This window comes from Patagioenas fasciata, chromosome 3 (assembly GCF_037038585.1).
Source record: "Patagioenas fasciata isolate bPatFas1 chromosome 3, bPatFas1.hap1, whole genome shotgun sequence".
Taxonomy (NCBI): Eukaryota; Metazoa; Chordata; class Aves; order Columbiformes; family Columbidae; genus Patagioenas; species Patagioenas fasciata.
In genome coordinates, this window is record NC_092522.1 from 21,585,356 (window position 1) to 21,850,737 (window position 265,382).

The 265,382-nt window shown below is 42.0% G+C and overlaps 3 protein-coding genes, 2 long non-coding RNA genes and 2 pseudogenes across 8 annotated transcripts; 4 read left to right on the forward strand and 3 right to left on the reverse strand.

The window, feature by feature from the left end:
- Positions 1-68,704: 68,704 nt before the first annotated feature.
- LOC136100221 (ALK tyrosine kinase receptor-like) lies at positions 68,705-142,929 on the forward strand. 4 transcript variants are annotated; one of them, XM_071805926.1, is made up of 24 exons: positions 68,705-68,774; positions 70,028-70,128; positions 80,239-80,408; positions 92,303-92,397; positions 93,782-93,925; positions 105,112-105,274; positions 109,828-109,978; positions 112,437-112,568; positions 113,517-113,661; positions 114,492-114,674; positions 116,258-116,356; positions 117,339-117,491; positions 118,693-118,791; positions 120,518-120,704; positions 122,954-123,044; positions 124,220-124,284; positions 125,191-125,320; positions 131,185-131,282; positions 132,361-132,453; positions 134,166-134,267; positions 135,651-135,785; positions 136,364-136,454; positions 137,557-139,612; positions 142,020-142,929. In XM_071805926.1, exons 2-23 carry the CDS (start codon positions 70,081-70,083, stop codon positions 138,259-138,261), a joined length of 3,279 nt encoding a protein of 1,092 aa, XP_071662027.1. In that variant the 5' UTR covers positions 68,705-68,774; positions 70,028-70,080; the 3' UTR covers positions 138,262-139,612; positions 142,020-142,929. The 4 variants fall into 4 exon arrangements, with proteins under 4 accessions (XP_071662027.1, XP_071662028.1, XP_071662029.1 ...); XM_071805927.1 differs by lacking the exon at positions 132,361-132,453; XM_071805928.1 differs by lacking the exon at positions 118,693-118,791.
- Positions 142,930-145,473: 2,544 nt separating this feature from the next.
- Positions 145,474-177,931, reverse strand: LOC136099479 (CAP-Gly domain-containing linker protein 4-like; annotated as a pseudogene).
- Positions 177,932-178,031: 100 nt separating this feature from the next.
- On the forward strand, positions 178,032-180,114 carry LOC139827523 (uncharacterized). The gene is made up of 3 exons (XR_011738171.1): positions 178,032-178,110; positions 178,662-178,815; positions 180,057-180,114. It is a non-coding gene; the product is annotated as an uncharacterized lncRNA (long non-coding RNA).
- LOC139827522 (uncharacterized) lies at positions 179,011-196,268 on the reverse strand. Its single transcript, XR_011738170.1, has 3 exons — positions 196,125-196,268; positions 181,529-181,717; positions 179,011-179,610 (listed from the first exon to the last, which is right to left on the reverse strand). It is a non-coding gene; the product is annotated as an uncharacterized lncRNA (long non-coding RNA).
- Positions 187,052-196,060, forward strand: LOC136099963 (photoreceptor cilium actin regulator-like; annotated as a pseudogene).
- A 15,755-nt stretch (positions 196,269-212,023) lies between the features above and the next one.
- LOC136100229 (TOG array regulator of axonemal microtubules protein 2-like) lies at positions 212,024-241,669 on the forward strand. The gene is made up of 19 exons (XM_071807275.1): positions 212,024-212,051; positions 214,248-214,382; positions 215,308-215,543; positions 217,066-217,226; positions 218,492-218,538; positions 220,384-220,574; positions 221,524-221,662; positions 222,599-222,754; positions 224,855-224,996; positions 226,614-226,719; positions 228,495-228,730; positions 229,904-230,062; positions 231,121-231,238; positions 232,168-232,206; positions 232,387-232,443; positions 233,882-234,067; positions 235,259-235,475; positions 238,962-239,048; positions 241,299-241,669. The coding sequence occupies exons 1-19, from the start codon at positions 212,024-212,026 to the stop codon at positions 241,544-241,546; spliced, it is 2,688 nt and encodes an 895-aa protein (XP_071663376.1). The 3' UTR covers positions 241,547-241,669.
- Positions 241,670-251,118: 9,449 nt separating this feature from the next.
- LOC136100104 (photoreceptor cilium actin regulator-like) lies at positions 251,119-262,048 on the reverse strand. The gene is made up of 2 exons (XM_065834903.2): positions 258,058-262,048; positions 251,119-253,918 (listed from the first exon to the last, which is right to left on the reverse strand). Exons 1-2 carry the CDS (start codon positions 261,822-261,824, stop codon positions 253,789-253,791), a joined length of 3,897 nt encoding a protein of 1,298 aa, XP_065690975.1. The 5' UTR covers positions 261,825-262,048; the 3' UTR covers positions 251,119-253,788.
- Between the last annotated feature and the right edge of the window lie 3,334 nt (positions 262,049-265,382).

Consider the following 265,382-nt stretch of genomic DNA (forward strand, 5'->3'; position numbering starts at 1 on the left):
ATCATGGAAAAAGTCAGACTGGATGGGAATCTACCCCCAAGATTCCCCCAAATTGAAATTCACATTTATCAGAGGTGTTGGAAAATATTAATATGTCATTATGGTATCTCATAATTATTGTAAACTTTTTATTAATAGTTTCTGGTGAATACAGGCATTATAAAAGTGCAGTGTATTCTTTTCCTCAGCTCTTATCCAATGTCTTTGTCATTTCACTGTTTCATTTTACGGTGTCTTATTTTTGTATGGGGAGAAGGTGGTTTCTCATACAGAAAAGATTCTTCTGGAATCTAAAAAGTTTACCAGCTGAACAATGTGTTCATAGGAGAAGCTCTCCCATAAACAGAACAGCATTTCTTGAAAATGAATTAATTATTAAAAATATCTTTGCTGACTGTATTGTGGAGTTTATTTGATCAACAGCTCATTAGATGGGGCTTGAGGAACGACCAGTGACACCTCTTATGCCTCTATCTTTTTCCTTTTATTTTTTAATTGACTGATTGAAATTGCATCCATGAACCATTCCAGTATAATTCTGGCATTGTAACTCATGTTTGATTTCTTGAAAATCATTACTTACCTTTTCATTCACATAAAATGGCTGCATGTTGAGTAGTTAATTTTTTGTCCTTATTAGCATGAAAAATGCTTTGGCCTGATTGTGATCATTTTGCTTTAAACAAAAGTATGAAAGTCAGTAAATATCTGGAACTAAAGGATATTCAGAAGTAGATGAGATTTTTCTCTGAGGTGATATTGGTTTTCCCTAGAGCTGTGCGGAATGAGTTTCTGTTTCTGGTACAGGCTAAATGCTGCAGTTTCCGCATAGACAAAACACCCACCTAAGCTGCTTGGGATCACTTCTGGCATAAGCCAGAGTTTTGCTTGAAAAACAGAATGAAGTTTGTCTTGTATGATCTTAGCTTAGCTTTCTCACTTAAATGAGGGGAAAAAAATTCTCTCTCTTCAAATGACAGGGAGAACTGGGTAAAGAACTGTCTGGATGGCTGGGCCCAAAGAGTTGTAGTGAATGGAATCAGATCAGCTGGCAGCCGATCACGAGTTGTGTTCCCCAGGGCTCAGTGTTGGGGCCAGTTCTGTTTAATCTCTTTATCAATGATCTGGACGATGGGATTGAGTGCACCCTCAGTCAGTTCGCAGACAACACCACATTGAGTGGGAGTGTTGATCTACTGGAGGGTAGGAAGGCCATACAGAGGGATCTGGACTGGCTGGATCACTGGGCTGAGGCCAATTGTGTGAGGTTCAACAAGGCCAAGCCCTGGGTCCTGCCCTTGGATCACAACAACCCCAGGCAGCGCTACAGGCTCGGGGAAGAGTGGCTGGAAAGCTGCCTGGTGGAAAAGGATCTGGGGGTGTTGATTGACAGCAGCTGAACATGAGCCAGCAGTGTGCCCAGGTGGCCAAAAAGGCCTACAGCAGCTTTACAGATTTCTGGCATGCTCTGCAAGACCAGACAATTTCTATCGGTAGGAGAGACCAGTATCAGAGACAGTATAGTCCACCTCAGTGAGACCCTCGACATGTACAACTGGGTATAAATAGGTCTTGTTTGTGCAAAAGAGCAGAAATTTATGAAGGCGTAACCTGTGGCAGCGGACAGACTACTTTGACGTATAACTACAGCAGTCCTCTGTCCTACTTGTTGTATTCTTCTGCTTTTTGTTATACTTGTGTTACCAGTTGGTGATGTTTGGTTTTTATTGGCCACTTAAAATGATATCAAAGAATCCCAGGGTTTTAAGGTAAAACACTGCACATTGGAGAATCTACCAGTTTAGATTTTGCTCCCGTGTTCAAGAGGAAAGTCAGGTGCTGGTATAAATTGCATTGGTTTAGGCACTCACTGGACTTTTTTAGTGTTTAGGTCAGTTTCTGAATTTCCCTGTGCTGCCTGTGGAAACTATTCTTCCTCAGTACTCAAGTTTGTCATTTAAAAGGAGCTTAATTTTAATATCCTAAGAGGGACCCATCTATACCTTCTGTCAGCCAGTGACTCCTAGACAACATGGCACAATTGACAAAGCAGCTGAGACACTTTGCTTCTGTTTAGGCTAGATAAAGAATCATTTTCTCAGGAGTTGAAAAGTTCAGAAGGAGAATGAAATAAGATCATTTTTCCCTCTGTACTTTACAAAATCCTACAAAGTAGACTAGACCTTTTTGCTCTTTCATCATCATGTACAAAGAAAGGTTAGGCTTTCATTGCAGAATTGCTCAAGGCACATTATGTGAACTCCAGAAGAATGTATGCTTGAAATTGTCCAGCATGATTTTCAGGAGAAAACAGCAAGAGCAACAATAAAGTCATATAGACTTGAGCAAATGCTGAAGTAATGGATGTCATTCTGTGTTTAAAAACCCTGAAGCAGATTGAAGTCATCAATCTCTGCTTCACAGCTCCCATCCAGTGTCTCCTCGTTTTACCTGCACAGTGATCTGCAGTACTTGAGGAAAGGACATTAGAAGATAACAGAGAACTCTGACAAAATATGTGGAGTGTGCTGTCAAAGTGCAGTGTGAAGACAAGCTGAGGCTCTCCCGAGAGTTGCTCTTCCTTCCCAGAGCCTCCTTGTCCTTGCCTAGGGCTTGTGTTGCTGACGGAGCCTCCCCTCCACCAGCCGGTTTGGTATCGGCCCTTCTTGTCACTGCTGGGCTGGCAGCGACTCCCTCCTGGTCCCATCAGCCTCCTCTGCCTCCATTGCATGTCGCCGCAGCAGGACCTGGGGATCATGGTGGACATCGAAGTAGCTCAGCGATTTAAAGGTGGTGAGTGCAGAAAACATGTTTCTTATGTTCACTGCTTTTAAAGGGAATTTCAGTCTCCCACCCTTCCCTCTTGACACTTTCTAAAGGAAGGGATAGGATTGTATTTCTGAGGCAAGAGAAAAGCAAAACCAAATCTTTATTTCTTTATCTTTTGGTCTGGAACCTCCTTATCACAGTTGCCACAGCTGCAGCTTCTTCAGCCTTCAGATGAGTGGCAAGACAGCTTTGCAAAGTGTTTTTTTTTCCTAAACCTTGTTTCTCAAGAGTACAAAATAAACCTCCTGTCTTCCTGACTTAGTATTCCCTTGGGGGTGCTTGTAAAGCAAGGTTATAACTTTTGTGGAGTCATAACCTACCACCTAACGAGCCTCTCAGCACAAGGGGAGGCCTGATCTTCTTGTAATGAAAGACAGGCAGGAGAGAAGAAAGAAACAAAACAAAATCCCTGAATAAAAAACTTCTGTAGTTTCTCTGTTCCTCAGAGAGACATGAGTCAGTGACCAAACTTTTCTTTTGCTTTCAACCTTTTGGCTGCTGTAAAAAGAGCATGACAAAGACAATGTCATGATTATCTTTTAATAAAAAATAAAAAAGTTGGAAGACAATTTTATTGTCTGATCCTACTGAAGTGTTGATTGTCTTCTCCCTTACACCATCAACACTGGGGAGAGAGAGGGGAGGAAGGAAGAGAAAGAAAATGCTGAAGAGGAGAAAGACAGAAATAAAACAAAGAAGTGCTTTCGACAACCAGGAGCATTTTTGTAAGTTACGATCTGTGTAGTTTGATGGGGCAAAACTTGGCTTTTATTTTAGAGAAGGTCTCACAGCCAGTGCTGGTGTGTGTTGGCTCTGCAGCTCTGATCTCTCCTGGTAGCAGTACCAGTCTGAATAACCAATATGGAACACTCGCAGAACTGGGGATTAGTGACTTCCAGGCGAATATCCCAATCAGCAGAGCCTTTCTCACCCTCTTGCTTGCTTTCTCCTTGCACGTATTTAGTACGTTACGTAAAATGAAGCGGGTGTCACAGGGGGGTGCTTTTTGGAATGTCCTTGTGCTGATGATTGAGGTGGGATTTTGATTTGACCTTCTAAACTGACAAAGGGATTTTCAATTGAAGTCCTCTTTAGCCAGACTGTCCTTAGCATTAGCTAGCAGTGTTTCAAAGTTTTGGGCAAGGAAATTTTTGGAGAAATACTGTTAGCACCTTTGAGACCTCAAGCAGTCTTAGTGTATTTGCATGGAACAATGTGCACTACAAATTAGAGTAGCTTAATTCTGTGTCTGTGTTGAAAGGGACACGGACAACATAGTTCCCACCTTCCCCTGCATCAGTAGGAGCACTGATTCACTTTTAAAGTTACTCAAAAAGTGGAATGATGAGCTATCTGTAATTATTGTTAATTTTGCTTTTCTTCTTACTTCCTGTTTTTCCTAAGACTGAGCTATTCAGTTCTCAAACAATAAGTAGAAACGCATCTGTTAACATTATTAGTCTAAGCATTTACTTGCAAACTATGACCTTTTATTCTAAGGTAACCTCCCTAAGGTAATTAATTTGTACAGCACATTATTTTCCAGCCTTTACCTGATAGAACAGAAAATACCAGTTGAGCATTTAGCTTTATGGTTTCTGGCAGACTTGGGAAAAGATGGTAAACATGTACTCCCATCCTCTCACTCCCAAAATCTAAAAATCCAATAATAACCAGTGTTATTTTGATGTTTTATGTTCTTGCTGTACTGTGGGAGATTTTGCCTTTAAAACCACAATACACCTTATACATTGAATTTCTCAGTATTTTCTTTTTGCTGTTTTAAAATGAAGCTAGACATAACAGTGCATGTTTACTAGAGGGAAAACTGTTTCCTTAGAGGGAAAAATGAGGTTTTTTATAGAATTCTTCAACATATGCCGTTTATTCTGAGGGAAGAAAAGATATAAAAATTTCATGAGGTAATCAAAACTTTAAAAGAGCAGAGAAGGCTTGGCCGATCAATGGCTTCGAGAGCTGTGTTTGCCAGCACATTCACTCACTAACTGAGTTTGACACTGACAGCATCAAATTTCTGTTTTTAGGACACTGCCCTGAGGATTTAAGCAACACATGTTACAGAAAGACATGTTCTAATGCTTTGTAAAGCGACAAAATTTGCTTTCATTCTGTCACATTGTAGTGTTGTGAGCATTAACTAACTGTGGTGGCGCTGGAGTGGACCCACGTGAATCAGAAACCGGGATTATGGTCATGCCCTTTAGTGAAACTTTGTATGTCTCCCAGAGCTGTGGTTTGCAGCCTGATACACCAATTACCACCAAAGAGATTGGTAATCAGTGCTGATTAACAACAGCAGGCTCTTTTGAACACAGAATTGTACAGAGAGAAACATGCCCAGCAGGTGCCCTCTCTGATATTTAATTATAAGAGAATCTGATGGAGAGAGGTGTTTACAGGACTGGCTCTGGATTACTTACGAGGGGGCTTCTCACAGGAAAGGTTTAAAAGAAAGCACACACTAGTGTCAGAGAAAGGTTAGGGCATTAGCTCAATTAGAGTTAATCAACGTCCTGCAAGAGCTTTGTTTTTTCAGCCACGCTATGTAACATCACGTGTGGTGCCGCACTGCACAAGAACTTTTTGCTGTGGGCTGTAAGAGTCATCCTAAGTGCCTTAAATCAAAGAGCTCCAATATTGTGCTACTGTAAGTCATAGTTTGCAAATGATCTTTGAGGGATTTAGAAGGTGTCAAGGCTATGACTAATGTTGGTTTTCAGGTGTGTGGGTGGACGCTTAAGTACCTTATAGATGTATGAGGTACTGCAGTTAGTGGATTGATTTGGTTGATCATGGGTGTTCTGGTGAAGTTCAGGATCAGGTGGTGTGTAGTTCCCTGATGAACTGGGTTAGAGTCACTGGAAGTTAAATAAAAAATTGAAATATTATATTCTTTACGTGAAGAAAATCAAAAGATTTTGAACACTTGATCATCTGCTGCATGGATCAAAAAATATTTTTGTTCAAAGGCTCTTCAGTTTGTTTTGAAATGAGCTGGTGAACTTGGCATAACTCTTAATGAACCCAGGTGGGATTTTCAAAAGTATGAACATTTGTCTGACTCTTGTTCATCCCTGGCTTCGTCTGGGGTAAAGTTCAACCACATCTCAGTGCCTGTTTTTGAGAAGCTTATGTTTAGTGCCCAGATGGCAGCGGTCTCCCTTACACCTGACGTTGCTTGGGCACCCTTGTTTGCAGTGCAAGCAGGTAGGTCAAGGCATAAAGAGGACCTAGACGCCGACCTTGCTTTCTGCTTTTTAATAAAAAGCTGCTGTTAAGGGGTCAAGCTGGGGGGCAATGCACAAATACTTGTAGTGCTGCCTCTAGTCCCTAATTGCTCTGAAGGTAACAGCCAGGCTTGTCAGGTCAACACAACCAAGATGAAAATGGTGGGTCCAGGCTGAGTGTATTGTGCCAGAGCTTACACATAAAGCTTTCTTCAAGTGCAATTTTGCAGATTATTTGCTCCTTTCAAAGAAAAGCTGGGGAAATAGGAGCATCGGTTTGAACACATTTGCAAATTGAAACAGGATGACTGATGGAAACATGAGCAGTAGCAATGCCGTTACGTGCTTCTGACACTACTGGACTGTGAGAGAAAGGAGACCCGCAGCCCTTCCTCAGCACCTGCAAATAGTTCAGGTACTTTGGGGCAGGTGTATCATTACAGTTTCCCACACAGAGGTGCCTCAGACTTGGTCAGATCATCCAGGTATTACCACACTCTTAATGGAAATTAATTCTTCCCACCTTTTCTTTCTGTCTCCTTATTTTGAAGACCATTTAAGATATCTTTTGAGGTAGCTGAAAAATCAGTGTCTTTTGCTTGTTCCATGTATTTGACTGAAGCCAGACAACGCACTTACTTCATCTTCCAGATGGTACATTGATAAATACTTGTGTTTTTTTCCTTTTTTTTTTTTCTGTCAATTTCTGAAAGCTTGAACAATCTAAACCTCATTGCTATTATTCCCTGAGTTAGACACCCAGAAGGATAGGACACAAACACTTAGGCTTGAATTACTGAAATATGTGTGTCTATGCAATGGTGTCAAGACTTGCACATTTTTATGCCCAAGGTAAAAAAAAAAAGCACCTTAAACCAAAGTTAAAGTTACAAACATGTCAAGATTTTTGTCAATTAAATCATCATTTAAACATGTAATGAATATTTCATTTTCACTAGAGAAATGTAAGAGGATCTCTGATCCAAAGGTAATTGCTTTGAACTCAAACTGTAATTTGAGGTTTGTTTCACTTGTCACCAGATTTGCTTGTAGTTTACTGGGCACCTTCACTGAACCTATTCTGTTAAAGGCAGAAATGCAATTGTTTTGAGGTAGATATAATCAGTTTTTTCTAATACTCTTCTGAGCAAAAAGAATGAGAATTACCATTGAGAAATCTCCATAGCAGTGGGGAAACTCTGAAGCATCTCGAACAACAGGGCACATGTGAGGAGTTATTGTGCATCTTGCCTGAGAGGCAGGATGGACCAGGGACAATGTAGGAAGTGATGCTTTTAGCAGCTGCACCTACCTCAGGACTGTTTGAGTCCTGGTGGTGCCAAAAGGCACATTAATAGCTCCCGCTGAGCCCAGGCCAAGCATGGAGCAGTTCACCTCTCCGGGCACCTGCTCATGTGTAAACCCACCAGCCTGTTGTTTTGGCTGCATGTGGTCACAGGTAAACGAAGGTGAGAAGTTGCCCACCAGAGAGTGCGGAACTTTCTCTCAACCCAGCAATGTGCTCATACCCAGCACCTGTTTGGAATGAGCCTTTGTGACTCTGGATGAAAAGCACTAAAGAAATGTCTTAAACAGCTACCTTGGCAGGCTAGCAAATGATACTGAACTTTCCACATTAGTGTTTTGTTAAAGGAGAAGTCAGTGATGCGAAGCCTGAATTTATGCTGAGGAAATTGCTTTTCATCCTATAGCATGGGTTCTTGAGCAGAACTGGGCTCAAACAATATGTTGAAAATTATCTTTTCACAGAACTTTGATCAAAGTACAAATGTCCTTGCCTCAGGAAGCAGTTTGTTTTCCCCTGAGAAGTGATGCTAGAAAAATCAAAAAGAGCAAAGTCTGCTTTGCTGGCCAAAATTCACCCATGAATAAATTGCATCACAAAGCTACCAACAACATACCGTTTTCAAAAACCATGTCATGCTGTTGCTATAGAAAAATGATCCGTGAAACTCAGCATTGTGTGGGGACTCTTGCCGTAAAAAATATTATTAGAAAATATTTTTGTTTATAATACAACAGAGTATAGACATCTAATAATAATTGTTCTAAATTAGTGGGATCCAGACCTGAACCAAGTTTTGCCAGTTTCATGGTTTGCCTGTTTAGAAAGCTTTGTGTAATTTTTTTTCTGTGAAATTATGTTGAGGCCTTTTGTAGGAACATACCTATATTTAGTCATCTATTGTTTAGAATAGCAAAAAAAATTGTAAGTACGGTTAGATATTTGAATCCTGAAGGATCCAAAGGAGCTATTCAAATAATGCTAAATGCTCACTGTTGCATCATTTTACTTATTTTAATTTTACTTGTTTGTTACAAAGCTGAAATTCAAGGCTTTTATTGCTCTTAATATAAATTTTTGAAACCCAGGAATCTTCATGTGTCAAGAGCCTCTGAATAGGCATAAATCATTGTTCATGACATGTATTTTTTCTTTTTTCTCTTAGAATTTACCTTTTACTAAAAATACCTGCTTCTGATTCTGGTGTGGAGTGACACAGTTCTAAACAGAGAAGCCCTAGTGAAAAACGATTCTGATGGTTTACTAGTTTGTTGGGGTTTTTTTTGTTTTGTTTTGTTTTTTTTTTTATCCCAGCATTTTTTTTCATGTATTTTTGCATGCATACAGACTCTCTCTGTAAAAGGACGTCTGCACTGCCAGAAGAGTTTCAGCTCAACTTTCGTTCATCCTCCCCTGAACAGAAGGATGCGTCTGCAGCTGAGACTTTTAATGTGTTTGGTTGAAAGTCTAAATTCTGTTGGTAATGGTGACTTCATCTCTAATTCCACACCAGACTGTAAGGTTGAATAATACTGTTGAAGTCCTTTCCCCAGTAATTGACCAGTGGAATCCCTAGTGGGTTACTGCTGGGCGCGTTAAAGGAAAACTTTTCAAATGCATGTTAAGTTCAGCTGCTGGCAGCTTTTGCTGAGTGTTTCCAAGTAGTGGTGTCCAGCACAAGGTGGACACAGCTGCTCTACATTGTCAGCTTGCACGCACTTTCTTAGCAGGCTTAGCTGAAAGAACATCTCGAAGTGCTCTTCCGGCCACCTGTTGGTTTCAGACATTATTCCCACAGAAACCCACCTCTGTGGAATAGAAATGCTTTAGTCCTCTGCTCTATGAAAGTGAAGAAGCATGAAGAAAATATGCATTAAAAAACAAACAAACAAACAAACACAAAAAAAAACTTGAGAGAAAACTTTCTTACAGCACTCTAAAGGCCCTGTTCAGAAACTTCCTTTGGATCAAGGCTAAGGGTAGGTAAATCTATTCAGATAAGATAGAAGAATTAGGTAGGAATCTGAACCATTATGGAAAACTTGTACAAATACTTGCCGGATTTGTCATTAGGGCAACAAAGATGATTAAGGGAGTGAAGCACCTCCCTTATGAAGAAAGGCTGAGGGAGCCGAGTCTCTTAAGTTTGGAGGAGACTGAGGGGTGACCTTATTAATGTTTATAAATATATAAAGGGTGAGTGCCACGAGGATGGAGCCAGGCTCTTCTCAGTGGCAAACAATGATAGGACAAGGGGTAATGGGATCAAGCTGGAACACAAGAGGTTCCACTTAAATTCGAGAAAAAGCTTCTTCTCAGTGAGGATACCAGAGCACTGGAACAGGCTGCCCAGGGGGGTTGTGGAGTCTCCTTCCCTGGAGACACTCAAAACCCACCTGGACACATTCCTGTGTGGCCTCACCTAGGCGTTCCTGCTCCAGCAGGGGGATTGGACTGGATGATCTTTTGAGGTCCCTTCCAATCCCAAACGTACTGTGATACTGTGTGTGATACCCTACTTGTGGCGGTTGGTGCAGTAGAGCGGAGCTGGTGGTAATCCCAGATCTGCTCAGAAGTAGAGTCATGCCCATTTTCATTATTTTTCAGGCATGACTCTAAAGACTGCAGACACTTAGTGTGTTTCTGGTGGTTTTTGCTGGTTTTAGTGCATTAAGTGGAACTAGCCTCTTTGGAGACTTACGTGTTCCATTTATTTGGAAATGTATCCCTGCAATGCCAGTGGGTTTCAACCGTAAACTACAGGAATAATTTTTGGTGGCAAGAAAAGGATCTAGTCTTCACAGTCTGCACAGACTCCCAGCATGATTTTCAAGAGAACCTCTCTCTGGAATGGGGAAGAAATAGCTAGGATGAAAATATGAATCTTCATCTTTTGTGCTTCATCAGACATCCCGTAAGTATGAATACAGCATCCTTGTCTATTGGGATTAGGTCTGTCTGTATCACTTGTACCTGTCTCCAGAAGTTCTCCTTCTCTGTGTGCCTCACCTGACTGCTTCTGGCTGTCACCTCAGCTGCCCTGGCCCCATACATACCTTTCTGTTGACACTTCAACTTTATTGCTGATATATAATCCACATATTGTCATCACCTTTTCTTCAGAATAAGTTTAGAAATGAGGGATTTTTGAAGTCAGGTGCATAAAAATAGGTGGGTTTTTTTTTTCATATGTAGTGTTTTCCAGCCAAATTTAGAGACATGGCTGGAAGTCCAACATCCAAGTTTCAGTTTGTCACCAGAGGGTGAAAACCTGCACAAGGGTTGGTAATCTAGAGACTTGACACAAGCTTTTTGTTTGTTTTGTTGGTTTGTTGTTGTTTTACTTGTGTTTTGGTTTTGGGTTTTTTTAGAAAAATAAATAAAGAAGGAATGGGGGAATAGGCTTAACCCTGCTGAACTTCTGAATCTAAAAAGCTGTTGGAAGCAAACAGCTTTTGATCGCCATCAGCTTTTGACTGAGTTAAAACATGTAACTTAAATTTACGAACATAAGACTGGGAACAATCCCTAGGATGGCAAGAGCTGTGGCATTAGTTAGTCGGTGCCTTTCTGGTCCCTGCACTGTAATGGAATATTTTTTTTTTACCTCTCTCCAAATCAGTTGAAGTTCAGTAGTCTCACCCATTTGTACACAGATTGCTTATTTCAGGAGGCTGTGTCGTGTCTTTAATCTGCTGTCTTCACCTTGTCCCGTTCTTCTTTCTTTTCCTTTCTCATGAGTCCTTGTCTCCATCCCCTCATTTCCTAGAAAGTGATGATGTTGAAATTCACTACTAAAACTCCTTTTGGTATGGTATTGTTTTCCTCAGGCATTTTTAGATAGGATTTCTGATACGTGTCTTTAAGTTTCAGTTATGTGCTGTTTCTGATACTAACAGATATTTCTGTGAAGGTTGTAAATACAGGATTGTTCCTAAAGACAGAGAAAGAACAACAGCTGAGGTCTTCTCTGGACTGTAATTTGCGCAGCTTGGGTTTCTGCCATAGAGATCACTCTGCTTTCTTTCAGTGGCTTACTTCCTGAGATGTTTCACAGGTTGCCTGGAGCCGTTCAGAGAATGCTAAATAGTGCACAGAGTGTTTCTTTGCTCTTGACTCACAGCTGTAACCTGATATCCCATGGGCTGAAGGGAGAACAATACAAGGCTGAGGCAGAAGAAGTTTACCTAGAAGAAGAATCAGTCTGTGCTGGCCTTCGAGTGTTTAAATAGATGGTTTTGTTTGTCTTGATCTAGGCTGTTGTTTTCACCCAGAGGCATTTGAAAGAGCACCCGTTTTCCCATCCCATGTGAACCACAAACTACAGCCTCAGGGAGAATGTGGTCACAGTCTTGGCTGCCTCTGGGCTATCGTGTCTGCGGCAGCTGGTCTCTGGGATTTATTTTGGCCATCCTGCTCTTATCCACATGTTTGTCTGTTCCGGCCTGATCCATCACTTGCCAGTGGAGTGGCCCCTCAGTCCTTCTCCCTGGCCCCTGCTCTTTGACTCACTTGCCAACAGATGAACTTTCTGGCCTGGATATGATCTGCCTGTGTTCTTCAGTGCCCTGTTCACAAAGCCATGTATGCATTTCAGAATTTTGAATGTTTCCTTTTGCTAGCACAAAGTAACAAGAAATAACCTTTTCTCCTTTCTTCCTTCTCCCTCTGTTCATAGAGAATAGTGACCAGGAAAACAAACTACAAGGTGAACAAACCACACAGCAGAATGTCTAATAGGGTCTGAAGGGTCTCCCTCCAGGGAAGAACTGCTTGAGACTTTCAAACTTCTGCACAGTTAACAGGAAAATGGTTCTTTCACTCTGAAATTGATTTCAGAGAGGACTGAGGTTTGAAACATATGACAGAAGCTTCATTAATAATTCTTTATGCTCTTCTAGTTCTTTGCATTTTCAAGGCCTACATGAACAGGAGCAAAGCACAGATTACTTCAATAAGCTTATAATAATATGCATTTTCTTTTTCATGTATCCTGTTTCAGTGCAAGTTGGGTTCATTCAACTGAAGCTCTGAGTCTATAACTGATAAAGAAAAATGAAACATGTGGCTACTGTTGAGCCTCCAGTACTATTGATCTGGGAGCACCAGCAATCCAGCATGCTTTGTTAAAGAAAACAATAGTGAAGACGGATATCTTTAGCCAGAGGAGCATCTTCTATACATGCAGGATCACAGAATAGTTGAGGTTGAAGGGTATCTCTGGAAATCATCCAGTTCAGCCCCTTTGCGCAAAGCAGAGCCAAGGCAGGGTATTTACACAGATTGATAAGATGCTACCTGAGCCTTCTCTTTTCCAGGCTAAACAATCCCAATAGTCTCAGCCTCTTCTTGTATGTCAGATGCTTCAATCCATACAGTCATTACCTAAGCTATTAATCTAACATCTACTTATTGAAGTACCTCGAAGCTATTTTTCTGCTTGTGGCTGTAGGGTTGAGAAATCTTTCTTCTTCTGGCAGAATTCATGTCTGGGTCAACTGAAGTGGGATGTTCATGGAGACAGAATTCAGGCCGTCCAGTAGAAGAGGGCCTGCCCCATCCATCCATCCTGGAAAGAGTGGTGCTGCTCAGTTTGCCACATCAACTGTTGTGACCTCAGGCTGCAATTTCTGTGAACCTTTAGCAGAGTCTTGTGGTGGACTCTTGTGTGTCGCACCTCTGCTTCTCCACTTCTATAATAAGTGGACGTGAAACTTTGTTTAGTGATATGTTGAGGACTACGAAGTGCCTTTCCCTGGTAACTATGTTCAAGCTGAGGGGATTACATTATGCTATAGTGCTCTTTTAAAATGCTGGCAAGTCTCAGTCTGGAAGTAACTACACTATGCTGGTGTATCAGTATGGTCAGAGGAATAAAACTGACTTTTTGTTTAGGCAGAATTTAGTGAAATTCAATTTGTTTTGTTTGTCCACTCCATTGTGTGTGGTTGAACAGAAATTCTCTCAAGGGAGGAATCTCTGTGTGTGCTTTTGAGCGAATTGCATTATCTTCTGTATAATAAATGCTGTCTGAGAACTTAGATGTCTGACTAACAGAAGTTGTAAGGCAAGTTCTTGAATTTACACGGTTCACATCAGCAGGCTGAAATGTAATACATAGATTCACCATTTCTCTCTTTGCAATGGAGAGATGATTACCTGCTTGAAAATGAACATTTTGCATCCACTAAGCACCTCAGGATTCAAATTTGTCCCTGTGAAAGTAGGAGAAGAGAGGAGAAGGTGCCTAAGTGTTTTCTTTTTTTCATGAAGCAGAAATTGAAAAACACATAAACAGCAGGATAGGAATGCTGGAGTTGCTTGTACTTGGCGTACTGTGAAAGGGGTTTGTTCACATTTGCAAAGCAAAAACAAAAATCTGGAAGGCTGAAACGGAAAACGACCAACTGCAACCAAAGCATTTGCTGCCTGTTTGCTGTGAATGTGCAATTGGCCTTGGTCTTTTAATTATAATCCATAAAGATGGCTCTGTTCCCTACCCACCCTTGAGCTTCCAGTAGCACTGAGTGCTTAGGACTTGGGCTGCTAATGCTATAATTGAAACAGCTGCTCTGCTCTCTAAGTACTTTATTCATTCACCTTTGAAAATGTTGATGGATCTGTGGCATGTTCTGGGCCTTTTCTGTAGATACGTATCTCAAACACAGCCACTTGCTAGATAGAACTAATGAAGATTATTTGCTACAGCTTTTAGTGTGTTGTCTCAGTTGTTAAAAGGAGAAGAAAAAGGGAGGGGGTGAGGCAGGGGGGGCTGCTTTTAGGCCATAAAGCTCTTTGGACTAAATTCACTTTACCTACAAGACCAGACACCCTAATTCTCTATTATTCTCAATGACTTAAACTACAAGTGAATGTAAAATATTACTAGGCCAAAAGGTCATTATTTTTACATTCTGCACTGATTTTTAAATTAGCGCACACAGAGAAGAGCTACTGGGAATTGTGCTTTAAATGAGCAGAGCATTGAGGGGGACCACAATAATTCATGAAGGCCTCAGGCCAGTGGCTGCTCTGCAGCCCCCCATTTCTCTCTAGCTTTGAGACTGCAGTGAAAGGGCTAAATTGCTGTTGCAGTGCTTCTTGCTGAAAACATCAGGCCATCAACAGAAGCTCAAGTACACCCATAGCCTTTCTCAATATACTTTCCTTTACCTGTCGCTTTTACTTATCCTTGTATTCAGCTCTTTTCTGAACTACTGTCCAGAAGATGTTTGTTGTCATGTCAGATCAATTCATTTAATCAGCGGGAAGTCATCCGGGTGTGGGCTAATGGCGAAGCCGGAATGCAGCTGGCAGCAGCTAACATGGATGTGTTCAGCAGGGCTGCGGCAGAGATGGAGTTACTGACCAAAACGCAGTCACTTGACTGCCCCGATAGCGCTTCGGTATGATGGTGTCTTCCCTCCGGCCCATTGCTCAGCTCAGCATGTCCTACAGACTCCAGCAGCTCTAACCTCCTTGTGACTACAGTTCGGTATATCCAGAGGCAGTTTACCCATGCAAACAGGGTTGTGTGGGAGCATCTGCAATCTTAATTACCCAGGAGCTGGTTCACCCAAGAACAAGCTGGAGCTGTGTAAAACCCTTGAGCTAGGCAGAGGCAAGGGCCGCTGTGGTCCATGGGCTGATTTTTATTCAACAGTATTGATTGTTCTTGGCAGATATGGTGCCTGAGGGCTTTGTGGTTGTGTTTGTTAGGGAAAATTAGAGGTCATTGTGAGACTTTGAGAGTCGATAAATCTAAATTTTGATGAAAAAGGCAAAATCCAACTCTGAAGCAAGTACTCAGGCAGCCCATGTGGAAAAGCAGTGAGGGAGTACAGAAAGGGCTGGAAATTTTACTGTGTTTTACCTGTCACCCTGCAGCACTCAGATTACAGTTGTATTCTGTTCAGGAGGAGGAACAACAGCGAGGAAACCTAGAAAACAGTATGTCCTAGAAAACAGTATGTTGTGAAATCCTCTCCATGTGACATGAAACAGACGATCAGTGTCAGGAAATGCAGTCTGGCTGTTGCTACCCGGTTTATGCTGCATGCAGGTGAGCTGACAGTGTGTACCCCTGCACAGATAGCGGGCAGCACTGCAGCCTTTGCTCTCTGAAGTGCTCAAGGGTTGTTGCAAGTCAGTGTACCAAAACTCATCCTTGGTCAGAGTTTGATTTATAAATTCAAAATAGGGTTTAAGTCAAATCTGAGGAATGATGCCTGGATTAATTTGGCGTTTTTTGCTGAGCTGGGTATTGTTAACTTACTCGAGCCTTACAATATCCTCAGGCACCAATTATGCCTTTTTATACCTAAATTCACAGAAATGTCACAATGTTTCTAAAGTCACACTGGCGTAACATAGGAGGGACCTTTTTCCCCAACTCAGCCTTGTGAGGGAATTGTGGAATTATTTTCTTTCCAGGCTTTGCTTAATACAGGTTAGCTTGCAAGCAAGACTTCCTCATTGAGGCTGAGCTCATGTTTCTGAGCTTTCCAGGATGCTGCAGCACATGGTCTCCTTCCCAGGATGGTGTCTGAAGGCAAGAGCCATTCCAGCAAGTGTACTTGAATTGCAATTAAAGATGTTATTTAAACAAGAGAAAAAAAAGACTACTTGAATTTGAGACACAATTTAATGTGATACTGAGACGAGTAGCATTGGCAGGACTGTTGTCTTTTGTGAATGCATGAAAAGGCTTAGGTATTTTCTTTATCAGTAAATAGTAATGACAATCATCATCATGTTTTTGTGCTGTTTTAAAATCACTGTTCAAAACCACCTTCAGTTTCATTGGCAATATTAACCCAAAGAAATGAGCTTCTTGGTCTAGGTACCTTTTTATTTGACTGTGAAGAGCCAGTAAATTGTACTAGAATATCTTGTGGAGTCTGTTTTCTCTGCATGTTCCTTGTCAGGGCTTTTCTTATTTATGCTCAAATGAAGAGTGTATGCCAAATGTTGAGACTAACAGGCAAATGTGTGCTGAGCTAAATAAAACATCTCTGCTCTCCAAGTTCTGGGAAGCTGAGATCCCAGACAGTGGCTTAAACTTGTATTTCCAGGCAGTGGCAGACGTGGTTGGCAACTTTTGGCTTCCCTTCAGGAGGTTCAGCATGACCTGCTATGATTCTCTTCCTGAGAAATACCCAATACTAAATGAGGGAGATTAGATCAGGGGGACAGAAACAGGCTCAGCATCTCTGGCAAAAATTAGTCTTGAATGTAGGCATCATTTTTTCCGTTTTGACCTACACAGCAGATGTTATATATATTCCAAATGTAGTAAGATAGTGAAGACATTGTTATCACATCTGATAGCATTGCTGTGACTGCTGCCATGTTGGAAGCTGTGCACACCTCGCTTTCATGGCAGTTCTCTCCCTTTCAAGTTGACATCTCAGTTGTTAAGTAGGTGCTGGCCTCCCGACTTCCATTTCTTCGAGTACACTGACCAGGTGATTGGTTTTAGTCACTCTTTTATTTTAAACACCTTTCTCCATTCAAAGTTGAGTCAATTCAAAAGTCCCCTTCTCCAACAGGTTAGCTCTTAAAATACCCGCTACGTAAGCAATAATGAGCACAACCTTTCTGCATTTCTAGCCTCATCTTTCCCCCTTCAGATCCTTCCTAGTGAGTTGTTTCTTTCAAAAGTCTGTTTGAAGGATGCAAATTAAATTGGAAAAAGGAGCTGTTCATCAGGAAATACATCTTTTGTCTTCTTCCCTGCAATTTCCTTTCCTGCTACCCCTCACATGCTTATGTGTAGACATCTTCTGTATTGCACAGTTTTATGGGCAACATTTCACTTCTATTTTTTGCACCATGTTTTATTTTTATTTACTTCTCTATTTTGCACTGCACATGGCACACCCCATGCCCAGTGTAATCACCTGGCCTGCCTCTGTCTTGCACCCAAACACTGGATAGCTGAAGTTATGGGAAAGGTGGCATTTGCTCAGGATTGTCTGCCAGACCTTTTGGTTTCTGGGAATCTCTGGAATGTTGTCAGTTTTCTAACTAGACAGATTTTAAGGGGTTTGACCATTCTAGGAACCTCTTACGGGAGATTGGAGACTGGTGTGCAGTGGACAGGAAAGCCTGGAGTGAATGTTCTATATATCCTTCTGAATCTTATGATCCAAACAGTCCTTCACCTAGTCCTTAATCTTTCTTTGGATATACTGATACCTTATTTTGAAGTCTAGGTTATTAAAGTGGCTAGATAATTTCAAAGTCTCCCTAAAGGATACAGAGTTAAGCACAGCTGTTCTATTAAGTAAAACCTTCCCTCCCATCCACTCTTTCAGCCATTTAACCTAAAATCTTTCATGGTTTTTATTCCACCATATAGATGGTAAGCAGACACAGTATTCGTACTTCCCGTTAGCTGTAATGTAAAAAGCCCTTGCTGAGTGCTGAGGTAAAAATCTCAGTTTAATTGGTCACCCAGACACAGCTATTGAGAACTCTGTTATATCAGAATACGTTGCCACTACTCTTCTCTTTGAAATGACATCCTGTCTTTCTGAAGCCTTGAGTGTACTTGACTGTAATTAAGATTAGATTATTTTTTACTTTCAGTATTTAAATAAAACCCCAAAACTACTCTTTGGCACACCGAAGCAGTGCTGTACATTGGGTTGAAAGGATGGATTTCCTTCTGATCCTCAAAGACAATTAAGTTACTCCCTGAAGCATGAAATTTAATTACCCTCATCAGAAGCGGCATGATGCTGTGGATTAGGACATAGAAATAAGAATCAGGAATTTTTATTTCTGATCCTAGTTCTACCATCTAGTTATTGACTGAGTCATATAACCTTCCTGTGCCTCCTGTTCACTCACCTGAAAAATGAGGTGTTTGATTTCTTTGCTAAGGGCTGTGAGGTCTGTATGAGCATCTAAAGATGTAACAGCTTGTGTGAATGCTAAGTGTTCCTGGGATTGCCTCGGCTTACATGCTGCCAGCAGTTATTGCAATTTGGTTTCATACAGTGAAATCTCATTTTTTTGGCAGTGTTAGTTTCATTAAAGGAAGTATAATCAAGTTCACATGCAAATAGGGAGAGGACTACAAGAGGAGGTGACACTAAAGAGCCATTGCGCATCAGAAAAGTTTGCTGAGCTGTCATTCTTTTCACATCAGTTTTGGTGCTGTGTCTTAGATGGGATTACTAGTTGTAGCATCCAAGGGGTGCCTCCAGCTGTGCACTTCTCAAGAGGTGGAAGAAAATGTTCTCCATCTTGCATGGTTTAACTAGGGAGCAGAAAGGAATGTTCAGTGCCAGATGGGCATACTGCTCTGGGCAAGTTGTTTAGCTCTTCTGTGTTTGAAATTGCAGCAGTCTCTTACTGGAGTGATTAGTCATGTCATGTCAGTAGAGAGCTCCCATGAAAGACTCAGAACTGTTTATTGGAGGTGATAAAGTGGCTAATTAAAATAATTTGTTCTGCTGTTTAAAAAAAACAACAACGCGTTCTCATATCTCAGTCCCACTTAACCAAGAGAGCTTTTGAGTAGATGACCTTCTTAATATGCATTTACCATTGTTTAAATTTAAGAATTGTCAGTAACAAATATCGTCCTGTAAGTATCCAGATTACTCTTTCCACAGACATTTTAAAAAGGAAATCTGAACTAATAATAGCCCTGCCATTATGTTCCAGTGCAAAGGTGCCAGTTTACGCTGTTGGAAAGAAGTTTGCCCTCCACCAAACTGCATAATTTCATTGTCTGTCTTTGAATCCCTCTGCAGTTCCTCTGCTCTTTCTTCCAGGGCCTCTCTCTGTATTAAACTCCATTAAAAGATTCTCATATGTAATCTCAAGAATTAGATTGAGTTGTGAGGCTGCAATTCTTCAGTTACTTACCTGATTCAATTCTTTACAGCACTCAAATGTAAGTCTTCAAATTTTCAGAGCAGGAAATTTACTTTAACCAGGTTAGTAAAGCAAAATCTTTGTAACAATGATTTTTCAAAGAGATCCTCAGGAAAGAGATTTAAAAAAAAACAAAAAAAACAACAAAAAACAAACCTCTATGGAAGTTAACAGGAAAATGTACTTTTCTGTATCTTTCATCTTCTGCCATTTGAATACATTTTCCTGTGTAGAATAGTTGTGTTGTGGTCTTGTAGCACACTCTAAATATAGGAGGAGATCCTATAACCAATGAAACTCTAGTGGCTTAATTGCAAACTACCACTGTTATCCAAGAACAAGTATGACATAAAAATAACCTTTATTGGGTACTTGTGTCTCACGGAAACCTAAAGCAATTCATGCCATATTGTGATATCTCCCCAGTTGTACAATTTTCAGTGGAGTAGCTGTACAGAAGAACCCAACATTGCAATCCTAGAAGAAGCTTCTTTCCTAGTGCACGTGAGGCAATGTCATTGCAGTCTGGAGCCAGAATCTTCTTGGTCTCCTCTTCTAGGCAAGGTAATTGCACACCATATCTGAGTCATTGGTCACACCTAGCAGAATTACAGAGCATTTTCTTGGGGGGGGATGTTATTTTATCTTAAAAGCATAAAAAGGTAAAAGGAAAAAAAGAATTACTATTATTTAATAATTTTTATGGCAAAACTTTTGCAAAGCCGTCTTCTAAAGGCATTATGAGGGAAGAGCAGGGAAGCATTCTTGGAACCAGTCACAGGAATGTTAAAGGTCTGATCCAATGACACTAATAAAGGTCTTAACTGTATTTAACCAACAGTTATGTCTTGCTTATGCAAAAGGCCATAGAAAAGGGTAGAAAGACAACTGGCATTAAATCAATAGACAACAATGTATACCGCTTTTTTTTCCTCTTATTAAGTAGAATGATGCATGAGCAGAAGAGTTTGCATCGCGAACTTTCCGCATTGCACATCAAGAATTATCTCTTTTAGAGCTTGTCTTTTGCATTAATATATAGTAACTTTGTTGCCATTTTAGAAAGTAGATCCTTTTCAAGACTGTATCATCCTGCATCAAATTCAGGCCCTGATGTGTTTTAAGTAATTTTAAGATCAGTAAGCTGAAATTAATTTAAAGTTGATAATTTAAAGTAATTATAAGGCGGTGTATTGTATTGTTTGAACTAATGAGAAAAGAGTCTACACGGACTCTTATGGATCATTGTATTTTTTCTCCCTTCTGTGTTGTAGAATTGTAACGGCATCTTCTTTAAAACAGTTTTTAATTTTCTGTTGGCTGCAGCCTGAAGGGTCTGTCTGGTTCTTCCTTTGTGCAGTACCCATTAGTTGCTGAAGCAAAAGAAAGTCTGCAGCAGCATGGAGGCAAGATGCAAACTTGTTATAAACTCCTGTATAATTATGCAATGGCACACAGGATGGAGAAAGTTAGATTCTTTCACCAATTCATCTAGTAAAGCGGAAAAATCAACTTTTGAGCTCCTACTGTTAATTTTCAATTCTGTCCTTAACAAGGTTTCATTCTCAAAAATCAGCTTCTAATTTTTTGACTGCCTTTATAATGCCACAGGTGAATTTCGATGTGAAGTACTCTCACACAGCTGCTATTATTGCTATTTAAGTTTGTAATTCCCAAAATTTTGCATGGCGTTTTGCCAAAGAGGTAGACTAAGTCCTTGCCGAGATACATTGCGTTTTGCTCCCAGGCTCACCATGGTCAGTGCTGGTAACAACAGAAGTATTTCAGATGAGAGGAAGCCTGTACCAGGAGCAATAAAATCAGACTGTAACTCAACTTAGTTATGAGAAGTCTGTTAAATTCCACAGTTTATTTCCTGTGGTGAGTGGAGATGAGAGAGCAAAACACAGCTTGAATTCAGAGAGTTTTTTCTGAAGGTGAAGGGATAGTTTGAAGTGCCTCTTTTCCCTCAGCCTCCCATTAATAGCTGCTGGGGGTGCACAAGACGAATTGGGACTCGGGGGCCCATGGAACTCTTTATTTCCCACCCCACAGCTCGGGTGCCTTTTTCCCTCATTTACTATATATAAGGCAATAGAATTTATGAGTTGTTATTTGGGTTTTGCTCATTGTTTCCATGTTTTTCTCATATGTTGAAGGCTTTAATTTCAAATTGGTCTCTAAATGTGAGAAAGCAGTGGCTTTACGAGAGCCAGGCTGGGATAGCGTTCTGGGTAAACTTAATTTGTGCCTAGGGAACAGTGCAAACTGGCAGTGCACGGTACTGAAGAAACGGGTGGTAACACAGGTGTCAGGCTGGCTGGCGGCACAGAAATGAATTCTACCTTTCAGATGTAGACAAATGTCTGGAGAATGGTCACAAATATGGTTCCTGTATAGGGGATGTCAAGACTGAAGTCCCAGTGCTTGCTGGAATCAGGCATTAAGAAGCACCTCTTTAGCAGGATGAAAGAGCACCCAACGTGTATGTGTGTGTTAATTGGATTCAAAATCATTTATCTGTGAAGACAGACAAATGCAGGATTCAAATATTCTGGCTGGAGATTTTACTTCAGACTTCTAGCACTTTTTTTTTTTTAATTCATTGCCTCTGAGAGAGCATCCTGACTTGCACTTGCAGTTAATCAGTGCTGGCATTACCCAGAGGAGCTTGCAAAATGGCATCTAATGCATTAGTGTATTGATTAGAATTAATCAGGAATGTGTTCCTCCTGAAGCTACAAGCGGCATGAACAACTGAAGAGTGTCTAACTATAAATACCTCTCAGAAGTTAAGTTTCCATGAAAACTGGATTATGGCTTCTGAAACTGGGTAACTGCGTATGAAGTAGAAGCTGGAAAGTAAAACCTGTTACCTGGAAAACTGAGTCATAGATAGGAGGAGTAAGAGTGTTTAGGTTACAGAGAAATACTTTGGCTTGTTCGGGTTCTGTTTGGTCACCTAACCACTGGAGGGGCTGTGCAAGGCCTGAGTTTGTTTCTATGATACCTTCACTCTAAGGAGTGCGAATGAGTACGGTTCTGTGCACCACACTGTAAAAATATATAAAGCTACTGAAGAGTGTTCAGAAGAGGACTACAAAGTTGGTGAAGGGTTTGGAGGGGAAGCCATATGAGGAGCGACTAATGTCACTTGGTTTGTTCAGCCTGGAGGAGACTGAGGGGAGACGTCATGGCGGCTACAACTTCCTCAAAAGGGGAGGAGGAGAGGCAGGCACCAAACTCTTCTCTCTGGTGACCAATGACAGAACCCAAGGGAACGGCAGGAAGAGGTGCCAGGGCAGGTTTAGGTTGGATGTTAGGAAAAGGTTCTCCACCCAGAGGGTGCTGGAGCACTGGAACAGGCTCCCCAGGGAGGTGTCACGGCCCCAAGCCTGACAGTGTTCAAGAAGAGACTGGACAACACTCTCAGACACATGGTGTGAACTGTGGGGTTGTCATATGCAGGGACAGGAGCTCGACTTGATGATCCTTGTGGGTCCCTTCCAGCTCAGGACATTCTGTGATTCTGTGAGTATACAGAAGGTTGCTTGAAATTCAGTCCTTGTACTATGATGAAGTTCCATCAACAGTATCTTCTGCTTTGTGGAAGAATAATACATCCTCATAAGAGAAATTCTGGGTGTAGCCCAGGTTTTCTTTAAGCAACACGTTCTCTGTAGTTAATATATCCAGATCTGAACTTGCCTAAATTCTGAAAATTTTTGAATCTAGGATTTTGAGATACTTTGTCACTGAAGGCTAAGGTGTTATTAGTTTGCATCTAAATCTTTATATCCTGCAGATTCTAGGTGTCTGAGCCAACTCCTTTCTGTTTGTAACTTCAGTGAAGGTCCTGTTGGGTGGATCTGACCCACTCTATCAAGATACTGAGCAGTGCCTAAACAACACAATGTAGTGTGTTGCTTTGCAGCATAAAGCTTTAAATTAAGATGTTAAACTGTGGTCTCTCTTATTGCTTGGGGCAGTTATCTAGAGAGGTCATCATGGTTATTATCGCAAATGTTGTTGTAAAAATAGGCTTTGATGTTGAAGGCTGTGTGGAGATGATAGTTATGTGCACAGTAACTGATGCCTTTGTCCTTGCAGTTGTCAGTTTACCAGTCTGATTCATCACTCTGTAGCATGCTTGGGGGTTATGCAGAGGATAAAAGGAGCAATCTGTTATCAGCTGTAATTTGCTTTTGGGTGCCAGGTTTCACAGAATCAAAGAACGTTTGAGGTTGGAAGGGACTTCTGAGACTGACTAATCCGACTTCCCTGCTCAATGTGGGGTCAGCTAGAGCAGGTTACCCAGAACCATAGCCAGTCAGGGTACGATTGCCTCCAAGGATGGAGATTCTCTAAGATTTCTGGGCAACTCGCTCCAGTGTTCAGTCACCCCTAGAGTAAGCAAGTTTTTTCTTGCGTTAAATTAAATTTCTTGTATTTCCATCCAAGCACATTGCCTGTTTTCCTTTCATTTGATACCACTGTCTGATTCTGTTTTCTTGCGATCCTCCCACAAGACAGAAACATGGATAAAATCATCCCTGAGCCTCCTCTTCTCCAGGTTAAGCTGAGTTTTCTCAACCTCTCCTCATATGTCAGTTACTGAAGTCCCTTAATCATCTCTGTAGCTGTGTGCTAGACTCACTTCAGTAAGTCCATGTCTGTCTTGTGCTGGAAAGTCCAGTATTGGACCCAGCACTCAGATGTGTGTTCCCAGCACTGAACAGAGGGGGTCACCCCTTCAACCTGCTGTTCCCAGTGCAGCCCAGGAAGCTATTGCTCTTCCTTATCAATGAGGACACATTGCCAGCTTATGTTCAACATTTTGTCCACCAGGACCCGCAAGTTTTTTTGGCAAAGCTGCTTTCCGGCCTGTCCTGGTGCCTGGAGTTATTCCTCCTCAGGGTCAGGACTTGGCATTTCTATTTGTTGAACTTCATGGTCCCTGTAGGGCCAAATTTCCAGCTTGTTAAGCCCCCTCTCAGTGGCAGCCAAACTGTCCTATGTATCAGTTTGGCTGGAAGCTTCCTGATCGTGCAGCCTGTCCAATTATCCAGGTCATTAATGAAGACAGAAAACATTACTGGCCCCGCTGTTGGCCCAGAGGTTTACCACTAGTGACTGGCTTCCAGCTGGACTTTGTACCATTGATGATAACCCTCTAAGCCTGGCAGTTCAGCCAGTTTTCAGTCCACTTACATAATCTGTACCTCCATCAGTTTGTCAGTAAGGATGGGATGGGAGACAGCATTGAAAACCTTACTATAAAGTCAAAATAAGCAACACTCACTGCTCCCCTCGGCCACCCAGCCAATCATCTCAACATAGAAAGCTATCAGATTATTTAACATGATTTCATGACAAGGAAGCTCAACACAGAGTATTTTCCATCTATATCAAAAGATGACTGAAATAGCCTTTCTGTTACCTTGCTAAAATCCTTTCTAAAATTAGATTCTTAACATATAGACCACTAATAGAAATTTAATAAAGCTACTGCTAATTAACATCCAGTGCCTATCAGTTATGCTGAAGTAGATCTTGCCAGGCATCCTGTGGTACAGGATCTGCAAATGAGTATGGGTGTGTTAAATACAAGGTGTTGTATGGAAGGGTCTGGAGATCAGAGTACTCATTCAATCATGGAATGACAGCAGAATTGAATCTCATCCGAATTGCCTACAGGTCTCTCTACTGACCCAGCGGCTATTTTTAAAGTCCCTGATAAATCCACCAGTTAGTGTCATTTTTAGCTCATTTATTTTTGTGTCTCTGAAGAAAGAGGCTGATACTCTGGATTTCTTTTCACATGAATCTTTGAATTTCAGACAACCTATTGTAGGAATTTGTACCACAAAGTATGAATATATTTTGTAATGAATCTCACTCACTTGAGTGAGTCTGCCTTTTCCTTTCTTGCATTGCAGTGATATAAAATACCTGCTTGGCAACAGCTCTGGGAGTTAATAAAGTTTCTGTGGTAAACTATGAGAGGCCTGAGAATTTCAAACTAAAGTTATTGCACCAGTAACTCAGAAAAGCAATTCCTAAAACTTCTGGCACATTTATCCAGAGGGTTAGCAGTAGCACAGAAATGGAAATCATTGTTGAGAGCCACTGCATACTTGGAATTAAAATCCATCAGTCTTCTGAAGCTGAGGAGAACAATTTTCATGACATATAGATGCTTCTGTGTTTTATAACAAAAATTAAATCTGGGGTGGTTTTTCACTCTATTTGTAGGGAAATTCGTATCCTTTAATCCCTATAATATACCTAACTTGGGATGACATCTAAAGAAATAAAGCACACAGAAGGTAGGCATTTAAAATACTCTCAATGCTTTATTAAATTTCAGTAAAAGCATTATCTATTTGGGGGAGGGAGGTGGAAAAAGAGTGAGGATGCCAACAATCCTTTCTTAAGTGGGAACCTCGAGCATGGAAGATGGGATGTGGAAATGAAGATACCTGTAAACAAAAATGGAACTTAGCAGTCTAGTTTTACTCTTCTTGCTGGAAAAGAGAGGTAGGAAGAAACCTAGTAAATAATTAAAAAACAGTATTTGATTTTCTAAGTTGCAAGTCGAGCTGCATTAGCTGTCAGCAGGGTCTTTATGCAGCACTTGCTTAGGACTTTTCCGTAGATCCTTAACATTGCTCTTAGCAGCTTCCTTACCTGCTGGGAATTTTGTCCACTTCAGCGGAGTGTGATGACACCATCGTGTCCCTGATGAGACACACAGTGCAACTGACTGTGGAGCAAAGAAAAGTCTCCTAGCTGGTAGCAGTACAGAACTACAGAATCATAGAATCATTTTGGTTGGAAGAGAGCCCCAGGATCATTGAGTCCAACCATAACCCAACTCTGGCAATAAACCATGTCCCTAAGAACCTCATCTACCAGTCTTTTAAATACCTTTAGGGATGTTAACTCAACCACTTCCCTGGGCAACCTATTCCAATACTTCACAACCCTTCCCGTGAATAAATTTTTCCTAATATTCAATCTTAACCTCCCTTGGCACAACTTCAGGCCATTTCCTCTTTTCCTGTTACTCAGAAGAAGAGCCCAACCCCCTCCATGCTACAACCTCCTTTCAGGCAGTTGCAGACAGCGATAAGGTCTCCCCTCAGCCTCCTTTTCTCCAGGCTGAACAGCCCCAGTTCCCTCAGCCGCTCCTCATCAGACTGTGGATTCTATGATAACGGCTGGTTTTACAAGACACCAGTCCAGACAGGGATACATGAGAAAGATTTATCTCGCAGGGGCAAAAGGATGCTGGGGCAGGAATTAGCAGGGCTCATTTGGAGAGCTTTAAACTAGACTTGAAGGGGGATGGGGTTGTAGCTGGGCTTGCGTCATTGGGGCAGCACCCTGGAGTTGATGAAGACCGGGAGGCCTCCCATCCCCCTAGAGTGAAATCGGCCCGCTCTCTGAAATGCCTGTACACCAATGCGGGCAGCATGGGGAATAAGCAGGAGGAGTTAGAAACCTGTGTTAGGGCAGGAGATTATGACCTGGTGGCAATTACGGAGACATGGTGGGACAGCACACATGACTGGAATGTGGTCATGGATGGCTATGTCCTCTTCAGGAAAGACAGGCCAGCCGGGCGTGGTGGTGGAGTTGCTCTTTAGGTGAGAGAGCAACTACAATGTATTGAGTATTGTCCAGGCATGGATGAGGAGCAAGTTGAGAGTCTATGGGTGAGAATTAAGGGGCAGGCTGGCAGGGCTGATACTGTTGTGCGTGTCTGTTACAGGCCACCAGATCAAGATGAGGAAGTTGATGAGACCTCCTACAGGAGGCCTCCTGAGAGCAGCCTCACAGTCACAGGCCCTGGTTGTGGTGGAGGATTTTAACTTCCCTGATGTTTGCTGGAAGGGATACTCAGCCAGCCAGCCACAGTCCAGGAGGTTCCTCCAGTAGACTGATGATAACTTTCTGATGCAAATGGTGGAGGAGCCAACTAGGAGAGATGCACTGCTGGACCTCATCCTCACTAACAAGGAGGGTTTGGTTGAAGCAGTAAAGGTTGAGGGCCGCCTTGGCTGCAGCGACCATGAGATGGTGGAGTTCAGGATCTTGTGTGGCAGGAACAGGATAGCAAGCAGAATTGCAACCCTGGACTTCAGCAGGGCAAACCTCAGTCTTTTCAAACAGTTGCTAGGGGAAATCCCATGGGCAAGGCTGCTTGAAGGTAAAGGGGCCCAAGATAGTTGATTAGCATTCAGGAACTGCTTCTTCCAAGCTCAAGATCAGAGCATCCTGAAACGCAGGAAGTCAAGGAAGGGAGCCAGAAGACCTGCGTGGTTAAACAGGGAACTGCTGGGCAAGCTCAAGTGGAAGAGGAGAGTTTACAGATCATGGAAGGAGGGGCTGGCCACTTGGGAAGAATATAAGGCTGTTGTCAGGGGATGCAGGGAGGCAACTAGGAAAGCTAAGGCCTCCTTAGAATTAAACCTTGCAAAAGGGATCAAGGACAACAGGAAGAGCTTATTCCGATATGTGGCAGATGAAACTAACACCAGAGGCAATGTAGGCCCACTGATGAACGAGGTGGGTGCCTTGGTGACAGAAGATACAGAGAAGGCAGAGTTACTGAATGCCTTCTTTGTTTCGTCTACTCTGCCGGAGGCTGTCCTGAGGAGCCCCGTACCACTAAGGCCCCAGAGAAAGCCGAGACAATGGAGGAGTTTGCCTCAGTTGATGAGGACTGGGTTAGGGACCAATTAAGTAATCTGGACATCCATAAATCCATGGGTCCAGATGGGACGCACCCGCGGGTGCTGAGGGAGCTGGCTGAGGGCATTGCTGGACCACTCTCCATCATCTTTCCCAAGTCTTGGTAAACGGGAGAGGTGCCTGAGGACTGAAGGAAAGCAAATGTCACTCCAGTCTTCAAAAAGGGCAAGAACAAGGACCCAGGTAACTATAGACTGGTGAGGTCAGCCTCACCTCCATCCCTTGAAAGGTGATGGATCAACTTATTCCTGACACCATCTCAAGGCATATCAAGAACAAGAGGTTCATTAGGGGCAGTCAACATGGCTTCACCAAGGGGAAGCCTAATAGCCTTTTATTAGAACGTAACGAGGTGGATAGACGATGGCAAAGCAGTGGACGTGGTTGATCTTTATTTCGGTAAAGCATTTGACACAGTCTCCCACAGCATCCTTGCTGCTGAACTGAAGAAGTGTGGTCTGGATGATCGGGTAGTGAGATGGACTGTGAACTGGCTGAAGGAAAGAAGCCAGAGAGTCGTGGTCAATGGTGCAGAGTCCAGTTGGAGGCCAGTATCTAGTGGAGTGCCTCAGGGGTCAGTACTGGGGCCAATATTATTCAATATATTCATTAACGATTTAGATGAGGGAATTGAGTGTACTATCAGCAAGTTTGCTGATGACAAGAAGCTGGGAGGTGGCTGACACGCCAGAGGGCTGTGCTACCATCCAGAGACCTGGACAGACTGGAGAGTTCGGCAGGGAGAAATTTAATGAAATATAACAAGGGAAACTGTAGAGTCTTGCATCTGGGCAGGAACAACCCCAGGTTCCAGTATAAGTTGGGGAATGACCTGTTGGAGAGCAGCGTAGGGGAAAGGGACCTGGGGGTCCTGGTGGACAGCAGGATGACCGTGAGCCAGCACTGTGCCCTTGTGGCCAGGAAGGCCAATGGCATCCTGGGGTGTATTAGAAGGGGGGTGGTCAGTAGATCGAGAGAGGTTCTCCTTCCCCTCTACTCTGCCCTGGTGAGACCACATCTGGAATATTGTGTCCAGTTCTGGGCCCCTCAGTTCAGGAAGCATAGGGACCTGCTGGAGAGAGTCCAGCACGGGCCAACAAAGATGATGGAGGGAGTGGAGCATCTCTCTTATAAGGAAAGGCTGAGGGAGCTGGGTCTCTTTAACTTGGAGGAGACTGAGGGGTGACCTCATTAATGTTTATAAATACGTAAAGGGTGAGTGTCAAGAGGATGGAGCCAGGCTCTTCTCGGTGACAACCAATGATAGGACAAGGGGTAATGGGTGCAAACTGGAACACGGGAGGTTCCACTTAACTATGAGAAGAAACTTCTTCTTAGTGAGGGTGCCAGACACCAGAACAGGCTGCCCAGGGGGGTTGTGGAGTCTCCTTCTCTGGAGACATTCAAAACCTGCCTGGACGCCTTCCTGTGTGGCCTCATCTGGGTGTTCCTGCTCTGGCGCTGGGATTGGACTGGATGATCTTTTGAGGTCCCTTCCAATCTCTGACATCAGTGAGAGACTGAGAGAGCTGGGTCTGTTCAGCCTGGAGAAGGGAAGGCTGAGAGGAGATCTCATCAGTGTTTATAAATATCTCAAGGGTGGGTGTTGAGAGGATTGGACCAGATTCTTTCTGGTGGTGTCCAGCAATAGAATGAGGGACAACAGGCACAAACTGAAGCAAAGAAGGTTCCATCTGAGTATGAGGTGAAGCTTCTTTACTTTGAGGGTGCCAGAGCGCTGGAACAGGCTGCCCAGAGAGGTTGTGGAGTCGTCTTTTCTGGAGACATTCAAAACCCACCTGGACACATTCCTGTGTGATCTGCTGCAGGTGAACCTGCTGTAGCAGGTTGGTTGGACTAGATATTCTCCAGAGGTCCCTTCCAAGCCCAACTATTCTGTGATTCTGTGATCCTTTTCCCCCAGGCACTTTCCAGCCACCCTGAGCCTGTAGTACTGCCTGGGGTTGTTGTGACCCAAGTGCAGGACCTGGCACTTGGTCTTGCTGAACCTCATAAGTACAGGGGCTGCAATTTGGGAATGATCCATGGTTGTAGCAGGCATAAGTGATGGTTGGTCGGTGCAAATGTCATGCATATGTTGTTATATTTCCTTTTGGAAGTGTTTCTTCACTTGGTAACACGCACATTTTGTCATATTTCTGGACTAGGAGGTTCTTGTTATGGATACCAGATAAACTGTGGTTTCTTTTGTTCAGAACATCTGTTTCATTTCCATTGTCCAAGAAAAAATGTCGCCTTCTACACAGCCCACGTACTGGCACAAATCCATACGCTCAGAGTGACAGGGGAACTTGATGAGGAAACGTTGTAAGAGCAGTGAAAAATGTATTGCCCCTGACCCGTTATGTCAACCAGAAAGTTAGTCTTCCTCAAAAATGCTTAATATTGGTGTTTGAAAGCAACTTAAGGAAACATACTAAGTTTTTGTTCTCATCTTTTAAAAATGGCAGCTGGAGCTGTAAAGAACATTTCGTAATCGGCTTTATTAGACCCCTGTTGTCTAGTTTGGGTCCAGCTGACCAGTTACAGTTCACTAAAAAGAAATCTTTTTTCACTGGTGCTGCATTTTTTCCTGTAGCAGAAGAGAAATATGAAGCAGTGGATTAGTAGGGACTGAGTGACTTTACAGAATCTCTTGTGTCTGGTCGTGTTTATGGTTAGTGAGTAGGCATGGAATAAACTGGGGTGAAATGAGTGATAGGCTCTGTATCGCTGCCGGAGTAATACACACCTCGTGGGAGGCAGACCTTCCCAAATGATGTCAACAGATGGTTTTACTGACAGCCTGTCCCCAAGCATGAAAGGTGAAATGGGCATGTTATCGTACAAGTGTTTCATTCCTTAAAGTTTTCCTTGAAGATCAGAATTTCAGTATAACAGGGAAAAAGCTTACATTTTTACTGTCTGTCATTAGACATGTCTTGCTGAACACAGAACATTTGAAAGTTAAATCAGAGGGGGATGTGTAAGAGCTGAGGGTCTACCCATAGTTCTTGTGCTGCCCGGTGAGGTGTTTTGGGTGGACCAGCAGACCCAGCTGGCCGCAGGTGAGAAGGGGGACATCAGAGTCAGCCAGGCCTTGGTGCCTGCTAGCACCTCAGAGAAGAAATTAAGCTTATACAGAGTTCTTGTTCTCATTTACTCCTAGCAGCAAGCTAAGTTGAAACACTCATGGAGTGGGGATGTTAGGCTCCGGGGCTGCCAATCCAGTCTCTTAGTTCCTTGATTTATTCGGTGGGAGTGTTTGTTTGTTTGTTTGCGAGGTGGTGAGGGAAGGAGTGCAGAGGAGGAGTGTTTTAGTTGTAGTGCTTCATGCACTCGTAGACATTCCAGCCAGCTCCATTAGAAGCAAGGCGTGTTACCTCAACCAGTGACGCGGTGCTGGGAATTACAGCTATTGCTCAGGCCCTGGAGACTGGCTTATTGCCGGAGTGACTAAGAGACACCACGGTGAGAAACAGGAGGAATAGTATTTAGAGGGGGTGTGCACGTATACTGCAGATCTCACAGCTTGCCTTGCAAAGAAAGTTGGGTTTCTTTTAAAAAGCAGGCAGACATCTGTGAGAAATCCAGAAGCACAGAAGTGTGACAGAAGAGAGCAATAAGCTACTATTTAGCTGGGTTTTCCACATCTTAGCTGGGTGGAAATCTTGGCGATTAGAAGCGTGCTTTTGCAAAATCCATTGGAGGGAAAGGCTTTGACCATGGGACACCATGAGGGGTGTGAGGTTTGGGGTAGAAGGCACGGGGTGACAAGCCACTTGTGGAGCTGCTGCTTTGGAGGATTTGGTGCTTGTAAAGTAGCCTTTCTTACCACTCTTCTCCTTTGTTCTTTCCTCTCGCTGTATGATGAGACCAGATGGGTGTTGCTTCAGAGGAGAGTTGGACATCTAGAGAAACCATTTCGAATCTCACTGGAGTATGTTGCCAATGGGAACAAGAGCGTAGCAGCTGTGGATTCCTTTGCGATGAAGAACTGCAGTACAGGTAACATTTTATTGCTTCTAGCTCATAGCGTTTTGGTGCCTTTTTGGAGGGGAGCATGATTTCTGACTGTTACAGAACTCTCACAGAATGAAGGCATCTTGTCAAATCAATCTTTTAAATTAAAAAAAAAAATTCCCTTCCAAGGAAAAATTTTTTTGATGTTACCTTAGAAGTTTTTAACTTCTTAAACGATGCAAGTTGTTTTTAGTATAGTTTGTTGGTGGGTTTTTGTTTTTTTTTTTTCCCTTTGGAAAGAATTTCTAGGAAAATTTCATTTTGGGAAAACCAAAGCAGTATTCATCCTGGCTTGCCACATGCCTATCATTTCTGCATCAGAAAGCAGAACAGATGAGCAATTCCTAGACAGATAACTTGCAAGCCATCTTTTTGCTGTTTCTAGTAACAAATTTCATGGTTATTTTTTTAAACAACTGTGGAAAACTTGGTTATAATAAAGTATGCCTTTCTTTGGCAATGTTCCAAAGTAGTTATTGCTGAGTAACCCTTAATAGCTCAATGTGTGTGTGGAATTTTAATGATGGGCAACCTTAATGGGGGTAACTTTTTAAAATACGAGTTCTGTTATCAATTCCAGTGTGTGAATTTAGTGCTTCATGCCAGAGGCAGCTGCATTTTAGTTCTACTGGCTTTATGGATCTTCTGAATCATACTGAAATCTTTAGGTGGCATGTCAGTGAAGAACATTATTACTTATAGCACTTAACACATTACCTTTCGTCCGTTTTATTTATTTGGAGTACTGCTGAGTTGAGCTGCATGTCCTTCTTTCAACCTGTCTAGGACAGGGAAATTGCTGCAGAATATACATTACTTCGGTTATTCACGTTGCTCTCCACAAAGGCCAGTTGTATTAAGGGGTTTGTTGCACTATCTGCACGCAAAGGTGTTCTCTAAGTTCCAGCTAGGAACCACCTGACGTTCTGCCGAAAGCACGAGGCATGTTCAGACAGAATGCTCCTGTTCTGCTGCTGATGCTTGGAGCCTGTCTTGGTATCTCTCTCAGGCTGAAAATAAAGTGTTTCAGCTCCCCAAAACAAAGTGAGCAGGACAGGAGTCATTCAAATCTACAGTGCTTTGGGAAATCAGAGCAACAAATATTACCACAGACGGCGGGAGATACTCAGCTCCCATGAGGGTCCATGGATGCTCCTCTTGGGAGTACTTGAAGGAGAGCTGTAGGTGAAGGACGGTTGGCTGAGGGAAAGGATAATGTTCTGCCCGTTCTGCTGGGCACCCATTTGCAGATGACAGATGGCAGTTGCTGAAGCTATTAAGATACATTGTGAGAAAAAGAAGGAACAAATCTCCCATTTTGTCTACAGATTTCTGGCAGTAGGCTACTCCCCTTCTTTGCTTACAGGACACGGTGTATGAATAATACCAGGAGGGAATAAAACCACTTGTTCTTTTTCTGTTTGTTGAAACTGCCAAGCGTTTTGCACACAGCTGAAGATGCGGTGCTGTGTCCTTTTACTAGAAAAGAAGGTGATGATGAGCAGCCAAAGGTGGCACCTTAGGCTTGGAGGATATAGGGAAAGCAATAAGAAAAGATTAATCTAAACCTGATTTTTCTGCAACTGTTAGCCTTTGGGCAGCTTAGCTACTTGGGTACCTTGATGTCACTGAAGCACCTAAAACATGAGTGAATTTGGGAAGGAAACATCTGAGAAACACTAAGAAGCTTCAACCTAATTTTTCTAAGCCTTTTAAAGACCATATACACAACTTAAAGATAAATAAAGGCACGTAGACAATCTTAGGAAATTAGGCTACCATTTCCGTAGGTGAATACAGGTTTGGATCTAAATTAAATGCCAAGATGTGAAGAAGGTAGAAGTTTGAAGTTGGGGTTTGCTTCTGAGCATTGGGATTTCCATTTTTTGGCTTCTTTAATCATGGAAAAGATGAGATTTTTATTGCGTTTGAACTGAAAAAATAATAGCCTCTTTAGGATTGAATGGAAAATTAAGATTTAAAAAAAAAAATTCACATGCGGATAAAATTCTTGATTCTTTTTTATTCCAAATTTAAAAATTCTAGATTGATATACCATCTAACTAAAAATGGTTGAGTACAAACATAATTCTATCCTTGCATTGTCTTCATTGTACTCTGTATTTCCCTTTCTTCATTTAGCAGTGCCGCAAATTAGAAAATCAAAGGGCTTTGTCACTTGAATATCTTCGCATTTCCAAATTCCCATCATACAATCGATCTTGATTGGGTAAAGATTGATAGAAAAAAGGAAAGCCCTTGCAAATTGAGGGATTTCATTTGGTTTTGATTGGAGTTGGTTGGTTGGTGTGTTTGCTTTGTTGTTGTTTTTTGTTTGTTTGTTTGTTGGATGAGGTGTTATTGTTGGGTTTTTTTGTGTTTGTTCGTTTGTTTGTTTGCTTTTTAATGCTCAGGATTGGCCACAACTCTATTTGCTTCATCTCTTCTCATGTCTGTAGTTCATCATCAACATACTCCATCCCCTGACTTTAATTCTTTAAAGGCTTTTTAGCACTTGATAGGTGCTAAGTGTTTGGGGTTTGTTTGGTTTGATTCGGTTTTGTTGTTGTTTTGGGTTTATTTGTTTGTTTGAGGTGGGGTTTTGTTTGGTTGGTTGGTTTGGGATTTTGGGGTTTTTTTGGTGGGTTTTGTTGTTGTTGTTGTTGGGGGTTTTTTTGTTGTTTTTCACATAAAGTTTCCTGAACCATATAATTACTTTCAATCAGAAAGCCCCTGCAGTCAACAGAAAGGCTGCTTGGACTTCTATAGGTTTTGGATCAGGACATGAAACAGGTAGCATTGCCCATCATCCCACTGCCAATTGACTTTCAGTTGCTGTCTTAAATGTGAAGCAGACTGTGTTTCTGAGTAAAACCTATGCTATTGATTGTGTGATTTTGTTTCTTACAACTTACTATTTAAGTAAGTGCAATATCCAAAGCAAAAAAAAAAAAAAAATTACAAATTGCAGAGAAGTAGTAAATTAATTTAATAACGTCAGTTAAGAATTCGTTCCTTCTACGAATAAAGTAGTTAGTACAGTGGCATTTTATAGTTGATGGTAATTTCTAGTAATAAAAATAGAGTTCATTTCCTAAGTAATGTATTGATTTATTAATGATATTTAATGGGTTTCTTACTCATTTTGTACTGCAGTTGTGAATTAATTAATTTGCTAACTTATTTCCAAAAGTCTTAATTAAAGTACTTAATAGTGAGCACAAGTAAATGACAAGACATTGTTTTACTTAGCAATGTTCGATTTCCCAGTTCTAAGTAACTTTTTAAGTAAGAGGCGTGGACATCAAATGCTTCTAAAACATGTTAAAGGTTTAATGTCGCTCCGAGGCTGTTTAAAACAGCTATTTCAGACACTCAGCCTGTCCAAGAGGAAGCACTTAGCTTTCAAGTTTTCAAGCTCAGTAAGCAACATAAAAAACATATTTATTTTGGAGTGTGTTGTGGATTAAGTTAATGTTTCTGTCCACTCAGCTATATCTTTTTTCAGTACATACTGAAAGTACATAGGAATACACTCATTATCTTCAGAGCTGGTAAGCAGTTAGTTCTGTAATGATGTCATGGTTATAATACTTATGCAAAGTTAAGGTTGTACTAAAAGCAAAATCCTTGATCCAAAGCAGACGACCTCTCAAGATAGGAAAAATTTTGAAGACTTAAAGGTGGTTTTACTGGAGAAAAAAAGGCAGTGGGGGTGGAGTACGCATATGGACTTGCAACATGTATGAAGAAATATGGGTAACTTCCAGATAGAATTTTTCATGATCCCATTTGATAAATAGTCGAGCAAGAGATTTATGAATCAACTACAGGAAGTCAATAAGGGCTTTGTCCAAACAGGATTACTTATGTATCTGAATCACTACTAAAATGATGTTTTTGTGTATTCAGACAAAACCTGAATATGTATCATTCCAGTTTTCCCACATATTCTCGCTTTTGCAGTTTGTCTTATAAATTAATTTGCTGACAGGGTGCTGTGGTTAACTGAACTTAATGAAGTACCAGTGAGCCACTTTTCAGAATGAGTTCTGGATGCTTCCTACTGGAAAATTGCCTAGCAAAGTTAACCTCTTCCAAACCAAGAACTGAAATAGTATCAGTGTATCCAGTGGAACTGTAAAACAGCCCAGGCTGGAATCAACCTCAGAAGATCATCTGGTCCAGCCTTTCATGGGGAAGGGAGTTTGGGTGAGATTATCTGCATCCAGACCAGCTGTATCTTCAAAATGTCCCGTGATGGGGACTCCACCATGTCCCCCTGTTCCAGTGAATGTTTGTTCTCACAGTAAAAAATTTAAACACAGGTTTCTAATGGAAGTCCAACATAACACACAGCTAATTGGGATGTTAATAATCAATTAATTATAAATGTTGTATTACTTTTAAGAAAGTTTCACTTGAGTAAAATTGCCATATGTTTACAGAAGATTTGTGAAGTCAATATTTTTTAATTAATTATTTGCTTAGTTGTGGCTATGGGGCAGAGGAGAGAAGACATGTACCTTCGCTGGAACCAACAATGTCATGTGATATGGTCTGGTGATCCACCACTGCTCCAAAATTCAGGAGATGGGTGAAAAGGACAATGAACACAGTTAGGATTGTGCCAGGGTTATGAAACTGAAAAATAGACGTTATTTAAAAAAAAAAAAAGGTAGTCTTAAACTTTAGAAATAGTTGTCTCTATTTGAGGTTTTGGACCAACATATACCGTAATACCTACTTGGCCTATCCAGGTCATTTTTATGTAAAGGAAGCTGGAGAATTTTCTTTGGTATTAATACCATGGTTAAGGAGCTTACCAAGCCACAGGATAGATCCAGTGCTAATTGAGGTCAATGGGAATTTTATTCAGTATGTTTGGATTAAGTTCTGAGTAGCCTTAATTTAAAAAAAAATAATAATAATTAGGCAGATTGGCTGCATTTTCCTTGGAGTGGCCTATCCTATTTATACAGTTCCACCGAGCTGTTTTTCCTGTGAATCTAATTTCACTAAGTAGGCATTTGGAAAAGCTTTACTATTTTAATATTTGCCTCCAAATTCTTTGGCAACCACCTTCCTCCCCATTCACCTCTGTTCTCCCATGAGATATGACTGATTATTCTGACTTCACGTTGTGTGCCAAAACCCATCTCTAACCTGATAGTGTTTTAATGCTGTAAGGATCTTGTGTTGGAGAAAAAACTGCTTTACAGATGAGTGTGGTGGCTGTAGTGAAGCTAAATCGTTTTAAGCTAATTCCAAAGTGAAAATTATTTCACTTGTGAGTTTGTGCTCGTTTAAGTAAAATAAATTTAATGCACTTGTTATGGAGCTTATATACTACTTCATTTTTCATTTTCATCTTTTAAAAATTAAGTTATAGTAATGCTGGGAATAAAAAATTAAGCAAATTTAGTCTTAATATTGCTTCTAGAAGAGGCACAGTAACTCAATTAGTTTCTTACAGTAGTTTCTTACTGTAGTTTCTTACAGTCATGAATTAGTGATTTAGCATTTCTGTTACTGACTGTGAACACCTGCTTCTTGTGGAGCCAAGTTTAGACAGTTATGGTTTTGTTAAATAATTTAATCTATTTAAAACATTAGCGTACTCACCAAAGGAGGGGTGGGAAACGAACCTGGATGACTAAAACATTTGGTTTTCATAGGTCTGTCGTGCCAGTGTGTTGGTCAATGGGACGTAGTACTCTGAGATATTTGGCTTTTTTAAGATATGAGGAGGGATATATAAAGAAGTGTTTTATATGGTATAATAACGCTTGTAAAACTGGTCTTTAAAATGGATGCATTCATACAGAAGGTGGAAAGGCTGAATTTTGCCACAGAAGGATGGAATTTGGGTATTAGACAGTCTTACCAGAGGGGACAGTTTCATCTGCTCTAATTCTGAAAAACACAGGTGACTTGGGATAAGAAACAGAATTGAGAAATACCAGCCTTTAAAATTCAAAGCATTAATAATCAAAAAAGAAGGGCCTGTTCATAAGAGGTACCAGGAGCTGCTTGAGAGACACTGCAAATCCCTCAGTTCCTCTACCAATGTTGGCAGTTGTGGCTCTTAAGTACTTTTTAACACCTTGAAGAATTGGCCAATACATTATCTTTTTAATGCTGTATATGATTTTTATACTGACCTTCTCCCTTAATTGAGGCTTATTTCAACAGGGGAGCCATTGATTCAGTGAAAGAAAATGAACTCTCTAATCTGCTTTCCCCAAATTGAACTTATTTTTATTACTATTAATTGCTGCCACTTAGTTCTTGTGATGTTTTAACTACTTGGATTTATTGAAACAATCATAGGATTCACTATTATCACTTGAGAAATGGGAGGACACTGATGATTTATGGGTGACCCAATGATTTTAAACAAGTATTACTCCAGGTTCAGTGATTTATGCAAGCTCATCTGTTGCACAAGCAGATGATAGTGTCTCTCTCCCTTTCTCCCTCCATAACAAGCCCTTACCCCTGCAACAGAGGGAATGCGGAACCTTGATTTTGCTAAAACAAGGTCAGGGGTAGTTTTGCTCTGAGCTTTGTTTTACATAGATGCAGGAAGTTCACTGTTAACTGTAGGAAGGGCTTTTGATTTAGACAGGACTGATGTTTGAAGATGTTAAGACCTGGCTATGCAACTTGATTCCTGTTTGTGAGGAATTGCAGTGGTCTTTGAGAAGAGGTGAGAGACAGCAGGGAAACTTAGAAAGTAAGAGCAGAAGAGGGAGATGATCAAGCAAAAGGGAGGGAGTCGGACTGTGTGAGCAAAAGAATAAATGAGAGAGGGAGAGGTGAGGAAAGGAGAGAAAGCGATAAACCAGTAACACTGAAAACAAATGACAGGCTATCAGGCAAGAATAATTGGTCTAGAAACTGAAAATGTTTAAAGAATTTGACCAGTTAGAAAGTGATTGGAATAAACACTTACAATCCAATTAATTAAGTAGAGCAATCAAACTTGATCAGATAGCCACTCAGTCAACCAGACTGAATTAACTAGATGGATAATCTGTTGAATCAGCAAAGAAACCAATTGAGATTGAAGGGAATTCAGTGAATTGTGAAAACTGAATTTCATGCAAAAGGATTAGACAATTAACATTTACAATTATCAAATGAAAAGATAAATATCTGGATGTTCAGGTGAGTGCTAGCCCGTTTTTCTGGCATGACTCATGAGAGCCTGAGGGGCACTGGTGAGCAAAATCATTTTTGGAAGATGAAGAACAAAAACAAGGAGAAGATAGGACAAGAAGGAAAGAAGGTTTTCCGTGTGTGCTTCCAGGTTGTGGAAGATGAAATAACGCCAGCAGCAAGAACCTTATTTTTTGAAGGCCTGCATAGGTATCGTACACACCAACACTGGACTCTGAGGTACTGCTGCTCTGTAGCGGTGCAACACATACAAGATTCAGAAAACTTATATTTCCTCCTCTTTCCCACAGTGAGGACTTCTTTTGATTTTGGCTCAGGGTACTTCTATACCTCAGGGCTTATCGTCTGAAGTATTCAGTTTCAGCTTTTCTCTGTCTGAGAGGTCTTATTGCAGATCTGCCCCAGTCTTGCTATAAGACCCTGTCCAGCTCTTCCCTTTTCTTGTCCAAAACCTCCCTTCTTGTCCAAAACCTGCCCCAGGGAGCCCTGCTTGCTTTGGACTGCTCTTCTGTTTTTGTGTGTCTACTGCAGCCAGCTTTCTTAGCAAACCAACCGCTGCACCAAACCACCAACATTCTTTAATAATTCTGCACTGTATCTGTTATTGGAGGGGTATGGCACGTTGGTGCCAGCAGTGGTGGATACAGTGAAGTAGACACTCTGGAATAGAATAATTAAAACCAAAAAGCCTTGACCTTGTAGTTGCAAATCAAATCCATAATACATAAATAGAAATGCCAACTGACTAGACCTGGTACATTGATTTTTCCCTGAAAAATTTAAGAGTCTGTAACAGGGGACCAAAATTTTCTGAAAGGGAGTGCATGCCCTTTCAACAAATGAGACTCCTTTATGCTGTATTTGGAAACTCACAACCTGTAGCCACACATCAGAATCTCGGTCGAGATCATTAAACCTGTGTGTTGCGATTCTTTTGCTTTGAGATAATGAAAAATGTGGGGAAAGAGAGGATCTTTCAAAAGCTGCCAAGTGACTTAGGAGCACAAATTAATGGGAACCATGTTCCTTAGTCCCCCAGGAGTTTTCAAAAGTGCTGTCATTACTGAATTTTCCCGAGGCGTGCCTTCCACCTGTGTGGATGAGAAAGGACAGACACTGCGCAGTGCTTCCATGGAGGCAGTTTTACGGAGTCCCTCCATAAATGAAGCATGCAGGGCTTTTATGAATCGAGCCTTTGAAAGCCTTGCTAGTAAGGCACATTGATCCAGAAGTCACACAGGGATGGCAAGATCTTAAATTACCCGTCTGGTTTTATTACATGAAAGAAAATTTAAGAATACTTTTACCCCTCCTTCTTTAAATGATTGCCAGCTGAGGTGCTGAAGTTTTGTACAAATGAGAGGTTGTAAGCACTTAAATGAGTCGGCTGGGTTCTGGGGCCAGTTCCAGATTGAATTGTGTTGTTCATGGGGTCTGATTGACGGAGTATCAGCATATTTGTAAGTGAAATAAGAGGTTTGGCAATATTCTTCAGAACTACAAGGAAATACAATTTAGTCAACTCTTACAGAGCGATTTATCATGTTCCAAAAATGGTATCAATGGTGGATTTTTCATTTTATGTGAATGAAGATGTCCAAAGCAACTATTTTGATACCTCGAAACTTTGAGGGTTAAGAGACAATCTGTCTGGTTCTGTGAGATGATGGGTTGCGGCACACTGGGATCTGAGCTCTTTCGGTTGATTTGTGTGAGCCACAATCTAGAATAAATGATTTTGAGGAGACTACAGCAGTGAATATTCCATGCTCTTAAGCCTAAACTATGTACCCTGTTTTTAAGATGCCATTTAGGGCTGTAAGCAACAACTGCATAAATTGAGCATCATGTTATACAGCACAAAAAAAAAAAAATGCAAAGGATCGAATTTCGATATTTCTGTAATATTATCAGTGTTGCTATTGATTTAGAGAAAGTTACTGTTGACTCTTTAAGCACCTCATGGAATAACAGTGTGTGTACATCAGTTTGTGAACATATGCTGATGAAATCATAACGAAAAGAAAGCTATCGTCACTGTAAGATCAGAAACACTAAGTGTAAAGTTTCGGCAATAGTGTTAACTCATCAGGCGCTTTTATTGTACACATCAGTAACAAAACAGTAGTAAAGTGACTCACCTGTCTAGAAAAATTTCCAAGTCACTTAGACAGCAAATTAACGAAAGTGTTTATTGCATGTGAGGTGTTTCACAAAGTAAAAGAAGTGAGTAAACTATGAAGTTACTTGGGTGGAGCTTCTGCTAGCAAAAGCCGTAAAAGCACATTGCGTGTCATCCCATTAATTGCTGGAGCTTTGACTTCTTGAATAAGCTGTCTGTATACAGTTATCAAAACTTTTGAAAAAGGATAAGCCTAACAAGATGTTTGATAGGAACATCACTGATTTGGACTTCAGTTTCTTTGTCATTGCTGGATTCTTCACAGCCAAAAGAAGAGTTTGGTTTGGAAAACAGAAGAGTTAGGTTTAAGTAATAGCTGTTCTTTCATTGTAGGTCAAGGAGGCTTGAGCCGATGCTTACTGTTTGCAATGGTACATACTACTATACAGTTACACTGATTTTTTAAAAAATGGATTGCAAAATGCATGTTGTACAAAGTATATTTTCTAAAAGTATGACTTTAAACTGATTAAGACAAATGAGAAATGCAGAATAACCTTTTTGATCTTATGTTGGAAAAAATTTCTACTCCAAGAGATGTTTGACCTGCTCAATGACAGAACCCGAGGGAATGTCAGGAAGATGTGCCAGGGGAGGTTCAGGCTGGACATTAAGAAAAAGGTTCTTCACCCAGAGGGTGCTGGAGCACTGGAACAGGCTCCCCAGGGAGGTGTCACGGCCCCAAACCTGACAGTGTTCAAGAAGAGACTGGACAACACCCTCAGACACATGGTGTGAACTGTGGGGTTGCCTCATGCAGGGACAGGAGTTGGACTCGATGACCCTTGTGGGTCCCTTCCAGCTCAGGACATTCTATGATTCTGTGATCTTTGCACAGAGTGGTTTGCAGAGATCTTCCATGCTTACAGTGTTGTCTTCTGTTTTCTTCTAACTTCATCTTTGGAGCACCTCCAACTTCCTCTGCTCCCAAGTGAAATCAGGCAATTTCTCTCAATTGGGCAAGCCTATTTCTCCTCGTAAAACATTCCTGCTCTAATCTCATCACAAAACCTTTAGGGCAATTATTACTCCATTATAAGTTTATATTGTAAAGAGTAGTCTTCATCTTAATTGTTGATTTGTAGAATGTGGGCTAATTTGTGACTTCATGTAGCTCCCCTTAAATTATAATAGATGTGTCCACTTGCTGCTTCTTTTGCTAACAGTACCAAACATCAGCAGTGTCTGTAATGCATTACAGTTGTCTTTCTCAAGTATAATAGCAGTCAGAGCATTCTCTGGTTCATATTATTTTTTGACTTTTCAAGTAAACAGTGCATTTCTTTCCTGGACAATTAGGATAATTGCTGAAATGGAACTGAAGTGTCATGACCGGGCAGGATGCCACCAAATGGAAGTCAGTCATGCAAAATTTCCCTTCCTACACTGCAAGCCCACAGTGATACTGTTCTGTAAATACTACAGAGGAGTTTATTACTGTTTCCATTTATTCACGTTGCTGCACCATCTCAGAGCAGTACTCACAGGTGAGTCTGGTCTGTGCTGTGCACTGAGTACAAGCAAAGGACAAAGAAATGAGATTGTGAATTCCTTAGCATGCATATTACAAAGGCAAGCGACAACAGATTAATAAAGATGACCAAAGCCCTTTGGCTGGGCCGCAGTGAGTGAGCATTAGATTAGCTGACACCTGGGATGGAATTATTTGGGTGGAAATGGAAACAATTTTAAACAGCCTTTTCATCCATCTTAGAAATGAGAGACAAGTAGTGAGTGAACAGAGGCAGGCCAGTTGTGGTGGCAACAATAACCAGCAGTTTACTGGTGGATCTCTAACAATTTTAAGTCAAGGGATTTGACTGATGCAACAGGAAAGAGTAGACTTGCCGTCAGCTTTGAGATTTTAGTTAATGCCGGGCTCTGCCTAAGCTGGGACTGTGTTGGTATAATTGAGTGCTGTCACTGGGGAGTTTTCTTTAGAATATTACACTCAGTCCAAAAGTTACTGGGGCAGAGAGCTTGGTCATGGCAGAGCTTCCCTGTTTGCCTGAGGAATCTTGCTGTACTTGTGTGGGTTTTACTAAGTGCCAAGTGCCCATAAAGAGTGCGTAGGAAAGGCATTAGATGAAACGAAGACAGTTTCTTTTCCAGTTTATAAAGCCGAGCAATGGATTATTTCTTTGACTTAATAGTGTATAGGAGAACTCATTTTAACACTTCTACATTCTGCTGATGCTGTCTGCTCTTTTTAGCATTTGAACTAAGGTCAGAAAATATTTTCACTGGATAGGAAACAAAAAAGGGCTCTCCTAAACTCCAACTTGCAAAGCTAATTCCCAAGCAGTTCAGTGCAATTCTCAGCCTAGACCTCAACTGAACTGTCAGGAAATAAAATCTGTATGATAAACCAGTCATCTAATTCACGACGTCACGGGATTCAATCTCCCTAGGCAAGATTTAGTTCAGACATTCAGATGCTTTGTTGTGTGAAGTTAGACAAGGTGATATTCATCTTTTGTGACTTCAGCGATCTGAAAGTTAGGCATCATGTCAAAGCCAGTCTCCAGGGTCCCTCTGTAGTCAACAGAGAGAAAACGAGGCACTTCAGAGAGCAATTCATTCCACCTTTAACATCATAGCATCATCAGAGTGTCAGGAAGGGGACAATGCTTTGCTTGAAGAATTGTAGCCTGGAATTTCTAACAGAACTATCCTTTTAAAACCGATGGGTACTTCAGTACCTGTAATCTATAAAGTCTGCCCACCAATTCCTCACTTGTGAATTAATAGTGTCAGGCAAGGAATCTTTAACAAACAGATTCTCTATTGAATGTCCTCAGTGCTCACTGGTTAGCTTGCTAAACAAATCATTTTATAGTAATTATTTTGCAGGAGTTTATTCAGAGTCTGTTAGGATAAACCCTGAGAAAAATTAAATGGCTGCTGAGTGCAAGATTAATAGTGCTATCCAGGAATATTTTACAATACCAGCATTACCAAAGCAAGCTTCATTTGTGCAGTTTTGACAGGATGCTTCCAGTCAGACCTAGAAGCCTCTCTGCACTAAAAGCAAAGGCACCAGCTGTTCTGGGAAACCTGTATAAGCCGGAAATGTTTATCCTCTCTAGATACTTTATGAATGGGGATAGAGAAGGAAAGTAAATTTCTAAAAACAAACAAACAAAAACCCCAGTCCTTTCACACAGAAGAACATTAATCAAGAACAAAGTGCTTGTTGGTAGCAGGGCTATAGCCAAGAGCCTTCTAATGGAGCCCTGTAGATCGTATTGCTTTTCTGCATCCTCACAAAATCACTTACATGGAAAAGCTTTGATTTTTTTTGTTGACCACATTCCTTTTATGGGAGACCTCAATGAAGGCTTTTTGAAAAATCTACTTAAATTGAGTTGCTTTTGGACACTGGATCACATTATGCTTTCCACAGAGTGGTAATAGAAGAGCCACCTAGTCTTTTCAGTTACTTCCTTACCAGTAGGTGCAATTCCCTCTCTTGCATTATCTTGTTTATTTTTATTACCCTTGTGAATGACTCTGTCACTTCTGCTTAAGCAGAAGCAGTAACTCAATCCCTTAATAAAGCCTTAAACAACATTGCTGCTAAATGAGGTTAAGATCTATATTACATACAGCATTTGCCTTGAACCTTAATCTGTCCTCCTTCTGCAAGGATATCTGGTTACATTCAGGAATTAGTCATTCCAAATCCAGTTTCTGGAGATCATTGAGTTCCAGCCTAAATTTCAACTGACTGGACTTCTTAGGCATGATATACCATGAAGAGTCATGTCAGGGAATTTCTATTCCATTACATTAGTGTAATCAATGTTTCTTCTTTATTGAGAAAATGTAAAACAAAATGTTGCTTTCTGAACAGAAAATTGTACCGAGTTTTCTTTTAGTTATACGTGCATTGTGTTTTAATAATTTTTAATAGTATTCTGAAAAAAAAAAAGCTGTACATAAACACACCCTTTTATGTCCATCTTTGATTTAAAGAAAGTTCCCTCTTGTGCAGTTTCAAATTGAGACAGAATTTCGTCTGAACTTTAGCTTGCTTGCATTCTACATGTTTTAGAAGCAGACTTGAGCTGAATCTCTCAAATAAAGACCAAGCTGTATTTACAAGTTTTCCCAAAGCTGCAAAGGTGATGAGAGTTAGCAGTCCGATGTCCCACAGTATGCACTCTTTAAAAAGGTAAAGGGACATATTCCCTCTTCCATAATTTTATTTGCATGGAATAATAAGAATATTATCACGTATTGGAATTTTCTCACATATTAGAATGATACATTTTAAAAGTGACTAGAACACAGCCACTGAGTTGCTCCTCTACCTTGTAGCACCACTGTATTGTAGCTTTTCTCCTCTTGCCTTTGGGCAGGTCACAAGAGTCTGGAAGATGTTTTAATGCAGCCCAGAGAGCAGCTGCCATTTGAAAATGAGGCAAGTTAACATAAAATCCCCGAGTAGGTACGAGCTGTTGTTCTGGTCTCACCTGTCTGACTTTGCCTGCCATAAATCAGGGAGCACTCACATGTGCTGCTTCATCAGCAGATCCGGAGGGAAAGCAGCCCTGAGCAGATGGAGGCAATAACCTCTCCTGCCAGTGCAGCTGGAGGAGGATGTCCACCTGCAGCCAAAGGCACTCACCTGTACCACAGCCACAAATAACTCAAATAACTCCAGGATCTTGTTACCGTCCAGTTTAATTCATTAGTGTTGACAGCTGTGAGCTGGAGTGTTGTTGCTAAGGCTTAGAGCCTTGCATGGCCTGGGATTTGTGCAGGGCAATACCTTCACCTTGTGAATTTGTGACTGCATAGCTGAAAGTACTGGGAGTCTGTTGACTCATGGAGGGTAACATCCATATAAAATCTTAAGAGAGGAACTCTGCCTTGTTTGTAGTAGTTGGGCTAAACACGTCTAACTAATCTCAGGCCCCTTCTGTGGCATTTCTTGCTGCAGTTTCTTCAAGCAGCAAATCTATATTGTATTGAACATCAGCAAAACTCAGAGCTGGGCAGTTCTTGAAAGCACCTTTTTAGAGAAATAAATCACGTTTCTAAAGCACCTCTCCACCCTCAAATGCTTGTCCACTAAAAAGAAGCTTGGGTCTGGACTTGGTGCTGGTAGGTTTCTTTTGCTATTTTCCAGTACAATGAAAAGCAATTTCCACTTGAATTTTGGAAATCTGAGCAGTTATAATAGTATAAAGTACGCTAGTGACAAAGTCTGGAAGTAATTTTGGTCGGCAATTGGAAGTCTCTGTTCATAATCTCATCCTAAAACTGTAACAGATACTCAGTGCTTCACCTACAGAAAAATTAATGACTTGCACAGCATCAAAAATTGTTTGACACCACATATACATTGCTGAGTGAAGTTAGTGATTTATAACATTGCATGTGAGATGCTAATATCTAATTTACTGCATTAATCAGTGAATGCCAAATCAGTTTGCAGATTGCATGCGGATCAGTTTAATCTGTCACTTTAATTGTCAGTGAAATTTTTAATGTCGAGTTTACATTACCTGTTTTCCATACTGCATCTGCAATAGCAGCGTAGTACCTCCATAGCGCTCACGTGAAACTGTGCAGGCTCCATGGTTGCTTTTCACTACTCTCCAAATCTGAGGTTCTATCAGTTTAGTCTGTGTTTTGCTAATATTTGCACGTTTTAATACATGCCAAAAATGGAGAGAATGTTGTCAGTTCTGTCGGTGCTAACATGGTAAAAAGTTGTGTCTTTGGTGCACTGGCTGAGTGGGTACACTTCAGGGGACAGGACCAAGCTGCAATGACCTGGGGCTTCCTCAGACAAGATGCTGCATTAGCATGTGGTAATGACTCACGGGACTCTGTCATCTTCCGTGCTTCTCATTAGCAGTTGGTGATACACTCAGAATAGCCTTTCACTTGAGAGCCTCCATGTGTCACACAAGGGTAAGCAGCATCTCCATTTTTATCCTACATTTGTTAAAAATGCAACTTAGAAGGGAAAAAACTACATTTTAATACCTTTTCCCTGGACTTCAGTTTTTTGTTGTTTTTTTTTTTTTTATATATATATATATATTAATTTTTTTATTTGAAACAGTGTTAAAAGGCATAAAATAAGGATGAAAAATCTGAAATGAAACAAATTTTGATAACAAATATCCTGCAGCTAACCAATATTTTATTCCAGGTCAAATAAAATCTTTTGCAGTAATGCTGAGCAAATGTTTTTTTCTTCTACAGGGGACATTTTCATTTTAGATAGTTCTTAAAAATGAGATTTTTTTTTCTGTGCACACAAATATATGTAATTTACATAGTGCTAGTTCTGAACAATAATGGAGCCCCATATCTGTCTTTCTGTCATGGGCAGCAAGATGGAACCTTGAAGAAGTGAAGAGACTTATCCAAGATCACAGCATAAGAGCCAGTTCGGAAATCCTGATCCTCTGATTCCATATTTGATAGGTGGCATTTCTGAAGGTGATTGATTTGCTCACAACTCAAGGCCCCTGCACACACAAATGGAGTGCTGATTTGACATACCTCAAAACATGGTGCTGGGCTGCTGTGTTTTGTCTGCTTTTCACTCAGCCCTTGCTTATTTAATTTTTTCTTCCTTTTGTTGGGTGGAGGATGCCAGGGTTTTTATTTCCAAGAACACCCTGAATGAGCTTGTAACTTAGTTATGGTCCATCTGGAAGAAGCCTAGTGACTGCTGAGATACCTTTAACTTCTACTTTTTGCTAGCAGAGATGAACAAAGTTATCCAGACATCCGCCCAGCAGGGTTGTCACTGAACCAAACAGGAGAGCGAGGTAAAATAGACATAGGATGGATGAGTTCTCACAACGTGGAAAAACTTTGAACTGTTACTGTCTGTGTTGAAACTGCTTCATACACAAGGGGGCGATAATTTGGATTTGCTACCCTGTATTCGGCAGGTCTTAGTTTGCTTAGGTATCCTACTGTTGTGCTGAAAACCTTTCAGAAAACACAGAGGTTGTAGCCCATGAACCTGACTGCCATGGACATAGAGGCCTCTGAGCTTTTTATGTTACTGCCTGTCGAACAGTGGATCATTGATTTTATCCATATGAGATGCTAGGGCAAGGCACTTTTATCATCTTTGTGATACCTCGTCGACAGACTCTTTAAAATTAAATTGCTCACTGAAAAGCAGCGGTCATTGCCTGTAGGGTAGGAAGGAAGGACACGGTCAAAGTAGCTTTGAGAGCCTTTGCTGGAAGTGCTGCTGTGTGAGAGTCCTGCTGCTGTTTGTCAAGAAATCCTGGAAAAGGGAGCAAGGCATTTTTCCTGGTTCAAGTACAAATTCCAGGGCAGTTGATTTTGTTGATAGGATTTCACCAGACTTTCTGAATGTAGATTCCCCATGCACTGTGGGTTACACTCCAGGCTGTGAGGTAGTCAGTGATGTGAGTAGTTGGCCAGTGACATTCATTATAGCTGGTGAACTGCGTCCACATCCCATTAACTTAAAGCCCCAGGAGGGCTGGAAGTCAGGTATTTTAACTGTTCTCTTTGTAAAAATATATAGCGGGTATCTAACACCTTTGCACTTGGTATAACTTAACTGTACCATGGAGAGGAACATGGGCAGCTTAAGATGAATGGAAGTACAAACAGCAACCCATGGATCACAGTAAAAAGCAGGAAGACTTTGTGTTCCCTAAGATGGCTGACTTTCCCAAGATGGCTGCTGCTTACCTAGAAGGCCTGATGAAATGCGTACTCATTATTTGGTCTTTTAAATTGATGCTTCAAGACCAAGGGTAGACACATCTAAATATAAAATACCTTTTAGGTCTCCCCTAATCTGTTTTATGGCCAAAAGAAAGTTTAGTGTTTCTTTTTTATTATTCAGTGTGTTTATGCAGTTTGTGCTGTCAAGTGAGTCCTGTCCAGTACACCTTGTTAAGTGTAACCCTCTCCTAAACTGCTGAGGTTTTTTTCCAACATTTCCTTTCAAGCTGCACCACAGTCCAGTAGATCTTTGGTGGAAACTATACAGAATTTCATTATTTCCTGAAACTGATTCATTTTTCTGTCCTCTTCATGTCTTATATGTCTAATTATTTTTTGACTGCAAGTCAGTCAGACTGCATGGCTGAGTTGGGTTCTGTGTTGGGTTCATGTCATTTCCAGGTGCTCTGCTTGTCCTTCTGGACCTTCCCATAATTATTTATGGCCAGTGTACTACCTCTGTTTGCCCTCAGACCAGACTAACCCTATTTCCTTTGCAATAGGGCTAGCAGACCCTGTTTTATATTCTCTTTTTATTACTTGTTTTGTACCCAAATGTTTATGTTTTCTAGGTCTCGATGAAGAATGAGCGATAAGCTGTGTGTCCTCATCTCTATTTTGTATAATGAATCATTTTGCAGTTATAAAGGATTTAGTTATAAAGGATTTGTCTGCCAGGAAGAGGTACATTTGCATTGTAGAGATAGATTTATCTGGAATCAACAAGGTGTTATGCTTTCCTGAAAGCTACCTAGCTGGGAGAAGCATTTTACATAGTAACAGCATCAGAAAATTTGTGAGATTTTAATACTGTTGCTGATGATAGCTAAGAGATTAATTAATGGCCAACTGAATCAGTTAGCAAAATGGAGGGGAAAGGGCTTGGAAGAACCTTGAAGGGGAGCTTGCACACAACAGAAAGCCTATTGGCAAAGTGGGTAGAAAGGAATATTTTGGGTTGACATACATTTTATGGTGCTGAATTTAAACATGAGAGCAGTAAAAGAAATAGTTGTCAGTTCTGAGTAATTGTGTAAAATTTTCTGAGAGTTTGATTGCACAGTCTTAAAATCTAGAGTCATAAAGAGAGAAAAGACATGTTCTGTCTCCTTGATCTGCCTTTACACACAGTAACTGTTTTATTAAGATTCTATCACAGTGTTAAAATGAATACAAGAGCCATTTTAATATTATTTAACATTTGTCTAGCTATTCTACTGTGGCTAGCAACCCACAGGCATCTCATCCTCACGGCACGGTAATTCTGAGTAATGATACTGGTCAACTCTTATTGCAATTCTTTCTGTGCCTCAGTAGATGTTTGGGAAAGAGATCTTGCATGGAAAGCATTAACCAAAGTGTCCTTTAACATACCACAAGACAGTAGAGAGATTGCCTTAAAACTGGGTGGTCATCTTGTAATTGTAATGTCATCCTTTCTGGTGTTTTTTCCCTAATATCTTCAGTACATACCTTGGCTTACACAGAGCTGATTGCTTTGTTCTTCGCTGACATCTGTTTTTTTTTCTGTAAGCGTTCCCTGTTTGTAAGTCTTCCCATGTTCAAAGATTAGCAGAAATCCTCCAGCAGAAACACAAACTCCAGGCAGGAGTCCTTCTCCAGGCTTTTTTTGATGCTGAGAGCCATTGACCTTCAGCAGTTACACTCCTGGGATAATTTCATTCAAGTGCAGCAAGGCCTTGAAGCACAGCCTGACACACGAGAGCAAAGAAGGGCTGCTTCTCCATCCCCCCGGACTGGCTTCAGAGCACTGAGACATAGGCAATTGTCAGTGCATTCAGCTGGAAGAGTCACCAGTGAGTCACAGCATCCACCAACAGACGGATGTTAGGGATGTGTGGAGCTGGGGTAGCACTGCAGCATTTCCTCTGGCTTCCCTGGGGCTGAAAGCTGGGTAGCCTCCGTCCCTTCCAGTGGCAAGCCGGTGATGTGTCACCAATACTATTGCTCTCCCTCACAACAAGCGCTCATGTGCAATTTCATTTTGCTTATGCTTTCAGTTTTTGAGGTATTATTGCTGAGTTTTTCCACAAAGTGGAGTATTGCAAAGGTTGGCACAATGGAGAGGGGCACGACATGAAACTTTCTTCCCCAGCAAGCTCCTGCTTCTGCCTGGAACAGCTATTGCTCTTTCACTCAGGGGCCAGCACAGGAAAGCATTTGGCTGTGATGTGAGGATGCATCACTGCACCCTGCTGAAAGGGACCGCGTCAGCTCGTGATGGTGCTGATTCGTGATATTCCACCCACCTCCCCCAGCAACTGATCTGCAGTAAGGCCATCAACCTTAATTCAATACTACTGACAGCTGAAGGAGAGATACTGCTTTAGACAGTTATAGAAGCAGAATTGCATTTTAGAAATGAAAAATAAGATTCCTATCTAAAATGACGTTTGAATACAATTAAGTGTCTTACCTCTGTTTGTGGTTTTCTTGACAGGGCATACAAATATACCTCTGTTGACTGTTTTGGCAGTGCTAAAAGTAAATGACTGAGAGATTACTGAGATGCAACTATTGCAGGGTTTAGAAAAGGTTATATGTGACCTACACGGAATCAGCTCTTGATGCGGTCTTCTCCAATCTCTCCTTTCCGTGGCTGTTTTCTTGCATCTGGGCAACTTCAGTCCAACTGGTAGAGGTAGAGCAGGAGTCGAAGAGTTACCCTGGTTTGGGCAATTTATTGTCTCATTTAAGTAACTGAAATTGGTTGATGTGTGCTTCAGTTTCCTCATCTTTACAATATTATTGATTTTTTTTGTGGTGTTTTTAGGAACCAATAATCGAAAAAAATCCACTATGCAGTGTTGGTTGTGCTTGGGACTGAGGGGCCTGAACAGGCAAAGATAAAACTTACTTTAATAATTGAAAATGGATTTAAACCAAACCCTTCTCAGAAGCAAAATGTGGAAAATTACGTGTGTTTCCTGTCTAACCAGCTCTTATAGTTTACCCAAGAGGCACACATGAAGTTTGGAAGCACTATTTTCACGTCCTTTCTCCAGCAGCCTTGTTTTATTTCATATTCAGCTCCATGTCTGACGTTGAGAGTGGCCCTGTGTTAAATCTGCTCCTGTTGTCTATAAATAAGCTTAGCGATCTTAACCACCTCATGATTGTGTCAGCGCCTGCCGCATGTGGCAAGTGCCATTCATCTTCCAGCACCGGCAATCAGTCCGGCCGGCGTTTCCCGGGGGTGAGCTTGCTGCCTGAAAAGAGACGGGTTCCCAGCCTATTCAGACCTGGAGAGGCCTGATGGGAATGGCAGAGCTAATAATAGAAGTTGAACCTTTTTATTTTCCCTCTCCAAGGTTTGTATGTTGAAAAATTCACTGAAAAATCACAGAAAAGGCTTTTTGGCCTTTATTTTTTTATTTTGAACCAGTTCCTTACTGTTATAAATACAGTAATCACTGCTTTTAGGAGAGATATGAAAGCTGGGGGTAGGGTTTTGTTGTTGATGGTGATGGTTTGTTGGGGTTTTTTTCATCTCACAAATATGCAACAGTACTTGAGAGAAAAGGGAATCAAATAGCAAACGCAGTCTGATATCGAAACAAGGGCAACAAAAAACAACCAAAATAAATGAGATTTGGGTTTTTAACAAAATTACTCTATCTCATTATATAGTTTGAAGCCAGGATGTTCATATTTAGGGATAAGAACCATAAAGATCTGCTGTGTGAGATGAAATTTTTAAAAAAGCCCAATTACTATACATGCACGGTGTTTCATAGGTATTTGGGAATAAGTATTTTCCATCTCTTTTGGTCCTTTACAATTTTGAAGATACTGCAGAATGTATAATTACCACTGCATGCTGAAAAATCAGACTCCTTTGTAAAATTTGCTGCTTCTGTTTACTTGCTTACTATTAGTTTTTGGATGTGCTGTTGGAGATGCTTATTCACTGGTTAGCAAATCATGGGAAAAAATACATATGTTACCTTGAGTCCTAACGAAAACAAAAAAGTAGCTAAATTTTGTGCAAGATTAATAGGGAAAAACATTATCATTTCATTTGTTGCACTCAACAATTATTTGCTGTCTCAGGAGCTATGAAGATAAATATTAGATCCTAAGTCAACTTCTCTAATTGAAAAATGCAGAAGTGTGAAATATAGCTGAATTTCTTATTCCACATTCTGATTTCATTATAGTTTTAAGGAAGCTAGTTGTTGCTGTTAGTTCAGGAAGGCTACATCACACCAACATTAACGTTGGGAAGTCATTCAGTCAAAAGGCAGGAAAATGAACTAGACCTGGTCAAAAGCATTTCCAAGAGTACGTGGCGGGCCTGGCTGCTCTGAATGCTGCACGGCTCTGTGGAAAATTCACGCTGCCGAAACGTGGCAGTGAACACGTGCCGGCTCCTTGGGTGTGCTGTGGAGCTTGCTTTGGTGTAAGCAATCATACAGGCATTAGACAAGGCTGAAGGAGCAGATGTTTTAAAATTTGTATACTAAGCATAATATCCCTACTTTGAAACAGCAGCAGTAGAGAGGGAAAACAGTTAGAACTGAGCTGGCTGAATTATTGACATGTGTGAGTTCCAAATCAGTAAGTTTCCACTTCAGTTTCCTGATCAGTATTTTATCTTTGTCTGAATTTACATTTTTAAATTTTTTGGGTTTATGATGATGTTTAGTTATGTGTTGAAACCTCTTAAGTCAGTATTTCCAACCCAGAATTGTTTTGAAACTTTTGTTCTGTGAGAAATTTGGGCATTTATATTTTATGTTTAGATACACTTTGAAATGTTGACATTTTCCATGAAATGAAAAATCTGTCTCTGTGTGGCTCTAATGAGCAAGATTTCTCTCCTTGAAGTGGTTCACTGTGGGAAGGCTGCGCCCTCAGCGTGCAGGGCAGGGGCTGCTCCCTCAATGGGAAGTTATTTACTGTCCTGCCTTCATCAGCTCTGTGGCCCTGTTCATTTTATACTGTAAATTATTCAAACTGCACTCTGAAGATAGAGTAAATAATTTCCTGACAGGTTTTCTTCATAGCTCTGTTATCGTAACATCTTAGTTCCTTACAAATGTTAATTAAATGAACATCACAGAGCTCTTGTGATGAGTTTATTCCCATCTTATGTATAGGAAGTGAAATAAGAAAATTAAAGCCAATGTTTGTAACTGGAAAAATGGGTAAGCTTCAGGCATATACAAACATGTGCTGCTTTTTCTGCCTGTGTGAGGCAGCCTAATAAAAAGAGATGGCCTCCTCCTACAAATGTGGCTTCACTTGCATCCTTAGGCAATGATAGCAACAGTAACGAAGCTGCTACAGAGATTAAAGCCAGAAATTATGAAGTGTTGACTAATTTTGGCTGCCTGGTGTGAGAAACCTGGAGCCCAGTCTTTTTTCAAAGCATTTTTTGAGGACATTGTGTTTTCCAAGTATCTCTCTCACTGGTCTCATTTGCAGCTGTGACCACTTGGCTTCTTTGCAGATCTGAATACAGGTGTCCTGGGGTGGGTGCCTGGAACACGAGAGCAGCGGAGCTTGCTGTGAAAGTTTTGATTTATATCATCTGCCCTGTATCCTATTAGAGTTCAATGGCCATTTGCCAAGGATGGCTTCTGTTCCCTTAAACACGAACTCATCTTTCTCTTCTTCCACTTTCTTAACTCCTTTATTTCACACCTTCCAACTTCTCTAATGGTAAAAGCAGGAGTATTAATGACTTGTATCAATAGAAATTTTTTTTTTTTTTCTAGAATATGGCTTTCGTCAGCGCCAAGTGAGCCATCAGCCTTCCAATGTCTGCACTGCTATAAGGCTGGAGGGTTGGAGATGCAGAGTGAGGAAATGATGTGCCTGTCAGAAATGGCGAGTCATAAAAAATCCATAATCAGAAACTCCCCAGAATTCTCACTATCCCTTTTAGCTAGACACCAGCTTTCCTTTGTTTCACACAACCTTTAAATCCCCCAAGGACTCTCTTTTTAAATATCTCTGAGTTGAGGCCTTGAACTCAAACCAAAGAAGGAGCAGATGAAATTGAGAAGTTAATGAGAAATACTTGTGACAGACAAGCACTGTCAGTGAGGTTGCACAATCCCTGGTTTTTGGTGGCATTTAGTGGATGAATCTTAGACTGCAGCACTAGCCCATTAGAAAGTATTTTAAAGAGGTGTAATTAAGTAGTAGGAAAGTTTCTCTTTTTTGAGAGGTAGCACGTATGGTGAGATAAGCATGGTGGATTTCCTTGGGTAGGTATTTCTTACTACATACATGCAATTCAAAATGAAAGTTTTTCACCTTGTGTGCAGACAAGGTCTTGCCCCAAGAACCACTGGAGTCAGTTCAGCTGCATTCAGCTGGGATCCTTGGGGACAGTCCAGGGAGCAGCTTCTTCTTGGTAAAACATGCATGTGGGTGCACATTCATCCCAGGTCTTTGCAATTGCTGCCCACCTGTTTTTGCAGAATACAAATGACAAGGTTTTTAAGCGACAACCAAGTACTGCCCTATTAAGCTCTCTGTTTTAATGTGTGCTGAGTAGGAGAGCTTTACCTTATCGTGTTGGCCCCAAAAACTTTCAGTAGCATTAACAATTATGGCCTGAGAAGTTGAATGTAAGACATGAAGGTATAATTATGTTCAACTGGATTAATTCTGCATGGTAATTAGCAGCATAACCAGTTTACAAGATAAGAAATACCTTTGTGAATGCCTGTAAGAACTTCAATCTTCTGTCCCTCCTGACCAAGTGTGATGTCAGTAAGTTGGAGGTTCCCATTTTGCAGCGATCAGGTATCACAGTCTTCCTGGCCACATCCCTCAGAGCCAACTTCACTGGAACTTGCCAGCACAGTTCTATTTCTGTGCTGGTCAAGGGAGCGGGGAGGAGAGAAGAGGCAACCCAAGTCGCAGAAAATCTGCTGAGGAGTGAAATACATTCCCTTTGGCCCCACAATCTGAGCAGTAAGTTGCTTATCTCATGTTAGGCTAAGACACGTGATTTTGCCCTTTTGTGCTAATCCTGCTACATGGAAATGAAGTCCAAAAGCGTGGGCAGTCGAGAGCCCAGGCTGTCATTTGTGTCCAGGGTCTGGTACTGGGTTTGAACACTGCCAAGGTTGGATTGTGTTCAGAAGCAGGACCTGGGAGGTACAAAGTCAGCACTTGTTCCCCAAGGAGATGTTTGTTTCTCCTTTCAATTTAGAGCCTGAAATGCCATTTGTTTAATGTTGCTGTTTAAATAATGATTTATAAGACTCCAGGCCAGCCATGGTGCAGCTTAATGACTGCTATAATTTATGTATGCCACTGGCTATATAAACACTGCTGTAACTATAAAGGATGTCTCCCACAAATTTTGCTTTGATACTGATTTGATACCATTCATTTTCCTTTCCTTGCACATCTTTTGTGTGTGTTGGTTGAGGCCACTTGACTCAGTGATCCAGGTCATTTTGGCTCACCTTGCCAGGAGTCATTGGGGCTGGGAAATGAAAAGAGCAAATATCTATTTTTGTTACAAAATATTTTAATTAAGAATCAAGTTTTCTTGAGCTTGGATGCAAACAGCTGCATCAAGTGGCCCATTAAAAAGGTCATTTTTATTTGGGCTTTTTTGGTTATCCATTTGTTCTACTAGTTAATCATCTCTTTTATCCAATTCATTTTGCGTTTGTGCACACAGTAGGCAAACAAAAAAGAGACAGGAATAAGTCAAGCATTGTCACAGAGCCCAGCCGTTCCCCAGGCTTCAGCTTTGCTATTTGTGTTCTCTAACCTATACAAGGAGCATGTATATACGCATCTAATGTAAATCTGAGCTAATTCAAGCCCCGTCTCCACAGAGATGAATGAGCATGCAAATCTGCTGCTTTGTTTTGGAGGAAAAGCTCCTGGAATTGCTTGATGTCTAGTTGCAGCCGATGGCTTTTGAATACAACAGTCAGTTGACTTCAGGAGATTTGTGCTCCTGGGCTGCAACAAAGACAACTGGGAAGACAGTAGGTGCTCTTGAATGCCTTGGTTCTGTTATAAATAGTGCTAATGCAGTAATGTGCTTGGAAAACTGCCTTTAGAAAGTTAAATGAATTGAGTAAACAGAAAAACTCCATTGCCTACAGTAACCCCTCCTCTGAATCTCCGCATATCGTATCCCAGCAGCTGCTGGGATAAAATATGGACGTTGCTGAAAAGATTGCAGATGAACTGAGTGGGCCGTGAGAGCTGGTAGTAAACGTGGGTGTTTCTTCAAAACCATTTGTGCAGTAATTCAGAAAGACAAAAGTACTTCTGATTTCGCGTAAAACTTTTTAAGAGTGTCATGATGTTACTAACCTGATGGAAGTGCTCTGGGCCTTGTTGCATAACTTTTCTTTAGGTGGTACTTCCAGCAACATGGTACCATATAGGTTCATTGCATACCCCTAGGAGAAGGGATCACCTACTGAGTTACCAGAGTTACTTCCTATGGTTTTCTGGCATCGTTTGCACACTGACCTGAGCCCACTGTGACTGACTTGTGACATGCGAAGAGCTTTGCTTCTGACGCAGGGAAGGCTCTCAGCGGTGTCTCCAAGAGTGCACTTTTGCAAGGAGCACGGCAAGGCCAAGGAAGATATCTTCTCATTGCTTTAAACCCTCACTGAGGGGCCTGCAGAAATTGTTAGCAGCCATCTCTGAGTTACTTGGTCTATTTTTTCTCCAAAGCGCTCCTCTGTAGTCAGCCTTGACCCTGACTGAAATACAAGGGCACTGTGCAGCCCGTATGCAGCAAGCCAAAATTGCTCAAAGGCAGGTGAAAAAAATTGAGCTGACAATAACACAGAGCACCCTTTTCAGGAGCCAGGGTCCTTTATTAAAAAGGTTTGGCATGTATTCCCCCCACTCCTGAATTGATTTGCGCCATAAAATGAGCCTGAAGAGAAATAGTGGTTGTTTTCCTACATGCTTCATTAATTTTTAGTTTTGGCAGGCAATATAAATAAAAGTATCAAGTGCACATCTAATTGAATCACCAGTGATTCCCAACTCCCTGTAGTACGAGGGAACATGATGTAGCTGTGCTGTTTAGCAAGCACAGATGAGTTAGGCAAACAGTGGCTCAGTCTGCCCACAGGCTTTGGTTTAATCTTGAGTATTTACCCATTTAATATGAGACAGGGCAGGAGCTGTTGCAGTGTGGGGTTTGCAGCACAGACCTCTTCCTACCTCTAGGAGCAGTGAACTGGAAGCACATCTTTGCAGAAAGTCAGGAGGTTCCAATTAATTGCATCTACACCCAGATTTTTGTGGAAGGGCCCTTGCACTTCTCAAGCTTGACCTCCTCCATACATGCTGACTGTATGATGTTGCTAAACTAATTCCTGCCTCCTTCAGATGGCTGACCTAGACCATCTATCTCTTAAAAAAATAAAAAAGACCTTGTCCTAAGTAGCTCACTTGGCCAAAATCAAAGGATGAGAAAACTCCTATAGGTAAGGAAAATTATACCCACTGGGCTGGATGATCTCTGACTCCTTAGCTGTCAAGGGAACTGAGTGCCTTCAGAAAAAGAAGTACTCAAGTTCATTTCTGAGTGGATGGTACTGGCCTCTAATTATAATGTTCAGTGATCTCTTTTCACAAGAATTGGCTCCTTTCCACATTGCTAGCTGCCTTTCACTGCTTGGCATAGGTAAAATGTATTAGCGATTTTGGTATCTTGGTAGTTATAGTCTGCTGTGGGCTCCCTGACTCAAGAGGAGGGGAGTGCAGGATGCATGAGCAGGAGTGAGTATAGAAGAGAAAGAAAACGACAAGCAGAGATCAGGCTGTTTTCTCTCTTGCAGTGAGGATATGACAATGGGAGATATCTAAGTCATAGGTAGTATGTGCTGACACGAGGGCATGATGAAAGCTTGTGTTCTTTCCAAGCCATGTAGTCATGTTGTTCCAGAGCTAGATAGAGAAGCTAGACTTTAGGACTGTCAGTATAGCAGTAAATTCACACATAATTAAAAATCTGTCATGTGTATTGTGCTGGTTTTGAGAAGTACCACAGAGCAGACTGCAGGATTTCAACCCTCTTTTCAAGGGTCAAAGATGGCTTCCAAGTTAAAATATCAGGAACGCCTGGGGAACTGAAGGTCGCCGTTAGGTGGACTACTAGATATTTAACAAGATTAAACAGACCAAACAAAACAAAATAATTACTTTGTCAAATAATTACTGGGTTGAAGGAATTTCACAAGGTGTTTTCCTCTTTGGTGCTCCCCAGGATCCTATGACCTGTTGGAGAAGAAGGCAGTTCAGTAACCTAAAGTGGTTTTTGTTTTCTTTTTCTCTAGGATCTGCCTCTGGCTCAAAAATGTCTCTGGAGGGTTCCTTCAGCTGCTGGAACGGAACGGCGATCAGGCTGGGGCAGGCGTGTGACTTCATCAGGGACTGCGCCCAGGGAGAAGATGAGGGAGAAATGTGCAGTGAGTAAAACGGAACCCCCAGGCTGCAGCCTCCTTTTCCAAAAGCACTGATCCTTCTGAATGCTAATGCCTGAGGCTTTAGCACTAATTTAGCACTAACAAAAGACCACTGTGCTGACCAGTATCTATAGGCAGTTTTACTGGATGTTTGTCTGGAGCAGACCATTTGAAACGTTCCTTTACTCACTTACATTACAGAATCACAGAATGTTAGGGATTGGAAGGGACCTTGGAAGATCATCCAGTCCAATCCCCCTGCCACAGCAAGAACACCCAGATGAGGTTACACAGGAAGGTGTCCAGGCGGGTTTTGAATATCTCCAGAGAAGGAGATTCCACAACCTCCCTGGGCAGCCTGTTCCAGTGTTCTGTCACCCTCACTGTGAAGAAGTTTCTTCTCAAATTTAAGTAGAACCTCTCGTGTTCCAGTTTGAACCCATTGCCCCTTGTCCTATCATTGGTTGTCACTGAGAAGAGCCTTGCTCCATCCTTGTGACACTCACCCTTTGTATATCCGTAAACATTAATGAGGTCACCCCTCAGTCTTCTCCAAGCTAAAGAGCCCCAGCTGCTCCCTCAGCCTTTCCTCATAAGGGAGATGCTCCACTCCCTTCAGCATCTTTGCTGCCCTGCGCTGGACTCTCTCCAGCAGTTCCCTGTCCTTCCTGAACTGAGGGGCCCAGAACTGGACACAATATTCCAGATGTGGTCTCACCAGGGCAGAGTAGAGGGGAAGGAGAACCTCTCTGGACCTACTGACCACCCCCCTTCTAATACACCCCAGGATGCCATTGGCCTTCCTGGCCACAAGGGCACAGTGCTGGCTCATGGTCATCCTGCTGTCCACCAGGACCCCCAGGTCCCTTTCCCCTACGCTGCTCTCTAACAGGTCATTCCCCAACTTATACTGGAACCTGGGGTTGTTCCTACCCAGATACAAGACTCTACACTTTCCTTTGTTATATTTCATTAAATTAGTTCTGTAGCAGGTTCTTACAATGCTCTTAGTGCTTTATCTCTTCTAAAGTCCTGATCAAAAATGCAAATGAAGTATAGCCTGAATAGCTAGATGCCTTATAGAATTAAGATATGTGTAGTTTGTTAGAGCTTTTAATCAAAATGTAGCACAGCATGTGGCAGAAGGGGGAGGAAGGAGAAAAATTCCAAGGTGAAAAATGAGTAGAGCCAGTAGCTTGTCTTTGACCAATTCCTTTGTCTTTGTAATTCCTCCTGTTTTCCATCCTCTCTTCTGCAGTAAGTAGTCTAATAAAACACAGTGGAACATAGATAGCAACCTGAGTTTTCTTAAAACTTCATGTGTCTGAATACTTTGTAATTGTGTTGCATAACCTAGATGCTTTAGGACTTTCCCTTAAGGAGTGGTGGATCGTCAGCTGTATGGTTATCCAAAGGGCAAATGTATTAAGAAAAATAATCGTTGGAAGTTCATCATTTATCAGTTTGAAGTTGCCAAGGGTTTAGATTGCGGGGTGACAATAAAACCCTGGCAGATGTATTGTTAACCTCCTCTCCCCCTACCCCTTCTCCCTTTTGCCCCTCCCTCTCCCCCCTTCCCACTCAGGACAGGCGATCGGGAGGGAAAGAAAGACAGAGAGAAGAGAGTTGGAAAAATTAAAAATGTTTTACTAATGCTACTAATAAGAATAGAGAAAATAATACAAAATACACAAAACCAATCTTGAAAGTCCCAGCAACTGCAGAGCCAGCACCCAAAGTCCTGGATTGGACTCTGCAGCCAACCAGAGCTGGATTCAGTCTGTCACTGGGCCTCAGTTCACAGGGACGACTGGCAAGATCCTCTCCTAATGTTGGCCATAAGCAGAAGGGAAAAAAGGCACGAGATCCTCGTGATCTCCCACTTTTATATGAAGTATTCACGTGAATGGAATGTTATACTCAGTTGGTCAGTTTCTTGGTCACCTGTTTCTGCTTGCCTCTCTTGCGAGATGTCCATCTGTGCTTATCAATAAGTTTGCATTCCATTGCTAGGTTTACCAAAACATGTATCTGGTTCTCCAGGAAAATGCAGTTAATATGAAGGCTTTAGCTGACAGGCAAATTCACTAAAAGAGAAACTTGTTTTTTAACAAAAGCAGGACAGAAGTGTATGTGTCACAGCTGATCTAGCCTATGGACTTTTGTCAACAGAGCTGCATTGATTTGGTATGCAAAAAATGTGTTCCCTGACCAAAGTACCAGTACTGGCAAAAGTTTTTGGAATAGAAGAGGCAATTATTCTCAGTTTAGCTTTCTATGTGACAGCTAGAGCAGGGGAGAATCTGGGTAACTCAAGCAAGCTGTGTTGATACAGGTGATGTCCAGACTTACAGACCTTTGCTGTTTCTTGTAGACACTTAACATAAGAGTGACACGTAACTTCTAGCAAATTCCAGTTATTTGCTGCTAACAAAGAAATAAAAAAATAGATTTTATTGGTGTGGAGAAGAGTAGTTTGATCTGGGATCATCTAGTGAACTAGTTAAAACCTTGCAACTGTACACTTCTCCATTATGTTAGACATTGTTATAATTTGAAGTTGTATTAATTAATGACACACACTCAGTGAATGTTAAATTTGCTTTCATAGGACCAGCGTTAGTATAGAGAGAGATTATTTACCAGCAACTGTATGTCCAGATACACTGTCGTGTTTATCTGCTGTAAATGGCTCTGCCTTATGAGGGTGATTCTGTACCAGTGGAACCAACAGAGCTCGCAGGTGGAGCTGGACCAGTCGCTGATGCAAACTAAATACAGCCATGGGATGAGGCAGGCCTAGAGGAGAACACTCGCCTATTCCTTTCAAACATCGGGAGCACCTGTGGCTGGTGTCTTGTCCATATTCACATGTCAGGAGGCTGCTTTTACCCCTGGCTGCCACCCTGTATCCCATGGTTAGACAGCTGCTGAAGTCCCCTGTCTCTCTCACCTAAGCCATCCACAGGGGTTGGTTTGGGTGCCTTTTCCTCTTCCATGCACCATTCATCTGTAGCTGTTTGCATAAAGCAGTAAATAGCACTTACAGTTGTATCAGCAAAGAATGTATGGAGAATGTAAATGAGAAAATGTAAAAAAGCAGAAGATATTTAACCACCTGTTTAGCAGAGCACCACTCCGCAGCTTGAGGAGAAGACTACACGTCTTGTTTTCAACCCCAGATACTGGGAATGAGAGTTCTTAGAGCCAAAGGCCCAAAAAGCACCGTCTTCCACCCAAAAAACAGAAAAGACTGGCTTGCCAGAGCAAGAGCTCGAATTGTGGGTGTGTGTCCTTATCCACACATAAGCCTGCTCAGTTGTATGGCTGATTTCTCTGCTTTTTCCTTGTTACTGTCTTGAATATTGTTGGCATAAGACTTCTTACACAAAACAGAGAAATTATCTAATGTTTTACCTGTCAGTACATCCACATGGCAGCCTAACGCAAAACATATGTCATCTTTCAGCATATCAGTTGTCATTTTACTCCTGAGCAACACGGATGTTTTCATCAGCTTTTTGCAAGTGTGGCAAAAAGTGATTCAGATATATAAAGCAGAAAAGTGGTTCCCCAAATGCTTCTGCTTACACAAAAGAGCTGTCAGCAAAAGATGCTCGTGAACTGAGGGGAGAGCTTTTAAAATGACCATTAACCAAAAGCTTCTGTCTTTGAGCTTCAAGGAGATGCTGGATTTTTTTTTTCCTTTCACAGTCAGGTGAATCAGTGCATGTACTGATTTTGTTTTTCTTTTTTCTTTTTTGCTGTGTGATTTTTTTTTTTCCTATTCATTGGATTTTTGCTCTTTTCTTAGCTGAACAAAATCTCCCTAAAGCCAGCTGTTTGTTAACATCTCTTTACTTATTAATGCTCAATGAAATGTCACGGTGCTTGTTCTGCATGCAATCAACTAGTCTGTGTAGAGAGTATAAAATCAGAGGGATGACTCCTAGAGAAAAGCATATTCTTGTTTGAGTCATAATCTAATATTCTTCCAGGAGCAAAAGACAGTTTCAAAGAGGCAGATGTGGTATTGGATGCCAAACTGTGTTGATTTGGGATCAGACATATAGATTTAACAGACTGATGAAAGTGCCACACTGAAAATTACTTCACCGAAGAATACTTTGCAGACATACATTAACACTTCAGATACTGGTTGTCTTATGTCTTTGCTAGTAAATTCATGCTTTTATGGATTATAACTTACTGCAAAAAAAATAATGTACTTATTGTAGTAGAGAATCATATGTCTAGTATACCTGGTATGGTACAGGACAGATGAAAATTCAAATTATTTACTAATATAGATTGGCAAAGCTCTACTTTACAGAAAGGGAGAATTTGTTTCAGTGCTTTTGTACTTCTGTTTTTAGTTAACAATATATTGGATTTTGGTTCAGGAATCTTTTATCACATGAGAGCAAGCTTGGGCAAAAAATGAAAGTTTTACTGAGAAAAAGTGCATATGCTTTTGGCTAGTCCACAATTATTTTAATTCTGGCTCAAATTCACCAAAGAATTTCAGCCTGGGAAAATAGTGGATAGGAAAGATATGGATATATTAAAAAAAAAGAAAAAAAGGAGATGCTGACTGCTGACAGTACATTTATTATTTAGAGATCCAGAACTAGGAAGATTCACCCAGGATATCAGAAACCCAGGTCTGATTCTTTCTTCTGCCTAAGTAAATGTGAACCCTTATTTCCTATTTCCATTAAGAGTTTCCAAGACATTGTGGTCTGGAGTTCTGGTCTAGTTCAGAAGAAAAAGGGTTGCTCAAGTGTGTCCTGAGGCTGCTCTTCCATGTTTTGCAAGTTTTACCTGGAACAGGGATTGAAAGTAATGTCCTCCATCTTTCAAATAAATCTCATAACCACTGGATTATAGCGTAATTTTTACTCTTTGCCTCATTGACTATATAAGGCTGCTGAACACATTACCAGGTGAGGTAAGGAAGACGAGTATCTGATTTGTGAAAGGAGGGACTCGAGCTGGGCAGTTGGAGGAGTGCGTGCACACACCTGGCAAAAGACAGCAGCTGGACCAGGAACCTGTAAGGTTTGAATTTGTGATAACATGACCAAAAAAGCATAGATAAGTAATTCCACAGGGGCCAGTTTACTTTCCAGGCAAAAATGCATGAACGAACCGCTGGATTAATTTATAGCCTGGTGACAGATACAGCCCAGCAAAGTCTCCCTGCGAGCAAAATGATGAAGTAACAACCTATTGCCCTGCAGCGCTCTCTGAAGGTTCCTGTCTTGCACACTCTAAGCCTTTTGCTTCTGTCTTGATCAAAAGCTGTACTTCTAGCAATAAATTCTAACCTGTGGCAGTTCTGAACTCAGCAAAGCCTTCTGGCATTAAAGGATAACTCTTCATTGACTGTGTTGAAAAGTATCTTCCCTTTTTATGCTTCATTTCTGGTAGCGTTTGGCTGACCAACTTTGCTAGGGGCAGCCATTGAAACAAGCTCACGTTTAAGATTCATGTGCTTCTTTAAATTGTTTGAGTAGCTGATCTATTTGGCTTCCGAGATTTCCTCCTAAATTTATTAAAGGTTCATACGTACGAGAGTAGTCTTTTATGCTTGTGTCCTTTATAATATGAGTCTAGAATTTCACCCAAAAATTTAAACTGTAGTACGTGGTTGGTTTACACTTAGTTTGGAATCAAGAGCCTGATCCATTCACCTCATAAATTATCCCAGTTGCTAATTTTTCTTGCTGTTAAAGGATGAAAAATCTGAGTGAAAACAAAAATCCTTGAATTTATATAGATTTTGCTTGAAAGATAATTCATTCTGAAGGCTTGAAAGTATTTACCTAGGAACATGTTTAACACCCTATGGCTTCTCTCTACTTCATCACTCAAATAAAAGCAGAGACGTTCCCACAGTGCTCCAATCTCACTGGATTACTCTAATCTCTATCCTGTATCCACAAGCTACACCTTAATCCTGCTAAGGTCTAAGTCTTCAGAGGTTTCTGTCAGTAATGATAATATCCAACATGGCACGTTTCAATAGACTTAACTTTTGCCCCCTCGTTTACTTAATTCTCCAATAAAGTCAGGTTAGCTTTCCCCCATCAGTGCAGTGTCTGCACCAATGTGAGTTTGAATTAAAAACATTCAGAAAATTGAGAAGCACTCATCGACAGAGAAGCACCAGGCAAAGAGATCTGTGTGGAGTAGCAATACGTGGAATCGCAAATGCTATATGTATTCAAAATAAGAAAGAGCAACTGAGAAAAATGCATCCAGTGCATGGGACATCTGAAAACTCATAAAAAATTAATTTGTGGAGGAGGAATGAAATTTTCTGGGAAAGTAATAGCTTCTTATTTATGCCCTTTACTGTCCATCTACAGTGAGCTTTTCATGGCCTCCAGGCAGGGTTTGCTACTTAGATGACTCCTCCTGCTGCTCTGACTTGTTTACATCATCCTAGGTAGTGTATGGCCATGAAATGAATTTGGTTGGACACTGAGCCAAGCTGCTTCAGTAGGAATTCAGGACACATTATAATTTGTCATTTTATTTCAATCCCAGCCTCAGGCTGCACAATGAAATATAATCAAGTTCTGTAGAGGGGTACAGCACAAGGAAGCAACTCTCTGCTTAACAGCTCCACATTTAAAGACTAGGCTGAATGAATTATGCGATTTTTAAAAGGAAAAACTTGAAAAAGCTTTAAGTCCAGGTTTCCATCTTTTCATAGCAAATTTGTATGCTTGCAGAAAATAAAGATAAAACATTGCTCTCACCTTCATGTCAGGTTCTAGGTTCAAATTTGGCCCTACTAAAAAGAGACATATGTAAGATTTGTTTCAGTTTCCTCTATGAAGTGAGATGAGATCCAGGCTACTAGAAAATCAAATACTCATGGTCTAGAAGCTACAGTTGTGGGATTCCCCAGCTGTTTTCTACAGGGTAGACCAAGGAGAAGGTGCATGTGCCACTGGCAAGGAATTGCCTTTTGAGGTGTGTGAGTAAAAGCAGAGGCCCTGTGAGTAGGTATGTAATGGACCTGCAGTCTCAGCCAGGGAGTTCTGCTGGTATTTGAACATTTCGAATGATCTGGGCTTTGGGTACTGGTGCCTCAGTGTCTGGCACCCGCTTTACAGACAGAATATTTCAGGCAGAAAAAATTTAATAGGCACAAGAAGACCTGAATTCGGGAGCCTCCTCTTTTCATAGAGAGAATAATGAAATTGCCCATATCACCTGAATAACAGATCCTTTTGCTTTAGGAGTTTGTATTCTATCCTCCATTTTGTAAGTTAAGAAATTTTTACTCTACTTTTGACAAGCAGTTGAAAGGAAAAACTGATTTCCTGGATATGGAGTTTTATGATGTGTTTGCACATGAACTTTCATTTTTATCTTGCAGTTTTACAGATTTCTTGTCTCATTTTCCTTTATTTCAAAAGAAAAAACAAAACAAAACAAAACAAACCCCACAAAACAAACAAACAAAACCCAACAAAAACGACCCCCAAACCCACAAGAAAAAAAGGAAGATAGTTTTAGGGGAAGTTTTAGGGGAACATGGAAGGAGAAAACAAATATGGACTAAGCTTTTTTAAGGGCAGATATGAGTATACAGTGGTGTAAAAACTGTGCGAAGTCAGAAGTATATCATCATCCCTTTTGCAGCTACATCTGTTCATCACAGCAGTTTTTCGAGTTTATTGGAAGGAGGACCGCCCCAAAGAGCAAGCGTGTCCAGGGGCTTTGTACTGCCAGCCCCAAGGACTGGTTAGTCTGGATAGCAGGCTAAAATGACTGGTTGCTGTTCTTCTCTTCTGACAGCTTTCTTGCCTAATGTAATTCTGTATTAAAAAGACACTTTTTTCTCCCAGGCTAGCTTTGTGCTCTATCTTTTCCCCGGTAAAACCCAGTTTTTGCCCTTTTATTATTGAGAAGCCCTCTGATATCTGACAGAGTTGTCAGCAGCACCCTCGGTGCAGAATCTGCATGAAGAATCATTAGAGATTCACTAAAGGTGAAAAATCATGTTATAGTGGTAGTGATTTTACATGGCATTTTATAAGGTTTGTTTTCTGCTGAGGTTACTTAATAAGTACAAAGTCTGGCCTCACATTGAAGAAGAGAAATGCAAAGGCAGAACTAGACAACAGTAGAAACTAGGGAGGCAGTGGGTATTTACTGAGGGTGATGAGTAAAATAGCTTCATGAGTTTTGAAGGAAATGTGTGATACATGGCCGAGTAGAGGATGTTCACCTGTGTCAACGTAAGTAGGGCACGAGATGTGCTTTGCATCCTGTGTAAGAACTTGCAATGTAGATAGAGAAGGAGAGGAAGGCATGAAGTTACTTTGAATGAGATGACTATTACTTTAAAGCTGGTTAATTTAAAGGTAAAAAACTAGTGTGCCTTTATTGTTTGGAGCTGGAAACTTGCCTGAAATCCCAAACCAGTGACAGAATGAGTGGGCTTCAAAGCCTGAAAGTATGGCTTAAAATAAACTATCCTCTTCTCACCAAACAGATCCACAGGTTCAAAAACTGAGGCACAAAATGATTCAGTGCTTCTTCACCTGAGACCACAATAGTGTTCACAGAGAGAAGTCATGTTGCTAAGCTGGGCTGACCAGAGATCTAGACTGTAAGGGAGGGGAATCATGTCAGGAAATTATCCAAGATCTCCTTCCATCAAGCTGCAGAAGCAAGGGTTAGGAAAGCCATCTCCAAGGTGTAACCTTGGGTGGGTGGAGCTGTAGAGACCAGGTATTTAGGAGACTCCAGAGTGTATAATGAGATGCATCTTTTCACTCGGATTCGTCACAGTCTGTGGGTTGTTTCCCTTGCCACTCCCATCCCCATGGTCAGGCAGGTACGCGACCCCACACAGAAGGACTGTGGGGGTGACTGTGTGCCCTGGGCATCTTGGTCAGAATAGACACTGCAGCATTTCTGTGTGCCCAGGAGTCTCCTCCTCAGCTCACCTGGGTTCTTCTGTGTGTGTGTGTGTGCGTGTTTGTCTTTCCCTCTTGCAGAAAATCTTCCCTCTGGCTTTTACTGTTCGTTTGAAGAAGGAGACTGCGGCTGGTTGCAGGGCCCTTCTGCGTCCCATCCTTCTCCATGGCGGATTGGGAGCCCGGAGCACAACCGCTTTCCTTCAGTAGAAGGTGTGTGAGAGCAAATAGTAAGTGCAGAGAATGAGCAGTGGAGAACAAAAAAAAAAAATTACACAAATTGGTTGGGAGAAACAATAAAACACAATGCGCGTTTTCCTGTGTATTTATATATCCAGCCTCTGGTGGAAAAAAAAAAAAAAGCCATCTTTCTACTCTGAGTGCTTTGAGGAAACGACTAACCTGCTCACTTTCTGTCTTGAGGGTATAGACTGGTACTTCATGTCTCCATGACTGACACCAAATACTGATCTTGACGCTTTCTAAACAACTTCACACCAAATATTCATCTGCATGACCCTCCTCCATACTGATCTGTGTTTTTCTTTCCAGTTTTCCTTTTTACATCCTATGTTTCCCTGTTCTGCTTATTTTTTCCCCTTCTCATTTCCTAATTCTTCTTTTCTTTGCTCCATTGTCCCTTGACTTCCACTTCTATGGATAATTACAGAAAAACTGGTGGTTTATAATCCAAACATTGTTTTAGAATGTTAGATTCAGAGTGAAACATGAAGAGAAAGATTCTCTACTTTTGTGTGAGCTGGTATAGGCTACGGTGCGTTTGTGCCATCTGATGGCTCAGACCACAGAGTGACAGAAGGACAGGTGAAAATGAAGGCAAAGAAAGGGAGTACTGTGGAAAGCTGGCAAGTGCTGGTGATTCATGATTTGTCTATGCTGTAGAGGCAATTATTTCAATGAAAGCCCAAATAACTGGACTCTAAGTATTGGTACCCTCCTGAGCTGGGGGGGCAGAGCTGAAATAATGCAAATAACACACCTTTTCATGCAGAGCTGCCAAGGAGGAACCCTGGTGTTACTACTGCCCTTGTTCCTCTTTTTACAAGAAGTGATTAAAGGACTAAAGAGACCTCCAGCTGCATTGATATTACTCTGGTGGTGTCTTACCACAGTTGTATTTTGTTTTGGGATTGGCTAAGATAAATATTCTCTTTCAAGTTACCTTTTTTTCATAAAAGATACATTTTGTTATTCAGCCTTGCAAGGATGATGACTCTGAAGTTATGGAGAAAAAAAGAAGATAGCTGTAGGGGGTAGACAGACTTTTTAAGTGTGTTTCCTGAGTATGTTTGTTGGGTTGGTGAAGCTGCATCCCTTGTAAATTGAAAAAGCCTTCTGCTCTCTGTAGCTGGAACCAGCTAACATAGGTTCTGAGGACGTTTCACAAACCCCGAAACCAGAAGGTGAATGCTGCAGTTTGACTTTCTTCCTGCTCTTTTATCCAGGTTGTGCACTTCTCCTTAACACCAGCAAAGCACCTGCAGTAGCAAACACTGTCATGACCAGCACTGCGTTTCCAGCTCCTCTGAGGAACTCTCCCTGTGAGGCAAGTCCCAATGTTCCCTTTTCTTTTGCAACTTAGAGAGCTTTTGTGTGCTTGACTCTGGTTTTCAAACATAGGCACTGGGTCAGTAACACAGCAACCACTTTCTCTGATGGCTTATCTGTAAAATACATGAATTTAATGCTTCTGTGTGCAGGTGAAAGATATGGTTATCTACTTGAAATGCTACAAAATGCGCTCTGAAAAGCTTAGCGTATCTTGTCCTCATTGTATGGCCTCACATGATGTATTACAATCTTCATAATTAGGTGTATCTGCTGTAAGGGTATTGCAGCCAGCATGACATAAACGCAAAGAGGGAGAAGCTTACTGTACGAACAAACACTGTATTTGCAAGATCTGAGAAAGCGTAGGCTTCAGGGCTGCCCCTGAGCTGCTCACAAAATACAGTGCATGCTTCCTCTAGCACAGCTGAGATTTGAGCTGGCTGCTCCTCAAGCTGCTCCTCAAGCTGCTCCTCAAGCCTACCAACCCTCCCGTAGGCCTTGTTCATAGGTGCACTGAAGTTAACAGCAGCAGAGATAAATTGATGTAGAATGGAACCAGGTTCTTATTCAAGCAGAAAAGCTGTTGACAGTTTTATGACATCAATGTAAGCACGTATATCGAGGCTTGCCAGCTCTACACAAATGGTTGTCATTTCTGAGTCAATTGTACTTAACCCTTAAACTGCAGATTACAGAAAGATGACCTGTCTGCATCGCTTTAGTCTATAGCCTCACATATTGTATTATCACTGATAGGACTTTGAACCATGCCTGGTGACTTAGACCATTTCACATCTTGCATGGTCACCCTGAAGTATCACACAAGCTCCTGGATCCTAACAAAGCAGAGTCTGGTGTTTGTTGGCTGAGCACTGAACAGACAAAATAATCAGATTCTCTCTGTTCCACTGATCTTAAAATGCAGAAAGGACGAGAAGGGATGCATTAGAAAGTCCTCTGGAATGAAAGCACGTAGAAATGTTTCTCTGGCTTACAGTTTGGTTTGGTTCACTTCTGTTGGATATCTCTCTTCATATAGCAAAGCTCGTCTGGGTTTGCTGTCTTGATATATTAATGTCCTCTTTCTTTAGGAAATACTTTCTACCTTGTTTTTCCTCCCTTCTGTGACAAAGGCATATGCAGGTTCTCAATATTTTAAGGCCTTGTTCTGCTATGGACCGGGAAGAGCGAGTGTTTTTCATAATCCACCTGACATAGGAAGCAAAGTGAATGATTTCCCAATATGTGATTTTTTTTTTCTTGTGTATACAACAGTGCAAATAATTAAACTTGCCGTCGGGGGAGAAGCTGCCATATATTTCATCTGCTCACATGCCATCCCACCTCCGTCACTCCCCTTGGCAGTTAAAAGGCATCCGCACGCATCCAGCATTGCAGCTGTCGGTAATAAAGAGTGAAGGAGTTTGGCAAGGGTTTTGTCTCTTGCCTTTTCATATAGTGTAAAAGCTTCCCTTCTCAATGAGCCCCTGGTGGCTTCAAGTTCTATTTTACTGGAACAATCTGTCTGTGAGCAGAATAATTTAATTCCACTTTTCAGCACAACACAAGAGGAGAAAGGAGATATTTCCACCCTATGCACTTATTCCTCCAGTAGGTGCCAACAAACTTCCTTATAGTGAAATTATAGTCAGAAAAGAGCTTGTGAAAATACATAGTGCTGTCCTGTATTTATTCACCCTCAATCACTTCTCAGTTGAACTGACTCAAGTTCAGGCATTAAAAGATGAGTTTTCTTCTACCTGTCGCTGCTGACAGCTCCACCTGGCATGTCACAACCAGGACAGATTCTCTGGCAACTGAAATCCCACAGACAAAAAACCCTCTCATGATTCATGTGGCGAAGGGATATCAGCAAGTGTGTGTGAATTAGACCCATTTATTCTGCCGAAGTCAGAGTGAACCATAAACCTGCCCTCCCTCTTGTATTTGATCCGGCTCACATGCTTCTTCAGATACCTGCTTGCTCTCCTTGCATGCTCACTTACAGAGTGGCTGGTGTTGACAGCTGATTCCAGCATCCCAGAGAGATTCAGCTCAGATTCACATCCTGCATCAATATATGTTAATGATGGAGGCTGTCCTGCAGCCTGTCATTTAATACCCTTTCTCCTCCTTGTATGGCGTGCCTGCCCCAGTGGCAACAGGAGAGCAAAAAGGAGCCCAGCAGACATTCCCAGTTTGCTGATCTGGACTCCTCTCTCTCTGCCACATAGAAGCTCTGGGGCACTGCTAGACCCACTGTTTACCAAAAGCTACTATTTTTCCACCTTCTCCCTTAACTGGCTTTTATTTTATCCAGTCATGTTAGACAATTACACCCACCACAGCAAATGCTGGCACCCTGCTTTTTAGCCTGAGCTGTGCATAGGAATTGATTACTTATCCTCAGCGTGAGGAGGATTACCTGCTGTAGTGCTGTTTACCAGGCTGGAGGATGCTGGTTTTTGGCCAGAATGTCCATGGAAGCAGGACTCAATGTTGATAAGGAAACAGTCAAGCAGTCTACAGTGGGTACCAGCCACAAAGAGTTTGCTAATGCTTCAGGCTTGTTTTTTCTCTCTCAGCGTGGCTGTTTAATCTTCTACTGTGATAGACTGACAACAAAAACAACTGAATAGTCTGAAAAAATGACTACTCACACCTTGGAGACTTGTGGGGTGGTCTGGTCCCAACATCTTCGCTGCTGAGCTTCTGCGCAGCTGTTTGCATCAGGGCTGACACTGGCTTGGGGGCACTCCAGAGCCTGGGTGATCTTTGGTGTATGTGTTGCCACTAAGCACAGGACAAGCACAACCATCCATCTTTGTGCTTTCCCTGGCTTGGGTTTGGTCACGGGGAGCGTGCTGGGCTGTGCTCCCCTGGCGTTTCCCATCCCTTGTGGGAGGCTTCTCGTTAACTCAGAAAGGGAGAAATCAGCCTGACCCACTCTGTACTGCCCCACATGTATCAAAAGATGAGATGAGGGTAAAAATGCATTCAGGGGATACAGTAATACACACAGCCTATACTTTCCCACACGTTTGGGATTGGCCCCAATGTGCCTTGTGTTTTTTGTGTAGCTTTGTATTGAACTTTGCTCCTGTTTGTTTTGAGCAGTTTTATGTTTTCATTTTCTTGTTCTTCAGTGCTTTTGGCAGGTCAGAGCGGTTAGTTTGTGATGCTGCCCTTTGTTCTTGGTTCAGTTAGTTTTTCTCTTTCTTTTTGTTGTTTTATTAAATCTTGGCTAGAGCATCCTGGCTTCAAAGAATCTCTCTTGTTTGCAGTCCAGACAGTCCTTGTTATCTTTTTGTGTTGCACATTCGGTAGAGTCCTTTGCCTGTTGACCCCACTAACTGTGTGTTTAAAATCCAATTTATATGGAAGAGGGAAACTGTGGCACTTCTACTAAATCTTGGGGGAACGCAGGAAGTGGTACGCGTAGTCCATGAAAAGATGCTCGATTACCCAGAAGTAGCCAGAAAGGGGAGATGCAACAAAAAGCTCAGGAAATGCTTGAGTGACCAAACTGAGTCACAGTAATCAAGAGGGAAAACCTTTTAACCCACATGTAAAAGTTCATTGGAAACAAAGCACGTGAAATTGAGCATGCGGATGCACATAAAGTGCGAAGAATTAATACAAACAGTGGCCTGATTTAAAGGCAGAATTTATAGAGCTTGAGTAATAAAATGCGGCACTGTTCACCCCTTCTCTTCACACTGTGATTCCCCTCCTCTGAGTGGGAATCAGTTGGCCTGCACAAGGCTGACAGGGCGAATAGGATCATGAAGTGGTTAGACATTTCCTCTTTTTGAAGAATAAATCCATATGTGTGTTGTTAGTAGCTGTACTCCTGTCTGGGAATCTGGGAAACCACATTGCAATTAAAATCCAAGGGAAGTGCTGTCATCTCAGACACCACCCTTGGCAAAACTAAATTGCTTTGCCACAGCATATAGCCCCTAGGTGCGCACAGTTGCAAGACTATGATGGCCACCTACTTCTCAGTACTTTGCAAAGGTGTCAGAGAACTGACACAAGTGTTGCAGATGTCCAGGGAGTGCTCACCTTCGTGTGGGAGCTGGAGACTCAGTTCTGGCCCCCCATCTGGACAGCGAGGCAGTCCCATCTCCCTGAGCCCCAGCGTTGTTGCTGTACAAGTGCCGAGTCGCACATGTTGACTCGCTTTTTATTCCATTTTTCAGAGATGCTCCCTGCTGTCTGCAGCCTCAGGTTTTGAAGGATGTGGTGATGCCTGCAGATCATCAGAGTCATAACTGTGTCTTCCCAAAGTGTTTGGGCTTCTGTCATAAAAATAAGGAAACCATGTCTAGGACTGCTGCGGTCTGTGAGGGCTTGGTACAGTGTGTACCTGCCTGGGCAGCAGTAGTTGTATCTGTCCTGCGAGGTTTTATTTTGTGGTGCATTGTGACTATTACTTCCGTTTGAAAGTCACTGCAGAAACATGAACAGTCAGGAGACTGATATTTAAAAAGGCTGCACTTTGTTCAGCACAAGGGAATCTGCGATCGACCTTAGTGCCCTATTTGAGAAATAAAAGCTGTGCAAGCAGTTTTGGTGTAGGCTATAATAGAGAAGGAGAATGAAAACAGAGATGGTGTTGCCTGAATGGTGATGGACTTGAAATTAGCCTTAAATGTTATCACATGCATCTCCAAGAAAGGTGACTCCTTTGCAAGAGGGACTACATTGTGATTGGGAACCACATTATTTCATTGTTCTGTTAAATCCTGGGTCAAACATTTTTGAGGATATAGGTCTGCTGAAAAACAATGAAAACAGATTCCTATGGTAGTAAAAGAGCTTTGTGCCTTTGGCCGTGTTTAGAAAAATGAAAATATTTTTCTGATACTATTTTGACATTTCAACTAGCTATTTCTTGAAAGCCACCATTACATTATGTAAGTAAGTACTAAACTGAGCCAGACTTCTTTTAAACCTGAAATTACTTTTCAAATGTAAACATATTCTCTCTAGAAAATAAATATAATAAGTTGATATAGAACAGTATAGTTGAAGTTTGCCCTCTTGTTCACGTTTATTGATATAAAGATGTTTTCATCCTCTGTGGTTATTAATTCCGTTTTCTTTTCTATGCAAAGCATAGAAAGCATGTAAATCAATAATATAAATCATTCGTTGAGTGCATTCTGAGCCCCATGCTGACACCTGCAGAGTGTATCTCTTTTTCTCCTCTATTCCTTAAGCTTTAAATAACTTAGAAGGATACATGGTAATAACATTGACTCAGAACATTTATGAGCATGAAAAACGCAACATGGATATGCCGCTAGGGCAGCCTTTCATGTGCTTTATTTTGCAGAATGTTGTTAGCATCCTTTTTTATTTTAAAGTGTTGTTTTTACAGTCTGTACAGCTTATTCACTGTTATCTGCCTGTATAATTTCTAGCTTCCTTTGCCACCTGGCTTCTGTGTTGGATTAGATGATCTATAATATCCAAAATTTCTTAAGGCCCGGTCAGTCCACACTACTCTGGCAGCAAAATTATGCACATTTTCTCTTTCTCTTTTGTCGTCATCTCTATTTTGTTATGTTGTTGTTTTTTTTTTTCCTGAAATGTAGGTGCTTTTATCAAGTTCTTGATTTTATGAAAGTAGATATAAGTAGGAAATAATGCGAGAATAAATAGCATGAAAATCTGTTCATATAAAATACAAGGTTCTTTTGCCTGCCTAGGTTGTGTGCAACCATTTCTCATTTCTAGTAAGAAAAACAATATTGCCAATATGATAAACTTCATGCCTCAAACGTAGTTCATATTCATGGACAAAACTTACTAAGACTTGGCAAAGGTGCCCGCAGCTGTTGTCTAATTCTGTGTAAACTGTATTCCAACTTGCAACTTCAGTTTCTATTCAACAATTAGGTGTTTTCCAAGCTCCTTTAATGTCTCACTTCATTTATTGAGTCAGGGCATTCACATCTGAAAACAACTTCCACTGTTTCCTGTCCCATGAAGAAGACCCAATACAAGAGTTACGTTTTTCAGAAAAAGTGTCTGTATTTCAGAATTCCACAGGTCCTGGTCAGAAAAATTTTGAGGAATTCCTTTGAGCAAGGATGATAGATGGGAGGAAACGACTGGGGGTATGAGAACTAAGTAATGTGGGGTCTCACAAGATATAAGCCTGTCATGCAGAGTTGGGGTGTGGGCAGCAAGAGAACCACCAGTGAGATCCAACTGCTGCAGATCCTTGGGAGAAGGATGCCTCTAGGGTCTTCTCCATCTTCTTAAAAATACCTTACTCCAAGACATGCTTGAAGTGTGTTCTTCTTTTTATCTTTCTTTTGGTTATTTGTGCTAAAGACAGATAACTAGCTTTTCCTGCCAGGTAGCACCATTGTACTAAAAGCCCGGGGCATTGCCACCCAGAAAGGGAGGGAAAAGAAACAGCAACACTCTGGAGTGCCACTGGGGAATTTTGTATTTATGCTGCTGTGAATGTGTGTCGTTGGTTCTCAGTCAGGCATTTAAGCACTGGTTTCATACTGGAGTGTTTCTGGCCATTAAACTCACAGGCATAAGCAGGCCCCAGCTTTACCCAGAAGGCTCTGAGTGTTTCTTTTCTTTTGTGCATAAGAAAGTAAAATACAAGTCTCAGTTCTCAGGTGTTCTTGAAATTACGCAACTTGTGCTAGAAAATCTGCCCTCCTTGTTTTTCTTCGCCTCTCTGTTAAACCTGCCAAGTCCTGTTCATATTGATAAGGACTAGGTTTTTGCTCTTTCTTGGGTGAATTTGGTCTCCTGTTTGTCATTTCAGAAATTCCACAAAGTCAGAGGCTAAGGGGATTCTCAGAAGGCATCTTTCCAGATGGTATTTGCAGTATAGTGCATATGGCTGTCTGACCCAAGTTGCCTCAGTATGCTGTGTATTTACCATGGGCTCTCTCTCCCTTCAATTTTCCCCAAATCAGTTTAGAGCATTTCATTGACTGAGTCACTGGGTTTGCATCTGAACAGCTAATCGCCAGCTATGGTGAGTTCTAAAACCAGAAAACAAGGTGCTGTTGAGCCAATGTCTACCTGCAATGCTTAATTAATTTCTCAGTGATGTTTCTAGATTCTGAATATTGTCCTGCTGGTTTAACACAGAGGAAGATGTTTGATAACATAGTGTTAGGAGTATGCCACCAACAGCCCAGATTCAGTTTTTTCCAGCTGTGCCACTGCACTACTTACAGGCCACATGGTGTATGTAGTACCATCTGCCACCGCTGATGCCATGTTGTGTGGAATGAATGCCAGCCCCATTCGTAAGTCTTTACTATGGCATCCAGCTCATCATCTGCTCTGGTTCACTTCAGCAGGTGTGAAAAGACCTGGACTGCCCTGCTGTGAAGCTCAGAAACCATGGAAATCACAGCCAAAAATGTCCATTTGGACACAGTGCCAGTCGATTCACTCGGAGCCAGTTCATTAGACTCTGCATATTGCACTTTGCCAACGAGCTGATCTCCCACATCTAATGCCAGCTATGTCTTTCCTTCAAACAGCTGACATGTGTGCAAAGGCATCCATTCCAATTCCTCAATTGCTTCAGCTTTTGCTCTAGTGTTACGTTAATAGCTATCAAAGGCTCACTCTTTTCTCACTCCTGACCATGCAGATGTTGGCTCTTACTGCCTGGCAGGTCTCCAGAAGAGGCAGAGGTCTGAAAGCTCCTGCATAGTAGGAGCTTCAGGTCTTTACCTCTCAAATGTTGAACTGTCAAAATGGCACAGTGAAGTCGCTCCAGTTTACCTGTATGAGAAATTTCACATAGTGCATTACAGCAGAGTTGGCATTAGGATCCTAGAAGTGCCTCGCATATGGGCCCTCAGTAAAAGGAGTTGCTTTAAACTGAGATTAGTGCTTTAAATGTCCACTGGCATTCCAAAGTTATTTAAAAAAATAACTTTTTTCTTGAGGGAAATTACTGAAGTGGATCTGAAAGGTATTCTAATGATATTTAAGGGCAAGAGCAATCTTCACTGTAATTTCAGTAGTCTCACTTTATAGAACCTTGAAAGTAGAAAATACCCAACAGGTTATTTAATCTTGATTGTCACCTGACACTAGGATCATGTATGCACCAAGAGTTAGGAGCAGCCATGCAGATATCAAGATTGAAGGCATCAGCCTCCTACACCATAAACCTTTGTCAGCAGCCTCTTCCACTGGTGGTGGTTCTGCTGAATGTGTGGGTGTGAATTCAGCCCTCCCCCAGCTGCCTCCTGCCCATCACCTCGTGTCAGGTCTGAAGCAGTTCTTTGCAGTCCTGCTCAACTCTACTTTTTCTCTCTGGTGTCTGCGAGGTGAAAATCCTCACAGTTCATCCCATGGTTTCCACTGTCTGACATTGTGGAAATGGACATGGGACTCCACAAGTCCTTTCCCAAACTTGGGGTGAGAGGGAGCTGGTAGTCAGAGTTGAGCAGTGGCTTGTCCCAGACGTGCTGTGGTCTGGTAGGCCCCACTGGTAGTTTGTTGGACTACTGAAAACCTACGTGTCAGTCTTGAACATCTGTGATCAAAATGAGGTAATGGGATGGATTCAGAGACCCATACCTGCATATCAGTTTGTACACCTTATCAATGCTTGTGTCATATGCACTAGCAGTTCACACGCAGGAGGGATTCCAGGCAGGTGCAGTGAATTTTGGACTGGATACAGAGAGGAACCACATCTAGATTTTTTGGTCTCTGCCATCGTCAAATTCAAAGTCACTGCTGGTTTTGCAGCTTTGCAGACAGCAGGTGAACTGCACTGTTTACCTAAATTCAATACTGATCATTAATATAATTGGTACTCAGAATTTTGTTTCATCCGCCTCAGAACTGTGAGCATAAACTAAGAATAAAAGCAAAATTTCTGTCCTTTCAACCCCTAAATCTGACTTATCTGCCAGGACAGACTTACACCATGACATAGGAACAGCAAGGAAAATCTAGCAGTTATGTTTTATGCTGGGAAATGGATATGAATAGTCTATGCTATCCAAGCAAGGAAGTAAGTAATGTTATCAGATATCCCTGTGTAAAATATAATTTTAATTTCTCCTGACTTAGGTCTTTGCTTTGAAGTATTACAAACCAGAGACCTATTTTTTAACATGCATAGATGCTTGATACTGTGCTGAACAGTTTCTTGTGTCCAAAAATCCATAATTAATGTGCCTTTAATAAACTCATTCCTTCAGCATTCTCACTTCTACTGGTTTTGAGATGAGACCCAGCTCCTGCATGTAATATATATGTGTATTTTACTTATGCTCTTCATTAACAAAGACCTAGGTTGTCTGCTTCCCAAGAAAATTAGAAGACTATATTCATGTAACATGGATTCTGAGACTAGCCTGATGCAGAAGGGATTGTTTTTCTTTTAATACAATGAGGGAGAGACAGTCATAAAATGAGAAAACTACATGAAATAGTTTTACATTTGGGAATAAATGCAAAGAACTGGACTCAGTTAGATTAAACTTGATAAAAAAATGTTAGAAATCCAGTTCCCTAAGGTATTTTAATTAATAAAACCTCATTGTTACTGAACTTTAATTGGAAAGTCTGTAGAAACTTGGAAAAAGGTAAGGAAAAACTTGATTATTGAAAAGAGTATCTGGGGGGTGAAGTTTTGATTACTGGTGATGCTTGCTTCTTGCAGCTATTCTCCTTGTGATTTTGCTGCTGCAAGGATATAAGTTTATTGCTGAAAAAGTGGTAAGTCTTTACTTGAATCTTTTAGGTGGCATCTTAATTGAGTGTGATCTTTGTACTGTAGGTAAGAGAAGTATTAGCTTATACCTTTTAAACTGCAGACAAATATGTGAAAGCTAAAGCAGGTGTTTTGGGCTCAACTTTACCTAGAAAAAAGCCCAGTAGTTCCAACAGTAAATAGCGTGACTAAGTATTACAAGCTTCCACATCTGTGGAGTTTTCTAAAATGTTTACATGAGCATAAGAGAGGAAGAATCAACTTTTTGGTGACTGGAAAACAAAGAAGTCAAAGAAGAGTTGGGAATTTTGCTAACTTTTGGATAATCTTTGTGAGTTTTAATCTCATATGTTCTCTTCCTTCTAGCTACGAATGTCATGGCTCATCCATGGTGTCTTGCTGGGAAATATATCCCTGGTGCTGGTCGAGAACAAGACAGGAACGGAACAGAGCCGGACGTTCTGGCATGTGGATAACAGCGAAGGTTTGGGAATATGGCAGTGGATGATCTTACCTCTCCCAGATATTCTGGATAGGTATGAGTCTCCTCATCATTCTCCTTCATGGTGATCAGTCATTCCATCACTAGCTAGCTGGCAATGGAAATGGCCAGCAGCGCTCCTGGAAGTGGCTCCCACAGGGAGAAGCAGCGCTTTGTCCCCAGGAGGTATCTTCTGTTACAGGTGGAGAAAAAGAATGACTGAGTAGTTAGAGCAAAGCACTCAATTTTAGAACTCCTGAGTGGTGGTCTTGGTTCACAAACTGGGTCTCTGAATAGTATACAGCAAGGGGCTTAAACTTACGTGTCTCTGTTTCATTGACTGGAAATAATCATTCTCCTCACATACTGCTTCATGTAGTGTGTTTGATCATCTTACGTGGCTTGCTAAAGTTGGATGTGAGCTGCACAGCTGATTACTTTTCTGGGTATCAAAGTCCCCAGTGTTGAGTGTGTCTAGATCTGAGGATTAAAAGGATGGGAGAAAAACCTGCTGAAAATCAGGTAAGGATGTATCTGAACACCTTTGTGTTAGCTGTAGCAGGAGGCTCAGCTTAATAAAAGTCTGTCTCAGTTACGTCTGTATTCTGGCTTTAAGCACAAAGGGTTTATCTGGTAGCATATGCTTAATCTGGTAGCATATGCTTATTTAAAGAGTGTTGTTTTAGCTGCTTCTTACAATTCAGCTTTAAGGGAATACTCCGTTGTTCACTGTTTACTTTTTATGTGTGCTCTGGCCTCTGGTGTTTGTAGAGAAGACACAGACATACTTCACCTCCTGCTGCCCTGGCCCCTAGGCTGTAAGATTCATCTACAATCTGTGTCATGAGCACTAGTGTTCTTTGTCTTTTTGGAAATCTGTGCCCTAGAAATAATGGATTTCATTAAGGGATAGTTTGCCTTACAAGAAGTTTGAACAAACATTGTATGAATATGTCTTTTATCTTGCTGGCTCTTGGGGATGCACGTAGGCTGCAAATACAAGGACACTGCCAACGCTTTGGTCCTGAATGCATAATTAATATTGTGCGTCAAAGATTTAAAAAATACCAGCATTAGGCTTATTGTGCAGCCACTGCTGAAGCACCATTTGTAAAAATACCTGGTAGCTTCATTCCCATTCAGTGTTTCCTTTGAAGAATGGTATATTTTGTCATTATTATTTATGTGATTTATTTTCTAATGTTGCCAGGGGAATGTTTTGTACCTGAATTATTCTGTATTCTTGTACTATTGCTTTCCTTTAAATACTCTGTGGTTGCACAGTCAAGCAGAGACTACTTTGATCTTGGAAGCCAGGCTAGCAGGTTCATGTAGAATCACAAATCCAACTGCTACATGGGAGGTTAAGTCATAAGCAAGGAAATCTTTGAACTTTTGGTGTCTCCTGAAAAGTTTTGTCTGTATTTATTCACAGAAAGTGCACTATTTTAATGAATTCTATCTGAGGTTGATTTATTTGAAACCAGTCCTTCCTGAGAAGGAATACATCTTCCATGAGATTTGGAAATACTTCAGGTGTCTTTTGCATCATCTTGGAACCCATTTCTTAGGAAATATGAACTGATGTACAGATTAAGAACGAACTCCATGGAAGTGTACACCAAAATGGTACAGGGAAGACTGCAGTATATATACTTTAGAGATAAATGGCAGTTTTATTGAACTGTAAGAAGTGTTTAATTGATGTGAACGCAATGCTGGTGCAGCTGAAAGCTTGCTGTGTCTGTCTTTTTCTAATTGGTTCTTGTGTCAGTAGCTGTGAGGGTCTGCGTTAGAAGTATGATATTGCAGATATTCCTACAGAAGGAGCTAAACTTTAAATCACCCCTCAGAAGTAAAGCTCTTGAATAAAGCACACCAGTATGCCAGTTCCACAAATAATTAAAGCACATTCCATTGTAATTGGGAAGCTGGATGAAAAGTGTTATTAATAACAAGATAATATGCTCTAAAACTGCTCAAAAGCATGCATGTTCAAAAGCTGCTTAGCCATAATTTCCATGTTTGGCTTATAGCACTTCAAAGAATCATTAGGAAGACTTCCAAGAAATTAGATCAGCTCTATCTTTAGAAACAGACATTTCTTAAATGTTTTATGTCCCCTGGGCTGTTCAGGGAAATTATGTTTTGGCAAAAAATCACAGCTAGAACATTTCAGGTGATTTGGCAGTAACGGCAAGTAGGGAGGAGTATGACAAAGATGCTAAATTGGGACTGAGGGATGTTAGATTTCTAGCACTGCCTTATCCTGGGCAACCCAGAATACATTCCTCATTTCCAAGAGTACGATGAGGAAAGGATTGTCTTCTTTCCTCCCATCTGATCCTTAGAAAATCATCCAGTTGCAATGTCACCTTGTGTGAGGTCTTTCCTTTCTTGCATGGCCTTTAAAGAGGCTGAAGTCCTGGCTTCTTACATCTTTCCAAAGTTAGCTATTCTTCCTCATCTTGAGAGTTTGCTCATGTGTTGTGGAGGTTAATGGAGCTGTAACCTAGTTCCACATGCTCGGTGTCCTCTGTGGAGGGGGGAAGGAAGGGTGAAGGGCCTGGTGAAGGATGTGCCACCAAAGCAGCCACCACCAATGAAGCCAGTTGTGGGCAAGAGCTTCTTGAGCTGCTGGATGAACAAATTGTGCTTACCAGAGGCAAAAGGCAAAGTCTCCAGAGGTGCTGAATTTTAACTTGCCATTTAAATATACTCAGCATGAACTAACAATCCTCATTTGGCCCCCATGGAGTCACCTGCCCCTCCCTGAAGGACAAATCAGATAATCAACACAGATTAGTGAAAGCCAGGGAACTGGTAATTTTTGCATACTGAAATTTACACATTAATGCAGTGCTAAAGTGATTGGGTTGAGAGTAGTGTAGAAAACTGTGTTATTGTAAAACTGTTGTATTAGATGGAAGATTACCATTTGTTTTCCAGAGATGAGTCTGTTGAGAATTGTTCTTTTTCACCTTCACAGATATGCAAGTAGGAGACGGTCTTGAAAGCTCTGTCGTAGTTGATAGTTTGGGCTTGCTGTTTTTATACATTTGGTTTTAGTTAGTAAGTAAATGTGAGTTTGAATTTTAATAATGATATAGTCATGGGAATGTGACAGCAGGAGCAAACAGAAGCCTCATGTAATTGAAGATGAATGATTTGTGTAGCTAATAATTAGACATTTTGTTAGTTTAACAGTATGGTTAAGGTATATTGCATAGATAAATTGCAAGCACGTGTAACAAAGTGATTCTCTAGAGCTGGCTGTAGGCTGATGCTTATTGCCACCAGCCCACCTAACAACTGTTTTTCCAGACAGTGGAAAAGGTGGAAAAGGTTTAGCTCTAACAGGCTGAAGCCTGGCTGGAAAAAATTACTTTAAGAAACAAATACTAATTCTCTTGATTTCTGCTCTCTTGGAGAAGCTGAGGCCAGCCACGTGGAGTGACATGTAGACTAAATGTTCCGTGGGTCCATCTACCGCCTGGCTGGAGTTGCCTTGAAGTGGACTTCACATGAGCCAGCCCAGCCCAACTCTGGTCTTTTAAGTACTATATTCTCTACTCTACCTGTATGTTTCTTTAGAGATTTCCCTGAAACTTCTGTTGAGAGGAACTTTTTAACAAATGGCAACTATTAATAGCAACATGCCCAACCTCAGTGCAGTCTTCTGATAGAAAAAAGATTGTATAGAAGTAAAAAAGGAAAGTAAATGTGTCTACTGGTTAGAAAGGCTTCCTTGGCCTCCTTCATCCTTAAGTTTATTTTTTTGGCATTACAAAGGCTAAATTCGTAGCCAGTCTTAAGTAACAATGGCCAGATGGAAGGAGGGCTGAGAGAAGGAGTTTACTTGAAGTCACTAGAAACTTCATTTTTGATCATAAGCAGTGGCACCATTTGCCTTCTCACTGATAGCAGACTGGACTCTGTGTCCTTTTAGCAGGGCAGTACCTTCAGAAAGTGAAAAACAATTTTCTTTTGGTCTCATTGTGGTCAGAGAGCTTAAAAATTATTTTCTTGCTGATGATCTTCTGAACACAGACTGAGGAATTTTACTATGTTGGAAGAGAAAAATGTGACTTACTAGGTAGGTAGTATGGATGTGACTTTCCTGAGGAAGAATGCAAAAGTGTCTACAAACTTAAGTTACCCCAGAAGGTGACCTTCTGTTGCAACAAGTCAAAATTCATGTCCAGATGATTATATTTTCTTTCTTTAAACTGGTTTCTTTACCTATTCCATTCTTACTGGTTTGCTGGGTTTTTATGGACTAGGCTGGTGCTCACTGGTTTTTCACCTGTGTGCCAATGTGGGGTTCTGTTTCAGTCCTCAGGAGTGATCCCCTTTGCTCTGTCTGGCTCCTTCAGCCGTGCTGATCGCAGTGGCAGCCAGAGCAGCTGCGGAACCTCTCACTAATTGCTGCAGGAAACAGAGCAGTCAAAAGAAGTTGTCTCAGTCATACCACTCTGCTGCATTTCTGCCAGTTGTGGCTGAGCATTCTTCTTGTCTAATAATTCTGTCTTGCATTGCTCTGTCTTTCCCTTGCACTGCTTTCAGATTATCTTTCTAATGAGTTTCTGAGAATTAGTTTTCCCATCAAGGAAGAAAAAGAAAAAGAAAGTTCTTGGCAACATTTTGTACCCAGAGACCTGTTTGTCTCCTGTTATTCCTGAACTTTCATCCCATTCTATGGTGAAGAAACAGGGACCCTCCATACAAACAACAATCACAGAATCACCGAATGTTAGGGATTGGAAAGGACCTCGAAAGATCATCCAGTCCAATCCCCCTGCCACAGCAGGAACACCCAGATGAGGTTACACAGGAAGGTGTCCAGGTGGGTTTTGAATATCTCCAGAGAAGGAGATTCCACAACATCCCTGGGCAGCCTGTTCCAGTGTCTGTCACCCTCACTGTGAAGAATTTTCTTCTCAAATTTGAGTGGAACCTCTTGTGTCCCAGTTTGAACCCATTGCCCCTTGTCCTATCATTAGTTGTTACTGAGAAGAGCCTGGTTCCATCCTCGTGACGTTCACCCTTTACATATTTATAAACACTAATGAGGTCACCCCTCAGTCTCCTCTTCTCCAAGCTAAAGAGACCCAGCTCCCTCAACCTTTCCTCATATGGGAGATGCTCCACTCCCTTAATCATCTTTGTTGCCCTGCGCTGGACTCTCTCCAGCAGTTCCCTGTCCTTCTGGAACCGAGGGGACCAGAACTGGACACAATATTCCAGATGTGGTCTCACCAGGGCAGAGTAGAGGGGAAGAAGAACCTCTCTGACCTACTGACCACCCCCGTTCTAATACACCCCAGGATGCCATTGGCCTTCCTGGCCACAAGGGCACAGTGCTGGCTCATGGTCATCCTGCTGTCCACCAGGACCCCCAGGTCCCTTTCCCCTACGCTGATCTCTAACAGGTCATTCCCCAACTTATACTGGAACCTGGGGTTGTTCCTGCCCAGATGCAAGAATCTACAGTTTCCCTTGTTATATTTCATTAAATTTCTCCCTGCCCAACTCTCCAGCCTGTCCAGGTCTCTGGATGACAACACAGTCGTCTGGCATATCAGCCACTCCTCCCAGCTTCGTGTCATCAGCAAACTTGCTGACAGTGCACTCTAGTCCCTCATCCAAGTCATCGACGAATATATTGAATAGGACTGGTCTCAGTACCAACCCTTGAGGCACTCCACTAGATACAGGCCTCCAACTGGACTCCACCCCATTGACCATGACTCTCTGGCTTCTTTCCTTCAGTTACCACATTACCACATATGCATTCATTGGTCACATCTACACCTAGCTCTCTTTGTTCTTATATCCATCCAACAAGCATAGCCTCTGTTGCTCCAATGTGGTCCCATATTACTTTGTTAAAAACAGAGTGAGACTTTAATGGCCCTATTGCTGCTCTTCTGCCCTGTATTGTTAGCTATGTCTGCTTCTGTCCTGCTTTTGAAGTAAGAGTTATTCTGCTGATGGCTGATGACTGTTCTTTTCATCTGAAAAAGGGGGGTTTGGTGACAGTGTGTGCAGAGTATCTGTGACAGTTTTTGTACGTGTGTATATTCGGTATGGTTGCCTTTAATAACACTTTTTAAAATCTCTGCCTTTATTACTGGCTATTAAGTAACTTCCTGTGTGACAATCCTGTCCCTGTAACTGAGTTTGGTTAAGATGCTTGTATTTCTCCAAATAATCTCATTCTACCTAAGTATATCTTTTATCCCAAATAGTAAGTATTCCTTTGTGAAGTGAGCTAACAATGCATCATTTGTAACAGAGAAGTTAATGGGAACCTGAATGTAATAAGGGTTAGTGACCTGAAACTTCTCCATTCTGTAAGTACCTTGATCTCAAGCAGGTTCAGCTGTAATTATTTTAGCTAGGTAGAGAGAGAAATCACTTCCATCAGAGGCGAAACATTACAAGATATGAAATGGGATTTGTACGTATAGGCATGCTGTGATTGTGTCACTGTGTGGAGGATTGAGTACAGAGGAGATTAACATTCAATCTTGGTTAATAATCCCTATCTTTCTGATAAAAAGAAAAAAAATAGTGATTATGAGCTTTTCTAAAATAATAGCATGAAGACAGCTGCCTGAGTCTGGCTAATGGAAACATGAAATGTCTGTGTGAGCCAGGGACAATATTTAGGTGGAATTTGGAGTTGTTACTGAAGGGAGGGAGCTGCAAAATTTACACAAGGTCGGCTCTCTGAGGTCTTCAATTCAAGGAGAATGTTTTTTATTTCCTTCCAAACAGAAGAGGACATAATAAACCCAACAGCTAACATTTCTGTGTGATGAAGACTTAAGAATAGGTGACATAAGCAGAAGAGTTTGTCCTCATAGAGGTTATACCAACATAGCTATAGAAGTATTTTCATATTTTTAGCTCCGTATTTCCCTATGTAAATAAGCCCCAGATATTTTGGGAGGGAGCCAGTCTTCTGTTAGGATAAAGGAAAAAAATAAAAAAGTGAGCAAAAAGAACCAACTGAACAGAAAATCCTGGATGATGTGATGAAGTTCAAATGCTGACAACGCTGAAGTAAAAACCAAGATTTAAAGATCCTGAGGAATGAAGAAAATTACAGCCCAAAAGCTCTGATGTTATCCTGTTTCTGTCAGCTTTAACTGAGTTGGAATATGCTTGGTCCTACCTTTCATGGAACTGCTCATCTAGATTCAGATTTCATGGGCTGGGCCAAAGAAACAAACCAAAAAGCTTACTTGTTATGCCTTTGGTGCCATTTCTAATCTGTGACTGAAATATTTAATCAGTAGTCACCTTTGAGTGGTTTTTGAATTTATGTAAAACTTGTACCCTTCAGACAGCCTCACTGAGGTTCCCCAAGGGAGAGACCTGAACTAGGTTTTTTTGTCCACCTGGTACAGCAATTCCCACCTGTCTCAAGGAGATTTGAAGAAAAAAAAAAACAAAACAAGAAGTCCTTTGTATGAGTTGTATTCAAAGCTCAGCTGACACTCAACTCTGCGGGGTGTAACTTGCACTTCCCAGTTATCATACATCTAAGGAACATTTTTTCTAGCTGTACTCCTGGGGTCAAGTAGGACAAAAGAAGAGACAGATAAGAAGTAATTTCCACCAGTCCTCACATAACATTTTTTTTCTAATATCCAAGCCATGAAAGACTTTTGTAGCAGCCATGTTTTCGTTCCTATGAAGAAATCTAGCTTAGAAACACAGATTTATCTTATGAGGAGTTGAGTTCCATGTGAGGAAGTTACTGGGATTTATTAAGCAACAAAGTCACAACAAACTTGCCAGGGCTAATCTTGCTGTTCCTGTGTAATTTCCTTCAGGAATGCCCTTTCATGGCCATCCACCACAGTATCTGTGTTCGCAGTGAGTGTGTCTGTTCAGTGCTGTGGACCAGTACCTGTGCTGTACGAGTGCCAGTTGAAGTACTGGATGTGCAGTCATCGTACCCCACTTTGATCTGTGCAAAAATGTCAGTGAGGTGTTGTCACCTCCCCTGTTAGAGTCATTGCAATAACATACACTTCTGGTGTGTCCATACCAGCTTTCACCAAAGTCAAAGGGAGTCATTTTATTGATTTCACAGATCAGACAGAAAGAAAAAAAAAAAGGGGTGGTGGGGGAGGGAGCAAGGGAATGAGATTGTCTGTGAGATTTTTTCCATTTCACTGATGTGTGACATTTCCATCTTCAGTTTTGATTAAGTTTCTCTTAATTAGCCCATTAAGCTAAAACCACCAAAGCTAATGATTGAAATGTTGGTTAACGGATGATCTTGTTTCAATGGAACCTGAAAGACATCATATTTCTAAATTAATAGTGGCATTAAACTGAAGAAGAGAAAAAGATGAACTATTTGTTGCAGAAGTGCTGATCTCAAGAGAAGATTTATACAGAAACTTCATTCATGTTAGAAAAAAAAATCAGATTAATAGACAACCAGAGCGGCACTGATGGTCCTAACAGTGTTTGACATTCACATGATTTTTCTATTTTGGAGGCATTTGTGTCATTTTTTTTCATCCCTGGTGAACTTCAGAAAACTTCTGAAGTGTTCTGGTCCCAACGCTCCTGCAGGTGAGATCAGCATGGCTGTCTCTTAACTTGAATGAACTGCAAATACAAAATGCAACCTATTGTGTTCTTATATGGGCACGTTAGATGGCACTCCCTTCAGTGACAGAAATACTGGCTTATATCATGCCTTTCTGTTCTTAGGGGCTGAACATTTGATAATTCTTGTAAGAACAACTCTTTGTTGTCTGAAAAGGCATGACATGCACAGCGCATCAAAGGATAACACCTCGGGGCATGAAGCTTAAATTCTGTGGAGGAAACTGCCTGAAGCTATTTTCAGATGTATTTAGTTGCCAGGTACAAAGAAAGGTACATAGTAGTCTTTGCAGAAGTATCTGCCTCTTCTTTTATGCAACCTGAGCTAAAGACTGCAGAAGTGGAGGGTAGACACATCTAAGAACTGCTTGTCTTTTTCATTCATTTTGCAGCCTCAACTTAGCACCTTACAAACATAAGTACACATCAAAATATCCACATCTCCAAGTAGCATTTAGTGTGCACCCCCAGGAAACAGGCTGAAGATTAAATGCATCAGAGACTCAGTTCCAGTGGTCCCTTCCATGCAGCTCCAACGTTCACTGTGTGCAGGGCACTGATTTGCAGACACAGCCAACTGAAAGACATGTAGCTGAATCCATTTCCACCTTACCTCTTCCTGGGGGTTTCAGCAACACACAACAGAGAGGGAGAAGCTTCTGCTGAGCTACAGCCTGTAGTTTACAGCCCAAGGTAGGTCCTGGTTCTCCATCACATACCAGACTGTGATCTGTGGTGGTTCAGGACCTGTTTCAGGTAGGGTTCAGTCATCGCTGCTGCTGCCACAGTAACTTAGAGGGAGAAGTAGATCAGAGCCCCCTTTGTCTGTCCAGCAGCTGTTGTTTAAGCCTCACATGGCATGTCTGGAACTGAACAGTTTATGTTTATGCTAGAGCTTGTAATTCCATTTGGAGTGTTGTGGGATGTCAGCCACGGAGCAAACGGAGGGAGGAGGCAGGGGGAATAAGTACTTAGAAGCCAGTTTAACATCCAGTGATTTTTATGTTTCTTCCGGTTCTCCTCCTAGACATACCTGCAGTGGGTTTCAGGTATACCAGCTAAGAACTGTGGGGATTCTGGCAACATCAGACCGTACCTGCACTTTGTATGGAAAGTCAAAACATACACTTTTGTGGTCTCCAGATTTGTTTGGATGGAGATGCTACCTTTTGAGCTAATAATAATGCATCATTTAGCAAAGAAAATTATGTCTTGCTCTTTGGAGTTTCATTTAATGCTAGGGATATTCTTCCTTCACTATATCCACTGTTCTTTGTGTCAATCGCCTGCTTTTTCATAGCAGTTGCTCGTGTCTTTAGAGTATATAAAATCCATTTTAGAAATGTCTCTCCATATGTTCAGTGTGTATCTCCAAGAAGCAAGACATTTCAGTATTGAAGCATTATTGTTTTACTTTACCAGAAATAAAGAAGGAGGAACGTAGTTACTGTATCAACTCTTTTCTGTTGTGAACAGACGGTGCTGTGTTCTCAACCCTTTTGCACCCTTCAGGGACTGCTAGGATTTTTTTTCTGTTTGAAGCTTTTGCTTTGGTTGGGTCAGCTTTTCTCACTGGCTCCCCATCTGTAGCTTAACAAGAACATCAGTTGCAGAAGAAGACAGCACTTCAATATAGGTATCCTCAAAAGGCACAGATATCCCTGGGGTCTGTTTTAGCTTATGTCAAACCTCACTGTCATCACTGGTGGTGAAAGCTGCGCTGTATTTCAGAACAACATGGAAGATGATTGTGTTTGTTGACAGAGTCAGACGGCTGAAATAGTAAAAACCCTCATTGAAAACACAGGAAATCCTGTCCCAAAGTAAATGCACATATAAACAGAGAAGATTGACTTGAATTTTGTTTGAGGGGGATTGATTTTCTGGTAAAGGAGAGGTAGCTTTTAAAAACTATAGGAGACGACAAGACCAATGTAAGAATACTGGTAGCAGACAAAAAGCTAAGAGAATATTTTAGACCCATTACTATGCATAAAGGACTAGAATCTGCAAGAAGAAAAAAAAGTCTGCTGGTGTTTGAATTCTTGGTGCATTGAAGGTATGGGATTTCTACAGCCTTTCTAAATAAATAAGACTGCTCCTCAAAAATATCTTTTCCTGTCACCAGTTTCTGGTCCAAACTGGAACACCTGCAAGAATTTGCATTCATGGCTCATATGTAGAAGAGCAGAAACTGTCAGCCACAGATCCACAGTAAAGTGACCCACGAATGGCTTAACTTCTGGTGGTGTAAAACATCAAGATACAACAGAGAATGAAGTTTAAGTAATATTTCGCGTTCTCTGCAGCTTGTTCTACAGCATATGATAGTTTCATGTTTTTATAGTCTTGGTGCAACTTCTCAGCATCTTATCTCATTTCTAGGCCACGGGTGACTGCTTTTAGAAATTGTTCTCTTTCCTAAGCAAAGTATTATGATTTTATGTGGTAGATAGGGAACGGGAGAACATGAACTTGCTAAGCTAAGAGAAAATCTAAATCCATGAGTGCACTCTATTAATGCATGGTCAATATAGTATTAGATTAGAAGTGTTTGATTGTGGGTTATTTTTGCTCTTGCTGTTGACTTGTTATATCACTGAGGGTGAATTTACAGTGATCTTTCTTCTGGTCGTGTACGAGCGGCAGAACTCGCTGGCAAAGGCCAGCTGAGAGTGTGGAAGTGATTTAAGGCAAATTTGCTCAGCTTCTACAAGGAGATAATGAGTTCTGCTCCTCCTATGGATTACCCGATGTCAGGTCCTTCCTTTTGTGACTACCAGGACTGTCAGCCTTTGCTTCATAGACAGTGGATCCAGACCAAATACTTCCTCAATTGGTTTCAGCCTTTGATTGCCAGTTCCTTTTAGAAACTCCAGATGATTTCATGAGCCCCAGTCTAGTTATTTTTATTAACACTTTAGGGTGTAAATCACTTGTGAGAATAAAATCATTTAGATGTCTGGTTTTTTGTTTGGTTGGTTGGTTTTTTGATTGTTTTTTTCCCAGAAGCTAGGGGACTTTATTTTCTAGCCTGGCACCCACACCCACACACATGCTTACACTTGCTTCAGGCTGTGTGCCTCTGAAGGGAAGACGGGCTGTATTCTTTTTTCAGTTTACCTATACTCATGCACAGCTCCCTTCCTCAGATCATCTTGCTTGTTAAGGGCGAGGATACTTTCTCTGTCAATTTTGTATTTTTTTATATGAAAAGTTTTTTTCTCCATTCTAAAACAGCTTTAATTGTGAAGAGTTTTGAGTTTCATCTCTTTTAACAGAATTTAATCCATGTTCTTCCAATCTGTGCAGGTTTTGGTTTCAGATCATAGCTTCATGGGAAGAAGGATCTGATGCTGTTATTGCTTTTGACAATGTCTCCCTTAGTCTGGACTGTTATTTAACAAGTAAGTTTTCCTTTTATCTGCGAGTGACTTGTCTTTTATTTGCCATGTAATTGAAATTTTGAAAGGGGCTGGAACTGTGGGGAAGGGATTTGGCGTTGTTATCTTCAAAAGACTCTTGAAATGTAAAGGCATGTTTCAGAAATAACTGTGCTTAGTTGGAAGAGGCCATTCAGATGCAGACCTGATTTGTGGAGCCGACCAGTGAATGGGTTCCGAGCTTGGCAGTAAATGGGTTGTAAGACATATGGTGTGTGAGCATCAGCTTCCAGCTGAGACAGTGGCATCGCCTCTCCACCCAGGTTGATGCAGAAGCCAGTCTGTGATTATAGAGTTCCACATGACCAGGTCTGCTGTGTGACAGTTATCAAAATGAATGACAGTTGGACTCTGGCTAGGGGAAGACTGGCATCCTGTGATTGACACTAACTTTCCAATAACATTGGGCACAATACGCCAGTTAAATTAGAACAAGCTTATTTTCTTTGGACTGACATGCATTTAAGTCTGAATCAGAAACTAGGATCTTCAATCTCTCCTACTCTTGGGAAAAATTTGGATTCTGATCCAGACTTTGTGACTGACTGGCCTCTAGAATATGCCCAGTCTGTACCTCAGCTGCCAGATTTCACCCCATTTAGATTTTTATTGAACATTTGTGTCTGGCTCATCTTTCACAGTCTCATGCATAGTGAATTGGTTAATTTGTAAATGTGTTCAATGATCTGTCAGTCTGTACCTCAGACCAACAACTTACATGAGGATTGGAGGATTGCTGCTCTGAACATATGAAACTTCTACGGTGGTTTGAGCGGTAGAACTTGCCTTCTTTCATCTCCTAGGCTTGACGCTACAACCTGTGTTCAGATTGAAAACATCTAAACCACATCTTCATACAACAGCAGTCAGAATATTTCATCTGCTTTGTGTTATGTTAATTTGCACTGGCTGGGGCTGTGAGTCTTTCCATTTATGCAGTGATACCCCTTGGTTTCTGTACATGAGTACAATGTACCTCAGGTTCCAGCGTTGTAAAGAGGTCTTAAGGTTATGCTGTAATTAAAAAAAGTTGCACATGCTTTTTTATTGGATAAAAGAAACTTTCTAGCAGTTGCTAAAGATTGTGTTCTGTATTTCTGCTTTGTGTCTTCATTCACTTGCTATTTTTCACACCACTCATTCCTGTTTATTTTTCTTTTGTCACAGTTCCCATAACAGCAATGGAAAGACAATCTGCCCTTTCCTTTTAATAGTGTTATATCCTGTGGCTGCAGGCTCTTGCTCTCAGCGAAGAAGCCTCCAGCCCTTAATTTAGCTTCAGTTTTGGATTATGTACTGACTTAGCCACCCCCAGTGATAAACCAGTCTGTGGCTTCTTGTTTTCCAGTTAGTGGAGAAAAGACACCTCGAGGTACCACTCCAGACTCAAGCAATTTACTCACCAGCAGAGGTGGCCAGAAGAAGTTTGGATGGGAACAAAAGCTTCTGGGAAATCTCCAGCTCAACACTGCCCCCATTTCTGGTCCAGCAGGTAACTGTCTGGTCTGAGAAGCATTTTCAGACAGCAGAGATTTGCAGCTAGTGCAGATTTCAGTTAGATGTGGCTAAATGCAATATGATTCATTTTTTTTTTTTAACCAAAGCCTTTGTTTGGAGCTTTTTTGCAAGTCCTTTACAAACGTAACAAAACAAGATGTAGAAAGCAATTACCTTTAGCTGTTAACTGTACCTTGGATTTTGATTGCAAGCTGGTGAAAGAAAGATCCAGAGGGAGCCTCTTCTTCAAGTGAAAGGTGCTTTTAAATGGCAAGAAAGGTTTGTTTGGTGTTGTGGTCATTTAAAAATAGTCAGGAATCAAAGTGAGATGTCCAAATTGGCTGAGTCCAGCATGTGATAACCTGAACACCCATCTATAGTTAATATAGGCTTGGTTTGAAATAACACAGTTTTCCTTTTTCAGTAATATTTTCATTGCCCATTTAAAAGAGTACAGTATTGGACTTTGTTTTAAAACATGATTTTTAGTTAGATAGAAATGTCAGTCATATATGGTGAATGTTGTTTCATTTTTCCTTGTCCCCTAAGCTCCCCTTTCCAACTTAACTGTAGTGGCATGGGCCCAACAGATGCAAGATTGCCATTCCCTCCCTTTCAGATTACTGTTTCCCAAATGTTTGTCTCTTCCCTCTCCCATGCTTGCCACACATTCAAAATATCTGTTTTGGGCCCTACATTTCTATTTAAACATGCTTCCTTTCCTTTCCTTTCCTTTCCTTTCCTTTCCTTTCCTTTCCTTTCCTTTCCTTTCCTTTCCTTTCCTTTCCTTTCCTTTCCTTTCCTTTCCTTTCCTTTCCTTTCCTTTCCTTTCCTTTCCTTTCCTTTCCTTTCCTTTCCTTTCCTTTCCTTTCCTTCCCTCTTCCTTGCCAGCTTTTCTTCCTGGTTTGAATCAGGTGGCCACAACATCCAGCCTATCTGGGGGAGCAGGGCTGGCCGTGGAAATGAGGGGTGATTACACAAGAGACGAGCACTTGCTATAACTACCACCCTCAGCACTGTGTGCAGCTGTTTCTTCTCACTTAGACCTAGGTGATTACCAGTTTGAAGTACCAGCCCTTTTAAGGTAGAGCTGTGGTTGGTATATGCCTCCATAAGCCCAGGGGTTTGTTCCTACTGCCTCCTTCTCTCCCACTCCTCCATCTTAGAAAGTCTTCTTTGAGTCAGTTCTGTTCGAGTTCATGTTTCACTTTGCTACCTGCAGCATCCTGTTGAAATGCATGAACTAGTGACATAAGCTCTGATAGCAACAGCAGTCTGGTCAGCGTGATCAAAAGCTCCACACAGTTTTCAAAGCCTGCCTGAAAAGCTGGGTGTATTAGCCCACTGCATGCTGCTGCAGCAGGGTTGCTGCTGGTACCTGAATTCTCTTGTGAAGTGAGCTCTGACAGTGGAGGCCAAGAGTTGCCATCAAGTAGAGTTTGTTGGTATTTTATATACCGAGCATCATACAGCAAGAGAAGTGCAGGGGCATTGACAGGAGTCTTGGAAGAATGAGACAGAGGGAATAAGCCTGTATGAGGGGATGCTGGGCTGGGTGGGCCTGTACTTCAGCTATGAAGGTTGTGTCTAGCTCTGTTGCAGATGTGTATGAGCTTGGGCTGGTCACAAAGGTGTGATTTCCAAGAAGACCCTTACATCCTCTTTGCAGATCCTTTGCAGCCTTCCATTCAATATCTGTGTCTCCCTTCCCTGCCTGTAAGTGGAACCCCCTTTTAAGTGCTTTCAGTATTGCTCTTGGGTCAGTGATCTAGTGGCAGGATGCATACACAGGTATAGATTATGGACTTCTGACTGACTTCCCTTAACAGTATTAGTGCTTAGGTGGTGATGTAGTTCCCCAAGGTAGCTGCACATTTCCTTTCAGGGTACCTACTGGTTTAGTAACACAAAAGCTATTAGGTCGGGTTCTGGTTAGAGAAGGGCCTGAAGTTTGGATGCAAAGTTAATGTAAAGTGGCTGTGTGGGTGATAGGCTAGAAATAGGCTGTAGGTTTCTTTGAGAATTTTGGTACTTCCTACTTTTCACTAGACCTGAGATAATGGAACATCTTCTAGCTTTTCTGCTCCCTGTCGTATCTGAGGAATGCAATTTAAAGAAAAGCTTGGATAGTAGAAATAATGGGAATCAAATTGCATGGGAGTAGAAGGTCACTGAGGTATTTAGAGCAATTCAAATGATTTGTTATGACCTTGGGGTGAAAATTCAAGGCAATTCCTGTGGATTCTAAGACAACTTGTCTGATTTCTGGGCTTGGCCCTTGGTCCTGTTCGTGTTCTGTCTAAAATTGTCTCCAGCCTCTGAGGTTTGAAATCACTCCTACAGTAACTTTCTATTCTTTGTGCCCTCAGTGTAGACAGAGCAGAAATCTGAGAAACTAAGCTGCAGCTTCTTGCAGTGGGAAGTCATTGCATTGCTGTGGGTCTCCACAGCAAAGAATCACCTTTTTCCTTTGTGTTGCTGGGTCCCTGCTCTCAGTAAATGCTGCAGATGTTTGTTTGATCCGTGGGCTATGCATTTTGCCCAGCTTTAATCTTGTTTCTTTCTGCATCCTGTAATGCATTTGAGAAACCTCAGACTGAGTCTGTCAAGGCCTTTGCTTTGATCACCACATATTTACTTTTGTCCGAGTGAACCGACAGCATCAGTGCCACCCTGAAGTCCCAAAGACTGCATTGACCAATATGAGCTCATCCAAAAGTAATTACAGCTAATGTGATCTTTGGCTTGCGTGATGGATCGTAGGCTATAATATTTCCTTCTTAAGAAATCATATTAAAACAAAGAACTTTGTTCCTATAGCTGAGGAGACAACAGGCTAACAAAGTGCCCTCCCCAAGTCCCCAAGCCAGCTCAGCCTACACAGCAGGAAGTACAATTTGAAAGACAGGTACCACTTTGTTTACGTGACAGTAAATCCAAAGAAGCTCCATTACTTCCAAGGGCCTGTTTGTAACTGAGAACAACCTCATACATGCACCTGCTAGCTTTGCTTGGAAATGCATTTTCAGCAAAAGAGATAGTCATCACCACCAGCCTCCCTGTCCACTCTGTTCCTAGGCCCTGTACCCAGTGAATTACTTCTTCAGCCTTGCCATTTCTTAGCATGGCTTGGTGTGCCTCTGGGAAATGTACACTGAAGGTTCAAAAGACATAATGCAGCCATGCTGTGAAAGAGCCTAAAGCTTTCAGGAATCTGTTAACTACTGTCACGTGTCACACATGGAATGATGGATGCTCTGTGTAGAGAAAAAGATCCAACATTGCTACAACTAATGTGGTGGTGTTGCTCTGTCAAGTTTCTTGATGATGACCAGAATGAACAGAGAAAAATTCCTGTAGGTTTCAAGTCACACCATTACTTGCAGTGCAAGTTGGCCATTAGGTAGATGATCACCAAGCAATGCAAATGCTTTCCTTTTCAATTAATTAATGATGTGTTATTGCTGACATGCCAACTTCTTGCTGAAAGGTTGCAGGTGAAATTTGATTCAGAAAGAAGCCTGCAAAAAAGTTGTAAGAAAACCTGTGTGTACCAGAAGGTTGAAACAACTTCATGTGGAGCTAGGATTTTTGATTGAAATGGTTAAATCTGTGCACTGTTTATTTTGATGTAAACCAAGCTTACTTTGGCTTTATTTTTTAAATTTATTAGGTATTAGCATAAGTAAAACAGAAAGCTGCTCAAACCATAGCATTTCTCTACAGGGAGTTTAACTACCAATTAAAAAGCCAATTTATATCAAACTAATGCAATTTCCTTTTATAGACAAGGCCAGAATATGGGAAATTCAGGCAAATAAAGATACAGTGAGCAATAATGAGGAATTCTAGGTAAACAAATTACTATCATGGAAACTGGAGGAAACAAAATAGGATTCTCAGTAGGCAAAAGGAGATAACAAGACGCAGAGCAATCAAGCTTTAATTAAACATTTCTGTTGCTTCTGAATAGGCTGCAAATGCCATGAGGATAGCCTCTCTTTTGATGTTTCAGCTTCTCATCTGTCCCACTGACAACTTACTCATGTCAGGGCACACAGAACAAAAACGGTGTGTTGTGAAATGTACAAAAATATTAACCTTTTTTGCCCTCAAGTCTTGCGTTATTTTGTCTCATCTGATCTGTGTATCCACCAGCCATTGTGTGACCATGGTTTGTTGCATGGAAACTGTCATCAAATCATTTTCTCATCCAGACTGGATTGCTGTTTTTCTTCAGCTCCGGTCTCTTCTTCCTTGGTCGTTGCACAGATTTTGTCTTTTGCATCAGGGAGAGTCCTCTTATGAGTACTCACATATCTGTTTCTCGGAAGAACTCTGAGTCACGTTAGTTAATCAGATGAAAGAGCCGAAAGGAACAGCGGAGTGAGTATTAAGTAAAAGTAAATTACATTTAGTTGCTCTTTGTGTGCAATTATACTAAGAGAACTGTTGGCATAATGCAATAAAGGTATCTGCAGAATTGTATTTTTGTATTAAGCATCAATTAACACAGTGAATAACTGCTCAGTGCCCTCCTCCCAACAAAAGTAGCATCCTGAACAGTAACAGAAAATGTTCAAAGATGGGTGGTGAGATCTCATATTATGTGGGCAAGAATTTCTTTCTTGCAGTGTTTACATTCGCTTTCTCTATAGGATTGAAAATAGCAAAGGTGCCATACTGAAAATCAACATGCAACCAGATCCCAACATATCAAGTTGAATTGACGTAAATGCTCTCCAGAGTTATTCATGCAATTGGAGTAAACAGGACCTAAATTTGGACCTAAATTTTAAAGCTGTCCATTCTTAAGAACAGCAGTTTAAATTGTGCAGAAACTGCTGTAAATCTCAGGAAAGGTCTTGAGATAATTTTTCCACCTCCACCCAACTTGGTCTTTATTATCCAACACACATTTCTACTAATCTTTGTAATTCTGAACATACAAATTCCAAAAAGTTAGTAGCATGTCTCGCTTTATGGAAGACTCCTGCTATCTCTTTAAGCAAAACATAAAAGGTAAGAGAAATTAGTTTTCTTCATGCTGCTAGAATAGTTTCTGGTCCCAGAAGATACCAAGAAACAAGCAATTCTCAATGCTGTTCAAAGTCAGCAATGCCCTTGCCCCATTCTATTGACCACAGATTCTTTCCTACAAAGATGCCCTGATAGTGTTCACTTTGTATGGACACATAAGAAAAAGCTTTGAGTATTTCTTTGAAATGATACTTAGGATCAGTCTGGCATACATTTGTCATGACTGCAGATGCTCTTCTTGTTGGACTCAAAAACATGTCCAAGTCTTCCATTGCTGCCCTCATTCTGAAAATGGAAAGACAGAGGTAGAAATAGTAACTCCATAAATAGTTGAAAAAACAGGGTCTTCTTAGTCTAACCGTACCTGTGTAACTCGTTCTGGTATTGCTGGCAAGACTCACTAATTTCTTTGGTCATCTTATATCCCATTAATGTCATAGTATAGACACATTTGTACATTTCCAGTTATTTTAGGCGGAAGAAAATGTATCTAGGGGCTGACTCTGTGCAAATCTTCCACTTCAAGGCTGCACATATTCTTATGCATGGGGTTTTCAGAAAGATCTGTCATCTTTATTGCTCGAAGAACAGGTTCAAAGACTGTGATTGTCAGCACAACCTAGTTCTGCCATTTACCATTATCTTTCAAACCCCTGCCCTGCCCCAGTAATCTCTGGCAAGCTTAATATTGGAAAAGGTAATAATCTCAAATTACTGCTCACAGGACACTGTTAAACAACTGAACACAAAGAAAAAATTGAGAGGTTTTTCCTTCTTTACATCACTGAACATGTTTTTTAGATATGCTTGTAGTATATTTTGCCTGCAGCCTACCAGCACAGACCAACCCTGGACTGATGGGTAATGTATAACTGAGATTGCTTATGCATCAAGTAAAAGGTGTATCCCTCCACACACACCATGATGCTTAATGGCAGCCGAATGTTGGTGAAGGTTAAGATGGGCAATTTTCTGTAAGCCTCTGATTTCTCATACTGGCCAGGTATTGTAAGGGAGCTTGTGAAGTTTTTATAAATCAATGAAGCAACTATTCAGCTTGTTCATGTCATCAAGTTTGATTCCATCTGCCTTGGAGGAAGAACTAAAATGAGCTTCCTGAGGGACAGCTAACAGAATTGCGCCCAGAAGTTTAGTCACCGGGGTTCTTACATCCCTGAAGCATGAGACCCTGTAGCACTTATTAATGTTTTTTTTTTTACTCTATTGGAAGTAGGAATAACCTCTTGGCCTGAACATGAGTTGTGGCAGCAAATTCCATAAACTGCCTACACATTTTTTAAAGCACTTATGCATTTCACTAGTGCATTACTCCAGATTCCAAAATAAGCCAAGTACCATGGTGCTTCATTGGTCATTTTCTCAAATCATAGTAAAATTTTTGTTCTAAATGAGTTGAACCTCAATTCAAACCAGCTTAATTTAACAAATTACATTTAATACATTTAGGCCCTGGAGGTATAGCTAAAATGCCTCTGTCTGTTTTGTGATATGGAGTTCATATGCTATACGTACCAGTGAAATAACTTTCCCTGTTAGAAGTACAAATGTGCTTTAGACTTTGCTCCGCTCATTTCTTTTTATTGTTGCTCGTTGTTATTTGCAGCATTGCCGGCAGCCATGCTGCCTGCAGCTGCAAGTGGTATCAGAGCTTCACGTGCATTAATCTTTTTAAGTCTTGTGGGGTTTTGTTCTTTTTGTTTTCCAAGAGCAGGACATCAGTCTCTTTTGCTGTGGCTGAAATCCAATGCCTTGGTTGTTGTGCATTTTACATATCTAGTCAAGCTGTTTGAAAACTAGAATTTCACCTGTACAAAAGAAAATAAGCATGAGTGACTGTGTCTTTAAATGTGCCAGTAAATTTGGAAAGAAAAGTTGAGAAGAAGGAATTTTTAAAAATCTGTTTTAATAGAGCCAAAATGGCATTTCTTGCATAATGTTGTTGCTGAGACCTTAGCAGTGTGTTGGGGACATTGCCAGTGAGCTTGAGGAGGGCAGGTGTGTGGGTGAATGGGCAGAATACCAAATGTTTCCTCTGCCATGTTTCTTGTGCAAGTGAGGATTCCATCCAATGAGTGATGTATAAATTATTCACTGAAGTGTAGTACCCGAATTCTGAATTTCAGTGTACTCTTCACTACTTTTCTTTTTCCCCCACCTTAAACAGGAATTTCCAGTTTTTAAACCCAGTTAGTATCTTGCAACTGCTAGTGACAGAATCTATAGGGACCCTACATTTAACTACCTGTTAGTTGTCATAATGGGAATGCTCAGCTGTTTCTGGAAACCAGGCGTCTGTAACTTTTGTGAAGTTGGGCAAATTTCTGAAATCTACTCATTGTTTGGAGGGATTTAGACAGGAGAGTCCTGCTTTTCTTCCCATTGTGTGAGCATGAGGTGGCAGCGACGTTGTCTTGTCGCAGCCTGCGGAAGGACCGAGAGCTGTGCCCTGCAGTATGCGACAGCCCACACTTGTGTACCAGTGGAAAAAATCGATGCTTCTCACCAAGCTGCTTAAGGAGTTTCAATTCAGCACTGCTGCTTTAGTCTTTGGAGATCAAAATAATGCTTCAAATTGAATTACTGTAAACTGCTGTGGCATGCAACAACCTGTAGAAATGCTCTGTCTGAGCTCATGAGAAATGTTGCAGTCATTTCTAGGATCAGGAGAAAATCAATACTTTACAGGGAGCGAATGGGTTTTCTTACTTCAAAAAAGAAGTGGTGTGTTATCTAATACGGGCAGTACTCTGTTCTGTTACTAGTGGTTTAAGATCTTGGGCTGCTGTTAGGTCTGCAGATTGAGGGTTGGCTTTGGGAAATTTTTCAGAGACCAAATGGAGGGAAGTGCGAGGGTTTTAGTCTGTATCCAGAATTGTAACTAAGGCCCATCTGTCCTAATTATGTTGAAATGAGGGGTGACTTCTTCCCATGCCATATTCTGTCCCATTTAATTCAGTGACAAAGCTGTTAAATGTTGGACAGGCTTTCGGTATTGCATATGAAAGTGGATATCAACAGGAGGAGGAGTGCTTGCAAGTCAGTGCAGCCGTGACAAGTGAGGAGACCACACAACACGTGGCTTTGGGTTTTACCGAAATCCTTGCTGGTTCAAATCAGGTGCAGTCTCCCCATAGACTTCGCTTGGGTCAGACGTCCTCCTGCAATGATTAGGGCAAAGGTCACTACCCAGCTCTGCTACTTCTCCCGTTCCTGCCTGACATCTACCCAAACAGAGCAAGTAAATGTGTCTGCTGGCACTGACTACAGCAACTGCAGAATCTGAGAGGCTTTACGTATCATCTTCTGCAATATCACCTTATCGATTACAACAGGACTGCTTTTGAAATCTGAGGTAGTACCTCCTGTGCTCACTCATCTCCAGGTTCCTTACATCACACTCCCTGGCATAATGTATCTGTGGTTTTTCATTCCCCAGACCTTCCATACTCTGTTTTAGAAGCCAGATTCTAAGAGCTGAGATGCACTTTCACTTATCTGAAACTACAAACACTATTTGCTCTTACCCTGGTACTGCCTCTGCACTGAAAGTGAGCCCCCTCTGTTCTGTCCAAGAGGCAGAAAATACAAAAGTTGTTCTGGATGCTTCAGTTCAAAGTCTGGAGGCATAATGTTTGCAGCAGGAGGGCATTTTTCTTCTGTTCCACCAGGGCATTGAGCTTTTAAGGAAACCAAGGGCTATTAAAAGGCATTTTGGAATACAACGTAGTTCATTGATGCCCTATCCCTGGAACCCAGTGGGAGTCAAGAGCTGCCGGTTTCAGGTCCAGCTGTGCTGTGTGTTACATGTGTGATATCTAGAGATACTTTCGCCAGGGCCAGTAAGCAGATACATAAGCAATGAGATCTATTTAAAGGGAGTAAAAAATAAATGTAAGGCTTAACCACAGCAGTATGCATATGCTGTGGTCTGTGCTAGGTTTTATCACTTCCAGTTTTCCATTTTGATTCTCTTGTGTTTTGAGCTTATTGTCCCCTTGAAGGTCACCTGCTTCTGCCTTTGGGAACATATTTGATGTTTCACCAGAGACATCCAAATGGTTTCTTATTGTTCCAAACGAAGACACTTACCTGCCTGCTTTACTAAACATATGTTTCAGTGCAGGTGGCTTAGCCCACTGGGATACTGCAATGTTAAATCACTCTGATAGCTGACAGAATGAGTTTCTCATCTTCTATTTTGTGTTAGATTTTGCTTGAGTTTGGGGATTTTTTTGAAAAATAAACATAGGTAACTTCTGGTGCAAAACACAATATCAGAGGTAGTGAAGCATTTTGCTTAGGAACTTTAAGACCTTGCGTTCTCAGGTGCTTTTCCCCCTCTTACCTGTTTTTCTTGGGGCTTTGGGGGGAGTGCATTGGAGACAGAGGAGGGGGGTAGTTCTTCAATTCTTCTATTTGTTACCTACTAATTTTAAGACTTCATACTGCCACCTATTGCAGAAGGATGGAGAAATAAGTAAAATAAGTATGTGAGTATCCATATAAAACAAGTAACAGTAGCAAAGTCTCTAGGGGACTCTTGCAGGGAAGTTTTAAGGAGGGGTGGCATAGATTTTGCAATAAGAAGGAAGAGATTGTTCTCTCAACATTGGAAAGCTTTCCTAAAGTACTAATTTTACATTGCTTCTTGGAATAGCCAAGACTATATTGCAAAACTTTTTTTTCAAAAATGCCAGCCACTTTCTTCTTAAAGTCCTGCCAAATTATTTGATCCATTTCATGCATTGCACTTTTTTATGAGAAGGAATTTAGCTCAACTTCAGAACTAGTCTGTGAAAAGATAACTCAGACCTTGTGCCTGGCTAAACTAATGTGTTTCCCTGTATATTTGGTGGGTGAACCCGTCCAGTGACAGTAATGATGGAACTGTTGGCCTCTCCGGTCCAGACACATGGAAACTATCATTTCTAGACCTGATCTGCTTAGAAAATAGCTCCACATTCCAAGAAGGAGATCAAGCTTTTGATCTATCTGACCTATCATTGCTAAAAAAGTGGAAGCTGGGGGGAAAATGCTACCCTTTGAAAAACCCATAAGGAGAGCTGGCTGACCCAACATCATTCGTAGAAATAATGTTCTTTAGCTGTATTTCAAGTCTTTTGTCTTCAATGACAATAGAATTAAGTAACAGAGTTTATTGGATTGTGTATATTAACTCATTAATATAATAAATATGAATGATGAATCATGTAGTGTACATAAAAAATGCTTAGTCTACTTATTTGCCCTATAGATCTTAGTTTTGATTACACATGAAATATTTCTGGATATACTAGCAAATATGTTAGGATGGGTGTTACAAGAGCATTGTGGTCTTGCAACTGCGATGGCCCTAATAATGAATCTTTAAGGACAAGAATGGCATTTTCAACATAATCTATTCGAATTTTTAAAATTAGATTTTTGAGGCACAAATTAGCAAAGTCTTATTTTATAAATCTGTTTGTATAGAACTGGTACTTCCGGTTGATGGAAATGGCTGTAACAGGGATGCATTTATTTACACCTGTAGATCTGGCCTAGAACATGCAGAGCTGAATGCTTGTTTTGTAGGCCTCAGTTAGGTGGTTTGCCTCTGAAGTTTAACTTGAATCTCTTGTGAGCAAATAATTATTCAAAATACAATTAGTTTATTGTTATGTTTTAATCACCGAGGTGATGTTGTATTTACAGGGTTTTATGTAATTAACAGCTACTTTCCCATTTTAAATAAATTCAATAATCAAATGCCTGTAGAAGCTGGAAGGGCTAAAATGCACTGGTCTTGAGGTTACCAGCGTGCATTTTAACAACCCAGAGACCACAGCCTGAAACTGGTTGGTCTGTGTTGCGTTTTACTCTGTGAACTTTGCCTTTATGAACCTTAGAAACAGTAAAGCTATGTTCGTAGTTGTGATAGCTTTCAGGATATGAAAAGCTGTCAAATACTGAGATACACAGTGCTATGAGTTTTTTAAAAGAATTCTGTGGGTATTTGTTTTGCCTAAAACCTAAGGAGCTGGGTTCTTCTCTTGGTGCAACAAGAGAGTGAATAAAGCACTGAACAGCTGCTCGATCTTTGGATGTTCAGACGATGCTTTGTATATATCCTCATTTCAGATCACTGGTTATTCACAACGTGTGGTGCCAGTGGACCCTATGGCCCCACACAGAGCCAATGCAACGATGCCTACAGGAACTCCAACCTGAGTGTGGTTGTGGGAGCTGAAGGGATTCTCCAGGGCATTCAAATCTGGAGAGTACCAGCAACTAACACATACAGGTAAGGGAACCATCTCTGATTGTCATGATATATCTTCGCATTTGAAACTAATCCAAGCTGCAGATACATGCTAAGCATGTATAAAGTATTATATTCAGAAGTTGGACCAGACCTACAGGGGTTATAATTCTCCCTGATCCTGTGATTGCCCATCCTCCCAGTCTCAGATTTGTTGTCTGAAAGATGCAAAATTTTGTTGAAAGAGAGAAAAAAGAGAAACAGCCACCTGAGGCAGACAAATCTTTAACCTGAATGGTTGCAGGTTGGGAGACTTCTATAAGTAACTGAAAATTGAGTGTTTTGACCTCCTTAGGCCAAGGGGCAGACATATCCCGTATGCTGTCCGTCGAACTCTGGTCTTAGAATAAGTTTTTCCCACTGTCCACCTGGCATAGGAGGCACAATTGTATGTCAACATTTCTTATGGGACAGCTTGCATCAAGCTCTGCTCAGCATCTTGACTTTTTTGAATCTAGGCATATTAAGTTGAGCCTGTAAGCCTGGCACACCACTGTAGAATTGATTTTGGAAACCAGCCATCTTAATGTTCGGCTCTGTGATACTGAGGGCTCTAATGCTTGAATCCCTCTGTGGAGTTATTTTCAATGGGAGATGATCAGATACGGTTCAATGCCCCTTAATCAGGTTTTTACCAATCATTTTTCTCTTTTTGCTCTTTCTGGGGAAAAAAAGTACAATCAAAGTTTAGTTCAGTCTCTCTTAGTGGTAACATCAAGCCATTACATGCATCAGTTTGTAAGCAGAACTGTCTGAATCAATGACTGTCTAGTGGTGTTTTTTTAGTCACCATTCCTTGTTGAAATCAATGATGGCATTGTAGATTTCAAAGCAGAACATTCTACTGAAAGCTTTGAACAAATTTCAGTTAAAGCTTACTACCACCTTCCTTTTTTTCTTCTTATTGAAAAAGAGTATTAATATTGAGGGATAGATGTCAGTCTCTAACTGAAGTCTACTGCAAAGCAGTTTTGAGAAACTGGGTAGGCTAGGCTGGGCACAAGTTCTGCCTAAGTGCCTATTACCACGAGGATTGATGGTAATGAAAAAAGCATTAATGATGTTTTACTCAGCTATCAAAAATGAGTTGCCTGAGGTTAATAGAATTTTTCAGAACCAGCATTCAGTAAATATGGTTATAAAGTATAGCCCAAAAGAGAAGAGGCAATAAACTTACAACCTTGTCATTTCTTTAATATCACAGCCCAGCCCAAGAAGAGCCAGAATTCCAGTGTTAACTGTGGGCTCATTTTTGCTCCGCAGTAAAAACCGCAGGTCCCGCAGGGAAGACCTGTCTATTTAAGTCCTATAAATGACCTAAAAGGCTTTAGGTTCTGTATATCTAATAGATAGGTAACCTATATATGTGGATGACATTCTCTTCTATACCTCTTAAGGCTGTAGTAGAGAATTCACAGCCTGGGGAAAGGAGGAGGCAGTTGTGGGCTTAAATTAATTTGACGTCTTCCTGACTCTGGGCTGCCGAAGGGGCAGCGGAGTCCCCCAGTGCAGCATAGCCCTAGGAAAATGTCGAGTTGCGATATCAGTTCTGGACTTCCCAGAGTCTGGACCCACAGCCTGTGTCTAGCTCTCCCCTGCAGGCCTGCTGCACTGTGGGTCCTGTCAGCCTGATAACCATCTCCAGGATACCAGACCCAGAGATAAAACCCTCCAGCTGGCTGCTGGGCTCTGAAGAAAGCTGTTATTATGCTGTAATAGCACGTTTCACACTGCACAATGTAGAGCAGTGAGTTACATTCCTGATAATTGCATAAGAGGGATATAGATTGTGTGAACACGAGGCAGAATATGCATTGTTAAAATGCAAAGACGGAAAGCTCAACTTTGCACAACTTTCTGCTCACACAAGCTAACCCCACCCAGAAAACCCCACCATCTCTGGAGCTCTGGATAATCTGACACATACTGTAGGTGACCTCATTTGAAGACTGGAGTCCTATGAGCTCCAGTGATTGATACAGACAAAATCATCTGGTTTCCTTCCATAAGTACTACACAATGTATAACAATAAAGATAGGCAACATAAAATACTATTTTTTTTTCAGATTTCCTTCTAAGCATTCAGGAGGTCTCGTCATCCCATATCTAGGCTTATGATCAAGTATGAGAGAAGTGAACTGTAATAAATTACACGTTACCATCCATTATCCTAATTCTTTATAAAAACAAGAATCTTTGGTTCATTTGCTGAGTGCCCCATTTGTTATCACTTCCACTGCCCTCTTTTGTCTGGTCCCTTCTTGTAAGGTGGCACAAGAGTATGGCACAGTGGAATGCAAAAATGTGTCTTTCTAGGTTGGCCAGCCTAGGCACTACATTTTCTCATATTGTCAAAACTAGCTCAAGCATTTGCCCTGACTGTCTATCTAGAGGTGGGGTTGTTTTTTCCAGTGCACAGTGATCCTGATCCTTCCTGAATTGCAGTTTTCTTTTTCAGCTCCTACAAGTAGTAAAAGAAAAGGAGGAAGACAGTGGAAGGTATTCTGTGTTCTGGATATATCTGCTCAGGGTGGTCTGAATCTTTCTTCAAGGCCAATATGGTTAAATGGATTCCTCTTGTGAAAGAAAATTGTGCCTAAGGAAAGGGATCCTGCTAACACTTGAAGTCGAGATAACCCATCTGTTAAAATAGTGACACACGTTTTGAATGGGGAGTGACTGTCATCTCAGTCCACTGGGTTTTATTTGTCTGCAGCCTTTGAATGAGGCCAAAATGGGTTCTTCTGAACTTACTGACATCACTGCTTGTATGTGAAATCTGTTTATACACAGAAAAATATGGCCCCTAACTGCAGACGATTAGCCCTGCCAGGTTGCCGTGCCTGATAGTGCACCTCATTAGCCATTGCCAAATCAACTCAGTCTTCAGATACATGCAGCATCTGTTCGGTACAGCCCAGTACTATGTCCATCACTTTCTCTGCTGGCTCCAGTGCAGCATTACTGAGGAATGATTGTTTTGGATATCGACAGTGGCATGAACATAATCATGTCACATTGTGAGGATCTAATGTGCTTTATGAGTCACTTGATGCTCCGTAGTTGCTTCGACATCAGAACTGCTCGATGCTGGCTGCCTCAGAGCAGGACCACGAGGTGAGTTCCTCATGCTAATGGTTCAGACAAGTTGGGGGGCTGAAAGCGAGCTGCCTGCCCAGCCTGTTCAGGGTGCTCACACACAATGAGCACTGCTGGTGCATTCTGCTTGTGACCTGTTTGCATGCAGGACTGTGCTGGGCAAAGACCAACCAGGTGCTGGAGGGAAGGAGGAGTTAAAGCAGAGCAGCTGTACTGTAATGAATAGGAAGCCAAGAGTAAGTTTTATGCTCTCAGCCCTGCAGTCACCGTTCGCGTGCTCCAGCTTGAACTTCGCTTTCATGGAAATAGCTGCAAAGTTACTAATGTCAGTGGAGAACCACCTTCTTATTTCAGTTCTAAGCAGGGCTTGCTGTATCACTTGCTCAGAAAGTTGAGTATCTCTTTCTTTTGTTGCAGCAGAGATGCGTGTTTTATAATGATTTTTATAAAGCACTTTGAAATTCTTTGATAAAAGAATTGCTTCAAGTATGTAAATTGTTTACATACTTAGAAAGTGAGAGGGAAGAGCTGAGACATACAGTAGTACAGTCAAATCTTTGAGTACATCAACAACAGTAAGGACCTCTCAGTCATGACTGCCTGAAATAAAAGCTCCAGAGCCTGAACTGGGACTGCAGCAGCCTGTGTGTGCAACCTGGCTGCTCCTGGCTGGAGACAGGGACATGTTCCTGGAGGCTCTGAGTTCAGCCAGGGGCTTTTTGCCTTCGTTTTTCACTGCAGGTGGTGGTGTGCCCATCTACTCTTCTAACTCCCTCTGATCCTGGGAATAGGAGGGCTGTTTCCCATCTGGTCCATGCTACCAGGACCAGTTGTGTTGTCTCCTTTCTCAAATCTCCCCGTCAATCTCATGCTTATTGTTCTCTTTAGCCATATGTGCTGTACTTATCGGTTCTCTTGGTTCTGTTTTTTCTCTTCCTTGCTGCAAACCTCTCAAGGGTATGCCTTCTGGGAAACAAGATGTGTTTCGTATATTAAAGTTTGAATCTACAGGGGCTTGCTCACTCTATCCTCAGCAAGTGTTTGCCTATGAATCAATGTGAAAGAAGCTGTTTTGTAGCTACCCAAGTTCATAGGTCCATATAGATCAGACAACCTCAGTCTTCAAGTTTGGGTTTAGAATTATTTATAGCAGGGATGTCAAATTCATTTTCACTGGGGCCGCATCAACCTCGCAGTTGCCTTCAAAGGGCCAAATTTAATTTTAGGACTGTGTAAACGTAACTACTCCTGCATTTATACAGTCCTAAAATGAAAATGAAATTAATTTGACACCCCTGATTTAGAGCGTCAGGTCTTCGGGGCACAGCCCCGTGATGATGTGCAAAACATGCAGTTTCCAGTTTGTGCTACTTTCTACCTGTCTGGGACAACTCAGATGCTGGACTTTTTTTTTTTTTTTCCTTTTTTCCTGCAGTATCTCAGGCTATGGAGCTGCTGGTGGGAAAGGTGGGAAGAACACCATGGTGCGGTCCCATGGCGTGTCTGTGCTGGGAATTTTTGACCTTCAGAAGGATGATACTTTGTATATCTTGGTAGGACAGCAAGGAGAAGATGCTTGTCCTAGTGTAAGTCATTGCTCTTTCTGTTTTGCCTTAATTCCTTCTTACAAATCTGTGGAGTTTTGTTTGTTTACAGAGAAAACTGTTGTCCTTGAGGAGTTTTGGGTTATGTGGTTCAAGGGTTAGCTACAGTTCTATGGGGAGGGTGTGAGTGAGAAAAGGCAAAATGCCATGTCACTGTGCTCACTTCTTCAACAGTCAGGCCCCACTGATAATAGACTACAGTTTCCTGATTGATCTGCGTATCTCAGAGCATCTTTCTGGGGTTTGGGAGGAAAAAGACAACCCTGCCTTCCTTTCCTCTGGAGATCAGTCTTCAAGGTTGATTTCACAGGGCTTTGTCTTTGCTCCGCTGTTGAGCCCAGCCCTGCCTCCGGAGACACCCACCTCACACGGCCTGTTTGGTTATTATCTGTATGGGAATGGGAGAGACAAATTAATCGCTGCTAAATCAGTCCTGATTTTTCTGTTACGAACCAATCATTGCTGCAAATGCCTTGACAGAAAGTGCAACTTTCACCATTTGCAGGCACAATAATCTATTAATCATTTAGTATTCTTTGGAGGATGAGGGAATAGGAGATTCTTATGGAGGAAACTAAGCATTATCTGATGAAATTTCACCTACAGGTTTGAGCTGGACATTTAAATGCTGTGCATTTCTCACCTGTTAGTGGCTGGCATCCAAGAGATGAAAGCTTAGCAGTCTTTTACAGCAGAGAAAGGTTGAATGATGTAGACAAGAAAGAGGGGTTCTCAAGGTTGGGTGCTGAAGTAAATAATGTTAAAACTGGAATTATACATATCTACAAACAAACCATTAATATGAAGCCTCTTTGAAATGAGAAATGCCCTAACTCAAACTTCCATCTAACGTCTATAACTAGGACATTCCAGCTGAGTGTAATATATGGACTCATTAAATTGCAGGCCCCTGTAATCTTAGTGAGAATTTATTGAGTGCTGATGTAATTCTTTCATTGAGGCAAAGAGATTGCATAGACTTGTAGAAGGGACTTTTACTAGATTGGATTGTAATCAGTTATGTCTCTGCCATGAAGGATTTTTTTTTTTTAAATTCAATTGTAATCTAGTGGTTCCTTTGGGTCATTGACTTTGTCATTTTATTAATCATACCCACCCAACTCCAAATCAATTAAGGAGAGGGAAGACTAAGGAAAGGAGGATTGTTTAGTTCCATAGGCAAGTCCACACACACAAAATGGATGCCATTCATTCTCTGGCACAACCTAGGACACGTTTTATGGCCAACAGAATAATTTGTAACTTGAGGATGCTTTTATCAGGCTCCTTTTCCAAAAGAAAACACAGAAGAAGGAAGTAGAAAGAAGCAGAAGGTCAATCCTACTATAACAACTGTTTGTGAATTTTTCCCTGAAAGTGTTGTTGACTTTGTGAGTTCAGTGTACATAAAAAGAGATTATTTCTGAGGTGAAACATACAAAGTAAAACAAGCTAGAAGCAAAGCTTGAAGCTTACAAACACAAGAGTCCTTCTTGTCATGCACAATCAAAGCAACAGTTACCTCTCTTAGATCATAGTCCAGAAGTACTTATAAACGATGGTTGAATGTTTTGCTTGAAATCAGTTAGTGAATTCAGTGATTTGCCTAATACAAAAGGTTCATTACATTTGGTGCTAATTGGTGAAGGGGAAAAAAATGCTAAGTAGGAAATATGGAGGCTTTTTAGTGAGGTATTTCCCATAACATTAGGTCAACATTGCAGTCAAAGGTGGGATTGCAGGTGTCTTGGTAGGTTTTGAACTAGCTAGCACTGGTAATTACAGTAAAACTGCTGCTACAATGTAAGCATCGGATCAGCATCAAAACTTGCTTGGAAGCCTAAATAAACAGTGGGTGGCCAGTCTGTGCCAAGCTTGTTGCTACAGTCCATGCTGTGACAACCTAGGTTAAAGCTAGCTCTGGTACATCTGCACGAGCCACCAATACACCTTCATTCTGGATAGATGCACACTGTCTGCCTGGCCCCAACCCATGGGGTGCTGGAAGACCCCCCAAGAAACTTGGATTCTCTCTATGTTGCTACCATTTGTCTGTTGCTTGACATGGGGCAGGTCACATCATCACCGAGTTACTCCCTCCTCCAGTTGTGAAATACAGATAGTTAATGCTGGGAAGTATTTGCAGTGAATTCTGCTACATCTTCTATGTTAAAAGCTTATGGAGCTGTTTTGCATGGTAATAGATACCAGCACTGAGCTTACTTCGAAATAATTCAATTAAAATGGCAACAGATTATTCTGATGAAGGTTGAAGCAAAAAGAAAGATTCTTCTAGAAGAGCATTCACTTGCTTCTGCTTATGGAATTTCACTGGAGGACAATTTATTGGTTTGGGAGGGTGAAGGGTCCATGAGGCTTGTGGGTGTACAAGGACACGGCAATTTATTCCCAGAATTCAGACCCAGTCTTCTGTTTGCAGACTAACGATGTTATACAGAAAGTCTGCATCGGAGAGAACAATGTGATTGAAGAAGAGATACGTGTGAACAGAAGTGTCAAAGAATGGGCAGGAGGAGGTGGAGGTGGGGGAGGTGCAACCTACATATTTAAGGTATGGAAACATAGTCCCTGTGCACCTTCAGCATGAACACATCCTGCCACTTGCCTCTAGTATCACAGCCTGAAATACCTGAGAACCCTTTATACATCTCTGGGGAAGGGTCCATAAAGTGAGCTCTGGGTATGGTTAATTTCCAGTTGATAGCAGTAGTGAGCTGGGTTGGCCCTTTATGGTTCTTAGGACAGCTACGCAGTATGGCCACACTTGCTTCTGTGGCTTGGAGTTTCCTTGGCAAAGAAAACAGCTTGAATTGGATTTTTTTCAATGCAAGCTGAGATGCTGAAGCGTAATTCTACAGTAAAAGGCAAATTCCACAGGACTTCATTCAAATCTGTCATTGCAGAACATTAGACTTCAGCTACACATTTGATCTGTATGGTGTAATGACAAGAGAAGTTGAGGATAGCCTGTATGTTTTCTGTTGGCAACCCTATAGCTAGGCACCACTGATCTTTTCTGTCATGTACTAGCTGAGACAGTACTAATTCCAACACTGGTTTCAGTCATTAACAATATGTTTGGATCACCCAACTTCTATGTAATTCTACATAACCCTACATGCTCGGACAGTTTCCAGTGTAGCAGTCCTTTACCAGTGGAGACACTATATTGCATTACATAGAGCAGCATTCCTCAGCTGTTTCATTTGATGGAAGTCATCGCATGGTAACATTACAATCTTTCTAAGAGCCATCAGCACTGCAGGTACAATTCACGGAGCTGCTGATGCCACTGTTCTCTGTTGCAGAACGTGGTTGAACTAGCGCCATTCATTAATCTTTTGGATGTGGTTGCATAAATAATGCAATGGTAATTTGTAGTGCTGAGCAGCCCTAGATGCCTGATTAGTATAACATTACAGTAACTAGCATGTGGTTGAACTTCCATTTGTGTGTCTGACTCAGTTTGAACGCTGCCTTTATTTCTGAATTTGTTAAGATGGAGAATGGAGAACCTGTCCCCTTGATAATTGCAGCAGGAGGTGGTGGCAGGGCCTACAGGGCCAAAACAGATACATTTCATCCAGAAAGGCTGGAAAATGATTCCTCCATTCCAGGGTTGAATGGAAATTCAGGAGCTGCAGGTAAGGAAAGTTTAATCTTTTTAAGAAAACCTTTGTGAATATGTGATACTCCCAGATTCCTCCTCACAAGGAGGTGAGGTGAAACTCACGAAAACACAGTTCAGTGGGAGCAAGGGTGTTAAACAGATGGGCTAAATACAGGTATTGAAGATGATATAGCCATAACAATGGCAATATTTTCCCAAAATAATGCAGTATTTCTCATAAGAAAAGATGTTGGTTTTTTTGGTGTGGGAGTTTGCAGTGCCAACTTAGCCATCCTCCTCCCTGCACCACTTCCTGCTGTGTAGACATACAGTTTCCCTGGCTTATGCAGAAAGAGCATAATTGCACCCTGGTTAGAAGTCTCTGTGAAGAGACCTTGGACTGATCATCCAGCAGAGATGAAAGTGAGTCACTGGTGAGTATATTGTATTTAGAGCAGGACTGGGACCTGTTTTCACATCCTTTTCACTAAATATGCTTTTTTCTCCACTTCAGAACTGACATAAGGGTTTTTCAAAAGTATTTTTTGCAAAGAGAAGGAGAAAGCTCTGATAGCCAGAAACAGGTGACTGGGGAGTAGGCAGGGATATCTTTTTACATTTTCCATAGAAAATACTTGTCCTGTGTGGTAGGTGAAAAGAGGTGCAGATGACTGATGTGGTCAAAAGCCCTACAAAAAGGTCACTGTAGCACTGTGTAGCAAGCACATCCCCTCTTCTAACCAAGGCATGAGACTCACTTTCAGCTGAGGTGCTTCCAAAGGAGGGCTTGTTTTGCAGCTCCCTGCAATGTTTTTTTACACAAAATAATCCCTACCTGTGCCTTTTCTCTTCTCTTAACTGCAGGTGGTGGAGGTGGCTGGAATGATAACACTTCCTTCCTGTGGTCAGGAAAATCCTTGCTGGAAGGTGCTACTGGAGGAAGATCCTGCCCCCAGGCCATGAAGAAGTGGGGGTGGGAGACAAGAGGGGGTTTCGGAGGGGGTGGAGGGGGGTGCTCCTCAGGTGGAGGAGGCGGAGGATATATAGGTAAAGTGGCTTCATGTTCAAGGTGTCCCTTCCCCTCCTTTAGTGCTAATGATCAGCAAAACACTGATAGCTAATTCTCCTGTAGCTAGTGTATTTGACTGTTATGTACTAGTATGTCTGTGTTGCCTTTTTAGCATTACATGAATGTATGGCGTTTAGTCTTTGAGCAAATAGCCGGATGTCAGTCCTTCAGCTGTAATCCTGGCTTTGCACTCTGCAAAATGTGCCATCAAGATCCTGCTGCGATTCTTGAGCCTTCCATTGGCGGGTTACAGTGCTGAAGAAGGAGGAGCCACAGGCGATGTGCTCCCATTGCCAACACCTGTGGTTGGAGGACTTTGGTCCTGGGGACCGGCAGCCAGGCCTTATGCCAGGGGAAGGACATGGCTGCTTCTACCCTGCCCTGCTGTGGTCCTGCGCAGGTGGCCTCTGGGGACAGGTTCAGGCTGCCAGCCAAGACCCCTCTTAATAACGATGGTAGTGTTGACTTCAGTCAACAAGGAGCTCATTTCGTGTGCTGTGGGTCTCAGGACAGCTGTCAGATGGCATTATGTTGATTATAACTGGTGTGGGCCAGATTCAAGATCTCTACTAACTTGTAATCTCCTGGGCCACGTAGTTTCTTCAGCCATCTGCACTGTGGTGGACGTTTTAACCCCTGGATCCCCACAGCTTAAATCAAGTGTATGATATACTAGAAATCCTGAGAGGAGGTAAAGTGCTTAAACCATGGGTGTCAAACTCATTTTCACATCAGTCTCGTGGTTGCCTTCCAGGGGCCGAATGTGATTTTAGGACTGTATAAATGTAGGAGTAGTTACATTTAAATGATGAAGTGCATGTTTTGTACCAATGTTACTGTGTAATGCTGCTTTTTCCAACAGAATGCCTCACATGACATAATTTTAATGTCACTGAAGATGGTTAAAGGGGAAAAGCCATCTTTGGGTGGAGTGGGGGACTCTTTGCATGCTTGTACTACATAATACATGGCCCCTACTGTGCTTCTAATATGTTCTATGTATTGCCCATACTTTGTTCCTAATGTGTTCTATATGCCCAAGCACAAGTGAGTAACTCATAAATTCCTTCAGTCCCCACTCCTGGTGGACCACCCTGCTTTCAGGGTGTAAAGAAGAGAAAGGATATCGAGTTATTGATTCCTGACACAGTACATACCTTGATCAGCAAGGGTACTGAACTTAGCCCTTGAGCACTGGTCTTTTACCATCTCTTGACCACATTAATTTTAAGAAAAACTTCTGTGTTTTCGCAGCATCCAAATGGTTAAAGGTGAAGTTTCTGGTTTAGGTGTGCCTTAGTTTGCAACAGTCTGCCTAAAACAGAGCTAAGAAATCGATTGTCACAACATGTTGTGATCAAATTGAAGTTCTAGAGATGAAAGACGAGTGGTTCATGTCACAACTCACGAAGTGTTCCCTATATGTGAAATACTTTGCTTTATTTCTTTTCTCATTTGGATGCCTCCCTAAATATACTGAAGTTGTGCATGTTGCAATGCTTATCTGTATTTTAGTGCTAATGAGCCTCAGTCTGTTAAGGTAACTTCTGGTTTGATGTAGGTGGCAATGCTGCAGTGGACAATGACCCAGAGATGGATGGGGAGGATGGTGTGTCCTTTATTAATCCAATTGGTACTTTATACACTCCAGCGCTTAAAGGTATTAATGTTGGTCAGAAGTCTTCTAGTGGGTTTCTTTCATGTTAAGAATAGTTTGCATCTGTAGGACAATTTAAAAGCCTTTGGGTACAGCTTAGTGTCATTGTGAGCATAAGGAGAAAGAAAGATAGCATAACAAAGTCCAATGGAAAATAAACAGAAGTAGTAGGAAGACAGCAGGTGGAGAAAATGTCATGGATGTTAGAAAACACTTCCCAACAAGATAACCTACCAGACTATAGAATAATTTTGTCCAAAAAAAGTAGTAACAGAACCTCATAGTTCAGGTAATTTAGGAAATAAGCAGATAAAGTACCTGAATATTCAGTAACAAACATGTTCCTTAGAGCATCCTTCAGCAAAGTATCCAGGCTGGACCAGGGAGTTTCTACAGAAAACAGTGCAGTGCTGCCCAGCAGTCTGTGGGAGTGATAAATACTGCCACTCCAGCCTGTGTTTGCTCAGAAGTCATCGTCTTCAATATGTTTGAGATGTGTTCAGAAAATACAAAAATATTTCTTTATTCAGGAAAAAAAAAGTTTGCTTCAGAACAGCCAAAAGTATTTTCAAATATCGATGAACTCTGGCCTGACAAATTCAGCCGGAAGGTTTTGAAAACATTGCAGTGTTTGATCTCAAAGGGAGGAAAGGCCAGGATGAGAAGGGTGAGCCTCAGGGACTGCTGAAAGGGCAGGTTTCTATTAGGCTGGGCAGCAGACTCCTTCCTAACCTGGTAGGACCACTTGCTGCAAGAGAGTCGGTGCACCTCAGCTGCAGTGGGGCTTATTTAGCTGAATGTTATTTTCTACATGAGAAAGTACAGGAGCCATGGAAGGTGGGGAGAAATCAGTTTCTTAAATGGGTCCCACCCTGCCACATCCAGCAATTGTGTCTACCGTGTCCCCTGTTTCTGTCAGAGCCCAAGGGAACGATATGAATAATCTTTACAGTAGTTAACTCAGCTTCTTTCATCCACTCCCTAGTGACAGAGGGGCATGGAGAGGTGGATATTAGGCTGCATCTTAACTGCAGTCACTGTGAGATGGACGAGTGCCGTGTTGATCTAGAGACTCAAAAAGTCATTTGCTTTTGTGAACCAGGCACAGAGTTGGCTGAGGATGGTGTGTCTTGCATAGGTAAGTAGATGTATGAGGTAGGCTGGTAGCATGTGAAACAGAAAATGCATGGTAATAATCTGTATTCTGGACTGTAAGACATCCTGAAAGTGTTCTCTGGTCTCTTTCTCAAAACTGGCTCCTGTTGAATGTTACCTTCTTTCCTGATGGTATATGCTGCAGAGTTATTTTGCTAGGCTATGGACACATCGGTGCTAAGGCACTGGTTTGCTTTACAGCAGTATGTTTGGCATACTGGGCAGCACTGAGGAGAGTCAGATTTTGCATCTGGTTGTGCTGATGCTCACATTCTGCTCTGAAATCATGAAAGTTTGCACACTGAAGGAGTTGTCCAGCTAAACTTAACTTCCAGGTCTGTCCTCTTAGAAGGGAAAAAAGGGCAATGTGAAGCAGAATATACTTCCTGTGGGTTTGGACATAGAAGGTGCATGTGCAGAATTGATAAGAAGTTCTGAGTGAGTGATCTCTGAGGAAAAAAAAAGGCAGTGCCTGTACTTGCCTTACTTAAAAAGCAAGTGCTCAGAGCTCCATTACTTGGTTTCCTTCATATTCTTGCCCAGCAGTTAGAGCAAGTGCCTCCAGGATCACTCAGCATCCTGCTCTCAGCTTTATCACTGGCATGGGAAAATTGTTCTATATTTCTACCATTCCCATCTGTAAAATGGGTAAAAAGCATGTTCATATTGACAAGGTGAAGTAAACCTTAATAGATGCCTTGTGTGGTCCCAAGTGAGCATGCAGCTGTGGGATACTTAGTACTGCACTTACTGTTATCAGGTTTTTCTGCCTGGATTAGGTGCATTTAGGAGATTATATATTGCAGTCCTCTTTCTGCTTTTGCTGTGGTTTGGCATTGGTAGCAGCACTTTAGTGCCCTGACAATGTAATGTTCTTTCCACCTCCCTAACCTCCTGCCCCTCGTTTTTATGGCCTTGTTTTCATACCCAGAGAGTGCACATGTTAATTCATTGATAGCAAACCATCTGTTTTAATGGCTTGATATTAACTGAGGGAAGTGAAACAATGAGCTATTAGAGGTCATAGATCCTGAGAACTGCTCATGCCAGAGGTTGCTCCTGCACTACAGCAGCAGCAGATGAGTCAATAGAAGGAAGAGGAGAAAAATCTGAAAAAAAAAAAAAAAGTGGTTGCTGAAAGATCATTTCAAACGTAATTCGTTTTTCTCCTGCCTCCATTACAGCTGAGCCAGTGGTTCACCTCCCTCTCTCCTTGGTCTTGTCTGTAGTGACTTCAGCATTGGTGGCTGCTTTAATCTTGGCTTTTTCAGGAATCATGATAGGTGAGTGTTTCTCTGCAAAAGATATTTTCATATGAGGGCTGGATCTGAGCCAGGGATAATTGGGCACTGGCAGGCAAAAGGATTCAGATCTTTAGCTACTGCTGTATTTAATGACACCTTGGCACACACACGCCTTAACTTCAGGTTTCAGTAGTTGTTTCTAACTGCAATGGCCAATTTGAGGAGGTTTCAGTTACTGACTGCATCTTGAAAGAGACATTACTGCTAGTGTTGTGGTGTGAAGCTGTCAGAACACAACTGCCACTGTTTTTGTGAGAACTGTTGGTGCATAATGCCTAAAAGCAAGCTTATATTTGTGTCCCTATGTACAGATTTGCCTCTTAATGTGTGACATTTAAGTTTGAAATTCTCACATAGGTTCCCCTTTTACTAACCACTGCTTGGTAGGATGTGAGAATTTTTGGCTTCTTTATTTGAAATCCTAAAAGGTATTTTTCAACCTTTCATTTTCTTATTTTAAAGTTGCTCACCTGCATTAAATTAAAAGCAGAATAGATCTGAATCAATGAAAAGCAACCAGGGATTCAAACCACAGCTTTGCCAATTTTCTTTGTCCACGCTCCCTGGGAGAGCAGAGGGATGCAGCCAGAGCAGCAAATGGCAACTATTAAATTAGATTTGTGCAGCTGTTTCAGTTTTAAGAGTTTCAGGAGTTATCAGTTGTGCACACATGGTCCTACATGTATGACATCTGGCCTGACAGTACTCCTTTAAAATTACTAATTACTTCTCAGGGAGTGGAAGAGTAATCCTCTTTCCATCCAACTAACCTATCATTGCCATCTCAGGATAGAGCAGCAATTTAAAAAATCAAAGCAAAAGCAATGAGGAGGAAAACGGAGGGCAGGTTTGTGGGTAAGTCATTACGTCCGTCTGCCTTTGCCAGTGCATGTTTACCCCTTAAATTCTTCCCCTGAGCAACATCTGCTAGAGAAGATGTGATAGCTATTACTGTCACAGTATTTGGGCTCAATCCAGCTCCCACAGAAATCAATAGTAAGGGTAATAGTGATTTAACCTGCTCACAACTGGCATCTTGCTTTGAAAAAAAGTACTCCAATATCAGTTACTATTTCAAGTAATATCCACAGGATGTCTTCCTTCAAGGTGTGATTTCTAATGACATTTCAGAAGTATCAGTGAGGTGATTCAAGAAATATAACACTACCATAAACTGATTTCAAATTTAATCCAACTTTGTTGTTTAGAAACAGGAAGTTTTCTTAAATGAGCTAGTTTAATGTACAATGTTATTCTTGAGCTAACTCTTTAATCTGTCCATTTCGAACAATATGATGCAATAAATCATTTTAGATTTTAGTCACCTCTGTGTGATTTAGGAAGGTGGATTATACCCCAGCTCCCTCAAGTTCAGGTCTAGACTCATACTTGGAAGGTCCAGTTAAGCTACATAGAACAAAACAAAAACCTCAGAACTGTGAAATCAGAGATCTCTGTAAGTGAAATTCATTTTACTTCTTCATGAGCAAGCCTGTTTCTTCATAAGACGTGTAAATCGAAGGTTCCTGGATAACTTGAGATTCCATTTTCTATCTGTAATTATTTGATGTACAGAAATATGACAGTGTTACTGTCTGGTTTGATTTGCTGAAAACTGGCCACACAGCAAATGCCAGTGACACGTGCTGCTGACCTGTTCCAAAGTCGCTCTGTGTCTCTGGTTTACTGTGTTCTCCATATTTAGTATATCGTCGGAAGCACCAGGAGCTACAAGCCATGCAGATGGAGCTACAGAGCCCGGAATATAAGCTGAGCAAGCTGCGTACCTCCACTATCATGACAGACTACAATCCCAACTACTGCTTTGCAGGAAAGACCACATCCATTAGTGACCTCAAAGAGGTGCCTCGAAAAAACATCTCCCTCATCCGGTAAATTCACCTTTGCCTTCCCCGTGTTTCACACTGTACACTCACATATGCTGTCTCTCTTACATGGGTGTGAACTCATGTCCTTGTGCAGACACATACAAATTCTCATGCACTTCTAGACTCGTGCTCCTTTTTGTGAGAAGAATGTAAATCTGCAGTAGTTAGGCTTGTGAGGAGGGAACTAGACTTTGGCAGTCTCCTTAACCTTTTACAGGTGCAGTGTTAATCTTCTGAGATTATGAGAGGAACTGAAGAGTCATCACCAGTGATTCAGACACACCTTTTGCAGACTGCACAATGAATGGCCCATTTCCACTTTTAACTGATGAAATGCTGGGAAGTCTGAGGCTTGTAGGAGGCTTTTTTAAAGTCTTTGATGTCATCTTTGGTAAAGACAATGACATCCTTAAGTACAGTAGCAGGAAAAACGATGTTTTGAGACTGCCAGACAGTATTAAAAGGACTGGAATGTAAAGCAAGCAGGATAGTCATGTCTAGACCAGAACTTCTGGAAAGTTTGAAATAGTCTCTTAAGAAGAAAATAGGAAAATTCAGAATTCTTTCCCACCTTGCTCTCCTCCAGGGTGCAGTGCATGCCATTTGTGAATGTGACGTTCCCCTGGTACTGGTACTGTGCAGTTTTACGCAAAAAGCCAAGAAGTGGAAGCATGAAAGCTTGGAAGACTAGGGAACTTACAGTGCTAAAAAAGATGATGTTAAGAGCAGTCTGTGCAGTCGGCAGTGTTTTGCTGTCTCTTACCTCATTTCCCCTTACCTGCACATCTTGCTGGTCTATATCTGGAAGTTTCCAGGGTACTCTGTGCTGCTGCTCTCCTTTGTCACTTGGGCTCTGAAAGGATTTTTGAAGTGTGGCAAGCTGCAGAGAGCACAGGCTACAGCCAGGATTTGATAAGTGCAGGGGAAGATGGGCATTTTGGGAGATGGGTTAGTCATAACTAACTGAGCTGTAGAGATCTGGTTCATACCCTCAGCTTGTAACAAGTTGGTCAGGCATAGCCAAGAACAGTGTCTCAAGCTGATACCTACAAAACGTTATTAAAAGAAGCAACTGAGTCACAGACAACGCAAGTCCTCAGTGCGGTTTCACTGCCTAGACTGGTCTTTATCCTGGCAAAATGACAGACAGAGCTTATGCAACAACTGAGCAGGTTGCCCTTAGCAGCGCCTGATTGAACTGCCAGCAGGGCAACAGCCCATGCAAAACCTGTCCACTGATATACCAGAGAACAAAATCAGTGCAGCTCTCATGCCAAACCTGGCTCTACCAGGAAAGTCCATGTCATAGAAAAGAGCCTTTTGCCCAGATCGAGATGCAGGCATGCCTCTTAGAGGTTCAAACCACAACTACCCGATGTGCAGCCCATGCAGTGTTAAGAGGGACTAAGGATCTGGGATGCAGCCTCATTCTCTGCCAGAGTTCACTGTGTTGTTACAATATGCCACCTGTGTGGTATAGCTGTTGTAGCAGTTGACTTAATGTTAAGTGAGTGAACACTGAATAGACAGGTATGCAATATCTGTGTCACAAGGGCATAGGATAGGATCTGTTGTGTAATTACTCTTAATTCCTTTCTCTTTTTCTGGTACCCTTATTCAAAATAAAACTGTAAATTTCATAATATGATCAGTCCCAGAAACAAATCTCAGCCTGAATTTCCAGAGCTGAGTGCTTTATAAAGCACTATTATCACCATTTACTGGCTTAGGTGCTTATCCAGAATCACAAAATAAATCAGGAAGATACTTGGTTAAGAATTCAGGTCCTTTGAGAACCATTGTGCTTCCTAGTTTCTTGTTCAATGTTTTCTTTAATGATGATGCATAAACATCATGGGAACTCTTAATGTGCTTAGAGTATGGGAACACCAAGGCTTATGACCTATCTTTATTGACCTGTTATGGAGCACCCAACACTAAAGCACTGACACCAAAGCTGTAGAAGAGTGCTATCCATTACACATTGCACTGCCAGCAGCTTGATTGCACCAAGGACTGTTCACTTTGGGAGATTGTTTTCCCTACCAATTAAATACATTATAGGTGAAGGAAAGAACACATCAAGCTCTGGTCCCTCGTGTAGTGTGAGGAGTGATATCCTCAGTGTCAATATCCACTTCTCCCTGTTTCACTACAATGAAAATTGTGAGCCCATTCTGTGAGCTGTGACCATAGTGTTATAATGTGTGTTCTCTGTAGTAAAACCTTCTTGTCTTCTCTGGTCTGTCCAGGGGTTTGGGCCACGGAGCCTTTGGTGAGGTATATGAAGGTCAGGTGGCAGGGATCCCCAGCGACCCCACTCCCTTGCAGGTGGCTGTGAAAGTAAGTGACAGTGTATGAGTTATCATCATGATGGTTTCATGCACCTCTCACCCAAGAGTCCCAATGCATTATAAAAATGAAGATGAATTAAGTATTACTGAAGGATGTGGCTGGAAAGGTTGCTGCTCTACTGCAAGACTTTAATCCATCATAGTGATGGTACACCTCATAGTATATGGGCTTGTGAGTCTATTAAAAGGGGTCTGTAAGTAGTAAATAGGCAAAGATTTCCCATACAGCTGCAGTAGACAGCAGGTACGAGAAATAAATCCATCCTCTGTCCATCCTCCACATGCTACACCTGGTTTTGTTACCTGTCCAAAGCCTTTGAGTCAGAGACCAAAAGTCTTCACAGGGTCAAGAGCAGCTGGCATGTACATCGAAGACCATGCAAGTAGGAGACGTCTGGTTTTCCAGGGATCTCACCACTCCACTACAAGGTGGATATGTACTGGATGTGAAACTAAATCCTACAAGATCCTGGTAGGGTTCCGCAGGCCTTCAGTAGCCCAGCTAGCTTGTTTTTACCTAGAGGTTACATAGCAGCACAGTCATACTGCTGGTTATAGTTCATAGTCTTGCTGGGAGGTAGCAGGATTGAACTGTCTGAGAGCTCAGGAACTGTGGTTCTCATTCTTCATCCAGCAGAGTCCCATATATTGAGCACCGTTCCCTGTATGCTCTGAGCTATTTCCTTTATTGAGAGGAAGATGACAGTGGCATTAATGGGCCATGTGTTCTCATCTGTATCCCTCAACAGGCTTCACAACCTACTTTAGTAATGGTGTAGCTATTACCTTAGAATGTGGTTTATTTCAGTGAAACAATCGTAGAAGCAAAGAACAGTTTGGGTTGAAGGGACCTTCAGTGCACATCCAGTCCAACCCCCCTGCAATGATCAGGGACATCTTCACCCAGATCAGGTTGCTCAGAGCCCCGTCCAGCCTGGCCTGGAATGTTTCCAGGGATGGGGCATCTACCACCTCTCTGGGCAATCTGGGCCAGTGCTTCACCACCCTGATTGTAAACATTTTTATGGCATGGAGGATTGCTGCAGACAATGCAGCTATCACAAGGATAACTGCAGACAATGTTAGTGCTTTTGATTGTGTCAGGTATTCTATATCTGTAAGTTTAAATATATTCTCCTTGTCAACCTGTTTTTTCTTTTCCAGACATTGCCAGAAGTGTGTTCGGAGCAAGATGAGCTGGACTTCCTCATGGAAGCTCTCATTATTAGGTGTGTGTGAATAAGATCAAACACTTGTGTAGGCTTGCAAAGCCCAGCACTGTAAGGAAAATGATGCTTTAAGAGTTTATGTCCATGCAACACATCTATACGGTAATTTTAGCCCATTGCTGTCACTATTTTACAAAGAGGATAGGCATTACCAACCTTTTGTATTCTTCTTACAAATGAAGACACCAAGGCAACCAAATTATTAAGGGCTGAATTTTCAAGAGACTCCACAGCGGATTTCGTTATCCAGATTGAAAACCTTTAGGCCCAGTTTTCGGAATTAATAATAGGGTCCCTTGATTTGTCTTAGAGATCAGAACATGAGATAAAAAGAAACCTTAGGAGTTTTGGTTTGACCACTCAAAACTCACATATGGCATGGACCTAATGCTTCTGTCATATCGCATCTCAGTGACTGAGTCCTAAAATCCACAGAAGTAGTTTCCCATCATACTGAGGTCTGCAGAAAAATGGAAATACTAGTCTAGACCTTGAGGAATACCCCCTACATAAGCAGATCCCTTTGTCAGCATATTATTTTGAACAACTCTGCCCTGGCTCAGCTTCTACCCCTTGAACAGTGAAATTAGGAGGAGACTTTTATTTTAGCAGACATTCTTTGCTTCGTGTGACCCCTGAGTCTTGCTGTAGCCCAAAAAGGATGCAGAATACAGGAGGTGGAAAAGCGGCCAAAAGCTGTTACTTTCCCACCTTGATTTCTGCACTACTCAGACGGACAGAGAGTGCAGGGGTAGCACTTTGGCTTGATCCAGCTACCCTGCCTTTGCGATTTGTTACTTATTCTGAAAAAAAAAAAATCCCCTCAGCAACACATTTTTATTATTTTCTGTAGTTGTGCTTTTTGGATCAAAGATGCTCCATAATTGAGTCTCCCTGTCTCCACAGCAAGTTCAACCACCAGAATATTGTGCGCTGTATTGGGGTGAGCTTGCAGGCACTGCCCCGTTTCATCCTGCTGGAGCTCATGGCTGGAGGTGACCTGAAATCGTTCCTGAGAGAGACACGGCCTAGACCGGTAAGAAAAGAGAAAATTGAATTTTATTTAGTAAGCTGCTGCCACAAGGCAAGTATGTAACTATAAAAGAGCTGATCCTGCAGCTGCTGTTTCCCACCATTTTAGAGGGTTGGAAAATTTCTGTTGCTAGAAGACGACTCTGTTGGCAGGATGCTACTGGGGTTATGCAGAGGTGCCTCATTTCCTGGACTTTGCTAGATAGCATTACAGATACTATCTAAAGAAAGAATAAAATTAAAATTAAAAAAAACCCCAAACTTCTACTCTTACCTTCCTCACACCCTCTGGGGGCGGATTGAGGGGAAACATCAAGCTAGTAATGATAAATCCATTATTTAAATTACTGATCAGGTGCATTTCTGTGGCTAGCTGTCAGTACCAAGTTTGACACAGGTAAGAAGAGAATCAGGCCTGGAGTTGTTGACTTAATAGAAAATATCTTTATTCCAGAGTTTTAAAGATTTTCCCACTGTAATCAGCATCGGTAGGAAATGAGTCAGTTAGAAATGTACGAGAAATAAATTATGACTTGAAGAGAGGAATCAGTAGTTCAGAAGAATAAAGTTTGCTCTGAGCACCCAGATCAGGGAAGCACCCAGATGTTGTTGGAGTTTAGCACCATGGCCCAGCTTCATACTTTGCCTCTACATTTCTTTGACACAGGGCAAAATGCTGGATTTTATCAGTACAAGAGAAACACAAATTGAATCTAACACATATAAATAAGATTATTCTTCAAGGCATTTGGAAACAGATTAACTTTGTATTTTTTCCTTGCAATTTGGTTTTCAGACATATAAAATGGTGTGTTGCCCATGAGCGCTGCAGTCTTGGATAGATTGCAGTGAAGTGGCTCCTGCCTGGATAGAAAGCTAAACACCCAGAAAGTTGAGATGTTTGAAATCGGAGCAGTCTTTATAAACAGAGGTTGGCTTTCTGTAGCACCTAGGGATGCTTTTGTTAGCTTATACAAATGGGCTGAACTTGGTGGTAGGTGAGTGGGAAAGCTCATGGTTGTTTTCAGTGTGGGCTCCGTTCTCATCCAGTGCAGAGCAGAACGGCATGGGCAGGATATGCTGCCTGGGAGGTGCTTTGTTCAAAACTGCCAGAGCAGGCTGTGCTAGATGGATGAAGTGGCAGGTGAGCCAGGATGGTGTAGGGCAAGGGCATCCATCACTTTGCAATGGAATCATCTTTTTGGCTCATTAAATTAGAGGGAGAAGCCAGCTCAGAGTCTTGTGAGGAAACACCAAGAACATTAGTGTTGAACAGCAGGAATTTTTACCTACTTGCAGTAAGATGAAGCAGTTGCTTTTGTGGATGGAAAGCCTTTAATCTTCATAGGATGCAGTCACAGGAGCCTTCTGAGCTGAGGGATTTCTTTCTGTCTGCCCCTACCCCAGTCATCAGTTCCTCCTTGCATGCGAGGGCTTCCATTTCTGTTAGCAGTAGCTCTGTGCGACCCCTGGGAACGCTCATGTCAGAAGAGGTGGGCAGTTCACTCCAGGCACAGCATACACTACTTCCTTGCTATTTCTCTTTTTGCCTTTGCTCTCCTTCCCTGCCTCTTCTTTCATTGTCTTTCCTGACCTGTCTGAGGTTATCTGGGACTGACCATTAACTACTACTACACACTTCTGTTACCAGCACCTTGAAATCCTCCCCTATTTCTGCTTTTAACTTTCTCCCAGGACTGAAGCAGACCTGGGACTGAGGCTGCTGTTTTCTGCTCTGTCCCATGCTTGTCACTCTTGCGGAAAGCCTGAGGTTCAAAGGCAGGTGGGCAGGTACAAGCCAGAACTGATTCAGAAAAATAATTTCAAGTCCCTCTGTAACAGCTGGGTGAATGTGCATGGCCTATGTGCAGACACAGATCCCTGTGTTTCATTTCCACTCCCAACAGCTTCCTTCCCCTTGCCTTGCCCTGCTTCTGCTGCCATCCCATGCAGTGGATGCCTGGTGAGAATGACAGAGTAATTCATTCTCTGGCTGCTGGGGCAGCTTCTGAGGGGCTAATGGTAGCTGTGAGTGCTGAGAAATCAGCCTCTGGTGCACAAGCTTGACTGCTGGCTCAGAAACTACGAAGCTAGGAGACTGACTCACTGACAGAGGTGAGATGTGTCAGGGGCGTTGTGCTCTGCGAGGTACGGGTTGCAGCTGTGGAAATTGATTCATCCTCTGCATGTACTTGAGATGTGACAGAGCCTCTGCACATGAGGCCCATGGCTCAGTACTGTCAACTGTATCTTTGCATTGCTCTTAGTGAACCGTGAGCTGCTTTGTTCCTCTTATTCCTCATTCAAGGACTGAAGGTAGAAAGCAGGCGTAGCAGACTGGATGTCTAGTTTTCCAGGTCCATTAATGGAAAGACAAGGAACACTGCAGAGTAAACAGGCTTTTGTGAGCTTTGCTTCTAACAGGAATGAACTGAACACATAAGACCTGGTTGACTGACTCAGTAGCAGAGGTGCACTGCTCACTGTGCAGTAAGCACCATATGAATTACTGTTGTCATTTTTGCTTGGTTTCTCTTTTTTTTTTTTTTTTTCCCCCAGTTTTGGCTTTTCTATCTGATCTCCTTACTACCTTGTCTTTTTCACCTACTTCTGTTTTCATTCTGATTGCAGAAGATAAAAGACTTACGTGCTCATTCTCTACCTTCATCCCCCAGGTGTTCTCCCCACTCCCCTGCCACTAACCTCAAATTCGTTGGCCAGTTTCAGTGAAAGTTAATAGAGGTGCTGAAGGCATTCTTATCTCCCAGGGCTCCTGAAAGGAGAAAGCGCCATCCTTGAATGACCACTGAGCACAACAGTTGTCTTGTTTGGCTTGCCAGCAAGAACCTGTGTGACTTGGAGCAAGACACACCAGCACACTGCTATGAGCTCAGCCACGGAAAAACATGCAAGAGAGCAGAGGGAATGGAGGAGAAGGAGGCAATGCGAGGGAAGGGGGAAGTTAAGATGTTGTAAGGGACATGAAGTGAGAAGCTAGAGCTTCTGCAGAAGGTATCAGGAAATGGGATGCAACTTAATGGGAGATCAGGATAGTGCCAGCGCACAGGTTATTGTATGTTATTTGTCTGTGTTTTTCACATAAATAATGAAAGCAATGTTCAGCCAACACGTGGTGATTCTTCTGGACTCTAAGCAAGAACTGATGATACGTGTAAACCAAATATTCATCCAACATCACTGATACAATACCAGTGACTTTTGTGGAATATTGTCGATTTGTGCCAGCCACATCTACTCTGTAAGCTTCAGACTGAAACTTCTCCATGGGTCAAAGGTTTACAGTCCTGAAGGGCTTCTCTGCCCCATTTCTAATAAAGTTTCACATCTATTATAGGATTACCCCTTCCTCCTCATCTGGAGAGAGGCATTCTGGTAGATTCAGAAATGCCTGGAATCAGAGCCTTCGCTCCTTATGAGTGCCGCAGAATTGTCCCTTCTGGGAAGTTCAGTGCTGATCTTTCTCACACACACAGGACAGCAATGAAAGAACAGCTCTGGAAGATAAATTGTATATGGATAAATGATTCCCCTCCTTTGTGTTGTGCAGCCTGTTGCACAGAGCAGTGATTACGCTGAACAATACACAGAATTTCCTTCACCTTTAGCAAGATTCAGCCTCACCCAGGGAGATGTCACGCGAGCGCTTCCAGCGTGCCCAGTGCTCTGAGCAGTGGTGCATTGCAGCTGCCATTGTCCATTCATCTGGGGAGCAAAAGCTGTAAAGTGAATCCTTTGGTGCCTCAAGGCTGCTCCCCTTGCAAAATGTATCCCAAACCTCCATTTTTCAAACAAAGTACATGGCTAAATTGTCCTTGGGTGGGCAGTCACATCTGTTTTAGGACTGTATTTAGCCAAATAAAAGGTGGAAGGAATCCATCCGTGCAGGAGAAGGAAGGGAAAAAAAGGAAAAAAGAGAAAAAAATGCTATGCTGTTGAAATCAGCCTGTGGCTTCAGCCTACTGACTGCCTTGCTGTATAGCTCAGGTCTGGAATCGATTGCACGTAAAGAATTGAGCTTTTTACTCAGTTTTCACTTCAGGTTTCTGACCCTTGCTCGGAAGAGGAAGGAATGGATAGAGATATTCATTTCTCTTTGGTTATGCCCTGAAAGTAAAAAAAAAGGCATCTGCGTCCTTTCTTACTGTAGCCATATTGTGTAGCTGGTGAGTCAGTTTAACATGCAGAGATAAAAAAAGATTATTCCCCCCTCCCCATGAAAGTGGGGTGAGAGAAAGGCTTTGTGTTTTCAGGAAATTGTTAGTCTACAAAAAGAAAGGTTTTAGGGGGAGATGCAGTCTGGTGTTTTAAAGAATCAGTTAAGTATATATATGCAACGAACTATACTGTGTTAATAATAAAATATAGGCAGGTGGTACGTAGTCATGAACAGGCTTTGTTCACATAAAGATGCAGCATTTTTCAATTATTGCATTAGTTGAGTGTTGAGGCCAGGTTTTTCCTAATCTCTTTAAGACTTTTCTTAGGTTTCAGCAGCCAGTATTTACTGTTTAACTACTGGCTGCTGCCTGCTGCAGAGCCTGGACTTATTTCCAGTCCCAGTTAGCAGTGGTTTAGATCAGGTGGGATGGCCAGCGCAGCATCATGTCAGTCTAGAGATACGTTTCATCACAACTGATGGGCTGACAGGGCCAGCAGTCCCTGTCACTGGAGAACCCGTGCTGCTTTGTGCATTGGTGGGAGAGACACGTGGGCAGGTGTGCCTTTTGGGCACTGGGCATCATGGTAGGTGTCACAAGAGAGAGCCAGAGGGTGGGACAGGCTTGTTTGGTCAAGTGACCAAGGCCACAGAGAAACACTTAGCTAGCAAATGGCAGCTGTGGAGTAAGCAGTCACAGAATCATAGAATATCTTGGTTTGGAAGGAACCCACAAGGATCATCAAGTCCAGCTCCTGTCCCTGCATGTGACAACCCCACAGTTCACACCGTGTGTCTGAGGGTGTTGTCCAGTCTCTTCTTGAACACTGTCAGTCTTGGGGCTGTGACACCTCTCTGGGGAGCCTGTTCCAGTGCTCCAGCACCCTCTGGGTGAAGAACCTTTTCCTAATGTCCAACCTGAACCTCCGCTGGCACATCTTCCTGCCTTTCCTTTGGGTCCTGCCCGGTTGTTTGTCACCACACTGGCAGCAATGATCTCCTCCTCGCCCACAGGACTGGCTGCAGGGATCACTGCTTCACACCTTGGTGCAGAAGCTGATGGTTTTGTTTCAGAGGCCAGCAAACACAAGCTGGTACTCAGCCTGCCCTGCTCACTAAAGCATCTGCTCCTGCTGGCAAGGGCTGTAGCCTTCATCAGAGGGGCAGGGACCAGGAGTTGGCAGCCTTACTCTTCCATAGCCCTTGGCTACACAAACCTGTGTCAGTGCTCCAAGGGGCAAGATAAAACCTACACAGATGTGGAGGAGGGAAAGAGCAAATGTGACTCATGCCATTATACCAAATGTCATTCTCATTGTTCAAGGTGACTTTAGAGAAAATCTACCAAAATTACAAAGAAACTGAGTGAGGACCAGTTCAGGCTACAGATCTCCTCAAAAATCAGGCTGAAAATTCACAAGTGTTTCCCATGAGAATGGGGAGCAATTCTTACAGAGCTGGAAATTCAGATCCAGCTGTTCTGATTCTGTCCCTGGGATTTGCATGACATTGTGCCTGCACATCCTTCACAGAGTTCATGCATATGAGCTCTCTATTGTGCATTTTTGCTATCCCTTTGTGTGTTAACATCTGAGCTATGTCACATATTGGAGAGTTCCCACTGCTGTACCAGGGATGAATCATGTCATGTTCTTGCTTTTAACCCATGTTTGTTCCTTGCCTTTTGGTAGAATCAGCCGTCCTCCCTTTCCATGCTGGACTTGCTCCATGTGGCTCGTGACATCGCTTGTGGGTGTCAGTACCTGGAAGAGAACCACTTCATTCACAGGTAGGTGAACACACCTGTGTCAGCATGGGCATGGCTTACATACAGGCCAGCACAGACTTGTAATGTGCTGCTTGATATGTTTATGTCCTGCTGCACTCTAGTGGCTGGATACCTTTAAACAAGGTAGATAAAATCAGCATAATAGAAGCAATTAACAGACAGGCTGCTATGAACCAGGGTGCAGAGGACTGAGGTTTTACCAAAGTCTCAGTGCATGCACTTGTGCAGCCTGTTTTGCTACTCTGCAAATGGAAACACAATCGTGTGACAGAAGTCTTCAAAGCTCTTCCTGTCGTAAATTTTGCTTAGTGCCTTTCTGCTCATTCTGGAACCCTTTTCTTCTCCCTCTTGAATAATGGAAGTACAGCCAGAAGTGCAGCACCTTATGACTATCATTACCTGGTCCTGCAGAAAGGGGTGTTTGGCAAATGTCCATTATTCTACCTGGAGCATTATGTAGAGATGAGTGGAGAGAGATTGTAGTTCACTCTCCTGAAAGAGCTACCCACAAGATACGCCACCACATTATTCAGATCTCAAGGTTTACTTCAGCCCAGCAGAGGTGAAGCTGGAGCTTTACCTGCACACATGGATTCAAGCCTGTACCTTCAGTCTTCAGAACACCTGCACATTGTTGTTCATCCTGTCCATGACAGTACACCCATTTGACAATGTTTGAACAAGCATGGTAGTAACAGGTCAGCGGATCATTCCCCAGACAACTTAGTGTTGGTACTGGCACATTGCTGAACTCAGCCCCACTCCTTGCAACTCCTTAGAGACTTAAAAATAGCTCCTGGTGGGAAGGGAGGCTCATGGAGGTCCATCCTTTCAGCTGAAAGTTGTTACATGGAGATTAAAGAGGAAATGTTAAAAAGCTAAACTATTCTTGCTTTTGGGCTAGATTGGAATTTGGGACATCACTAGTTATCCATAAACACTGCCTTATCTGGCTTTTGTGGGCTCTCTGCAGCTCAGGAAAGTAGCTACTATTCTTTGTTTTCTTTTTGGCTTGCAAAACGGTTGAATGATTAAGTGGTTCTTCTCTTTCTCTTGCTTTTCTTCCCTTTCCTTGTAGGGATATTGCTGCCAGGAACTGCCTCCTTACCTGTCGAGGGCCTGGGAGAGTGGCTAAAATTGGAGACTTTGGAATGGCCCGGGATATATACAGGTAGCAGAGCTAAGCCCAGGGTATCTGCAAGTGGCAGCTGGCTGAAATGAGTGAGGAGTGGTGTTTGTGCAGGAGAGCAGGCTCTACCCTGCTCTGCATAACGCTAGCAAGGCAGAGTGGAGAGATCCCACCCTGCTGAATCCCAGCTAATGCATTTTTGGTGTTTGTCTTCGTGCGTAGTTTAACTGTGCTCTGCAGACTTTTCCTACTCCTGACAGCTTTCTTCTGGGTGATGAAGTCTGATGGTCATGGAGGGCATTTTTCCTCCCTCTTGTACTATGTCCTCAGTTTCTTGTCTTTAGCTTCTCCACACTGAATGGCATCGATGTGCCCTTTTGTTTTTGTGGTCCCAAATCATTCTGAGTTTAATCTCTCTCCTTGATACTACCTCTGCCCCTTTGGTTTGATGTCATCAGTAAATCTCCTCAATTTACTGCAGATAAAGGAGGAAGGTGCAGAGGAAGGTCAGGAAAATGTAATCAACCTAACTGGAATTCAGCCAGGATGCAGGGTTAACTACTCTGCTCTTGCGGGAAGTGCCAGGAAATCTTTAATGACCACAAGCAGTCAGGGCTGCAGTTTGATACCTCATCTTCCAGATAGCACCTCCAGAAGCACAGCACCTTGTCCTGCTGTGCTGAGGAACTGATTTGCCTCTGACTCGGAAGAAGGAATGCCTTGTTCTCAAGTCACCCACACTGTTTATTCCAGTGCCTTGCCTTCTTTTTTACCTGCTTGGGGATTCTCCTGTGCAATTACTAAGCCAGGCCTGGCTCTGCTTAGCTTGAGATCTGACAGTATTACAACCTGAGGTGATGCAAACAGTGTGCTACCTGCAAAAGCCCAAGTGTGTCAGAGCTGCTTATTTTTTTTCCTTCTCTCCTCCCTCTCCCTTCACAAAGAGCCCCCGCTCTGCCACACTGTCTGATGGGACTCTGCTGGGGCAAAGTAGCATCTGTCACACAATCAGCAGAACCAACTGCCAAGATGAATGCTTTGGTGCTGAGTTTTCAAAGATGCCTTTGAAGTTTGCACATGTTTCTGTGTCCATGAACATCCTTTGGATGCTCTGGCTGTGTAGTTATGAACAGTGATACCACAAGCAGCCTACTGCAGCTGCCAGTATGGGATCCGAGGCTTGTAGATTTTATTGTAAATGACGATGACACTAAAGAACGGATGTTCTTCCTGTCTCAGGAGCACGGGAGGTGGTTTGTGTACTCCTGTCCCAGCTCTAACAGTGAAGCATCTCCCTCATTAACCCCTGGTTCTCAGGGTTTTGCATTTCACTTGCAGTTCTTCAGACTGGGTACATATGGAACAGACTTTGTTCATTTTTGGTGGGGGTGCACAAGTTGACCATGTGTGAGGCAAGGTGGAGATCTTGCTGTGGCTGAGAGGTGCAGGAGGATGGCCCTGCCAGCAGCAGAGCAGTGTGTGAGTAATTCAGTAGGAGTGTGCACACAGGTAACCATAACTTGGGTTCACCAAATCAGGCCTAAAGCGAGGGACATGAGAGCAGTCATTCCCTGGTCTGCCCATTTCCGCTGTTTTTGTGAGAAGGAGCAGATCTCTTCAGCTGTGCCATACTGTTTTGTCTAAATTGGTCTCTCCTCTGGCTTATAATTTGGATATTTGTAATTATAAAAATTCTAAATTAATTATATTTTCTGAATTCTTGGCTCACTCTCTGTTTCGTTTGTTCTTTGCAGAGCCAGCTACTATCGGAAGGGGGGGTGTGCAATGTTGCCTGTCAAATGGATGCCTCCTGAGGCTTTCATGGAAGGGATATTTACATCAAAAACAGACACATGGTGCGCTTCCTTTCTTTCTTAGTCCCATCTGTCTGTCTGTGTTGTAACCTCTTTTGTAGAGTGTGAATATTTTGTAAAAAATGCATGTTCATTTCTCCTTTACTAAAAAGACAAGCTAGGTCTTTCAAAGCCACTAATCTTGGAGGAGACAATAGAACAGAAAGATCAGACCTGTGTGAAGACTGGTGCTGCCAGGGAGGTGAGCAGGCGGGGAAGGGAGGTTGAGGCAGATGCAGGTGCCACTTTGCTGCTACAGGGAGGAACATGTTAGTTCCATGCTGAGGAAAGCAGCACGGGAGACTGCAGGCAGGGTCCATCCTCCAGTGAGGAAGAAGAGCATCATGTACACTGGCCCAGGTTGCCCAGAGAGGTGGTAGATGCCCCATCCCTGGAGACATTCCAGGCCAGGCTGGACGGGGCTCTGAGCAACCTGTTCTGGTTGAAGATGTCCCTGCTTATGGCAGGGTGGGTGGACTAGATGAGCTTTGAAGATCCATTCCAAACCAAACTATTCTGTGATTTTATGTATTGTGGCTTTCATCTTTCTCCTGGCCTGCAGCAGCACTGTGAGCTCTTGAGTTGCCAGTGGCCACAAGAGGGCGAGGGAGATTGGGTGAGCAGGAGGCAAGAGCTCGGGAGGTGTGTGGAGGGGATGCAGCTCCAGAGCAGGCCCCGGCAGAGGGGTGTTGATATGAGCTCTCTGTGGCTGAGCTGCTACCTGTTGCAGCACCAAGCACAAGAGTTTCCCATTGCTGCACATAGCGCTTTGCAATTTGAATCAGTAAGGGGGTGATTTCCAAGCAGCTGAGCAGATTTGGAGGGAGTCCTGTCCTGTTGTCCCCAGGGCTTTGCAAGCCACACCACACAAGCCCAGCACTGTGATATTAGCTGATGAATATTTTTGTTGTACTCTGAGCTACAGGTGGGGGCTGTGGGGCTCAGAGCATCAGTGGGTATTCATTGGTGTGTTATTTCATGCAGAGTAGCTTAATCGAGAGGGAAAGTTTGTTGTAAGTGATCAGGCCACTGCTCCACTCAGTGCTGTCTCCAGCAGGGACTGATGTCTCAGAAAAGCATAACCTGACTTTCTCATTTATTACATCTAGTTGAGCAGTGCTGAGTACAAGGGTAAAGCAACCATATTTACCTACCTAGGCTTCACTCACTTAACAGTCAACTATTAGCATTCATTAAATTACTCAAAGTCCACTGTTACAACTATGCAGCTTATTTATGTCTGAATCCTGCAGCGGTGATTTCCACAAGCTGCCTGAGAACAGACCACAGAGAGCAATGTTGACGGTGCTGCATCCAGGGGTGTTGCCCCTCAGTGATGGTCATTCCCATATCCTTCACTTTGTTTTCCTTCTCCTCTGTGTTCAGGTCCTTTGGTGTACTGCTGTGGGAGATATTCTCTTTGGGATACATGCCCTACCCTAGCAAAAGCAACCAGGAGGTTCTGGAGTTTGTAACCAATGGAGGAAGGATGGATCCACCTAAAAACTGCCCTGGCCCTGTGTATGAGATTTTAACTTCGATATATTCATACAAATAAGGTTACGTTTGAATGCTGTTCTCTAGTCAGAAGTTAATCACTTCTAAGATTTATCTTATCTTGACTGATCTACCTTATTGAATTTAAGTGCCAGTGACTTCCCTACTAGTTAAATTTTCTGTGTGCTTTGGAGAAGAATTCCGGGCCCCTTTGAGAAGTACTGGCTACTGCTTTTGCAGTCAAAGATGGTGCCATATTTCTGTGTCTTAGGTTAGCCCTGAAACCACTAATATATGAGGTTCTTCACAGGTAGGGAAAACTGGTCTCCATTACCTGTAGCCTTGCCTATCTCTAGTGAATTTCCCAAGGGATTTCAGGTGGGTGGGTTATTTCTCTGATGTGCTGTGGACGTCACCCCACTGGTGGCCACATTCCCGTGGTTACCATCACCTCAGCTGTCTGACTCTGGGGAAGGCAGAGCACTTGTATTTATTAAAGTCAGAGTGGTGATGTGTGCTCGTGGTTTCTAGGATGCAGCAAGTTGCTGTTCTGTACCAACAGGATCTGCTATTTATGAGCATCTCCCGTTCTCCTCTTCCAGGTACCGCATTATGACCCAGTGTTGGCAGTACCAGCCGGAAGACCGGCCAAATTTTGCCATAATCCTGGAGAGGATTGAGTACTGCACTCAGGTATCAGTGTTCATTTGACTCGACTGAGAGGGGTGGGGAGGGTTCCCGTTGAGGAGCAGTTTAGGCGAGGCAGAACATGCAATGAGCAAGCAGTACTGCATTTCTGCAGTCAGCCTGGGACCATTACTGTGTCAGCCTGGGACCAGTGGCTGGGGTATTTACCCCAACAGAAGGCTGATCCTTCTTGTCTTTTACTGCCAAAAGGCACAAACTTAGCTTTACAAAGAGTAGACCTGTAGTTCTGCTCCTAAAGGCACAGATTCTAACAAGCAAAAGAGCTAAGACAGGCCAGCACCCATACATGTTTCCCATGTGTCATGTCAGCCACTCCATCCCAGTGTTCACCCTTAAGGTGTGGTCAGCACTGAGCAGAAGTGGTCCTGGCTTAGAGCACCTTTTCCAGGTGGTTTCTGCATCTGCGCACATTTTTCTAAATCTGGCCTCAGTCAGTTTTCTTTCCCTCACTGGTCAGGAGGCTTGGTCTGGTTTTCATGTGTGTTTGGATCCCGGGATGGAGAGGCATTGTTTTCTGCTATCTATAGCTTGCCATGTCATCCTCAATAATTAAAAGTTGCTCAGATCACCACATTTTCTCTCAGTTTAATTTTCAAAACTGCTTAAATAGCTCAGAACCGCAGTCCCTATGGATTCAGGATTCAAGGGGTCTGGCAGTATTGCCTTCTCTCTGCATTCCCATTCCTCCCTTGTTGTGTGGAAGCAATACTTTCATGGCTGAAACTTTCTCATATTATCTGAGAATGTTATGAACTTCGAGATGATATAGATTCCAAAACAACATTCCCACGGGAAATCTGGCTGGACATAAAAAATGTTTTTCATTGGCTTTGTTCCTCTGCTGTTCTGTGATGAGTTTTAGGGTTGCTTTTTTTTGAAGAGTTCAATTTTAAGGGTATCCTATTGCATCTCATGGCTAACTGTATTTTGCCAGCATCCTCTACCTATGGAATATGGGCTCTGGGTGGTGGGAAAGATGCTCTGTGATCATAGCACGACAGCTGTCAGGCATGTCAGGTTTTTTACCAAGTCTGAGTATGCATGATGGTAGCAGGCTTTGAGAAATCCTCATTGTTCTCCCCGGCAGGATCCAGATGTCATCAACACTGCTTTGCCAGTAGAATACGGCCCATCAGCTGAGGAGGAGGAGAAGGTAGCGATGCGCCCTGATGATCCAGAAGGAATTCCTCCTCTCTTGGTCTCCACACACCAAGATAGAAAGGATGACAAGCAAACTCTGCCATCTCCACCACCCCTGCCATCAGCCACTGCTGCTGGAAAAGCTCTCGGCAAAGTGGGAACCTTGGAACCGCCAGTCCCGGGGAAGGTGCAATCATCCTCAGTGGGGGGACATATCAACATGGCCTATGCCCAGTCCAATCCTCCTTCTGAGCTGCACAAAAGCCGGAGCTCCAGAAACAAGCCCACCAACCTCTGGAATCCAACCTACGGTTCCTGGTTTGCGGAGAAGCAGGCCAGCAAGAACAGTTCTCTGCTGGAGAAGGAGATGCCCGAGAGGGAGAATTTGGGACAGGAAGGAAACTGTACTGTGGGGCCCAACATTGTGACTGGCCGACTGCCTGGGTCCTCCCTGCTGTTGGAGCCATCTTCCCTAACAGCAAGCATTAAAGAAGTGCCTCTCTTTAGGCTCCGCCACTTCCCCTGTGGGAACGTCAACTATGGGTACCAACAGCAGGGCTTACCCTTGGAAACCTCCACGCCACCTTGCACGAGCAGTTACGAGGACCCCGTCCTTAGAAACAAGAGCCACATAACCCAGCAGGGGCCGTGAGAGCCCTCTACCCTCTTGACTTTTCCCCCTGTGGCCCCTGAGCATTGAAGAGATGTCCTGTTACCCAACACACCACGAGCAAGGGATCCGGCTGCATCACCTTCCATTCTGTGCCAGCTTGCTCCAAAAGTGCCACCCTCGAAGCTGTAATTTCAACTGACCTGAGAAGGTTCCAATCATTGGAGTAAAAGAACCAAGGGGGAGGGAGGATACAGGAAAGAGATGCTATCTGCAAGGCCCGGCTGCTGTTGCATCAACTCATACGCATGGTTGTTGTCATGCCCTTCCTGTGAGCTTTTCTCAGTTGTTCATTCTCTGCTTAAGTGTAAAGCTGCAGCTCACCGAGTGTTTCATGTCTGGGGTTTCCATGCCAAACCTGTGGTTGCTGTGGAACACCTGGAGGTCTCCGGCAGCTGCCAGAGGTTGTAGTGGGTTTGGGGAGAGCATCCTCCATCCAAACTGAAAAAGGATACAAGAGCACTGAATGGTGACGCGATGGCACGTGCCCAAGTTGTGTCCCAGCTACAGTCCAGTCTTCAAAAGTCCTTGAATGCACAGTGGTGATGGCGGCAGGGCAATACACTGGTCATACCACATTCCTTGAAAGAGAGAGGAGAGGAAGCACAGAAGATGGGTGTAGATGCTATGAGGTGTATTCTGGGTTGGGAGTGGGGAGGGTGTTGTTTGGCTGGGGTTTTTTTGTTTTGTTTCCTTTTTTTTTCCTTTGCTTAAGAACTAAAACGGAGTAAAGCCCTTTAAAATTCCTTCTGGCCTACGAAAGTAGGAATGTCCTTCATCAGGAACTTGTGCATGTCAAGCAGAACCAAGGTGAAGTTTTAAAGGACCATAATCATGAGAGGAACTTTCACCATGCCCTGAAAATGGACAGCCACCCACGTACCTCAGAGGTTTACAAGAGCCTTTGATGTACCCTGTACAAACGACAACATAAAAGCAGAAGACTACATCGTGCCACAACCTGGATGCCAGATACCGTCTGTATTTGCGAGGTTTAGCCCTTGTTCTTTAACAAAAAGTGTATGATACTGGTTTAAAGATAAGCACTGCATTGACTCATTTTGTACACCTCGTGCATGAAAAATATTCCAGTTAAGTGTATTGTCAAAACATAGGTGTAGGAAATAATTCATGTGTAAAGTTGTGAATTAGTAACTTCAACTTAGGGTTGCAAGGAGCTGTTTTAGCATGAATGCTGTCTGAAAAAGGGATGCCTGTTTCCAAGGAAATAGGTGTAACGGAGCATCAGCAAAGGAATGTGGATGTATTCTTCAGTCTGAGACTCTTCGTTTCAGTGAAGTGACTGAATCTGGCCCTGGATCCAAACATGGAGGTAAGCTCCTGTCCTCATAAGGGAACAAACCAGAATCCATATATGCTGCTCCTAGCCTTTGACACATGCAGACTGACAGCAGAGGGCTAGGTTTGGGCCACCATCCTTCTAAAAAAATTATAAATAAGAAGGGCGAGGTAGTGTGCTCTCCTAACCTGCCCTTCTGCCACCTCTGATACACAGAACTAGAAACCTTTTTTAGATGAATGCCAAAGCTGAGTGTGAGGGTCGGGTAATAGGGCTCTGTTCTTGTGTTGGGAAGCTTGAGTCAGGAGCTGCTCCAGATTTCATGTTCATCTGCTGGTGATCCAATGCTGCTGCGTGACCTTGGTGGGGATCACAAGGGTTACACGCCTCGGCTGCTCTCCTGCTGCGTGCAGGCTGCTTTAGCTTGCATTAAGAGAATATTTGTGATCTGCGAGATTATGAGGCTCGCAGCTCCCATCGTGGAATAGCCACTTGGGGGGGATTCAGTCCAGCGTTGGACTGTGTTCCTGTCACACGGGCCGCTCATTCAAGCTCAATGGGGTAGTTTTCCAGAATCTCAGGAAGGCTGATTAATTCACCAGGTAAGCACTATCAGAACAGTTTCTTACACTGGTCTGTTACTCACATATAATAGCAATTTTCATTTAAATATTTTAGTTTTCTCATTTTCAAAAGGGCTGAATCTCGTCATCATTGTTTTATTTGGCTCTTCTCTGTGTAGGAGCACTCTAAATGTTTGCTGTCCTGCCTTTTGCATGTTACTGAGTGCAGGATCTGACCTGTACACTGATGAATGTTCTTAAATAATACACAAGAAGTTGCAAAGTTAGTGATGTTTGACTAGTGGAAATTATTAATTCTTAGATCTGGGGCAGAAGCTCTGATGTGGCACAAAGGCAGATAGGCTGCCAGGTGATGATGTCAAAAGTAGCATTTCAAAAAGAAGCGTTAAAAGAGCGAGCAGCAAGATATGATTGTAAGTTTGTGGGAGTGAAGGGGGTAAAAGGCCCCTGCCGTGCTAGGCAGTTATTTTATCCCAACTGAAATACTATTAGAAGAATGAGAGTTGCAAACGAAGGAGGAGCTAAACACATTACTGCTTCTTACCTATGGAATACGTGAGGAGATAATTCTGGCCGAAGGAAATGGTGAATTACTGCGGAAATTCTCCAGTCTGTTGAGTATGGTGCATTGAGATAAATCCTGTTCCTGCACTAGCAGGTGGTTTTCAGTAAGCTTCCTGCCAGTGTCTCCAGTGTAAAATGCTTTGTTGTGGGGTTTTTGTGTTGTTGGCTTGTTTTAAATCCTCCCCATTTAACTCTTGGAATTGAGAGGAATTCAGAAATCCAGTTTGCGCATATTGTTAATATGAAAAAAAAACAATTCTGAGCTCTTCCAGAGGAAGCATTCAGGCTGGTAGCCCTGTGTGCTGTCCAAGTACAGTACTCCAGTTTGCAAAAATCATTTTGTAAATACTGATGCTAATCAAATCTTGCCACTCAAAAACAAGGCTTGGAGCATTTGCCTGTCCTCTTTCTTAGAAAACAACTAATGCCATCAATGACAAATGATTTCCATGAATTAATTGCCTGTACTAAAGGCTGCTCTGCTACCTGTGTGCAGCTGCACCACGGAGTTTCCTGGTCGTTCTGCAGTGGCATTGCTTAACTTCTTTAAGTACCTGTCCTGTTGCCAAGGCATTGCCAGGATTTCAGTGACAGTGCAAGATTTTACTGGTATGGCTGGGATGCTGTGAGGAAAGCTTTTCTTAATGGTACCCAGTTCTTCCATCACTCAAGTAACAATTCACACTCAGGCTCAATCCATTACTACAGTATCCCAAAGGGTAAGGCCAACAGACTGCAGTTCAGAGGTTCTAGACTTGGCGTGCATGTAAAGAGCTGAGTAACTTACTCAACACAGTTGTAAGGAGACTGGCTTACATTCTGTACAAGGAGGTACTTGATAGAATTTATCATTTCTTTTGCAACATCTAGAAGTGTTCAGTGTCCATGTTTCTTGTGTTCCAACTTCTAGCAGTTTCATTCTAGCACATTTTCTATAGCTGTACACCATTAGCAACAGCATTTTGTCCAGTCATAAACCAGGAATTTTGAATTTGTGTCCTGTTCAGTTCTCAGAGCTGCAGGGAACAGAGGGGCTTAGTCACCATGAGCTATCAAGACCAAAGCAGCCCAGCATGTGTTAATGCCAAATTCCCTCACAGTGATGTAGGAGGGAAAAAAAAAAATATCAAGTTATTTTAACCCTCTTACTTGTTTTTGTCTATGACTTTTTAAAAAAAAAATATAATTCATTGAAACAATAGAAACAGTTTTAATGAACTTGTTTTTACGACTTAATCTTTTCCATTGGCAATGATTACGTTCTTGTCTTACGTGTCTTCCTCACTCTGCAGGGGAGCAGCAGGAAGCAGTATGAGCTACAGGATGTAAAGCACGACTGGGAGAATCCTGTGCTGCCACTCTTACTCTGAAAATGGCTGATTTCCACCTGGATTTTAACTGTTTCCTGTAAATGTTAGGTAGGTGTCTGATTCTGTAAGCTGCTGAAGGTAAATGAGGTTGGGATGCCTGTTTGTCTGCCTTTCCACCTCTCCATCTTCCTTTTCGCTGCTGAATCTTGTTTCTCCATCCTGTGCCTGGAAATGGAGGCAAGAAGTTTGGGTGGTTCTGCTTCCTCGAGTGGTGGCAGGAGAGTGGCTTTGCTCTAGCGAGGAAGGAGGTTTTGATACCACGGGTTGAAGGCAGGGGGCTGCGTTAATGTGGCTGAGCCACTCTCAGTGCTGTGGGTCCCTTGGTGTCCCCCCGTCTGTGCCCAAAGGCCACAGGCTCGGCACCAGAGCAGCCACAGCAGCACTGGGGGCAGCTGCTCACGCTGCCTGATGTAAGAGGTGTGAAATGGGCTCTGAAGGACTTAACTTTGCGTGTCTGCTCCTGTTACTGAGCCCGTCTGCTGGCTGACAAGAACCTTGAGATAGGAATAACATAAAACAGCCTTTCACTGCAGCAAAGACATCAGCGTTTGTCTGTCCCAAAGCTAAACCCATCACAGGAAAATGTCCGAATTGTCTGCATCTGGCTTCTTTTAGTAACAAAGCTTCATGATAGGAGTGTCTGTCTCATGTACAGCAGTTTATGCAACATTGTTTATAAAGGAAGGGCCTGTGGGCTTCAGGGATACTATAAAGAAAAATACTAATATATGGTCATTGAGTATTTTGTATTGAATAGTGTATTTGTATTGTAAACAAGTGTAGTGAACCACAAGGCATGAAGACAAATAAAATGGCTTTCTCTGTGTTGCGCTGTGTAATGATTGGGTCAACGTCACATCATTTTTGTAATAACCAAGGGATGGCTCTGGAGATCAGTTTTCACTTGGTAAAGCTACAGAAGGACAGAAAAAGGAGTTGTGGTGTTAAACTGAGAGTCACCTTCCTGGTTGGCAGCAGCAAGTTTGACTTGTTTGCATTGCAAATGTCGCATCTCCCAGTTTCTTCCAGAGAAAGGTGCCAAATCACCAAGGTTGGCCTTTACCTGTAGGAGACTGGCCAGTATAAAGAGAACAAAGTATATGGTTGAAGAGAGAATCTAGGTGTTTGCATTCTTAAACACTTATATTCCAAGACAGCATTTTTCTTTGAGTCTGTATGTGGACTTTGAGTAGGTCTAATTACAAGCTGCATTTTAATACAGTGGAGTGTCCTACAGTCCTGTGACAAACATGGGAAGAGGTTGCTCCTGCCCTGAAATGTTCTTTTCCCCTCTCTGTACCACTCCCGTGCTGCAGGTAGCTGCTTTCTCAAGAAATGCTCCTTAAAATGAGGACTGACTTACCTATAAACCGTATTCTCTTGCACTGGCTTGGCCATATGCTCATTCTCCTGCAAGACTGATCTGTGGTTTAGTTAACAAGACTCTTTCCTGAGCAAGTATCTGGCAGGCACTCCTCCTCTTCCTCCGTTTCCCCCCTTCCCTGAGAAGGGAGCTCTCCTTTGCCCTCCCAGGAGCACCTCCAGTCCCTGGGCCCCCACCACATCCTGGTTCAGATCTGGCACTGGCTGGAAACCTGTGCTCTGATGTCCCTTTTTTTCCAGAGTTTTCTGTCTGCAGCAAGGCAGAAGAAAGCATGCAGGTGGGTGCTCTGCTAGGTGGCTTTCATGGACATGGTTTCAGTTTCCACCTGGTGTTGGACAAGGCTTCTGCAAAACTAGGACTCTAAAAGCTGTGACTTAAATACTGGACTTGTCTCCTCTGCAACACTCACAGGTAACAGAGCTAACTTCTCAGAGAAATTAGGTAATGTTTTGAAAATCTGCAGAGCCAATTTTGGATCCTTGTGCCTCAGATCTTCCTAGATAGCAGCACTTCAAAACACAGGCTTCCTGCCCAGAAAACCATTACTGTCAACATCTGGAAAACTATCCCTGAATCCAACAGGATTGAACTCTAGAAATGAGTTCTCCATCCCAGGACACTTCAAGAAAGTGACTGTCCTATTGTCACACCTGTGACCCTTCCAGCCAGTGTCCAACAAATTTTGAAAGATGTCATTGCTGAGAGCACTGAGGAAGTACCTTTTCTGAAACTGGACCCCAGAAATGTGCTGTGGCACAAGGACAAGCCTCGAAGTCTGCACAGGCAGCACAGAATTGCTGGAGACCATCTCTTTATTTATTTATAAAACAGATAATATCTATTTATATGGCTTAAGGGGACTTTGAGGATCATTTGTCTTCTTTTCTAACCAGTCCTGGGCTGTGATTGCACAGACCTCAGGACAGCACCTAATTTCAAACTTCACTGCCAGTTATTTTCAGAATCTTGTTTTATGACACAAAGTGTCCTTCTGCAAGAGCTGGAGAAAAGGATTATGGCAACTTACCTTGGATTTAAGGAAGCACAAATCCCTTCACATCACCAACTTGAAGACAGCCATCAGTAATCCCTTCTGGAACGGAGGGCATGATTTATTTCTGTTTCAGGCCACATAAATTTACAGAGCTTCTTGCTTTGGTACAGAAGATTCTCAGCTCTGTACTGATAACAGTCCTGACTTGCTCCTGTAACCTACAGTGCTAACCTACAGGCAGAGCTTTCAGGAGAAGGGTGCAGCAAGCTGAAGCTGAAGGGAGAGCACGCTGCCCCAGAACTCAGGTGGCATCTGTGCCCTCTTGGCTGCCCCTCAGACAGGACTGAATGAAGTCCTGCAGGCTTTGCTACCCGGGCCCCAGAGACTCCCACTTCCAGCTGACCTGGGTACAGCTACAGACCTGCAGAAGGTGCAGCCTGACACCCTTGGAGGAAAAAAGAGTTACCAGTGAATCAGAGCGCTCTTGGATATAACTTATTTCCATGTGGTTCTTCCTCTGTGCAAGATACACAACATAGAAATGGTGTGACTACAACCAACTGCGTGAGCTTGCTGCCTAACCCTCACGTGCCTTCTGTGGAACTCCCACCGCCCGTCAGGAAAAGCAGGTACAGCCATTCCATCGTGTCAGGCAGGAAAAACAGCAGCTCTGATAACAGGTGTTTCATCACAGAAACTGAACTGCCCACCCGGGAGCATGGTGCCGGGACAAACCAGCAAAACATGCACAAATGCTTTGTTTGACAGCTGGCGGTTTGGTACCAAACAGCAAGAAGATATAAAAACTACTGGTTTATATACCACAGTTGTTGTTCCACCCTTTATCTCATTTGCCTAATTTGTACCTAAGAACAGAAGTGAGAGGATGTACATCCTGTAACAACCTAATGGAAATTATTTTTGCCAAACTATTCACCAGGGTTTTATTTTACTAACACCAGCAAGAAACAGATATTGGACAAAGTTCAGTAGATGACTGAACATCTACAGCTTCAAATACAAAGCACTGATTTTTTTTTTTTTACATTCAAAATTTACAGCTTTTTTTATTCAGTTAAAAATTCACATAAGTTAGAATACAATACGCATTATTTTAAATACAGCTCAGGAAAAATAGCTACAGCAATATTTAAAAGAAGGTAACAGCAGCAGAATATTGTCTAAAAATAGGTTATTATGATGTAATTTAAAGTGTCACTTCTTCAAGTAGGTAAGAGCGAGCAGATCATTTAAGAATAAAATTACTGTTCTGGAACACTAAACCATCCTGATAATGTTTACATATGCTGAGCAATTAAAATACAATATATGTTTAAAACATGGACAAAATGTTAGCTGTTTTAAAAAGCTGATACGCAAATAATGTCACATCAAGGTGCGTTAACAATGCTGTACCTAAAACCATCTTTAATTTCTCATAAGACTCTTAAAATAAATTTAGACTGCAAACTGTTCCAAAGGAAACAAAAAAGAAATGTATTGCAAACAAATCAAATCATGGTAATAGCTTACTTGAAAACCCTGCATATAATCCATACCACTGGCAGGAATTACCATGCTGTATTTATACAGTCTTAATATTAATGATGAGGCTATTATGTATAGTTCCACTCTGGGTTTATTTGCATTTAAAAACTGTGATACTCATAGCCTGCAGCACACCAAACAAAAAGTCTTTAAAAATGAGGGAAAGCTCTCCAGGAGAGCGCAAAGTGCATTATTTTAAAGAGTGCTTCTTATATGTAGCTCTTTCTACAAATGCATCCAGCAAAAAGTGCTTTTTACTATAAAGACTGACATGCAGCATTATTTGTGCTTTTTTAAGGGCTTTGTATTTAATTGCTGCTGTACACTAGGATAGCCACAAATACTTCTATTTATCAGCCCTTTTGTGTTCCGGAGAGGAGAACAGGAGGGGCGAGAAGAGGAGGGATCTGAATGATAACATGTAAAAATACTTCACAACTGCTTGAAAAAATTGATCTTTTTTTTTTTGCTTTCTTATTGCTAGCAGCTGACATTGGAACTGACAAAGTGCCTGGTGACCACACTAATGTCACTCATTAACCGCCTCCTCTGTCAAAAGCGGGCAATGTGCAAAGCAGTATCAGTTCGTTACTACACGGAGGAAAATACCACATGAATCACAAAGCAGCTTCAGAGAATGTTGGTGATACTCACATTCTCTAACTGGAACATTATTCGAATAATTCAGCATCTCAATCCCAAGATGCTTTTGCAATAATCTTCCCAGTCAGAAGCTGAAGAGTGGTTTTACTTCTTAATGCGACTGAACTTTGTCTCTATATATATATTTTTATTTATGTTAAAATTTATCTTAGATATACTTATATAGAATTAATAATTTAAAAATAAGTTTGCATTCTAGATGGGGTCTTCTGTGCTTTAAATACTTATTTCCTATTGTATGAGGACATTTTGGCTCAGCAAATATCATCTACAAGTTTTGCCCCATTAATCCCACGATACGTTACTCGGCTGGGTCGAACCAAGACCCCATGGTTCAGCTTACAGGTGAAATAGCGCTTGTCCCCCACAGAACCGTCATTCTTTCCCTTGGCACTTCTGAGTTCGAGCCCCAGCCATATCCCTGGTGCAAAGTCTGTAGGACCAATGTACCTGATTGTCCCCATTTCATTGGAGCTGGTCAGAAGAACCTGAGAGCCTTCGTGCAGCTTCACCGGTCCCTCCATGGTAGCTGTAGTGGTGTTACTCCAGCTGCGCCGCAACACGGAGCTCTTAGATCTAGTTAGGAAAAAAAAGGAGGAGAAGAAAAAAAAACAAAAAAGATATTTCTTTCTATAAAGTATCCAGGCAAATCTATAATTTTGTGAAGTGCAAGGGCAAAAAAACTCAAATTCCATTCTAAAATAATTGGTTTGATCTCATGTTACTAGCAAAACATGTAATAACATCGCCAGGCTAGAGCACACAGCAGTCTGAAATGCTTGGAAAATCAATGTCCTCTCACCTGCTGCCAGGCTGTACAGTATTTACTGCAGGTGATAGTATTGGTAAATTCAGCAGTACAAAACATTGTATTTGGGGCTTCAAAGAGTTTAGCCAAAACTACTTTTAGTGTGCAAGGATCAGTCACAATCACCAGGACAAAGTGGAGGCCTTTACAAAGAGCTCCTGAACTTCACCCAGCTGTGTGAGAACACAAGAATTTGGAGCATATGCAGTGAACTGGAAAACAGTTTCAATGCCAACCTGAATCCAAGGACTGTACTCCTGGATACCCACAGAAACAGTCTACTACTGGTCCATTTTGGAAGAAAAAAAAAAAGGAACATGTAAAGATCTAAATATTATACACAAAGGTTTTATTTTGAAGAAGACACGGTAAAGCTAACAGCCAGCTCACCCAAACATTTTTAATTCAAAACACTCACCTAACAAAGGAGTTTCTTCTGTTTATCTCCTTTTGTGAAGACGCAGAAGTGGTGCTTAGACTGCGTCTAAAACCTAAGTGGAAAGGTTAAAAAGCAGTGTAGTACATTTTTATAATATCTTTATGAACTCATATTCTTTGTGGGTTTTTTTATATTCCTTCTTCTACATTTGATACACATTCTCTCCTCCAATTTGGAACTTAAGTGATGAAACTTCTCATGAAATTAAGTGCCCGTTACATTTTCAAATGTTCAGAGAGCACAGAAATGAAATTAAACAAATGGGACAAGGGTAATTTGCAGCAGTCTTTTCACAAAAAGCTGAGGTAAGGAAAAATAAAAATACTTCAAGTTTCTCACAGGAGTTTCAGTAACTGCATATAGATCCCTCCCCACACTTCATCAATCTCAGTTTAGATTAAGGAGAGTTTCAATTTATGGTTAACTCTGATTAGAATGCAATACGGTGATAAGGGAAGAGTGGCAACAGTCTTAACTCTGACAATTATTTCTGCCAGTTCAGGGTTAATAACAAGGGCAGTACTCCACAGTTCCTTTCACTGGCTACATTCTTAGGAAGGGAGCAGCCAGACTATTGGCTGGCATTTGAGTTCCTTGAAAACCCGTTGTGCTTTTGGAGAAGGGGGCTTTGTGCTGTGGGTTCTGGTTGTAGGACGGTCACCTGCCCAACCCAAGTCACTGCATCTTACGCTCCTACCTGGAAAAGTGTGATTTAGTTTACTTGATGAGGTCTCTGTGAGTGAATCCAAAGAACCTGTTAGTCTGAAAAGCAAGAACATAATGAAGAATTCATTGCAACTCAACTCTGAACTGCTGGAGTCCTTTTTGTCAAAGTTCTCATTCCTTCTCTTCTCCATCCAACTCCAGGAGACACTAAACTTTCAGTTGTAATCAGGCTGCTATGTAAGAGGTGCCTGGAGCAAACTCATTTATTCGAGTTACTTGCCTTTTATTCAGCAAGAAAGCATGTATAATTTTGAGGCAAGGTCTTTAAGTTTGGTGGAGGATATTCAGGGATAGAAAAGCAAGAACATGTCTGGCAGAATGATGAGATACAAATGCAGGAGGAAAAAGCATGGTATTCCTCAAATGTTCTTCCTGAAACCTCACAAAGAGACTACGAAGTGGTGGATGCTTAGTGCAGTTATCTGGAATGAGAACAGCATTTCCATTCATGTCCAAGGCAACCTCCTTTTATAACCAAATTCAGCTTAATGCATCAGGATTGGGTTATGGAACTAAGATTTAATGAACACAGAATGTATCAGAAATGGAGGCCCTGGATTGAAAATACCTGAACAGGTTGCAAGAGAAATAGGGAGCTGCATTTCTAATCTGCTTTAAAAAAGCTGATCTAAAACCTACTAGTTTTTTAATGGATGCTATAAACTTTCATCAACAGAAGAAAACATTTGTTTCTTCCATTTCTGCTACAAAATGTTTCTCACTGGAAACGTATTAAGAAAGCGTTTGGCGACACAAACATTACAACAGCGTCAGTGCTTACCTCTGCACACGAGATGGTGGTGCAAATATACCATATCTGGGAAGACAACTGAAGTACTGAACGCCTCCAACAGAACCATCGTTCTTCCCGTGAGGCTTGTCCAACTCAATTCCGCACCAGAATCCTACATTTCAAAACAGTAAAACCACAGTATTTCGAACAAAACACCACGGGCTTTTCTTCATCTAGATAGCTGGTGCTGTTGGCATTTATCCACATCAAGGAAAATGGTTTCTAGTTAGAAATTAAGAGTTGTAATATATATATTTATTATTATTATCATCTATGTAACTATGCAAAAACGCATATCATAACCTAAAGAGAATTATCTCTGCATTTTTGTTTGCTTTCAAGAAAATTATTGACATTTGATTTAATGCAGAAAAGGTAAACCCCTTGATATACGTACTAAAGGCAAACAGAATGTTGCTGAATGTAACAGTGGCCATTTGACAAAAAAGGAGACGAGAACAAAGAGCAGCAGTGGTTCAGGTTTTCCTCTCCAATCCTCTGACCACACGGTTTATGCCTCATCTGAGATCATCAACAGTAAAATTAAAGTTTTGATATTAATTCATTCCTTCTCTCCATCTAGCAAGTTTTAATTAACACAAATTGCAAGGCTGGTTGTATGATTTTGGGAGAAGGGTGTAAGAACCAGACCTGGCCAGCAATTCATCTCGTACAGAACACTGAGCAGGCATCAAGATGGTAATAAGCTTGATCATTCATAACCTGTGATAAATGTGAGCTAATTATGTAAAGGTGCTAAATTTCATACTCCATTAGCAGTCCTTATGCTATCCATCCCCAAAAGACTCAAAATTTAATTCAAGTCACTTGGTACTAAGGCACTGGATAAAATGGTAATTGTAATTAGCAGCCCAAGAAACGCAGGGCTGACAGCTTATCAATTAGAAGGGCTCAGAATGTCAGGTGTTGTTCCCTTCCTGTTTTCCAAATGAAATAAAGACCTGCATTGCAGTAAAAAGAAATTAAATTTAGGTAACTTCCAGAGCTTTGATCCACATTAAAATTGAAATACTTAAAAATGCATCTGTTACATTTGCTATAAATTTCTGGTTTTGCAAATGGTGAAGACTTGTGATCTTTCCATCCTCACTTCTTACAATACCATGTTTTTCTAGAAAAAAAAAATAATAATTTCTTAACTTGGAGGGAGAGGGAGGAGACTCACATTGTCCAACAGCTTTCTGATTTTACGCTTATTACAGTAAATTTGGAAAAGCAATCCTTTTCTCATTGTTTACTTTTTAAGTAACAACACGAAGGTAAGAATGATCACATGGAAGTGTAGAATCAGTTAACTGCAATATCTTAAGCAAAGACTTGCCTACAATGAAACTGGGGAAAGGGGCAAGAATGAAAAAAGTATGTAGTTTGTACCACAATCTCACATTCTGTCATTCTAACTTTTTCTTCTTTTGTTTTAAATATTGATGCCACAAAGTGTCAAGACAGAGTATTGCCGCTCACGTATCAATCAAATGACCCTCATTTAAACTAGGCACTTACACCAATACCAACTGGTTTTGCATTACTCTTGCAAGATTTTAGATAAGGACTTAAAGAACATGGACTTCAGTTGCAAAAAATTAGTATTCATAAATCAGTTTCCATAATTCAGAATAATGCAATTCCATCTGAAAACACCTGCTTTCACTGCAGTGTGGTTTTTAGCAAGGGTAAGGGAGGGAGGAACTGAAAGGGAGAAGGATGAGAGAATGGCAGTTTGGGGCTTTTTGAGATGCTCGTAACTGCTCATCTGTCTGACCTAAACACTTCTTAGTTAAGATTTAAACGTTCACAATTACCCTCTTAAAGATGCTAAAATGATAAGGATGAGACATGTATAAGACATGGTATGAGCACCAGTATTGCAAGAGAGGAGCTGTCTCAAAAAGACTTACTACAATAAGTAAGGAGTAAAGGCATGTGTTTTCAATAAACTATATACCACTTCGGAGACTAAACTGAGGATTTTCAGAAAGCTTTGTAACAATACCTACAATTTCAACATCAAAATATTTCTCCTGATTAAGATAAGTTAGTGGACAAGTAAAAAGTCATATTTAAAACCATTATTTTTCCTGGCAGTTACATTAAGTTAAAAAAAAAAAATCAATTAAATTTAGGAAAAAGGAAGGAAGAACTTTGAAACAACACAGTAAATTTAGATATTTGTTTTGGAGGGAGTGAGGAAAAAGATGGAGTTCTCTTAATGTTCACGTGCTCACATATAGGTTATTCCATATTGATTCTACAACATACGCGAAGACTATTGCAAATACCTGGTGCAAATTTTGTCATCCCACAAAATCTAACAATGCCTGTTCTCTGTCCAACCACCAGCACTCTGTCTCCAACCTGAATTTCTCCTTCATCAAAACGATTTTTTCTTGTAGCAAGAGAACTATACAACCCTGTTCAACAGAAGAACAAGATCTGCAATTAGTGACATTATATCTTTAAAATTTTAAAAATACTTACATAGTGAGCCAAAGGATTAGTAAACAGTATCTATCTTTAATGTAGTGTACCTTTAACCCATGGCAACATACTGCAAATTTTGCTTAGACAAGGAATTGCTTTGCTTCCTCATGAACTGTGGACTACAGCCTTTTCTCTGCAGTTGAAAGGCACAGTGACCAGCTATAAAAACATTTTTTCCTCTTGAATGTGTGCTAAAACCTTTTTTTGAGTTGCCCAACTCAAGTTTATGGTTAAACTACCTCCCAGGTGTCTTTCCTGAACTATCTCAGATTCTGAAACAGCAGAAGTAGTTCTACATAAGTATTCACTACAGCAGTAAACTCCCACCTGTCAAAATACACCTCAGTAAAACAGACCATACCAGCACTAATTTTAGATGAGGCAGAAGAGACTCTAGTCACTGCTTTTTTATTGCTGCTAGTTGCATTTCACTTCTTGGAGTAATTCTGTTTGCCTTCCAAGGAGGTAGTAGAAGAGGAAGAGCTGCTGTACCCAGGAAAACCTAAAAGACAGAAGTGGAAATAGTCCTTCAGAGATCATTTTTGGAAAAGGACAGATGAAGCAGAAGGGAAAGCTTCTGTATGAAGGACGTTATCTGTTCTCTGTGGTGGGCAGAATACAGACTAAAGAGCCAAAACTAGAAGTTGTTAAGCAGCACTTACACAAACACCTGTCAGGAATGAGACAGGTGCACCTCACCCAGCCTCAGGAATACGGTGATAGCTGAGTGCTGGAAGAGGTCTCCAAAAGCCCATTCTTTTTCACTCTACAAAAGTTCTAAATAGTCCCAAGCAAATTTATTAAAATATGGGAGCCTTACTAATAAGAGATCACACCACCACACTTTCAGCATCCAGCCTATTAAAGATTTGATGAGAAGTAGAAGGAAGGTGATATTATGTGAGTGAATTATTGTCTGGATTAAAGCCTACTATATTCCATTACATACTGTATTAATATTAAAAACTGTACTCTAAAGTAAGAATGGGAAATAAATCACTTTTATCTGCATTTGCAAACCCTGATGTCTAAACTGTCTGATAAGATTTATGTTCAGCTTTCCTCCTTCCTTTTCAAGGCTCTCCCCAGTTCCTCCCTTTCCTACCCTCAGGAAGGCATGCCTATGCCTCAGTTTCTCAATGTGAAAAATTTAGATAGTATTGGATAAAAGTTACTCCTGGGGAGATCTTGATGGGACACGAGAGGGAAATTTTTCACTATGAGAACAATCAGCCTTTGCAATAATTTCCCCAGGCAAGCAGTGGATTCCCCAACACCAGACACTTCTAAGTTGCCGCTGGACAGGGTGCTGAGCCATCTTTTCTAGACAGTATTTTTGCCAAGAAAGCTGGGACCAGATGACCCTTGTGGTCCCTTCCAACCTGGTAGTCTATGATTCTATGGCTTATAGAGGTTTTCAGCATTCTGAGAGGCTTAATACTTTAGGTTTCACAAAGCAAAAGAGTTAACATGTTCAATTTTTTAATCCTTCAGTTTGGCAAAACAGTAAAGAACTGCAGAACAGTAAATTCAGTGGGTCAAAGCAAAAGCTTAGGTACTTGGAGATATCAATCTAAAGACTGAGATATTGGCTGCAGCTGTCCTACAATGAAGAAAATGCAAATTACTAAATGATTGGTGACTAAACAGGCAACCTTCAAGTCAAAGGTATTATATAAATATTCACCTGCGTTTGTGAACACATACTGCAAGTCCATATTTAAAAGTCAGTCCAGTAATGGATTCACTGGAGGTCAGACCATCACCAAGCACTTTTACATGAGTGTAACAAAAGCTGCTGAAACTAAACCAGCCATTGAGATGCTTCATTTTGTAGGAAATCATGGGGCAGGAGAAGGAAGAACAAAAGGGACTTCAGCAGGTCTTACAATCTACTTCTCTTCATCAGGCAAAACACCTGTTTGTTAGCTCACTCCTGAGAAGCGAGTGTTTGACCTGTTCTTAAAAATCTCCCATCAGGGCGATCTCAGGACTTGTCAGCAATATATTTCACCACATCATTATCTACACTGTTCAAGGGATTTTTTTTCCCCCCTAATATAAAGGCCTAAATTACCACAGTTTTAGCTCAAGATTTCTTACTCTTGTTACACATGTTGTTAATCACACAATCACAATTCCAACAGTCTCTACTCCTAAGTCATGTTTTATATCTCCAGTTACTGTGGTGGCTTCTCTGAATTCTCTCCAGATGACTCGCATCTTTTTGAAATGTGGTATTTAAAGCTAGATCTGTATCCTAGCAGAGACCTTACCTGTGCCAAGTGAAGCATCCAGGTCACTTTGCATTACCTCATGGCTGACAGCCCATCGAAGTGTGCTTCCCCTTTTGCAACGGGACAGCATAGATGACTCTCGTTTACCCTGTAATCCTCAGTATCTCCAGGTCCTTTTATGCAGAATTATTACTGGGCATATCATTTCCAGGGTGTATTTATAGAGTTGACTGTTTCAGCCTTGCTCCAGAACTTTGTAGTTGGCCTTACTCCTCTCCATCTTTTTCCCTCCCCACCATCCCCCCAAGAGTTTTTCCAATTTGTCAAGGGTTTCTGGGGAGTTTGTTTAAAAACAAACAAACAAACACCACACAACAGAGTCAGCACAAACTCCAGGAAAACCCCAAGCTGAACTACTTTCTAAGTTGGATTTTTCTAAAGGTTCTGCACCTGCTTTATAGCAGTATCAGCTAAACCACTAAATCACAAAATGAGGCTTCACATCACTTACAGCCTGTGAAGCCTTTGGAGTCCTATTAATTGCAGATATCATATATCCATCAAACACAGACACTATCCTGCCAATTATTTTCATCGCATGACCAGAACCTGAAGACCAAGCCATTAAGCGCCCTCCATGAACAAAATGTTGGAAACCTCTGTCTACACAAGTTTTCTAGCTCACCTCTGAAAAAGTACCTGATTGGACAGTACTTAAATACCTTACACTGGCCTCTTGCCCAAGTCTCTTCCTTACAACTGCTCACTGACAGAGGATATAAAAAGGTGCTTTTCTTCAAAGAAGGTATACTGAAATTCACACTTCAAGTTATTCAAAGAAATATTGCTTTTACCAACATTCATAGTATGATTCTAAAGAGAAAACCTCAAAGGAAACTGGATTGTTACAATTCGTTAAAGACAGCCCTGAAAGCGACGTCCCTTTATGTTTTCATTTGGCAAACAACATACTGATGCAATAGAAGTCACTATCCCATTCTGAAACTAGATAATTGCAGAGGATGATTTGTATGTAAAAGGAACTTTTGAAAATGCTAGAGTTTCATTTTTCATATTTGAAGTTCGTTATTATGAGGCTTCCATGATACAATGCCAAGACTGTTAAGTACTGTTAGATGACAACACTTTATAATACAAGTGTGAACATACAGATACAGGAGAGAAAAAAAATTCCAACAGAAGATGTGCACGACTCTTCATTAAAATCTAGGCAGTAACGACACAGGGCAAAAGGTCTCCTCCCCTCAGAAACCCTAGAAGGTAACTCTGCAGATCCTCTGGAAAATCATTCACTACGAGACAGCTTTCAGCTCTAAGGGCTTGTCAATATTCTTGGCCACACATATGGACCAAAGCTGTTATCAAACCAACACAGAACGCCAGCCAAACACCCACACAAATTACTCTTGCTCCTGGGAAAATAAATGTGTACAGCGTGCTTGGGACTTGAATACAGACAGGCAGGGAAACTCTTTCCTATAGATAAAGGACTTTTTCAGAGGTATGGCAGTAATAATACTTCCTCTGGTCTACTCAAAATTTTTCTCAAGATGTTAAAAAAGTTTTAAAAATTTCATTACCGTCTTTTGCAGGTACAGCTTTGCCCCTTTTAGGAGTCATAAAGTTGGTTTCAGAAGCACTGTCTTTTTTTGGCATATTTAATCCTATAAAAAATAATATATACAATTAAATATATACATCCTAACAATGAAAAATAATTTTACAGGTAAGTCATACACAACAAACATTTGACAGATCTGCAGATGAGCGGATGCATGGATAAAACAGACAGAACCGTACAATTTCTTAGACTCTTGATAAATGGGTAAGACAAGACTGCAAAATTGTTCTGATGGATAAGCACAAACGTTTAAACCCCTTAACACATTAAACCAGTGCAAACTATCTTGACCAACAATAAACAAATTATCTGAAAATTATTAATGTTTATATTGAAGGAGCTTTACTTAAATTTTTGAAACATTTATATTTATTATATATGCAACATACACTTTCATAGTACTTAAGGTATACTATTCACTAGGATTAATTTCGCAATTTCTGCATTAAAGATTATGCATAAAAGTTTAGAGATCAAATCTTCAGGCTGTCTACAAATACTGAAGTATGGCAATAGCATCTCTTAGAGCAGAAATGTTGTGATATGCATGTGAACTAGTATTGCCACAAAGTTATAATTTGTGAACAGTCATTTTGCATTTCTGACAGTTTCCTACCCTAACTCAATGAAGAACAAGCTTATCTATGATGAATCCTCTCCCATCATGAAAGAAAAATCGTATCTTTTTTATGTAACTATTTCTCTCAGCTTAATTCAGCTACAGGGAGTGAAGTAGTTCACAAATCTATTATATTTTCAAAAATTGTATAGTTTAGCCATTAAGGCATCAGAGCTAAAAACTAGTGTTTGTGACAGATAACATATTTCTCAATTTGATCACAATAATCCTTTTTCTAAAAACATGAAAAAGACCTATTATCATCAATTTGATGGATTGTTCAAATCCAGTAGAAACAAATCGAATTTGAAAATCATATACAGTATTATATTTTACTTTGTAGATATGATTATAAGCTGAAAAAAGCGTATTATTTTTTCTTGGATCATTGCAAACCAGTGTATCGCAGGGATGAAGTTTAAGAGAAATAAATGTAATATGGAGATGGATGTAAACGCTGCAAAACAAAGTTCTGCCTCTGCAGCCTTATCCTCCCACTCCAGCCTGTGGATCAGCCAGGCACATTAAATGCTAATGGAAATTTCAACACAAGAACATCTTATAAACGGCAGCTTCCAGATGACTGTTAGTGGGTGTAACTCTGCTGGGCAGATGATGCATAACTCACTGATTTTTTACCTAAAGCAAGCATCAAATGTTTAAAATTTACAAAGACACAAACGCACCTTTGTGACAGAAACTGCCCGGAACACGCTGTCTGTGACAAAGGAAACAGTGCTGCTTTCCATTTTAGATTAGTGAGTTACAATCAGTTCACAATAAACTGAATCAACCATTGAAAAATACTAAATAGAAAAGTCAGCTCAGATCCGCTCCTCATTTTTCTGAGAAGCTTTTTATGCAGGATATCCATTTATAAATAGCTTAAATCTTGTGCTAAATGTAAATACACATAATTAGGGCTTGCTTCCCCCTCAATCTATGTAGGGAAGAGTTACACAAGTCATCCAAAATGCTGCCAAAACCCGTCTTTTCTACCAGCCTGGCACATTCTCTCTGTGCCCTGCATATCACTGGTAAAGAGCAGAGTGTTTTAGGGTGCTTGAGTAAATTCCATGAGAATGTGTGCATATCTTCCATCCCTTAGCATGTCACCTAAACAGGGTTTGGAAGGGAAAAGAAATGCTAATGTAATATGCTTAATGGCATCATCATGTAACCAGCCAGACATGGGGCCAGGCTATGCATGGTGGGCACTGTACAGAGCAGGAAAGAGCCTGAACTCCAAACACCTGGGAACCTAAACAGGTGAGAAAAGATGCAGCATTCTTCCTTCACAAGAAGAGAATTCAGAAGGATTGAATAATTTGAATTAACTACTAAAAGACTAAACCAGAGACTGAGCCTAGAACTCCAATGAGTAGACCAAAGCCTTATTACAAGGACATCTTTCTCTTCTAATTCCCCTCTGGTCTTACTCAGATAAATTAATTAGCAGATAAAATGCAATCCGTTAAATAGTTCCCTGACCATTTTGCCAGAAAATAAACTACATTTCTTCAATTTCTATACATAAAATTGTCATAGATTAGTTTCTAGATTTTCACTGATTTCAGTGAGAAGTTTCAAATGACCCAGGATGATCTTAATAAATGAAATCACATTAAGTTTAGACATTTAACTAATATCACAGTCAATCAAAAATTAACTTTAAAGGCTTGAGAATAAACGTTGAACTTTTTTTTAACAGACTATAAAGTCTAGTCTATAAAGACTAGAACTTCTTATAGTACATCAGACCACTATAATCACTAAGCGACTACACACCATCTCCTTCCAGTGCCGGTTTAAAGGCTAGTGAATGAGAACACATAGCTAATGAATATCAACTTCTCATCCCAAGTGATGAACTAAAAACAAACAAGTATTTTAATATCAAAATTTATAAGATTGGTGGTAATTCTTGAACATTAGTATCCTTCTATCCTGTCTCAACACACAAGTAAATACCCACCAGAGTTCACTTTGGAAGTTATGTGCGTCACGTCTATTTTCTTGGATTTGACCAAAGGTGAAGACCGCGTGGAAGAACTTCGTAAAGAGCTTTTTTTGCGATCGGAAGCTTTGCTTATTTTAGAAAGAGGTGCAAAGATACCTGGAGAGAAAATCGGATGTGCCAAAAAAAAAATCAGGAGTAAAAATAATGTAACAAAACTTTCCAGCTACTATCTCTTACACCATTAAGTTTGGGTTTTGTTCAGCTTGTTATGCTGCTGAAGCACTTGCAGGGTAGGAAGAACTACCTCAAAGGAACAGTGAAACCAAGAGACTTATCAAGAAACTTGAACAGAGTAATTCAGGAAGGCAGTAAAACTATCGATTAGAATCTCCTTTTTGTCCTAATAGTAACATTCAGTCTCCACTGTTACAAAATGCAAGACTTTGTATATCTGTGAAATACCAATTGAAATACCTCAAACTGGAAGTTAGAAAACAGCTACAAGTGTGAGCCTCTTAAATTAAAAGGAAGACAAAACAGGTAAAGAAACATGGGCCATTACTGTTACAACACAAACAAATAGCGTCAACAATACAGATGGGAAAACAAGAAAGACTATTACCTTACACTTTCAAAGAAGTAACAGGAAATTTTGACTAGTTGGTTGTTTGAGTCGTTTTGCAAATAGTTGCAGCTAAAAAACTACACGCAGCTAAAAGAATCAATAAAACAAACAAAGCAAGCACTACAAAGAAGAAAAGAAACACAATCCATTATCTGTATTTATTCTCTCATATCTTCCAATACTTTTTTTAAATTCAGGTTTCAAAATAATTTAAAGAAAAATATTGAAGGTCATACCGCGTTTCGGTGCACACTTGAAGTATTGGACTTTTCCAACGCTTCCATTGTTCTTTCCTTCTGGTTCATCCAGCTCCACGCCAGCCCACTGGCCACTGGCAAATTCTGTTGTGCCACAAAATCTTAATGTACCAACCTAAAGCAAAAGCATCAACATAGAATGACTTTGCTAAAAACTTATTGTCCACGAGGACATAGTCTAGACTACAAAGAAGAAAGCAAGTCACCACCAAGCTTTCAACCAGAACAGAGAAACGCAAACATAACAATCTCCCTTGATTATTGACATTCCTATCTTTGGATGCCAGCCACTGCATGTTCCAAAACGCATTAGTTTTTCTGCATATATTTTTGTATCAAACAAATGCAGAGGTTATTGACAGATCTCATAACAGGCAACAATGAGACACCACTACTGTACAATACAGCTCCAAGTCAGTAAGATACAGCAGTATATGTCTAACTAGAAGTTTTACTTCCAGTGCCTTCCACGACAATAGTTCCAGAATCACAACTGGGTGTCTTGCTGAACTGGACATTCCATGGAAATACTAGATTAAAAACTCCATAAATATATATTTGTGTGTATAAATATAAACACATATGTATTCTTATATATATTGCAAAGGTTAAAGGGTAAACTTCAGAGCATACTTAATTTTTTTCTTTGGAAAACATTCAAAAATCTTTTATTCCATCTGTATGATGGAAAAAAATTTAAAAAGGCAGGAAATGTTCTAACATTTTTTGCTGTTGCAATATATACTATATAGACTCTGAACAGATAAGTATATCAAGAATATCAAGACAGACCAGTCCTGCCAGTGGGCCTCAGTCTCCACAAATATGCATTATAAGCTCACACACTTCATCCAAACGGAGGAGGAATAACTAACAGAGGTGCATTTAGCACAGATTTAAATTCATTTTTATATTTGATTTTTAAATTAGTTTTAGTAATAAAAACCTTTGATCTTTCAGTTGCTCAGTTTTCATTTACCTCATGTGACCTTAATACTATTAGTTCACTTTTACCATGACTGCACTGTCCAATCCACCCTCAGATATTACAAAGACAGAAACCCTTTATTTTCTTTACTACAAAAACTTCCAGTTACTCTTTCTTAATGTTCTGTAAAGAAATAAACGTGATCCGGACCCTATTCTTCTTTTACTCTGAAGGTCTCTTTTAAACTTGATTGTTATAGGCAAGTACATCACACTAATCTAGACCTAGATGTTTTCAGGCCCAAGTACAAGCACAGATCAAATTCAGCCAGAGGAAGCCTGGCCAAGCGGCCCAACAGATTCCTCTACTCTCCAGGCACCAGCCAAAGGGCACATACTGGGCAGAGGAACAAGAGCAGCAGGCATCTGAAACAGGAGATGGAGTTGGCAAAGCTGACGCTCCAATTTTGCACAAGCCCTAGGACTTGTGCAAGCAAGGAGCAAAGGATATCTCGCACAGGAGAAACGGGCCAGGAACAGGAGGAAGTTTTCTCCCAGCTGTTAGTTTCCCTGCACTTGCATTTTCATTGAATGTCGGTTTGATAAGATATAATCTAGCAACAGCAGGAGCCTGTGAAGCTGAAGGGACCTCAAATCACATACACAAACACGTGCTTACACAGCTTCCTACCCTGTAAGACAACTAGAATGACAGGCACAGTAGGAATCGAGAGAGGAATCCATTTTCCCTCTGGCATCTGCTGTGCATGGCTTTCAAGCTTCATTACAGCTGATACGTTAGGAGACTGCAGAAGCAGGAATGAGCACAGGAATCCGTAAATATTGCTCGTAAAAATACTGCCATCCCAGCGCCCTCATCCCCGCTCCTGTATTCCGGAAATGAGAACTGATCCAAGAGGACATCAAGAATCGGGCACCATTTTCATCATCCTGTTCACACTTTTGCTCTACCCTGCATTTGTGAGTATAAAAGGGGAGGGGAAGACAGGGCTGAGATCCACATATTCATTTGGACAAATGGAGAAAGGGAGTGGGAAACAATGTGGGAGTAATGCAGAACCACTCCTCACATACAAAGACAGGAAGAGAGGAAAGCAGAGGTGGAAAAGGAAGACCAAAAAGCACAATCATAGTTTTGGTTCCCTTAAAAAAACTGGAAAGCCCTGCTGGCCTTTGCCAACAGAAAAACAGCCTCCAACAACTTCTTAAAACCACTGTAATAGTATATTCAATTAAAAAAAAAAAAAAAAAGTAACAACCAACCAAACCCAGGAAGCTTTATCTATACACAGTAAGCACATTACAGTACAAACAGTACCATGGGCTTTACTTGGAGAAAAAAAATACAGAAGAGGACTAATTTCTTCCCTTTTGTGCTATAAAGCCTCCATTAACTCGCAATTACATTATCTCCTCTTGCTTTCAGTGTGCAATGACTTTCTGTAAAAGAAACTTCCATGAACTTCTACTGCCTTTAAAGAATAAGCGCCTTCCTGTATGTACTTCAGTTAGAATGCATTCTGCATAGTTACTGATTCCTTTACTTTTCCTTACCCAGTTTCAAGAACACACCAAATGACAATACAGAACGGAAGCTGCTTCGTGCTCTCGGTGTGGTTCACTGTAGAACACTTCAGTTGTGACAATTACAAATCTGAAGTTAGGCTAGAAAACTTATTAAAGCTACTCAAACAAATTTTGCTCACAAATGCCTTCCGTATTTACCAGAAAAATATTTGAAATCTTCAAAAGAGTTCTGGCATTCCTAATTCATTTCAGAGCCCTTGCCATCAGAACAAATAAAAGGTGTGACTACTAACTGCAATATCAATGTTGCATTTTGCAAATACATTTTTTAAAATGTGTCTAGCAAAGTAGCTTCTTAAAAGCTATTCACATTGGAGCTGTACCAGAATTAGCTACATTCTTACACTTGCACAGAATCACGTATTATAACAACGCTGTTGGCACAGCATTGCTTCAAAGATTTTAGCTGCATTGCACCAGTGAAATTGGGTTACTACAGCAGAAGCAGAATCAAAGTTTTCTTTTACTGCCTTCTGGAAACTATCAGGGGTAATTCACAAATGCATACTCAGAACTGAAAGCTGGGTAACACACAAAGTAATCTGTAAATTTTACCATCATTTTGATGTGACACCAAAAATGTTAATAAAATCTGAGCCACATTGATGTACTACAGGAGAACTGTTAAAAAAATGTTTACAGATACAAAATGCAGTCTGTGCCCTTCAAAACAGCTTTTCATAGTAGTGACTGTAACAAATAACTGTTCAGCTTATTACTATCTGTAACTAGATGCTTACTGCCATACAGAGTTCATACCTTCCATAAAGTATTTTACACCCTCAAATTTGAGGTATGTCTCCAAAGGGGTAAATAAATTGACTGTCTAGAAATCGTGAAGGTAGTATCAGGCTGGTTATCATACCTTCTGTCCTGCAATAACAACACGATCTCCCAGTTTCAGGCCAAGCGATAAAAGCATGGCCTTGCCAGTGACGTGATCGTAGTTTGGAATCATGGCTTTTGAAATGTCACATGAGAGAGGCACTGCATCCAGCAATATCTGCTTGATTTCTTTTGCGCTGGCTGCTGCATCTGCCATTTCCAGGGGCATATCCACTGGATCAGGCACCACATCCGCTGGAATCTGCCCTTTGTCATTCTGTAGAAACATAACATAGCATAGGACTTTGTTTTGTGACAAAGATACACCTGGTTAGCAAAACTATAGTAGCTTATGAAGTTCATTAGATATTTGATAATATAAACAGTTATAAAAACATCCACATTTTCACAGAAGGATACCAAAACAGCCTTAGATATACAAACTAGCATTTACAGTGACTTATTTTCAAAAGTGCTAAGTTACCGAAATTTTACTTTAAAGAACATTATTGCTACTCAGAACACATGAAAAGCACACCTGTATGTATACATGTAACTTAACATAGATTTAGAAAAGTAAACAAGAATTCTAGTCTGTAATACCAATACTGTAATGTCAATACTTCCCAAAGAATTTAGTTTTACTCAGTGTATAGCTTATTCCTTGATGAGGCTTATTCCAAGTGTAAGAATTTAATTAATACATATTGCATGCACAGACTATACAAAGTTGATATCTCATATAAATACTTGAATAAAGCTGTTCAGATTTAGACATAGACTATTGTGTCAGAGATGAATGCAGGAGAGAGTCCTTTCCAAACACTTCCCATTCCCAGCAGGCAGTGACTGTGACTCCCCTGTGTCCCAGGTGAGACTGGCCCTTGGCCAGAGCTGCTGGAGTACCAGCTCACCTGGAGACAACTCGAACTCCAGGCCACAGCCAGACTGCAAGTGCAGTGTTGGGCTGCCAGGCTGCTATGATGGCAAGTTCTGCCCGCAATCTCTTCAGCGAAGGCATTAGTAACAGATCTTCACCTATCTGCCAATTTTCACAGTCTGTGGAAACATAATTATCTTGGTCTTCCAAATTTGTCTCAGCTGAGCCCCTGGATTCAGAAATTACCAGAAACCCAATGAGGGAATGACATAGAGTAAGACTCTGTCTGCTTTGCTCCCTTAAAAAACAGACTGAAAGCTCAACCTTCCCTGAGCCCCTATAAATCTCCCTGTCTCATCCTTAGAAAACTATCATCCTTACTCAGCATTTACACTGCTGTCCTCATATGAGCAAGCTCTACACACTGTCTCTGGTCAGAGCTTTATCATGGGATTGAAGAATCAAATACCTATCATTTTCTAAAAATCTACAGTCATTCCATAAGTAAAAGTTCAGCCCCATTCAAGTCACAGTACCTTAAAACCACGATATAGCCAGGTTAAGGTTGAGCTGGCAGCTTGTTTTGAGTTTTTAGTCATCACATGAGCGATTGTTTCAGTCACACCAGTCCTGCAAATCTTTGTGTTACCACAGGGCACGGGACCGAGCACAGGCAAGGCAGCAAAAGTGGGCACCATGGCACCAGACTGGTTTTCTCAAGGGCAGCTTCACCAGCTCAGGCTTGTGCAACTACAAACCAGCACTCCCTGGGACAACAGCCTTTCAAACATACAGCTGCCATGGAATTTGAAACATGTACATGCACTCAATAGTAACGAAACAAAGGAGAAAAACAGCATTTTTAAATTATCTAGATTGAATTATCATGAAGAACTACTGTATGAACAATGATGTTCCAGAAGATTTCATACCATCAGTGATACATAAAATAATGGCTTTTGAATAGCTTTAAAACAACCATGATTTCTCATTTAAAAAAAAAAAAAAAGAAGAAAACGGAGAACTGAAATAATGCCTATGCTAAAAAAAAACAAAACACCAAAAAACAACAACAACAAAAACCCACAACACTAAAAGCCAAGATTTGTGGCTACACACACAGCAGCATTTTATACTATGACTCACGCCAATTATTTGGTTAGTAAGTGAAGCAGTTAATGTTTCTTCATTACCAGTTACTTATGCTAAGACTAAGTCCACTGCTAAGCGATACACTGCGTTTCTGGAAGTCACAGAGTGCACTGCTGTATTTCTGAAAGATCCACCACTGCCGTGACAACCGTTGCAAGACACAAAGGAGTATTAACAAATGAAAGTCCAAGCAACAAACAGAAGAACACCTTGACAGCTATTTGAACTACTGAACTAGACCATGACACAAAGCCAAACTTCAACACAAGAGTATGAGAAAGCATACAAAGTTACAAATAATTTTTCTGAGGCACTATCACTCCATGTAACATACTTTCAGCTAACCAAAACCCCACACAGACTGTTCAGTCTATCCACTTATTCACTTTTTGGTGAATCTACAGCCTAACTCCTTACCCTAAAGGCAGGATTTGCTCCATGTTCCAGCAAGCACTTGACAGCTCCTGTACACAGGTTAAATGCAGCAATATGCAAAGCTGTTCCAAAATCAAAATCACTACAGGTGGCATCCACATCTGCAATTAAACATCACATGTGAGGTATGTAAGTGTTATGTGAACATTTCACTCTACAGATTGTTTGAGAGGACATTAATTTATTACAGTTTATGCTAACATGTATACAGATACCATTAGTTATGTACCAAATGCATATAGGAAGTGATTCTACATAGAATATCAACTTTAACTGCATCTGTTTATTCACACCATGAATCAATCTGGAAGATGAGCATTTCCTTTCATTCATTTTATAATACTGATGACTTAACTGCAAAAATGTTGCTATCAAGATACCCAATCTACTGTGCCAACATTAACAAGTTAGTAAATTTAGGTTTGCATGTAAATTAGTGTTTCAGAAAATATTTCTATTTTATTGTTTCTAGGTATCAAATTTTAAAATGAGAGGCATCTTCATCCAGTTGTTTTCCTTTGTGAGCAGGTAGTGGGGCAAGCAAAAGCTTACTACACCTCTGCTTTACATTGATTTAGTTACTAATGGCCAAGAACAAAGTAAGAGCTAGCAATTTTTATAATTTGTTTTCAAAGAATTGCATTCTGAAAGGTCTTGCACTGATAGTTTGGAAAATAGAGCACTGTATTTGTCTAGAAGATATTTAGCATACTACTTATTTCCATCAATTGTTTCCAATGTATCTTTCAATCTGCTATGAAGTTATTACTGTTCTATAAGATTGAAGTTTTAATGCCTATTTAGTCTTTGGCTCCTCTCCTAAACTATGCAAGAGATGCCAATTTGAGTCAATTATGTATATGACCATTTATTAAAAATGCCAACTGATTTAATACACAACCCAAAAGCCAACAAGTCTTAGACATAATGTTCCAATTTGAAATACTGGTGAGGAACATAAAACTTTCTACCTCAGGGTTGTACAGTCTCCTGGTATTTTCCAGTTACAGTCTCTATCACAAATAGCACTAGCCTTTCTCACAGTGTGATAAAGTATATCCCAACTGTATCAACATCCTTATATAGTTATACTAAATTAATATTTTGAGGGCAAATAAAGCATCAACATATATAGAAGGCAGATAAATACATCTGTGTATATATATGTCAACCTTATACACTAGAAAAGATTGATTCTGAATTTTATAACGATCAAAGGTAAATTTTTAACAGTTTTACAGTTGCACCAGTATGAACACAAACTTAGCTATTTTAAATTTAATTGGCACATGCACAAAAAAGACTGCATTGACATCACAGCTACGTATGCAAATGTACCTTTTACAGATCAAATGTCAAATAACTATTGCCAGTTTAAAACTCAGTAGAAGCTGTGCAGTTGTAAACAACCACTGGAAACTTCCATGTTTGATAAGGCTATCAAAGCATTTTCTGCACACATAGGAGGAACCAGTTTGCAGAGATGCTGATCAGTAACATCAGCTACTGAGTCAGCAACAGCTGTACATACTCCTATTTTTAAAAGTAACTGATATATAGGTTTATGGGTTTGTTTTTTTCAAATTAGACTACTATGACTTCCTCAGACTTGCAAGCTTCACACTTGGAGTTTGTAAACCCTGTTTTCTTACACCTTTGTTCTATGTCTAAGTTGGCATAGTCCATGTGACAAAAAGAAACACATATATATCAAATGTTATCCAGTAACTATGCCCAAACTATCTATGGAATATTAATATGCAGCAATAGTCTGTCATTAGCAACCCATGCAGGTTACAGTCACTCCATAATGGTACCACACAACATTTCTAATTCTTAAGCTTTTAACAATTTTTCTATTTAAAACCTTTAAAAATCTAAGATCAAATTAGCTCTCTATTCTAACCATCGAGGAGTAAATCTGTATAAAGAATTTAACTGCAGAATGTCATAAAGGACATAGTTTAGCGGTAAATGAAAAGGAAACATCTGTGGTACCAGCTGTTTCACAATGGGTGCCTCAGAGTCAGTACAGCACTGTCTTGAGGAGCTATTTATACATCAACCATTTTTTCTCCAGTTCAGCATGAATCCACCCAAGGCACTTTTGCCTTCTCTGTACATGCTCCCTTCTCTGAAAACTGCCTGATGTAGTATGGAGCTAAGATTATTCTTTCTGTTAATTCAGACCATCCATTGTTTCCATGTCACAGCTAGGGCAAATCATTTGATGCATTTTCTGAGACTTAAAAAAAAAAAAAAAAAAAAAATCATCTGCTGATCCAAGAGTTACCAACAAGCAAAGCATTTAACCAGAGTAGTTTCCTTGGAAATCTGAGCAAATCCCCATCCCTTCTGTAGGCACTGCACAGGAGACGAGAACACCAAATACAAGTGAGGTCTGAAAGAAGAATTAATCTGCTGATGCAAATTATGGAGACCAGACTATTGAAATGTGATGTTGTTTCGTCTTTTGTTACCAACCTGCACATTACCTCCTAAGCACATCACACCAATAACAGCTCTGTTTAACAATTATTTCCATGATGACTCGCAACACGGTAAGCAACCCTTGTGTACTCCAAAAACCTACCACCTTTTCAGAATTTTGAGACAGTCTTTAGCTTCAACTAGTAAAAAAGGGAATTAATCATTTTGCAAAATAGCACAATCAGAAGGATATTCATTGGAACAAAGAAACATTTGTACAATTTTAGTATTAAAATTGCTTACTGGTTTTGATATTTGACAAAAGTAGGAACTAATGGTTCTGGTTCAGAACCATTTCTGTATTTCCATTTGCATTAGTGTAAATAGGACTCCAATTACCAATCCTTTATATTATCATTCTAAAAGTTACCATTTATTTATGCCAAACACTAAAGTCAAACTGTTTCTTACACATGACCTTCTAGATAGCCAAGATGTGGGAAAAATGAGCATGTCAAAGTTGCTTCGGTCACTAGTTTGCCACGTATCATTGCCAAATTCCCACTTCTCCTTTACCCTTCTCCCAGCATTTCAAACATACTCCTCAATGTTTAAGGCATCTTAAAAACCCTAAGAATTCACCAGAATACTTACATCATCGTTTTTCTGCATACATTCTTGTAGTCCTCAACAGCTTAGAATTAACCTGTTTGCTTTCCATTCTATTAGATATTTCTCTATCATCTTTTACAAAGCTCAAGTTTATCAACTTCAAAAAACAGCAATGGAATCAGTGCATTAAACCACAACAAAAAATAATGGTAGGAGAAAATGAACCAATGAAGCTGACTAAAAGAACAAGAAATATTTATATAATATAATGGGTAAACAAACCCCACTCTTAAAGACCACTATCCACCAGCTTAGGCTCAACACAGTAACAAAATACAGACAACTACCTGAAAGAAAAAGGAACAATGCCTACCTTTTGGCTTTGCATTTTTCAAAATAACTCTAATAAGTTCTGGAACATCAAAGTAGGCAGCATAATGCAAGGCATTCATATTTGTCCAGCGGCTGCGTAAACTGCTATCAGCACCCAAATCAATAAGCTGCGTCGCAAATTTTACAGCGGTTTCAACATCACCTACAAAGCAAATTTCATAAAATGTGCATCAGGGATTTATTTAAATGGCATCAAAAATATGCACATGCTTACGTGTAACCATAATGTACATTAAACCCCTAAGGCTCATAGCAGAACACTTACTAGTAGATGTCTTTCTTCTTAAGATTAGGACATAGGAAAGCTTTGCCTTTTATCATGAAGGGCTGAAATGTCTACTATAGTATATAGCAACACTACCTGTTTATCTCTAACGTAAATAACATGTCACCCATCAAAAACAGGGATTTTAGTATCTGATAGAAGAAAAAAAAAATTACACTTCACAATACTGAAGTTTATGTTAACAGACCTGCTGCCCCCAGAAAAGCAAACCTCTGTCAGACCTCACTCAGAAACTTAGTTCAAATTCAGAGAACTGGGTTTCGGTCAACAAAAGAGTAGCACAACATAGAAAAGCTAATCGATGTGTTCAAACAGAATTAAATACACTCTTATTCCAGTACTTACGATCATAATAATGCAAATGAAGTTTATTGTTTTCTTCTGACATGATCAGGGTGAAACAAAAAAAAAAAAAGGAAAGCCAGTCACCTAAATGTTCTGGTTTCACTGACGTAAGAAAACTGTCGATAGCTTAGTTCACAGTTTGCACCTCAGTCTGAAGCAGCCTTTGCTGCATTAAATATATGTTTCTGTTGATAACATTGTTTGCAATACCTATACCACTAACTCAACTTACTCCCAACTGCCACAGCCATAACCACACCACAGTTCTGTATCTTCCTTTCTGATGGCCACTAGAAGGGATAAAACCAATCACTAAAAAAAAATCTACTGCAAGGAAAAATTCAGTAATAGTTGATGGGATTAGCCTTTGTCAGGGTTTTTACATATATAATGATGTTTCTTTACTCACCAATACCATGAGCCCCTGATTTGCAAGTGTAATGCAAAAGAGTCATGTCGGTCAGTCCATCTCTGTCATTCACATTGCAACCCCTTTTAATGATCTGAGAAACAAGTGGAAAACAAACACATTTTAGCTCCAGCATATCACTGACATCAGTATTATTTAGTAAGTTATTTCACATATATGGACTCCTGGATTCATTTCAACAGCTAATAAAAAAGAAGCCTGTCAGAATAGAGTCTAACTGCAGAACTGAGCAACATGCACAAATGTAATAAATAGTATTATGTGGATATCATTAACCTTCATTGTTTACAGAATTTAAAGTTTCTTTATATTATTACTTCTAACATACATTTCACATGCTGAAAAGTTAACTGCTTAACTGAACAATAGGAAAACAACATCATTTATCAAGTCTTTCTGCTTGCTCTTTGGTCTCTCAAAAATTCCTGCCTCCCTCCGCTCCTCCCCCCTACCCCCCCCCCCCCCCCCCCCCAAAAAGCCCCCAGTTATACTATGGCAGGAAGAATCTTTGCCATACTTCCCACCTGGCTAGAAAAGCCTGCAATCCAGAAGAAAAATAGGAAAGTAGGAAGGAATTACTAGAAACAAGACGTCTTCTCAAAGCAGCCTACTGCAGGTTGCAAAAAGATTTCAGATCCTACCTCATTTTGTGCCTTGGAAACATTGCCTTTAAGGTCAGGCCTCACTGTAAGGTCAGACATTGGAGTTTATGATTGCTGCTAAGCATGAAACTGAAACACCAAGGTGAAGGGTGTCTAAATAACTGCTTTGAGAAGAAACATTGTTTCTATATTCCGTGATTCTGTGATTCTACCACCAATCCATATGCACTGATTTTTCACCCAGCATCTTTCCCTTTTCCAAACGAACGCTGACAACATGTGCAATACAAGGCACTGATCAGTAAGTACTTGTTACATGGCAGAAATTGTATCTGCATTTATGATTAGTTCTGCTTCTCCCTGAACTGTTTGTATTTGTTGTCACCATAATACTTTAACACTGAAAGCATTCAAGGATCTCCATTTATACCTCACCTCATTCCCAATAATATCAATGTTCTGCTGGACCTGTGGAACCCATTGCCTTAAGATAGCAAACAGTTCAGAAACTGATGTTTTGGGGTTGAAAAGTATTTCTTGGCATGCTGCATCATTGGGATCAAAGAAGGAAAACTCTGTTAAAAAAAAAAAAAAAAGGAATCATTATGTACAATCATAAGTTTTAACATGCTTCTAACGTTTCAAACCCAGGGGCAAAGAAGAGCAGAGAGAGTCACTTTACTACAAGTCACAGTGGAAAAATCAGAATATTGAATTAATTTAGAAAACTGTGTTTAGCATCTGGTCTATTTTTTCTTTAATACTAACATTTATCTTGTACTTCTGAAAAAGCTGTGAATCAGCCACCAATACAATGGTACTGCAAGACTGATTTTAAGTTTAGGCAAGGACCAAGAGAGATGTACAATGATTATGCTAATATTCTTCCTTCAAGCTAGCAAAGGACTGCTGGTTCTAATCTGTTGCCTAGCACAGACAAGCCTCTTGATCTCTCAGTGATTATGTGTACATGATTTCTCCATATGCTGCAAAACATGTATTTTCCCCCTTCTTCCATCACAATTTACATAAAGCATACCAAAATATAAACATGTGCACAAATCAGGAAAGCATTCCATGGCCTCCAGTATTTTCAGGTATTTCATGAATCTATCAATCCCAGTTGGTGGCAGCTGCAGGTAACAAACACCTTCAAAAATTAAGCCAAACCAAGAATGGAAAAAAGATGTATTTTTAAGATTTTAAGCCTCACGTTGCTGAAGGCAACCCAAAGTATAGGTGTAAAAAACACCTTATTATTATAGTATTTCATGTTACTTACAGGTGTATGTGTGTGCATGTATATACACATACTGTATTTTACATTTGTGGAATTTCTTCAAACTCTGGAAAATTGTATGAAAGAATCTGGATAGCAATGGCTATTAGGAGAGGGAATGGAAGCAGAACCTACTGTCATCAGCAAATTACTGAATCATGGAAAACAATGAACTTCTGGCTCCACTGCAGCTATCAGGGAGTTGCCTTTTAAAAAGGTTTCAAATAAATGTACAATGTCAGCTTGCATCAATCGCAGATAAAAGGCTCTCAGAACAGACATACAGGTTAAGTAAAACAGAGCATCAACCATCTGGGTGTATGACATGATATAAACTACCTCTAGATGAGTCATCATTACCTTCCCTCAAAAAGAGCATATCATACTTCTAGCTTGGATTAACAGATAAAAGCACATATGGTGCTCACTTCCTGGCTGTCTTGAGTTTGCATTGCCTTGATCCAACGAGGATGAAAAAGGACAACTTCACTGATATTTAGCATGAATTTTTACCTGTACCTAGCACACCAAAATAAAAAAAAGCAAACCCCTTATCTCCCAGCACTACACAAAACGTGTTTCTTACCTACATCCCATGCATTGACACAGATCTATTGATGTATTTACTGATATGTAACTTCTGCATAAACCACAGTTGATCTCATTCTGACAGCTATGAAGTAAACAGACAACTAGCCAACAAAATCAACGATCTTCCCCAACATGCGTGATTTTTTAGTCTACCAGGAAGCTTTCTAGCTATGAACCTGAAGTAAATTATATATCAGAAAGCAACTCTTAATAGACTGTTACAACCAGCATGCTAGGGTAAAAACCTGAGAATATATTAAGTATTAATAACAATCATCCTAAGTGCTTAACAGGTGATCAGCTGTAGTGTTTGCAAACCAAGAAATGCTACAGAAAATCTGTTAAAACAATAAGTTCCACAAAAGGACAGTGGCATCTAGAATACTTTAAAACACTGCCTTCTTGACCTGTATCTTTCCCATGCATTGATTACAGTGCTCAACTATATTAAGGAAAAATAAATGCACTTAATGTAACGACCAAGAATCTTTGTCTGTTGTGGTTTAACCTTCTTTACCCAGATTCCATAATATTACTGTTACACAGGTTACAGTAACCTCCTATAAAAAGAAATTTTTTTTATTCAGTAAGTAGGCATAGACTGAGCAGGTCTGATAGCAAGTGATATTGTGGTGGTATTAGGAGACATCACAACACATAATGGCTAAAGAAGGATGAATGGAGAATTTTTCTAAGGGATAAGAAAACAGAATGGAATAAATCACAGCAGTACTTACAGTAGAATAGGAAAGACAAGTTATGAGAACACGGCTGAACCATGTAAAAACACATGTTCATGTACTAAAATATATCCTGCGGAACTGTTAAATTTCCAACCTGTGCTAACTCATCAAATGGGTCTCAAGAACACTGAGTCTGTCAAAGACAGAACATTACATTATGTGTATTTATTTTTCCTGAATACAGTTGATTGTTGTAATCAATGCATGGGAAAAACAGAGGTGGAGACTAATTTTGAAGCTATATAGATGCTATTAACATCTTCTGCAACATTCAAAGACATTAAAATTGTAGCTATCTATGAAGATCCTTACGGTGATATTTAATGTTTTAATTTTTAATTAAATTTTATAATAATTTATACATATTTTAAATTTTATAATAATTTATACATGTGAAGACAATTCAACATTATTTCAAAAGCTGATCACTGATACTTGCTATCGTTATCTGTAAACACTCATTTCACAGTCCTTACCACCACAAACACCTACACTTCCAAGAGAAATATTCCCCTATAGTGTATTGCTTGCACACTGAAACTACGAAAGTCTAACTCTAGAGATTTTAAATGTGATGTAGACGCTTAACTACATTTAAATACTGCAATTTAACATTTAACACAATATCCAGCTCCACATCAAAATGTAAAAAACCTACGAACATCTGACCACACACAGAGAAGAAACAGTATGAAGGAAAAGATAGTATATTTTAAATGTGTGCAATCAAAACAACAGAAAAAGCACAGGTCTTCATATTTAATTTCCTTTAAAAAAGAATAGAGAATTCATTTAACAAGCAGTAAACTTTTTCTGAAAATAAGGAATAAATTAAGAGTTGAGAGTTTTTCTTAAAATTCATTATTCAAATATGTTGTCTGATGATCACATTCATTTTCTCTTAAAAGCACATACCACAGTCTGAAGGCATTGGTGCAGCAGCAACAGAAAAAGTAACAGAAGTTTCAGAATTTGGGAATAAGAACCGTTCTCTTTCAAAGAGGGAATCTCCTTCCAAGGAGGGTTCTGGGAGATCCTCTATGGTCATCTTCTAGAAAGCCACTTTAGGAGGAAAAAAAATAAATAACCTCATTAGAAATACTTTGGAACAGTCCTATCGGAGTAAGATACAATGTGCAATGAGACTAAAATATTTTCTTTTTGCAAACATAAAATAATACTATTGTATTCTTACAAACAAAGGAAGTTGATTAGTAAATTTAGCAGAGTATGGTGTTAAGGATAGCCAGCTTCTAGTTCTGACTTGGTCACTAAACTTGCATGTTATTAATGGAAAACATTATATTTCTCCCCAGTTTACCACTTGAGCAGTCATGAAAATAGTAATGCTATAATTAGCAAGGACACAGTGATGATAAATAGATTGTTACATTTTATAGCTTTATGAAAACGTGAAGCTCAAGTACCCTTCCTCATACTCTGCATGTATATTCCTTTCCTTCACCATGAGGAAGCACAAGCTACCAGCTACCGCCTTCTACTCTTTTAAAGTTCTCACCACTTTAATCTTCCCACACAAAGCTGCAGACAATTCATCACCGAGTGATTCACTCCTGGACTCTCAATTCCATATCAGCTCCTTTCCCAGCTTCTCCCTTCTATGTTTTAAAATAGCACACTTACCACAGTGTTGTAACCTCCACCCTGATGTTGTTTCCAGACAACTTTTCCTGCCTTAGCGCAATCTAGGAGACAGAAGAAAGATTAAATGGCTGTACAAAGTCATACTGACATTTTCCTAACAACCAGGTCAAGTCACATTCTAGTTATGGTTCACTTACTAAGGCCAGATTAGAGCTGGTTACCACTTGCAAGACATCTAGTCAGGCAAATTCAGTAACAAATAATAAAAACATTATTCTTAATAGAAACAGGCGTTATTGTCCTATCAGAGACTATAGCTTACAATTGAAAAACTGGAATTCTGCATCTTGAATTTTCATGGTTAAATACTCAGGGTAAAAGCAATGCTTCTACTAGACAACCTACATTTTTATTCTGGAGATTGCTATATAGCGCTCTCTACTCAGGAATTTGTTTAGCCAGTTCGCTTGACAGAAATAATTCATGGAGCTTTAAGGTATATTTGGTTTTATTATCTTTAACCTATACACATGAGTAAACACACAAAAGAAAAAGTAGTCTGTAGTAGACTTATAAGCAGACTCATTTTGGGGGTTATATCCTACACACAAGCAGCTAAGCGAATAGATTTACTCTAACATTTCCCCAAATAAGTTTATCACACTATTTGGGAATGATTTTAACAGCGGATTACAGATGCTAAACTTCAAGTAAATAAATGAAAGCCTTCTCTTCTTGGACACCATGAACAGTTCACCCTATCCTCAACTTGGAAAAGAGATCCAGATGAAAACTGCTCATTTTTCTCCAACTAGTTTATTTCTTCAGTCTTATGCAACTGTATAAATGCATGTGCTGGCACACCACTAAGATCAAGAAAGAGGCCATTGGGAAGGGCAGGACTATTTCTTCCCACAGCATTATCAAATTGCTTCAGCTTAAGCATTCTTAGATTCAACAAGGCCAAAAATATTACTAATTATTTCAATTATTATTTTCATCCAGTAAGGAGAAATTAGAGTTTACATTTTGAATGGCTTTATAGTCATCATAAATACGACAGCAACAACTTTCTCATATGAGGGACTAGAAAGTCCCTTAAGCTCCAAGTCACTAAATCTCTTTGGCAGGGCAAGAGAAATACATTTGCTGCCTTCTGGTATTTGTTCAGAGGCTATGGCAAAACAAAACAGAGCAAAGCTTTGTAAAATGCATGAATCCACAACAGTTTTGCACAGGTAGCACATCAGACACTCTCACGAAATGCACAAAGGAACAAGTAATGTGCATGAATGTAGAAGAGATGACAGCTGAACCTGTTAAGTCAGAAAAAGACAGGAAAGCAATTGTAAGCTTTTTAAACAGTGCTGCCAGTGCAACAGTGAGGAAACAAAAGAAACACCATGAAAAGTAGCCAGATCTGATTAAGCCAATGGTAACAGGAAGAGGTGAGATTTGTAAAGTACAATAACAAAAGCTGCAACAACTAGAAATCAACACAGACATTTGAAAATTAATACAAAAAAACTTTGTTTATGGACACAGAAAAGCAGATTGAACAGAAGAGAATACGTGCATTTGCAAGTATCCAGGGCACCTCTTACTCTAAGGGGCCAGAGGGGAGAATACAACCTGTCATATGAGTGAAAAGAATTCAGCACGCAAGCTACCAAAGCAAAGCAGGCAGGGAAACAAGCCCTGTCATCGGGCTGGTGACATGAAGACCCAAATGCTACAATGCATGTGCCCACCCAACACTGTAAAGAGTGACTTCCCAGGTTCACACCAGTGGCAACACCTCCTGGCCCAAGCATGCACATCCCTCCACCAAAGGATTTTAATTTGGATCCAGAAATAATATTACCATGTCATGACACAGTACTGAACCGTGAAATGTCAAGGCAACATGCTGTGCACCCATGACAACCTCCAGAGCCTGCTAGCTCAGGCACAAGAACATCACAACCAGTTAATGTCACACACGCATACCTAGAAAGGCAAAAGGAAAGTAAAAGGTTGAAAACTATTCCAAAGGAAGGGAAAAAAAACATCATCCTCGAAGTAATGTCTGTTCTGAGCATAAAAAAAACTGCCTGAGGTACTAATAATATCCAAGGTATGTGGACTCCGGTGGGATGTCCTGGTGAAACAGAATGGAAGGTCTTCCAGAAGAGCAGTGATTTCCCTGCATTAGTAGGAGAAGTTTAGACAAACAGCATGAAATGGTTAGAGATACTAAATGAAAGGACAGAAATCTCCTGTTTGCAGTACTGCCAAACTACCACTGAAAGCAGTTTAGCACAGCACAGGGTACCATGCTTACCGTTTGACAGCCATACGTTCTTCTAACTGAACTCAATCTGAAAATGAAAAATATAAATATCATTGGAAAAAATAAAACAGAACTTGAAGAAGTCATCAAATATGCATGCACTTATGCTGGCAAGATTGAAGAGTAACTACAGGATTCCTGACATCCACACATTACAGAGAGCTACCACTGCATATATATATTTAAAAAAAAAATAGTTGTATAATACAGGATCCAACTTGTTCCTGTGCTCCAGATTCTGCAATATGTGTTACAGCACAAAGTTTTCCTGCAAGTGCTATAAATGCTAAAGCACTTCAAGGTATTAAATACAATTGCACTGGGGCTCTGACAGCAGAAGTTGTCATGAACGTGATGTTATTTTTGACAATAAGCACATATAATGGACTACTTATTGTGTACTTATATGCGTTCAAGAACTAAAGCTAAGTTCAGAAAGCAAGACTCCTGCACATACACTATCTGCTGGCTCTATAAAATTTACAGCAGAACGGCAGACACATTACGTGTGTACACGTACACCCCAGATTGGCTCTTCAGCTGGCGTGCGGGGCCTCTTGCAACACGGCGCTTGGTCTGGAGAAGCTGCCAGCTTCACAGAGCTTCAGAGCGGGCCGCGCTGTTTCTGCCCCTCCGAGCTTCCCTCGGTAGCTCCCGCAGCAAACGCCGGTCCGGCCCGGCCACGGGCTGGTTATCAGAGCGAACCCTGGGAGCGGAGGTTCCGGCCGCGGCCGCCGACTCGCGGGCCGGAACACCCGGTGATAACCTCACCGAGCCACCAGGCCACCGCACCGCCAAGCCCCGCTCCCGCCCTGCCCCATGCAACCCGGCCCACCGGGCGGCCCCGGGAGCCGCGCGTGTGCCCGCAGCGGCGGGGGCCAGGGCCGGGCTCGGCCCGCCCGCTGCGGCGGCCCCCGCACCACCACCCTGCCCCCACTCCGCACGGAAGCAGGCCGGGAGAGCACCGGGAGGCCGCCGGCTCCCGTCCCGCTCCCCCGCAGAAGGTGCGGAGCCGCGGTCGCCCCCCCAAGCCCTACCTGCTCCTGGCGGGGAGGGGCGCGGCCAGAACCTCCCGCGCCCGCCCGGAGCTGAGGGAACCGAGCGAGGGCCCATCCTCGCGCCCGCCCCTGCGCGGCCTCCGTCCCGCCCCTCTCCGCCCATTCGCCTATCGGCTGCCAGCACCGCCCTCCTCGCCCCGCCCCTCCCCGCCCACCTGCCTATCGGTTGCCAGGACCGCCCGCCTCGCCCCGCCCCGCCCCGCCGCGGGGACTGTCCCCGTGGTGCCGGCGGGCAGCGCGGGCCGGGTCCGGCGGATGCTCGGCCCGAATCGTGGGTGTTCGGGTAATTCCGGAGCGGCGACAGAACAGCGGGAGGGAAAACTGGAAAAACTAGGATAGGAGTGGTGGCTGGGAGAAGAGGGAGAGCAAAGGGAGACGGCGGCTTCTTAACTGATGGTTTCGGGTGCCCGGTATTCGTGGGTGCTTAACACCGTAACGTGTTCCTGCCCGCACAGCTGCGTGAAAGTGACTGGCCGAAGGTCACACGTAATCGCTGCTAGATTTAAGCACCGAACTCAGAATTTTTCATTTCCCAGTGCATTTCACTAACCAGCTGGAGGAACGAAAGTAGCAGCTTCCAAGAAGGCATTTCAGAGGGTGCTTATCCGTTCCGCTAAACCTAATAAGGATCTAAATCCAAAGATCGGTAATCTCTAAGAAACCCGTGCGGTGGTAAACCCATTTTCTTATGGCTTGAGCCCAGGCTACTTGAGGGGAATTTGACCTGGATAAAAACTCAGACAAGTTTTGCTATGTTTTTATGCTCAATGTGGGTCATAATGAGTAAATACAACTAATTTTTAGAACCAGTTTTTTGTTGCTGTTTTTTTCCAGTGATAATATTAATTGTGGAAGGTAGGCAGGGCAAATAATGGGAAGGACAAGTGGAAATTACCTCAAGTGAAGTACTGGAAAAGTCAAGAGCTGTAAGTGCTCTCAGATCACAGAGACTTGAAAACTGAAGGCAGTGGAACATGGAGCTGTGATGGTAAACATGAGACCAGATGGCTAGAGAAAAGCTGAGAGAATTCTTCCATTTCTTAGAAATGTTTCATACTTAGAAAAGGCAAAGAAAAATTGTAATCCAGGAAAATGCAGGCCCGCAATTTTCACCTCCAGGGTACTTTAGAAAGAGTTTGAAGCACAAAGACATGGATGTCAGCGAGATCAAATGTGAGCTTACTATTGGCAGTTGGTATCTGCTTTTTTCAAGATTCTTGATGTTCTGGGAAAGGGAAATATTTTATGGCTGATGCTGAATAATGGACTGTAGTGAAGTGCCTGAAATGGAAACTATTAGCAATTCTGGAGAATTTCAATTGAATTGCAAGTGCAGAGGGAAACAGTGTTGAGTAAGTTAAATGGAAAGTACTGGACTGGGGGAATTTACCAATGACATCCTGGGATATTATTCTTGGAACTTACCTTTTTCATATTTTCCTTTAGAGATTTTGACAGAAGAAACAGCAAACAGATGAGACAAAAAAAAAATTGCTATTAAAAAGCAATGAACTAAGAAGTTTGATGTATGGGATCTTCTTATGGAAGTGACGGGAGAAGAGGAAGATGCAATTGTAGTCAACAGTTACACAATGCAAATCATTACCAATACGATGCAATGGCATAAAAAGCAAACACTTATCTTAGGATGCATAGCTGGAGGCTCATGGCAGGGAAGTATTCATGCCAGCAGGTTCTGCCATACCCTTGGGAACCTGCATGCAGTTCTGACCACCCTTTTTCAGCAGGAGGCAGCTAATCTAGCACGTCCAGAGATTATTTGCTAGCACAGTCAAGGAAAAGAAAAATCTGGTTTAGGAGGTTACCAGAACATGGCTTGTTTAATGCAGCAGAATGAAAGCTGAGGCAGGGTAGGGTTGCTATTTGCCATAAACTATGGAAAATGCTCTGTGAATTCAAAGGTAATGTTGAATGTGAGGATAAAACAGTGTGTGAATACTTTCATGCTAGAATATGAAAACAAGCACCTAACAAAGCATCTTGGGTTTTAGAACATCCTTCTGTTTGGAGAATTAAAGGCAAAAAACCCAAACATTTTAGCTTATAGAGTGAATCTTGTGACTTAGTTCTGCAACCGCAAAGGGTACTGGACACCATTGCCTCAGAAAATTCCTGCCTGTCCTGACTTCCACCCCTGGGCCCTGCAATGGAAATTTTTAAAAAATATGTTTAAACCTCATTCTGTACCTTTCACAATATCTTTTTCAGCACCTCCTACGTGCCAGGATATGAGTCTAAATACAAGCCTGTTCAGCCTATCCTGTCTGACTCATTCAGTGCTGCCATGGGCAGCAGAGTTGCTGAGCACCTGGAGAGCTCAGAACAATGGATTGCAGCAGCTCTGGCAACTTCAGAGGGAAGACGTGGAAACAATGCTTGTGAACAATAAGCTTATTTTAACTAAAATATTATTTCACTTCTTGGACATTACTAACCAGTTCCTTCATCTTCACAAATGTATGTGTCAGAGCAAAGGGATAATTTAAGTGGCTTTGGAAGACACTGCAGCTTTGAGTAGAGCCACTCCAGAGTGAGGATTAGGGCAGCAGAGAGGTTCTGAAAGGGAGCACACTTATATACTACATTCAATGTGGCTTTGGGACAGCAAGCATGTTCAAAAGACCATGGATACTGCAGGAGCTACCCTCAGAGCTGGACGTGGAACAAGGAAGCTGTGCATCCACCCACAATCAGGATATTTCTCTCCTACAAAAAAGGCCACTGGTTACTGTCAGTTTTTCCAGCCCTGCCCATTATTTCCCAAGGAACATGCCACCCTTCTTCCCTCTGAGCTTTAGCCAGTGCCCTGCTGTGTACATTGCCCTTTCCAGTTTCTGCCAGGTGTGCCAGCTTCTCAGATCACATCAACTGCTTCTGGATCCACAGCAAGAGCCACTCGGTTCCTCTCTCATTAGTGCCCCAGCACTGAAAGAGTAAACACCTGCTCTGCACACATGCATCAGGACTCGCAGCTGCCACGCTGCATCTGCCTGTGGGTTTGACGTGGTTTCACGCAGCAGTCAGTGCACAGCATGGTTGGAGAAAGCTCTGCGGGAGGAGCCAGGAGGAATGCCGTGTTTATCTTTGTTCTCAGGGAAACCCCAAGTGATTTAGGTGAGGGAATCCACTGGGAATTAGAAGAGGCACGGGGCTAAATATCTGTTCCCTTTTCTATAGCATCCTGGGATATTTTTCAGGAATATGAGTCACCTGGACCTCATTTCTAGATCTCAAGTCCACGTACCACCTTCCACTAGAAATGACACTGCCTACCTGTTGAGTTGCCAGTCCCTCACCTTGTAGAAACTCACTTTCCTTGAAATTGCAAGCACAAACCTGCTTCCACTTGTGGGAACTGATCCAACCACTGCCTGGGCTAATGAGACTGTCCCCTTTCAATTTTCTAGATTTGTATAACTCTGGAAATCTGTACTTAAAGCTTTATGCTTTTTCACACAATTCTTACTCCTAACTCTTACCTTTTGGCAGTTGCTGTCTTAACCATTGAAAGCAGCAGTGAATGTATTAGTTACAACAGATAGCAAGCTTTTAAATATCCATGGCATTCTTAGCAAAGAGAAACTATGACCAAGTGACCAGAATACATATTCCAAAAATAATAGACAAATGTAAATAAATCTCACAAAACTATTGCTGACCTCAAGTGGCATTAAACTCACAATTTTTCTCTACTCCTTTGGATCATCTTGGGTGTATCAACAGCTCTGAGCAAGCAAACACCCAGAACTCTTTAATTTTTTATATATATATTTCTTCTTCTGTTAGTTCCTTTGTAAAGTATTTTTGCTGGAGCACAAAACCGGTTTCCCCTGCCTGTTTTCAACAACTTGTTTCTTCTTGTCCTGCTGCTGTTAAAAAAAAAAAAAAAGGTTCTGCTTTTGCAAAACAGGTTTTTGAAAACATTGAGTTCATATTTATTGTGTCATGCAATCAGTCTGAAGCAACCTGCTTAGAAGTTAGACATAAAAGAAGAGAAGGCATAAGTTGAGCCTCAGACAGCCAGTTGTGAAAAGTTTATCCTTGACCCAGAGTCAATATGAATTTTGTCTTTCACTTGCACCATCACCACTAATAAAGGCTCTGTATAGACTCACTGGGTTCATTTAATTATTTGCAACCAGATTTCCTTCAAACCCTGCTACTCCTATTCCTTACCGTTGTCAACAGGTTTCCACAGGGGAAACACTATGAAGCTTTGTAAGTGTTTCTGTCAGTGGTTACAGAAAAGAGAGAATCTACTCTATCTCCCAGGACAGCATCAGCTCTGCAGGAGAAGCTGAAATAAAAAGCAGCAATTTCTTATTTACTTAGTGATATCTAGGCCAACAATATGAACAGCTCCCTTGTTATATTCAATTTGCTGATATAAAAGAAGAAAAAGCAGGTTTCTTTCAGAGCAAAATAGCTCTTTAAAGTTGCTGTTATCACTCAAGCACTTCATAATTCCTCAGCGAGCAGAGTGCACTTTCCTCAGAAATCATCCACCAATACAAACCTTAAATTTTTAAGATCCAGTATGAGCATTTATGCACATTTCTCTTTTAAATCTTGCAACTTCTCTGTTGTGGTTTAGCTCAGCAGGCAGCTAAACTTCTCACACAGCTGTTTGCTCACCCCCGACCTCAGGAGATGGGGAAGAGAATTGGAAAAAAAAATAAAAAGGTATACCTTGTGGGTGAAGACAAAGTTTAATAGGACAGAAAGAGAAAATAATAATAGTAACAACAACAATAATAATAATGATAATTATGATGATGATGATGATAATAATAATAATACTAATAATGATGATGATGATGCAAGTGATTCACAATGCAATTGCTCACCACCCACCAACTGATACTCAGCCAGTTACTGAGCAGCCAGTCTCCTGGCCAGCTTCCCCCAGAATCTATACTGAGCATGACATCACATGGTATGGAATATCCCTCTGGTCAGCCTGGGTCAGCTGTCCTGGCTGTGTCCCCTCCCGGCTCCTTGTGCACCTGGCACTGCCTGAGAAGCTGAAAAGTCCTTGACTACTGAGTGACAACTAAAACATCAGTGTGTTATCAACATTATTCTCATTCTAAATCCAAAACACAGCACTATACCAGCTACTAGGAAGAAAATCAACTCTATCCCAGCTGAAACCAGGGCACTCTCACAAGCAGTCCCTCATTATTATTTACCTTATTTCCATATTTTTTAAACTTATGTTACTGGTTTTACACTGTCATTTCATACAGTTTTAGTCAACTGACTCTTCCTTCATAAGGCTCTAAAATCCATCCCGTGGTTACAGCATTGGCAACACCTCTGAGGGCTGAGTATCACACATCTTCGCCTAGATTCAGGCCTTTTTCTTGCCTTTTCTAAGGCACTTACAGTGCCACTTTCAGACTAGTCTTTGGTTTTTATAATCTATTGTACCAACTATGTCTGATGGGGTTTAAATATTTAAGTTCTTCCCTTCAGGAGCAGTGCATGACCAGGCAGCCCCATCAAAATGACAGTACTGCCAATTTTAACAGTAGGAAGAAAGTATATGAAAGGAAGAGGAAAGGCAATTTATACACAATCCACATGCAAGGAAAAGCCTCCTTTTATCCTTAATTATCTTATATTTGGTGCTTTCATAGGGTCCCTTCCTCAAACACAGTTTTGTGTTCATCTGGTGCACTTGTAAAAATCACTTTAGTTAGCAAGTTTACAGGTAACACCACTTGGGCATCCACTTGAACATGACCAGCTGTTGCCTTTTCAGCCTGTGTTCTGCAAGTGGTAGCATTGTAAACCAAAATACATTACTATAGTAACTGCACTTGGAATGACATCAACATACAGCTATCCTAAATCACAGATTATAGATTCATCTAATCCCCTTACACTCAAAAATATTTCCCTGTCGTTCACTTCATTGATATTCTCTTTTACCACTGTTTTTTACCTAATTTATCCATTTTGTCTTTATTTTTGTTGCATGACCATGAGCCAAAGCATTTTCCTTAGCATTTTCCACGAAGTAGAGGATTTGGTTTTTCTAAAGCACCTCAGACATTCCAAACAATATATAAATACTTAGTAACAGAAGTATTGATGGGGGAAATACAGTTTCATAAGTGGTTGGAAGCAGTTCCTGCGCTGTCACATAAGCTAAAAAATTGGACAGAACATTAAATAATCATGTTGCATATACATGTGAACTGCAATTACAGTTAGGATAAAACAGGTGCCTATTAAAAACATGTTTTCCATGACCATGATTCTCTAGTTAATAGTAAATAAATAATAAACTTACTACTGTTTTAATATTAATATTTAAAATAATAAAAGACTATATAATAAATAAGCATAAACCAGGATTTTGCATTTTTTAACCATGCATGTATTTCCTGGAAGATATTAACACATGGCCTGACAATAACAAAAAAAAAAAAAGTGACATGAATGGATAATCAAAGGAAAAAAGTAAAGAAAAATGACTTCCCAAATACAACAAATAACTCACATGGAGTTAATTGTCAAAATTCCCAGTGCTAACAAAGGAACTCTTGGAGCTGCTTTTCAAAGGAATGTCTGATGATATTTTATAGCCAAAGATGTCTCTTAACTTCCACTGTAACCAAAATAGGTGCACTAAGGCTCGCTGCTTGGTTTACTGTGTTTTCCTTGACTTACGAAGGAGGGCTACAGCATCCTGACTGTGAAGCAGCTGCCTAAATCTGCTCCATTTCTCCACTTTGAACATACTAGATATGTGCTTAAAAGGGAATGGAAAAAGAGCTGGGACCATTGTGTAGAAACCACATCACAGTGAGACCCAGAAGCAGCCAGAGAGTGAGCTACATGACTTGCAAGAAGCAGAGCCAAGAAGTAATTACCTGATACCTTCCAGAAAAGCTTTGAAGGAAATTACTATGCCACCATGTATATTAAGTACAATTTCTGTGTTCCAGAAAATTATTTTAGAGAAAGCACGTCGTTTTAAAAATTTTGCTGGGAATCACTGACATGCCCTGTCCCTGGTAAAACACTGTCCTGGTTTTGTTAAAACCAAGTTTCTCTTTTAGTGAATTTGCCTGTCAGCTAAAGCCTTCATATTAGCTGCATTTTCCTGGAGAACCAGATACATGTTTTGGTAAACATAGCAATGGAATGCAAAGTTATTGATAAGCATGGATGGACATCTCGTGAGAGGGGCAACGAGAAACAGGTGACCAAGAAACTGACCAACTGAGTATAACATCCCATTCACGTGAATACTTCATATAAAAGTGGGAGATCAAGAGGATCTCGTCCCTTTTTCCTTATGGCTGACATTAGGAGAGGACCTTGTGGGCCTTCCCTGCGAACTGAGGCCCAGTGACAGACTGAATCCAGCTCCGGTTGGCTGCAGAGTCCAATCCAGGACTTTGGGTGCTGGCTCTGCAGTTGCTGGGACTTTCAAGATTGGTTTTGTGTATTTTGTATTATTTTCTCTATTCTCATCAGTAGCATTAGTAAAACATTTTTAATTTTTCCAACTCTCTTCTCTCTGTCCTTCTTTCCCTCCTGATTGTCTGTCCCTAGTGGGAAGGGGGGAGAGGGGGGGCTAAAGGGGGAAGAGGAAGGGAGAGGGGGTTAGCAACACATCTACCACGGTTTTATAGTCACCCCACAATCAAAACCCTCAGCAAACACAATAATCTTATTGCCCCCATTGAACATAAAAAGAGATTTCAACAACAAGGCTACAGAGAATAACAACTTTCCATGCAGATATGCAGCTATTGCAGTCCAGCACCAAGGAATGAATCATGTAAGCTGTTCGTTAAAGTCTAAGAATGTTTTATAGCCTTGGTAGCATGCAAAGATTTTTAGGATTCAGACATGTTACCCTCAACCATGCAGTTAGAAATCTAGAGAGAAGCTGCAGGTGTCTACCCAGCATTAGATTTGGCCACTGCTGTCTGTGACCTTGTGACACTGAGAAATGGCCACCTTTGGCAGAAAAGCTGTATCTGGAAATTAGAAGACTAATCCACTTAGGCCAGTCTGAGTAATGAAAAGGGAAACTGGCGTGGGGGGGATTGCTATTTTCACCCTCATCCACATACCACCCTTCATAAATCAATACTTGGAAAAGATAAATATCTTCTGCTTCATTCAATTCCTACTTTGGCTTCTTAAATTTCTCTTTCAGAAAGGATTATTCTGTTCTGATCTCAGAAGTGAACCAAACAACAGTTTTGTGGTTTGGTTGGTTGGTTGGTGTTTTTTTTTCAGAAATGGGTCTGTGTTTTTAATTTTTTAGCTTTTTTCTTATAGTTTTAACCCATAAAGTTTTGCAGTTCAGAGAACTAAGCCCTAAGTGATGAAAAGAAATAAAAGTAAGCAAATCACTTTTGTGACTGCAAAGAAAACATTCAGATTTTATCCCAAGACACTCAGAGGAAGGAAAATATGAATTTGCATTTAATTTTTCTTTCATCTAAAATTTTACAGTTTAGATCCATTAGAGGCAAATACCATCTCGACAACATATGCAAAACTTATTCTATAAATACTGTTATCGTGCAGTTCACCTTTTCAGGTTGTGAAACTATCTAGAAGAGGAAAAAAACCACTTTCCAAGAATTATCAACTGAGGGGAAGAAAAAAAATCAAAATCTTGTTTGGAAGTCTTAGAAGGAAGAGTAAACAGCTTGTCACTGGCAAGCAGGGGAAAAAATTGAAGCCCCTCAAGGCAGAAGTCTAACAGGTGTCTCTAACCCCTTGGATTTCGTGTCTTGTACTCTCCCATAGAAGTATACTTGGTCAAGGTCACCTTTCTCTTAGTTCAGGAGTATCATTTATGCACCTGTTCAAATAGTTTCCCTTCAAAAAGGCCTCTAAACTACAGTATCTTCCTTTGAATCTCTGCATTCAGCGTGTGTTATGCTTTTGCAACAAGGGAAATAAAGGAGGGACAGTTACCAAGTCCCTTTGCCTCCCAATATAGTGCAGAAAAAAACCTGCCTTAATAAATACAACACGGGTGCTGACTGGCTGGTGCCTGCTTACCCTAATGAGCTTAAACTCTTATTTGTAGTGGACATCTGTCAAGACAGAAGTGAGGCACACATGTCCTCTTAATCCATTAGCTCTAAATCCAGCAGAGCTTTCACACTTCTTTTTTTGAATTGAAGAAGAAAACCTGAGTGGGAACATAAAATGAGGCAGTGCACAACTCAAGAGAAGATCCTGGGCAGTGAGCACCTGAGATTTTGAGGCAAACAGCAATGAAAACCAACAACAAAACTGGAATTGTGATGGAAAAGCTGTGAGAAGAATGCCAGTCTGCAGTTCAGGATGAAACAGTAAGTTTGAATTTTTGTTGTATTTTTCCTATTTCATTTGGATTTTTAATCAAAGATAAAGCCAAAGACAGAGAAAGGATGGGCTGCACACCCTCTCACAATGAGATTGAGAATACAATTGCAAGAAGTGGTCTTAAGGCTTTCAATAAACCCAAAAGTGTTTTGCGTATTGATCCGGGAGATAAAGGAATCCCACTGCTTGTTAAAGGTTCATCTTGCTACAATATTGATGAATTCCACCAGTATGGGATCCAGGGGAAAGAATACCTGAGAGAAAAGGAGGATGAATTATCGGACCAGGACAACAAAGATGATTTGCAGTTATCTTCCAAGGCCCATTCAGATCCTCAAGTTTCCAGGGAAGACAAGGAAATTGAGAGGACAGCCACAGATGCTGAAGTTGTTATGTCCAAACTGATTGAGTCTCAAAAAAGTATCACTGAGGCCATACAGATCAGAAAGCAAAGCTCCTGTGAATCAGAAGCGTCACCTTTCATTTGGGATGACAAGGATGAAAGCAATGCAAAGCAAATTCCCAAGAAAGGAAAGAAGCAAAAAATCACAAGCTGGCAAAACAAGGTCGATCTAGCAAAAGTAAAGAAAAGTCCATTTCGTCACCGTGCGAGACAGAGAAAAAAGTAGATTTCCCAGAACTGCTTGTTAAGGCTCATCAGAGTGCATATGCCTACTTAAATCCCAACCTCTCGAAATATGAAACTATACTTCATATGGCCAACCAGGCTACCCAAACTCAACTCTTCCTACAGCAGCTGGTAAGCTTTCTTGTGCTTCGTTTTGATGAAATCAACCAGCTCTTGGAAGAAATTGCCAGTGATGGTGAAAGTCTCCTCAAAGACATAGGTGGGAATCTGGCATGGCCAGCAGAAAAAGGTGATTTGAAGGAGCACCCTGATCTTCTGCAACAACTACTGCAGTACACAGTCAATAAAATGCAGTTAGTGAGTGGGACACTGGCCTCTCTCACGTCTGACGCCCTGCAGGAAACATGCAGCTACCTGCAGTCTGCTGCAAGCAACCTGGAAGGAAAACTGAAAGCAAAGCAAAGCTTTGATGAGCGCCTGCTGAGGATGGTGAGGCTGCTTGAAGCCTCAGCAGTGAGATCCTCTCAGTCCCAGGGTGATGACAGGACTCTCTGCTCTGAGGACAGTGGCATTTGCGTGGACAACGAATCCCTCAAAGACTTCAGTGCTCTCAGCCAGCATGGAGGACAAGCAAGCTGTGATTCCTATGCACAGGGACATCCATCCCAAAAGTATGCCAGAACAGTGCGTGATGGGACAATGTCGCCAGGCACAGCCACATCCCATGACTGTGCACTTGAAAGGCATTTTAAAGATATATTTTACTCATCTGTGCGGAGTAAAGAAGCAACTTCTTGTCAGGGTAGAGTACCAGAAGGCATTTCTACCACGCCCCAATATGCAAACTTGAGAAAAAGTCATTCCTATAACTCCTTCCAGTCTGACTCTATTCAGGAAGATGAACATTTCAAAATATGTGAATCAACAGATTTTCCTTATGATGATGATGAAGATGATGAGGGAAGCACCCTGGGCGAGGATGATGACAACACAAGTTTATCAGATATGGGGAAGGATGCCCTGCCGAGGAGGCCCCTGTCTTCACCTGCAGTCACTGATAACACGCAAAGACAGTCCATCAAGAGGACAGAGAATGCAGAGAGAGAGGAAATTATTCTGAAGATGAAATATGCCATCAGTGAAAGAATCAAGTTTGTCCCAGCTAAATCCAGACATAAAGAATGGACAGAGGATGAGAGTGGAAGAGCGGTTTTAACAACAAGGCCCAGTACAGCAATGGGCAGACAGAAAACCTTCAGGAAACAACGACGGTCCAGGTCAGAGGAGTCCCTCAGAAGCCAGGCAGAGGACCTGACCCTCCTAGAGCTGCAGAGAACTCAGAAAGAGCTCAGCAAAAGGCTTGAAATGTTTTATGAGAAGAAGGATACACATAGCAACCCAGAGCCTTGGAAATCAAGAGCAGCACCCTATTTACAGGATGAACAAGTTACAGCCAGGTCCTCTAGCAAATTGAAGGCCTGCCTCAGAAAATTTGGACTTCCAGTTATTCCACCCACCATTCCTTTCCAGAGAGGCCTGGCACCTTTAAATCCTAAGCATCGTATTTCACCAGTAGAAGACACGGACCCTTCAGACGCCAATGGAGTTTCTTCTAGCTTTCCAAATGCCTTTCCTCCTGCACTAACTGCAGAATTAAGCAAGAAGGACACAAAGGAAGAAGCTGACGAAGACCTTGAGAACCTGCCACCACCACCACCTGAAATGTTAATGGACACGTGTTTCGATTTATCTGAGCCTGAAGAAACTGCAAAAATAGAAGGAAACTCTTCAGAAGATGCCAAAAAGCCTGCCAAAACAGAATTTCATGCTGCTAAGAGAGCACAAGTTTCCCCAAAAATGAAAGCCTCTGTCCAGTCCATTGACTTACTGCCAAGTGAAAACATCAGTGGCCCCAGTGCGATCACTAATAAAGGTCTAAGGAATACAGGAGCAGGGGACGAGAAACTGCAGAGGTACTCTCTGGAGCTGAACCCTACCAGTGTGCACATACCTAGCCAGGAGGAGATACTGGAAACCCAGAGGAAAGAGGCTGCAGATTTGTACAAGCAAACCCATAAAATCATTCCTCTTCAAAATCCCAGTGGGGTTTCAAAACCACACATCAACAGCTCAGAGAGCAAAGAGCCCAATTCACCTGCGACTTTGGTGCAGTACCAGAAGCAAGGTTCTCCTGATTTGCTCAGGAGAAATGAAAAAGGCTCAGCATTTGCCAGGAGGGTCTCCCCAACGAGAACTCCTCCTCCTCCTTCTCCACCAATGGAGAAACGGCTTTTTAGCCCCCCAACACACCACAGACGCTCTCTGCAGGCTTGTAGCAACCCGCAACCAAGCTCACCCACCACGCAAAGGAAACCGAGTCCCCCCGCAAGTCCCAGGGTGCCCAGCCCACCCTCACAGAAGAAGCTGCCTTCTCCACCACCCCAGCGAAAACCGCTCAGCCCTCCCACGGGACACAAGCAAAGCTCGCCAACACCATACCGGATGCTGGGCTCCCCAGCCTACCGCCGAGATGCAAGTCCCCCACCGTTCTCCACCGCTCCTTCCCCACCAACCTCCCCATCCCGCTCCTACAAGGGGCCAAGACCTGGGCTGGATGCTGGAGATGAGCACCAGCTCTCCTCCTCCAAGAGAGGCAGCAATGTTCATTCGATATTTTGCCCAGCCACCTCTTCCTTATTTGAAGCCAGACCTCCACAGGAACCCACCAAACCCTCTGTGGAAGCGACCAGTCAGCCTGAAGCTTCATCACTTTCCCAAAAGACCAGCCTGCTTTTCCGGCAGCCTGGAGACCGGACCAGAAAGCTATCCCTGAGCGCTGCCAATCCTCAGCCGTTTGTGAGGAGAAGTTTCTCTGACCGCCGACCAGGGGTCCTGTTTCGTCTTCCAGCTGCCGTGACATCTGGCAGTGAACCCGCGCTTAACCACGCAAGGTAAGAAACTTCCCACTCTAGGCCAAGGAAGCGGAAGGGTAGCACTGCATTGGCTTTCTGAGCTCCTGATGAGAATTTAATGTCGTTGAGAGATTTCCCAGAAAAGTGCTCTCTTCATGTGCAGAACAGACAGCTGGGCAAAGATACCATGGCAGTTGCACTAGGTGATTGTTGTAGATCACTTCCAACTGAAATATTCTGTTCTATTTTCTCACCCCAGATTTCAGTCTGCCAGTATGAATACAGGGAGGAGTTAAGCTTCCATGGGTTGCTCAAGCCTTACACTTACATATCTGCTGTGACAGGTACCCCAGGGAAAATTCAGTGTTGGTTTCATGGCACAGAACTTCTCTTATTTGCATGGGGGCTAAAGATAGCCACATTCAATTCTTAAAAGCTCTGAAGTAACCATCAGGTTACACACATCTTTAAATAACCATTAGGAGGTAGGCTTGGACCAAGAGGAAGGGTATCATTCCTAACTTCAGCTTCTAAGCCAGTAAACTGTTCACCTGATATCTCTATTAAAATGTTTCAAATCAGCTGGCAAGAATGACAGATAATGTGAGCTTCTGAGCTTCTCATGTAGGCTTTCAGAACTAGGTGCCAATTTCAAGTCTAATGAGTCCACAGCCCAAGCCCAGTTTTCAAAGTGGAGAAACCTCCCATGGCTACTGAAGATTAATTGCTCTGAAAAAGTCAGTTTAAAGAAATTGAAGCATCAACACACCAGTTCCATGTTTGCAAGCATTGGTGGCCATTTTTAAAAAAATCTGGGCTTACCTTTAAATTCTCTCTACCACTTAAAAAAAAAAAAAAACACAAACAAAAACAAACAAACAAAAAAACCCACACAAAACAAAACAAAACAAAAACAAAAACAAAACAACAACTCAGAACCAGCTAGGAAACAGAAATGGTATTTGGGAATACTCAAAGATCAGTGTAACAGCCCGGAAGTAAAAAGGGTTGTTATTCTAGTTTCTTAGCATCTTAGGATGTTTAAGTCCATTAAGCTCTAAGCTACGCAAGAGGATTAAGACCCTTCTCAGGCAGCCTTTCCTCATGTGAGGAATATTGTTACTCTTGCCAGAGAACAGCTGAAATCATGTGAATCATCCCCATGAGCAGAGATTGCAAGACCAACACTAGCAGGAGACAAAACTGCACTTGTAAGTGCACAAGCACTCCGCACATTGTAAATACTGGGACAGTCCTGGATACTGAATGAGTAAAGGGACAGTCATAGGCACTGAAGTAAGGTGTCCAGGAATTCCCTCCCTAGAGACAGAAAAAGGATCAAGTTTCCCACAGGGACAGTAGAGAAAAGTGCTGAACAAAACATGTGAAGAACACGGAGAAATGCAGACCGGTTTGCATTCCCAGTTCTAATATTGCAATATATTCTGACATTTGAAAGTTTCCTAAAAGTCCTATATGTTGTTGCTGTGTTTTCTGTTGTTGTTGTGTACTATGTGAAGTCAGCTTTGCCTACTCCAGTGCCTGCTAGCAGATATAAATGTTTTCAGAAGAGGCTTTATATCAAACCTTGCAAGACAAAAGCCCTGGCAGTTTTATGGATCAATGTGAAAAACAGTCTTTTATAAATTGTTAGCTAATTTATACTTAAATGGGGTGTATTATCTTTCTATTGTAGTCTGTCAGAGCATAGAGAGTAATATAAAAAAAAACCAAAACAAACCACTGTAAATAAAATCTTCCCTTTCATGAAAAAAATTATATATGCTAGTGTTATGATATACAGCATTTTGGAAGAACGACATATATCCTGAGCCAAATTCAACTTACCATTTATACAAATGGACATCAAAAGTAGTCCTGCTGAGTTAGTCCAAATTTATATCAATATAAGCAAAAGGGAAAATTGGCCCATTAATTGCCACATACAGTGATTTAAAATGCAATACACTACCGTGTGTTTTCTTACATTTAAAATAAGCTGCCTGGAGGAAGCTTTTACAGACCTTACATCAAATGGCCTTATTTGAATATCACAGCAAATACACTGATGGGCAGAGAACTGTTTTAGGAACCAGCATAAGGCAGAAGCTCCAAGAGCTCCTCCCATCACTGCTGCTCATCTCCAGTCACTGGGGACCAGCACGGTTGCCACAGCTGTGAGCGCCACATCCCCATGCACAGATGCCGACACCTGCTCTTGCAGCAGATGCCATAAGAGACAAACCACCATACCCTGGTCCGTCTTTCTCCTTCAAGTTCATTAAGCATACAAGGCTTCCTCTGCCTTGCCATTCATTCAGCTGACGGAGGGAAATTTCGAAACGTGTCCCCAAACCAGATGTTGTGCTCCTAAACCTCCTCGTTCTGGCCATGTTTGCATCTGGTCTCAAGTTCACAAGCTATTCCCAACCAGCTGTCAGTCTCCTTTCCTTCATTCCTTCCCTTGCTCTACCTCTCCTCTACAAATATAACAATGCCTATTTTTTTGTCTGTGTGGGGGTTTTGTGTGTTATTAGCAGCTCCAAGCACTAGTCACAGGAGGGAGGAGAGGCAGAGGCAAACATGCAATAGCATCACTCTTTTACAGGTAAAACATTTTGAAAATCAGTGAGTTAGCCAGTTTCTACTATGCTCCCAAACTCAAGGATAGAGTCCTCCAATTTTTCCATGCCCAATTAAAACATCAATTTGCTGAGAAACAGATTGTTTAAGAGAGGAGCTTGTACAAGCAACATGTTTCTCATTAGGCAGCTGAGCATCCTCTCCCACCCACTCCATTTTAGAAGAAACACCAAAAAAGGGGGGTGACTTCCATCTCACTTGCTAACTGGTGTTGCCAGGCATTAAATGTCAGTGCTATACGCAGACTTGCATGTCTCCTGTACACTCGCTGATCCCCTAGAAGGCAAAAAGCATTTCTTTCCCAAGATTGTCTCCTGCCCATCCTGTTCTCTAAGGAGTATCAGGACTTAAGACATCATTAGCCCTAAGGCGGGAGCTAGAGCTTTTGTGTCCAGTCTTAGGGTACTTGATGAGAGTTTCAGGTTTCAGTGCTCAAGTCAGTACAACTGGTTCCCACATGGACAGCCAGTACATGGACAGAATGAGCTGACTTTGCTGGTTTCTAAGCTTGGTCGTTTGACAGCGATCAGCAGCTATTGGCATCTTATCAAGGCATAACATGTACAATCGCTCTGCTCACAGAAATCTTGCTGATCTGTAATAGGATTTCTGTGTGTGCAGTTAAACAAAATAATATTTTATTAAGATTCCTAATCTCCCAAGAGGTAGAACAAAGATAAAAGATTACATGCCTTTAAGATATTGTTCGAGGAGGGCTTGAGGATGGATTGTGTTGACTGAATCAGACCGAAAGCAAGTAGCCCAAGTGAGACCTTCTGCAACTGGGTGATATTTGGGTCTGGATTATTTTCATGACTGGTCACATATCAGAAATCTCTTCCTCAGTTCAAATAATTAAACTCCTAGCAGTCAGAATAGGAACACGACAGCTTGTCTGTAGTTGAAAGCTAATACAGTTTAACAGTTTATATACTTAAAACACAATAATGATTCCCAGATAACTCATGTTGAGCTTAAACCACTTTAATTAGTTACAGCAACACAGGGCACATTTCAGCATGAAGGCCCAAGGCGTGAGACATACATGACTAGCTCCACTGCTATAATAGATCTTGATTCATAAAGTCCCTGTGACCCTAAAGATTGCCAGTGTGACTTCAGGAACATCATTTACACTTTCCGTGTCTCAGTTCTCCTGACTGCAGCATCCCACAGTCATGTTGGCATACTCAGAAATCACTGTAACCTCACTCAACAGATGTGTAACAGAGGTAAGACCTTTCCTCCAGCAGGGTCGGAACAAGACTTTTTGTGCAAGTCTGTGTCCACCTGCAAGTAAACCCAGATTCATACTGATCCCCGGTTCGACATATGAAACGTTTGCTTCCCAGTAGACTTTTGGGAGGGAACAGTACAGTGCATATACACAGGAGACAGGGAATTACATAGTATTGTGCAGCATCTGTGCTTTGAGGGTTAATGTGGTCTAATCAGTGCTGTTTTAAAAAGTCACAATTCATTAGCCTCTTAACTTAAGCATCTTTCCTTCTGCAGCTTGGAGGAGAGCCCTAGGAAAGCAGGCGACTCTTGGAACAGCCCTTGCGTACCCGAAATCAAAGAGTCCAACAGATCCGCGTCCCACCCCGAGCTCTACATCGTGGGCCAGGGGCTGCAGAGGGACTGACAGCAGAAGCACCTGCAAAGAATCAAAGCCAGAGGCCCCAGGGGGCCTTAACCAAACCTCCAAAGCCTGGCTCCATTGTTTTTTTTAGGAAACAATATGACGGCATCACATGGAAAAACCCAGACTGGTCCCAACAATCTAGTGAAATATCAGTAGAGGGGTAGGCAGCTGCTTCTTCTTTGGATTGCATTTCGTGGCGCAACTCGAAGATTTACACTGAGCAAAAGAAATACTTCGCAGTTGGTCAAGTCTGAGGCAATTTGATTTGATAAAGACAGGACCCAGAGAGAAGTCCTTTGTTTCGCTGTTTGGCTAAAGGAGTTCAAAAACTTTCAGAAATTATCAATATTTGACAATTTATTTATTCAGGAGGCACCAAAGTTTCAGTTATGTAAAAAGTGTCTGTTGTGACATTTCCAGGGGGGAGGTAAAATCCTGAACCAATTGATTTTTCTTGCAAAAACATCAATGGCTTCAGCAAAACCACATCTTTACACTGGGTATTTGTCAACATGCAGAAAAAGAATAAGACCAATACAAGTTAAAACAAAATAACCTCTTTTAAAGGAGTAAAATTAGGGACCTTATTCCCTCAAAAAAGGCTTTGATCTTCTAAATCACCCTTGATCATCATATAATCTCATCACCTCTAGTTTCCAGGGTACAAGGCTTAATCCTGATTAGAGTAGTTTTGTAATAGCCCAATCAAACATTATGAATCCTGAGGCACCTAAGGACATGTATTTTTTTCTTTTTTTTAAAGAGAAGAGAATGCTAGCATAGAGAACCCTGCTCTCCCTGAAACAGATTTATATTCTTTCTGATTTATGCCGTTTGAGGGGATTTATTGTCATTTCACTGAAGAGTCTAGACAGATGTTTGTTAATAAAAACACAAGTTCTTTACAGTCGATTAATCCCAGGCTTTTACAGTGGAATACAGTTTCAAAATTTACTGGATCTTGCTCACCTCATTTATCATCACAATTAAGATGCAAATTTGAATTAATGTAATTTTAATTACTTTAATTTGATGTGATTTTATATGCAACTTCAGCACAGAATGAGATCCAGGAAAAAAAAAAAAAGCCATTTGTGGTCCTATTTTGATAGGAATAGTTTAAAGTTTCTTACCTTGCGTGGTTAAGCGCGGGTTCACTGCCAGATGTCACGGCAGCTGGAAGACGAAACAGGACCCCTGGTCGGCGGTCAGAGAAACTTCTCCTCACAAACGGCTGAGGATTGGCAGCGCTCAGGGATAGCTTTCTGGTCCGGTCTCCAGGCTGCTGGAAAAGCAGACTGGTCTTTTGGGAAAGTGGTGAAGCTTCAGGCTGGCTGGTCGCTTCCACAGAAGGTTTGGTGGGTTCCTGTGGAGGTCTGGCTTCAAATAAGGAAGAGGTGGCTGGGCAAAATATCGAATGAACATTGCTGCCTCTCTTGGAGGAGGAGAGCTGGTGCTCATCTCCAGCATCCAGCCCAGGTCTTGGCCCCTTGTAGGAGCGGGATGGGGAGGTTGGTGGGGAAGGAGCGGTGGAGAACGGTGGGGGACTTGCATCTCGGCGGTAGGCTGGGGAGCCCAGCATCCGGTATGGTGTTGGCGAGCTTTGCTTGTGTCCCGTGGGAGGGCTGAGCGGTTTTCGCTGGGGTGGTGGAGAAGGCAGCTTCTTCTGTGAGGGTGGGCTGGGCACCCTGGGACTTGCGGGGGGACTCGGTTTCCTTTGCGTGGTGGGTGAGCTTGGTTGCGGGTTGCTACAAGCCTGCAGAGAGCGTCTGTGGTGTGTTGGGGGGCTAAAAAGCCGTTTCTCCATTGGTGGAGAAGGAGGAGGAGGAGTTCTCGTTGGGGAGACCCTCCTGGCAAATGCGGAGCCTTTTTCATTTCTCCTGAGCAAATCAGGAGAACCTTGCTTCTGGTACTGCACCAAAGTCGCAGGTGAATTGGGCTCTTAAGACCGCGCTGATAAGATAATGGATATTGAAACAGCCGCGGCACTGCTGACGACTATTCTCTCTAAGAGAGGTATTGAATCGTCACAGGAAAAGCTAATCACATTGATTTTTTTAGCTCAGAAGTGGGGACACTTTGGAGAAGTTCCACTTTTGTTTTCCCCAACGGAATGGAGATCAGTGGGGGACACTATGTGGGACAAAACTATCAGAGGGGAAGAAGAGAAAGAAATTAAATCTGTGAGAGAATTGTGGAAAACCGTATTAGAATCATTAGAAGTTATGAAATCGGAACAACGTGCCGCCCTAAGAGCCGCGGAGGCGCTTGTCCAAGAACAAACCTGGACTGATAAAACTTGTCCAAAAGAAAAGAGGGTCCTGTGGGCTACTCTGTGGGGTCTGCCTGCCGTTCGGGGTGGTCGCGGGGTCCCGGCTCAGCCAATACTTTCACAATCCGATCTGCAACGCGGATTAGAAACTGCGCGGCTCGTAAACAAAGAACCGGAAGTTTCCCCCTCCGAGTCTCTGGGGCAATGTGCCAAGAAGGCGGAAGTGCAACGGGTCGACTGTCCGGATGTGGGAGGCCCTGAGTGCCGCCCTCCTCCTACCGCTCCGCCTCTGCCCTGCCCAGAGCCGGACGCCCCCCCTCCCTCCGAGGAAAGCGTGGAGGCCGGGCCGGCGCCTCCGCCGGGGCCGGGGCCGCCTCAGACTTTGCCTCCGCAAGCACCCGCGGAAGTTTTTTGTGAGCCTCCTCCTACATCATTGGGCTCACCCCAAGCAGTAGAGCAGTTACTGCAAGTCATTACCAACAAGCTTGAACAACTTAACTTAAGAGTGTCAAATGTAGAGAAAAATAAGGAACAAATTGAGTTTCAAAAACCAGCTTGCCCTTCACAAACAATGCAATCAAAGGTGCCTATAGATTCTACTGACCAGCCGCAGCCCCGACGTGGCAGATGGTCAGGGGTCATCAAAGATGCCATCCTAGAAGGTGATTGGTCTCCAGCAAAATTAGCCCTACCGGTAATTCAAAATATGAACACTCAGACAGCGGTATGGGAACCACATGATTGGAAAATTTTGCAGCAAGCAAAACAAATAATCACAAACTATGGTGTACGTTCAGCAGCTACCAGACACAAAGAACATCTCCGAACCTGTATCACAATCAGCGACCCAACTGTGAACCAGGCTTCTTTCACCTCAACAAGCCAAGCACCGCAGGAAGCCTCGGAGTTGATGTGGAGACAGCAGTAGATATAACATTGACCAATACTGCAATTCATAGAATACCAACTAATGCTAAAGGACCTTTATTTAGACAAGATAGTCACATTGGAGGCCTATTGATTGGCCGTTCTTCTGCTAGTATCAAAGGTCTTCTAGTAATACCAGGTATAATTGATGCAGATTTCACAGGAACTGTTCAAATTCTGGCCTACACTCTGCATCCACCAATTTTTATTCCTTCTGGGAGTAGAATAGCTCAGGTAGTAGCACTGGAAAACTGCCTACCAATGCTTCCAGGAGTTCCTCCAGCATCCTCAACACAAAGGCATGATAAAGGATTTGGATTGACCGGTCCTGCAGTTTGCTTCACCTCATCAATGACTCAGCGTCCCATGTTACGTGTGCAACTATTTCAGTCTGATTCTACTGTTGTTGTAGAGGTAAATGCAATGCTTGATACTGGAGCTGATGTCTCCATCATTAGTCAATTCAAATGGCCACGAAATTGGAAACTTCAAAAATCAATCTCTTCCACTGTTGCTGGAGTAGGGGGTCGAACTACTCCAAATATAAGTGTTGATCCCATTTCCATCAGTTTCCCTGAAGGTCAGTGTGTTACCCTTAGGGTGTATATAATGGAATTGCCAAGCAGCCTTGAGGCGCTTATTGGCCGTGACGTCTTGGGGCAACTTGGTGCCGTGTTAACTACTTCACCTTTTCCTTAGTGGTCACTGGAAAGCAGTTGCCCAACCCTCCATTGACCTGGTTAACAGATAGCCCAGTTTGGGTTGACCAGTGGCCATTAACAGAAGAGCGACTGCAAAAGGCACGTGAATTAGTAGAAGAGCAATTAGTTGCAGGCCATATCAAGCCTTCTACTAGTCCATGGAATACCCCAATTTTTGTAATACCAAAAAAGAGTGGAAAGTGGCGATTATTACATGACTTGCGAAAGGTAAATGATCAAATGCAAGCCATGGGTGCTTTACAACCTGGATTACCATCACCTGTAATGTTACCAGAAAATTGGCATATTCTAATTATAGATTTAAAGGATTGTTTCTTTACCATTCCTTTACATGAGCAAGATACACAGCGTTTTGCATTTACACTGCCTTCAGTAAACAAAGCGGAACCAGCTAAAAGGTATGAGTGGGTAGTGCTACCGCAAGGTATGAAAAATTCTCCTACACTGTGCCAAATGTATGTTGCATGGGCACTTCAACCTATTCGTGCATCATGGAAACAAACAATTATTTATCATTATATGGATGATATTCTGTTCTGTCAACAAGCTGAGTTCACAGAAAGTTCCATAGTCCAAATTACAATCAAACTCAAAGAAAAGGGGTTGGTTATAGCTCCAGAGAAAGTTCAAAAGTCTGCACCTTGGAAATACCTTGGTTGGTCCATTTGTGATGCACAGATTCGTCCACAAAAAATTGAATTACATACTGATTTACAAACATTAAATGATGTCCAAAAATTGTTAGGGGACATACAATGGATTAGAAATTGCGTAGGCATTACTAACAATGATATAGCACCTCTTACTTCACTTCTAAAAGGAGGTGATCCAGCTAAGAAAATAAGCTTAGAGTCCGTGCATCTCAAATGTCTTTCTGATATTACACAAAAAGTACAGACAAATTGGTCTAGCCGAAGACTTTCTGATCGACCAATTTCCCTCCTTATTAGCAATCTAGAACATCCGTGTGCAATCATCTGCCAGTGGCAAAACAAAAACGGGGAATTCCCCATAGATGTTGCTACAGATTCTTCCTTTTGTGCCACTGTCAGATTGAAAACAGAAAATGATTTGCGATTATTAGAGTGGATTTTTCTCAGTGTCCAACCAAAATTCAGTATTCAAACGAGACCAGAAGCAATTGGAGAATTGATTCAAAAAGGAAGATCTCGAATATTAGAAATTAGCGGTCAGGAACCAGATGACATCAGTATTCCGATAAATGGAGCCGATTTAGAATGGTGGCTGAGACATTCGATGCCTATACAGAATGCATTATTAGGATTTATAGGCAAGGTACATTCACGACAACCAAAAGGTAAACTATGGCAATTCCTTAGAACAAATCAGTGGTTAGAGAGAAGCAAAGTAAAAGCAAAACCTGTTGAAGGCCTTACAGTATATACAGATGCAGGAAAACGAAGACACCAGGCAGCATGTGTCTGGCAAGAGAATAGTCAATGGAAACACCATTTAACTGAAGGTTCAAAAGAGGATTCATTGCAGACTTTAGAGCTCACAGCAGTAATATGGGCCTTAAATAATTGGCTGAAATCTGCTTTAAATGTTGTCACAGATTCTTTGTATGTAGCAGGTGTAATACCCAGAATGGAAAATGCTCTGTTAAGACAATTGAATAATCCTCGATTAGGAAAATTGTTTGTACAATTGAGAGCTATTTTAAATCAAAGAAAAGAACCCTGTCGTGTGATTCACATCCGCAGTCATCAATGGAATCTTGGTCTAGGTGAAGGAAATCAAATTGCAGATAGTTTAGTAAGTTCAGTACAGCACATGCCTCCAACAGATAAATTCCAACAAGCGAGACAAAGTCATGAGAGCTTTCATCAGAATGCCAGAGGTCTCCAAAGACAATTTGATTTAACTTTAAATGAAGCAAGAAGTATTGTACAGGCATGTCCTCAGTGTGGAAGCCAGATGTTAGGTATAGGAATCGGTGTCAATCCTCGAGGTTTAAAAGCCTTAGAAGTATGGCAAATGGATGTGACACATGTGCCAGAATTTGGAAAACTTAAATATGTGCATGTCACAATTGATACTTTTTCAAAAATGATATGGGCTACTGCTTTACCAGGAGAAAAAGCACTACATGTATGTAAACATCGCACAGCTTGTTTTGCTGTAATGGGTGTCCCAGAAAAGATTAAGACAGACAATGGCCCTGCCTATGTTAGCCAGAAAGTTAGAACTCTTCTAATGAAATGGGGAGTGAAACACGTTACAGGTATACCTCATTCCCCAACAGGCCAAGGAATCATCGAGAGAGCACATCAAATGATTAAAGGGTATTTGAGCAAACAGAAGCAGGAAGAGTTAGATTGTCAACAGCGTTTAGCAAAGGTGTTGTTTACCTTGAATTATTTATGTTTAACTGGAGACCATGAGGAGCCTCCTGTGATCATTCATCATTATCAGATCAGACTAGGAAGGAAAAACACTTTACCGGAATTCATGGTGAGATATCGTGATCCCACCACTGGATTGTGGAAAGGACCAGTACCTGTTATTTTTAATGGTAGAGGGTATATGTGTCTCTCCACAGATCAAGGTCCATTGTGGGTTCCAAGCCGAGCAGTAAAGCCGGAGTTGAAACAAACTCAACCAAGTCAACTCCCTGCAGCAGAACCCTCGGAGGTCACAGAGTGAGGTGTAACCTTTGCATTGATTTAGCTGTGACATGTATGCGTACTATAGTTATATAAGTAGATCTTTAAACACCACTACCTCTTGAGTAAGTTTATCAACACCCAGCACATCGTTTGTTATAAGTTGAGTATCTTTAAACCAAAGTTCTTGGAATTTGTTTAATCAATCCATTGCGATATTTAAATGGCAATGGAATACCTCAGGTTTATTGCAAAGTGCACTGTTTATGTTGATTGTTATTGTTATTTATATGTTATGTATAAGTTGTTTTTTATCACATATCAAAGAAGGATTAGAACACACAGCTAATCAATCCTGGCTTGTCCAAAAAGAAAAAAAAAAAAGGAGGAATTGTGGAGAGTCTCTGGCTGTGTGCTGTGAACAAGCCAGGGCTTGATGCGGCTGTGCTACACGGAAGGATTTCCCTGAGACACCAGAGACAAAAGGAAAGTAAACAGAAGCTGCTCTGCCCTCGACCCAGGCTGCAGGAGGGGCGTTGCTGCTGCCCATGAACAGTCTGTGAACAGTGCCCTGCAGCCAATCACCATAGTGGGGGGGGATGAGTGACTGTGAGTGTAACCAATTGTAGCCTGCACTTGCCGCATGGCCTTTTGGTATAGAGTATATAAGGCTTGGAAAAACGTGGTCTCGGGGACATTGATATTCAGTGTTGTTTAAGAGTTCATTGAAGAGTATGGATGGTAAATTCACATTGAATTAGACTCCTTACTCTCACCCGGCCCGCCCGTTCGATCAAAGAGCTTATGCCGGCGTCTGGATTCGTCGAATTTACTACCACTACACACCACTATTTTATGGTAACGCCTCTAGCTGACTGCTGCGCCAGCTCTGTTAGATGATGCACACATGTTTAGGAAGAGACAATTCCCTCCCTTAAAGGGTTTATTGCCTTAAAAGAAAACACGGAGAAAGGTGAACAAGCAGCATTTCTGCTATGCTTGCTTTGCAGACAGAGGCTGGAGCAGATTAAGTCTTACCTGAAGCCTGCAACACGGCTGAGGCAGAATTTTTCTTGCGTCTGCTAAGGTCTAAAGCAGTGCAGGAGTCTGAGGGCAGTCCTCTGCCTCTTGTTTGTAGCAAAAGCAAGAAGTCTTTCAGGAGAATTCTCCTGTTTCATGCAGGAGATGGCAGATTTGGAGACCCATTTGCTGCAGTCAGTTCATTTTCTGCCATTCTACAATATATATAGGGTTGTTATTTTCTCATATATGTGATTACTCAGCCTTGGAGAAGCTGAGAGAATGGTGTGGTTTAAGGTGACTCATTGTAAGGCGGAATCCTTTACTCCTACAGTGCTGGTAACAACAGGGTGGCTTGGCAGTGACTAGAAGATAGTTCCCTTTGGCTTTGCTGCTGCTTTTACCAAGTGATGTGACAGTCACCTCCTCAAATCGCAACAGGGTGTGTGTGCTGCCTGTGCTAGTTGGAGAAGGATTGTTAACTCCTGCAGATGGTTTTCTGTGGGTTTTTTTCTCCTGTAGTAGCTGAATTATTGTGCATTTTTACAGCTAATTATCCTTCCCTACTTATCTGTTGGCTTACAGGTTGGGTACACTGGCTTGAGACTCGCTGCTTACTGTCTGAATTCCTTTTCTCATAACACTCATGGGGACACTTTCCATACAAATAATTGTAAAGACAGGTTGAGCTGCTGCTCCTCATGGTTAACAGAGAACCTCAGGTGTGCCCTTGTACTTCTGCACAAAATTTCCTTCTCTTTTTGTATACATGGGGTTTTTAAATACAGCCAGAAGCAACCTTGTTGTGGACGATATCCAAACTCAACATGGACATTATGAAAATATTATAATTTTTACATTTGAAAGTATCTTCTGAGTGAGCATAACTACAGCAAAGCTAAATTTCTGTTCTGCATTGCCTATTGCACAATTATCCACAGCAGAGGGGATAGGCATAAAATATTTGTAATGGGGGTGGTGGAGAATTGCTGTTTGGCAGCTTTTAGTGGAGACTGCAGTGAATGTGGCCATGACACATTGGAGAGGGCCAGGCTGAAGGAATAATTTCTCCGCTTTTCCTAATCTTGCCTGAATACAATGCTTTCTGTAGGGCTGGTATGGACTTAACACGATCTGAGAGGGGCTTCAAACTCACACTGCCCAGCTGAGCCATTTGCCATGCAGAGATGTCATCAAATCCTGCAGCAAGGGGGCTGGAAACATCCCCCTCCCTTTTATCAGTTTCCAGCAGCTGCAGACTTTGCTGTTTGCTCGCACGCTGTGCAAAGCTTTAGGGATGATTCTCACACAGTGGTTGTAGGTAGGCAGGGAGGGACCAGGAGCACAATGTGGTTCAGAGCGTGTCCCTGCCTGAAGCTCTGGGTGCTGCTGAGGTCCCTTGGGTGCTTTTGGCTGCAGCACTCAGGGACCTGCCTGCCAGCCCTGCAGGCAAAACATATTCCTTGCATCTCACGCTCAAGATTTCTTCAGAGAAGGGGTTGCTATGCAGCCTTGTTTATTCCTGGTATGTGACACTGTTTGCTTGCTGAGCTTGTACACCTGGAAGGGGGAGCCTGCTGTCCTCCTGGAGAAGGGGTCCAGCTTGACAAATGGCCATCCCTGCTTCCAGTTTTGGAAACACAGGGTCTGGAGCAGAAGAAATCCTCGTTCCCTTGTGGGTGGCAATCCGCAGCAGGGCTTTACAGCTCCTGAGGGCATTGCAAGCTTAACAACGTGGAGCAAGATTTCCAAAGTGAAGGACATGTGTGTTTGTGAAGGAGGTTGGTGGACAGCCCTGTCTCCTGTGCTATTGGTTTCTCAGCAAGGTGGTGCTCCAGGGGGGCTGGCAGGAGCCAGGCAGAGGGGTTGCTTTTACTCTGCTCTGGTAGAGGTTGCTTGGTGCAAGCATCTTTCCCAGAAAGCAATAAACTCTGGGAAAAAGAGTTGATGATTTTTTCTTTATTCCTTCTCTTTTCAACAAATTATTTCAAAAATTCTTGAAACTGTTGCTGTGTGACAGAGAGTTTGGGTGTCAGTTAAAAGAGACACAGTCCTGGGAAGTGTGGAAGGAGAGCGATGCTTGGGGTGGCAGATGGAAGGAGGGGAGAGGACAGGTGGGAGCTGCAGTGCAGATGCGGTGGTTTGTTGACAGGGAAGCTCCTCTTCATAAGAAGAGCAACAGCCTGGCCTCTGCCACGCAATGGGGAGCAGAGCAGGAGCTTCCACCTGGGCTCAGGTGCTGCTCCAGGGCTCCCTTTGCTGGTATGTGTGGGCAAATGGGCAGGTCTCCGCTCAGCTCCTGCTCCAACTCCCCTTGCTCTGACTGGGGCCAAAAAGCAAAAACTGCACTGTTTGTCCTTCCTGGCTCATACTTTTATTTTCCAGGTAGAATTGAGGAAAGTTAAAATCAAATCAACTTTCTGACTCAGCCCCTGCTAAAGATTAGGTCACTGTTTATGGCTTCTGGGGTGCTGGTTCATCTGTGCAGGATGGTAATCGAGTCTGCTCTTGCCAATGGTTTAAACTGTTGTGTTTCACGAAGTTTAACCTTGGTGATTTGCTTCAAAGGATGTGGGGGAAAAGTGGAATCTTTTTACTCCAAGCAAAGAGAGAAGTGAACCTTAGTGAGCTTACAGGCTCTCTGATACGTAAATGCCTAGTCCCAAAGCAATATCACTCTGATCAACAAACTTGCCTCCAGGTTAGCTTCTGTTTTCAAAGCTCTTTATTACTTAAAGTATAAATCTCTGAAAATTTGATCTGGGAAAGATGTAGGAGGAGGATGAGGAGGGAAGATCCAGAGTATGACACATCTCAAATTGCTTCTGGGGTGCAGAGATGTCAGCCTGCCACAGCAGCAGAGGGACGACAAACCAAACTCTCTGAAGGATTGAGATATAGGGACCCTGCTCATTATCAAAGTGTTTGCTGGTTACTTTCTCCCTCTGCTTCTCTCTTTCTTTCTCCAGAGACAATGCCTTTGCTTCACTTTTTTTTTTCATTCTATTTCTTCTTGGTAATACACCTAACAATTAGCTAGCTGGGGCTCTGCTGCAGAGACCACTGCTATAATGACAACAGTAACTGCTCATATTAGCGTAATATCCATCATCCCAGGGCCTTTGAGAGCTTTGCAAAGCTTCCAGGCATCATTTGCTATTTTCTGTTGGAGGATATGTAAGAAACTAAAGCTGACATTTTAAAAATCTGTGTCCTGCAGAGGTCACATTTATAAGCTCCTAACAGTTTTCTGGCCCTAAGATTTATGTTTCTGAGCCTTCTTTTTCTCTGCAGGCCAGTGAATGAATCGTCAGCAGAGCAAGCCCTGCCTCTGCATTCTTCCACTTGTCATGCCGTTCCTTGGCTTCGCTCACTTTCGGACATTGGAAGTGATGGCAGTTGGGAAACATGGTGTTTTCTCCCAGGTTAGTAAACCCAACCATTGCAAGTTTCGTCAGCCAACTCTACAGCGTTGCATGTCCAGCTCTGGCAGCTCCTTTTTATCCTCTTCCCTGTAAGTTCTGCGGTTTGTTGCAGAGACAGGCTATTACTCCTTGGCCTCTTAGTGGCCTCGGGCTCATGCAAGGTAGATGCTGCCAGCTGGCAGGTATTGGAAAATAAACATTTGTCCACCTTGACTGAAGGTCCTGCTTTGGGTCCCCTGGTCACCGTGGTGTGGGGCTCTGAGCAGCAGATCAGATGCAAGAAAGCCCCTGTGTTTAGCAGGCATCAACCCGTGGACACTTGGGCACTCCAGGGATTTAAATGCCTGTGGAGTTAGGTGATGCCTTGTAGGTCAGAAGAATGGAGATTTTAACTATTTCAGTGATACCTGAATGGTGGACTTAGGACCTGAACAAGACAGAGGTGCTTGAATACTGTAACAGTGGGAACTGTTGTATTTCAAGGTTCATACGGCACTAAGAACAGTACTGGGATTTCAGTGGAATAGATGTAAAAGCAATAAAACGGACAATTAAGCTGGTCTTGTTACAGGATATGGTCTTGTTTTAGTATGTCAGCCCTGCACCTCATGCTCCCAATGCTTGTTACTCATAATGAAAAATTTCAATACAGACCTCAGATCCCATGCTGCAACTGAACGAAATTGCTTCAGATCATTGAGAATTTCCCTGCCTGATGATTACACAGGAACAGGACAGAGCCCTGTCATGGTTCAACCGTGATAGCCACTCACTCACCCCCTCCCTCTCCCCCCCAACAGAGGAGAGAATCAAAAGGGAAGAGAGAAACTTGGGTTGAGATAAACACAGTTTAATAAAATAACAAAATAGTAACACACTACTAGTAAATGTGTGTATATATATATATATATACATATAATAGAAATAAAAGATACTCAAGGCAATTCCTCAGGAAGACACCAAGCAGCCACTCCTAGGAAACAGCACCTGTTCACAGAGAGAGAAGAAAGAGGAACAAAGGCAGAAAAGCTCAGAGGTCTCTGCAAAATGGCAAAAAGCTGAACTAAACATCCTGCACCAAAAACTCCCCCGGCTCCGAAAAAAAAAAAAAAGAGAGTACGAAAAAACCCAACGTGTGCAAGAGAAAGCACCAGAGAGAAAGAGCAGAAGAGCCCGCAACCCGGAAGATCCTGACTTTTCTTAAATATGTGGCAAGATGCTAGTGCGATGGAATACTCTTATTGATCGGTGTGGATGTCAGTCAAGCTCTGCCCCATCTCTGCCCCCTTCCTCACTGCCTCACACCTGTGGGCAGAGCTCAGAGTGTCCTTGGCTCTCAGCCCAGAGCAATTAAAAACATTAACTCTGTCCTGGGGTGTTATCTCTTGCTCTCAAACTAAGTCCAAATAATGAACATGCTAGTTATAAAAAAAGAACGGTTTCTAAATGCATGAAGAAAATTTACCCATTTTCAGTCAAACCAGCAGGGCCCTTAGAATGCTCACTTGCAGTTATCTTGGATTTATGCAGCTGTTTGTGGAAACCTGCTGTAGTTAGCATGCTTGGCATTGTTCCGTGCTTGTATGAAAGATGTGTGGAACACTATTCAGGGCCCTACCAGGACAAAACTACTGTCCAGGGAATGTATTTTAGTAGCCCTGAGAGATGGCTTCACACAGGAGTACGAGGCAGGAGATCCCTTTCCCCAAGGCTACTGAGAGGAAGGCACTGATGAAGACGAGCCAAATATTTCTAAGGAAAATGCTTTTAGAAGAAACAGACGTGACCTGAGAAACAGCTGATCTAACATTTCAAGACATGGGCCACTGGTTGGACTTAATATGAGGATGCATCTAGTTCAAGGTGCTGATTGTGACTGCTTCTGTACCCAATCCTTGAGTGCTGGGCATCTAGGGCCTTCATCCACGGCAGAAATCCTATGTGCCATGAAGACCCGCTCTCAGAAGAGACGCAGCAGCTGATTGTTGCATGCTTTTTCTAGCACTAGCCCCTGCAGTGAGGACCTCTCTGCATGAGATGCTCTGCAAAACCCTGCATGGGCTCTGGATCTCACATTTTGAAGGTTTTCTTCAAAATGTCTAGGTGAGGAGGGGAAATGTTTCGACGCTTTTGGTCGAGGTTGGGTTACACTCAAAGCAAAGGTGTGTCAGTGTACTTGGCTCTTTCTCGTCTCATTGTGTCATGCAGTCACAGGAGCCCACAGAGCAATTGATCACCCACCTTTGGGGAATGACCGCCCTAGGCCACATCTCCAACAGAGACCGTCGCAGTGCTCAGTGGGAGCAAACTTGTGTACAGTACTCAAATAACCGTGGTGTCCAGCACAACAGCTCATTAGAGCTGGCATGAGGGATTGCTCAAGTGCTTTTTGAAGGAGCTAATGAGGTTTGGCATTCAGATCAGCTTATGCCTAACTCTTGATTTGCTGCCCTGGGTAAGCTGCTGCTTGTGGTAACTCTTGTTTCATGGTTGAGCAGGCCCGCTCTGCTGAGAGGCAGCCATTAAAGGAATTTTCAATAGGGGCATTAAACTTTTAAGATCTTCTGAATGAAAGCTGAGGGCAGAACTTATAAAAAAAGCATCATGTGGGTGATGCTTTTAACATTACATCTTTGGTGTGTGCCAATTGGTTAATATTGTTAACAAATTAAGCAAAATTAGTAACAATTGTTAGTAAATATTTGAGAAAGCAGTTTGCTGGTTCAGAAATTCCTCAAAACAGTAAGTTCAACGGTAAGTGAAAGGAGATTTTGAATGTGTAATCCTACTTGCACCATCATGCAGAGGAAAGATACAGGAGCACTTCCTGAGAGCTGTGCCTCTAACCTAAGCAGCTTTGACACGAAGAACATAGAAAAGGGGTGAGAGATACAATTAGTAGCCCAGGGATCTGACTCGCAATTCTCCCACAGGTCTGGGGAAGCTGCCCAGTGCCACCGGGCGATGGCTGTTTACTCCATGTAAAAACTTCATGTTAAAGATGCATTAGGGCCCTGTAAGCTGAAATCCACTGAAACCCCAAACAACTGTCATCACTCCAAGTTAATTTTATCCTAACAACAACTCTCTGGCTGGTGAGATATTTGATTCAACTGCCACAGTGGCTCCAATCCTGATGGACTCTGCAGGGTTGTTGGTATCAGCATGTCTCACGTAATGCTACTGTATGTTTACTGCTCTAGGAAGCTACCAGAGAAACAGCTTGTTAGGTGGGAAAGAAAGTAATGGTAGCATTAAATAATCTCTGTTTGCATTTACTGGTTACTAATGATCCAAAGAAGCTGAAAATCCCAGAGGATGCATTTCCTTTCGATTAACCCAGCAGAAGGATGACAGGGAGCACATTTACTGTTGACTGTAACATCACAGGGCCTGGAGCTGTTCAAATGCAGTTGTATTCCATTTTTTCCTCTCCAGAAAGCCATTTTCAAACACTTTTTCGCTTTGTAGGGAACCTCTGCCACCGTTCTCCTCTGTACAGAGAATGGCACCAGCTTGTTTTCCGATCTCCTATCAGTAGTGGCAGAAGATGAGTCCTGCACACCCAACACTTCCCCCAGGCTGCAGACAAATTGCTCTGCCTAATGATAATTCCGGTTACAGTGGTTTCAGTGCAAGGGAGAAAGGGGTTGCCCTGCATAGCTGTACATTTTGGGTTTTCCATATCATGTACCTGGTCTGAATTAGGAACTATGCCCTGAATTTAGGCAATTAACCCTGTGGAGGCCACAGAGGTGTTGTAAGTAATGCCTTTCTTAGTTGCACTTACAGTGTGTTAGCATTTAGGTAGGACAGCCTGGCAGAGGAACAGACCTGAGGCATGGAGAGCCTGGCTTTGTGGTGCAGGGTAAATGAGTGGCAGAGGCAGCCTTCTCCCCTAGCTACAGAATACACTCATCCTGGTACTTACAACTTTATCTTGGGCATTTGAAATACCTTCAGAAATGTGGCATCCTCAGCTTCTTTTATGAGGTGATCTTAATCAGCCAAAATTGCCACTGGCATGTTTCTTAGGTATTTATCCTATGCAGTGAGATGAAAGAAAATATACCTTAATCCCTGCTTTATGCCCTAGTCCAACTCACAATTATAACTCCATTGCTTGTTTTAAAGTACGCAGTCCAAATAGACCTACATCTCTATTTTTAAAGGTATTTCGTCCCTGCCTTCCATTTAAAATAATGGGAATTAGCCTCTAAAAACCCTCTAAGCACCTTCATTCCTTGACCTTAAGCTGTCTCTGTGAATTTATCAACACTAACAAAATAAGGGTGAAAGCCAGAACTGGCCTGACTGTGTCAGTTGACTCCAGCCTTTCTGAAATCACTTGCTTTATTCCAGATGAACACTTTGACAGCTTTTGAGCAGAGTTAAATCTCTTGAGTAGGAGGTGGAGGAGTACAAGGCCTTGCTGCAATATGAACAATTTCTGTTGAAATTTGCTTGAGGATAGCATTTTATCTGACTATAAGTTTGACTGATAGGAGGGTACCTAAAGTCTCTGTACAGGCATTCTTCGTTATTTGTTTGAAGCTTACAGAATACATTAATAGGAACCTGCCTTTGCTTCTTCCATCTAGTGCAGAGGCATTTTTCCTTCTGTAATAATTTAACTGAACTGTTCTGTGATTGATCCTTCTGGCTGCACTTAGCTAGCATGTGATAGTTGTTCTGTTTGCAGACCTTTAGAGGCACCTATGAGTGGATTTTCAAAAGCAGCTCACATTGGCATCCTTCTATACTCACTGACGTTTGTAGGAATTTTACTGCTGGTTTATCATCCTGACCTCTTATCCTAAGGTACACTCAGCAAAATCCCCTCTTACCTCTCATTTAGGCCATAAGAAACGGGTTAATCCATTTAAGGAAGCAAAAGCCCTGTATGGTGACTGAAGTACCTATCAGAAGGTGAAAAGAAATCTCTAGAGTTTCGAAGTGAAAGCAACCAAACTGTTAAGGAAATGGACTGCAGAGACTGAGGCTGAAAAATGTCACATTTTGCTGTAGCACTAACCTGAAGGGCTAAGCATAAACTTCCTTTACTCTCATATACCCTGTGCACTATAACACTGCCTACAACTCCTCGAGCCCCTTGGGATGTGTGCTTGCTGATGTGAGAATGGCAGGTAGTTTCTGGATAGCTAGCAGCCCTGACTATGGGTTGTGCTGTAGCCTCAGGCTTGCTGAGGTGCTGCAAGCATGATAGATACCTCAGCAACGCTATAAATGTAGGCAATTCAGCTACAACAGCAGTTGTTTCAGCTGCTTTTCTTCTTCCTTTCCCAAGGAGTGGCAGATTTGGAAGTATTTGGCTTGTGGTTTGAGTTGTGGCTCAGAATTACTCATGGATGTGTCAGAAAATCTTACCTACCCCTTCCTGCAGAAAAGGAGTCTTGCAGACTGGTGGAAAGTGCTACAGATATGAGTTACACACCAGTCTCCACTATCATCAGCCTTGTAAACCCCCTAAAATCCAAGTACATTTGTATTAAAAAAGAGCAAACTATTCTATCCCCCATTTTTCCAGTTGTTCTTGGGGTAAGTCCAGCATGACATTACAGCTCTTTGTACCAAATGTGTGAAACGATGCTCCTGCTGCAGTGGCAGCAGCACTGAGGTCAGTGGGAACAACCCTGAGACACTGTGCTGGGCCCAACAGCACTGGGCCTGGTGAGAGACTTGCCTCTGCTGCCGTGCCCATACAGCCATGGGGAGAGCAGCTGCTGGGGTAGAGTTACGTTACAGTAGTCTTTGTCCAGCGTTTGTACTTTATGGCTATGATTTTGACAGAACGTGGAAAATGTAGCTTGAATATATCTTAATGTTGTTTTGTACGCAGGAACCCTGTAGGCAAGGCAATGCCAGGAATCGGTGGCTGTCACTTGCACTAGCAGTGTTATTTTTCCATCCAGGTTCCTGATGCTGCAGGGGAACCCATCAGCAGCTGTATCAGGCCCACCGACCAGCAGCACATCAAGTAGAGTTTCATCTGCAAAGAATCCATTGCTCCCCCCCACCATGGCCACACAAGATGATTTCACAGCAGGTAAAGGGCTGCAGCAGACTGGAGACTCCTTCAGTTGGGCTTGTTGCAATCCTGTTTCTGCAGCTTTTGCCTGGAGGATGTTTGTCTGCAGCGGCAGTGCCAGTGCCCAGGAATGCTGCTCAGCTCAGGGAGGAAGAGCGTGTTACAAAAGCTGCATTCAAAGTGCTGATCATGAGACCCTGGAGATGCTGGCAACTGCAGCAGCTGTTCTTCATGCTGTACAAGTGAGAGGCCAGCCTTAGAGGCTGGGGAATGGGGAAGACATTGAACAGGACATGAGGCAGGGAAACATGCTGTGTATAATCTTGAATTTTCAGGAACAGCCAATATCAGAAAATTTGGGGGGCAGGCTATGTTTTTGTTGCTTTTGGGTGTCTCTGCAGTAAAGAAAGCAGGGAGTAAAGCCCTGTAATGGTGAAGCAGAACAAAGGAGAAGATTTGGATGGACAGTTTGTGTCCTGCAGATACAATAATCAAATACGCCAATGGGGACATCTAATGCAGAGTGCAAACCTTCTTTTAGTTATGATACCTAGTGATTAATTGTTTGTGTCCTAGTATTTTCTTTGTTGTGAAGAGAAATCTAAAACTAAACCAAATCAAAACTCAATCCAAAATGGAGTGGGAATTACAGGAACGAAGGACTTTCAAACTATTATAACTTCAGAAAGTATCTACTTATTAGACATTGCCAAACTCTAGAGACCATTGTGGGTTGTCTACACTTTGAAAGGAGAGGAAAGAAATCCTGCAGTCATGGATGGACAACTAGCAAATCATATGCAAATATGTAGAATGTTGAGCTGTCACAATGCTGGAATGCAAGTGCACCAACCAACGGAATCATTTGAGGTTACTGTCGTGGGTGACTGCCACAGTTTGCCACGGTGCAGTGTTTACCTCACTTAGAGTGCAGCTTAAGAGAGCGACAAAAGGTACTCTGCTACCTACTGCGTGAAGGAGATATCAAGGAGAATTGGGTGAGAGTTGTTTAGAGTGATTCATATGGGGGCAGGAAATGTGAAAGGGTAGAGGGAGGCCCTCCCGTTGAGTCATGAGGTTCAGAAAGGATCCCCTTGCTTTCTAAACTCCTTCTTGCAGAGGAGTCTAGGTGTGGCTAGATCCAAACTTAGCCCCAGACTAGGTCAACAGTTTATGTCTAAGAGACACAAAGGGTAAAGGAAAACAGGCCAGGGATTATAGGTGTTTATGGCGAAAGGATTATATGGGCACATGCAATTCTTTATATTGCTTGCCTAGGATTTAAAAGTTTCACCATTCTGCATCTCAACCTGCTTATGTCCCCTCATGCAATTATTCAGTCCAATAGCATTATTTGAATCTGAGGTCTTCTTGCTTCTCATTGGATTCTTTCATCGTCTTCAGACAGGCCTTTGTTTTGTTTAATTGCAGACATGTTTATAGTCCATAGCCACTTTGTGCTGGCCTTGAAGGCATTATTTGGTTGAAATGAATCCTGTTTCGCTCAGCAAAGTACAAAACCGGCCTTGTCTTACGTGTCCATGATTGTCTGTATCTGCTTTTGTTTTCATTAAGTAGATACAAGTTCAGTGAATATGAGCAGAACTTTACAACATACAGTTTAAGATTTCAGCAAATTTAGCTTACTAAGTAAAGTGAGACAGACAGTATCTTAAAAATTACACAACCTTATAATCTAGTGATTAATTCTATTTCAAATGCATTTACTTGAGCTAAATGATTAGTATAAAACTTAAATTTGTGCTTATCCAGTGATCAGTGAATAGTAAAAGATCATTGCCCTACAGCCACGCTTGTCTAGCAGAGACAGCTCACTGTAGGCTCACCCAGGCTGTCATATTTATGGAATAAAGTGGTTGGCTTGAAGTCAAATTGCATACAGTGGGAAAGGTCTGCATGAGACTCCTTGCACCCACAACTTATCATTGTTCACTCTGCCATTCTATTTTCTTGTGGGTTTCCTAAAATAAGTTCTTGGCCTGGCTAAAGCTCAGGCCTTTGTCTCCTTTGGAGCCTGTACCATATTGCTGCTGGTGTGGCTGGGTGTAGGTTGAGAGCACACATCACAGTGACCATTCCAGAGGCCAGGACTAGTGTGTTAATCTTCTGTGAAAAAAAGTGTCTGGTGGTTTTTTTTTGTCTCCATATCAAATGTTGTGAATTTGAGTCTTTTGTACTGTTCTTATTTTAAAGCTAAATACCACACCTCAATTGCTGTCTACTACAGGAGCGTTCCCAAATTCAAACCCAGATACAAGGCTCTGCGAGGCAGAAGCATTGATTCAAACTTGCGGTTTTGTGGCAGCAGTTGGACTACTGAAGAAGGAGGTGAGGATGGAAGGGGGTTGAATGTGCAATGGTCGCCTCAGCCAAATGAAAAAAAATAAAAAATCAGGGAGAAAGGGTCCGTGGAGGTCAGTCCTCATGTGCTGGCTCTGCATCAGAGTAGGTGGCTGACAGAGAGCTGCAGATGATCCTGTCCTCCTTCAGTGGTGCATATGGCATCACATCTCGCTATCATTAGTTCATTACGCTTTCTCCTTCATCAACAGTAGCCAAATCACTACCACTGCCAGCCAGGACAGGGATTGTGGCCCAACTGCCATAAATCAGGCATCCTCTCCCGGATGACTGGGCCAGTGAGGCTGATGTGCATGACTTCAGCATTGGGCAAGGAGGTGACCACCCCCACCTTTCTCACCAAGCCTCGACCCAGGACCCCCAAGAGAGGGAGGCAAGCAGCGCTGACCCGGGTACCATCCAGATCAAAGACAAGCTGAAGATGAGGAGGATGTCTGATGGTCTGTCAGCCTCATACAGTGGTAAGGCGGGAACCTGCCTGCTCTCCTGTGGGAAGAAGGGTCTTTTCCCAGCCTAGAAAGCTAGTGCACATTCCCAGGGAACAGTTGTGCCCCCTGCAATAACCTTCCCTGTTGCTGTAGGGGTGTACAACTGTGAGGCAGGGAGAGGAGCAGGAGAGTGAATGTGCAGGTGAATAATTCTGGATATGCACAGGTCCATGGGCTCTCTGTTATTCGACAGGAGCTCAGAGGACCAGGATGCTCCTCTGGTGGCTCTGTGGGAGTGCCTAAGTGTTGTCCACTGGCCTGCTTCAAGTGGCTGCCAGCATGAGCATGTTTCCCTGTGCAGCTATTTAGAAGTTTCCAATAAATCTGTCCAATGAAATATCTAGCTTCAGGTGCTTTATGTTTGCAGTGCTGCTTCTATTATGCTTTGTGTCTCTGCTTTGCAGGCCTGACTGACTGTGATGACCCTGAGGGGGTTACCCTGAAGCCAGTAGTTTCCGGATCACCTTCCCCGAAGCTCCTGGAAACCTCCAAGACTATGTCTCCCAACCAGAACAGACCTATTTCCTCAGAGACCTGCATGTTAAGCGATGGAGAGCAGGAGCATGAGGAAAATGACACAGACTATGATGCCAGTGATGAGGATAACACGGAGCTGATGTCAGAGAGTGAAGGATGTAAAGTAAGGAAACCAAGCCAAATCATGTGTAGTGGGTCTTCAGTTTATTTCCAGTAGGCAGAGCTCTGAGATCTTCTTTTTCTGCAGTGTGAGCCCAGGGAAACAGCTGAGCCAAGAAAGTGCTCAGCTGGACATTGTGCTTCAGGCTGTTTCTGCAACATGCATGCTGCAGACTTGATGTCCTCAGTCTGTATCAATAGGAGAATAGTTTCTGTGCTCTCTAGTGGCTCCTGCTGTGTTTTCTGACTGAGAACACACCAGCAATGAATCAGAGCAACTAAATGTGTCTCACGTGGTCAAGCATGTTCTTCTACAGTTAGTAAAATCCACATTTCTGTATACATGGTATAATAGTTACTGTTGCAGACACACCAGTGTCTTTGTGGCTTTTTATATCAGCTCTGTCTGGTTTAGACAGAAACAGATGTTTGCTGGTTTTTGCTCTAGGTTCTCTCAGTTTTTGAGTTATACAGCCACGTCCTTCTACAGGGTTATCTCTAATAATGTTTTTAGAGTTCAGTGGCTTCCGTGCAGCTTCATTATCTCCCATGGTTCTGCCCAGGGATAGGTGAAGGGAACTGCCAACTCTGGCCATGGGTAATGGAGTCCAGACTCCATCCACTTTTTCAGGATGGATAGAAGCTGCAGTTGTTTTGGGTTTGCTGTGGTGGTAAGGAGAAGGCAGATGAAAAACAATTTTTGTAAACTGGATAACCAATAAAAGGCTAATGTATTTGATTTCAGCCTTGCAGATACAGGGCTGACTGTATCCCTGACATTGGCTCTGTTGGTTTCACTGGAATTTGAACAGGTCTTGATTTGGCTCTTTATCTGTGACAAGAATGATGGGATACTAAGGAAGGGTGCATGTCTGCCTCCACTCCCTCCATCCCCTTCCTAGCCATGGCAGGGAGAGCCTGAAGTAATTTCAGCAGGCAGAGACACAGAGCTGCAGGGTGGGAGCTCTGCTGAACTTCAGAAAATGATGGTGAGCCTGAAATTAACTGTGTGGGAGCTGGAGAGCACCAAGTATCCAGAGAGCACAGTAGAATCTGGGCCAAAGGGCTAGTAGGGGAAAGGCAGAAAGCAGAAAAAAAAAGATGGGCTTGAGGAAAGCAGGTTTTGTCAGCCTGCAGAATGACTACGTGGGGACTTGGCTGGAGTTCAACAATGCCTGGTAGGTGCTTTAGGGACGAGAGGCTAGTGATCTAAGCCCATTCCCTTACCATCAGAAAGGCTTATAGAAGCAATGGCATGCAGAACATCCTTACGTCAAGCAGATGGATACCAGGTGGGAAAGCAGCCACTGCTAGAGAGGTGAGTGAGAGGAGAGAGCTGGCAACAGCATGGGGACATTGTCTCTCCCTCATCACTTCCCTTTACATCGCCCATCCTAGGTCAAGTTGCTCCACCAGTTTGACTTTTTTTTTCCTGGTATGTCCTAGCTAAGAGCATGGCTAAACTACTTCTGGCATCAACGGGGAACGCTGGATGCTCCAGCTGAGCACTGTTCTACTATTTCCAGGCTTCCCTGCTGCATTCGTATTGCAGTGGTGACAATGGGAACAAGCCACGGGGAATGGCTTTGCTTTCCCCGATCCCCGAGTCAGCAACATCTTCTGATGGGACTCCTGACAGTGCTGCAGGCTCTCAGAATGCGGATTTCGAAGAGGCCCCAGAGATGAGGTAAGCCAAAGTGTGCGCTTCTCCAATATGTTTTTCATCTCACACTTCTCATCTTGTGAGATTGTTTTCCACGGTCAGTTCTTCAATATATTTATGCAAACTTCTGTACTTTCACCACTTTCTGTATCTCTGGTGACCAGCACTGTGTCAAAGCCAACATCTAAGATTGGCTCTAAGCAACTCAACCAACTCTCACCAACTCTAAGATCAACTCAAAGCCACCTCTAAGATCTTGGGTAGTGGGGCACAGGAGGAGGCAGGACTTAAGAGGAACTTAAAAGCAAGTCCTCTGCTGAACTCTGATACTGATTCACTCTGTAATCTTTGTGGCACCCTTTGGGAACTGTATTGCATGGATCTGAATACAGCATCTGGTTTTGTGTGTGATCTTTGCCAATACCTGTACCTGCAAAGTTATGTTAGGGCAAATATTGACTATTGTAGAGCTGTCTGTAAATTCAGATGCTGCTTCTGTAAACATCAATTATAACTTCTCTGTGTCTGGGCCTTCACTGTAAAATGGAAGCCCAGATAAATCTCTGTTTATAGATGTCTAATTCTATAGATGCCTAATATTTGCATATGGTTTTAAGATCAAAGGGTGGAAAGTACTAGAGAACAGTTATGGGGCTGTAACTGATGGAAAGATGTTTGCTTCGATATGCGTGAGGAAATCTAGCTGTCAGCTTTATCCTAGTTATAACAATAAATAAGGAGTCATAGAAATATAGTTCCAATTCAAAAGCTTCAGCATAGCTTTTACAGTGCAATCTGAGTATACTTACCTACCAGCTGAGTTGGAAAAACCCTTCTTCTAAAAAGAACAGGGAGGTGTAAGATTATTCTCAGGAGACAGCAGTGGTATTTCCACGTGTAACAAGATACTGCCATCAGTTTAAGGCATGGCCAAGCAATGTTAGGCTTCTACAGCACTATAAAGGTAGCTGCACTCAATACAGACTTATGGCTGGCTTAACATCTCTTGCTGATTCAGAAAGGATGCATGAACAGTGAGAGCCACTCAACTCCGAAAGCAGAGACAGCAGAATTGGATAGTTAAGGCCCAAATTGAAATCCTGTGTTTCAGCTGGAGCTTGACCAGTTCTGTGTGACTCCAGCAGCTGAAAATTTAGTGACAATTAATCACCTTTGTGTATTGTTGGTTTTATGGGTTGCATTTTCTCCTTCATCAGATGGATCTTGCTAAGGAAGTTTGCCTCTCCTTCTGTATCCTCATATATTATTTTGTCCTCAATTTTCTTAAGGTCAAGATCAGGCAGCAGAAGTGAAGAGAAGACATTTAAATCTCAAGGTGGGTACAGGGCATGGTTGCCCTAAAAAGAACATAGGTGACTCATGGATGGCAATGTGAAAATTCAGCTGAAAACTGTCCTGTAACTTTTTTCATTCTTTGATGCACTCAGATGGCTCCTCAGAGACCAGCCACTGGGAAATGTGCTCTGTTGATCCAGTGAAAATGACTCCAGCATGGAGTTATGAATGGCAGGAGCTAGAAGAGTACCTTGGGGCCCTGCAAATGCACAGGAGGAAAAGAAAATGTTCCCCTAACTCATGCTTATACCTTTTAACCCCCAGCATGCTCTCTAATGTCACAAAGATTAGAGAAAAATGAGGCATTTTGCATGAAATGAGAAATGTGCCCACTCATTCCTCCAACACTTGAAGGAGAAAACCTTATCTTGAGCAGCTTCTGAACTGAACCCTTTCAGATCTGAAGTAGATTAATCAGCAGAGCCTATTTTTGCATTGGAAGAAATAGTGAAACCTTGTATGATAGCAAGTCCTTGTGAATTTTCCTTTTACAAAGAGACTTAAGGATCCAGCCTACGCAGGACCTGAGCTCTCTGTCCTTTTAAGTACAAGCCTAAATTCAATGCTGAGTAATGAGGTTTCCTTGTTGCAACTCATTTACCCCAAGTCACATATCCTGGGTTTACGATTACAAATCTCTTCCCCCACTCTATGTGCATATGTCAGTATTGCACACTGAGGCTGGGTAGGAGATGCTTACTGACTTTCCTCTGCTCCCTGCCTTGCGTTGTCACTAGCAATTAGAGTTCTGCAAGACAAAATCTGGTGTCTGGTGCATCTGTGTCAGCCAGTACTTCTAACCTGAAAACCTCAATGACACCGTTGCTGCCCCTTTGCCGTCTGTGGGTTTGTAGCAATAGGAGAGATGGGAATTTGAGAAACAATTGTGCTGATGCAGAAGAAGCAATAAGATCCACTGGTCCCTCAGCTCAGTATTAGTCCTGACAAATAATGGGCATTCCCAATAGGAATGATTCCTTTATTGCTGATATGCAGCTAGGATGCTGGGTGCAACTAGGGAGAACTATTGCTGAGCAAGTAATGTGACATTTTTGATGGATACATTATAGACTAGAAATGAGATATATCATTAAACCATCTTTCTCTCTCTTTTGTTATTGACCTGACCATTCTGCAGGGAAAAAATTCCTGATTTAAGAAAGTTATTCCTTTTTTACTGCTTGGCTATCACATGATTTTATCATCTGTGAAGCCATGTAAGGAATGATTAGTTCTCCGAGTTTTAATAGCTCTTTTTGGAGAGTATTTCAGAATGAGCTGTACTGTGCTATTCCCATTAAGAAAATCAGCCTTTGGTGAGTCTGCCCAGAAAGTGGGCTGACCTACTGCAATTTAGAATGAAACCCCTTGGGGAAAATGAATTCTGGCTTCAAGAGCACAATTCTGCTTTTGGTAACACTCTAGCAATCCTAAGCTTTTCTTTTAATGCCCTCTAAAATATTCCAGCAAAGAGGAGGAAATGTTAATTCTTACCTCTACAAAGACTATTAAATATAGCTATTAAAACCCAGTAGTTCTTTAGTAACTGGGGAAAAGAGGATGTTTACTAAAATCAAAATGGATAGGAACAGAGACAAACCCTTTTGGCAAGAGCAATCTCCATCTCTCTGTTCTTCTCTATCAAACACAGCTGCTCACCAGAATCCAAGGGCTGAGGCCTTTATCGCACAGTAGGTTTGAGTCTGGTGGCCAACAAAGCAATGTCATTTCTGCTGCCAGTGCAATATGGTAGTACGCCATCTGTTTGGAAAGGTGCTATCTTCCTTACTGTTATCATACACGATCTATATCCTTGTCTTATCAGAGGTCCAGACTTTGGAACCCATTTTGCCTCCTATCAAGCATCGCGTTGCTCGTGATGTGAAGTCTGCCAGACGTTTGCGTGAACCTGTGGTCCCATTGCCAAGCCTTCCACTCAGACAGGCCAAGGAGACAAACCATCGTGAGAGGCCTCGCCTTCTGAGTGTCGATGACTTCAAGATCAGCAATGAAAAGGTAATGGCTAAGGACAGGGGTGAGCAGGCTTCCTTTTCAATGACTGTTCAGTGCTTAGCACAAAATGTCACTGAAAATCATAATCTTCCCCTCTTGCGGAGCAGATTCTATTTGGAATACATTTGACAACTACAGAGCAATTACTTGAGTATTTTCCCTGGTGCAGAAGTCACTGGTTGAGAGGCGGTGCTAAGGTTAGGCAAAAAGCATTCTTTATGTGCGGAGGCCGATTTAGAGCAGATCTGAATGGCAGGGCAAGTTACACATCAGTGAACATGTGCACAGTGCATGCTTGGAAGCACAGAAGCAAAGATTATAATGTTGAATGCAAGGAAGGCTGCAGAATAAAATAGAAGACCTTGCTTTTCCTTAGTTACCTTTCTTGCTGTATCTCACAGCCATCTCATTCACAGTTTTTCTATTCAATAAGACCAATGTTCCTCCAACTTGTTTTCACATGACTCCTTTTTTGGACTCTGGGTTCTCAGAGAGCAGCTGAGTCATTCAGAAGCAAGGAAGTGAGAAGCAACTGCAATTACTGGCCATGACTGTTAAGAAACAGCAAATTACCTCTCATTGCTGGTTATTGCAGATGGGTTTTGTTCCCCTGCCATAGCCTGTAGGAACTGAACCACCTGCTCACAGTAAGGTGAGCTCTTAATCTGTCTTGGAGCGCTGCTATGACTCTCTTGGTTCAAGCAGGTCTTCTTGACATAGATTGAGAAACAGCATCTTGGGCCAGTAGAAGGTTATGGCAATGGAGTGTTACATATCACTAGCTGTAATTGTCTGCCAAGGTGAGGGAAGGAGGAATTCTTCTGAAACTATTGAGATGTATATGGAGCTGCAGTAAAGAAGATGACACGCTACCACTGTGTTCCTGATGAGGTGTTGTGTGTGGTTTGTGCATCTTTTTTCATGTGCTATGATTTATTTCCATTGCAACTAGATCCGCGTTGTCTTGTGCAAGTCAGCTTACAATAAAATGAGAGAGAGGAAGATTGTGCTTAGGGAGAGGGAGGAAGAGACAGAAAAGCCCTTGCAGCTCCCTGCACTGAACACTGACCCCAGGGATGCAGCCAACAAAAGTAAGTGGTTGCAATAGTTGTGAGCCTTTTTGTTTGCTTGCTTGCTACTTACATAGTGTTGCAAATGTCTATGAAATTGGACTGGAAGGCTGTTAAACTTGCATCTGAGTGGAAGCTTACACAGGACTTATTTCCACTTTTCAAAGAAAAATACAGAGCCATGATGTGTCTTGCTCCCGGCCCATACTGAGTCAGTCACAGTAAATCACTTTCCCCACTTCTCCTATGAAGTCTTTCAGACTGGATAATTCTGTCTTGCAAACTACACTGGGGATTCAGACTCTCTAATTGAGAGTAGCCTCCAGGAAAGGTGAATGGGTGAGTCCAAAAGAAGGCTTTTCAACCAAGGTGCCCCTGGAAGAAACAAAATCAAACTGTATCTAATTAAAACACAAAATATCTTGCTCACATGATAGGACAGATTATCCTGCTCACCCCACTCCTTGCTGAGGAGCTCACACTATAGAGCTGTGCTGGAGCCCTTAGCCAGAGCTTGCGTTTCACCCACATGAGCAAGCAGCATTGCTGACTTAATTGCAGCTGACAGACTCTGATTGTACAGCTGCACGCACTACCTTGAGCACAGCAGCAGCAAACTTAAGTGTCAGCACTCAGCCCAAGGGCATCAGACAAGGTTCTCTGCTCTTTTTCTTGCTATTATTTTGTGAAGTACTAGTGAGGAGTGCTGAGGTGGGAACCTCTAGAATGTAACTTCCCTATCCAGCCTCTGAAACAAGAAAGCAAAAGAAAAGCAGCACTGAGTTTTCCTCATTTCTTACGGAAAGCATCACCACATTGTGTGATCATTGTCTGGGATAACAAAGAGATGTTACCCAGCTCCAGCAAGACTTCTAGCCCTTTCCAAGCCCCCTGTTGAGGGATAGTCCACCCTGTTCAGATGTTTCCTCTTAACAAGATCCTTTTTGGTCTCTGCAGGCTTTGGCCCACCACCTGTCAATGGGACAGCTCCCAGCATGCGCAATACAGGCAAAGAGAGCACTGGTACTGCTTTGAGGAAGCGGTTCAACAGGCCCGCACTGCCCAGCATGCCTGTCATCAACAAGAACAGCAGCGTCCCACGCAACTCCTCAGGTGAGCCTGCTCCCCTGCAGCCCCCACACCAGTACGTAGCACAAGGAGCACAAACTGCCTCACTCCTCAACCACAGGTAAGATCTCAGGTCCAAAGCCTGTTCAGAGGACTGAGAGCAAACCTCCTTTGGATCCATTCCAGCTCAGTGATACTGGAGCAGTTGGTGCTTACAGATCCACTGGGAAGTTGAGCTGCATGAAGTAGGGGTAAAGCCTTAAGCTATAGCTTTTGCCAGTACTGATAGTCCAAAACATAACACTGGTGCTGGGAAGCAGCTGTAACTGCAGGACTGAGCTCCAGTACTGTCTGGCAGGGTGTGCTCACCATGCACATATGTGTACCACCATGGTCAGTTAGCCTGTGCTGCTGTCTGGCTCTGCAGCCAGTTTTTCTACTATCGCAGCAAGGGCTGCCTCTTCATGGAAATTAGAGAAGTGATACATTCATTCTATTGCATCTAGAAGTGCTTAACGACTTGTAGCATCTCTCATCCCACTGCCTGCAATGCAAACTGGGAACAAGCAGTGCCTGTATTTCCGACTGTATTTTGGTCAGCCCACCCAAATACAGTGGCTCTCTGTAGCAGAAGACGTACATGAGAGGTTACTGGTGCTCCCAGGCTGCTCACTCCCTGCAGCAAATATGCAGCAGATAGTGAGCATACTGATTCTCAGCTCTCCTTTGTGGGTGGCCTACCTTGTGTTATGATCCTGAGCACCAAGAGTTAGGAAAAAGGGAACTAAGAATGATATTTTGAATGCTCCTTCCTAGTGATGCTACTCCAGTTTTCAAAACTGATCAGAACTAGCCTGACATGGCTCTCCGTTCACCTCGAATATAGTTGTGTATATGCACATACTTGTGCATATGTACATATGTCACTGATGTCAGTGATAGTAGTATTGGTAACATCCAAATTAGTACCCATCTGAATATTTTTGATTTTACAGTTCCTCCATACTTCATAGAACACGTAAGGTAGCATAAAAACACTACAGAGTCCATAGTAGTGCCTAGATTCTATGTAATATTTATACTCAGTACTTTTAGACAGCTCAGATGTTTACGTCTACACTTTAGGAAATGAGCTTTTGCAGGCAATGCATGAAGTTTTTGACCTACAATGCTTTTGATGATAAATAGGTTTCATAACAAATGCATTTGTCATCTGAATGTTCTTATACCTGGTATATTTATCATCAAGAAACTGTATTTGCCAACAATTTGCATCTATATTTACATATTTTTATTCTCAGTTCACATTTGGAAGGCTTTTTTTTTGTCACAACTATCAAGACTAGGAATTGCCTTTTTCCACAAGAGAAAGCTTAGGCATTGCATAGTTTGCAAACAAATACATTTGATGACAAATAAATTTCACCTCAGCATCTTCAAAATACAGCCAATGGGTACCTCTGAAATAGTAAATATTCCTCATGCTCGGAAAATAGTGAAATCCATAAACTACTACTTTCCCAATGGTATGCTAAAATGTATGTGCACTTAGCTGCCTGCTGTCCAGAATAGTTGAGATAAATGGGAACAGAGGTGCTGTCAGGCTCAGCAGGTCAGGTATCACTATTCCCTGGCACTTGCTCCTTGTGGATTTGACCAAGCCCAGCAGGACTTGGTTGTTCAGGCTTGGTGCTCGCTGGGGACAGCTGGAGATGTTTCCTCAGAAAGTTACAGGGTCCCTCTGTCCTCACTGCCTCAGGTCACAGCAGGTGATACAGGGAGGTATGTGCACATCTCAGGAGCTTACTCCTGGGGTAGCAAGTCCTGCTGAGCAGCACTGGCTCCTGGTGAGTGTAAGCCCTGCAGCACTATCAATCTGCAAGCTGGCTGTGGTACCCATCCAGATGTGGGAGCTGGCTCAGTGTGTGCAATTTTCAGGTTCACACAAGGAGCTGATGCCCAACTGGGGATGAATGTGAGATGGTTGGGTGCTGGAAAAATGAACCAGACAGCAGGGAAGCCACTGAATCAATGCCAGTTTGCGCGCATATGTAATCTTGGCTGGGGACTGGGTTGCCATCTGCTCGGTGGCAGGGTGCCTCACCCTGGGGTACGCAATGCTGATGTCTGACACTCTCCTTACAGTGAACTCACTGTCGCCCATTGCTCTGGACTCCTCCAAGGGGAGAGATGAGCCAGAGTGCGGGGACGCCCGGGAAGCCAAACCCTACCCTAATGCACAGCAGGTGCTGCTCAATGCTCTCACATGGCTCAGCAGCGATGACTGGTAAGAAAGCCCCCTGTTCAGTCTTTCTCCCTCTCAGTGTAAAGGTAAGTTAGAACCTTTTTTCTAGTGCCTCTGAGCCCAGACATCCCAGATGTCCCAAGGGAACTACTGAAACCACTCCAAAGTAATCACAATATAAAGATGTGAGAGCAGCCTTTTATTTGCCTTGGTCCATAGCAGTCTTAGAGCCACAGCAGGTCCCTGCTGTTTCCTAGGTTGGTTTTTTGCTCCACGTAGCTGCAAATGAAACCTTCAGGGAAGAGAGAAAGTTGACAACAAGATGATTTGCTGGCTGAAGCCAGAAGCAGGATGGAAGTGGTCTTGAGTTTACAGATTTGGGTGCCTCAGGTCACTGGCCCGGGTGGGACTGAGTAAGGATTTATCTCTGGTCCTCCCGCAGCTAAGTTCCAGAAGCACCTATGGGGAGTTCCTATTTCTGAGAAATGGACTGAGATGTGGTACGGAGTTTCTCAGCCTGTCATTTCCCCTGAAAGCCTTGTGGCAGAAGACAAGTAAAAAGAAAAAAAAAAATCCTTCAGGAATCTTGCACTTTTAGAATGAAACTTTTTCTTCTTCACTGCTTAATATGGGCCAAAGATGTTTTTGTTGATAATCACAGTGTGTCCTGAAATTGAACACAGACAGGAGGAGACTCAGCAAATTTCAGGTGATATTGGTTTTCCCTTTGATTTCTGAGTCAGCATATGTGCACTAAGGCTCCATTCACACTGGGATAACCATGAAAAGTCTTCCATGATGCACCTCCTTGTGCAATATCACTTTGTTTTGCCCCTCTCTCCTTTCTCTTTCCCACTCCTGTTTGATGCCCTGTGAGGTGCAGGGAGCTGCTGCAGGGTCTGGGTTACACTCAGGGACCCCAGTGGGGGTGGATGCCCAGCCCTGCCCTGCCGCCCTGGTGAACCAGTGACTGTAACATGTCTTCATGTAGCTCAGGTCCTTCACTAAGAAAATGCTGAAAGAGGTGGGTTTTTACTACTTTTAAATAACATGTTGCTGTTGTAGGTGTTATTTTAAGTAGGGATTTTCTGGAAAATCCAGCTTTTTGTCTATTCTTGCCCAGGTATGGAGTATTTTATGACATGCTGTCTTTTTTGGGGGAGGGGAGGGCGAGGCTGTGGGGAACAAGACTAAATTGTAGAGTGCAAACTCAAGCTATGGAGTGGCAGTGAAGGCTCTCCCTCCTGCATTGCCCTATGGGGATGGCGAAGAGGGAAAACGCCCCAGTAACAGCCAGACGGGACTGTTTCTCAGACACAGGGTACAGGGAGGATGCAAGAAACAGAAACATGGCACAGTCTTCCAGCTTCTAGGAAGCAGTGACATAGAGACTTTGTGTGCCAGTGATTTCAGGAAGGGTGTCTTGTTTAACAGCTGCAAATTAACCCAGCCATTCTGAAACCATCTATTTGCCTTTTGCATTTATGTGTGCTTTTGAACACGACCGCATCCTGTAGCAACGAGTCCACAATTTAATTAAGTGCTGTATAAGAAGCACCTCCCTGTGCTTGTTTGAGCTGACACCCTGGTAATTTTAGAGGGTGCTGCCAAGTTCTTGGGTGGTGAGAAAAGTCGATCTTTTTGGTAATTGCCTTTCAGGGAGGAGAAAGTGAAGGGACTCACCAGCATCAGACGCCTGGCTGTCTCCCACTCAGAAGTCCTTCTTTCTAAACTTCATGATGTTTCCTTGGTAGTTATCAAAGAGGTAAGAATGTTATGTTCGATTGTGTCCTATGCACCTCGTACATGAGAGCATAGAGTTGAGACGTGCTTCTTCATTTACGTGGGTGTCTGCCTTCATCACTATTTTATTCACTGTTTTTCTAAGGGCTATGTCACCTATCTATATGATCTGTCTGCACAATATAGCTGTATTTACAGGCATGCAGGGCTTCTGTGTCTCTTCTCTTTGAGGTAGGTGTCATTCTCATGCAATATACAAATACAGAAACTGCAGGTGATTTGCCACAGCCCAAGTCTCTGCCAAGCTGTAATTAAACACTGCAGCTTTTGCCTCCCAGCTTCCTCCCACTTCTTCCTCCTCCTCAGCAACCTGGGTGAGTGACTGCAGGTATTTATTTTCCTGTGTTTCCTGATGATGTTTTTTCCTCCTTCCTTTCTGCTTGCTTTTTGGCAATTTGCCCTTTCCACTAAACTGCTGACTCTGTGTGCCTGTGGAATTTTGCACAGCAGCAACTGGGTGCTTAGACCAGCCTGGCTGTGGGGTGAGCAAGGCAGTCACACACAGCTTCACTGTCTCATCTCTCAGTGAACACAGAGGTCTCACCCTAAGCTAATTAATAACATCTGTGGCTGTATTTCCAACTTGGCACTTAGCAGCCAGTTCAGGCCACAGACTTGTACTCTTACTGCATGATTGCCAAATATATTAAATTTTCCTTTGCTTGCAGAAGACAGTAGGACAGCTTATTTCCATGAAAGCAACTCCTCCTCTCCAATATTTAATGACATTGGAAGCTTGAATGTTCCTTGTGTTGTTGGACTCTTTAAACCCTTCTGTTTAGATATGCAGGACTCAGATTCTACCCCTGTGAGATCTGGCTTAGGGCAAGAAGCCCTTTCAGCTTAGCTCATCTGATTTTTATATCACTTTTATATTTCTGAGGAAATTTCCTCCTCTCTCTTCTACGATCATGCACAGAGACATCTTTCAGCTTTTGTTTCACTCCAGTCCCAGATTTTGCTTTCACAAGCACTTCTAGCACTTATATGGTTTTCTTTTATTAAGAGGCACAACTAATTCTGGCAGAAAGAAATACTGGTCTGTCCTTCAAAGTATTTTTCAAATGAAGCACGTGACTCTCAGTTATTTCTTCCTTACCCTTATGGGAGAGACTTTTGGAAGCAAGGGTCACCCAAGAACAGCCCTGAATGCTGCAAAACCCCATGGGTTGCAGCTGTAATTATATGTGACCTCCAAAATGCTTGAGTACCTTGAGTTCAACAGCTGGGGTTCTCCTGACCAGGCAGAGCAGTAGATGGACTTCAAGTCCATGCTGCATATTAGCCTGATTGTACACTTGAGCCTGCATTTTCAGTTTCCTCGTTGAGTGCTCAAACTGCCAGTGCTGCGATTTTGGACAGGAAGAAAGTACTACTTTTCCTCTGTCTTGTCTTTATGAATTGTACCTTTATAGTTTAAAAACAGCCATTGCCTTTATTTTTTTTTAAGGTCTAAAATCAAAGCAGTGCACATTATGGGTTGAGTAGCACACTTAGTTCTAGATTAAACAATATTTTTAGGCCTTCAGTCTCATTAAAATTGTATAAGTGGGCCTGAGAGAGAAGAAGTTGGCGTCAGAGTAAGTGTGTTCCTGTACTTGTGGTCCTCTGCTCTTACTGTGCTCTTATATTCCATCTGGACACAGTGAGAAGTCATGTTGTTTCATGGGACTTTCACCTGGAGAATTGATTTTCTCTACAGGGTGGTTCTTACATTTCCCCTCATGACTTCCCCAGGTGAACAATCTCCGCTCAAAGGTGTGTTGCTGTGCAATCAACACTCTTGGAGATCTCTTCAGGACCATGAAGAAGGACATGGACCACAAGGTGGATGAGATTGCTCGGGTCTTGCTGCAGAAGATGGGGGACTCCAACGACTTCATTCAGACAGCAGCCAATGAATCCCTGGGGCTCATGGCGGGGAGTGTGACTCCTGCACGAGCAATGACTGCTCTCATGGCCAGTGGAGTCCAGTACGTCATTCTTTTCTTAGTGCTATCCTTCACCTTGAATTGTGTCGGTAGAGGGAAGGGATGGGAGGCAGAAGGGAATTGATGGGAGGGAAGGGTCCTGTCTCCTGCATCTTCTGTGAACTCGGTGATTAGATTCTCTGATCATAAACCTCTCTCCCTTCCTCTTGCATCTACTTCTGCCCTCCTGCAGCCTATTTGTTCCCACAATATGTCAATGCTGGTGAGATGTGGTGAATGATGGGGAAGCAAAAGTTCCTGCAATGCGTGGTGGTATAGTCTTGTGGCTTTGCAGGAAGAGGGACAATAGCTATTCTAGCAGTGAGTGCCTTTTGATATTTCACAACGCTAACCACAGAGGCACTGAGAAAAGCCATGCATCATCATTATGCCATTAACTTGAGAAATAAGGAGGCTAATTGCTAACACATGGAGCACACTGGGGAGAACGTGCTGGGTGCGGCTCAGCAGGCACAGCTCCTACTAAGTGGGCTCTGTCTGACCGTCATGTCCTTAGATCTCTACTTTCTATTCAAATTGATGTTGCAAGTCAGCCTTGAGATAGTGAGCAGCTTTATAGGTGCCTTCACAGGCTGACTCCCATAGGATAACTGAAGCAAATGCTGCCTTAAATCATAGAATCACAGAGTACCAGATTGGAAGGGACCACCTGGACCATCTGGTCCAACCTTACTTGGCAGAAGTGCAGTCTAGACAATGTGGCTCAGCACCCTGTCCAGCTGAAACTCACTTCCCTGGGGAGATTATTCCAATGACTGATTGTTCTCATTGTGAAAAATTTCCCTCTGCAGATTTGGAGATAAACAGGTGGAATAAGCCCCAGGACTGCTACAGTTCTGTTTGTGTAGTGGAGCCCTCTGATGAGTCAGTAAAAATTGTCTTTCATTTCCCTCTTTCCTAGACTAAATTTCAGGAAAGAAATTAAGTATCAAATAGTCCAGGGAGGTAGAATTCCTTCCTCTTACTTGCAGGTAGCCTCTCTGTACAATGCCAATTTTGTGTTTATCTGAGGACAAATCACCTACAGGTGGCTAAAATGGCAGTGAGAACTTGTGTGTCCTTTCCCTAGCAATGACAGGGACCATGCTGTGACCGAGGCCTGTGCTTCTGGCCCTCTTTTTCCCCCTACCCCAGTCTTTGTTGCCTTGTTTGCAGACACCGCAATGTCCTGGTGCGCAAGACTGCAGCCGAACACCTACTGACTGCGATGGAGCGAACTGGAGCCAATAAACTCCTCTCGGGCATAGTTACCAGTACTGAGGTGCTGGTGCACACGCTGGTGAATCTTGCTCTGGACTGTCATCAGGACACAAGGTGATGATCTTCATTTCACCTCCTAAAATTTGAAAACTGTTTGATGCCTGGCTATAAATTATAAAACCACAAAAGAGTGGAAGGTAAAATTTAAAAAGTTACTTCACAGTGTGGATAACGTCTGGGGAGATGACTGTACTGAGTAAGATGAGGTTGTCCAGCAAGAGAGGCCATTGACAAATTCCTGTGACTTGAATGATTCTTTATTCAGATCAGCTGAGCTCAGATTAGGCAGTCAAATAATTCTGTTTCACCTTACGTGTGCAATGTAAAGCTGAAGCATTGGCCACTGTTCGTCACTGAATGGTCCCAAACATCTATTTCTGGGAAGGTTAAGACTGTCCTAGAAAAAATCCAGCTGTTTTCAAGTGATATATTCAATCATTCTAAATCCCTTCTGCAGATTTAATTGCCTATTGTAGTCACAAATTTTTCTTCCCAATCATTGTATAATGTTGTTGGCTGTGGCTGAATGACGTCCAAATTTCCTCTTCACAGTAGCTGAAGTTTCATAGTAGCAAAACCAAAACAACTAACCAAAAACCAAACCAAACCATTAGTCTGATTATTAATTATATTCCCATTAATAGATGTGAAGAACACATGATCAATTAGCTGCCCATGTGCATACATGTCGTATAGAATAATAAATAGTAAGCATGAGGTCATCTGTCCTAGATTCTCTGTCAGTTAAGGGGAAGTAAATTATTGTGCAATGGCAGCAAGACACTGCAAATAAGCCATGACATCCAAGCAGGAGGTGGTCTTCACTTGTCCCATGGGATCTTCCACTTCCACAGAAGCATACCCTCAGTTTCAGAGTGAAATTGTATTTTCCTGTTACCCTATGTTCTCCTCTTGTGTTCAGCTGGTAGCATTGTGCAGTTGCAGTAAGAGGAGGTAAATCTCTTTGCTGAAGAGGTAATACCTCCTCATGCAGGTATTACACATGATGAGTTTAAAATATCAGTTTATTAACGCTTTTCCTTCGTTTATTCACAAGGCCAGGGAGAAAAGACAGTAGTAGTCTGTATTAATTTCTCTTTTTCCTATGTTAGATATTATGGACGGAAGATGCTGAATTTATTGATGAGTCATCCAAAATTTGATAGTTATTTGAAAAAGTCTGCCCCCTCACGGGACTTGGAAGCTGTTATGGCAATGATTAAGCGGAAGGTAAGTGCTTGGCAGGAGAAATGTCTTCTTTATGCTAGTACTGAGATTGCTAATATGAGATTAAACATATATAATCTTTCTTTACCTCATTCTTCTTCTGCTGAATCATTTTGCTCCTGGGAATGAGCTGTTGATCCTTAGCCTGTTTATCTTCAGACAGTGAATGAACTAGTATAGTTAGAAAGAAAGTGGGTGTATTTTGAATATCAGCCACAAACAGGAAAGGAAAGTAGGAGAAAATGGTTCTACCATCAAGCATTAAAAAAACCCAATGCTACTCCCCACACCCCCCAATAAAGCAAGGAAGGGAGAATAGTGCTTCTGAAGGTAATAGAGTCTTTGCAACAGATGAAGTATTAGTGCCAAAAAAATTTCCAAATATACAAAAGATGCACAAGGCAATCATAATTAGTACGCATATTGTGTGTATTCTGGGAACACTGCCCTGCTGTTATGCTCTCTGAAGCCGGAGGAAGCTTCATGAATTCAGCATCCCATGGAAAATCATCCCTATTTTTTTTCATTCCTTTTCATTTACATTCTAGACAGGCATGTGCCTTTGTCGGGGACAGGGAGAATGAGCGTAAACCAAATTAACTCCCAACACAATGGGCCACCCTCCAGAAAGTCCAAATGTTTCCCACCAGTTTGTTTCCTTAACAGTTTGCATTATTCTTGTGCACAAGACTAATGAATTCTGGATTTTGTATTGCTGCCCATTATGGTAGCACCTATAACCTACCTTATGTTATTGAAAACAAATAGTAGACATCACTGGATCTCTGGCCCATCTCCCTCTCTAAGTTAGGAAATGTTTTCCTAAGCCTTTCTTGGTAGCAGTGATCCTTCCTGGTTATAATTTGTGTTTTAAACAAATAATTTCCTCTTTTATCTTCTATAGATTCATGTTTTTTTATATATTTGTGTAGGGGACAGAAGACCATGAATGTGAACCTCCTTCTGCCAAGGAGTCTGAGGAATCTCCTTCTGACAAGGAGTCTAAGGAACCTCCTTCTGCCAAGGAGTCTAAGGAACCTCCTTCTGCCAAGGAATCTAAGGAATCTCCTTCTGCCAAGGAATCTAAGGAATCTCCTTCTGCCAAGGAGTCTAAGGAACCTCCTTCTGCCAAGGAGTCTAAGAAACCTCCTTCTGCCAAGGAGTCTAAGAAAAATGGCTTGATGATGCCCCAGGACAACTTGCCTTCTAATGAAGGGTACTGAGCACTTCTGTTATATCTGACAAAGCACATGACAAGCTTTGCATGTCTCTTCCTCAAAAAAATCTTTCTGGTGGAGACAAGGGGTACCAGAGATTGTTTCCTTGCCCCACAAATATTTCGTGATCAAAAATGTCTACTTCTACATTAGGCTGAACACAAGTTCTCTGGAGGGTTTTCCACAAAAATTGAGAGAGAGGAAGAGACACCCACCAGTTTTAGTTCAGAAAATCCAGTGCGGTGGCGAGGACAGTGTTGTGGAGGCTGCGAGAGGGCCATTTCTCTGCTGTTTGGTTTGGGACAAGTAATTTCAATCAGGGTATTATTATCTCAGTGGAGTCTTTTTGAGATGGGTGATTTGATGAGAAGTCCCATTCTAGAACCAAGATGCCATTCCCAAAAATAGCACTTCCTATGCATTTTGTTTGGCCTGTCTGAGTCATTGCTTTCTGACTCAAAAACAGTACTGGTAGTTCTGGTCAAGAGACATATCAATGTGGACTCTGTAGCTATTCATGTCATTGAGACCCATTATTGGTTGGTTGATGGACAGCATATTTTTTTCCCTTGTGCCTCAGTCAGCATTCAAGATAGGAGTTTGGTCCTTGCTGTCTCCCCATGCTGGTGAGAGAGCTACCTGTACCTGCCCTTCTCTGATAACAGAGTGGATTTATTTAGCTCTGTTGTGCTCAGCAGTGGCAGGAAGATCACCGCACACCTCAGTAGTGGGGTTAGGAGCTTCTCGTGCTCATGGCAGAGAGAGGCTGATCCAAGAGAATTGTTCCCATTGGGTTTGTCAAGCTGTGGATCCAGCTGCTAAGGAAGCAATAATGTGAGCGCAGTAGCGGGATGGCTGGCTTCAGTTTTTGCCTCTGTTACTGATCCTCTGGATCCCTTCAGTTATGCCCCTTGATCTGTCTGGGTAGGATTCATCTGCTCAGATGCATCTGAGCTATTTATCCAGATTCCCATACCTGTTGTAGAGGCACTTCTCCAGGACAATTAATTTCCTTATAATACAGACACCTGCCATAAGATGAGGCATTTAGACTTTGTAGTGCCTACTTTTCCACACATAGGGAAGCTGGATGAGTACCTGGGAAGACACCTGAAGATAAATGAGATGCATCCCATCCTTGGTGCCTTGGTTTTCCTCAGTAAGCACTAGTGATAATGTTAAGTCCAGATTGTCTCCTGTAATGATTGTCATGAGATCAAAGCTGCTTTTCAGATAAAGATCTAGCTGAAATCACATCATTAGGAAGTCTTCTCAAGTTGCATTCCTCACAATTAACCAAAGGGAGATATTATCACCAAAAGGTCTAACTTTGTTTTTATTTTCCATTTTAAGGTCTGTCTCTTATGTACCCATGCCACCCTCTCAGACAGCCCGTCAGACAGCCCGCCAGACAGCCCGCCAGACAGTCCGTCAGACAGTCCGTCAGACAGCCCGTCAGACAGCCCGTCGCCCATCACAGGAAGAGACTGAACAGCGCCAGGAGCTTTGCAAGCTCCTGACAGCTAAGGACTTTCAGACAAGAATGGAGGGAGTGCTGCTCCTCCTTGACCACTGCAAAAACAACCCCCAGCTCATCTCCACTAACATTTCCCAGGTAGGTAGGGCATCTCCATCGCTCCTTTCCTGTTAGGTCCCTTCCCAAGCCTGTACCAGTAAAGTTAAAACAGTGCGTCTTATGTTACCTACTAGCTGTCTGGGACAGGCTGGTCTCTTCTCACCCCAAATAATTTCATTCAACTCCAGGCATCAGGGCAAGCAATTTCAGTCCAACTGTATTTCTCTGGTAGGTGTCTCTTGGTGCTGTTCATGAGACAGAATTTCCTGTTGCTGTAGCTTTTGCTGTATCTTACTACCAGTTAGGTTAAAACAAAGGAAATACAGCCACTGAAAGGCTGGAAATTATTCCCTAGAAGAGAAATCAGTTGGGGTGGAGGAGAAGTATCAGGATGCATTGATTAAAAAAACCAAAAATTAAAGGATACTCCTGTAAACTTTCTCTTCTATTGCAGACACAACTCTGCCTATTTACTTCTATCCTCATCCCTTTCCTGATTGGGACCATTCTCACCCTTCCTGTGGGCCCTTTTTTCCCTTTGGAAAGAGGAAGACAATGGCTAGAGACAGATCTCTTCCTTTTCCTCCCAGCAGCTGTTTTTTTTCCCCTTTTCCAGCAAATGGTGCCTGATAATGTGGCTGTCAAGGGACTGAACCTGCTCTAATGAGAACTACACAACACATTAAACTTCAGAAGTCTACCTGTTAGCTAGACAAATGGTCTGGGTACTGAAGAGTTCATCAGAGCCCTGCACTCCTCCAGATGCAGGTTCTGAGACAGATAAAAACAAAACTTGGATCACATCCAGCCACAGTTTTGGCAAAATCAATACTGCCCTCAGTACTTGAGGCAACTTTATGGAAAAATGGGTATCATAAATACCTGTTTTCATACCTCTGCACCAAAGATATTGCATTATTAAAATGGGATTAATTTAATGATTTGTAGCGATGATTTATGTAAATAATAATGTAAATAATATAGAGAGAAACACCATATGAACTATCCTGTCTGCACTCAAACCTCTTAATAAAATATGAAGATCTTTCCAACCACCATTAGGTGCAACCACTACAGTGAGTAGCCCATAAGAAAACAGTGAAATTGTGCTAGTAAGTGCTGACCTAACAGAAAACATTATATTTTACATTTCTGGGTGCTTGTTTCTACATCTCTCCTTGAAACAAGAACATTTTAATCCAGATTTCCTGTCCTTTGTTTTCTTAACAGATTTTTGACTCTTTTGTCCTGAGACTTCAGGATTGCAACAAGAAAGTGAACCAGCAGGCGCTGGAGGCACTGGCTTTGATGACACCCATACTTGGAGATGCCTTATACCCAGTCCTGACCTCTCTGATAGCAGCAGTCACTGCGAACCTGAACTCAAAGCACTTGGGGATTTATGCTGCAGCTGTGAAGGTGCTGGAAGCATGCATTGATCACCTAGGTAAGGCTGACCTCTGACACTGACTCTCCCCAGCTGCGGCTCCTCCATCTCAGAGCCAAGTGAGTGCTAAGTCTGTGGATGGCTGTTGTTGTCTGTGGGAACATCCAGCTGCTGCAAGATGTGTATGAAGTCCTGCCTGCATTCTTTTTATTCCAATCGGTTGTATCATGTTGGGATGTGTAGCTGAATGGACACTGCTTATCACCTGGGTCATAGATCTGATTATTACAGAGAGGACATTCTAGGGATTATTTTAAGTTTCCACTATAAGAGCATGAGGGAAGTGACTAGCATCTGTCATGACTGTTTTTCCTGGGAAACTGCATGCATTTTGTTTTTATTGAATTGGATTTCTAATATGTGCACTCTGTTAAGTTTACAACCACTAAAACAAGATGAAAGGAATGTGCTTTTTCCTTGAAACACATAGGGGGAAGTGTGGTGGAGGCTCTTTGCTCTTGCTGGGCTTCTTTCCCACTTCTTTAGAATAAACAAGTATAAATCAAGATAAATCAAGCTGTAAATGATGGCTTATTCCAAACGTTGTTCTGCATGGGGCAAGATTGCTATAGCCAAGGTCTGCTGTAAATTCTCTTGCCACACAGACTTATGTCAGCTGTGAAAATGCAGCACTGGGTGAATATGCCTGAAAAATTCAGTGTTGAAGAGGCAGGTGTTAAAGTGAAATTAACAAGTTCTCCACATCAGCTGCTTTGCAAACTCAGTGAATCTGCTGACCTGCTGCCTTTCTGTATTCCAAGTATTGGGTTGTTCCTAATCATGAAGCAGGAGAGGAGGGTGAGACCTTTACTGCTCTTGGCCCTTACTGATTTTTTTGTGGTGCGTGGGAGAAGGTGTGGGAAAAGTTGCAGAATCCTGCTAAGAGAGGATGTGGCAAATAGATCCCTTCAGGGTTTTGTATGAAGCTTTCCGTCATTCCCCTCTCACCAATTCTAAGAGGTCACTGTAAATTTTCCATGCTGGCAGATGCTAGAACAGGAGCAAGGTGCATCTGTCTCTTATCACAGTGGCTTTACTCAGAGACAGGTTCTCAAGCAAACAAGGTGGGATATATATTTTTTGTTCTGCTCATTTTTGTGGACATTTGTAAAAGTTCAAACAGGTAACTGAATCACAGATATTTCAAAATTCAAGACCCTAGGGCTTTACTGGGGGAAGGAAGGCTCTACTGGAAAAATGCATGAGCAAAACCATACCATATGCTATAAAGTGACAAAACCACCCCAGAACGCTAAAGGATTGTTCAATGCTCCTAGCAAAGAGTAAGAGAGCACAACCTCTTGCCCCATTGCTCCTATGAGTTTAATAGCTAAGAGCCCAGCTATTGCACCGAGGCTCTGTGTTGACATGCCTCATATTCTGAGCTTTAGGTGAGACTTCCTCATCTGCCACCTTTAATGATCCATGCAAAAATGCAAGCTGGTTAGAAAATTGTTTGATCACTTGATGTGAAACAAAAAAACCCCAAATGACATACAAACAAATAAAGAACATAAAACACCCCCCCCCATCTGTTAGACCAAAATTCTACCTAAAACCAAACTAATTTGCTTCCCAATAGTGCCTGAATAGTTTGTTTACCTTAACCCTGGCATTGGTTTGGATGTCCCCAGCTGAAGACCACACACATTCATTAGCTGTGACCTGGGACCATAATCCCACTCAAGGGAGCCACCTTGTAGGTGGAGGTGAATCAGCAAATCAAGCTCAACTGCAATGGGACCAAGACATCTTGCTGTCTCCTCTGACATCTGTCCTGCCCTGTTCTCTGTCATGAAAGAAATGCCCTTCAGATGGCCACTGCCTGACACCAGGGCATGGAGTCAGACCAGCAGCCCCAGATGGTTCCCAGAGGAACCATCACTCTGAGAGAGGGGAGGGGGAATTTCCCTGTAGTTGTCAACATAGCAAAGAGGGGAACGCAGTGAAAATGAGAGTGCGGAGAAGCAGATTCCTCTGCTCAATACAGCAACTGCGGGGCTGCCTGTCCTGTGGCCAGCAGGTTTAGCTGATACGTAGTACAGGGAATTAAAGCTGGGTTAGTAAGAACCAGACTGCCTGTTGCCTTGTTTTCTCTAGTAGCTATTAAAAGCTCCTCTGTCTTTAGGTCTCTCAAGGCAGCAAAAGTAACTGCTGGGTGAATTTGTTATTTACTTGAGCTTTAATGTTTCAAAATGTACCGAGCATTTGAAACTCTCAAAGTGAAAGTTGAATACTGCTAACATACTTATCTTCCTACAAAAACAAGAAAACAAGCAGCTCCCCCTCACCCATCCCAAACCCAAGTGTTCCCCTGAAAATCTATGTAGATACCAATATTAATGACAAATTAACATTTTGTGCTTCCACAAGACCTCCAGATCTTTTTTCAAAGCAGCAGCTGTAAGGTAACTCCCTGGGGAGGAAGAGCAAATGTGAAACAGCATCTGACAATACTGCAAGAGGGTGGGACAAAAAGTGAAGTGTCTGTTTGAAAAGATGAATGAGAAGAGTGTAATTACCAAAGCAGAAGCTTAATTAGCGTAGCAGAACGGATTCATTACTGCACACTCACAAGGAGATTGTTAGGGACTACCTTTTTTATATCTCAGGCAAAACGGAGCACTTAATAGCACAGTACTACTTAAAACCCCTTTGGGATTTGACTCTGTAGTGGTTCACAAAGAAGCAGGTTGCTTACTCTACCTATTGGTGCCACTCCCGGTGACACTGCGAGGTATCGTAGTGCATCCCACAAACATTCTACCTCCAAGAAAAGCTTTGCTTGGCTTATCAAAGCAGTGAGACTGGAGGCTTGCAGACCAATTCAGGCAGCAGTTTATTAATTAAAACAAGACCTCAAATCCAAAACAGGCAGCACAGGAGACGTTAAAATATATATGGCAGTCAAGTATTGGGAAATCAGGTTGTTTTTCAGTCTCTCTACCGAGATCTGATTTCAGAGATAGTATAAGAGCACCTGAGAGTGGATGGTGTTGGCAATGAGCAGCAATTATCTCTTGTAAGAGTAACTTGGAGTGTTGTCCATAGATCCCAACAGGTAGTTTAAAGATTTAACACCAGCTTATCCTTAAAGTGTGAATGGATGCGTGGACTCTTGAGCCTTCTCATCCTTTTCCTTAGACAAGGGAGGAGGTCACTTCTGCAAAGCTCCAGGATGCAAAACATTTTCATTGCTTACAGGTGATTTAAATTTTGAGGGCCCTGATGTGGAAGCTTTAACACAGCTCATTGTACAGCAGTTAACTCTGGATTTACAAATGTGAAATGAGAACTTTTCTTTTTGAATTTAAAATCCTCCCAAGTAAGCTGAAGGAAAGAAGTAAAGGACTCAGAAACTGGCATAAATTTCCTTCATTTTACAAAATGCAGTTACCTCTGCCTTTTCCCCTCCTTCCCTTTTTAACTATTTTTTTTTTCTTATAACCTCGGAAGAGTGAGCAGAAATACATGTTTCTCTTTCAGATAACACATTGCTGCTGCAAATCTTTGCCCACCGAGCGCGTTACCTCAGCGGCAAAGCTCTGCTGGATGTCATTGAACATCTCACAGGTATTGCCTTCTTCAACTAATCTCCACTTCTTGAAGTCTTCAGAGGGAATATTTAGAGGGAATACCTCAGAATAGACAGTGCAGTCGCTTATCAAACACCAGAAGGTCCTGAGCTTGTTCCTCCTGCAAAATACTTGTACTTGGTGTATTTGGCAGGGGTTTGCCTGGCCTCTGCAGAGGCTTGCAGTGTGTGAGAGAAGAACAGCGCTTGGGCTCCAGCGCTGAGCTCTCACTGAGGCATCTCAGGACCCGCCTCCAGGAAAGAGAAGGCCTAAAAATACCCTGGCTGACTTCTCTCTTTGAAGTACAGTACAGTAAAGGTCATGGAGGTCTCTAAGAGGTCCCTGTTCTACAGCGAACCAACATCCTTTAGAAAAAAAATTGTGGCAACTGGTATTTCTGAGGATCGGTTTGTTTTGTCATCATAGGATTCTTGTTGTCCTGTTGGAAACTTTTGAGGCGGAGTCCTGCAGAGCCTGGGGGGTCACAGTGTAGGTGAAAACTCAACACACATATTACAGGCAAGGACTTTGTGCAAGGCAGGATTTAGGGGCAGAAGGAGGCAGTTCAGCCCAACCCACTGAGGCTCCCTGCCTGTATTGCAGATATCATATGGACTCATTTCAGGATGTACAAACAGTCTACTGTATCAGCAGTGTGCAACACACTGGAAGTACAGCTGATAATTGATTTATAATAGTAGCTTGCTCTGTCCAGCAATAGCCAATGAATGGAAAAAATTATAATCTCAATATATACTAGAGAAGAGTATTTATAGCCTTGCTTTAATTAGGACTAAATCCACTTCTAGTTATGCCAGCATCTTTTAATCCAAGGTTTAATACACTTTGCTTCTTCATTATGAATCTCAAAAGGGCATGTTTAGCCATAACAAATATAAAAGGGCCTTTAAAGATAATTTGGATAAAGTAAATCTCTGTAAACATAAAATTTACTTTTACAGTTATTTTAATCTCTTTTTCAAATACAGCATTTGAACATAAATTGGAACTACTTTAGAAAGCGCAGATGTTCTCTCTGGGATTCAGTGGGAACAGACAGCTCTTTTTGTTCTGAAGCTCCATAGTGACCACTGTGTTTAATAGCATTTAAACATAAATTAACTCCTATTTTAAAATAGGTACCCTTTTCCTGCTTACTAGAGTTGGTTTTAGGTACTGTCAGGAGCCGTTTAAATGTTGATGACTGATGCTAGATTAACAGCATAGAGGAAATGAAGGTCCTTCCACTACAAAATAATAAATAGTTACTGCATAACGTTTCTACTGAACAGAAGATAACAAAGCTCTCTTCAGACCATTTCAGATTTTGATCTCTCAGCAAAATCTGCCATGCAAGGAGCTTATTGATAGTAAATTTTTGTTTGTATTTAATAGAGCTCAGTTCAGAAAATGAGCTGAGAACAGACGTCAGAGAGAATGTGCAGAATGCGTTAAATATCAGGCGCCTGTGTAAGATTTTTCTCTGTTCCCCTATTTTAGGGAATGTTGTGAGGGCAATTGCCATTAAACTCGTGAGATGCTCAAATGCCATGGCAATGGGGTTTGGGTAATTATCTAAGACATTCTGAAGTTTGAAACAGCTGTTCATTAGAAGCCACTAAGTATGAGGGGAAAAAACCTCAGTTTGGACCCTTCTGTCACAGACCTCAGTTAGTCACTGATGTTTGTAAGAAAACTGTCAAGCAACACACATCTTTTCTGGGCTGAAGTTTTGAAGTGTGGTGTCATACTGCTGTTTGCTGTGTGCCACTAAGCAAAAGGAACAGCCACACGGGACTTCTGTCATTCTTTGTCAAAGGTCACAAAAAAAGTAATCATCCTTTTGTTAGAAATCTTTCAATTACCTCTCTGAGCTGCATTTCAAAATCTTCAGCAGCTGGTTTAGACAACTTCTTAACGGAAATAAACAGCGATTTGCCATTTTTGGCATTTGTAATGCAGAAGCAGATAGTGAAATTATTTACAAAATGTGTATTATTCACTTTGATAAGTCTATCATGGATACAAAGCCTCTGATTTGGAGAAATTAAGGTCCTCAGAGGTTGGTTATGCTGTTCAGTGGATGATCAGCCACTGTTGCCTGTTTCTGGACCATTGGGCCCTTTGTGCTTGTTGATATTAGCCAGAAAAGCCTTCCAAGAACCAAAACTTGTAGGTACTTGTAGGTACAAGGAACGTACTTGTTTACATTACGGCTGTTAATCTGTTTGTCTCTCTCACCTGGCAGTGCTTGTGGCCACTGTTTATCCCCGGAAACCTCAATTCGTCCACCGCTATGTCCTGCCTGCGCTCTGGTTCCTTTTGGGAAACAAGGCCCTGCCTGTCCGAAGCGGCAGTGTCAGGGCTGTGCTCACCAAGCTTGCAAAGAGCCTTGACGAAGTGATGGGCCCCAGCCTGAAGAAGTATGCCACCAACCAGCCTCAGCATGTGACAAGAAACCTCTGGGATCTTTTGAACCTGAATGTGAAGGCTTGATGTGCTCCAGGAAACAGAAGGAGGGGTGTGGAGTGGGACAGCTGGAGGCAAAGGTGGATGTGGTGGTGGCATTCGTTTTATTCCGTGTGTTTGAAGAAGAGGATTTATCTGATAGAGTTTGTAGTTACACATTTACTTAATATATTTTGATGTTGGTTTAAAAAAAAAAAAAAAAAAAAAAAAAAAAACCTTAAAAAAACTTTTAAAAAAACTTAAAAATCTTAAAAAACTTAATAAAAAAAATTTAAGAATTCTTTAAAAATAAAAAATATTTTAAAAAAGAATTTTTCTAAAGTTTTATGTCTTGACCTCATGTTCCCTAAGAAGTTTGCACAGATACCAAAAAAATAAAACCTGTGTGTAAATGCAATTTGTAACTGTAAAAAGGAAAATACTATATTTATATACATAGAAATTAAGAGATGTGCACATACATATATTTTTACTTACAAAGTAAGAGATGGGCTTTGGAAGCATTAGAACTGTAGGAAGAGATGGTTTGATTTCAGAAGCATAGAATGAGAAGCCAGGACCTGCTTGCCCAGAAGGTACGCAGTGGGGTTATGGGAGGATGTGCAGCTCACTGTATATGCCAGTGTATGCAGCGGATGCCGAACTGCCGGGCAGCCCCTTTACAAGTCTCTGGTAGCTGCTGGTGCAATGGCCTGAGATGTCTAGGTCAGGCTCACAGCCCCAGTCCAATGACAGCAGAAACCTCACCAGATGCACTGAAATTTTCTTCCCGTTTCAGGGGATGCGTCCTGTCTGTGGTCCCCTGTGCACCACATGCAATGGACTGATGTGGTGAGGTGACGGGTGCCATCTGACTGCCACCCAGCACCCTGAGGTACCCCTGGGGAGGGGCAGGAGAGCGGTTTGTGGCAGGGGGCTGTGACACCTTGCACATGGGGTGCTGGGTGGGCAGTGAGTGGGCTGAGGGTGTCCTGGGCAAAGGTAAGCTGTGTGCAGGCATTGTGGGACAAGGTATATTTTTTTAAAACTATATAGATTTTCTAAATGTCTTTCCGTCTTTTGAGATGTGAAGAATTTGCCTTCTATGCAGACCAGTAAAGCACTTCTGAACCTGAGATTCAGGAAACAGTGAGGAGGAGATGTGCCAGTCCTTCACCATACACAGATTTGGAAGCACAAGAGGGAGGAGTGATGAGAGAAGAGTGGAAAGGCTGAAAGCAGCAGATGTTGGTGCATCTGTGTAGTCAGATATGAAAACAAAGCAGCCTGATCTATGTTCATATAATCTTCCATATACTGGCAGGGTTTTGAAAGAAAGAAGAATAGAAGTTTTGGGGAGAAGAAAAAACAGGAAAATAACAGCATGAGACACACTGGGCCCATGGAAGTTTAAAAGCGCCTTGACAGGTTCTTGACAGATACAAGGACCTTGTAGGAAGCTGGGAGGTCAAAGAATAATCCAGGGAGATCTGACCATTCCAGGAATTTTATGGTCTTATGTTTATGTGCTGCATTGTTCAGTATGTCTGAAGCTATGCAGGACTCTAACTTGCCAGATAAAATGGTTGCACTGTGGCACCTCTTAAGGAATCTCTTTTTAGTACAGTATTAAAGTGGCAAAATTATTTAGTAGACTCTTCTAAAATGTTTTGTGCTGCTGTTTGTTTTTTTTTTTTTTTGAACTCCCAACTTTTGGTAGCAGGGAGTACTCAGGAACTCATCTCTATGAAGTCTTGGTATGCGATCTAAGCCAGGGACCTGGCTCTGAAACACCAGTGTTTCTGGAGATCCTGCAGCGCAAGCCACAGTCCTTGCAGATCTCATATATAAGTGGAACCTCTTGTGTTCTAGTTGGTACCCATTGCCCCTTGTTTAAATTGCAGATCTGGAACTATGTCACTTCCTTAAGCACCTGCAGTTTGCTACTGCCTGAGATCTATTTCAACAGGTTGCTTTTCTGCCTTTTTTGTTTTGTTTTGTTTTAATTAAGCAACTGGCATCTCTCGAGGGCCTCCTGGTTTTGCTTCCTCTACCTCAAAAGTTATTCTTGCTGTTTTCCTCCTCTGCAGGTCTCTCCCTCCGGAGCCCCGTAAGTGCTCCCTGCACAGGCTGCTTTTGCTGGGCTGAATAACAGTCCTTTAGTTTTACTTTCTCTTTGGCTATGCTTGGGCCTTTGGGAATGTGGGGGGAACCTTCTGCACTTGGGGGGGAAAAAAGCTTTTGTGCATATGATATGAGGTCTCTAGAGCGTGTTTTCATGCATTTAGCTGTAGCACTTGCAAAGTTGGTTTGAAATGTAACCCCTGTAACTGGTTTCTTAACTCTCTGTTGGCCTTGAGTGGTGCTTTCACGCATACTGCTCCCCACAGCTGGTGAGAATAAAGCATTGCCTGCCAGTACCTGTTCTGTCCAGGTGTTTTATTTTTTTAACTCTCCAGCTGAGGCAGTTTCCCTGTAAGAGGGGCAGTCCTACAACAGTGAGATCAAATCTAGCTGACAATGTCTCTGGTGACAAGCAGAGGGTTTAATGGGTGAAGGTTAATTCAGCTCAGACGAGCTCTCCTGCCACAGGTTTGCACAGGGGCACATCTCAGAAGCCATTAAGAAGCTACTAAGGTTTTTGGATGGCACAAACAAAAGGCAAATCAGTGTTGAACCTTCTTCCAGCACTGATAAGAATTTAAATATTTAACTTCTCAAACTTATTTTTATTATAATTTTATTACAGAAGTCTCACCAGAGAGGAAACTGCAAGCTGCACTTGCAGGCCCAGTTTAATTCATTTAATGTGCAGTGCAGTTGCTAAACCACAGAAGTTAGGATAGGAAAATAGATGAATGGCAACTTTGTACATGGGCTTACTCTTACCCTACATCCTTCTAGAGGCCCAGGACAGACCCTGGCTGTCACAGATGGTTCTTCCTGCTTGATGAAGGTAGAGTTGTCATAAGGGAAGGCAGGGGAGAAAAGGTAAATATGGTGTCTACCATAAAGGAGTGAAGAAAGTTTACATTCCCCTGCAGAGTAGGGAGTGGTCTTTTGCCATCTCCCTGTGCAAGGGGGCATTAGAACTCTGAAGCTGCATGAGCAGAGAGACTGGTGCTACATACACTGAATCCAGTCTGCAAAATTCATCTTTTCCTCAAATGGGCACTTTCTTCTCACCGAGAGTCAAAGCACACACCTGATGGCATGACTTACCCGCTCTTCGGAGTGCATGTGCCATGCAAATGGGTTAGCTGGACCCTGAATCTGCCTGTGGAAGTGCAACCACAAACCCCTGCAGCAGAATGTACGTGCATGAACTTGGCAGTGCCAAGAAGACTTTGGGAAGGATATGGAAAAATGAATGGCAAACTGGGAGGACAAGGAAGGAAGGCTGGACCCAAAGCATGGTGCAGAGGCTGAAGGCTCCTGTTGTAAAGAATGTTGATTCTGCTTCATGGTGCTGCTGTGAGAGGTGGAGCAAAGAATTAAAGAATGCACCTGAAGGGAGCTGCTTTTGCTGAGGTGCAGCTGGGGCATGGATCATAATAAGGTGATTCTGGTAGAGTTTGCTCTTGCCAAGGTTAAAGGTGAGCTTGGGAACCAGGTGCTGCAATCCCTCTCTCAAGCAGAGGGAGGGGATTTGCACTGAGGTGGCTATTTTAGTCCTTGGTAAATAGTGACGATGGGAATAAAAGTGGTTGCATTGCTACCAAATCTCTGACAGCTGACACTGAATCCTGATACTGTGATACTGCCTTTGATACAGACAGAGGTGAGAAAACCACTCTAGTTAAAATTAGAGTTGACCCGAACCATTAAGCCTCCACTCTGCCTTGATATCTTTAGCTGAAAAAAACAGTAACTCTGGCCAACAAACTGCCCCTGTGTTTCCTTAAAAGCCCCCCAACAGCTTTGAATGCAGTTGGCAGAGGTAAAGGAGCTGTAAAAGCCATGCTCTGTGCTAATAGCTGTGCCCTGGATAAATAAAGGCTGTGCTATTTTCATGGTGGTTTAACAGGTTTCACCTCTGCTGCATTTGAGAGCAGCACGTACAACCTCGGCCCCCTTTGGAGACTGGGGTGAAGGCTGCAGGATGTGCAGGTCTGTCACTCCCTGCTGCTGGCTCCTGGAAGGGACGTCGTCGGTGCCCTGCGGCCGGCACTGCAGCTGTGCCCCGGCTCTCGGGCATGGCCTCAAATGTCACATTCCCTCTGATTCAACTGCTGCTGCTGGGGCTTCCTCTGCAGATGCACACACATCTGTACGCACACATCTATACGTAGAGACACTTCCTTTTCACAATAGTCCTCGTCTGTGCATGCTGTCAGTGTATATAATAGATCAGACTATAAAACTGCTCAGTGTTGACACATTTCTGTCAGTGCAAACATACAAGTAGTAGTACGTGTTATTTCAAGAAGGGAAGTTGGCTATTCTAATAAGATGACTTTCACATGTGCATAATTGTGCCAGTACCAGGATCTCTATTGCTTTGATTACTGTATTATTCTGGCAGCTTTTTATTTTCAGTATCACTCAGTGAAAACAAAACATGCTCCTGTTTCCTCAGGGAACGGCCACCCTCCAGCTAACTCAGCCCAGTGGTGCTGGTGGGTGGCCCTGCAGGCTGGACCTCCCTGTGATCCTGCCATTAATGCTCCATTTGACGGTAATGGTAACGGCGTGCCCCTCTTTTGGTCCTGCCCAGGGGTGACAGTAGTTCATGTTTCATGCCTGTAGGAAGCTATAGTTTTTGTTTGTTTGTTTGTTTGTTTTCAAAATTACAGATTGCACTTGTCCCAGTAAAAGCTGGCCTAAGATCTTCCTTAGTGCATTTCCAACAATGCATAAATCTGTCCCACTGTATCCTTTCCTTAGTGGCCCTCTCCTCCTCTTTGTCTTTTGCCATGGCTTCTTTGTGTCATCCGCTGCTACTTTTCATTATTTGGCATTGCAATGGCATCATTTATTTACACGTTTGGGAGACAATGTACCCAAAAGGTCCTATATAGAATAAAGTTTTCTAACTAGATATATCCTTTGCTCACAACAGACCTGAAGAATACTTGGCCCAAATCCCAAAGCTTTGCACATTTGCAATCCGAGTAATTTCTGGCTTATAGCTGCCTTCAATCACAATTTTATATGTAAGAAGAGGAAACGTATTTCATGGGGAAAACATGCCCTGCTTTTCAGACGGCAGATATATGTGCATTTACCCAGAACAGCAGTAAAGTAGTGTTGTTTGTAACTTGTTTGTAGAGGATGAGCTGACCATAAGGCCAACAACAGGTGAGAAGGGTTTCACAAATCTATTTATACTCCAGCCTGGGTGCCGTTCAGCCCAGAGCTATGTGACAACTCATTGCCATGGGCCAGTGCTTCCCAGCGTAATGAATTCCTGTGTAGCTGGAACAAGCGCTTCTAGGTTTGGCTCTGACTCCTGATGAACTGCGTGATCATTGACATTGCTGCCTCTTAAGAAATTGTTTAACAGTTTTGTTTCATAATCATTTGAATCTGCTAAACTTACATTTTAACGTGTAGCTGCCATTATTCCTGTGCCTTAGGAAAAAACACTTCACAGCCCAGTGCAAACCATAACATTCTGTCAGCATATTCTGCATGGTTGCCAGTTTCTGATGTTACAAAAGAAAATGCATGTGTGAGGTATGAATTAGGATTTCTGGAGGAAAAAAATCTATTTTATGTAGCTGTGTGTGTTTGCTTAGCTATCATCTAATCCTGGCCTAGTAAAGCCCAGGCAGGGTAGCATGATGGAGGGAAGAACAGTCCGTGAGCTTACAGGGTTGCCATTACCAGCAAAGCGAATATGTCTTTTTTGTTTTCCTTGGAGACAAAATCATGGAAACAGACTGCCTGTTTACCCCCCTCTCTGCTCTAATATTTTCTCAGATCTTTTTAAAACACCGTAGTAAAGACAGTGAAACTTGCTGTTGGAAGGGTAGTATTTTTCCCTCTCCTTGAAGTCACTGCTCTTTCACATCAGAAACATTTCTTAGTCTTCAAACATGGTAATAAACAAACGTGGATGATGCATGGTCCTCCTGATGGTGCTTCAGAGTACTGCTAAGTGCTTGGCTTACAAAATTAAATTTAGATATAGCTCAGGTCTTGGCTCAGTATTATGCAAATTTAGGAGGAAAAAAAAATTGAGATAGAAACCTCAAGATAACTGGATCCATTGGGCCCTGTGCTAGCTTTCTGCTTACCTCTTTGCTGGGCTGGCCTGCCATCCCAAAATGGGTGGTGGGAGATGCTCAGCCCCAGAGCTGTTGCCTTGAACTTCTGGAGCATGTCAGTCTCCTGGGAAGCATCATCTGAAGAACAGAGACGCTCGCACAAGTTCTAGTCTCCTTTTCACTGCAAGGAGTCTAAATCAAACCCATCGAAGGACTCCTAAAGTTACTAGTACACTGTTTATTTAAAGAAGTGCCTTTCTATTTTTGCTGGTTTGTAAACAGCCTCTGTGGCAGTTACGACAAACTTCACTGTGTGGCTGGAGCAGACAGGCTGCTGAGCCGTTGTGTTGGGAATACACTGGGCATCTAAATGCCTACTGCGCTTGTTGTGTGTTTCCAGCAGCTTTTTTTTCTTTTATTTCCCTGTGGAAAAGCTTTTCCTAGCTCTTTGGCTGTCAAGAGAAATCTGCAGGGCTGGATGGGGAAATTGTTGCCTCGCCTGGGCTGGCAGAGCTCAGAGGTGCAGTACGTGCTTTCTCCCACTCTTGGCTATTGGTAGGATAAGTAGTTCTGAAGTCCTGAGGTTTTCAACATGAAGAATGTAGCATTGTAATTTTATTTCAACTGTCCATGGTGCTTTCTAGATTATTTCTTCATTTTGCACCTTAGAGATATCCTGTTACCAGCTGTTGTTAATGTGATACGTGGATCGACATTATATTTGTCTCAGATTCAGAATTAGGTAACTGCTTACCAGGAGCCCTGTGTCTGTCTGCAGAGCGCTGAGTGCCAGCCGAGCAGCCCTCATGCTCCCCATTGCCTGGTTTATCCACATGAAAAAGCGTGCTATGGAAGCCTACTGGTATGCCATTAACGCATGTACGTATATGCATGTGTTTTCTCTGAAATATGAGGATGAAAGGATCTGCATTGGATATCAGGTTATTGATTAAAAAACATCAGTATTAAAAAACTCCAGAGAGATGCATTACCTTGTGCCCTCAATGTCTATGGTAACTCTATTTACAAGAAAAGACACAACACTTCGAAGTGGAGGAAAACAGTAAAAATATTAACAAAAAAAAAAAAATTTGTATTATACCGACAGGTTTAATTTAGAGTTTGAATATAAGACTCTTACACTGATATTGGGTTCAAGAGGCAGGAAGGCTGCAAGGTGCAAATTGCCCCATTAGGCTGACTTCTTAGAGTCACACTCAAAAGCCAAGCAGCCAGTGAATTTGTTGGTTTAGGTTTTACCTGTAGCGCCATGTCAGCCTTGCTATATATCTTTCTGTGTCTACTGGAATGCCTGGAAAGTTTTGTTCCCAGCTTTACAGTCACTGCCCTGGGGAGTCTCTTCAGTTTGGAGAAAAGGAGGCTAAGGGGGGACCTTATTAATGTCTATAAGTATATAAAAGGTGAGTGCCGTGAGGATGGAGCCAGGCTCTTCTCAGTGGCAAACAATGATAGGACAAGGGGTAATGGGATCGAGCTGGAACACAAGAGGTTCCACTTCAATTTGAGGAGAAACTTCTTCTCAGTGAGGGTAACAGAGCACTGGAACAGGCTGCCCAGGGAGGTTGTGGAGTCTCCTTCTCTGGAGACATTCAAAACCCACCTGGACATGTTCCTGTGTGACCTCATCTGGGTGTTCCTGCTCCGGCAGGGGGATTGAACTGGATGATCTTCTGAGGTCCCTTCCAATCCCAAACATACTGTGATACTGTGAAGGACATTGCTGTGTTGGCAGCCCTAGGCCTCAGCTTTCATTCATTCATATGCTGAAGACCCAGTGGTTTAGTAATAGTAATAATAAATGAAGAGCAGCCTTTAACACTGAAAGCTTTCAGTTTCTTCTTAATTGCTATATAATCAATTCATCTATGCCTCAAGGAAAACTTTATTAAAGCAAGAGGGATTCATACAGAGTAAGACAGGCTTATAACCCCTTTCTCCTTTAAAAGAACCTTGATAAAGGCTGTACTCTATACAGTCTAACTCCAGAAATCCTCACAGGATTACTTAATGCAGTCACAGAGTGGAATACTACTAAAGAAAGGATGAGGACAGGTAAGCGGCCAGATTTTGAAATTCAGTATGTCAGTAAAGTGGAGAGCAATTAGGGATGGTGAAGGCTGCAGATAATTTTGTGCTTGCAGTGGTGGAACAGGGTATATGCAGGGCAGGCAGATGTGAGATGAACCAAAATGAGATCAGAGGGATAACGTGGTCCTGGGTCTTGACCACCTTGTCCAGCTGAGTGCCTACTGTCTGTATCTGCACATCTTTTTTTTGACATTTACATTTTCATTATTCATCCAAAATGGCCAAGAAATGGAAAGTTGGGATCTTTGCTCCAAACTTTCAGTTGATCCAATATACAGTAGTGAGTTTATATTTGTCTGAGGACAACATGGAAATGAGTCCCTAATCAATACTGCAAGCATTATGAAACCTGCAGTATCTTGCCCGGGAAGATCAAAATCTGAGTTTGAAGTTCATAACTGCAACAAGCATCTATACACACTGCAGTCATGATGGCACCGACTGTATCTGCTGTGGATGGATTAATGATCTGCTAATCTAGAAGGATTTCTCTTCAGGAGATGTTGGCAGCTCCTTACTGATGAGACATGACAGTAAGAACAGGTTACTCTATCTCTGTGCTGAGATTTCTTTCCCTCCTACATAGAGCAAAGGGAACAACTTCTCAGAATATTCCTCTTAATGACGAAACTTCATAAATGATTATGAAATGCTTTGGGTGTTCAGAGGTGTGGCAGCGCAAACACTGTGACACGCTGGTTTTATTGATAACCTGCGTAGTGCTGTCATCCAGATTGCTAATATCTGGAGTAGTTCTTGTCAAAGAAGTAACTGGAGTATAAGTAGTGCTTTCATGTTCTTGTGGTCTTCAGATACTGAGGGTATGGAATGACAAGTCCCTGCAAGGTCTGAGATGTGAGCAGCGTCACTGGAAGCAAGGGCACCTGCCAGCTTTTTAAAGGTCTGCAGATAAAGTGCCACACAGAGCTGTTGGCCACTGTTCTTGCAGCAGTGAAGCCCTGGCTGGAAAACTGATACTGCTTCACTCTGTGCTCAGCCCCTCTGCAATGAGACTCCACTGCAGCAGGTGCACTCTGGTTTTAATCCTTAGGGGAAAACCACTACCTGCTGCTCAAACTAGCCGTGGTTGCATGCAGGAACTCTACTAAACAGAGTACAAAATTGCCAGGTAGCTCAAGCTTAAATCAGGGCAGGGGAAGGGTGGAAGCACAGCTGATCTCTGCTCTGCTCTGTCAGTGTACAGGCTTGATCTTGTAGCCTAAAGAAGGCACGTTTGTGTAGTGGAAATGCAACCTTAATTGATGTACAAGTAAAACATAAAACAGGCTTGCACTGTGGTGAGGAGGAAGCAAATAGACTTTTTATAGCACAGGGCACTAATTAGCGCACTAAGGAAGAAATCAGTAGTATAACATTGGGGTAAGATTTAAGCCGTTTGCATACAGAATGTAAGAGAGCTCAATTCATACCTTGCATATAAAAACTCTGATTTATTTACATCAGTAAAAAATAAATCTTAAATTTGAGTATGGTCTTATAAAACAATTGTATTCCAGAAAAATTACATTAATGAAAAATGAAAGTGTTGTCCAAAAAAACTGTATAAACATTTTTTTTTAAAGTGACCACCCAAACTATAATTTCCTCCATACTATAGTTACTCTTAATCTCATGCTTGCGATACAAATTGAAGGTAAACACTTTATTTGCAATAGTCCTGTACATTAACTGTACTGAAGAGAATCTGTTAGCTGTATGTAGTCACAAATTCATATTATAAAGTTGTAGATCGCTCCTGGAGAAGCTCTGTTTCTTGAATATAATTCTCTGTTTTCTGCAGCGTCCTTAGAGCAGCATCCGAACCCTTCAGCAGCTGCAGTGTTCAAGTGGGGTTGTGTTTGCAATGAGCCTCCTGACGACCATGGGCTTAGTCAAAGCTGGGAGAGATGCTGTGGTCGGATGACAGTTTGTGTGCCAGGTTTTCAGGGGAGCCTGGTTTTTGGGGGAAGATGCTTTGGCTGACTCCACGTCTAGCTGGCACATGTGTGAGGAGGTTTCCAGCCTGATTGCTGAATTGAAGTGTTGCTCCATGTGCCGCTGTAGCTCTTGTACCACAGATTTTGGTGCCTGGGGTATATAAATGAATACTTTCTCTCATCACCCATCATGGGTGCCGGGACATTTCAGCATGAAACCATAAAGAGACAAAATGATTGTAGCAGCTGAGCAGAAGTTGTCCTCCCACTCTGTCACATTTTCATCTTCAAAGCCACATTTAGGCATGCAAAGCGCTGACTTTCTGCTGTCATGTTCCTGATTTGGTTCCATTCTGGGTAGTTCCTGCCAGCAGAACAGACAAACTCAAAGTGCACGCGAATGTATTTGTATCTCTGTGTATCTGGGAGGGAGCTACACTTCTGATGAGGGGGAAGGCCAGCCTGCAGTTTGCCCTGCTGTTGATCTTTGCAGTACCCGCAGTGATTTCCCAGTTCAACAGGGGACGGTGCATCTGCCTGTGTGACTGCAAGGTGGATGTGTTGACATCTCCTGGCTGTACACTCTGGGTAAGGCTGCTGTACCACCTCAAGCTCACAAAGCCCTGACGATCCACAGCATCTGCTTACCGGGAGTTGCTTCTTTCTGTTCAATACCTCACCTTAAATATGACAATTAAGGTGTCAGAAGATGGCACTGAAATAATTGAAGAAGGATCGTTGTGATTAAGGCACCAGACTAAAACCTCAGGAGCTCAGTATCCAAAGGGGTCCCTTGTACAGCACAACACGAGTCTCAGTTCTCCCACCATGAAGGTGGCAGGAAAGGTTAAAAATCCTGTGTGAAGGCGGAGTGCCCAGATGCCACTATCATGAAAACCATAAGAAAAATTTAAACTATTCCTATCAAAACAGGACCACAAATGGCTTTTTTTTTTTTCCTGGATCTCATTCTGTGCTGAAGTTGCATATAAAATCACATCAAATTAAAGTAATTAAAATTACATTAATTCAAATTTGCATCTTAATTGTGATGATAAATGAGGTGAGCAAGATCCAGTAAATTCTGAAACTGTATTCCACTGTAAAAGCCTGGGATTAATCGACTGTAAAGAACTTGTGTTTTTATTAACAAACATCTGTCTAGACTCTTCAGTGAAATGACAATAAATCCCCTCAAACGGCATAAATCAGAAAGAATATAAATCTGTTTCAGGGAGAGCAGGGTTCTCTATGCTAGCATTCTCTTCTCTTTAAAAAAAAGAAAAAAATACATGTCCTTAGGTGCCTCAGGATTCATAATGTTTGATTGGGCTATTACAAAACTACTCTAATCAGGATTAAGCCTTGTACCCTGGAAACTAGAGGTGATGAGATTATATGATGATCAAGGGTGATTTAGAAGATCAAAGCCTTTTTTGAGGGAATAAGGTCCCTAATTTTACTCCTTTAAAAGAGGTTATTTTGTTTTAACTTGTATTGGTCTTATTCTCTTTCTGCATGTTGACAAATACCCAGTGTAAAGGTGTGGTTTTGCTGAAGCCATTGATGTTTTTGCAAGAAAAATCAATTGGTTCAGGATTTTACCTCCCCCCTGGAAATGTCACAACAGACACTTTTTACATAACTGAAACTTTGGTGCCTCCTGAATAAATAAATTGTCAAATATTGATAATTTCTGAAAGTTTTTGAACTCCTTTAGCCAAACAGCGAAACAAAGGACTTCTCTCTGGGTCCTGTCTTTATCAAATCAAATTGCCTCAGACTTGACCAACTGCGAAGTATTTCTTTTGCTCAGTGTAAATCTTCGAGTTGCGCCACGAAATGCAATCCAAAGAAGAAGCAGCTGCCTACCCCTCTACTGATATTTCACTAGATTGTTGGGACCAGTCTGGGTTTTTCCATGTGATGCCGTCATATTGTTTCCTAAAAAAAACAATGGAGCCAGGCTTTGGAGGTTTGGTTAAGGCCCCCTGGGGCCTCTGGCTTTGATTCTTTGCAGGTGCTTCTGCTGTCAGTCCCTCTGCAGCCCCTGGCCCACGATGTAGAGCTCGGGGTGGGACGCGGATCTGTTGGACTCTTTGATTTCGGGTACGCAAGGGCTGTTCCAAGAGTCGCCTGCTTTCCTAGGGCTCTCCTCCAAGCTGCAGAAGGAAAGATGCTTAAGTTAAGAGGCTAATGAATTGTGACTTTTTAAAACAGCACTGATTAGACCACATTAACCCTCAAAGCACAGATGCTGCACAATACTATGTAATTCCCTGTCTCCTGTGTATATGCACTGTACTGTTCCCTCCCAAAAGTCTACTGGGAAGCAAACGTTTCATATGTCGAACCGGGGATCAGTATGAATCTGGGTTTACTTGCAGGTGGACACAGACTTGCACAAAAAGTCTTGTTCCGACCCTGCTGGAGGAAAGGTCTTACCTCTGTTACACATCTGTTGAGTGAGGTTACAGTGATTTCTGAGTATGCCAACATGACTGTGGGATGCTGCAGTCAGGAGAACTGAGACACGGAAAGTGTAAATGATGTTCCTGAAGTCACACTGGCAATCTTTAGGGTCACAGGGACTTTATGAATCAAGATCTATTATAGCAGTGGAGCTAGTCATGTATGTCTCACGCCTTGGGCCTTCATGCTGAAATGTGCCCTGTGTTGCTGTAACTAATTAAAGTGGTTTAAGCTCAACATGAGTTATCTGGGAATCATTATTGTGTTTTAAGTATATAAACTGTTAAACTGTATTAGCTTTCAACTACAGACAAGCTGTCGTGTTCCTATTCTGACTGCTAGGAGTTTAATTATTTGAACTGAGGAAGAGATTTCTGATATGTGACCAGTCATGAAAATAATCCAGACCCAAATATCACCCAGTTGCAGAAGGTCTCACTTGGGCTACTTGCTTTCGGTCTGATTCAGTCAACACAATCCATCCTCAAGCCCTCCTCGAACAATATCTTAAAGGCATGTAATCTTTTATCTTTGTTCTACCTCTTGGGAGATTAGGAATCTTAATAAAATATTATTTTGTTTAACTGCACACACAGAAATCCTATTACAGATCAGCAAGATTTCTGTGAGCAGAGCGATTGTACATGTTATGCCTTGATAAGATGCCAATAGCTGCTGATTGCTGTCAAACGACCAAGCTTAGAAACCAGCAAAGTCAGCTCATTCTGTCCATGTACTGGCTGTCCATGTGGGAACCAGTTGTACTGACTTGAGCACTGAAACCTGAAACTCTCATCAAGTACCCTAAGACTGGACACAAAAGCTCTAGCTCCCGCCTTAGGGCTAATGATGTCTTAAGTCCTGATACTCCTTAGAGAACAGGATGGGCAGGAGACAATCTTGGGAAAGAAATGCTTTTTGCCTTCTAGGGGATCAGCGAGTGTACAGGAGACATGCAAGTCTGCGTATAGCACTGACATTTAATGCCTGGCAACACCAGTTAGCAAGTGAGATGGAAGTCACCCCCCTTTTTTGGTGTTTCTTCTAAAATTGAGTGGGTGGGAGAGGATGCTCAGCTGCCTAATGAGAAACATGTTGCTTGTACAAGCTCCTCTCTTAAACAATCTGTTTCTCAGCAAATTGATGTTTTAATTGGGCATGGAAAAATTGGAGGACTCTATCCTTGAGTTTGGGAGCATAGTAGAAACTGGCTAACTCACTGATTTTCAAAATGTTTTACCTGTAAAAGAGTGATGCTATTGCAGGTTTGCCTCTGCCTCTCCTCCCTCCTGTGACTAGTGCTTGGAGCTGCTAATAACACACAAAACCCCCACACAGACAAAAAAATAGGCATTGTTATATTTGTAGAGGAGAGGTAGAGCAAGGGAAGGAATGAAGGAAAGGAGACTGACAGCTGGTTGGGAATAGCTTGTGAACTTGAGACCAGATGCAAACATGGCCAGAACGAGGAGGTTTAGGAGTACAACATCTGGTTTGGGGACACGTTTCGAAATTTCCCTCCGTCAGCTGAATGAATGGCAAGGCAGAGGAAGCCTTGTATGCTTAATGAACTTGAAGGAGAAAGACGGACCAGGGTATGGTGGTTTGTCTCTTATGGCATCTGCTGCAAGAGCAGGGGTCGGCATCTGTGCATGGGGATGTGGCGCTCACAGCTGTGGCAACCGTGCTGGTCCCCAGTGACTGGAGATGAGCAGCAGTGATGGGAGGAGCTCTTGGAGCTTCTGCCTTATGCTGGTTCCTAAAACAGTTCTCTGCCCGTCAGTGTATTTGCTGTGATATTCAAATAAGGCCATTTGATGTAAGGTCTGTAAAAGCTTCCTCCAGGCAGCTTATTTTAAATGTAAGAAAACACACTGTAGTGTATTGCATTTTAAATCACTGTATGTGGCAATTAATGGGCCAATTTTCCCTTTTGCTTATATTGATATAAATTTGGACTAACTCAGCAGGACTACTTTTGATGTCCATTTGTATAAATGGTAAGTTGAATTTGGCTCAGGATATATGTCGTTCTTCCAAAATGCTGTATATCATAACACTAGCATATATAATTTTTTTCATGAAAGGGAAGATTTTATTTACAGTGGTTTGTTTTGGTTTTTTTTTATATTACTCTCTATGCTCTGACAGACTACAATAGAAAGATAATACACCCCATTTAAGCATAAATTAGCTAACAATTTATAAAAGACTGTTTTTCACATTGATCCATAAAACTGCCAGGGCTTTTGTCTTGCAAGGTTTGATATAAAGCCTCTTCTGAAAACATTTATATCTGCTAGCAGGCACTGGAGTAGGCAAAGCTGACTTCACATAGTACACAACAACAACAGAAAACACAGCAACAACATATAGGACTTTTAGGAAACTTTCAAATGTCAGAATATATTGCAATATTAGAACTGCGAACGCAAACCGGTCTGCATTTCTCCGTGTTCTTCACATGTTTTGTTCAGCACTTTCCTCTACTGTCCCTGTGGGAAACTTGATCCTTTTTCTGTCTCTAGGGAGGGAATTCCTGGACACCTTACTTCAGTGCCTATGACTGTCCCTTTACTCATTCAGTATCCAGGACTGTCCCAGTATTCACAATGTGCGGAGTGCTTGTGCACTTACAAGTGCAGTTTTGTCTCCTGCTAGTGTTGGTCTTGCAATCTCTGCTCATGGGGATGATTCACATGATTTCAGCTGTTCTCTGGCAAGAGTAAAAATACTCCTCACATGAGGAAAGGCTGCCTGAGAAGGGTCTTAATCCTCTTGCGTAGCTTAGAGCTTAATGGACTTAAACATCCTAAGATGCTAAGAAACTAGAATAACAACCCTTTTTACTTCCGGGCTGTTACACTGATCTTTGAGTATTCCCAAATACCATTTCTGTTTCCTAGCTGGCTCTGAGTTGTTGTTTTGTTTTTGTTTTGGTTTTGGTTTTGTTTTGTTTTGTTTTGTGTGGGTTGTTTGTTTGTTTGTTTTTGTTTGTGGTTTTTTTGGTTGTTTTTTTTTTTTTAGTGGTAGAGAGAATTTAAAGGTAAGCCCAGATTTTTTTAAAAATGGCCACCAATGCTTGCAAACATGGAACTGGTGTGTTGATGCTTCAATTTCTTTAAACTGACTTTTTCAGAGCAATTAATCTTCAGTAGCCATGGGAGGTTTCTCCACTTTGAAAACTGGGCTTGGGCTGTGGACTCATTAGACTTGAAATTGGCACCTAGTTCTGAAAGCCTACATGAGAAGCTCAGAAGCTCACATTATCTGTCATTCTTGCCAGCTGATTTGAAACATTTTAATAGAGATATCAGGTGAACAGTTTACTGGCTTAGAAGCTGAAGTTAGGAATGATACCCTTCCTCTTGGTCCAAGCCTACCTCCTAATGGTTATTTAAAGATGTGTGTAACCTGATGGTTACTTCAGAGCTTTTAAGAATTGAATGTGGCTATCTTTAGCCCCCATGCAAATAAGAGAAGTTCTGTGCCATGAAACCAACACTGAATTTTCCCTGGGGTACCTGTCACAGCAGATATGTAAGTGTAAGGCTTGAGCAACCCATGGAAGCTTAACTCCTCCCTGTATTCATACTGGCAGACTGAAATCTGGGGTGAGAAAATAGAACAGAATATTTCAGTTGGAAGTGATCTACAACAATCACCTAGTGCAACTGCCATGGTATCTTTGCCCAGCTGTCTGTTCTGCACATGAAGAGAGCACTTTTCTGGGAAATCTCTCAACGACATTAAATTCTCATCAGGAGCTCAAAAAGCCAATGCAGTGCTACCCTTCCGCTTCCTTGGCCTAGAGTGGGAAGTTTCTTACCTTGCGTGGTTAAGCGCGGGTTCACTGCCAGATGTCACGGCAGCTGGAAGACGAAACAGGACCCCTGGTCGGCGGTCAGAGAAACTTCTCCTCACAAACGGCTGAGGATTGGCAGCGCTCAGGGATAGCTTTCTGGTCCGGTCTCCAGGCTGCCGGAAAAGCAGACTGGTCTTTTGGGAAAGCGGTGAAGCTTCAGGCTGGCTGGTCGCTTCCACAGAAGGTTTGGTGGGTTCCTGTGGAGGTCTGGCTTCAAATAAGGAAGAGGTGGCTGGGCAAAATATCGAATGAACATTGCTGCCTCTCTTGGAGGAGGAGAGCTGGTGCTCATCTCCAGCATCCAGCCCAGGTCTTGGCCCCTTGTAGGAGCGGGATGGGGAGGTTGGTGGGGAAGGAGCGGTGGAGAACGGTGGGGGACTTGCATCTCGGCGGTAGGCTGGGGAGCCCAGCATCCGGTATGGTGTTGGCGAGCTTTGCTTGTGTCCCGTGGGAGGGCTGAGCGGTTTTCGCTGGGGTGGTGGAGAAGGCAGCTTCTTCTGTGAGGGTGGGCTGGGCACCCTGGGACTTGCGGGGGGACTCGGTTTCCTTTGCGTGGTGGGTGAGCTTGGTTGCGGGTTGCTACAAGCCTGCAGAGAGCGTCTGTGGTGTGTTGGGGGGCTAAAAAGCCGTTTCTCCATTGGTGGAGAAGGAGGAGGAGGAGTTCTCGTTGGGGAGACCCTCCTGGCAAATGCGGAGCCTTTTTCATTTCTCCTGAGCAAATCAGGAGAACCTTGCTTCTGGTACTGCACCAAAGTCGCAGGTGAATTGGGCTCTTTGCTCTCTGAGCTGTTGATGTGTGGTTTTGAAACCCCGCTGGGATTTTGAAGAGGAATGATTTTATGGGTTTGCTTGTACAAATCTGCAGCCTCTTTCCTCTGGGTTTCCAGTATCTCCTCCTGGCTAGGTATGTGCACACTGGTAGGGTTCAGCTCCAGAGAGTACCTCTGCAGTTTCTCGTCCCCTGCTCCCGTATTCCTTAGACCTTTATTAGTGATCGCACTGGGGCCACTGATGTTTTTACTTGGCAGTAAGTCAATGGACTGGACAGAGGCTTTCATTTTTGGGGAAACTTGTGGTCTCTTAGCAGCATGAAATTCTGTTTTGGCAGGCTTTTTGGCATCTTCTGAAGAGTTTCCTTCTATTTTTGCAGTTTCTTCAGGCTCAGATAAATCGAAACACGTGTCCATTAACATTTCAGGTGGTGGTGGTGGCAGGTTCTCAAGGTCTTCGTCAGCTTCTTCCTTTGTGTCCTTCTTGCTTAATTCTGCAGTTAGTGCAGGAGGAAAGGCATTTGGAAAGCTAGAAGAAACTCCATTGGTGTCTGAAGGGTCCGTGTCTTCTACTGGTGAAATACGATGCTTAGGATTTAAAGGTGCCAGGCCTCTCTGGAAAGGAATGGTGGGTGGAATAACTGGAAGTCCAAATTTTCTGATGCACTTTATTGGTCCTAAAGATCTTAAAGGTGCGGCTTTTACGAGATCATCAGTAGGACTGAATGTCTCAATAAGCTTTTTGACAGACTGTCGGGGGGCACAGCTGCTGCCACTGAGCATTTGTGTTCCAGGAAGCTCCTTTTCTTTGCCTCCTGGTGTCTCCTGCATGGGCACAGTAGCTCTTAAAGGCTTTCTGCCTCTTTTTTCATCCAGCTGATTGGCAGGATTTTGATCAACCATGAACAAAGGGACTTTATCCTGGTTAGGCAGGATGCTGAAATTTTTTGAGAGGCAGGCCTTCAATTTGCTAGAGGACCTGGCTGTAACTTGTTCATCCTGTAAATAGGGTGCTGCTCTTGATTTCCAAGGCTCTGGGTTGCTATGTGTATCCTTCTTCTCATAAAACATTTCAAGCCTTTTGCTGAGCTCTTTCTGAGTTCTCTGCAGCTCTAGGAGGGTCGGGTCCTCTGCCTGGCTTCTGAGGGACTCCTCTGACCTGGACCGTCGTTGTTTCCTGAAGGTTTTCTGTCTGCCCATTGCTGTACTGGGCCTTGTTGTTAAAACCGCTCTTCCACTCTCATCCTCTATCCATTCTTTATGTCTGGATTTAGCTGGGACAAACTTGATTTTTTCACTGATGGCATATTTCATCTTCAGAATAATTTCCTCTCTCTCTGCATTCTCTGTCCTCTTGATGGACTGTCTTTGCGTGTTATCAGTGACTGCAGGTGAAGACAGGGGCCTCCTCGGCAGGGCATCCTTCCCCATATCTGATAAACTTGTGTTGTCATCATCCTCGCCCAGGGTGCTTCCCTCATCATCTTCATCATCATCATAAGGAAAATCTGTTGATTCACATATTTTGAAATGTTCATCTTCCTGAATAGAGTCAGACTGGAAGGAGTTATAGGAATGACTTTTTCTCAAGTTTGCATATTGGGGCGTGGTAGAAATGCCTTCTGGTACTCTACCCTGACAAGAAGTTGCTTCTTTACTCCGCACAGATGAGTAAAATATATCTTTAAAATGCCTTTCAAGTGCACAGTCATGGGATGTGGCTGTGCCTGGCAACATTGTCCCATCACGCACTGTTCTGGCATACTTTTGGGATGGATGTCCCTGTGCATAGGAATCACAGCTTGCTTGTCCTCCATGCTGGCTGAGAGCACTGAAGTCTTTGAGGGATTCGTTGTCCACGCAAATGCCACTGTCCTCAGAGCAGAGAGTCCTGTCATCACCCTGGGACTGAGAGGATCTCACTGCTGAGGCTTCAAGCAGCCTCACCATCCTCAGCAGGCGCTCATCAAAGCTTTGCTTTGCTTTCAGTTTTCCTTCCAGGTTGCTTGCAGCAGACTGCAGGTAGCTGCATGTTTCCTGCAGGGCGTCAGATGTGAGAGAGGCCAGTGTCCCACTCACTAACTGCATTTTATTGACTGTGTACTGCAGTAGTTGTTGCAGAAGATCAGGGTGCTCCTTCAAATCACCTTTTTCTGCTGGCCATGCCAGATTCCCACCTATGTCTTTGAGGAGACTTTCACCATCCCTGGCAATTTCTTCCAAGAGCTGGTTGATTTCATCAAAACGAAGCACAAGAAAGCTTACCATCTGCTGTAGGAAGAGTTGAGTTTGGGTAGCCTGGTTGGCCATATGAAGTATAGTTTCATATTTCGAGAGGTTGGGATTTAAGTAGGCATATGCACTCTGATGAGCCTTAACAAGCAGTTCTGGGAAATCTACTTTTTTCTCTGTCTCGCACGGCGACGAAATGGACTTTTCTTTACTTTTGCTAGATCGACCTTGTTTTGCCAGCTTGTGATTTTTTTGCTTCTTTCCTTTCTTCGGAATTTGCTTTGCATTGCTTTCATCCTTGTCATCCCAAATGAAAGGTGACGCTTCTGATTCACAGGAGCTTTGCTTTCTGATCTGTATGGCCTCAGTGATACTTTTTTGAGACTCAATCAGTTTGGACATAACAACTTCAGCATCTGTGGCTGTCCTCTCAATTTCCTTGTCTTCCCTGGAAACTTGAGGATCTGAATGGGCCTTGGAAGATAACTGCAAATCATCTTTGTTGTCCTGGTCCGATAATTCATCCTCCTTTTCTCTCAGGTATTCTTTCCCCTGGATCCCATACTGGTGGAATTCATCAATATTGTAGCAAGATGAACCTTTAACAAGCAGTGGGATTCCTTTATCTCCCGGATCAATACGCAAAACACTTTTGGGTTTATTGAAAGCCTTAAGACCACTTCTTGCAATTGTATTCGCAATCTCATTGTGAGAGGGTGTGCAGCCCATCCTTTCTCTGTCTTTGGCTTTATCTTTGATTAAAAATCCAAATGAAATAGGAAAAATACAACAAAAATTCAAACTTACTGTTTCATCCTGAACTGCAGACTGGCATTCTTCTCACAGCTTTTCCATCACAATTCCAGTTTTGTTGTTGGTTTTCATTGCTGTTTGCCTCAAAATCTCAGGTGCTCACTGCCCAGGATCTTCTCTTGAGTTGTGCACTGCCTCATTTTATGTTCCCACTCAGGTTTTCTTCTTCAATTCAAAAAAAGAAGTGTGAAAGCTCTCCTGGATTTAGAGCTAATGGATTAAGAGGACTTGTGTGCCTCACTTCTGTCTTGACAGATGTCCACTACAAATAAGAGTTTAAGCTCATTAGGGTAAGCAGGCACCAGCCAGTCAGCACCCGTGTTGTATTTATTAAGGCAGGTTTTTTTCTGCACTATATTGGGAGGCAAAGGGACTTGGTAACTGTCCCTCCTTTATTTCCCTTGTTGCAAAAGCATAACACACGCTGAATGCAGAGATTCAAAGGAAGATACTGTAGTTTAGAGGCCTTTTTGAAGGGAAACTATTTGAACAGGTGCATAAATGATACTCCTGAACTAAGAGAAAGGTGACCTTGACCAAGTATACTTCTATGGGAGAGTACAAGACACGAAATCCAAGGGGTTAGAGACACCTGTTAGACTTCTGCCTTGAGGGGCTTCAATTTTTTCCCCTGCTTGCCAGTGACAAGCTGTTTACTCTTCCTTCTAAGACTTCCAAACAAGATTTTGATTTTTTTTCTTCCCCTCAGTTGATAATTCTTGGAAAGTGGTTTTTTTCCTCTTCTAGATAGTTTCACAACCTGAAAAGGTGAACTGCACGATAACAGTATTTATAGAATAAGTTTTGCATATGTTGTCGAGATGGTATTTGCCTCTAATGGATCTAAACTGTAAAATTTTAGATGAAAGAAAAATTAAATGCAAATTCATATTTTCCTTCCTCTGAGTGTCTTGGGATAAAATCTGAATGTTTTCTTTGCAGTCACAAAAGTGATTTGCTTACTTTTATTTCTTTTCATCACTTAGGGCTTAGTTCTCTGAACTGCAAAACTTTATGGGTTAAAACTATAAGAAAAAAGCTAAAAAATTAAAAACACAGACCCATTTCTGAAAAAAAAACACCAACCAACCAACCAAACCACAAAACTGTTGTTTGGTTCACTTCTGAGATCAGAACAGAATAATCCTTTCTGAAAGAGAAATTTAAGAAGCCAAAGTAGGAATTGAATGAAGCAGAAGATATTTATCTTTTCCAAGTATTGATTTATGAAGGGTGGTATGTGGATGAGGGTGAAAATAGCAATCCCCCCCACGCCAGTTTCCCTTTTCATTACTCAGACTGGCCTAAGTGGATTAGTCTTCTAATTTCCAGATACAGCTTTTCTGCCAAAGGTGGCCATTTCTCAGTGTCACAAGGTCACAGACAGCAGTGGCCAAATCTAATGCTGGGTAGACACCTGCAGCTTCTCTCTAGATTTCTAACTGCATGGTTGAGGGTAACATGTCTGAATCCTAAAAATCTTTGCATGCTACCAAGGCTATAAAACATTCTTAGACTTTAACGAACAGCTTACATGATTCATTCCTTGGTGCTGGACTGCAATAGCTGCATATCTGCATGGAAAGTTGTTATTCTCTGTAGCCTTGTTGTTGAAATCTCTTTTTATGTTCAATGGGGGCAATAAGATTATTGTGTTTGCTGAGGGTTTTGATTGTGGGGTGACTATAAAACCGTGGTAGATGTGTTGCTAACCCCCTCTCCCTTCCTCTTCCCCCTTTAGCCCCCCCTCTCCCCCCTTCCCACTAGGGACAGACGATCAGGAGGGAAAGAAGGACAGAGAGAAGAGAGTTGGAAAAATTAAAAATGTTTTACTAATGCTACTGATGAGAATAGAGAAAATAATACAAAATACACAAAACCAATCTTGAAAGTCCCAGCAACTGCAGAGCCAGCACCCAAAGTCCTGGATTGGACTCTGCAGCCAACCGGAGCTGGATTCAGTCTGTCACTGGGCCTCAGTTCGCAGGGAAGGCCCACAAGGTCCTCTCCTAATGTCAGCCATAAGGAAAAAGGGACGAGATCCTCTTGATCTCCCACTTTTATATGAAGTATTCACGTGAATGGGATGTTATACTCAGTTGGTCAGTTTCTTGGTCACCTGTTTCTCGTTGCCCCTCTCACGAGATGTCCATCCATGCTTATCAATAACTTTGCATTCCATTGCTATGTTTACCAAAACATGTATCTGGTTCTCCAGGAAAATGCAGCTAATATGAAGGCTTTAGCTGACAGGCAAATTCACTAAAAGAGAAACTTGGTTTTAACAAAACCAGGACAGTGTTTTACCAGGGACAGGGCATGTCAGTGATTCCCAGCAAAATTTTTAAAACGACGTGCTTTCTCTAAAATAATTTTCTGGAACACAGAAATTGTACTTAATATACATGATGGCATAGTAATTTCCTTCAAAGCTTTTCTGGAAGGTATCAGGTAATTACTTCTTGGCTCTGCTTCTTGCAAGTCATGTAGCTCACTCTCTGGCTGCTTCTGGGTCTCACTGTGATGTGGTTTCTACACAATGGTCCCAGCTCTTTTTCCATTCCCTTTTAAGCACATATCTAGTATGTTCAAAGTGGAGAAATGGAGCAGATTTAGGCAGCTGCTTCACAGTCAGGATGCTGTAGCCCTCCTTCGTAAGTCAAGGAAAACACAGTAAACCAAGCAGTGAGCCTTAGTGCACCTATTTTGGTTACAGTGGAAGTTAAGAGACATCTTTGGCTATAAAATATCATCAGACATTCCTTTGAAAAGCAGCTCCAAGAGTTCCTTTGTTAGCACTGGGAATTTTGACAATTAACTCCATGTGAGTTATTTGTTGTATTTGGGAAGTCATTTTTCTTTACTTTTTTCCTTTGATTATCCATTCATGTCACTTTTTTTTTTTTTGTTATTGTCAGGCCATGTGTTAATATCTTCCAGGAAATACATGCATGGTTAAAAAATGCAAAATCCTGGTTTATGCTTATTTATTATATAGTCTTTTATTATTTTAAATATTAATATTAAAACAGTAGTAAGTTTATTATTTATTTACTATTAACTAGAGAATCATGGTCATGGAAAACATGTTTTTAATAGGCACCTGTTTTATCCTAACTGTAATTGCAGTTCACATGTATATGCAACATGATTATTTAATGTTGCGTCAAATTTTTTAGCTTATGTGACAGCGCAGGAACTGCTTCCAACCACTTATGAAACTGTATTTCCCCCATCAATACTTCTGTTACTAAGTATTTATATATTGTTTGGAATGTCTGAGGTGCTTTAGAAAAACCAAATCCTCTACTTCGTGGAAAATGCTAAGGAAAATGCTTTGGCTCATGGTCATGCAACAAAAATAAAGACAAAATGGATAAATTAGGTAAAAAACAGTGGTAAAAGAGAATATCAATGAAGTGAACGACAGGGAAATATTTTTGAGTGTAAGGGGATTAGATGAATCTATAATCT

Bases quoted from the DNA above. Each gene is read 5' to 3' on its own strand.
- LOC136100221 (XM_071805926.1), top strand. From the start codon at position 70,081: ATGACCAGCACTGCGTTTCCAGCTCCTCTGAGGAACTCTCCCTGTGAG. The intron at 114,675-116,257 runs GTAAAGTGGCTT...GGTTTGATGTAG, and splicing joins AGGAGGCGGAGGATATATAG to GTGGCAATGCTGCAGTGGAC. The intron at 118,792-120,517 runs GTGAGTGTTTCT...CTCCATATTTAG, and splicing joins TTTTTCAGGAATCATGATAG to TATATCGTCGGAAGCACCAG.
- LOC136100229 (XM_071807275.1), top strand. From the start codon at position 212,024: ATGGCCACACAAGATGATTTCACAGCAG. The intron at 214,383-215,307 runs GTGAGGATGGAA...TCTGCTTTGCAG, and splicing joins TTGGACTACTGAAGAAGGAG to GCCTGACTGACTGTGATGAC. The intron at 231,239-232,167 runs GTAAGTGCTTGG...ATATTTGTGTAG, and splicing joins TGGCAATGATTAAGCGGAAG to GGGACAGAAGACCATGAATG.
- LOC136100104 (XM_065834903.2), bottom strand. From the start codon at position 261,824: ATGGGCTGCACACCCTCTCACAATGAGATTGCGAATACAATTGCAAGA. The intron at 253,919-258,057 runs GTAAGAAACTTC...TTCCTTCTGCAG, and splicing joins CCCGCGCTTAACCACGCAAG to CTTGGAGGAGAGCCCTAGGA.